General features: G+C 45.5%; 2 protein-coding genes and 1 long non-coding RNA gene across 10 annotated transcripts; 2 read left to right on the forward strand and 1 right to left on the reverse strand.

The window, feature by feature from the left end:
- Window positions 1-65,318: 65,318 nt before the first annotated feature.
- Window positions 65,319-195,416, forward strand: IGSF3 (immunoglobulin superfamily member 3). Of its 4 annotated transcripts, none has more exons than XM_061409989.1 (12): window positions 65,319-65,408; window positions 66,063-66,728; window positions 131,619-131,996; window positions 134,678-135,088; window positions 139,737-140,126; window positions 141,493-141,552; window positions 144,295-144,696; window positions 150,126-150,530; window positions 161,227-161,637; window positions 165,295-165,702; window positions 172,087-172,572; window positions 192,065-195,416. In XM_061409989.1, exons 2-12 carry the CDS (start codon window positions 66,686-66,688, stop codon window positions 192,313-192,315), a joined length of 3,645 nt encoding a protein of 1,214 aa, XP_061265973.1. In that variant the 5' UTR covers window positions 65,319-65,408; window positions 66,063-66,685; the 3' UTR covers window positions 192,316-195,416. The 4 variants fall into 4 exon arrangements, with proteins under 4 accessions (XP_061265973.1, XP_061265982.1, XP_061265990.1 ...); XM_061409998.1 differs by having other exon boundaries at window positions 66,602-66,728; XM_061410006.1 differs by lacking the exon at window positions 141,493-141,552.
- Window positions 82,917-90,426, reverse strand: LOC133243310 (uncharacterized). The gene is made up of 3 exons (XR_009735036.1): window positions 90,031-90,426; window positions 88,699-88,808; window positions 82,917-83,320 (listed from the first exon to the last, which is right to left on the reverse strand). It is a non-coding gene; the product is annotated as an uncharacterized LOC133243310 (long non-coding RNA).
- Window positions 195,417-200,307: 4,891 nt separating the features above from the next.
- CD58 (CD58 molecule) lies at window positions 200,308-263,780 on the forward strand. Of its 5 annotated transcripts, none has more exons than XM_061410029.1 (6): window positions 200,308-200,698; window positions 222,359-222,652; window positions 227,421-227,696; window positions 233,121-233,192; window positions 235,553-235,593; window positions 262,219-263,780. In XM_061410029.1, the coding sequence occupies exons 1-5, from the start codon at window positions 200,323-200,325 to the stop codon at window positions 235,576-235,578; spliced, it is 1,044 nt and encodes a 347-aa protein (XP_061266013.1). In that variant the 5' UTR covers window positions 200,308-200,322; the 3' UTR covers window positions 235,579-235,593; window positions 262,219-263,780. The 5 variants fall into 5 exon arrangements, with proteins under 5 accessions (XP_061266013.1, XP_061266055.1, XP_061266023.1 ...); XM_061410071.1 differs by having other exon boundaries at window positions 233,121-233,136; XM_061410039.1 differs by lacking the exon at window positions 262,219-263,780 and adding an exon at window positions 240,473-243,529 and having other exon boundaries at window positions 233,121-233,136; window positions 235,518-235,593.
- Window positions 263,781-288,358: the final 24,578 nt, after the last annotated feature.

Genomic DNA, 288,358 nt, shown 5'->3' on the forward strand with positions numbered 1-288,358 from the left:
CCAGAACGCATGGTTAAAACAGGAAGAGTGGTCTCCAAGGCAGAGAGACGAGCAGGGCAGAGGCCCGTGGTGGAGAACGCAGGGGTGGCAGGAAGGTCGTGTGGCCCAGACTGAGGGAGCAGGGACTGGGGGAAGGGCTCGAAGTATTGGGTTGGCCAAAAAGTTTGTTTGGGTTTGCCTGTGTGATGGTACAGGAAAACCCAAACAAACTTTTTGGCCAGCCCAGTAAGACTGAACTGGACAAGTCCGCAAGTGCCAGAACAGGTAGGGACGAAGCTCAGACGCTTTCTCCCCAAGGCAATGGGACACCACTGGATGGCATAAGTTTTGGCTGGCAGGACGGGTTCTGATTCGTGTGAGATAGATTGGAGGGAGCTGTGTGGCACAGGTTCAGATTCAGATGACAGAACAAGGGTGGAAAGTGGGCAGGATGTGGTGATGGACTGAAGATGGTGGTGTGTGGTGGAGGTAGGGAGAGGAAGGTATCACATATCTGGATGGACATGAAGGAGGAAACAAAACAGGCTCTATCCAGAAAGCAGGACTCCATCTTGGGCCGGACTGTAGACTTTGAGCTATATGCCCAGTATCTAAAGAAACGAGATATCATCTGGAAAACCAGGCCCCCGGAAGGAAGAGCCCCAGGGCTCTCTGTTGCCTAAAAGAATACCCTAATTATCTGTGTGACTGAATAGAATCATACATTCTATTATGCTTATTGGGGTATGACCACAGGCCTATTGATAATTGTCCACTGTTAACTACCTAGGCTTAAGGCATACGAATCATGGGTTAACTTTGATTGTATCTTTCTTTTTCCTTTTGTTCTGACTAGTTTCAGGGAACCTTATACACTTAGGGTATATAAGGTTTTCACAAAAGCTGGCCAGGGTCCTTGGCTAAAAGGAGGCTCTGCCCTGGGCTCGCCGGTGTAATAAACTACACTCCACCATCTGCGTTGTCCTTCTGAGCGAGTTTGTTTCCCGGAACAAGTGGCTACAACAGTCACAGGTGCCACCAACCAAGGTGGGGATCTGAGAGGCCTGTGGCCTCACCCTGCCTCAGCTCCCCTCATTTCTGTGCATGGACCTTGCCAAGGACCTTTTGGAGGTGCCAGCGGTGTCATCATTGCCCTGGTTGGCCTCCAGACCTCCACTGTGATCCTCAACAGGACACCTCGTGGCCACTGCTTTCCCAGTGGAGGGAGAGAGGCACCGTCAGACAATAAAACCCTGAAACTGTGGCTGTTACAGTCTTTCTATATTGTTTTTACCAACTTGCTTTTTATCCCCCCTCTGGTGGGAAGACGGGCTTCCCAGGTGGCACTAGCAGTAAAGAACCTGCCTGCCACTGCAGGAGACATAAGAGACATGGGTTCAATCCCTGGGTCTGGAAGATGCCCTGGAGGAGGGCATGACAACCCACTCCAGTATTCTTGCCTAGAGAATTCCACGGACAGGGGAGCCAGATGGACTACAGGCCATAGGGTCTCAAAGAGTCAGACATGGCTGAAGTGACTTAGCATGCATGCATGCACTCACGCACTGGTGGGAAGACAAGAGTCTAATGATCAAGACAAGAACTTTAAAAGATGCTATCGACTTGGCAAAACATATGAAGAGTTACATGATCAATCAATCACACACTGTTAGAATTGAAAAGAAACTTAGTGGGGGAAAAAAAAAAACAAAACCAAAAAACAATCTCTTCCAGAGCAACTTGACAGCTGTTAAAACACCCTCTGCTTCACCATTTCCAATTGCTGGGAGCAAACTGTCTGAACATACAGCCAGCTCAGTTGTCGGAGGGCTCTGATAGCAGGAGATAGGGTTTTCTTGTATTCAGTTGGAATTTGTCTCCGAGCAACTTCCACCCATTTGTCTTGCTTTCATTCTTTGGAGGCAGAACAGGTCATTGTCCCTTTTAAAATGTGGTGCCCAGAACGTGACATAAGACTCCAAATGTGGTCTGATTTAGTTAAAGCCCTGTAGGGAATTTAGAGGGGAAAAATATAAAGCCACCGAGTTACCAGCTTAAAAAAAAAGACAGTCACAGAAAGCGCCCATAAGCAGAACCTTAGAATCATAAACTAAAGGGGAGCCTTTGAAAACACCCAGCTGGTCCTGTTCCCTAAAGAGATCACACCTAAAGCTGTCCAACCCAGAGACAAAAAGCTGACCTATTTTTTTTAAACATCTCTGAAAGCAGGAATTCCACAGATTCCAAGAGGCTCCTTCCAAATCAATCATGGTAAAATATTTTCAAATCAGTGTTTTCTAGTAGGCTAATTTGTTTTTACATTTTCCTCTCTTGCTATTATCTCTCCTACCCCATAAATTGTCTTCCTAATGAAGCTGCTTATTGTATCATTTTCCGGGAGTGCATGTTCTTCTGCTCCTTCTGCTTCTGTTTCAGTTCCTACCGCATTAATTAACCACACTTCCTCTATTATTTTCCTCTTTTTTTGTATGGGATCCATGCTATTTATCCTTACACTGTTGCATAATGCTTTGTGTGATGGATGTGTTCTCAAAATTGTGTGCAAATCTAATCTTTGTAAATTGAGTCTCTTCAATTAGAAGTGCCTTCCAAAAGCGTTTCAAGTGTCATTATTTTGAGGCTCTCTGTGGGAGGCGGCCTGGTAGAATGGGAAACACTGGGCCTTTGGAGCCAGAAAATGAAACTACCCAGGTCAGGGTCTGCATCTCACAAGCTGTGTAACCTTTACTGGTTACTTAATCTATATGGGCCTTGGTTTCTAATCCATGAGATGGGAATAACAATTCTGCCTCAAATGTTGTTGGAAAAAATCAGCAAACTAAAATCTCTGCAACCCAGGAAATAGGTACCTCTTCCTGTCTCTAAAATGGAGAATTCTTTTTAAAAGAGAATAATCTTCTCAAAAATCTATTTTGCAAATTCAGACATTTTTGATTGTGCGTGTGTGTGTATGTGTTAGTCACTGAGTAGTGTCTGACTCTTTGTGACCCATGGACTTAAGCCCGCCAGGCTTCTCTGTCCATGGGATTTCCCAGGCAAGAATGCTGGAGTGGGTAGCCATGCCCTTCTCCAGGGGATCTTCCCAACTCAGAGATTAAACCCAGGTCTCCTGCATTGCAGGCAGATTCTTTACCATCTGAGTTACCAGGGAAGCCCCTCAAACTCTTCTGATGACACATCCTTAAAGCAGAACACCCCATATATTGATTTCACTCTCTGATTTAGGAAGCTTCTACCAAACTTTATCTTGGGTTCTGCCATTGAACTCTACCCTGTTCTGACAGATCTTCTCATCTGGTCCATAACAGAAGATAATACCTGCAGCTTCTACCCAGCAGGCTTGAATTTCCGAAGCCCCAGGCATACACCTCTGTTCTCACCGTCGTCTACATGTGTCCTTCTGAACATCTTTACGTGCCATTTTCCAGATTATTTGAGCCTTTTTGTTTTCCCCAAAGTACTTCCTCAGAAGGGTAGGATTTTGCATTCACTCAAATCACCCATCTCTCCTGCCTGACTCTGAGTTCCTTGAAAACTCATGCCCACAGGCCAAGCATAGTGAGTGAATGAACGGCTAGTGACCCTTCCTGGGAAGTTCTTCTGCAGCTTGACATATGGAGCAAGTCATTTCAATTCTCCATTTATCTGTAAGATGAGAAAATACAAATATATTAGTGGTTTCCAGGCTAGAGTTCCTAGTCCTTAGGGATCCACAGTGGGATCCCTAAAGTGGGAAATGGAGAAAAGGAGAAAACTACTTGGAATGCTTTTAGGAGTTCAAAAGTAAGCATGCAAGACTTCCCTGGTGGTCCAGTGGTTAAGAGTCCACCTTGCAATGCAAGAGAGGCAGGTTCAGTCCCTGGCTGGGGAACCAAGATTCCACATGCTTTGCCACAACTAGCATCCGATGTAGCCAAATATATAAAATAAATGAACAAATTTTTTTAAAAAGTGTTGGAGAAGGCAACGGCAACGGCAACCCACTCCAGTATTCTTGCCCAGGGAATTTTATGGACAGAGGAGCCTGGTGGGCTACAGTCCATGAGGCCTCAAGAGTCAAGACACAACTTAGTGGCTAAACCACCACCCAGATGCGTTAGCTGAGAACTAGAGCCACCTGGTGGAGAAGGCGATGGCGCCCCACTCCAGAACTCTTGCCTGGAAAATCCCATGGACGGAGGAGCCTGGTAGGCTGCAGTCCATGAGGTCTCGACAAGTCGGACACGACTGAGCGACTTCACTTTCACTTTTCACTTTCATGCATTGGAGAAGGAAATGGCAACCCACTCCAGTGTTCCTGCCTGGAGAATCCCAGGGACGGGGGAGCCTGGTGGGCTGCCGTCTCTGGGGTCGCACACAGTCGGACACGACTGAAGCGACTTAGCAGCAGCAGCAGAGCCACCTGGAAGTTAAGTGGGAGGTTGGACGGAGGTGCAGAGTTCTGTCTGGGGGAGAAAGTAGCCTTGGACTAACTGGGGCAGGGAGCTGTGAGACACTGCTCAAGAAGCTGTTGCCCACAGGAGAAGGATCAAGTTCAGATGTAGGCTTAGAAAAATAGGTAACTTGACCAAAGGCAGCAGATCAAGCCAGCCCAACTGGTTCATGAATGTAGTTCAATTACATGAATCCAGATGGGAACAGAAATAGATTTAGAGTGACTGGAAGAATGGAGAAGGCTCAGCAGGGCCTGGCTGACCTCACCCAAAGCCTAGGTGAGGAATCTGGGACCAGGCAGAGAAGGGCTGTAAAGGCAATTGGGAAGTAGTTTGGGGAGGTTTGGGAAGGCAATCTGACTTCTCTTCAGAGGAAGTTTCGAGCTGGTTGGGTTAGCAGCCAAAAGAAATGAGATTGAAAATGGAATTGGAGCCTCTGTACCCTTGGTGTCGGCCCAGCAAATATTTCTTAGTTGCCACTGGCCTGAAGAAGCTGTGTTGTAAACTCTTTCATTCCTTTGATTGTACACTTTATATCTTTCCCCCGCCCCTGTTTCTTAATAAATTCCTTTGAAAAATGTGGGGGAAAAAAAGTGTACATTTACCCAGTTAAGGCTGCCCTGGTTCATGGAAACACTGTCTCTTGATCTAGGTAGAGCAATGTTAGTTCCGTGCGGTACAGTCATGTTGCTTTGCATGTGCATCAGTCAGGATTCCTTGTTATGAAGAACAGAAACCAAGTCTGATTGACTACAGCAAAAAATAAGTGCATCAGAAAGATGTCAGCTAGCTCCAGAAGAAACGGAAGGACCAGGGTCTAGAAATGGGCAGTAGCCAGAGAAAGCTGAGCAATGAGATGCTGAGCTAAGATCCCATCAAAGAAGCAGCCCAGCGGGGGTGCCACTGAACGTCAGACGCTGACCCACGGGAACCACCATTCTAGGGCACAGGATGCTGTGGGATGAATTCTAAACCATGGTGGTTGCTTTGCGTCACTCCAGATGCAAGGTCTCAGGTGAGACCATCCTGTGGGCTAATTTCAAACTTTCTGTGCCTGTGTCCAGCTGCTAGAGGACCGGGATACTTGCTAGCATCAGGTCTTCAGAGGCTCCATCGTATTATGAAAATTCTCCAAATATAGAGACAGGATCAGTTGAAGAGCCCCCAAAGTGGCAGATATCCACAATGGTTGTAATGTTTGTCATGATGAGTAAACCGATTGAATTTAATCAGTGGAGAAAATTTTATTTTGAAACATAGGATCCATAGAAGAAAAAAGTAATAAACAGACTTGATGATTAAAAAAAAAAAAATTGACAATGTGATTTCTAATGTCACTCCCAGGCTTAAGTGCCCCCTGCAGGCAAGATAGAGGAATAAGAACTGAACTGATTTTTCTTCAGCTCTTAGTTTCATCAAATACAGTTGTCCCTCGGTATCCAAGGGGGATTTGTTTCAGGATCTACTGTAGATACCAAAATCTGCAGAGGCTCTAGTTCTTTATATAAAAGGGTGTGGTATTTGCATATAACTTATGTACATCCTCCCTTTCGTATACTTTAAATCATTCCTAATTACTTATAATATCTAATACAATGCAAATGCTATGTAAACAGTTGTAAATACAGTGCATATGCTATGTAAGTAATTGCCATTGTAAGGCAAATGCAAGTTTTATTTTTTGGAACTTTCTGGAATTAAAAAAAAAGTTTGATTCATGGCTGGTTGAACCCACAGATGCAGAACCTGTGGCTGTAGAATTTGTTTTGCACTGACTGTTCATGTCATAAAAACCTGGACTTACACAATTAATCACTGCTCAGGAATAATTATCCATAGCTGTTATTAGCTCCTGATATAAGAGAAAACAAAAGGAACAACGATGTAAACATAATACTGAGTTTTCCTTTACATAAAGGAAATCTGGAGGTGGGCAGTCCCAGCTGGTATGGTAGTTTGAGAGTGTTCATGAACCCAAGCCTCTTTTGTTTTCACTCTGCCATTCTTAGTAGTTCAGGCTTCTATCTGCAAGGGCACTTCTTCAAGGCTGCTGGAGCTCCAGCCATTACGTCTGCATTCCAGAAAGGAAATAGGAGGAAGAGTGAAAGAACAAAGGACAAACGGGCACATACAAGCTGCCTTCTGAAGACTTCCTGAAAGTTGCACGTAACAACATTTGCTTACATCTTACTGACTGTCTTTAATTTCAGGACAGCCTGGTATACTATGTTCTTTTAGCTGGGCACACTGCCGCTCAAATATTGAGTGGGAAGCTACAGTATTTGCCTCCCCAAGGAACTCTCAAGATAATTCGAGGTGGTAAGAGGTCTGCTTCGGTGGCCATCAGCTCTCTGCAGGGTTATAGATATCAATAACAAGAAGCCTCAATGGGGTGATCAGTACAGATACCCTAGAAGCTACCTTTCTGAAATTCCTGGAAGGAGGTTGTGGGTCCTTTAATGAGTTTTCTAGGGAATAACAAAAATAGTGAACATTTGTTGAGGATTTACCTTCTGCCAGATGTTGTGTGAAGTGCTTTATCTCCACTTTCTCACCTCAGTCTCACAGCTACTCCATGAGGTAGGCACAAGTCTACCCAGCCTACAAATGCGGAAACCAAGGATTAGTGGCAATAAGCATCTTGCCCAATCACAGTTAGTAAGTAGGAAGCCAGGGTCAAAAACCTGGGTCTGTCTGACTCTGGAGCCTAATACACACACATACGCATACAGTAGCAGCTGTGCTGTCCCAAATGGTGGTTGCCAGCCACAAATACATTTAGATTTAAATTAATTAAATGGAATTAAATTAAAAATGCAGTTCCCACTAGCCACATTTCAAGGGCTCAGTAGCCACATGTGACTGCTGCTGCTGCTGCTGCTAAGTCGCTTCAGTCGTGTCTGACTCTGTGCGACCCCAGAGACGGCAGCCCACCAGGCTTCCCCATCCCTGGGATTCTCCAGACAAGAACACTGGAGTGGGTTGTCATTTCCTTCTCCAATGCATGAAAGTGAAAAGTGAAAGTGAACTCGCTCAGTCGTGTCCAACTCTTCACGATCCCATGGACTGCAGCCTATCAGGCTCCTCTGTCCATGGGATTTTCCAGGCAAGAGTACTGGAGTGCGGTGCCATCGCCTTCTCCGAGCCACATGTGACTAGTAGCTACCATATTGGATAGTAAATATGCAGAGCATTTTCAACCTCCCAGACAGTTCTACTGGACCACCTCGGGCTACAGGAATTGGATCATTCCTGGATTTCAGCTCTCATCATAAATAAGGTGATGTTATATTCTCATCCTTTCTCTGGCCTCCTTTCCTGTTTCTGTTGCCCCATCTTGTTACACATACAGCTTAGCCTTGCAAAGAACGAAAGAAATTCTGCAAAGGAAAAGATCGATGCAAGTTGGAAAAGTGGTGTTTTGTGGTCTTTGTGCTGCTACAGTACTTAACTTTGGGGCTGAGGAGCCACTGTGGAGGGCAGAGCCGGCCTAGGGCGGAGTTTGCAGTCAGCTCAGCTCACAGGGTGACTGCTAGACTGGCCTGAATTCCTGAGCACTAAGCTGCAGCCTCCTTATTTTTCCCTCCTCTCTTTAGCTCTTCTTCCCCCCCGCTTCCCATTTTGTCACATGCCAAATGTGCTTTCGTTAAACGTGCTCTTTTAAAAGGTTGCAAAGCTCCCAGCTGCTGCGAAGTCAGATTTTTAAGAACACATTTGCATCTTTTCTCAGTTGCTGCTTTAATTACACGTAATAAAGGTATTTAGTTGGAGAAGAATAGCTGATGAGCCTGCACTATCATAAAAAGGTCTTGCCAAACGCCATTTCCTTTGTCAAGAGAGAACTTGCTCAAAGACAGTGGAAAGCTGTGATTCATTCCTCTGCCATAGTGTTACTATAAGAAATTCAGTTTATTGGGAGTGGCTGTCGCACAGACTTTAAGCAGTGACAGAGTTCTCAGCCATGTTCTGCAGCCACCACCAACACCTGGACTGGAAAGGAGAAGAATGGTGCCATTTGTGACTGGTTTATCAGGGTCGGGAAGCTTCGTGGCTGGACCTCCTGTTTTTGCAAATAAAGCTTTATCAGGAGATTCATCATGCTCATTCATTTACACATTGTCTTTGTTTTTAATTATAGGCCTGAAATGATTTATTTAGTCTTTGACCTGGAACTTTCTCTCTCACTCTCTCTCTTTTTACAAAAAATAATTTTATTTATTTATTTTTGGCTATCCTGGGTCCCCGTTGCTGCACATGCCCCCCTACCCTCCTGCCCCCAGCCACTGTGTGCAGGGGCCAGTCTCTAGCTGCTGTATGTGGGCCTCCCGCTGTGAAGCACAGACTCTAGGGCTCAAGGGCTTCAGTAGTTGCCACTCCCCAGCTCCAGAGCATGGGCTCAACAGTTGCGGCACATGGGCCCGGTTGCTCCAAGGCACACGGGATCCTCCTGTGCCAGGGATCAAACCCACGTCCCCTGCATTGGCAGGCGGCCTGAGCCACCAGGGAAGCTCCCGTTTACACATTGTTTATATCAACTTCCATGCTACTATAGCAGAGCTGGGTAGCTGCTGCAGATACTACCTGTAAAGCCTGAAATACTGTCTGCTCCTTCCCCTGGCTTAGAAGGCGGGAGTTGGGATAGATCAGAGGTCTCAATCCTATCCTGCTTGCATGTCTCTCTGGAAGGATTTTCACTGACCCTGCCCCCTACCTGGTCCAGGGTACCATCACCTTGCCCCTGTGTGACTGCCCAACTTCCCACCTACCTGCATCCCCCTTGTCCCCCGCAGTCTATTTGCCACCCTGCAGCCTGAATGTCCCTTTGAAACATAAACCCTTTCTTGTCCCTGCCTTGCTCAAAGCCCTCCAAGGGCTTCCATTTCATAGCAAGTGTTCATATTAAGTCGCTTCAGTAGTGTCTGACTCTTTGCAACCCTATGGACTGTAGCCCACCAGAATCCTCTGTCCATGGTATTTTCCAGGCAAGAATACTAGAGTGGGTTGTCATTTCCTCCTCCAGAGGATCTTCCCGACCCAGGGCTTGAACCCACATCTCTGATGTCTCCTGCATTGGTAGGCAGGTTCTTTATCGCTAGCGCCGCCTGGGAAGCCCATTTCATAGAGTCAAGTCCAAAGTCCTTGGACAACCTGCTAGACCCCCACCACCACCCACCTTACTCAACCTGGCTTCCTCTGCCCCAGCCACACCAGTCTCCTTACTTACCCTTGAACTGCCAGCCCGTGTCTCCACTCAACCAGGGATGGCCAGCTGGCCCCAAAATGCCTGTCTGCACTGTGCCTTGTTGCCAGTAGAGGGCAACCCAGTCAGACCCTGGCATCCATGGGTGGCCTCCTGACTGGTTCTCTCTGATAGAAAGTGATAGAAAGTTGTGCTTGTCACTTCCACTGTGGGTGCAGGTCTTAAGAACCGTCCGCGCCTTCTGCATTCCCTCATCTACCCCTTAATGGAGTGGTTGTCGAGACCCTTGGAAACAGGAAAGCCACAGAACAGAAGGCATTTGAGTGTCTGGACCCAAATGAAGACTGCCCATCACCAGTAGCTTAACATGGAACTGGAACATGAGCAGGAAATAAGCATTCATTGTGCCATCCGTTTAGTGTGGAGTATTTTTTTTTTTTAACTTTACAATATTGTATTGGTTTTGCCATATATCAACATGAATCCGCCACAGGTATACACATGTTCCCCATCCTGAACTCTCCTCCCTCCTCCCTCCCCGTACCATCCCTCTGGGTCATCCCAGTGCACCAGCCCCAAGCATCCAGTATCGTGCATCGAACCTGGACTAGCAACTCGTTTCATATATGATATTATACATGTTTCAATGCCATTCTCCCAAATCATCCCACCCTCTCCCTCTCCCACAGAGTCCAAAAGACTGTCCTATACATCAGTGTCTCTTTTGCTGTCTCGTATACAGGGTTATTGTTACCATCTTTCTAAATTCCATATATATGCGTTGGCATACTGTATTGGTGTTTTTCTTTCTGGCTTACTTCACTCTGTATAATAAGCTTCAGTTTCATCCTAGTGTGGAGTTTTAGATCTGTTTGTCATGACAGCATCTCCTGGATCAACACAGGGCCTTTGCGCTTGCTGTTCCCTCTGCTTGAAAAGTTTTGCCCAGGTATCTATGCGGTTTTTCACTTCCTTCAGGTCTCTGTTCAAACACCATCTTAACCGAGAGGCTTTCTCGGACGACGAAAGCAAATCACCTGCCACCGCGGCACTCTCTGCCCAGTTTGCACTGTTTTATCTTACTTCACAGCACACATCATCATCTGACATAGTCTTGGTTCTCTAGCTTGCTGCTCAGTGCCACGTGTTTTCAGGGCTTGCCGCAGTGCCTGCTGCGGTGTAGTGGCTTCATAAATGTCTGATGAATGAATGAATGAACAGACCAACAGTCTCGAGGACCAGTGGGTAAAACAATAAGGTTTTTATTTGTGGGGTGGGGGGAAGAAAGGATGTGGGATGATTCCTTTCGCAGTTTTTAACACTGAGTAAATTATTGTTGTCGTTTTAGTCACTAAGTCACGTCCAACCCTTTGTGATACCTTGGATTATAGACCACCAGGCTCCTCTGTCCGTGGAATTTTCCAGGCAAGAATATTGGAGCGGGCTGCCATTTCCTTCTCCACGGGATCTTCCCAACCCAGGTATCAAACCCATGACCCCTGCTTTGCAGGCAGATTCTTTACTGCTGAAGCCACCAGGGAAGCCCGAGTAAGGCATTAATTGATGCCAAAATAAATGCAGACACGATGTGTGGAGCCCCTGCTCTCATGAGGGTGTGAGTACAGGTGTCAGCATACTGTGAGGGCTGCTCTGCCACAGAGAGCCCAGGGTGCTCAGCATCTCAGGGGATGGGTATCAAAATTAGGCTGTGGGGTCTGGGAAGCTTGCCAAAGGAGGTGACATGTGGAGGAACTGGCTGTGAGAAGCCAGAAGAGATTCTGGCACAGAGAAGACAGGAGACTTCCCACAGCCTGGGGTGTGTGAGGAGCCCTAAACAGTCTGCTGTGGTGTGAGCTCAGGGGCAGGAGGGAAGTAGCAGTGGGAGAGGGCAGAAAGGCCTGTGGGCTGGACCATGAACAGACTTGCTTGTTATGCTAAGAAGCTTGAACTATATCCTGAAAGCATGGGATCCACATAAGAGAAGGCCAAGCAGGAGAATGGCATAATCAGGGGTGCATTTTATGAGGCTCCTCCTGGCAGCAGCCTGTAAATGGGCTTGGCAAGGATGTGAGACTAGAGGACAGGTGAGGCAAATACTCAGTGATGCCTTGGGGTGGTCCAGGATCCCAGCTCCTCTCAGCTGGAAGACAACACAGACCACATGGCCTCGCTGTAGCCAATAGGAGCCTGAGAAGCTGTTTCCACTTTCTTCCTCCCTGTGCCAGGTGAGGGGGTGGGTACCATCTGGGTCTAGTTTCCTAAAACCATGGGTTCCAGGGAAAGGCAGTGGCATCTCTGACTCCGTATTGAGCTCTGCATCCTACCTTCCCTTGCCATCCAGCAGGGACCCTGAAGGGATGGTGGACCTTGATGCATTCCTACCACAAGCCAGCAGCATGAATGTGCTCGGAGTCTCGGGGTCTGTCTGAACAGAGGATATTTGGGATGCCCCCTGGCACTCAGGTCTGCCATGTCATAACCTAAGTGTTTAGAGTCTTGGCACCTTAGGGGTGTCCAGAGAGGAGACATCTAGATGAGGCAACTGCATTTCAGATGCACGGGGTTGGCATTCTCCAGTTAGGAGAGGCCAGGGAAGACAGGGAAAGTCTGCAGTGTGTGAGCTGAACCACTCAATCGTGTCTAACTCTTTGTGACCCCTTGGACTGTAGCCCGCAAGGCTCCTCTGTCCATACGATTTTCCAGGCAAGGATATTGGAGCGGGTCGCCATTCCTTCCTCCGGGGGATCTTCCTGACTCAGGGATCAAACCTGTGTCTCCTCCATTGGCGGGTGAACTCTTTACCACTGGGAAAGCCGCCAGAGGGTAGCTCTAACCACCCAAATGTCAGCAACAGCCCTTCAAGACTCTCGGCTTGCTCCCAGGCACTAGGTGGCCTCCACATGACAGCATCCACACAGCAGTAGGGCTCTGGATGTGTTCATTTCCGTCCTCTCCTGAGCTCACCCACACACACACGCTGCTGTGAAGCACTTGCCAAAGTTTCCAGGAATGGGAGGAGGGTGGATGGGATCTCCCAGCGTTGGAGCTGAGCAGTGGGTGAACTGCAGTGCTCATGGATTCCAGCAACGACTCATGAAAGCTGGGAGAGGGTCAAGTCAGCCCTTGTTCCTCACATGGTTTATGCTGTGAGCAAGCCTTCTGCGTTCGAGGAGCTTGGAGAAGCTGCCAGGCTGTAGGTAGGTGTGTGAGTGAGGTTGGACGCAAAGGAAGCCATGTGGAACATGTGACAAGTGCCTGAAACGGGGTCTTATTGCTCGGGACTGGCTATTACAAGGACTTCCCTGGTGGCTCAGACGGTAGAGCGTCTAACTCTCTGTGGCTCTTGTTATACAAGGGTGGCATGGGAGTTTGAGTTACACCCTTAGAAGGGCCAACAAGTCATGCAAATGAGTCAAGTGGGCAGATGGCGACTGGTCTCCACGCGAAAGGGGAGCTGCTCTTCATTTCCAGTCACTTGTTGCCATGGGGCCCTGGAGGCCATCATTGGATCTTTTGATTCTTTAAGAGAAGTGCAAGGTTCAGATTCTCATGGGCTATCTCTTCTGTCACGTTTTCTAGGTTAGGCTGTGGTAACAGGCAGCCCTCAATATATCAGTGGCTTGTAATAGTGAAGGTTCATTTGTTTTCTTTTTGTTTGCTTGTCTTTATTGAACCTGTTACAATAGTGTTATTGTTTTATGTTTTGGTTTTTTGGCAGGGAGCTATGTGACATCTTGGGCTCCCCTAGTGGCTCAGATGGTAAAAAAATAAAATAAAATCCACCTACAGTGTAGGAGACATGGGTTTGATCCCTGGGTGGCGAAGATCCCCTGGAGAAGGGAACGGCTACCCACTCCGGTATTCTTGCCTGGAGAACACCATGGTCAGAGGAGCCTGGTGGGCTACAGTCCATGGAATCACAGAGTCTGATATGACTAAGCGACTAACACTTTCATATGTGCACCCTCTGCATCGGAAGGCAAAGTCTTAACCCCTGGCCTGCCAGGGAAGTCCCATAAAGGTTCATTCCTGTTCTTGTTACTTATCCACAGAGACGGTTCTGCTCTGCATTTCCTCTTGTTCAAGGCTTCAGGCTGAAGAGCAGCCCGGGTCCTAGAAGTGCTCCCGGGTAGCAGAGGGAACTTCTGCTTGCACCCTGTCCGCCAAAGCAAGTGTCCTGGCCAAGCCTGAGTGACTGGGAAGAAGGGTGAACGCCCACCCACCTCTACCTCCCATGGGGAGGCATACTGTTCACGTGACCACTAGTGGGAGGGCAGAAGGAAACTGGGACAAGAAACGATCTCCCCCCTCCCCCGTCTCTAACCATCAGCAACTGCATCAAGAGCATCATAAAAGCTGGGCAGAGACAACACAGGGAACCACAGACCACAGATTTGCAATTTCTAATTTATGGGGTCAGATATGGAGTGGATAGTCTTGCTGTCTTCCTGAAACACAGACCCTGGCTCAGAATCCCCTTGATAGTCCTCTCAAAAAGAGAAAAATGGTTACTACGCCTTCACAATAGGAGTGAATCTATACTGGCTCCTAGAACTCACTACTTCCTTTTATAGGCGCTCATAAATTCCCTTTAAACAATTCTTTCATAAATACTACCCAAGATCTAAGTTGCTTATCGTTTGTGGTTCTCAGAATTCAGCTTCTATTTTTTGCATTCAGGACATTTGCCTGGGTCTAGTCTATAGCACCCAGTTTTATTCTCCACAGAACTCAGCAGTGACATTGACAAGACCTCTCAGCATTCAAAGGTTAAATGGTTTCAGGCCAAGAAACTTGGCACCATTTCTAACAGTAAGAAGGTCTTTTAGTTCCCCGTAGTTCTTTCTTTCTCATGAGTGTGTCCTGGCTGAAACTGGAACCTACTGTGTTTTTTGTTTGTTTGTTTGTTTGTTTTGAGAACCCTGTGAGTAGAATGTGAGGCAATTGTCATTTAAACCTGCATCCGTTTTGGTGCAGAAAAAGATGGTGAGTTGAATACATCTGATCACACCTGGTGGGTCATTTTGTAATGAACACATGCAAACAAGTACCCTGCGTGTGCTCTTTGGAATAATTATAAAGTCATCATTAATCTGTATATGGTTTTAGGTTTGGATGATTAATGCTTTATTTTGAGAGTGCATTTTGGTGTAGGATGGAGCCAGAGCTGAGTTGCAATGACCTTACTTTCATAGAAGGGGCAAATATTTCTTAATTCTGTATGAATGCAATGAGTTAGAGTAGTTGCTTATTCTCGCGGAGTTGAGAGGATGTTTTCCCTGAGCAATCATTTGTGAGGGGCTGAGGCCCAGAGGACTGCAAGGGACATTCAGGCAGAAGAGTCCTCTCTCCCCAGAAGAGAACTAAGGATGGCCAAAGCCGTGTAACTGGGGCGGATCATTCCTGTCCTTCACATGGCATTACTGGAGACTGATGTCCTCCCTCCATACCTCTTGGATTATTGTGTTCTGATGGAACCGTTCCACTGGTCACTGCAGGGCAGGATGGTGGGCCTGGTGTGAGGGCTGGCTTTTCCAAGGGAAGAGATGGGCCATCAGCAATCACAGAGGAGAGCAGGTGCTGGGACAGGAAATGAGCACAGGGATGCTGGCTCTTTCTGGGCTTTGGGTGGATTCCAGGCAGAGCAGGCCTGACTCCAGGGCACTTGCAAATGGGCAGTTGCACTGACTCCTGCCAGGAGGCAGGATGGGAGCCACATAAGGAGACAAAGCAACTTGTCCATGGAGCGAAGAGCCTAGCCAAGGGGTGACATGAAGCTGTGTGTCCAAGAACAGAGCCACATCCACCTTGGTGTGGGGTGCCCCTGCTGAGAGAAGGCAGCCTTCTTCACAAAGGTACCACCTACTGACTCACAGGCTCAAGGGCCATGCCCACTGTGGGGTCTCTCTACTGTGGGGAGGGTAGAGGGGATACTTTCTTTCTGTTTCATCAGCTGAACACACCCTTTACTTCCCATGAAAGTATCTTCTATGTGCAAAGCCATGGCCTGCTCATGGCAGAGGCGGGTGGGGGTAGGGTGTATTTTTGTTGTTATTTATACAAAAGAACTCCTAAATCTGGGCCTGAGAACCGTGAAATTAGCAGCATCTTTTAACTGTTGTTAGTTTTTCTCCACTTAGTTTTTATATTTTGGAGTGTGTAGTCAAGACTTGCTGAGATTAGAGATTTAATGAGCTCCATCTCTATGTCAGGAACTGTTCTAGACCCTGGGGATCCATAAGTGGGGAAAACAGAACAGACAGAACTCCCTGCTGGTGTGCAGCTCATGTTCTAAAGGAAGGATTGATCAGCCTCAGTCCTGCTGGAAGGCACGTAGGGAATGCTGTGTCCTGCGCTTTGATGGGGAGGCAGAGGGGAGCATGGCATCCCTTGCTGAAGGCTTGCCTGATGGTAGCAGCAGTAGAATGAACTAGCTGTGGCCTGTAGATGGCCAGTCTGTAAGTATCATTAGCAGCAGGCAGAGATTTGGGGTAGTGGACATTTAGATCCAGGCACTCTGGGCATCTCAGAAATATATGAGGAGCACTCTGAGGGGGCTAAATCCCACTGGGGCATTCAGGTATTTAGTGGGCATGTGAAGTCTGCTCATCAAATTCTATGTGGCTTCATTCCCTCTGCACGTGTGCTCAGCTGCTGAGTCATGTCCAGCTCTTTGTGACCCCATGGAGGTAGCACGCCAGGCTCCTCTGGCCGTGGGATTCTCCAGGCAAGAATACTGGAGCAGGTTGCCATTTCCTTCTCCAGGGCATCTTCCCTACCCAGGGATCAAACCCATGTCTCTTGCTTGGCAGGCATATTCTTTACCAGTGAGCCACCTGGGAATCCCCATCTAACCAGCATTAATTCTGTCTTTTCCAGTCTGGGCATCAGTCTCCTTGGCTGAGAGTTTGGAGGCAAAGTATAAGTTGAGGAGTTCTGCTTTCTTGCCATCATCTGTTAAAAAATAAAATTGGTCCCAAATAGCCTCCTTTTCCTCTTGAGCTGTCTGCTCACTGAGAGCCTCTGCCCACAGAGACCTACCCAACCCTTCTTTGGACATTTCTAAAATCTGCTTTCCTGACAGGTTCAGAGCCCTCATCTGGCCAGGCCTTTGCAAAGGCCGGCTCCTCTCAGGGACCCTGTCGCTTGCACTTCTGCATAGCAGGGTGCCCAGAGTCAGGTGCAGGAGAGCTGTTCTCGTTTCTTCCCTCAAATTAGGAAAGATGAAGCTGTCAGCAGTTCGAGGAGAACGTATCCAACATCCTGTGTCCAGTAGAGTGAGATTCCCGCGCTATCCCTTCCCTATCTTGCCACCGCTGTCGGAAGGCTTGCTCAGGCCTAGGAGCCCCGAGGGCAGTACCACCACATGTGAACAAACAGGCACGAAAGTGACAGGTCAGCAGCAGATGGCCACCAGGTGGGATTCCATGTCAGGCTTTTTGTCTGCAGCTTTGTAACCGCTCACCTCGTCCATACCCACCCAGCTCATCCAGTCCCAGTTTCTGGCCTCTGCTCCTGGGTTCCTCCCTCAGACTCTGTCTTACTCTCTAGGTTTGACTCACTCCTGTCACCTGGCTTCTGCCCTTAGCTTGGGCTTGAGGCTGCATCTGTGTACCCTTGATTCGATCCATTTTGTGTCTACTGTATCTCCTGCTCCCAGTGTGTGCCTGGCTGTTTCCTGGCCTGGCTGGCTAGGCTTCCAAGACTTTGATCCTTGCTTCCAGGGAGCTAGACATGCCCTCACTCCCACCCCCTGCCCCAGCCCAGCACGCAGGCTGTGAAGCTTCTTAGGCGCAAGTCTCCATTTCTTCTCTCTGGTTGCACAGCCCAGAGCTCAGCCACCCTTGCACCCCATTCCTCTCCTCTCTTTTCAGTCATTCTCTCTACACTCATGGTTTGTGGGTATCCACGCAGGTGTGCTCATATCTGTCTGACACATTCACCTTTTACTCCCTTTCCTACAAGCACTTTGAAAAGCAGAGCTCTCCCATTGCTTCCATCCCATCCCGCCCTACCCTATCCCATCCCATCCCATCCTCCAAGGTAATGAAACCAGTGTAGTCACATCTGTCTTTCTGGGCTCAGATCTCAAGGTTATCTTTTTCAGTACCCATTCTCTCTACCCTGAGGTACAGACTTCCAAGACTGCAAATTTGATTCTCACTGTTCATTTTTTTCCTGAGAATTATCATACATTTCTTCCATTTTCCTTGTTGTCTCCATGTCTTTTGTTTTACCAGGTTCTATGGTTTTGCTGCCCTAGCTGATGCTTTGTTTAGGATGTCTCTTGTTAAAAAAAAAAAAAAAAGGCAGACAGAAATTCAATTCCAACAAGCTCAAGCATGAGGAAAATTTATGGACTCATATAACCCAAATGGGAGAAACAGGAATAGTGTTGGGCATCAGCGATGACTAGAGCACAGCCCAGGCCCTCAGGACTCTCTTCCTCCCTCTCGCCTTTGTGCTGCAATGCAGAGATGTTTGTTCAAGGGGCCCTCCACCCAGCAACTCCAGTCTTACATATTCTAGCTTTGCTGTTGGACAGGGCAGGGCTCGCTTCTCAGTTAAGAAAAAAAATCCTTGGAAGCACCAGGTTTGTGTCTTGAGTGACTGGGTCATCCCTGAGACCAAGAACAAAACTGGAAAAGGACTTACAGAACCTCATCTTTAGGAGTGGGAGGGGCAGTTCTAAATAACAGATGACTGGTCCCAGAGAAAAGAAAGGATAATAGCGGACAAATGACAGATGTCCACTCTAGACCAAGGTTACATACGTCCTGGCTCGGGCCGTCCCATATCAGTTCCCCTTTAAGCTGTCTTCCCAGTATTGCTCTTCTAATCCAGAAGACTAGATGCAATTCTACCTTGGTGTATTAGTCAGGGTTCTTGAGAGAGCAAGTAAGAGAGAGAAAGAGAGGGGGAGGAGGATTTATTTTATATATAAAAATATTTACTATAAGGAATTGATTTATATAATTACGGAGGCTGAGAAGTCCCACAGTCTGTGGTCTACAAGTTGGATACCTAGGAAAGCTGATGGTGTAGGCTGAGTCTGAGCCTGAAGGCCTAAGAACCAGGTGAGATGATTCCAAGGGCGGGAGAAAACTGATATCCCAATTCAACAGTCAAAGCAGACAGAGAGAGAATTCCCACTTCTTTCTGTTCTATTTGGGCCTTCAGTGGATTAGATGAGGCCCACCCGCATTAGGGAAGGCAATCTGCTTTACTAAATTAACTAATTCAAATGCTAGTTTCTCCAAGAAACACCTTCACAGATGTACTCAGAAAGAATGTTTAGCTAAATATCTGGGCACCATGTAGCCCAGTCAAATTGACACTTAAAATTAACCATCAGATTTAGTAACCTGATTGATTAAGGACATTTGGACCCCAGTACCAAAAGGTCTTTGTGGGTGAAATGTGGTGGGAGCATGTATTGGAAATGACAGGGAGTGAGGGTAGAGACAGGAGAAGAAGATCAGATGACATTACAGTTGTCACACCCAGCTCAGCTGGTCTAGACCAAGGCTCCCACATTTTCTCTGGCATAAACCAACTCAAATACATCTTTGCACTTTCATTACAGCAACAAGCAGCACTGGACATGGAAAAAGGTGTTTGGTGCTAGAGCAATGGTTTTCAAAGCTTTAAACACAATAGGACCCACTGTATTTATCTCAAAAGAAGCAGCATGCAGAACCCCAATATACAGAACAGACAAGAGCAGAGTTACCTGGGAACACTGGCTTCCTCGGGACTCAATGAAAAAGCAACTGTAACAGAAGAGACATGTTACATTCTCTGTAATTTCCTTTGAAATGCCTCAGCATTGACAGTGTGACTTGTATGTGTGTGTGATTTAGATTTAATCTGCACCCAAGGATTGCTCTGACTGGGGGATGCATACCCAGGGCTGACTAGCTAATATTTACCCAGAAAGCCATACTTCAGAGGCGAGAACTCTGAGTTTTTCAGTTATCATCATCTCCAGTAATTATCAGCATTTTGACAATTAGTATAATGAATATTAGAAATGCTTTTTGTTGGTGGCATAAGTGATGATCAAGAGAAGAGAATTAGATAAAATACTATAGAGGGTCCCCACATTCTAAGAACAGGATACATGAATCCAGCAAGTGCTTACTTTTCATCCAGGCTCAATTCCTATACAATCATGGGTAGAGATGCTGATTCAGAGTATTCCTGTTTGCCTGACTCCAATGGGATGCTTAGCAGCTTTCAGCCTTTAGAATATTATCATTTGCTTCATACAAGTTTTCCATGAAACGTCCTGTCAGAGCACCTGAAAGGACATAGACTTGGGTCCCCATTAAGATTACAAAACAAGTTTTGTGATGGTCCTTCTGCCTGCCTAATAATGCAAGTTTGTTACACGAAGCAGAACTGAACCTGACTGTTGCCTTTGCTGTGATCTGGTAGCAAAGTGCAAACATCTTTGCCCTTTCATTATAGTAACGAGCAGCATTGGACATGAAGAGAGGTGCTTATTGCTACAGCAATGGTTTTCAGAGCTTTAAACATAACAGGGGAAAAACGAAACATGAAGGGGAAAAGCAAACATCTTCACCCATCTCATGTTGAGTACGACTTTTATGAGGCCTGAGACATACATCTTGAGGGTCTTTTTTGAGAAAAAGCATTAAAAATTATAAATACAAAATTAGGTATAAAAAAATTAGGTATAAAAGTAAATATGTATATGCAATGGGAAAAATCATAATAGATTTTGAATTTTAAAAAGTTAATAAGGGTTACAAAGAATCCAAAAAACATGATATTTTAATTAATTAATATCTAATAGCAGCTTTAGAATTATATTCCTACATTTGGGGGGCTGTATACTGTTTGATGGGCTTCCCTGGTGTCTCAGAGGTAAAAAATCTATCTGCAGTGTGGGAGACCTGGGTTTGATCCCTGGGTTGAGAAGATCCCCTGGAGGAGGGCATGGCAACCCACTCCAGTATTCTTGCAGGGAAATCCCATGGACAGAGGAGCCTGGTGGGCTACATTCCATGAGATCACAAAGAGTCAGACATAACTGAGCGACTAAGTACATATTCTTTGATAGCCTCTTCATGTGACAATTATTCTGTAATAGTTTCAATAGAGAGAATAAAATAATTTAGTTCTTCCTCTAACTTGTTGATCAAAATGTTTTGTTTTTATTGTTTAAATGCACCAATACACAACTTCAGTGGATATGTTCACTATAGCTCTCACACAGGACTTGTGCCCTGTAAATAAGGAATTCTGATCAGTTTGATTTGGCATAATTTCTTCAGAAAAGAAAAATTCATGAAATGTTTATAATTGTATATACTGTATATAGAGCATATTCTTAACAAAATTTCTCTTATTATTGATGAGGACTGAATGCTCCAATCACAACTTTATATGTTTTGTTCGGGAGAATCTTCATAGATTATCTTTTGGCTTTGCACAGTTAAAACCTTGTATCTCTCCCTCTCTCATGTCCATACTCAATGCCATAGAACCTGTTCTATTGCAGTAGGCTCTCTGGTTTGCATCTTCCCATGATTTCAGTGGGTAAGTTTGCCCAGTGGATAGTAAGACTATCCCTGCACAGGACAAATAGGAATAAGTTAACTATATCTGGAACTGTTTGCAAACCACACTAATACATCCCACTAAACCTAAACTAAACCAATTCAACTTTCCTTAGCTACATCCCCCTAACGCCCTTAAATACACCTGATAAAAGGAGAAATTTGCTGGGGGGGAAATCCATAAAGGAAAGAGAGAGTTCCTTAACTGATTGTGGTTCAAATATATGTCGTTCGCAAAATGTATTAAAACATTCATCAAGTAAACAGGTTGTTAGGGACCGTCCCATCATCTTGGAAGAGGCCCATTAATTGAAAGATCTTATATTTAGCTTCATTTCTTTCATAGTACATTGACTCTGCACCAAACTATTGAGGGTAACTAATATTTACTCAATTCAGGACAGCCAAATTGGCTTAGGTGGCTTTGCAACAACGGGAATAAATGGAAGACAGACTTCTTTCATTTATAAGCTCTTGCTTATAAACATCAGCAAAACAGTCACATATAAAATAAATGCCAAAAACTTTTTACAGAACTCCATGGCCATGCTGCTGCTGCTGCTAAGTCGCTTCAGTCATATAATTTAATCTACTAGAAACTATTTACAAACTATGACAAAGGATTCGTGAATAAAGAGGGGTGGATAGATTAACCACTGGAGGTTTTCTGGAAAGGATGAATTTTAAGATAGCCTTTGTAACAGGTGAGACACAAAAATGAGAGGGGAAGGTGCATTCTAGGAAGGCATAAAAGATCCAAATACACTGAAGAACATCAAATTGTGTAAAGGAAATAGTTTAGGATTGTCTGGAACAGAGTGTTCATGAAAGAGAGCATAAAAACTAAATTTTAAAGAACTGTTTCTGGTCATAGTGAAGAAAGTGGTACACAGCCAGTCCACCAAGTGTAAAGAATTAGGGAACTACACCAAAAATATGAAAGGATTCTTTTCAAATGTTGAACATCAGGTGTTTCAGGACCAGCATTCCTGAGAGAAGAGAATTGAGTGAGGTGAACTCTACCATAACCTTGGCTTTTTATTTTTATACCGTTTCTGGACCAGGATGCAGGAAGAGGGGATCCACACAGAGTATGGAAGTCTCACTGAGCTGAAGAGTCAGAGATTAGAGTTTGGTAAGGTTGGGACAGCTGGAGGCTGTGACGTGCTCCAGAGTAGAAGAGCAACATGGAGAAAGTGCCTCAGAAATCTGCAGAAGATCCCTGTGAATCTTTGGCTGAATAATAAGATGCATATGTTTGAGGTTAAACTCCACAAACCTAGGTAAATAATAACTAACAAAGAAAGATAAACTATGAGGAATTATAAGCTAAACAGCTACCAGAGCTCACACAGGGTTGGAAGATATTTTATTATAGTTCAGACGAGACAAAATGAAAAGACCTTGTTGAATACCTGAAGCATTCAGGTGAAATTCCAAAAATAGTACATCTTACGAGTAGGATTAAACTAGTCCTAGAGCAAAAGCTACCCTAGGTCCTAACTTAAAAAGCTTCAGTTCAGTCGCTCAGTCGTGTCTCTTTGCAACCCCATGGACTGCAGCACGCCAAGCCTCCCTGTCCATCACCAACTCCCGGAGCTTACTCAAACTCATGTCCACCGAGTTGGTGATGCCATCCAACCATCTCATCCTCTGTCGTCCCCTTCTTCTCTCACTTGCAATCTTCCCCAGCACCAGGGTCTTTTCAAATGAGTCAGTTCTTTGCATCAGATGGCCAAAGTATTGGAATTTCAGCTTCAGCATCAGTCCTCCCAATGAATATTCAGGACAGATTTCCTTTAGGATGGACTGGTTGGATCTCCTTGAAGTCCAAGGGACTCTCAAGAGTCTTCTCCAATACCACAGTTCAAAAGCATCAATTCTTCAGTGCTCAGCTTTCTTTATAGTCCAACTCTCACATCCATACATGACTACTGGAAAAACTACAGGTTTGACTAGATGGACCTTTGTTGGAAAGTAATATCTCTGCTTTTTAATATGCTGTCTAGGTTGGTCATAACTTTTCTTCCAAGGAGTAAGTGTCTTTTAATTTCATGGCTGCAGTCACCATCTGCAGTGATTTTGGAGCCCAAGAAAATAAAAGTTTCTCACTGTTTCCATTGTTTCCTCATCTATTTGCCATGAAGTGATGAGACTAGATGCTATGATCTTAGTTTTCTGAATCTTGAGTTTTAAGCCAACTTTTTCCCTCTCCTCTTTCACTTTCATCAAGAGGCTCTTCAGTTTTTCTTTGCTTTCTGCCATAAGGGTGGTATCATCTGCATATCAGAGGTTATTGATATTTCTCCTGGCAATCTCCTTTCCAGCCTGTGCTTCATCCAGCCCAGCATTTCTCATGATGTACTCTGCATATAAGTTAAAGAAGCAGTTAAATAAAAAGCTTGAGAGGGATCAAACTGATCTGAAATTAAATGAACTTCTTATCAGAATAAAACTCAACACTCTTTAAAAGAATACAAGAAAATGTAACAATGTAACATTTACAATAGTCAGCATCTAATCAATTACTGCTGCTGCTGCTACTGCTGCTAAGTCCCTTCAGTTGTGTCCGACTCTGTGCGACCCGATAGAGGGCAGCCCACCAGGCTCCGCCTTCCCTGGGATTCTCCAGGCAAGAACACTGGAGTGGGTTGCCATTTCCTTCTGCAATGCATGAAAATGAAAAGTGAAAGTGAAGTCAGTCAGTCCTGTTCAACTCTTAGTAACCCCATGGACTGCAGCCTACCAGGCTCCTCTGTCCATGGGATTTTCCAGGCAAGAGTACTAGAGTGAGGTGCCATTGCCTTCTCCAGGTCAATTACTAGACATGACCAAAACAAGAAAATATAACCTATGATGAAGGGGGAAATCAGTCAACAGAAGCAGATCTCAAAATCACAAAAATGGAATTAATAAACAAGGACTTTAATCACTGTAAATATGTCTAGGGAATTAAGGGAGAACATGAACATAATGAAGAGATAGCTGGAAATTATAAAATATAAATAAATAAATCTTCTAGAGCTTATTAAAAAATAAAACCCAACACCTGAAATAAAAAACGCACTAGGCAGGCTTAACATGAGATTGCACATTTCAGAAGAATGTATCAGTTAACTTGAAGAAAGTAAATAGAAAACATCCAAGTTAAAGCACATAGAGGGGAAAAACTGAAAAAACCAAATGAACAGAGCTTCAGTAACCTATAACACAAAATTCCCAGAAGGAAGAGATATAAGTGGCAATATAGGGGAAAAAAAAAAAAAAACTTTAAGAAAAAAAGACTGTGATCTTCCAAATTTAGTTTAAAAAATATAGACTTACAGATCTAAAATGTTCAATGAAACCTGAACAGAATAAACTCAGTGAAAACCACACAGGAAAGGGGAAAGGAAAATAAGTAGTTTTCTGCATTATATGTAAAGTGATAAAGTATTTAAAGGTAAACTATGATATATAAAAGATGTAATCTGTGAACCTTTTTTTGAGCAAACTGAAAAAAAAAAAGTTATGGCTAATAAAATAGTAGAAATAAACTGAAACACTAAAAAGTTTTCAGTCCAAAAGAAAAAAAGAAATAGAAGGGAAAAAAGTAATAGATGGAACAAATAAATCATTAACTGACAACAGCCCAATAATTATATGAAATATAAATACACCAAAATAATATATTAAATGGCAAATATTGTCATACAGGTAGACATACTGGGTAGAGAAGCAAGGCCCAACTATATGTTTTTTAAAAGACTTTTTCTTTTACTATTAAGATACATATAAGGGATAGAAAAAGATGAGTCAGGCAAATACTAATTTTAAGAAAGTTGGAGTGGCTACTTTGATATCACAAAATATCCACACAGGAGAAAACATGACAAAATATTTACAGAGACAAAGAGAAATATTTCATCATGATAAAAGGGTCAGCTCATCTAGAAGATAAATGATATTCAATGTGTATGCAACAACATGCAGGATGAAAATATTGATAGGACTAAATGGAGAAATACACAAACACAAAAATGTATTTGGAGGTTTCAACACTCCTTTCCCAGTAATTTACACAACAAGGAAACAGAAGATGAGTCCAGATATAAAGGACTTGAACAACATTATCAGCTTATTGAGCCTAACTGATATTTGTAGGACACTCTACACAGCAACTGCAAAATACTCATTCTTTTCAAATATACAGAGTATATTTATCTTGGAGTTCACAGAAGACCACATACTAGGCCATAAAACATGTTTCAATAAGTTCAAAAATATCCATGTTATACAGAGTATATTCTCTGACCAGGCCACATTGGAATTAAATTAGAAATCAATAACCAAAAATTATCTGCAAAATCCACAAATATTGCAACTGAAAAACACAGTTCAAAATAACCTATGCATCAGATTAGAATGTATTTGGTGAAATTAGAACATGATAGTTATATTTAATAGGCATATAGCTCCAGATTTCAAAATACATGGGATACAGCTAAAGAAGTGCTTAAAAGAAAATTTGTAACTGTAATGCCTACATTAGAAAAAAAAGACGGTCAGTGATCTAAGCTTCTACCTTATGAAATTAAAATAAAGAGCAAATTAGGGACTTCCCCTGGTGGTCCATTGCTTAAGACTGTGCTTCCACTGCAGGGGGCACTGGCTCATTCCCTGGTAGGGGAACTAAGATGCCACATGCCATGCAGCGTGGTCCAAAAAACAAAGAGTAAATTAAAACTCAGAAGAATGGAAATTATAAAAATAATAAAGGAAATAAATGCAATAGAAAATAGGCAAAGAATACAGAAAACTGAAAAATCCAAAAGTGATTCCATGAAAAAAAAAAGCAGTGAAATAAGAAAGCTTCTGGGAGACTGATCAAGGTGGAGAAAAAGCAAAAAACACAAAGCAAGTATCAGTGCTGAAAGAAAGGGCACCACTACAAACCTTTCAGACACATAAAAAACAAGAGAATATTATGAACAACTTTATGCCAATAAATTTGATAAATTAGTTGAAATGGACAGTTTCTTCAAAAACACAAATAACGAAAACTGACACAAGAAGAAACAGGAAATCCAGGTGGTCCTACATGTATTAAAGAGACTGGATTCATAATTTAAATCTTCTGATAATATAAACTCCAGGCCTAGATGGATTAAACAAGGAAGCATCAAGGGAAGAAATAGTACCACTCTTAAACAACATCTTTCAGAGAAAAAAGGAGGAGGAAACACTCTCCAACTCATTTTACAAGGTCACCATTGCTCTGATACCAAAGCTGGACAATGACATTAATAGAAAATTACACATCAGTTAATTAAAAATAAATAAAATACATATAATTAAAAAAAAAGAAAACTGCAGATCAACATCCCTCATGAACATAGATTTTAAAATCCTTAAAATATTAGCAAATCAAATCCAGGAATATAATTTAAAGGATAATACATTATGACTGAATGGGTTAATTTAGCATTTGAAAATCAATACAATCATTTAAATCAATGTAGAAAACTCATGTGATGAAATTCAATGTCCAGTAGCAGTTAAAAACAAACTTCAGCAAAAAAAAAAAAAAAAACCTACCTCAGTCTAATAAAGGAATCTATGAAAAATCTGAGCAAACATGACAATTTAACATTGAAAGACTCATTACTTCCTCACTAATAATAAGATCAAGGCAAAATGTTTACTCTCTCCCTTCTTCTCAACATCGTATTGGTGTCCCAGCCCAAAGAGCTCATGAAAGAATAAACAAAAAGTCTTACAGACTGAGAAGACAAAAGTTAAACTTTTATTCACAGAGGACATAACTGTGTACCTAAAAATACTAACAAATCTACAAAATCCTTCCTACATTAATAAGTGAGTTTATAAGGTTGCAGAATACAAGATCAGTATACAAAATAAATTGAACGTATTTCTGTATACTAGCAACAAATGTGGAACAGGAAATTTCAAGTGGAATTTGCAGTAGCACCAAAAATGTAAGATATTTAAGAATGAATTTAACCAAACATGTATGTGACCTGTACACTAAAAACTACAAAAAAGAAAAAAGAAAACCCTCAGCAACAGTGCAGGCAAAAACACCAAAAGGCAGGCTCTGGGTCCCCCACCTGGCCCCCACAACTACTTCAAAGGAACTCGGTGCTGTGTGATCCTAGGATCAGGGAAAACTTGGGGTAGGAGGCGGTGGCTCTTGGTGTTAATACCTGTGAATCCTCCCAACTCCCCAAAGCCTAGCCCTGGTGAGGCCAAGGCAGCTCAGCACTGCCCTGGAGCTCAAGGCCCCTTGCCTCTGTGCTCTTTGAAGTCCATGGCAGAGCTGGCATCCTTCAGTTCCCATGTTGCCTATGATGCACCCAACAGAGCAAGACATCATTCTGAGCAGCACCATGGCAGTTCCATGGCTGTTGCTGGGTGTGTGTCCACCAGGGTTTGCAGCCCTCACCAAACACAGCTCAATCAGCAGGCCATAGAAGAACCCACCTGGCACCACATGTCCTACCCTTGAGACTCTGAGCCCATCTCACGGTCTTTGCAACCCCATGGACTGTAGCCCACCAGGCTCATCTGTCCATGGAATTCTCCAGGCAAGAATATGGAGTGGGTTGTCATTCCCTTCTCCAGGCAATCTTCCCAAATCAGGGATCGAACCCAGATCCCACCACTTTGCAGGGAGATTCTTTACTATCTGAGCCACCAGGGAAGCCTCTTTCCCCAGAAGCCCCTGACAGAATCCCCTAGCACCAGCAGATGCTGCCCCGGCACTTGAACACTGTAGAGTTCTACCAGTGCCTGTGAACGGAGATGCTCTACTTCATCCTCTTCTATCCAGAGGGCCCTAAGGTGTAGTACCTGGCAGCCAAAGTCCTAAAAAAGCAGTTGTGGAAGTTCCACACCAAATACACAATATGGTTCCAGATGCACTAGGAGCCCAAAGCCATCACTGTTGAGTTTGGGCAGGACACCTGTATCTGCTGATAGTCCAGCTAGGAGAAATGGGCTCTACAGAAGAAGGAAGGTTTTACCTTTGAGTACACTGGTCCCTCCTTCCACCCCACCCCTCTCCCTGGCATGCTGATTCTTCTGCCCAGGTGAGGGCCCTGGCCTGGAAAAATGAGAGGAGGTCCCGGGCCATGGGAGTCCCCCTCCCTTAGAAAGCAGGGAAGGGGCCCGAGGTTTTCCCATCCTGATGCCGCAGGAGCAAGGGCTCTCCTCAGTGAGGGACATTTTTCTGGTAGACCTATTTTCATTTTGGAAAACATTTATAAATAAAAAATTTATGAGAGAAAAGCAAAAATACACCATGCCTGTGAATTAGAAGACTCAGTATTATTAAGCTGTCATTTCTCTTTAAATTGAATCAATACAATCCCAAACAAAATATGAACAGATTTTTAAATAGAAATTGTCGTGCTAAACCTAAAATTTACACAGAAATGCAAAACTAAATTGTATAGTAGCCAAAACAATTTTGGAAAAGAGATTCAAAGTTGGAGGACTGAAACTACCTGAGTTCAAGGCTTGTTTTAAAGCTACTGTAATCAAGACATATTGTATATGGCTACTTTCTCACTATAACGGCAAAGTTGAATAGCTGTGACAGGGACCATATGGTTCACAAATCCTAAGATGTTTACTATCTATCCTTGTACAGAGTTTTCTGACCCTTGTGATGCTGCTGTTCCTAAGACGCTTCAGTCATGTCCAACTCTGTGCGACCCCATAGATAGCAGCCCACCAGGCTCCCCTGTCCCTGGGATTCTCCAGGCAAGAATACTGGAGTGGGTTGCTGGTTCCTTCTCCAATGCATGCATGCATGCTAAGTCGCTTCAGTCGTGTCCGAATCTGTGCGACCCCACAGACAGCAGCCCACCAGGCTCCTCTGTCCCTGGGATTCTCCAGGCAAGAATACTGGAGTGGGTTGCCATTTCCTTCTCCAAGAGCCTTATGATCGATAATGTTTATATATAAGACATACTCTTATATACAATTCCTGGTCCAATAGATATCATTCCACCAATTTCTCTGTATATTTCTTTTATAGTGCATTAGAATGCAGGTTGGTTAGAATAATTTTAGAAATAATCTTTAATCCCATCTAATATATTGAAGAATATAAATTGTTTTTAAATTATGATACTTTATAATTAACAATATATTGTTTGCAATATCCCTTACAGTTGCTCACAAAGCTGTGGCTGAAAATGCTCTTAGCAGGATGAAAATAATTGCACATTAAATGTGTATAGTATGTAAATATGTAAATTAGGCATAGTACTATTAGGCCTGTTTTTTTTTTTTTAATATTTGTTTTAATTTATTTATTTGACTGCGCTGGGTCTTAGTTGCAGCATGCAGGATCCACTTCCCTGAGCAGGGATTGAAACCCACTCCCCCTACATTGGAGGAACAGAGTTTTCACCATTGGGCCACCAGGGAAGTCCCTAGGCTTGCTCTATAAATGAGCAGCATTTGCAATTGTTGGAGCCTGCTCTAGGTGATTAGGAAAAGCAGACCAATGAGACAGTGGGATGAATGGGTGCCAATTGGAGATGGACTGGATATAGGTAGGAAACACAGGGACTGAGAAAAATAAGGTTGTGTGTTATTGTGAGTCTGAGCTTTTAGATGTAGTTGCTTTCGACCTCATGGGACAATTGTGAAGAAATATTTATTTAGTGGTCAAGAGCAGAAAGGCTCTGTGATCAATTTGCAATTGCTTAAAGCAATGTGTTTCAGTTTCATGAACTTTGCCAGGTCATCCTGCTGGAATGTAGATTGATTCAGTAGTTTTGGGACAAGTCCCAAGTTTCTGTAGTTCTAAGAAGTTTCCAGGAGATTCTGATATGGCTGGTTCAAGGAGCAAGCTTTGAGTAGCTAGTAGAAATTTATGTGTAGATTTCTTCTGGAAGATAAGGGGAAGGTTGAGACAGGGAGTGATTTTTATGCATGGAAGGAAGGACTCTATGGTCTCTTCTAGGGCAAGACTGTAAAGGGCCTTCAGTCTTAAGAAAATCTTAATGCAGAGAAGAGGAGGATCCAGGGCAACCAGGGAGAAAAAAAAAAAATAGAGCTATAAGCGAGGAAATAAAGAAGAATCAGGAGGATTTAATTGCATTAAGGCATAAGTGGCTTAAGTATTCCTATGGAATACTGAGCTTCAAGTAGGCGGTTAGTGGAATTCCAATATATAATTCATTCATCACATTATCTTCCCTGGTCTTTTTTCCAGTCCTCTCTTGGCTGTAGTAATGTTGATGGATTGTCTGTCAAAAGCTTATCCATTCCTTTTGCTACAAAGGCCTCTCCTTATCAATATGAGACCCATAAGAACTGCCATGTTTTTATATGACCCCATGCCCCTCCCTACAATTCACTGGTCCAGGCATGAACACTGGATCCCAGCTGGGTCAGTCATAGTGCTTCCCTGAGATAACTTTGGCTTCCCAAGTGGTGCTAGTGATAGAAAACCCACCTGCCAATGCAAGAGACATAAGAGGGGCAGGTTCAGTCCCTGGGTGGGGAAGATCCCCTGGAGAAGGGCATGGCAACCCACTCCAGTATTCTTGCCTGGAGAACCCCATGGACAGAGGAGCCTGGCGGGTTACCGTCCATGGGGTCGCAAAGAGTTGGACACGACTGAAAGGATGTAGCACGCATGCACGAGATAACTTGAAATGGGACTTGATCGTGGCAAAAGTAATTTCGTACAGAATTGTTTTTATAGTGGTAAAGGTGTTAGGTAGAGAATCTGCTAGTTGTTGCCAGCCATGTTAGAGCCAGCACAGAGGAAAATTAAAGACAGGTGAGAGAACAGAGCTCTGGCAGTGTTCCAACTCTTCCAACTCTTCCCAAACCCAGCTACATCCCCTTTCATTCCCCATGATTTGGTTATTTAACACTCCCTTCTGTGACCCTGAAAATTCCCCTCTTGCTTAAGTGAGTTTGAGTCACTTTCAGCAGAACTCTGACTAATAGCCAGCAAACCTTTTCCCAACACGTTTCCTCATGTACATCGCTTCCCTGGGGCCTCTGCACCCCATTGACTGAAGTCTTCCCCAGGTGCTTCCCCAGCGTGGCACCAGGCCAGAACCAGCTTCAGGACAAGGACCATAAACCCCAGCACTGGTCTGGATGGACGTGAATGTGTCACTGAACACCAGTGTACCAAATCCATGTGTTCATGGCAACAGCCGAAAAGAGCCACAAAAGTCTAATCCTCAGCTCACTGGGCATCTCCTGGCAGATTGTTAAGACCCTGGGGCAGAGCTTAATGTGCATGACTATTTGCGATGCACGATTTCCATTTTGCTCACTTCGACTAAATTAAATTCATTTTGGAATTCTCGGAGTTACTGCTTGTTGATTTTTCCCCACTCCCACTTCATATTCTAGGTACATGTGTGCTTAGTCCCTCAGTCATGTCCAGCTCTTTGTGACCCCATGGGCTGTAGCCTGCCAGGCTCCTCTGTCCATGGGATTTTTCAGGCGAGAATACTGGAGTGGGTTGTCATTTCCTCCTCCAGGGGACCTTGCCAACCCAAGGATTGAACCTACGTCTCCTGTGTCTCCATTGCAGGCGGATTTTTTTTAACCTGCTAAACCACTGAAGAAGCCCATTTAGGTACATTTCCCCCAAAACTGAAAGCCACCCCCATCTCTAGGTTCCTCAGCGCCTCAGATCCCTGGAGAGTTTCTATCCCTTGGCAGTTTGTTAGGGCTTCTGGAATGAGTTATCTCCTTCACTGCTGGGAAATTAAACACACACTCACACACACACAAAATAAAACCTGGTATTCTACAAAAAGGCAAAGAATTTCCCACTCCCTCCACCATCTCCAACACACACACACACACACACACACACACACCCAGGCCTGGCTGAGGGCAAGAAACCCATCTCCCACCACCCTTCCACAGGCAAAAACGCTGGCATTCGTAAGCTGTCACTCCGAGGAAGACAGCAGCTGTGTTATTCTATGATTTATAGAACAGATTTGCATTTCCTTGCCTTTGAAGCTTGCCTATAATCTGCCACATAAATATTTGAAAGACAGGATGGTGGAAACAGACCTAAGCAGCTTAATCGAACGCTTGGCAGGTAGAGGACTTAGGTTGGTGTTCAATTCCAACGCCCCCACTGCCCCAGGGCCTCTTGGTGTGTGTGTACAAAATTGAAATTCAGTGTTTAAACCCAATCCTGCAGTCAAAAATCCCACTTGAAGGAAAAGCCAGAAGAATGCCACTGGAAAACAGGTTTCATTTCGTGTCTGGTCTCTTGGGCCAAAAGCCCATTTGGCTTCCTGAAACTTTGCTCCAAGGAACAGGGGGCAAGGAGTAGGAGCTTCAGCCACTCCAGAAGGCCCACCGGTGGAAATGGGGTGATCTGAGCCCCAGCCTTCCCTGCAACAGCCCTGAAGCCAGGTTAGAGGCACAGCTATCTACAGAAAGGTGGGAGAGATCCCTACGCCAACACTGCCTCATGGCATGGAGCTGGCACACCCAGCAGCAGCCTTGTCCTGCCTCCACTTGTGGGAAGAGCAGCTGGGCCTGCCCTGCCATGAGGGGGAAGCCCGTGAGCCCATGGGAGACACAGAAAGCAGCTGTATGTTTACCGTGCCCCTGTCTGTTCATGCCCAGTCCTCATGTCCGCAGGGCGATGTGGCCAAGGAAGTCTCTGCTACACAGTTTGGGCAGACTCCTCGGGTGGGTCCCTCGTCACAGTCACGGTGGCTTCCCCTCACTTCACAGGCGGAGCCCATGCCTGAGCCTATTGTCCTGTGGCCTCAGCAGCTGTGCCTCTGACCTGGGAGGGACTGCAAGTCTGGGCAGGAGAGGCTTTGGGAAGCCGGAGTTGTTGCCAATGATCTGTTTCCAGCCACCGGGGAGAGCCAGGTTGGGTTCCAGGAAGAACATTTGATCAGCCATTAGGCACAGACCTTGCTTCAGCCGCACAGTCACCTCATGCCTGCCTCAGAGCCTCTGCACTTGCAGTCTCTCTCCCTGGATGGACTACTTCTCCTCTTGACTTTCCCCTGACCTGTGCTCCCTGTTCCGTCAGATGTCACTTTCTCAGAGAGGCCTTCCTGACCACCCAGGCTACTGTAACCCTTGTTGTCTCTCTGCTCTGCCGCCCTCTTTATTTCTTTGTTGACACTCCCAACAATCTGTAATTCTCCTGTTTATCTGTTGACATGTTCACTGTCCTGTTCCCCACTGGAATGGTAGCGCTCTTCAGGGAGAGGTCTTTTGTTTCTTGTTCACAGCCATTCATAGCTTCCAGCACCATTCCTGGTACATGGTAGGCGCTTAACACGTTTCTGTTGAATGAATAAAAGAATGGATGGACGCCTCTGCAGCAGCTCTGTGGTCGCTTATCCACAATAACCTTGCCCCTGTGCTTCTCCCTTTTACACAGAACCTCAGTGTTGTTTGACAGGCTTTGCTGCTCACTAACATGAGTTATGAGCTGTTATGGTGTCCCTTAACCCATGCCAGTAATTGGCTTCAGAAGGATAACTGACAAAATTTTGACGAGAAACTTGAGCAGAAGTCTATTAGGTGAGGGCCAGAGGCTCTGAAAAAGGTTTTTGCTTCATTAAAAAAGAGCAGCAGATCCTGTTGTTTGATCTAAATACCATGCCTTCTGCATGGTCCAGGGTCCTCCATGGCATTACTGAAGAATAATACTTCTGTTCTGGGGCAAAATAAAAGTTCTCATTTTTAAGTCATTGTAAGCGGCATCTTTTGTTACTCGGTGCCAAAGGCTTTTGAGCCGTGGGGACTATGGCGTGTGCTGTTCCTCGGTCCTACTGGCTGCCCTAGGTGGAGTGTCAAGCGAACATGAATTAAGAACTAGTCTTTCCTTACCTCATCCATACAACCCACAAACTTCATTGAAAACTTCTGTGCTGGGTTTTTTCCCTGATGGTTCAAAGACTAAGTCTCTGACCTCCCAGTGCAGAGGGCCTGGGTTCGATCCACGGTCAGGGAACTAGATCCCACATGCCACAATTAAGAGCTCTCATGCCAAAGCTAAAGATGCTGTGTGCTGCCACTGAGGATTCTGAATGGTGCAACAAAGATCAAAGATCCTGCATATTGCAACCAAGAACCAGTGCAGCCAAATAAATACAATTTTTTTTTTTTAAAGAAAGAAAACCTCTATGCTGGAAAGAGAGATGGATTAGGCAAGGTCCTGATCCTGAAGGAGCCTAGAGCCCACAGGAGGAAGGCTTGTGAACAGGCTGGCAATCTGGAAGGCACCTGGTACAGCAGGGGTACATGAGGTGCCACTCAGAGCTGAGAGCAGGAGGAATACAGTATCTCGAAGCAGGAGATGGGAGTGTGACAACAGAAGAGGTTGTATGCGAACTAGTCTTGAGCAAAAAGCAAGAGTTGCCCAGATGGACAGTATGGCAGAGGGAACGATAATACCCCGCATTCCAGAGATGTGAAACAGTAAGTGGGACCACTTTTAAAATACGTACAGTGAGCCGGTGCCATGCTAAATGATTTTACATACATTCCCCCTCTCTTCCTAAGGATGTCCATTCGAGGCAAATATTGTTTCACCATATGAAAACTGAGACTCCAAATATTTGGGACTTATTCAATGTCATGCAGCCAGAAAGTTGCAGAGTCAGGCTTCGAACAAGGTGCCTCTGGCTCTAGATCCCATGTTCTTTGCATCATCCCAGCACTCTTCCTGCAGAAGCACACTCTACACAATCGTATTTCGACCCAGTAACCCACATGTGAAAGAGACACAGCTCCATGAGCAGAAGCAAGAAGCAATTGGTAGAAGGTGTGCTCTGGATGGGGTAGTGATGAGGTGGGTGGCTGACGGAGACAGAAGGAAGAAAAGAGAATGTAGGTGACCTGGAAATACCTCTCTCTCTTATACTGGGTTTATTTTAAGACTAGTCAGGGTTGCCATCACCTAACAATTTCCTTATAAATCACCCTCGCAGCTAAATATTATCCTAAAAATTTACCGGCCCACAAATTTTTGTTAACCAGTCTGCTACAAATATTATACAGATGACAAACTAAATAAAACCCATCAGTAGTTACGACTAGCCTCCCTGAAATGGTAAGTGGCCTTGGGCTTACAGGGACTCAGCTTTGAGAAGACAGCCTTAAATAATGAACAGGAAGATGAAACAGACACTCTGTCTCCAGACACCGCGTGGCCCTGCAAGTTAGCATCCCAGATGCTGCCGATACTCTTGGTTTGCAAACTCTCTTTTTCATGAAACAAGGGGTAGGGCAGACACCCATCATCGTAATAAAATAATGGCACCAGCTAATTTCCCGAGGCTTCAGTCTCAGCAGGGAAGGATATAATATTGCAAGCCAGCAGAAGCCAACCAAGTGGTGATACAGTAGTTCTGTTTTACATTACATTAAATGTTACTATTTCTGAAGGGAATATCTGTGGAGCACTGGTGTAACCCATAGCAACCAGCTAATAAATTGTAACTTACACTGCTTCAGCTTATTGTAGGGGTGGAGAACAGCAGGGAAAAAAAGACCAAAATAAAAAAAAAAAGGCAAATGCTGGCAAAAATGCCACATTTTCCCCCCTCTCACTACTTCCCCCACCCCACACACATACCCCACCACCACAAATACAGGCTGCATCAGCAGACTCTACTAAAACTTAAAGGGAAATGGGACAATTAGCAGCCAGTGGTTTAGAATTCGTGACTTTCGTGTTTAAATACATGGTGTCTCTTTTAAAGCTCAGAAGATGTACTTTAAATGCTTCCGACTCTGGGCCCCAAGCTCACAAAGATAACCCTGTGCCTCATTTCACAGCCTCTATTGAGGGTGACAATCCTTAGCATCAAGGCTGCACCTGGAACTGAGCCACTGAGCTCACCTTTTCTCTGTCTGCAAATAGCTCATGCCTAATTGCCCCAGTACTTCAAACTCACAGCTGGTTGCTGAGCCTGACTCTCTGCTACAGTGAGCCTACTCTCCTGCCCCAAGTCCAGTAGATTCCTCCCACCCATGAACCCTGTTGCTGGAGCCACTCAGTTGTTTTTTTTACACACCCATTCAGTCTCTCCAAAATGTAGGCATTGGATTTGTGTTTACACAGGGCACTTCGTGCCTTCAGATAGTCTGTTCATGTGCAGGCTGATCAACCATGTAACCCCACCCCTACCCCACTGCATCCGTCCAGGTGAACAGTGCAGAACTTAAGAAAATTGCTCCCTGCTCTGAAATGCCCATCACTCAGTGCCTGGAAGGAAGTGACTGATGCTCATACTTCCTGAATAAGTATACCTTCTGTGTGGCCATCTCTGCTCTGCAGGCAGAAGAGGGGAGTCAGGGAGTACACCAAGGCTCAGACCATTCCCTTAGGGGGCCAGCATAGAGGTGGGGCTTGGGATCAGGCCCCCAGAATCAAGAACCAAGCACTTACAAGTGAAATGTCATTTGGTTAAACTATTTTACTTCTGAGGGCTTAATTTTCCCATCTGCAAGTGAGACCACTGTATCCTCACTTAGCACACATTTGGCAACAGTAACAGAAAACCCAACTGAGGACACTAAAGGGGAAGAAACTTGTTTTCCCACCTAATCTCAGATATGCAGATGACACCACCTTTATGGCAGAAAGTGAAGAGGAACTCAAAAGCCTCTGGATGAAAGTGAAAGTGGAGAGTGAAAAAGTTGGCTTAAAGCTCAACATTCAGAAAACGAAGATCATGGCATTCGGTCCCATCACTTCATGGCAAATAGATGGGGAAACAGTGGAAACAGTGTCAGACTTTATTTTGGGGGGCTCCAAAATCACTGCAGATGGTGACTGCAGCCATGAAATTAAAAGACACCTACTCCTTGGAAGGAAAGTTATGACCAACTAGATAGCATATTCAAAAGCAGAGACGTTACTTTGCCAACAAAGGTCCGTCTAGTCAAGGCTATGGTTTTTCCTGTGGTCATGTATGGATGTGAGAGTTGGACTGTGAAGAAGGCTGAGCACCAAAGAATTGATGCTTTTGAACTGTGGTGTTGGAGAAGACTCTTGAGAGACCCTTGGACTGCAAGGAGTTCCAACCAGTCCATTCTGAAGGAGATCAGTCCTGGGTGTTCATTGGAAGGACTGATGCTGAGGCTGAAACTCCAACACTTGGGCCACCTCATGAGAAGAGTTGACTCATTGGAAAAGACTCTGATGCTGGGAGGGATTGGGGTCAGGAGGAGAAGGGAACGACAAAGGATGAGATGGCTGGATGGCATCACCGACTCAATGGACACGAGTTTGAGTAAACTCCGGGAGTTGGTGATGGACAGGGAGGCCTGGTGTGCTGCGATTCATGGGGTCGCAAAGAGTCAGACACGACTGAGCAACTGAACTGAACTGAGAATCAATACCTAAGACATAAAGACATGAACTGTATTGCAATTTCTAGAATTTATTGTGAATTTCTGCTAAATTAATTTTTCTATTTAAAACTTTACCTATTTATTTATATGTTACTTCACATGAGCGACTGAACTGAACTGAATGTCTAGGGCAGGCTGGAGGCTCCCCTTCCACTTGCCTGGGATTCTCTCTTGTTGGGGGCGGGGGCGGGTTTCCTTTCCTCCCCACATTCTACACACCAGATCATGTCTCTCTACTGCGGTTTATGTATTCATCTCCTCACCTAGTCCTGATCCCCTCACTCATCTTGGAAAGTCCTCTGCCTCTAGCTCAGTGCCTGGATGTGACTGGGATGAAGGGATGGATGGGTAGGTGAGTGAATGAGTGAGTGATTCTAAACAGTCTCCTTTCTTATTGAAGGAAAAGAAAATTAGGAGAAAATAAAAAGCTGTAATATGTGTGAAAATGCTCTGCAAACTGTAAAATGCTACAAAAACTTTAGGAAATGTTATATGAGTATTCATTATCATAATCATGAAGCTTCCTGCTATAGGAGCAGCCTCTTGGGTGCCAATATGAGTTCACCATACTGTCAGTGGGGGGTTTTGATGTGACAATTGAGAGGAGACTTTTTTTTTTTTTTAATCTGGGAAAAGTAGATGGTTTTTGGCTCCAAAAAAGAAAAAAGACTTTAACACCCACAGTATAATTGTTAATTACAAAGGTCAAAAGTTGTCTTTACAATGGAGAGAGGTGATAGACATTCCCTTAGCCAAATTATTAAACTTGGCATCACAAACATTTAGGGTAACTGACGTTATGGCCTCCTGTTGTGGGCAGTGGGGTTCACGGAGCTTCACCTGAGTAGTATTCTTGCCTCAAACAGTCAATCTAAATACAATCATGAGGAAGCAATCAACAAAACCCAGACCAGGGGACATTCCATGGGACAACCAGCTGAACTCTTTGATAATACGGTGTCATTAAGACAAAGAAGTTAAAAGGCAGAGGTCTCTTTCAAATTAAAGGAGATTCAGAAGAGACAAGAGCCAAATTGCAATGAGTGAACTTGATTGGATCCTGGATTATAAAAATGCTATAAAACATATTTTTTAGACAATTGGGCTCTACATTGGATAATACTATTGCATTAATGTCAAATATCTTCAGTATGATAATGATATTTTAGGAGAGTGTCATTATTCTTAGTGTTACATAGTGAAGTGTCATGGTATCTATAACTTACTTCAAAATAGTTTAGAAAAAAAAATCCCACACAGACACAAATACATTCATGAAAACACACAAACCATGCACAACAGCCAGGCGCACATAGACCCAAAAGGAAAAAGCAAATGTGGCAAAATGCTAGCTAGTGAATCTGGGGGAGGGGTACATGAATATTCACTGCACTGTTCTTTCTAGTTTTCTGTAGCTTTGAACTTTTTCACTATAACATATTGGGCAGAAAGACATCAGCAGAGGGCATGAAAATCCTATTTACTCATTTAGACATTATTCTCGTTAGACATTTACCTTTCATCCATTTCTATTCTCTCAGTTTTCATTATTATACACGTCAGACTCCTTTTACGTAGGCTAGAGTAGAAAAATCGGGAGACTATATCAGAGCACACATACGTGTAAGGAGACATCATTCTTTCAAAAACATCAGCTGGGCTCCTGTTATGTGTTCCTGCGGTGCCTCCTCCCTCTTTCTCTCTTTTTCCCTTCTCTAGTCTTCCCACCGGTGACCTCATGTGCCCTATGCATTTAAATGGCCTTGGTCCTTGCCCTCCAGCCCTGCATATCCTAGATAAGACTTCCTTTGAGCAGAAGCAAGCAAAAAAGCAAACAGTCAGTCACAGCCCCAATGCCTCCCTCCCACAAACCCACACCCGAAACTTGAATACAAAAATGGACAGTGAGACTAAAATTTAGCCTCAGTTTATCCAGTTCACAATAGCGGTGGGGGTGGGGGTGGGGGTTGGGTGAGATTGTGGTGAAGGAGGGGCTCTGAACTGAAAGCTTTGTCTGGCCCTGACTGATGAAATGTAGATCAGGCCAAGTCCAGGATGCTAGACCATCTGGCAGAATTTCTAGGAAGGGCTGGTCCCTGCTGCTTCTTGTCCCTGAAGCCGGAAGAGGCCAGTCTGTCCTACTGGCCATTGACAAGTGGCGCTCTGCTCTCTGGGGTGTCTAGTCTTGGCTGTGCTCATTTACCAGATCCACACGCCTCTCTGGGATGTGGCCATCTTGTTACTGTTCCTCAACTTTCCTCTGCTACACTCCTGCTCCTCAGGCAGGACTGGATTTTTCCACAGGCAGAACCAGTGTGGGCCCGATGATGCCCTCTGGTGCCCTGTCTCACTGGATGCTGCCCGCAATTTTAGGACCGTCAGGCCTGATTTATCCATTAGGCACAGTGGACAAAGCTCCTTAGGCCCGCAATACTTTTAGGGGCCCACAAAAATGTTTAAACTTCTTTTAACATCAGAGGGAAGAGAATGAACAATTAGGGTCGTAGGTTATATTCTTTATACCGATACAATTATAAAATATAATATAAATATATAATATAATATATAAAATACAATATAGAAGAAGCCCTGTCCACTTCACTAGCCCCTCACCCCTTGCCCCCCACCCAAGGAAAGCATGTCCGAGGCCCTGGAAGGTCATGACGCAGCCTTGGGGGCTAGGTTGCCCCACATCCCTCCCCAAACCCAGGGAGCCCAGAAAGATGAGATCTCAGACATCTCAGCACCTCTGTCCCAGTTGCTTTGCTCCGCTGCAGTGCCTTATCCAGCTTTTCTCCCCACTGCAGCTCCAGCACTCACGCTTTCATCAATCTGTAGCAAAATGAGACAAATAAGAACAATGTGATGAGTTCTTCACAAAATTATACCAAGTACGGGACAATCTTTTTTTCTGAAGTTATGCACTTCCAAATTCTTTTTCTTTCTTTTTTAAATTTCGGGTACTAAAAGGCTGTTTCATCCATAAAATTATGAAAATGGCAGATGATATTCTGAATGATCATTGCCTCACCAAGTGTGAAAGTTGGTAACCCAGTAGTGGCCCTGCCCTCCCTGGTGGTTCCATGAACATTGCGCTGGTCTCTGCCCAGCACTGGCTGAGATAACCTGGGCTTGTTTTCAAGACTTGCCTCTTGGGACTTCTCTGACAAACCAGTGGTTAAGATCTGGGGCTTCCACTGCAGCAGGTGTGGGTATGATATCTGGTCAGAGGAACTAAGATCCCCCATGCCAAAAGGTGCAGCAAACAAACAAATAAATAGATAAATGCAAACTCTATATAAGACTAAAAACTAAAAAAGACTTACCTCTCATGGCTCATCCTCCAGGATGTCTTGCCTGGCTGTGGGCTCTAGGCTCCTCAGGGTCTCTGCTCTGTTTCCACCTCAGTATCTACTTCCTCTTGTCCCGTTAGCATTTTCTCGACCATAGCCACAAAGAGACATCTCCTGGAAGGCAGGCTTGCAACTTACCTCTGCACATCTCCTCCACTTGGCATCATGCCTGGCATACAGTAACTGCTCAATCAATCTTTGTTGAGTAAATGAAGAAATAGGTTAATTCCCAGAAAAATTAAGTTAATGGATAGAATTTCTCCAGCTTTTTGTTTTTTTCTCTCTACATTTTTATTAAATCTTTGGCACCTGTTATTGCTTGTCCACTGGCCAGTGCTAGCAGATGACAGAGAGAATTAGCAAGTAGCGAATGAATATTAATGGACCTAGACATAGCCGCCAGTGCTGAGCTTGACAGCTTGTTTTTTCTATGGACAGGTGTTTGAGCTTATGGTTGTGGTTTTATATTGTGTGTTAGTGTCTGTAAATTTAATTAAATTTAACATTTCTAAGCAACTTAAGCATATAGTAGCTAAATACATAATTTTGTGCTAAACCATAGGCTGTATTTTGGACTTAAACACATCAATATTTCATGATGTTCTTCAAAGGGTACCATGATCTATAGGAGGAAAGTGAAAAGTGTTAGTCACTCAGTTGTGTCTGATTCTTTGCAACGCCATGGACTGTAGCCCACTAAGCTCCTCTGTCCATGGAATTCTCCAAGCAAGAATACTAGAGTGGGTTGCCATGCCCTCCTCCAGGGGATCTTCCCAACCCAGGGATCCAGCCCGGGTCCCCAGCATTGTAGGCAGATTCTTTACCATCTGAGTCACCAGGGAAGCCCTCCACGGTATAAAACTTTAGAAAATAGAGAACCACTGTACCCCTGGTGTCAGGATGGGTTCTGGGGGCAGATTTTAAACAGAATGGGGACTCTTTTCTATTACAGGGATTTTAAAAGTGGGTGGTATCTAAGAAGGAGGGTTGGAAAGGTTTGTATAAGGTCAGGGTAAATGATCTGTCCCCAGTCCTCCTTCCCACTGCTTGGGTCTAAGAATGTAATTCTCTCGTTTGTTCTTGCTGAGGCTTTAGGTGCATCTATATTACTGTCTGTGAGTATTGAGGGTGTGGCAAATAATTGAAACAGTTATTATTGGGTAAAAAATGGAACAGGCTTTGGTCCCTCTACTAAAAATGGATCTTCCCACACTCATCTCTGATTCTGTCACCTGTCTATTGAGAAAATTTCCAGAGCCTACCATTTGCAAACTAAGCAGACCCTCATTTCTTGGCTTGGTATTTATTTTTTTAATTTTTATTTTATATTGGAGTACAGCCAATTAACAATGTTGTGACAGTTCCAGGTGCGCAGCAGAGCAACTCGGCCATATATATATATACGTATCCATTCTCCCACAAACTCCCTTCCCATCCAGGCTTGGCCTGGTATTCAAGGTGTCTCAAATCTGACCCAGTGTAATTTTTCAACATTACTTCCTCTCCTCCTCTACATGGGGTCCATAAGCCAGCTGAACCAAATGTACTACTTGGCTTTCCAGACGAGTTCACTTTAGATTCAGTTCACCAGATTTTGCCTTTTAGTACAGTTTCCTATCTTTCCCAACCTGGGAAGCTCTTCACACTGTCTCCAAAAATCCTACTACTTTTCAAGACCCAGCTTCTATTCTACTTCCTTCATGGAGACTAACCTAGTTTCCCCTAACTGATATTATCACTATTTTTTTTTTTTTTTACCTTCTATATCTCTTTCAAGGCACTTACATTCTGCTTTCTAGAATAGTAATTTCTGTATTTAATTATCCCTTTCCCCTAATACAGACACATATAGATTTGTTATGAGTAATTTATGGTAAGGGAGTTTTATTCGTCTGTGTCTAATACTGTGCCTGGTACATTGTTCTCATTTTATCTCTATTGCATTGAGTTGAATTGATATCCTCAATACAGCCATGCTGAATTCTGTATCTATTTTGCTGATATACTGGGTATTGGAATTCTTCCAGTTGCAAAACACAGATGAACCAAGACAAAAGGGCAGCATCAATAAGGAAAATAGATAATAATACCTCACATATTAAGGCATCAGAAGGTAGGGAGGCGCCCAGGTTGAATTCAGTGGCTCAGTGATGTCTGGAAAGCCCTCCCCTCGTCCATGTGGGCTGCCCTTAGGCCTGGCCTCAGTGTGGCTGCTGCAGTCCCAGGTTCTACACACAGATAACCCTGGGAAGCCAAGAAGAGAAATCATTCTTCCTATGATTCTCTCTCTCTTTTTAAACGTTTTATCTTGTACTGGAGTATAGCCAACTAACAATGTGGTGATATTTTCAGGTGAACAGCAAAGGGACTCAGTCATACGTATTCATGTATCTATTCTCCCCTAAACTTCCCTCTCATCCAAGCTGCCATATAACATTAAACAGAGTTCTATGTGCTATACAAGTAGGTCGTTGTTGATTCTCCATTTTATTTTTTTTTTAAACTTTTTATTTTGTACTGGGGTATAGCTATTTCTAATCAGTTATACCCCAGTACAAAATAAAAAGTTTAAAAAAAAATAAAATGGGAAAAACCAAAATGGAAAAGACTAGAGATCTCTTCAAGAAAATTAGAGATACCAAGGGAACATTTCATGCAAACATGGGCTGGATAAAGGACAGAAATGGTATAGACCTAACAGAAGCAGAAGATATTAAGAAGAGGTGGCAAGAATACACAGAAGAACTGTACAAAAAGATCTTCACGACCCAGATAATCACAATGATGTGATCATTGACCTAGAGCCAGACATCCTGGAATGTGAAGTCAAGTGGGCCTTAGAAAGCATCACTATGAACAAAGCTAGTGGAGGTGATGGAATTCCAGTAGAGCTATTCCAAATCCTGAGAGATGATGCTGTGAAAGTGCTGCACTCAATATGCCAGCACATTTGGAAAACTCAGCAGTGGCCACAGGACGGAAAAGGTCAGTTTTCATTCCAATCCCAAAGAAAGGCAATGCCAAAGAATGCTCAAACTACTGCACAGTTGCACTCATCTCACACGCTGGTAAAGTAATGCTGAAAATTCTCCAAGCCAGGCTTCAGCAATACGTGAACCGTGAACTGCCTGATGTTCAAGCTGGATTTAGAAAAGGCAGAGGAACCACAGATCAAATTGCCAACATCCGCTGGATCATGGAAAAAGCAAGAGAGTTCCAGAAAAACATCTACTTCTGCTTTATTGACTATGCCAAAGCCTTTGACTGTGTGGATCACAATCAACTGTGGAAAATTATGAAGGAGATGGGAATACCAGACCACCTGATCTGCCTCTTGAGAAACCTATATGCAGGTCAGGAAGCAACAGTTAGAACTGGACATGGAATAACAGACTGGTTCCAAATAGGAAAAGGAGTACGTCAAGGCTGTATATTGTCACCCTGCTTATTTAACTTATATGCAGAGTACATCATGAGAAACACTGGACTGGAAGAAACACAAGCTGGAGTCAAGATTGCCAGGAGAAATATCAATAACCTCAGATATGCAGATGACACCACCCTTATGGCAGAAAGTGAAGAGGAACTCAAAAGCCTCTTGATGAAAGTGAAAGTGAAGAGTGAAAAAGTTGGCTTAAAGCTCAACATTCAGAAAACGAAGATCATAGATAGCATCTGGTCCCATCACTTCATGGCAAATAGATGGGGAAACAGTGGAAACAGTGGCAGACTTTATTTTTTTGGGCTCCAAAATCACTGCAGATGGTGATTGCAGCCATGAAATTAAAAGACGCTTACTCCTTGGAAGGAAACTTATGACCAACCTAGACAGCATGTTAAAAAGCAGAGACATTACTTTGCCAACAAAGGTCCGTCTAGTCAAGGCTATGGTTTTTCCAGTGGTCATGTATGGATGTGAGAGTTGGACTGTGAAGAAGGCTGAGCGCCAAAGAATTGATGCTTTTGAACTGTGGTGTTGGAGAAGACTCTTGAGAGTCCCTTGGACTGCAAGGAGATCCAACCAGTCCATTCTAAAGGAGATCAGCCCTGGGATTTCTTTGGAAGGAATAATGCTAAAGCTGAAACTCCAGTACTTTGGCCACCTCATGGGAAGAGTTGACTCATTGGAAAAGACTCTGATGCTGGGAGGGATTGGGGGCAGGAGGAGAAGGGGACGACAGAGGATGAGATGGCTGGATGGCATCACTGACTCGATGGACGTGAGTCTGAGTGAACTCCAGGAGTTGGTGATGGACAGGGAGGCCTGGCATGCCACGGTCCATGGGGTCACAAAGAGTCGGACACGACTGACTTACTGAACTGAACTGATAGCTGATTAGCAATGTTGTGATAGATTCAAGTGAACAGTGAAGGGACTCAGCCATACATATACTTGTATTCATTCTCCTCCAAATTCCCTTCCCATCCAGGCTGCCACATAACAATAAGTGGAGTCTATGTTGCTATTCAGTAGGACCTTGCTGGTTATTCACTTTAAATATCGCAGTGTATACATGTCCATCCCAAACTCCCTATCTCTTCTTACTATCCTTTCTCTGGTAACTATAGTGCCTTCTCAAAGTCTGTAAGTCTGTTTCTGCTTTGTAAATAAGTTCATTTGTATCATTTCTTTTTCAGTTCAGTTCAGTTGCTCAGTCTTGTCTGACTCCCTGCGACCCCATGAACCACAGCACGCCGGCCTCCGGGTCCATCACCAACTCCCAGAGTTTACCCAAACTCATGTCCATTGAGTCACTGATGCCATCCAACCATCTCATCTTCTGTCGTCCCCTTTTCCTCCTGCCTTCAATCTTTCCCAGCATCAGGGTCTTTTCAAATGAGTCAGCTCTTCGCATCAGGTGACCAAAGTATTGGAGTTTCAGCTTCAACATCAGTCCTTCCAATGAACACCCAGGACTGATCTCCTTTAGGATGGACTGGTTGGATCTCCTTGCAGTCCAAGGGACTCTCAAGAGTCTTCTCCAACACCACAGTTCAAAAGCACCAATTCTTATGCACTCAGCTTTCTTTATAGTCCAACTTTCACATCCATACATGACCACTGGAAAAACCATAGCCTTGACTAGATGGATCTTTGTTGGCAAAGAAACGTCTCTGCTTTTTAATATGCTATCTAGCTTGGTCATAAGTTTCCTTCCAAGGAGTAAGCGTCTTTTAATTTCATGGCTGCAATCACCATCTGCAGTGATTTTGGAGCCCAAAAAAATAAAGTCTGCCACTGTTTCCACTGTTTCCCCATCTATTTGCCATGAAGTGATGGGACCGGATGCCATGATCTTAGTTTTCTGAATGTTGAGTTTTAAGCCAACTTTTTCCCTCTCCTCTTTCACTTTCATCAAGAGGCTCTTTAATTCTTCTTCACTTTCTGCCATAAGGGTGGTGTCATCTGAATATCTGAGGTTATTGATATTTCTCCCAGCAATCTTGATTCCAGCTTGTGCTTCTTCCAGCCCAGCGTTTCTCATGATGTACTCTGCATATAAGTTAAATAAGCAGGGTGACAATATACAGCCTTGACGTACTCTCTTTCCTATTTGGAACCAGTCTGTTGTTCCATGTCCAGTTCTAACTATTGCTTCCTGACCTGCATACAGGTTTTCTTAAGAGGCAGGTCAGGTGGTCTGGTATTCCCATCTCTTTCAGAATTTTCCACAGTTGATTGTGATCCACACAGTCAAGGGCTCAAGCAGAAATAGATGTTTTTTTCAAGAACTCTCTTGCTTTTTTCATGATCCAGCAGATGTTGGCAGTTCGATCTCTGGTTCCTCTGCCTTTTCTAAAATCAGCTTGAACATCTGGAAGTTCATCTTTCATGTATTGCTGAAGCCTGGCTTGGAGAATTTTGAGCATTACTTTACCAGCGTGTGAGATGAGGTGCAACTGTGCGGTAGTTTGAGCATTCTTTGGCATTGCCTTTCTTTGGGATTGGAATGAAAACTGACCTTTTCTGTCCTGTGGCCACTGCTGAGTTTTCCAAATGTGCTGGCATATTGAGTGCAGCACTTTCACAGCATCATCTCTCAGGATTTGGAATAGCTCTACTGGAATTCCATCACCTCCACTAGCTTTGTTCATAGTGATGCTTCCTAAGGCCCACTTGACTTCACATTCCAGGATGTCTGGCTCTAGGTGAGTGATCACACCATCGTGGTTATCTGGGTCATGAAGATCTTTTTTGTATAGTTCTTCTGTGTATACTTGCCACCTCTTCTTAATGTCTTCTTCTTCTGTTGGTTCCCTACCATTCCTGTTCTTTATTGTGCCCATCTTTGCATGAAATGTTCCCTTGGTATCTCTAATTTTCTTGAAGAGATCTCTAGTCTTTCCCATTCTATTGTTTTCTTCTATTTCTTTGCATTGATCGCTGAGGAAGGCTTTCTTATCTCTCCTTGCTATTCTTTGGAACTCTGCATTCAGATGGGAATGTCTTTCCTTTTCTCCTTTGCTTTTCGCTTCTCTTCTTTTCACAGCTATTTGTAAGGCCTCATTTCTTTTTAGATTCTGCATATAAGGGATCTCGTACAATGTTTCTCACTCTTGGTCTGACTTATTTTATCTTATGAAGATCTTTTCTAAGAGACTGATAGGCAGTTTCCCCTCACATGTTATTGATCAGAAATTGCAACATGTGTCCAGCCCGAAAACAATTGTTGGTAAAGGGTACAGAATTATCTTGATTGGCTCACACTAATTAAGATTCATAGCATTGATTGGGGAAAAGACACCCCCTGGGTCGAAGAACATGACCCCCAGAGAGCTAAACAAAACTGGCTTTTGTGTCATGGAGGAACTGAAAAATGGTTTTGTCTGGGCACTATAGTTCCTGCCAAAGTCACTTGACATTAAGGCTATACAAAGCCTGGCTCTTCCAGAATCCTGAGCTGGTCCTGGAAAGTAACAGGAAAAATGAGAACCTTAACTTCCCACAGATATATCATATAATGGCCCCCATACATTTCTACACACTTCCTTCTTGACCTTCTAACACCTCTTCCCTTATCTTCAAGTTCAGCCAATGGCCTTGCCGAGGAAACATAAGCAGTGAAATTCCACATACTTCTACCAACAACTACTCACCGGTTTACATCAGTGCCCATGTATTCTGCCTTTCCTCCCACTTTATGTAGGGCCCATTCTTGTTCCCAGCTAAGGCCAGTGCCTTTACTAATACCCTGCATCTCAGGAACATCATGTGGCAAATCTGTCTCCTGCATCACTTAATTTTCCTCTCTCCACTAAATCATTCCCATCCATAAACAACATGCTCCCAACCTTAAGACCTCCTCCTTGACTGCACATCCTTCTACCTCTATGAATGCATTTCCCTATTTTTCTTTATCTCAGAATCTCTCAACGGTGATATCTATGGCCATGGCTCCAATTCCTCTCTTCCCACTCACTCTTCAACTCCTTGTAAGCAGGCTGCCAATTACCACTCCACTAAAACTGTTCCTCTCATGGTAACTAAAGACATTCCTTGACTAAATCCAATGATCAGTTCTCAGCCCTCATCTTACTGAATCAGTTAGCAGTGTTTGACATAATTGATTTCTTCTTTCTACCAGTAACACAATCTGTTATTTGGCTCCCAGGACACCACACATGCCTGGTTCTTCTCCTTTTGTGCCAGTTGATACTTCTCAATCACATTTGCAACTCTTTTTCCTTTCTAGATGTTCTGGTGTCCCAGGGCTCAGTTGTTGGACTCCTCCTCTTTTCTACCTATATTCACACCCTTGGTGCTTTTATCAGTCTCATGGCATTAACTACCATTGATAATGCTGATGATTCTCAAGATGTGTTTGCAGCCTGGAAATCCCCTGGATTCTAGACTCAACTGCCTACTTGACATCCCAATTTGAATGTCTATGCATATGTGATTAAAGTGAAAGAGGAGAGTGAAAAAGTTGGCTTAAAGCTCAACATTCAGAAAATGAAGATCATGGCATCTGGTCCCATCACTTCATGGCAAATAGATGGGGAAACAGTGTCAGACTTTATTTTTTTGGGCTCCAGACTCACTGCAGATGGTGACTGCAGCCATGAAATTAAAAGATGCTTACTCCTTGGAAGGAAAGTTATGACCAACCTAGACAGCATATTCAAAAGCAGAGACATTACTTTGCCAACAAAGGTCCGTCTAGTCAAGGCTATGGTTTTTCCTGTGGTCATGTATGGATGTGAGAGTTGGACTGTGAAGAAGGCTGAGCGCCCAAGAATTGATGCTTTTGAACTGTGGTGTTGGAGAAGACTCTTGAGAGTCCCTTGGACTGCAAGGAGATCCAACCAGTCCATTCTGAAGGAGATCAGCCCTGGGATTTCTTTGGAAGGAATGATGCTAAAGCTGAAACTCTAGTACTTTGGCCACCTCATGGGAAGAGTTGACTCATTGGAAAAGACTCTGATGCTGGGAGGGATTGGGGGCAGGAGGAGAAGGGGATGACAGAGGATGAGATGGCTGGATGGCATCACTGACTCGATGGATGTGAGTCTCAGTGAACTCCGAGAGTTGGTGATGGACAGGGAGGCCTGCTGCTGCTGCTGCTGCTAAGTCGATTCAGTCATGTCTGACTCCGTGCGACCCCATAGACAGCAGCCCACCAGGCTCCCCCGTCCCTGGGATTCTCCAGGCAAGAACACTGGAGTGGGTTGCCATTTCCTTCTCCAGTGCATGAAAGTGAAAAGTGAAAGTGAAGTCGCTCAGTCATGTCCTACTCTTATCGACCCCCTGGACTGCAGCCCACCAGGCTCCTCTGTCCGTGGGATTCTCCAGGCAAGAGTACTGGAGTGGGGTGCCATTTGTGCTGCAATTCATGGGGTTGCAAAGAGTCGGACACGACTGAGCAACTGAACTGAACTGAACTGAACTGATGGGATTGTGCGATTGTGAGTGCTTTTGTGAGTGCGATTGTGAGTGCTTCAGTCGTGTCTGACTGTTTGTGAGCCTATGGACCATAGCCTGACCAGCTCCTCTGTCCTTGGGATTCTCCAGGCAAGAATACTGGAGTGGATTGTCATGCCTTCTCCAGGGGATCTTTCCAACCAAGGATTGAACCTGCGTCTTTTCTGTCTCCTGTTTTGGCAGGTGGGTTCTTTACCATTCATGCCACCCATAAGACATTTCAAATTTCATAAGATTGTACCAGTTAACTGTTGCTCGTCAGAAACCCTAAAGCTTAGTGGCTGGACCAATGGGTAATTCTTGAGACTCAAGTGCTCTGGAGACTTCACCAGGACTGGGTGGTTTATGATACCCTCACTTCTGTGTCTGGCCATTATTTGGAGCTCTTGATTGTCCTCCCTATGCCTCTGCAGCAGGGCAGCCTGGGCTTCTTACATGTCTGAGACAGTCTTCAAGGAGGGCAAGCTCCAATGTACAAGCCTCCATGCATGACTCACTGGGACTATTGAGGCAAGAGTCTCTCACGATGTCCAAAACAAAACTCGTAGCATTCATTCAAAAGGACAATTTCATCCAGGCCCCAAATCTTACAGACATTCTAGAAGTCCTTCTTTATTTTCACACTCCTCATGGAATCCATCATCAAAATTCTGTCAGCTTTTCCTTAAAAAAATATATCCTGAATCCAACGCACTTCTCATCACCTCCTTTCTACCACTGGGTCAAGGCTACCACCATCTCTCACCTGAACTACTGCACTGGACTTTAACTGGTTTCCCTGCTGCCATTCTGACCCCACTGGTTTATTTTCAACCCATCAGCCCAAGCACTGCTATTAAAATCTTAATCAGATTGTATCACTCCTCTCCATAAAACTCTCCCAAGTTTTTACAGTGGTCAACAAGTCCCTGCATGACTGCACTGCCTGCTCTCACTGCTCTCTCCTGCACACACGTACCTTTACCTCTCTGACCTCATTTCCAACTATTCTCCCATCCTCATTTAACTGCAGCCACACCAGCCTCTTAGATGCTTTTCAGCCACACCTGGTGCACTCTGGCCTCAAGGCCTTTGCACTTACCGTCTCCCCGCCCAGAATATTCTTCCCTCAGACACCCACAGGCTGGGCTCTTTAACCTCCTTCAGTGCTTTATTTTAACATCACTTTCCAGGAGTATTGGTTGTTCAATTTAAAATTGCAATCCCGCCTTCCCTCTCCCCACTCCAGCACTCTTATCCGCTGCCTGGCTTTATTCTTTTCACAGACCTTTTCATCATCTGACATCCTGTTTTCCTTACTTGTTTCTCATTTCTCTCTTCCTCCTAGAAGGTTAACTCCGTGAGACTGGAATCTTGTTGTTGTCTGTTTTGTTCCCCCAGCACCTGGAACAGAGCCTGGGATTTAGTAGGTGTCTAATCATATCTGTTAAATGACTGAATTCATTGAGCATTTACTACATGCTAAATGCTGTAGTAAGATTGCAGCCAGTGTCTTACCACTGAACTCTCTGTGCTGACCCTGTGAACGAAGCACGACAAGAGCTCCTCACATGAACCGGATGCTATTATCTCCATTTTGCAGATGAGGAAATTTTTTCTTGCATTTTCTTACAGATCAGAAGTGGGGCTGGCAGTTCTGGGGCCCTCTGGGCAGCATCTCTGTGGGGTGAGTCTTCCGACTGCCTTGCTGGAGTCCCATGGCTATTCTAAATCTGCAGTGTGCAAGGGAAAAAGAAGGAAGAAGAGAAGGAAAAGGAGGAAGAGGAGAACAAGAAAGCATCCAGAGAGAAAGGGATGAAGGAGGCGGTGGACGTGGTGGGGTCTGGAGCCGTCCAACTGCCTCTTGCCTGGAGAGTAGGACCCAGGACCGCCTGGGAAGACCCACAGGAGGAGGACACATGTGTGCTCCCTTCCACGTCCGCAGCTCACGGTGCTTCTTTTAAAGCTGTCAACAAGATCTGTCCTGGTTTTCCTTCATGGTAAGGACTGGATTCCTAGGTTGAAAATAAGCCTTTTAATAAGCAGCAGTGGCTGAACTTTGAGAACAAATCTAACCCACTCCATCTCCGTTCCCAGGAGGCTTTGCTCTTTACCCTCCCCCTCCCCACAGCGGGCCTCAGGCAAGATTAGGCCTCTCTCAGATCTGGGGTGGAGCTTGCAAAGGGTTGTCAGCCCCCACCACAGCACAGACCAAAATGGCTCTGCGGTGGGTGAGGATGAAAGAGAACCTCTGGGCTGGCTGACATCTGGCAGCCAGGAGTGGGCTGTGGGCTGGGAGAGCCCAGCTGAATTCCACAGGGCGGCCATTGTTGCAACGGAGACTACTTTGGTCTTGTGACTGATACACACATGTACACATTAAAAGAAAAAAAAATTTTTTTTAAACAGTCTAGGACCAAGACAGACGGCTGTGGTTGATAGTGTCTGGAGAAAAACAGCAACTACTGTGTTTGGGTTATCATATGACATCTCACAAAGAAAGGGGCTTTGTTCTATGATTGGTTTCTTTAGTCAATTAAATGTGTAATATCTGCCATGAGGTCCCTGCTGTTTAAGTAGAGATACTGCAGATATATGCCTCAGACACATGTGTGGTTACTTAATTTAAGGGTGTCTTTCTTTCTTTTTTCCTTTTTTTCTTTGTCTCTCTCTCTCTTTCTTTCTTTGTCTCTCTCCCTTTCTTTCTCTCTTTTCTTTCCCTTCTGTTTCTTCCTTCATTCCTCCTGCTTCCCTGTGTTTCTTTTTTGGTTCATTCTCTCTTTTTCAAGTTCTTTTCTTCCCTTTCTGCTGCTCCCCATTCCCCTTGTCCAAAAATAGAAAATTATAAGTGAAGAAAAGTAGGGAAAGAGGACAGGGGGGTCACAGGAGTGGTGTAGAAATCACAAGTGATTATGAAGGAAGTTTGCTAACATCCATGTTTGGTAATTTGTGCTGTGAACTTAAAACACATATGTGGGCTCCTAAACACTGTCAGCTTCAGCCAAAGCCTTATTGGAGATGCTGTCCTTCATTGAGTCCCAAGGGCCATGAGGTCTGGACTAGGCAAAACTTGGGAATTCCAGGGAAACAGGCAGTGGAAGAGGGTAGAGGTGAGAGAGGGTATATGGCCCTTGCCAGGGGACTTTGTGGATGGAACTAAAGAGGAAGGCTCTTGGGCACAAGTGGAAACAAAAAAGCTGGGGCTTTCCTGATTGCCCAGAGGTTAAGAATCCACCTGCCAATCCATTGGACACAGGTTCAATCCCATCCAGGAAGATTCCACATGCCACAGGGCAATTAAGCCCATGTGCTACAGCTACTGAAGCCCATGCGCCTAGAGCCAGTGCTCTGGAATGAAATGAGAAGCCCACACACCTTATTTAGAGAGCAGCTCCTGCTCACTGCAGCTAGAGATAGTCTATGGACAACAATCAAGACCCAGCACAGCCAAGAATAAATACATAAAAATTTAAATCTTAAAAAAAGAAAGGACAGAAGGCATGAAAACAGAAAGGAACACATGGCTTTTTTGTGGGGGGAAGGGTTACACTGCAAGGGGGATCTTAGTTTCCTGACCAGGGATTGAACCCATGCCCCCTGCATTAGAAGTACAGAGTCTTAACTGGACCACCAGGGAAGTCCACCGAAAATACAGGTTTAAAAGATGTTTTCCAGGTTACCAGTTGCACATGGAAAGTGAGGAGTCTAAAATTAATCCCTACATTCTGACTTACATGATCGAGTGAAAATTGATGAGGAAAAAAAGTAGTTTAGAAGGCAAAATAATGAGCTAAGTTCGGGGCATATTCAGTTTAAGGTCTGGTGACATCCAGGCAGAACATTTCAAAAGGCAGTGGGCTTCATAGGGATAACGCTCAGAAAAAAGAACTGGGCTGAAAATTACAATTAGGAAGTTGTCTACTGAGAGAGAAGGAGAGACCATGTGTGGATAGGGAGAACAGGATCATATAGAGAGTACATAGGGGTAGGGAATTATTCTGACATTTTCCTCCCATCCCATGCCCAATCCAGCAGGAAGAGCTGTCAACTCTCCCTTCAAAGTATATCCCAGATTCACTTGGGGCTTCCCTGGTGGTACAGTGGTAAAGAATCTGCCTGCCGATGCAGGAAACTCAAGAGACGCAGGTTCAATCCCTGGGTCCTTGGAGAAGGAAATGGCAAACTACTCCAGTACTCTTGCCTGGCAAGTTCTATGGACAGAGGAGCCTGGCGGGCTACAGTCCATGGGGTCACAAAGAGTGGGACATGACTTAGCGACTAAACAACAAACACTTCTCACCACCTCCATCTCCCCTACCCTAGACTAAGCCTCCATCATCTCTCACCTGGACCTTGCAATGATCTAAGAGGTCTCCTTGTGTCTACTTTTTCCTTCCCTATAGCCTATTTCCTATACAACAACCAAACTAACATTTTAAAAATGTAAATTAAATCATGTCACTTTAATGCTGTAAACCTTCCAACAGTTTCTCTTGACACATGGAATAAAACCCACATTCTCAGAACTTCCCTGGTGGCCCAGTGGTTAAGACTGCCCTTCCAATGCAGGGAGCAAAGTTTCGATCCCCTGGTCAGGGAACTGAGATCCCATATGCCAAATGGCACAGCCAAAAATTCTAAACAAAAACAAAAAGCAACATAAAATTCCCATCCCCTTGGGAACTGCGTGGGCCTTCTTTCCTGACCTCATCTTCCACCTTGCTCTCTGTCATGCTCACCCTGCTTCTGCCACACTGATTTTTTCTCTCAAATCTGCCACAGGACCTTTGCACTTGTTTTCCTCTCACCCTGGGCTGCTCTTTCTCTAGATGTTTTTACAACCTCCAGTTCTCTGACAAAATTTTCAAGTTTTAATTTTATTTTTTGAGAAAAGTAAGCATAGTTATTCTATTGGCTATGTCAGATAACTCCAGTATCTTAAGGATTGTGGATCTGTTTTAGTTTTCTGCTGATTCTCACTCATATGGTGTTATTTTCTGGTGATTTCTGATTACATGTGGGAAATGTCACTTGAAGATAATTGAGGCCCAAGGTGATAGAGTCTGAAAGGATTTTCATTTGCTTCTAGAAGCTGCCTGGTGCTGGTCTCCAGCTGTAACCTCTTTAACAGAAGTTCTAGGCTCAAGGTCTTCCCAGCTTCAAGCTCAAAGCCCCCGCCTTCTTCCTGAGCTTTGGTGTTTGTCTCCCTTGGCTTATGAGGCCACCAAAATCTCAGCTCAGTTTGGCAGATGTTTACTGCACATTCACAGGTGTCCTCAGAATAACAATGGCTCTGGGTAGCGGTTGTCTTCTTCGCCTACCTTTTGCCTAGTAATTCCTTGCCACTTTGATAACCCCATTTTTAATACTATTTAAACTTTGTCCAGGCATTTTAGTTGACTGTGGGAACTTTGGTCCAGATGTCCTGGTCTGACACCAAAAGTGGGAGTCCTTCTTCTCTGACCTCTTCCCTGAGTCAATTCCTCCTTCAGATCTCCACACAGGTATCATTTCTTCAGAGAAGCCTTTCACAGCCACCCCATGGGAAATAGTCATCCCCATCCCTGAACTCTCTGCTTTATTTTTCTTCATAGAACTTATTATCACCCGACATTGGTCACATATGTATCTGCTTACTTGTTTACTGCCTCTCTCTGACTGGAATTTATTTACTCATTCATTCAACAAATAGTTATTGAGTACATTCTTTGTGGCAGGCATTACGCTAGGCTCTGTAGCATACACTAGGGGACAAAGCAGACCAGATTCCAGCCCACAGGGAGCTTACATTCTCAGGAGAAAACAGACCATGAACAGAAAATTCAAAGCAATGTAAATTCCCCCGAGGATAGGAAGCAGGCCTGCTTTCTCTAACACTTCAGGGCATAGAACAGTGCATTATGTTAACTGAATATTTGCTACATTAAAAAAAAAAAAATCCTTGTCCCAATGTTATTTTTCAGTATTATTTAATCTCTGGTGTTTCAACTGTATTGTTGGTTGGCTGCTTTTTTCCTCTTAAATATGTAGCATTTGAAGCACATGAAGGGTTAAATAGACTTCTGTGTCAGTCTGGAAATATAATCACCATTTATTATTTTACTCTTACAGGGAAATATGTTCTGAGTTTCAAATAATTAACTTCCAAGTGAACTTTTGGAAACTGTCAGCTGGGCTCATATATATTTGGGTGAGATTTGCCAATGTCTTTGCACTCTTTTATAGAAACAGGCTACATGCCAGACAGATCAGGCCAAACAGCCTGGGTGATCAGTGGAATAACAGATGTCTCAGAAAGAGCACCCCCACATCCAGAAGGCTCTGTTCTGCTCTAAGCTCATGGTCCGTCTCATTCGAATCTTAGATCTTTGGTGACACACCTTCCCCTGTAGGAGACAGGCTCTATGATCAAACTAACATTGTTTTTTACACCAGAGAGGCCAAGCCAAATTCTTTAGAGTCTTCCACCTGGGCAACAGCACGCTTGAAAGTGGCAGCCAGCCCTGGCAGCAAGCCTGGCTGCCCTGGGACACGGAAAGACAGAGAGATTGGGGTCAGACAATCTAGCTCAGAGGAATCACTCCAACAAAAGTGTCATGGCATTCAGCCTGAGCTCAGAATCTTTGCCTGCCCACAGGCACTGGGTTATTTCCATTCTTTAGCAAAGGGAGGGAATGCAGAGAGAGAAAAGCACAGGCGGTGAGCCAGAACTGAGTGTAAAAGGCCCATCTAAGGCTGTTGTTGGGTTAAAAAAACAATTAGGATTTGCTGAGACTTTTGGAAAGGAGGAATGAAGAGCAATGAAATGCTCAAGGCTTGGGCTGAGAAGGATGCAGGGGGTGCTCTCGAAATGATCAGGATTAGGTTTAGAACATGGGCTTTTCTGATGGCTCAAAGAATCCGCCTGCAATGCTGGAGACACAGGAGACACAGGTTCAATCCCTATTTGGGAAGATCCCCTGAAGAAGGAAATGGCAACATTCTTGCCTGAAAAATTCCACAGACAGAGAAGTTTGGCAGTCTGCAGCCTAAAGGGTCACAAAAAGTCAGACATGACTGAGCAACTAAGCATACACATGCAGGTTTAGAATAGAATAATGGTAGAAATGACAAGCTCTTCTAATTTTTTTGAGCTAGGTGCCATGCTACTGTAGTGGAGAGTCCTCCCAACCAAAATCAGAAATGGACTTAGAGGAGATGGCATCATGAATTTGTGAAAATTCATCATAAAATTTTGAGCTGGAAGAGCCCTTAAAACTCATCTAGTCCAGTTTTGCAGCAATACTTGGAGATGGAATTGCCTGGTTGAGGCTGGAGAATCTGTATTTTAATGCTGCTGGAGTAATTCATGCACCGCATTTTGGGATCTTCTGACTAATCTGACCAATCTCATTTTACAGAAGAAATTTGGGTCCAGAAAAGTCAAAAGACAGCATCAACAGTAGAGTCTGGACTGAAAGCTAGAATTTCTGGCTCTTTGGACTGTCTGAGGTTCATGATGAGAGACGAGAATAGCTAATGTGTACTGAGAACTAAGTACCAGGCATTTTGCTAAGTTCTTTCTTTAAAAAAATTTTTTGGCCACATCGTCCAGCATGTAGGATCTATGTTCTCCGACCAGGGATCAAAACCTGGGCCCTTCTGCATGGGGAGCACAGAGACGTAGCCTCTGGCCCACTAAGGAAGTCCCCAGTAAGTTCTTTCTGTACGTCAGCTCGTTTAATCCTTACAAGCTCCTTGTGAAGACAGGTGTTATTGTGATCCCTTTTCACAAACCAAGAACCTAGGGTGAGCAAAACGGAGTAACTTGGCCAGAGTTGAGTGTCAGTAAGCGTGGATCACACAAACCCAGGCATTCTCCAGACCCACTGTTCTCTGTCAGCCGGAGAATAAGCGAGCACAGCTGTGGGGTTTTGTGGAGGAAGGAGAACGTTCGCTGAATAGAATCTAATTTTTTCCCTCTGGAATAAACCAGCCTTCGGAGTTCCATGATAAAAGTAATAAAGTGTTAGTCTCTCAGTCTTCTCCGACTCTGCAACTCCATAGACTATAATCCCCCAGGCTTCTCTGTCCATGGAATTATCCAGGTAAGAATACTGGAGTGGGTAGCCATTTCCTTCTCCAGGGGATCTTCCCAACCCAGGGATTGAACCCAGGTCTCTTGCATTGCAGGCAGATTTTATTTATTTTTTTACCATCTGAGCCACCAGGGAAGCCCACGGAGAATGAAAGTCAGCCAGTCGTGTCCAACTCTTTGCGACCCTGTGGACTATATAGTCCATGGAATTGCAGGCCAGTATACTTGAGTGGGTAGCCTTTCCCTTCTCCAGGGGATCTTCCTAACCCAGGGATCGAAACAAGGTCTCCCACATTGCAGGCAGATTCTTTACCAGCTGAGCCACCAGGGGAGGCCAAGAATACTGGAGTGGGTAGCCTATCCCTTCTCCAGAGGATCTTCCCAACCCAGGAATCGAACCAGGGTCTCCTGCATTGCAGGAGGATTCTTTACCAGCTGAGCTATCAGGGAAGCCCTGGGGCTGGGGGGCAAATTCAGACTTCTCTATCACTAGATGGCATCCCTTGGGTTCTGAGCATTCGTGCATTCTCAGCCACGACTGACGCTTTGCAACCCCATGGACTGTATGTAGCCTGCCAGGCTCCCTTGTCCATGGGATTTTCCAGACAAGAATACTGGAATGGGTTGCCATTTCCTTCTCCAGGGGATCTTCCCAACCCAGGGATCAAACCCACATCTCCTGTATTGGCAGGCAGATTCTTTACCACTGAGCCCCCTAGGAAGCCCCTCTGAGCACCCACCCATGGAGAAAGTTTTAGGGGCCTACCCCTTCACCAGCCCGATCTCAAGATATTAGAGTCAACTGTATTTTTTAAAGACAGATGGTGCCCTGCATAAGCTATTCCTAGTCTTCAGCTCTGGGGATCCTCACCTGCATAGAAGGGTAATCACCGAGAAGAAAGCTTCTATCAGGAGGGCTGTTTAGTGGCACTTTGAGCCCTGACTTGGCTGTTCAGTGAGTTGGGAGCAGTGCTGTTTCCACCCAGCATTCCCGACATATTAGGGACAATTAACATCACTGCTTGCAAGCACACAGCGTCAGGCTCTCTTTAAGCAAAATGGCTTGCCCGCAACTTTCTTTCAGTTGACAAAAGACAACTAGGTTAATGCCTCCTTTCTTTTTTCCTTTTTTTTAAAAGCAGAACTTTCTATCAATTATGGTTTTATATTAGTCTTTTGATTGCAGCCACAGTGGGTCTGGAGATGTCAGATAGAACAGATAGAACCACTTGTTCCATGTTTTATCCACAAACAAATTTGGTGCTGTTGTGTTCTCCAACAACGTTTGTTTTTAAACACTAGCTTCCAATGAATACAATCAGGAAGAATTCAACTAAGGTCTGGATTTCCTGATTTTCCTGAAAAGTAAGAAAATCAGGCAACACTGGACCTTTGTTCCCAAGAGCAGCCTTCTGCGGGCTTCAGGAGGGTCTGTTTTCCTGAGGGCGAAGATTACGGTCTTCAGAAACATTCAAAATATTCGCCTGGTTCCAGGCCAGTCCAGGAGATGCACGCTGCTCCTGTTTAGCCCAGGAACTAGACAGATTTGCTGACTGGGGACTTCTGTCCTCGCTCCTCCTTGGGTGCTTCTCCTTCACTTACGACTTGAGCCTTTCTCTATGTGAGGACTACATCCTGAAGGGCCAGCTCTTCAGCGCTTACTTAACACTTGGTTGTTCCTCCACCCAAAGGGCAAAGTCATGCTTTTAATTGTACTTTACTCTCCCTACCTTACAGTTGGCACTGTCCTTTGAAGGTCTAAGATGGTCCATTAGTGTGGAAATTGGAAAGATACTAGGCTGGGAGCCGGCCACAATGTACCTGGGGTGGAGATGGAAATCCAAAGGTGACAGATCACCCAGAGGGATGTGGCACCGTGCAGGGCCCTGCGGGCGCCTGGGCACAGGACCTCGTGCCCCTATTTCTTTGATTCTGGGAAGCAGCCTTCATTCAGCCTCCATGATCTTTCCTGAGGTCCAAAAGTGAAGAGGAACTCAAAAGCCTCTGGATGAAAGTGAAAGTGGAAAGTGAAAAAGTTGGCTTAAAGCTCAACATTCAGAAAACGAAAATCATGGCATCCGGTCCCATCACTTCATGGGAAACAGATGGGGAAACAGTGGAAACAGTGTCAGACTTTATTTTTGGGGGCTTCAAAACCACTGCAGATGGTGACTGCAGCCATGAAATTAAAAGACCCTTACTCCTTGGAAGGAAAGTTATGACCAACCTAGACAGCATATTCAGAAGCAGAGACATTACTTTGCCAACAAAGGTCCATCTAGTTAAGGCTATGGTTTTTCCTGTGGTCATGTATGGATGTGAGAGTTGGACTGTGAAGAAGGCTGAGCGCTGAAGAATTGATGCTTTTGAACTGTGGTGTTGGAGAAGACTCTTGAGAGTCCCTTGGACTGCAAGGAGATCCAACCAGTCCATTCTGAAGGAGATCAGCCCTGGGATTTCTTTGGAAGGAATGATGCTAAAGCTGAAACTCCAGTACTTTGGCCACCTCATGGGAAGAGTTGACTCATTGGAAAAGACTCTGATGCTGGGAGGGATTGGGGTCAGGAGGAGAAGGGGACGACAGAGGATGAGATGGCTGGATGGCATCAGTGACCCGATGGACGGGAGTCTGAGTGAACTCTGGGAGTTGGTGATGGACAGGGAGGCCTGGCGTACTGCGATTCATGGGGTCGCAAAGAGTCAGACGCAACTGAGCGACTGAACTGAACTGAACTGAACTGAATGGGCAGATTCGATCTATTGTTAATTAGGGAAGGGAGGGGATGCGAGATCAGGGAGAAACAAGAGCAGCCTTGGGACAATGTCCTGTTTCCCCATCAACGAATACACACAACAATATCTTTGAGCTATTTTGCAGATACTGAAACCTCTTCCAGGTGGGAGAAGTTACGGTATGCTGCCCTCATGCATGTACGCCCCAGACCAGCTGGACTTGAGGTTTATGATGTTGACTCCTACTTACCTCACCACTAACCCTTCAGAAGAATGTGCACAAGCTGATCACACCCTCTTTTACTATAAAACTGTCACTATCTTTCCCAAGTTGGGATCTTTGGTTTTGAGGGCATTAGCCTGCTATGTCCTCCTTTGCTTGGCAAAGCAATAAAGCTATCCTTTTCTACTTCACCCAAAACTCTGTCTACGGGATTTGATTTGGCATTGATCCCAGGGGTCTAGGTGGTAGGAGGTAGGCTGGGTTGAGAAGGGATAATTGAGTATAGGGTTCAAGGATGGAGGAAATGGCCTGGGCAGAGGCCTGGGGAGAGAGTGCTTAGGAAGTATGGCCTTGGAGAAGGAGTTGGGCAGCCTCGTGGGGTCTGACATCTCAGTTGCAGACGGAGGTGGATCTTCTGGAAGATTCCTTGACTCTCCTCTTTCTTGCCCCCTTCTGAAACCATGTAACTCAGATTGGGACTCATGTGTTTTAGCTGAGATCACACACTTGGTTTCAGGACTTAAAGAAGTCGCAGTTATTGATGTCTCATCTCGGAAAGAATTTAGTGAGAGACAAAGTGATAGGTAAGAAGTGAATTTATTTAGAGAGAAACACACTCCACAGATAGAGCATGGGCCTCCTCAGAAGGAGAGAGTGGTCCTGAAATATGATGGGTTTAGTTTTCATGAGCTGGGTAGTTTCATAGACTAATGAGTGGGAGGATTATTCCAACTACTTTTGGGGAAGAGGCAAGGATTTTCAGGAACTGGGCTACTGCTCACTTCTTGGCCTTTAATGATTGGCCTCAGAGCTGTTGTGCTGCTGGTGGGTGGGTCATTTAGCTTGCTGATATGTTACAATGAGAATGTGCTGAGGCTCAAGGTCTAGTGGAAGTTGACTGGCTGCCATCCTGAATTAGTGGTTCTACTCAGTTTACGTTGGACTTCCCTGGTGGCTCACACGGTAAAGCATCTGCCTACAATGCGGGAGACCTGGGTTCAATCCCTGGGTCGGGAAGATCCCCTGGAGAAGGAAATGGCAACCCACTCCAGTATTCTTGCCTGGAGAATCCCATGGATGGAGGAACTTGGTAGGCTACAGTCCATGGGGTCACAAAGAGTCGGACACGACTGAGCGACTTCACTCAGTTTGTGTCAATGCCCTGGGCTATGTCATTCTTTTAAACTTTGTGTCCTGCCCTTTCCCTCCTGTTTTACTTCCATATCTAGTACTCCAGAAAATTCCATTGAATTCATTTTCAAAATGCTTTCAGACACCATCCATTCCTCACAACCTATATGTCTACTCCTTAGTCTGAGCCATGGTCCTCTCCCACCTTTTCAGTGTCCATCTTCCACTTCTACCTCCCGACACTAAATTGTCCCCAGGCCTGCAGAGTTGAACAGGATTTAGGCTCTGCAACCTCCCTGCTCATATCTCTCCTTCTCCTTCTTGCCCATGCCATTTCAGGCACATGAACACACCTATTATCAAAGCATGTTAAGGAGCCAGTACTTGCTATTCCCTATGCTTGGAATGCTCTTTCTCTAGAGATCTCCAGGGCTTACTCACTCTTTCTAATCAGCGTGCTTGTATGCTAAGTCACTTCAGTTGCGTCATTCTTTGTGACCCCATGGACTATAGCCTGTCAGGCTCCTCTGTCCATGGAGTTCTCCAGGCAAGAATACTGCAGTGGGTTGTCATGCCCTTCTCCAGGGGATCTTCCTGATCCAGGGATTGAACCTGTGTATCTTATGTCTCCTGCATTGGCAGGCAGGTTCTTTACCACTAGTGCCACCTGGGAAGCCCTTCTAGTCAGATCTCTGCTCAAATGTCACTCCCCTTAAGCCCCACACAGACACGCTTAATTCCCTTATCTCACTTTTCCTCAGAACACATATTGTGTCATATATTTGTCTCATTGTCTGTGTTTCCCATGAGAATGGAAGCACCGTGAGAGCGGAGAGTTTTCTTGACACATAGTAGATGCTCAGTAAATAAAAGAAGGTGTCTAGGGGAAAGGCCACCCACTCCAGTATTCTGGCTTAGAGAATTCCACGGACAGTCCATGGGGTCGCAAAGAATCGGACATGACTGAGCCGCTTTCACAGCAGATAAGGAGAAGTGAGAGATGCCGGCGTCATGGTTATCTTGGGGGAAAGAGGTAATATTTAACACAAGAAGAGATTTTCAATACAATACTTGGCAGATGTGATGAAAATTTAATTTAATTCAATTCAGTTGAAGTATTTATAGTGTAATTATTGTATGCAGATCACAATGTCAAGAGTTGTTTGGGATAAATAATAATTAAAGGGCAGTTGCTGCCCACAAGAAATTTCCAGCCAAGAGAGAAGGGTGAGGGCAAATAAGACCCCTTAGTTATTTTTGCATCTCCGTAGCATGTCCTTCATTGCCTGCACCCTGGAGAGGGGAGGGGTAATTAACTTTTTTTTTTTTTTTGCTATCAGTGAATTATCAGACTATTTCTCCACTAAATATTTTTACTGTTACACTGTCCAATGAGGTGAAAAATACCTTACAAACCCATATCCGTTTCTCACTTTGGAATTCCACTCTACCATCATCCCATTCCAGTTGCTTTTTGGACGTCTTCATTGCATGCCTCTTGAGTATTTCTAACGCTGATCCTACGTATTCTCATCTCAGTTGCTGAGACTGCACTGGTTTTTCTGCCCTGTTCCTCACTCTCAACCTGGTATTCCACAGAACCTAGCTCCTGACCCACTCATTCTTCTGTTTCTATGGTCCTGGCCATCATCATCTCTTGTCTGGAGATGGCTAACCTCCCATAGAATTCCCTTTCCCTCCATCCTCCACACCTAGGCCAAAGTGGTCTTTCTAGAATGTACATCTGATGTCAATACTACCTGACTCAAAATTTTCAGGGGATTTGCTATGACTCTGGGCTAAAGTCCAAAACCCTTAACACACCAGACAAAGCCCTCCAGGTTCTGACACCTGATTTCTTCTCTTCCTATTTCTTGTCACTTCCTTCTTTTCTTTTTAAAGTTATTTTTGGCTGCACTGAGTCTTCCTTGCAGGATGCAGGCTTAGCTGCCAGGAGGCATGTGGGATCTTAATTCCTTGACAAGGGATTCTTCTGGTGCCTCCTGCATTGGCAGGTGATTGCATAACCACTGGACTGCTAGGGAAGTCCCTGTCACTTCTTTCTTACAGACAAGTTTGGGCCTAACAAAGATTTCTGGTCCCCTAACTGGACCACTGTCTCTCCACTCCTGCCCCTTGAGATTATTGATTCAGCAGCCTGTCAGACCTCCCCTCCCCATTTTCTCTGCCCTTGGTGCCTCCTTCTGCTCCTTTAGATTCTACCTGGTGTTCATTTCCTCTGAGAAGCCTTCCCTGCACCTGACCTGATCAACCCCTCATCCTCCTCATGCCTTGACCCCTCAACACAAGTTCAGGGACCTTGCATGGGCTTCTTCAACACTCTACTTTTCTTGCCATACCTGTTCTATGATCTCCTTACTAGACTGCAAGCTCCAGGGGCAAGACTGTCCTATTCCACGTTGGTCACCTTTAGTCTGTGCTCACCCAGTACCTGAGTATGTGTGTTGGACAAGTTTTGAATGAATGAAATTGTATTTGCTTGGAGTGTTCCTCATAAAATAATTATAGCTTACATTTTACTGAGTGCTTAAGATGTAGCAGGCACCATCCTAAGTGTTTTACAAGCGTGTCATCTCATATAACCCGATTAAGCACAGGCCATTTCTTCATATAACAGGTGGGGGGAAACTGAGGCACAGGGCTGTTAGATAACTCGGCGGAGATAGGCAGCGGGGAAGTGGAGGAGCCGAGGTTAGAATCCAGACTTCTTCCAGAGTCCAATTCGAATCGCAAAGTCTAGGAAATTTTGTCTCAGCGTGAAGTGCAGTGTGGGGATCATGAGCAGATTCAAGTCTCCTGCAAAGGGCTTTGTTTATGTTTCCCAGACAGGGGACGCGCTCCCGGCCGCCCTCTTGCAGGCTCCGGGGTCCTTTGCTGGGCTTTGGGAAGGGCCTGTGCATCCTGTCGGTGGCCGGGTAGTGTGCGCGTGAGCCCCCCCGATTAACTTTTAGAGCTGCCCGGCCCCCACGCCAGCTGCGCCCAGGTTCTCGGGTGGCGTTTGCCACCCGCAGGTGCGGGTGAGGCGCCACCAGCGGCGCGCGGAGCCCCAAGGCCGTCCCCCAGAGCGGTAGCCCTTCTCCAGGGGTCGGGGGGGTGGGGAAGGGGTGGTGGGAAGGGGCGGGCCCGGGGGCGGTGCCTCTCGCCGAGGCCGCCGCCTTCTCCCCGCGCTGGGCTGGCCGGGGTGCCGCGGGCCGGGTGAAGGGGGTGGGGCCTGGGGAGGGGCCGGAGCGCGGCTGCCGGTGTAGCTGCGGGAGCAGAGGAAGGAGGCTGTGCGTCCCCAGAGGCGTGCGCCGGGCGGAAGGACCGACAGACCCACGCGCGCAGGGAGAGGGCCGGCGGCGAGGTTGGTATCCGGTGGGCGCGCGGGCGGCGCGGGGAGGGGCGGCAGCGAAGGGAGCCGGAGCCCGGGGGAGGGCGGCGGGAGGGGCAGCGGCGGGCCCGGCGCCGGCTGCGCTCGGGGGTCGGCGCGAGACCCCTCCCCGGGCCGGTCGGGCGCGCGGCGAGCGCGCCCCGGCAGCGAAAGCGGAGCCCCGGTATCTTTTCTCCCTCCTCTTTTCTTTCCAGTCAGCGAAAAATAAACACCCAGGAAGGTAAAACAATAGCGGGGCCACCTGGGACGCGGCGCGAGCCGAGCTCCCACGTTTGGGGCGGGTGCCGAGGGTGGAACCGGGAGTGGCTGCCCCACCTCGGAGCCCCTTCCAGATTTGCCCCCGCGGAGGGTGGGGCTACCCGCGGCGCCCGGGCTTGGTGGGAGGCGGAGGGAATTCCCTGGAGTGAAGCGTTTGGTAAAAGTATTGCAGGAACAATCGGGCTTCCCATGATTGCTCTACTCTGGGCGGGGAAACTGAGGCGGAGGCGAAGGTAGCGACTTAGCCAAGGTCAGACCGCAAAGGTGGACCGTCCTGATCCCGGATCGGGACCCAAGTGTCGCTCAGTCCCTCTTGGTTGTGCTGCAGCCGTGCTTGCCTCGAATAAATCTCTGTTGTGTTTGTTTTAGAAATCTGCTGGCATTGTGGGACTGCTTCAGGGCTGCCGGACGAACGCCAAGTTGCTTCGTGTGTTTCGGGCAGGTCTAGGGCAGGTGGCAGCCCCGCCATGGATGGGGACGGACTTTTTGATGAAGAAACCCAAAGCAGGCGATGTCAGCCAGGGCGATTTGGCCGTCAAAGGTTTTGACAAAACCTGCCGTGTTCCCTTTCGTGGAATCCGAATGAGGGAGATTACAGACACCTTCACCGGGAAGCCAAGGACATTTCTGTATAATCAGTGGATGAAAGGATTTTCTCAGACTCTCTTTTTCCTTTTCCTTGAGGATTAATCCACAGCAGTGTACAATTCCAGTGGAAGCCACAAGGCACAGGATGTGGCAGGAGCCTCGAGCGCCTTCCGAATTGTTCTGGACCCTTCCTTTAGCGTAGAGGAGTTTAACATTTGCCACCCGCCGCCCCTCCCCGCCCCCACACTCCCTCCTGATGAGCTCCTTAACCTGTTCTCATTCCCTGAATTGAGTTCTGTTTCCAAAACTGTCCTCTGGAGCTATAAGTGGATTGCCAGAAAGGAGAGATTAAGAGCTGGGAGGAGAGGAAGCGCCGAGCGTCGTGTCTCCTCTTGGCTGCCGACATGAAGTGCTTTTTCCCAGTGCTGAGCTGTCTGGCTGTGCTGGGTAAGTGGTGCTGCTTATCAGCGCGATCGATGGAAAGTTTAACCTGCTCCTGGTTCCTGTAATTCCTTGTGGTTCTTTCCCATCAACACGGCTTGGGGGGGACCCCGGGAGACGGCGGTGTGTGTCACAGGTTGGACTAGAGTACCCAGAGCCCCGTTTCTGACCCGGGAGGCATATTGTTCGTTGTCTTGAAGAAGGACACTAGCTGTCCTTAGTATCTGTCCTGGGCCTTGCTGTGGGGTCCACCCGTCCCTGACCACCCCCCCTCCCCCATCTCGGTCAATGTTGAGGGACTTCCATATGGATTATGGATTGGTTTCTTGTATTTTCTAAACGTAGTGCTTCAGCGTCTTCCTCTTCTCGTCTGTGTTGCTCCACATCAATTCCTAATCTGAAATGGCAACATTATTCCCACTCTTGGGAAAGTTGGTTTGGAAAGTTGACAATGATGGTGGGTTTTTTGAGGGGGGAAGTAGGAATGGGTGGAATAAGGGTTGAAGCTTTGCCTCATGTAAGTGATCTGTAGATAAAATGTTTGAGGGTCTGGTCATATGTCCCCTCCCCAAGGAAGTTAAGATCATAGTTCTGGGAAGAAGAGACACTAGAGGGATGGTGCCTGATAGGGGCTGTGCTTGGACTGGGTTTTGTGCCCCCACGGAAGGTCAGGATGCTTAGCTTGGATGGAGAAACTCTGGCTTGAGAGGTGAACCCTTGACACCTTTCTTAAGGATTCTCTCCCATTGAAGAGCCCTCCCACCCCCCAACCCTTTGCCCAACATTCTCAGATTCAGTAGTGCTTTCCACGCCCTTGAATGCTGTCTTAGTCTTAAATACGGTATCTTGGGTTGAGGATAAGCTCCCTGGCCGGATGTGGTACATCCTCTCCCTCCATCTCCTTAGACTTCACAGCTGAACACCCCCTCTGCTCTCTGGGTACAGCTCAGTCCCCTGTATTCAGAAGAGGACATCATTGCTGCTTGTGGCGTTTCCATCTCCACATCTTGGTGTCTTGCATTTATGGGACTTGTGACCTGCTACCAGTGGAGATTGCTTTCATGCATTGTCTACTCCCTTGCAAGAGTTCACAGAAGGGCAGAAAGAGAGTGGACTTTGGAGATGGGAGAACCCGAGGTCAGATCTCGGCCTGACAGTGATTGATGTCTGAATCTCAGTAAAATCGAGTGATACCTCTAAGGATTGTCCTGACAGTTAAAGGTTATAAGGTATTGTAAATGTCTTGACTGCTTTGAAAAATATCTAGGGCACATAATGTGTGCCTGTGAGCTCAGTCGTGTTCAACTCTTTGGGGCCCCATGGACTGGAGCCCATAAGGTTCCTTTGTCCATGGGATTTTCCAGGCAAGAATACTGGAGTGGGGTGCCATTTCCTCCTCCAGGGGATCATCCCAACTCAGGGATCAAACCCGGATCTCCTGCATTGCAGGCGGATTCTTTACCATCTGAGCCACCTGGGAAGCCCAGAATCGCTGGGAGAGCTTTAAAGAAATCTCGATGTCCAGGCAGCAACCCCAGAGCAGTTAAACCAGGTTCTTTGGGAGGACGACCCAGGCATGTATCTTTTAGCTGTCCTAGGTAATTCCAAAGTGCAGCCGAGTTAGGGATCCAGCGAGTGAGAGTGAGTTCCCCACGGCCGGCTCTGCGCTCCCCTCCGCAGCACTCACACAGACACCCAGTCCGGCAGCAAGTTAGTCAGTCTTCGGCCCAGGTGTGGGTCAGTGTCTCCCTGTCTCTTGTGTGCTCAGGCAGAATTAAGAAGACGGGTAGGTCTCCATTCACCAATACTAAATATTGTATTGGTATTTGCCATTCACTTAGTGTCTGGGTTTAAAATCAGTGGTTAGTGACTCATGTGGATTCAAGAGACAAGTAGGGAAAGCCCTCCAGGAAGCTTGGGTGTGGGGTGGACGGTGTGGCTAAGGCATGAAAGAGGGCTGAGTGGAAGGGTGGGGCCCAGGGCAGGAGATGGAACCACCGATGGGAAGACAAGGAAATGTGGCATTTGTGCCTTTTGCTTCTCCTGGCTGCTCCAGAAATGTAAGGCTGCCAGCTGGTCCCCCTGCTGTTTCCCTCTGGGCTGCTCTGTGGAGTGGAGCTGGGGCCACTTTTGTCTTCTACTCCCAGCCTCAAGTGTGAACAGGTGCCATGGAGGAAAATGAGTGTCAGGGTGGTGCTGAAGGGGAGTGGTGGCCGAAGACCACACCTGGGTGACAGTGGGGAGGTTTAGAGCTGTGGAGGGCCTGGGTTTTTTTGATCCCTACTAGTGAAATCTCACCTTTTCTCATCACTCGATGGCTGGCAGCATGGCGGGGAGGGGGAGTGACTACTACTTTTTAACCTTGGAGACCAGCAGGTCTTTGTGGAGGGAACAAAACCCAGGTTGGGGTCTTATAACCCGCTTGCAGCCTGGTGTGGTCTGATTCATGCATCATCATTCTTGCTGTGTAATGAAAATTAATGTGTAATATGAATTGAAAATAGCAAAGATGCTCAAGGTTTTGTGTCCAGGTGGGTCACATGCTTGGAATAAAATTTTGTTTGTAAAAAGTAGGATCAAGGTTAAGTGTTCTGCAAAATGAGACTGATCCACATGCTGCCAGCCTCTAGAAGGGGCAGTTTGAGTTAGAAATCCCTGTGACAGTGTGTAAGGAGTAAACAGGGTAAATCCAAGATGCTTGTCTCCCCCTCGCCATCATCAGACCCATGTTTTCTGCTCCCTTCCTTTGCCACTGTCTAGGCTTTAGGTCAGGTTTCTCCTTTTCCGCCTGCCTGGGTACCAATTCCTGCCGTCTTGACCACTGTGTCTTGTTTCTTCCTTTTGCACCTGTGAGTGCCCACCTCACTAGGGAACCATCAGCTGCTATGGCTACCCTTGTCCCAGTTCTAAAGCCATCTTAAGCATGGGCCTGATTGAGCCACGAGGATAGTATAAAGTTTCCACTGCTGAGAATGGGTGGAGCCAGAGGGGCAGAAGAGAAGAGAGAGTAGGGGCTGGTGTGGATGTGGCTTGAGTGTGAAAGAGGGAATGAGGAGAGGCTGCTTGCAGCTGTGCCCGTGCCTGGGAGCAGCCCTGCATGAGTGACAGAGACATGGAGAGGTGACCACAGTGTCAGGGGGAGACAGAATAGGATTTGTGGCTGCGAGAGCAGGAAGGGAATAATCAGGAAAGATGAATATAAGCTTTAGGCACATAAAGCAAATTGTGATTTTGCATAACCATGAAGAGTTATGCCTTCTAGTCCAGTGCTGATGTTGCAAACAAGATGAAATAGCTTGGAAGTGTTCGCAGTGAAAAATGTAGGAGACTGGGACATCCCCGGATGGACACAGAGAACTTGTGAGTGGCTCATGGTCATTCTTGCTCTTCTCCAGTGGGAGAGAATTTTCATTTGTAGAGTTTGAAAAGCCTCTCATTTGAATACCGTGGACTGAGGAAGTGATCAGTTCTTTCCCAGTCGGGGAAAGCTTCTTAGGGGAGAGGCCAGAGAGTGCTTCCAAAAGAGATCGAAAGGAACTTTGAGGTTCTGGTGGGAGTGAGCTCAGAGGCAGGACTGGGGTGATCAAAGGCTGAGGAGAGGGAGGAGGCAGAGGAAAGCAGCAAGGTGGCTAGGAGCAGTCAGGGAAAGGGTTCTGATGGAAGAAGACAAGGATTGTGGTTTATGGATGCGTCAACACTACTGTCCCAACAATTTTGCCAGAAGCAATGCCCTTCCCTTTCCTGGGGACCATTTGACAAGGATGCCAGAGAAGGGAATTCTTGTCAGGACTAGGCTAGCTAAGATGCCTTTCAACTGTATGAGTCATTGAGCCACCCCTGGGTACCCAGGGTTGTTTTAAGATGTCCCAGTCTCCTACGTCTGTTACTGCAGCAAGAGAATAGTAGTGTTACCACCTCTCCTAACTCTAGCCCTTGCTGTGAAGAAGTCCTTTCTCTTTGAGTCCTCAGTCCTGCCAGATAGAGACCTTACATTATCCTCTTTCTGTAGTTGGGGATATTGAGGTCTAGGAAGGTTCAGGAACTCACCTGGAGGTAGATGACTGTTGTTTAGTCACTAAGTCGTGTCCGACTCTTTGTGACCCCATGAACTTCAGTGAAGGACAACCCCCTGTCCTTCAGTGTCTCCCAGAGTTTACTCAAACTCATGTCCATTGAGTCAGTGATGCCATGCAACTATCTCATCCCCTGTTGTCCCCTTCTCCTCTTGCCCTCAATCTTTCCCAGCATCAGAGTCTTTTCTAGTGAGTCAGCTCTTTGCATCAGGTGGCCAAAGTATTGGAACTTCAGCTTCAGCATCAGTCCTTCCAATGAATATTCAGGGTTGATTTCCTTTAGGATTGACTGGTTTGATCTCCTTGCTGTCCAAGGGACTCTCAAGAGCCTTCTCCAGCACACAGTTCGAAAGCATCAATTCTTTAGATGACTGTGCCAGCTTGAAATGGTGCTCCACAGCCATACGGACCCAGACCCTTTCTGCCTTGTTTCAAGTGCGTGCCTTTATTCCCAAGATCATCTCATAGTCCAAGATGGCTGTGTTAACCCCAACCATCAGGAAGGAGGAAAAGAATTGGTAAAGGGCATGCCCTTTTAATTTAAGGACATTTCCCAGAAGTGTACCCCTCACTTCTGCTTACATCCCCATTGGTTAGAACTTGGTCACATGACCATACTTTGCTGCAAGGAAGGCTTGGAAATATCCTTAATTCTCAGTGTCCAGCCAAAAACTAGGGTTCTGTTACACGGGAAGGAGAGAACAGATTTAGCAGGGACAGGTACTGGTCTCTGGGACACTTACAAAGCTAGGAAGTGGCAGAACAGGGTTTTGAAACTAGGACCACTTGGTTCAAATCCCATGTTCTTTCATCCTACAAGTTGTCTGTCTGAGTATGAGTCGCCTCCCCTGGTGTCTTAGAATCCTTAATAGGAAGACAAGAGCTAGATAAACCAGCTGTTACATGAAGCAACACAAATCAGCATGTAATTGGACACTCAGAGTGGTGGTTTTAGTGGTAGCATTGTTTATAGAATTCTTAGGTGCCAGTCACTGGTAAACACTTTCTATAGCATGACCTTCTGTATAAAGTGTGTAGGGACCATCTCTGGCGTGTTCACTACTGTAGCCCTAGAACTCAGCTGTGTGCCTGGAGCGAAGTAGCTGTTCATTTAATTTTTTGATGAATGAATGATTTCACAAGGTAGGTGTTGTTTCTGTATCAGCTCTCTTGATCAAGATGAGGAAATTCAAAACTCAGGGAGTTTAAATCATTTTGCTCAAAAGGAAAGAGCTCAAAATTGACAGAGCTTGGATTTGAATCCAGCCTTGTCTGGCTATAGTGCTTGTGCGTTTACTCCACCAAACAGGGGTTCTTCACCTTTTTTGTGAAGGAAAAAAGGATCCAAAATGGATCCTTTTGGCAAGCTGCTGAAGTCTATGGACCTCTTCCTAGGATAACGTTCTCAAATGCATAAATATATAACATAGGATTAGGGAAAAACAATTTTATTGAAATACCCTCACCAAAATATTAACAAAAACAAATTTATAACATAGCACTAAACTTCTTTAATTACACATTAAATAACAAGATCTAACAGTTGTGTAATTTTGGTGAAGTGAAGGGTGCAAATGATGTTTTGAGGTATCTGCATCCACTGTGATGTGATATGAAAGTATGTGTGATTTGTATTGTGACAGAGTCACAGGTCTTGAATATATTACCATGATACTTACCTGCATTCATAATCAAAGGAACAGCTATTTACTTTCTTGTTTAGTCGCTAACATGTGTCTGACTCTAGCGTCCTCATGGACTGTAGCCTGTCAGGCTCCTCTGTCCATGGCATTTTTCAGGCAAGAATACTGGAGTGGGTTGCCATTTCCTTCTCCAGGGGATCTTCCCAACTCAGTGATCGAACCCGTATCTCCTGTGTTGCAGGCGGATTCTTTACTGATGAGCCACCAGGGAAGCCCCAACATTCACTTAAGAGATTAGTGAAAATAAGGATGCAGTTTTTTTCTCATTCAAATTCATCTATCTCCTGAATTCTGTCCACAGATCCCTGTGAAGTTCAAAGTAAAGTTCAATGTAATCAGTAGTTGTCAGCAAAAACCCTGTGGAAGAAGTCTTGGGCTGGGCTTTCAGAAATGGGTGGGCTTTGTCTGAGGAGGCTGTTCTCTTCCCAGGAGAGTCCTGCTAATGCAGAGGCATCAGCAGTCATAATGATGGCAGAGTGGCCCTTTAGGGACTGGATAAATGACTGTCAGTGGTTTTAGGGACCAGTTCATGTGGGATGATGCCGGACACAGAGATTTGGTTTGGACTATAACTGAGTTTGGGATTTGGGCTTAGACTGGGTCCCTGGAGCCCAGGCAGACCACTTCTGCTGAGCCCTGGCCCAGGAACTGGAAGACGTGGCTCTACTCAGTGGCCTCTTGTGGTCCCTGGCCTTGTGCACTCTGAGCTATGGCACCGTGATTAGTATCTGTAGGTTCCTTTGGGAGTTCCTTGTTCACCGTGATTGGACACCTGTTTCTTTGCTGCTTCAACGTGAGCACAGCTATTCCTTGTAAAGGCTTGGATTTTAATTTAAGGAAATTTAGGACACCTGTGTGTGAATGCCTCTGATTTTCAGAGACATGAGTGGTTGCATCAAAATCAAGCTTCTTATGTGTAGAAAATCACATTGTGCCAAATTCCCTCATCAAGACCCCTTTATTAAGTGACTAATGATGGACCCCAGTGGTAGACACTTAACAAAGACCATGGCAGTGGGCCTCCCTTAACTGGAACCCCAGTTAAGTGGGATTTTGCTTTTATTTTTGAACTCCACTTTCAGGAAGGTGAAATCACAAGATGGCAGCAGCAGGGATTGATTCTAAAAACTGGCATTCCAAGCCACTGTCAGCCTCGTCTCTCCATCTCCACAACTCTAATTATAGTAGCAAAAGAGAAGGATGAGCCTAGGGGCCCTGGAAGATTCTGAATCAAAGATTAAATTATATTAACTCCACTCAGGCTGGGAAGTGGTCAGATGGGTCTTAAAAAGCTTTATAATAGGCTTTATGATAATGAGAGTTGAAGCAAAGTTTCTGCCCAGCCGTCTAATGAAATTCATCTGAATACTGCATCATTTCCCTTCGTCTGGGTGATCCAGGTTTTGCACAACCATGTTCCTGCCCTCGAGGTGGTATGCTAAAGCCGGGGGTGAAAAAAAAAAAGTGTGGTAGATGACTTTTTGCAAGTGGACAACCACAGGCTCTCCAAGGACTGTTGTCTTGTTGGGGAAGGAGAGGCCAGGCAAGTTTATTCGTGCCTTCAGCTAAGCAGGAGTAAAGGGAATTCTTTGTCCAGGGAAGGGGTGTGACTGGAGTAGCCCTCAAATGCTCAATCTGGAAACATTTTCTGCCTGGGCTGGAATTTGAGGCAGTTTTTTTTTTTTTTTTTAATAATAAGAGAGTGAGGTCCTCGCAGAATTGTGGAATGGAGGACACCAGGACACAAGGGGATGCTTTGAGAAGACTTCTTATTTGTTTATTTATTTAGCTGCACTGAGTCTTAGTTGTAGCATATGGGATCTTAGTTCCCTGACTAGGGATCGAACCTGGGCCCCGTGGTTTGGAAGCACGGAATTTTACCTCCTGGACCACCAGGAAGTCCCAAGAAGCCTTCTGAAGGGGTGGGGAAGCCCTAGTGTCAGTGGGCCTGGGTCCTAAAGGTGCTGGTTGGAAGAATTGGAGTTGTCGGTTGGTGTAGGTATTTGGGCCAGAGACAGATGGCAGATACCAGAGAGCTGTAGATGTGTGTAGATAGGAGAAGTGACAGAGAGGGTAGGGGACATTACTGGAGGTGGGGGGTCTTGAGTGGAAGTAAAGGGAACCTGTTTTTGTACTGAAGGAAGAGCTTTTGTTCATCATAATCCTAACAAAACAACTCAAAGAGATCAGTGTCTAGTGTTCTTGTGGGGACCTCTTGCCATCAATTTACAGGTCCCCAGACCTTTCCTTTATTAAAGCAGGGAAGAAATCTGATACCAGCTATGTGTTCTTTTCCCTTATAATTCTTTGATGTTGTGGGATCTGTTCAGGATTGCCTTAAATTGGAGTTATTTTCATGTATTTGATTGTTTTGTTTGTAACACCCATTTCCCCTTACTCTGCTCTTCCTTTTCCATGGCGACCTCTGCAAACACCTCTTCTGTCAGCTGGGCCTTGGATCCTGTTTGTGTTGTTGATAATGGAGCCACGTCATGAGATGGGCTGCCTGTCTTCTCAGGGATCCTTTTTATTAACTCTCCTTACCCCAAGAGTCCCATAAATTTGAAATCTTCTGTCTCCTAGAAAGGCAGCATTTAGTAGGTAGTATTAATCTGTTTTTTCTACATGATAACCAGTGTGATCCCTCACATTTGGTACAGTAGTCTGGTTTTAAAGCAAAATTAGCTTGGTGCTTGGAGAAGGCAATGGCACCCCACTACAGCACTCTTGCATGGACAGAGGAGCCTGGTGGGCCGCAGTCCACGGGGTCACGAAGAGTCAGACACGACTGATCGACTTCACTTTCACTTTTCACTTTCATGCATTGGAGAAGGAAATGGCAACCCACTCCAGTGTTCTTGCCTGGAGAATCCCAGGGACGGGGGAGCCTGGTGGGCTGCCGTCTATGGGGTCACATAGAGTCAGACACGACTGAAGCGACTTAGCAGTAGCAGCTTGGTGCTCACACATAGCCTGGATCCATTAGGTACCTTAGCCCTGTGTCTGTACCTTAGTGGAAGTGGTATCATGGTTAGGTGTTTTTGAAACTTATAAGGTGGCCAGCTTCTCCACCCTCAAGTGTTACTTTAAGAGCTGTAAGGAGCTTGGGTAACTTAACCAGGATGTGTTTGCTCCTTAGGTAAAATTAACTGATTGCATTGGCGACCTTGATTTGACTTTGGTAGGAAGGGCTTGGAGGAGGAGGAGGAGGAATGGGAGATCTTTGTGTGAGTAACTGTTTGTTGCTCCAGGGCAAACCACGCCTCCCCGCCCTGGCCAGGTACCCTCCCCCTGCCGCCCCGCCCCTTTCCTAAAGACCTCCAGAGAAGGAAACTTTGCAACCTTTTAGATGCAACACATACATTGGGAAGGAAGACTTGATTTTCACTGATTTAAGTCATAATTTAAAACAGCAAATAAAGTGCTTCAGGGTAAAATGTTATATAAAAGAAAGGTGATGAGCTATTGGTTGCAGTTTCACAAGATAGCTTATATATGCTTGCTTTATTTCTTTGACTTTTACTTTTTGGATGGAGTGCCGTATGAATATAGTTCTGTTGTAAAAATCTAGTAGAGCACAGACAGAAAGCTTTCCTGGTGGCTCTGATGGTAAAGAATCTGCCTACAAGGTGGGAGACCCAGGTTCCTGGGTCGGGAAGATCGCCTAGAGAAGGAAATGGAGAACAGCCCACTCCAGTATTCTTGCCTGCAGAATCCCGTGGACAGAGGACCCTGGCGGGCTACAATCCATGGTATCACAAAGAGTCGGACATGACTCAGTGATTAACAGGAGCACAGACGGAAAGTAAAATGTGGAAGTTCCCCTCCCTGCCCCATGTCCCTCTTTGAGTCTGAAATACCTTCTTTCGGAGAAGGCAATGGCACCCCACTCCAGTACTCTTGCCTGGAAAATCCCATGGACAGAGGAGCCTGGTAGGCTGCAGTCCATGGGGTCGCTAAGAGTCAGACACGACTGAGCGACTTCACTTTCACTTTTCATTTTCATGCATTGGAGAAGGAAATGGCAACCCACTCCAGTGTTCTTGCCTGGAGAATCCCAGGGATGGGGGAGCCTGGTGGGCTGCCGTCTCTGGGGTCGCACAGAGTCGGACACGACTGAAGCGACTTAGCAGCAGCATACCTTCTTTATAGTTTGATACAGCATATTCTCCCAGGCTTTTCCCTCTCATTTCTATTCATACACTCACACAAATACAGCTTTTTTGACATAAATGGACTCACAAGAACATATGGTTCAACAACTTGATTCTCAAGGGGTGATTTACTCCACTCTTTTTTCAGTCTTAATTTTATACCCATATCAGAACTGATTTTGTTATTTTATAGCTAGTAGAAGCTGTAATTGGTGAAGTCATTAGGGAGCAGCAAGTCTTACTCAATAGCCATATAACAGAATAATTTTGTCTTGTGGTATCAAGAACAACAGTCATAATGAAAACACTGCCCTTAAGTGTTAATGTACTTAAGAGAAATAATTGACTTGTTCATTCTGAATATTTTCTCTAGAAACACATACATTTAACAAATTAAGCACACCCATATTTTATTGACTGTCTTAATTATAATCTTGAGTTAAATAAAGCCCATTTAAAACTCATTGAGAGGACAATTGTAAATACTGGATTTTGTGTCCAAGTCAATCAATTGCTCTTATTTGTTCATAGACTAGGAAAAAAAATGAGAAGTTTTCCTGCATTTTCAGCTCCCAAATAATTCTTCCATTTAAAGTGAACTGGACTGGAGTCACCTTTAAGGTTGCTGGCTACCAGACATTCAAGACCTTAACCCAAAGGAAGATAATTTTTTTCCTTTAGTCCTGCTGGAGCAGCTATTGCTGTAAAAAGATTATCATTTCAAAGTGTTGGGTTACTTCTCAAGTTCACTAGTATGAACTTTCTTTAAAACCTCGGGAGCAAAAACAGATTTCTTGGATGGTTCACCTTTAGACCTGATTTTTAAAGTAGTTGCTATTTTGGAGGGATGGTGGTTGGATTCACATATCACAGCCAACCCTTCTTAAACATCAGGGTTTGATCTGCTGCCACCCATCCAGAGAGCTCTGTTGTGTTAGAGCCTCCTTACGGTCCTTTCCTGAAAAGACTTTGATCTGTTCCTTCAAGAAATACCTGAGTGCCTTCTACAAACACTCATTGTTCTGTTATCTCAGATGCCAAGAACTAAAAGCTAACATCATAATGACCATTTTAAGTAGTCACCTGGTATGCATTTTAATCTTTGATAAATAGAAACATTAACTAAAAACACCTCTGACGTTAGGGAACTCTTTTCTGTCCCTAAGGTAAAGTCTTTTTCTTGCTGTTTCTTAAATCTTGTTTTGTTCTCAACTCTTCTTCAGCAGCCATGAATTACACATACCCTAGACAGTCCTGGTAAAGAGCCCTTTAGAAGTAAGAGATAATACCAATGCTGGTGGGAGACTGGGGCTGGGGAGAGGTAAGGGCTAATTCTTTGCTTTGAAAATATGCAAATATCCCGAGTCCCGGATATATGGAATGTCTTTATTAACTGATGGGAATTTTGTATTGGAACTGGGATTTTCATACTTGGCTCTGAATTCCTGTTGTTGCTGTGCTCAGTCGCTTAGTTGTGTCCAGTTCTTTGCCGCTCCGTGGATTGTAGGCCCCCCCAGGCACCTCTGTCCATGGAATTTCCCAGGCAAGAATACCAGAGTGGGTATTCTCTTCTCCAGGGGATCTTCCCGACCCAGGGGTTGAACTGTGTCTCCTGAATTGGCAGGTGGATTCTTAACCACTAGTGCTACCTGGGAAGCCCACCAGAACAGAACAAAAGAAAACTAGAATGATCACATGCTTTGCCATCAGATAGGAGACAGCATCCATACCAAACTTCCTCCCGAGGACTTTGGTGTTGAGGGTGTGGTGACGCTAAGATTGGGCCTATCCCTGGTGGCTCAGACAGTACAGAATCTGTCTGCCAGTGCCAGAGATCTGCATTCTTTCGATCCCTGGGTCAGGAAGATCCCCTGGAGAAGGGAGTGGCAAACCCACTCCACTATTCTTGCCTGGAGCATCCCCTGGACAGAGAAGCCTGGCGGGCTGCAGTGCATGGGGTCTCAAAGAGTTGGACACGACTGAGCGACTAACACACACACACCTGGTACTCAGTCCCAGAACCTGGAGCTCTCACCACTGCTGTTTTCTGGAAGCTGCTGGGTCAGCTCAGTGGGAGGTGGGTGGGGCAGACTCTTCCAGATCTGCCCCTTCTCAGAGGCCCTCCCTTGACCTGGGATGATCCCTGACCAGCACTGGTCTGCGCTTCTCTCTCCTGTCCCTGGTGTTTCTCCCTGCTTCATCCCCTAAGTCAGAAGGTCCCAGGCGGGTTGTAAGCTGTGCCTGGTGGCCTTGGCCTGAGCCCCATAGCAGGTGGTACTACTCCTGGGAGACCCTGTGTGCCAGGCCAGCCTTCTCTCCACCAGCAGCTTTCTTCAGAAGCCTTTCTGGTTTTCCTCAGTGGTTTTGTTCTGCGTTGATTCTGTGTTGATGTGGAGATGAATGGTCTGTTGGGGATTCTGCCTCGCAGATGGACATGTCTGTTAGTTTATTAGAGGAGTGATTGTGCAGATAGATTTGTTCCCGGCTCATCCCCAGGCTAGACAACCCTCTGTGACACTGTTTAGAGATGATTTGCTGAGCAGTTTCTTAATGTCTTCTGATGTTCCAGTACAGTAAGATAGCTTGCTGACGAGTTTTGCAATCTGTCTGCTGGTATTGCATTACAGGAAAGCCAGATTGCGTTCGGAGCTCCGGCTGAGGTCGCTCTCCTTCCCTTCGTCAGGATGGGGGATAGCTTTTAGCTGGGTGTCCCTGTACCTCTCAACTGGGAGGAGCGGCCGTCCTTTTCTTTCTCATACTCGAATCTGAATCCTGGTCCATCCACCCCACCCCCTACCCGCAAGGGTGGACTGCTAAGAAGGTTGAAACTAGTTAAGACAATGATTGTGCCTCTGGACTTGAATTCACTTTAGAAAAATCTTAGCAGATCTTATGCATAATCCCCTTATGTTAAAGGGGAATTATTTTGGAGGTGAGGGAGAAACTGATGGCCTGTATGGAGAGAGAGTGGAAGAAGGCCTGGAAAAACTCTCCCAGCAGAAGAGAAGGAGGCTCTGGGATACGTCACCTTTGTTTTAATTAAAACACTATGCAATACAAACATTTGCCTTCCCCTTCTTACCCCACCACAGAAGAGCTGTAATTTCCCATATTTGGAATCTCAGGAGGGCCAGGCCACATCTGAGGATAAGGCCAGACTCAGTCTATGCTTTGGGGAAAAGTAAGTAACTGTAAGCGCCGAGAGGGCTGTGGTATTTATGATGCATCTATGGTTAATGTATGTGCTTCCTTGTCATCATTTATTCAGCAGCCCCTGATGTCCTGGAGCTGATGCTCTGCCCATCAGCAATCTGACTTTTGTTTTCTTCTGCGTATTTTCCCGTTTTCAAATGTGTAGGCATTCAGCTTTAATCAAGTAGGCTTTGCCTCTGTCATCTGTAACGGGGGATGACTGAAGTCATGTGGAGGATTTTAAGTAACTAATCTCTTAAGACAGTCAGAGCATAATCTCCGCTGGTCCCTGATCATCCTGCCTGCATCCCAGAGATTGGCAAGGTTCTGCAGAGGAGACCGGACAGGGGCCTTGGCATCTTTTGGAGAGACTGGGCATCCTTCTTGCTGGTGACGGGTTTTGTTTGCCTTTGGCATGGGAACAGGGCCTGCTGATCATTTGCTATGTCAAGAGAGTTCAAGATGTTCCATGAATGTGACTAGTGTTTTACTGAATCTCTGTGCGGGTACAGCGAACAATGACAGGCTGAACTCGTGTGAAGATGCCATCCAAGCTCATTGATGTCTGTACAGCATGTGCAGGGCTGGCTCTCACAGAAATGCAACAGAATAGACAGGAGGCCTGCTTGTTAGTGTTGTTCACTGACATTTTTTAGTAAATTACATCAGATCAATCAAAAGATTGGGGGTGCAGGGTCTAAAGTTCTCATGTGCTTTGCTTGGAATTCCAGTGTAACTTTATGTAGGTGTCATGTATTAGACTGAATTGGATTACAGCTGCTCTCCCAATTGTCATTTCTTTTTTTCCCCCACCCACGTTCTTTCTTTCTTTTTTATTTATTTATGGGTTCATTTAAAATTTTTTTACTCTTTATTCATGTATTTACTTGGCTGCACCAGGTCTTAGTTGCGGCACATGGGATCTTTAAGTTGAGGCATATGAACTCTTAGTTGCAGCATTTGGGATCTAGTTCCCTGACCAGGTATCGAACCCGGGCCCTCTGCATTGGGAGCACGGAGTCTTAGCCTCTGGACCACCTGGGAAGTCCCTCCACCCACTTTCCGATGTTAGCTCTGGTTCTCACTACCAGAAGTGTCCTGTAGAAGAATTTGGTGAATATTACACCAAGTGCAGCCTTTGCTCCTTTCTCTTAATAGGATGGTAAAATCCCTAACAACGTAGACTAATGAAGATTAGTTTGAATTAGAAAAGTGTCTGAGTTACCAAATATTTCTCAAGAACTTCACTGTTGGTACTTTTAAGTAAATACCATAACTCAAACTAGGCTAACAGAACACCTAATAAAGATCCTTGGGGGATGCTGCTTTAGGAGAGAAACAAGGTTGGTTTGCAATTAACATACCAATTGTTTATGTAAATGGTGTTTCTGAGACACTGGGATTGTGCTTGAGAGCAGTTTGTTCTCTTAAATATTTTGAATAAGGCCCATGAAACCCCCTGTGTGTATGCTGCTGGCAGTTTATATGTGGTGTAAGGACCTGTTTTTCGAGGACCTAATTCAGAATTATCAGCAATATCAGAAATCCCAAGTAGGTGACCTGTAACTTCCCAAAATTAGTTAGATCACTTAGCCAAATATTTCTACAGCACCAGCACTTGTCTCCTGTAACACAATCTAATAAGCTTAACAATGTGTTTGTGTGTTATATGGAGGAGACACAGCCATCCTTGGGTGGTTTGTGCGTGTGTGCATGCTAAGTCGCCTCAGTCCTGTCCCCATGTCCCTCAGTCTCTGCGACCCCATGGACTGTAGCCTGCCAGGCTCCTCTGTCATGGGATTTCTCAGGCAAGAATACTGGACTGGATTGCCATGCCTTCCTCCAGGGGATCTTCCCGGCCCAGGGATGGAACCTGGGTCTCCTGCATTGCAGGCAGATTCTTTACTGTCTGAGACCCCAGGGATGCACATTACAGCATATAATGTGGGGGGAAATATATGGCATTCATGATTTGGACAGTGTCAGCCTGAACACACATATGCAAACACTTCCTGTAGACAATATTGAAGAAAGGTGAGCAGATTTACTATAGGAACAGTTTTGTTTTTATTAGTTTTTATTAGAGTATAGTTGATTTACAATGCTGTGGTAGTTTCAAGTGCCCAGCAAGTGAATCAGTTATACATATACATGTATCCACTCTTTTTTTAGATTCTTTTCCCATATAGACCCTAACAGAGTATTGAGTAGAGGTCTCTGTGCTATACAGTAAGTCCTTATTAGTTATCTAAGTTGTGTATTTTATATACATATGGGCTTCCCTGGTGGCTCAGAGGGTAAAGAATTTGCCTGCAATGTGGGAGACCTGGCTTCAGTCCCTGGATCAGGAAGATCCCCTAGAAAGGAAATGGCAGCCCACTCCAGTATTCTTGTTTGGAGAATTCCATGGACAGAGGAGCCTCGTGGGCTACAGCCCATGGTGTCGCAGAGAGTCAGACACGTCTGAGCGACTAAGCTCACACATTTTATATATAGCAGTCGACGGAGTGACTAAGCATGCACATTGTATATATAATAGTATGTGTATGTGTCAATCTCAATCTTCCACTTTATTGCTTCCCTGCTCTTCACCCCAGGGTAACCACAGTTTGTTTTCTACATCTGTGAGTCTAGTTCTGTCTTGTAAAGAAGTTCATTTGTACCCATTTTTTTTAGATTCCACATATCAGTGATATCATTTGATATTTGTCTTTCTTTGTCTGACTTATTTCACTCATTGTGATAGTGTCCGAGATGACTTTTTAATTAATGATTTAGTGCACCAGACTGTAAGTTCCATCAGGACAGGAATTATGGCTTGGTAGTTGGTCCTGGGGTCCCAAGCCCTTCCTTACCCTGTTGCCTGGCATAGTGTAAATATTAGGTTGAACTGTGTAACATTGCCATGTTTAGAGGTCAAAAACAGTCAAATATCAGCAATTAGGTCATACAGTTCAACCTAATTGCCATCTTTGTGTATTGAATGTTGACTACATGTCATAATTGATGAGTTCTTAGATGCCTGTATTTAACACAGTTCTCTTTCTTTCCTTTTTTTTTTTTAATGTTTATTTATTTACTTGGCTGTGCCAGATCATAGTCACAGCATGTGACCTCTTAGTGTTGCACCATGAGGGATCTAGTTCCCTGGCTAGGGATCAAACCCAGGCCCCCTGCACTGGGAGCGCGGAGTCTCAGCCCCTGGACCACCAGGAAAGTCCCCAACACAGTTTTCTGTAGCCAATGAAATCCCAGCTACCGTATTTGAAAAGGAACTCTAAAACTTGCAATAGCTAAAAACTCGTGGACTCGTGATGCAGAGGTAGGGCATCCGTGAGACTTCAGAGCCTTGGATTCAGTAGATTTTCTCTGCAGTTCTTGGTGCATTTTCCAGCCAAAGATGGAGCCACGTGCCTTGGGGTCTAGAGTGCTGTCCATAGCCTGAAGAATCTGGAAGCGTGTGCTGGAAAGCTGGGCTAGAAGGCAAAGACAGGAATAAGGTGGCCTGAAGAAGGCAGAGAGACCCATGAGCCCTGTTGAAGGAGCCACGTCTGATCCTGAGTGAAGGGAGCTCTTGTTTTCACAGCCCAGACTTCCTGCGCTCAGGTGTTCGTGGTCCACGGATTTGTGGTGCCCACAATGTGCTCAGTGACTGGCTAGGCACTACAGACCTCATCGGGAGCCTCCTTTGTGCCTGAGCTGCCGCGGGCTGGATGTAGACCCTGGCCCAGTGGAGGCAAGGGTTGAAATGAGGAAAAAGCCCAGCTGGGCCCTGCTGGGAGAGGCCCAGCACTCTGGCCTGGGGCCTGCTCCCTGGCTGTGGAACTGGGAGTCAGGCCCAGCCTAGGGTTTGGACTAGGGCTTCCCAGCCTCCTCTGCTAAGTCCTTTTTTTTTGCATCTGTTTGGATTTCATGGCTCTCTTTCCAGTTTCTATGCACAAATGTCCAATTGTGCCACACTATTGTAACGCTCACTGTTTTCTCACACCCACAGGATAATTCCTCGTTCGGCTCAGTTCCACCACTATTTGTTGAGCAGCCATATGTGCCAGCACAGGATGGGGGTGGTGGGGGAGGGAAGGCACACAGATGCGTGACGCTGGGTCCTGCCTGCAGCAGACACGTAGGTTATCTACACGGCAGCCATTTTTTCCCCTCTTTCTCTTCTTGTTGGCAGAACCCTGAGGTAGTTTGAATGTCATGCCTCCATTCTCCACCCCCACCCCCCAACTCAAGGAGAAGTGGCTCTGCTTCCAGCTCTAGGGTAAAAGGTGATGGATTCAAGCCATGCCCATGGTCTAGATATGGGCATGTGACATCGTTTTAGCCAGTGAGATACGAGAAGTCCTCTGGGGAGGGAAGGGAGTGGATTCTTGGAAAGATGTCTTCTCTCTTAAAAGGAAACACAGAAGGGGCAACTTCTTCCATTAGATTCTTGGAAATGAGCAGCCGTTTTGTCACCATGAGGTAAGCAAATCTGTTGAGGCTGTCAGAGGGGTAAAGATGGGAAGAAACAGGGTCCTTAATGACAGAGCCACTGAAGGCTGAGTAGGCCGATCTTTGCACTTTCTGTTGTCATTGGTTCAGCCAGAGGAGTTATAAGCAGATAGAGTAGGGGCTCACCAGAGAGAGAGAACCAGGCATGGCTTTCTTGACATAAGAGAAGTCATTTTTGGCCTGAGTTATTTTGGGATCTAAGCCTGGCCACAATACTTGTCCTGGAACAGATCTCAGTAGTTAATGATCATAAGAGAACAAGAGAATGCAAGAGCTGTTATCAGGCAAGAGAAGTAAGGCTAGCAAAGATAGTATATCAGTTCAAAAGACTCCCAGTTCTCTTTCAGTAGTAAATATTAGCCTGAAATGTTTAACCTCCAGATCAACTGGAATGTAAGGGATGATGTTCAATCACCAAGTCATGTCTGACTCTTTGCGACCCCATGGACAGCTTGCCAGACTTCCTTATCCTTCACAATCTCCCAGATTTTGCTTAAACTCATGTCCATTGAGTCAGTGACGTCACCCGACCATCTCATCCTCTGTCACTCCATTCTCCTCCTGCCCTCAGTCTTTCCTAACATCAGGGTCTTTTCCAATGAGTCAGCGCTTCACATTAGGTAGGCAAAGTTTTGGAGCTTCAGCTTCAGCATTAGTCCTATCAATGAATATTCAGGGTTGATTTCCTTTAGGATTGACTATTTTGATCTCCTTGCAGTCCAAGGGACTCTTAAGTCTTCCCTAGCACCACAATTTGAAAGCATCAATTCTTTGGCACTCAGCCTTCTTTACCATCCAGATTTCATAGAAAAGCTATGACAAAGACAGACAGTGTATTACAAAGCAGAGACATCATTTTCCCAACAAAGGTCCATAAGGTCAAAGTTATGGTTTTTCCAGTGGTCACGTATAGATGTGAGAGTTGAACCAAAAAGGAATGATGGTGTTAACCTTCTCTAATCCTTGTGATTTCAGTCCACTAAAACTTGGACTGTCAAGCCTCCATGAATATGTATGTACTCTTAGCTTAAAACTAGCCTAACTTTGCTGTTCAAGGTGACACTGCCTTGGGAAAGACCTCTGGTGTTCTCCTTACTTGCTGCAATAATAAATTCTTTCTTCTCCTAATCTTTGGCGTGGTTGTGTTTCTCTTGGCTCAGCATCCACCAAGAGTAAACCCAGTTTTTCGGGTAACAGAATTGATGTTTCCCACTGCTTACAGTTGAAGGCAACCTGTATTAGATACTCCCTCAAGGGAGCAGGAAATAGGATTTATTCTTATAAAACAATAAAAGGTTCTTTCTCTCTTATAAAACAAGGTAGGTTCTCATCACAAGGCACAGTGTTCAGAGCCAGTGCTTACCCCTGTGGTAAAGCAGAGGAGAAAGAGGGTAAGTATGTTAGTAGGAAGGACTCCAGTGGGGAGATTGTATTTGAATGGACTCTAAGAGAGAATTAGGATTTGTGTAGAAAGAGTGAGGAGCGGATGGCATGAACAGACCTTTGGAGACAGGAGTGGACGAGGCTCTGGCAGAGAACAGGGAGATTATGTCCTAATTCCACAGGCAGATTCTAGAGCACTGCAAATTGCAGGCTTAGAAGGTGACCCTTGATTTATGTGGTGTGGGGATCGTGGGCTTTTGAGCAGAGAAGAAACTAAGAAAGCAGCCGCTGGAAGGAAGGATTTGGCAGATCGATCAGAGGGAAGAAAATAAAAGCTGAATGACTGGTTTAAGCTCCTGGAATGATGCAGTTGTTTGTGATGAGATGTGAGTTGAAAGCAGGAGGGCATGGCAGAAGATTTCAAAGGAAAATTGTAAAGGAAAGTAACTGTTAAAAGAAGGGAGGGTTGAATGAAGGGGTGATTGGATCTTGCATCTAGAAGATGACTGTAAGAGTTTGAGTGTGATGACTTGACATAAAATGGAAATTTGGAAGAGAGGACTGAATTTAGGAAGCTTCTGTGTGGGGTTTGAGGTAATGATGGAAGCTCTAAGTAATGAGGCTTTGAATTCATACGAAAACAGGGGCTTGACCTTGGGAATGAGAAGTCAGGACTTCAGATGAGGTGGTGGAGGCAACAGCTCACCAGGTATGCGCACCTTCAAATTTTGGCAGATTTGTTGAGGCCGTGTGACTAATGTGAGCCAATAAAACGGGTGAGGAGGTGACAGGTGTCATCTTCTGGCCGAGGCAGCTAAAAGCCTAAATTTCTTCACTTCCTCCTCCTGTGCCACAGCACTCTTGGGGCCAGGGGCCAGGGGCTGGGGATGTGGTCACAAGGGGAAGAGGGCCATCCTTCCAGACTTGCATTGCTTCATCTTTAGTCTGGGACTCTTTGTGGAATCCTTCTAGAGCTGTGACAGGGTGGCACTCTTAACTGCTATTTGTGTGATCTGGGTGATAAGTGATCTTCAGGTCCACCAACTTCTGACTTGATTTGCTCAGAGATCTGTGTTGGAGGGGCTAGAGCATGCTGACTGACTTTCCTTCTCTCTGTGGGACTCTCGGTATTTCTGGAGGGTGAGTTTACTTCCCCCCTACCCCCTGCCCCAAGGCCCTTTAGCTTTGCAGGGAGGGGATCCCTGTCCCTGAGCCATGCCAGGGAGATGACTGCTCTGTCCGCGGTCACCAGGATGTCAGTGGCTTTCAGAGGGGAATGTTTTGGTGACTGGTATCTAACTGGTGACTAGCTTGAGCATCTCACTCACCTGGCTAAAGGTGAGAGCTTTGGGAAAAAGTTCCAGACTTCTAGACTAGACTAAGAATGAGGTCTGAAGTCCTTTTCACCTTTCCTAGTCTGAAAAGATTCCAAATGTGCTTTGCTTAAAGGCTCAGGAGTGCCGAGCTGGCCCTGAGAGCACAGGCGCACTTTGTTCGGGGCTGTGTGCGCTGGCCTGGCTGACTCAAGTTGTTTTCCTAAGGGCAGGGGCCCCGGTGCAGAGCTGGGAGGCATTTGGCATCTGGTTTTCGTCAGGCAGCGAGTAAAAGTGCAGATGCTGAATCTGATCTTGCTTTAAACAAAGCACAGCTAGACACAAAGGAAGGGCCTTTGTGCAAGGCCTCTTCTGCCTCGGTGTGATCTCTGCTGTGTCCTGTTTCTCCTTTTACTGGAGACTTTGACTCTACAGACACTTAGAAGAAAACCTTCAGACCTGGGGACAGCTGGCCTGGGCCACTGGGGTGTTTCTCTCTGACTTGAAAATTTAAAGACAGCGAGGGACTCTTTCTCTGTTTCATGGAGAGTTGGTGTTTTTATTTTTCCTCCACTTTCAGCAGACTAGGGCTGTCATATATATTTGTGAATGCTGCCTTGTTCGTGGGCTCGGTTTATTCACAGCTCTCCCTGCTCCCTCTGACAGGCCCACAAGGGCCACGTCTAGTCGCAGGAGGAGCTGTCTGTCAGCCTGGCCTTGCCTTCATCCATCAGTCCATCCAGTCATCCATCCCTCCGTCCACCCGATCACCGTTCGATAAGCACTGGTTATTGAGCCAGCAGTGTGATTTGGAGCAAATTACTTAACTCTTCTAAATGCCCTTTTCCTTATCTGAAAATAATGGGAGCCACTCGTTCGGGTTGTTGGGTGAATTTAGTGGAACCTTCGGGAGAGAGTCTTTGTGTAGGAAATGCTCTATAAGTTGTAGTGATTGTTCATCGTTGTTTAGGACCAGGGTGCCACCCTCATCAGCTGACGGCCGCAGGTTGCCTTAGTTAGACATACATGTCATTTGGAGATTGGATTTAGGCCACAGTACACAGTGGCGAGCCATAAAGGAACAGCGACCTTTGGACCACTTTGTCACCTCCCTCGCGCTATCTTGCTTTTCTTGTTTCAGCCTTGGCGAGGCTATTGTAGCTGAAATCTCCTGGCCTTTGACCAGATGACCCCTGGGCGTTCCCCAGCTTTGAGGTTCTCCCATGCTGAGATGGCTCCAAGGGGTCCTCCCTGCATCAGGAGCTACTGCCTGGCCCTCTCCCGCCCCGCACCTTCACCTCTTTGCCACCTGCCACACCACTGCTTCTGGCATCGCCACAGCGTGCACCACTGTTCCCCCTTCCCTTCTCCATCTTCTCAGCACCTGTTCCTGTTGACACTGCTGTCTCTTGCCTGTTCTTCAGGGTCTCCGTTTGCCTGCTCTCCTGGTACATTACTCGGGATTCCCAGGTGGCACTGTGGTATACAATCTGCTTTCCCGTGCAGGAGACATGGGGTTCAATCCCTGTGTTGGGAAAATCCCCTGGAGTAGGAAATGGCAACCCACTCCAGTGTTCTTGCCTGCGGAATCCAATGCACAGAGGAACCTGGCTGGGGTGGAAACGAGTCAGACATGACTAAGCAGCTGAGCACAGGCATACCTGGTCCTTTGGGGAGCAGCGTTGACGTCCTCTGTGTACCATGCTGGGCTGCACTCTAGAGCAGCGGTCCCCAGCCTCCAGGATCTAATGCCTGATGATCAGAGGTGGAGCTGATGTGATAACAACAGAAATAAAGTGCACAATAAATGTAATGCACTTGGATCATCCCGAAACCGTTCCCTACCACCCCCATGGAAAAATTGTCTCCCACGAAACTGGTCCCTGGTGCCAGAAGGGTTAGGGACTGCTGCTCTAGAGAACCTGCAGTGGCCCTGTGAGTGCCAGGCAGAGAGGATGCAATCAGATTGTCCTGGTGGAAGGGAGTTGTTTATCACTGGGCGGCGGGGACGGTCTGGGGAGATAGTGGCCTTGCCTAAGACACCTGAAACAAGGGCATGTAATGGGCAAGAAGCCTTGCCAGGCTCTCCTGAGGGAGCTGTGCTTCTGTGCCCAGTTTCCTTTGGTGCCCAGCTTAGCTGTCTACCCTCTCTGCATTTCACCTTTGGCAGCTCCCTTGATTCTGCCTCTGGCAAGCCTAGTTTCCTGTGGATGCTTTTCTACGGCCACTTTCTGCCTCATTCTAGCTCTCTTCAGAGAATTGAGGAAGCTCCCTCCTTCATTACTTAGGAGCCAAAACTAGCCCTGTCTTGGCTGGAAAGTGTGTTGTGCTTAGAGGGACTTTCTAAGTAAAATTAGACCTTGTAGAGAACCACACCTTGAATTTCCAAGCTTTTAAAGTTCCTGGAAAGTCCTTTGGATCCATTGTTTCTTTTTGACCCTTCCCCTGCCCCAAACTCTACCCCGCCTTTCGTCTAAAGATCCTGAGGGTGGCATTTAACCAGAAGCCAGGCAGAGGAATGCTCTGTCCTGGCGCCTGTGGGAAGTGACGGGGAGTGGCCAGAGCTTGTGCCCAAGGGTTGAATGGATGGAAATGAACCGCAATGTGTCATAACAGAGACTTTGTCCTGCCCCAGCTCGGCTCTGTGTTTAAGCTGACGGCCGTATAGGGAGGTGATGCAGTTGTGGGAAAGCACTTCTGTGGCCCCTCATTAAAGCAGAGGAAATGAGAGGTCTGCAGGCCACAGCCAGGCTGGCCTTTAGCAAAATGGTCAAGTGCTGGGCTCCGCCACCAGCCTCTGTGCTGTCTTGGGCCTCAGCCCTGTCCCCAGCAGCCACATCCACGACCCCCCCGCCCCCCACCCTCCTCCACCCCACCAGACTGTGGTCTTTGTCCCTCACCCTCTGCAGTGTTTCAGTTCATCACAGGGGCTCCAGGTCATCCCTGCCTGGGGGTAGTTGAAGGCCTATGGATCAGTAGAGTCGCTCACTTACACTAATGGGGGAGCAGAAGCTGAACTTATGGAGCCCCGCTTCACGCCAGCTCTGTGTGTTCACTCCCATCCTCCAACTTTACCCTCCAACGTCACCCTCGTAGTTTTGAGCCAGGGGACCGTGATGCAGCCCTTGTACAGATGGCACAGTTGAGGCACAGCAAGGCTTTGTGATTTCTCCAAGTCACAACCAGCCCAGGCCACTTCTTTGAACTCTAGTTAAGCAAAAGGAACCTAGCATTGTTTTAATTCACGTGATGGTGGTATAATTTACATAAAACAGAATTCACCAGCTTTAAGTGTGTACCTCACTGAGTGTTGACAAATGTAAGCAGTCATGGAAACCACCATCACACTCACATATAGAGTGTTCCCATCACCCCCTAAAACTCCTTCCCTACACCTCCAGGTCCGCCAACCACTGATCTGATTTCTGTAACTACAGCTCTGCCCTGTCCAGAATGTGGTCCACATGGAATCCTGTAGTATGAAGCCTTTTAAAAAATGTTTAATAGTGTTTTTTAGTATGAAGCTTTGTGAATCTGGCTTCTCTCATCAAAATGCTTCTGAGATATTCACGTGATTGCGTGTGTCTGGTTCATTCCTTTTTATTGCTGAGTAGTATTCCATTGTGTGGCTGTATCGCCATCTGTGTCTCCACTCCCCAGCTGAAGGACATTTGATCTGTTTGCAGTTTGGGGCTATTATGAATAAAGCTGCTTTTCTGTGTGTTATGTCTTTGTGTGGATGTAGGTTTTCAGTTCTCTCTAGTAAACACCAGGAGCGGGATTGCTGGGCCATATGGTGAGTGTGTGTTTAACTTTTTAAGAAGCTGCCAGATTGTCTCCCAAAGTGATGTGCATCTCACACTCCCATGAGCAGAGTGTGAAGGGGACCTAGTACATTTGATTTTGTACATTGGTACATCTCGGGCCTTTCTGGTTATCCCGTAGCGTCACTTGCTGCTGAGGTGTTAGTGCCTGATAGTCACATTAATGAGTCCTGAGCCTGCCCTTGTAAGAGGGGATGTCTGGAGAGGTTTCCAGGTGATGCTGGAGAGGTTTTCCCAAGGTACCCTCCAGCCAGTCAGGGCGGCCTTCTCTGACAGCCCCATTCCTCATGGGCATCCTCTGCTCACGTTCCCCTTAGACCTCACCTGGCTAACAACTAAGAGTTACCTGCTATAACTGGGACCCCCTGGCAGTGTGGACACTGGAGCATTCCACACCTGTGGTGCTCACTTCCCTGGCCATCGTGGCCCCAGGAGGATGGCTCCAGGCCAGTGCTGGAGCAGGAGCCACTGGGAGCTGTGGGCAGGCTCAGCTTTGGTGGGCGGTCTGCTGGGGCCTGGGTGGCTGTGTGGGGGCTGCAACTTCATAGGCGTCTCAGGACTGGAGCTCACTCAGGATGCTCCTGAACAGGTGTCCAGTGACTGCAGGGTCCTGGATTGTTTTCTTGTTATGTGCTGAGGTTCTGACCAAGCCAGTAAACGGTAGAGGCGGTGCAGTTTGTGCTGATGTGACCTCCAGGGAGAGGAGAAGTTTGAGGACCTGTGGTTGGGTGTTACTTTTTTCTTTTATTTGTGGCAACATTTCCTGTATGGTGTTCTTGGTAGGGGTCCGTGGAAGGAAGCACGGGTCATCCTTTCTAAAGCAGTGATATCCGGAGTGAGAACGTGTGGCTGTTTGTCCTGTAGCACACGCACTTGTGAATAGGGGTCACAAGTCTGGGGAGATCAGAGCCCACTGGTGAACCTGCCTGCAGGGCCAGAAAGAGCCCTGCTCTCAGAGTGGGAAGCCCTGGCTGTTGCCATTTCCCTGACTCCTGCTGACTTGATGACCTTGGGTGAATCCTTGACCCCTTAGCCCTCAGCTTCCTCACAGTGGAGTGGGAATAGCATTCCTGTTGCCTGGGGATTTCAATGCCCATGGGGAAGCCTCCTGAGTGCGTGAAGGCCTGGCCTCAGCCCCCTTCCCTTCCCCTTTCTTAGATCTGATTGTTTCCTGGCACCTTCAGGAGGACCAGGTATGGATGGGTGTCCTGGGGCAGGCTACCACCAGGCACTGTCTGTTGAGAATGGTCAGGGTCTGAGCACCAGGCCTGGGAATTGCCTTCTTGCTCCCTTAGACTGGCAGGAATAGGTTCACAAAAGAGAAGAGAGCTATTGACAATCAGCCTGGAGTCGAGGACACAAAGAACTACAGGGGAGTGAGTCAAGGCCTCTGGATGTCCTGCCACGAGTGTCCATCCAGATGAGACCTCAGTGACCCTGGGTGTGAACAGAACCAATGCCAGGATTCCAGCACCAGGAGGATGCTTTTAAAGGGGGAGACGCAGAACTTCCCTGGTGGTCCAGTTGTTAAGACTCCTTGCCTCCATTTCAGGGGGCACCGTTTTGATCCCTGATAAGTAGCATTAGTCGCTCAGTCGTATCCAACTCTGTAGCCTGCCAAGATCCTCTGTCCATGGGATTCTGCAGGCAAGAGTACTGGAGTGGGTTGCCATTCCTTTCTCCAGAGGATCTTCCCAACCCAGGGATTGAACTCAGGTCTCGAACTCAGGTCTCCTAGGTTGCAGGCAGATTCTTTACCGTCTGAGCTACAGGGAAGTCATGGTTGTGGAACTAGATCCCCATGCCACGTGGCCAAAAAAAAAAAAAAAAGAAACGTGAGAGAGGCGCTGTGGGAGGGATGAGAGTGCTGATCTGGGAATCTGGCTTCACTAAGCCCTGTTGTTGGGAACTGGTCAAGGGAGCTTGGACAGGTTGACCTCAGCTTCCTCTTCTGTAAAGGAGGGGATGGGACTGGATGGTGGGCTCTGGAGCACGTTGCCTCTGCAGAGGAGCTGGCGCCACAACCTCGGCCCCTCTCACTGTTCACACTGTGCTTTCTGGACCCCCAGCCTTGGCTACTGGCTGGCAGATCCCTGTGGTTAGTGAATAATTGCTTCAGGGCAGAAGTGGGGGAGTGAGGACTGCGAGTGGAGACATGTGGGGGACAGAAGTTCCACCAAGGTGAGGTGATTTCAGGCGGCAACTTGCAGAGGAACTTGGAAACAACTTGGCTAAGCGGGTTTTGCCCTGGGCTTGCTGGCAGGTGGCCTTGGGGGCCCCCTGCTGACACCTGCCATTTGAGCTCCCGAGGCCTGGTTGGTGCTGTGATTCATGACACTGCAGTGGGGGCTCTGCCCCGTGCCTGCCACAGCCACTTCCTGCCATTCAAGATGCTTCAGATACCCTGAGTCCTGGTTCTGAACCACTGGCTGTACCTCTGGTTGAGGCTTTTCCTTTTCCATATTTCCTTAACCCATTTGAGCTAATCTGCCTCTTTCTGTGTGACAAGAATTTTTAGTTCTCTGGTCAAATTTTGCTTTGTCTAGAATCCCACTCTGTGTTTCTTTGGGGTTTGTTTTTTACATCCTAGGCATCCTGACCAGTTCTCTTACCTGGACCCTTTGCCCTTTAAGCATGGGGACTCAGGTCTACCTGCTTGGAAGCATCCAGAGCTCTTATATGATTCATCATGAGTGCAGTTTCACTCAAATACATGCAGTATGACCTCTTATCCTTACTGAAGTCATTCTAGACTTAAAAGCCAATTTTTTTTCATTAAAAAAAAATTTTTTTTTAATGATGTAACAGGTCACATCATTTAACCTGTTTTCACATATTAAACAACAAATTTGGGAGTATGAAAACAAATATTCTATAGTTCAGAGTAAAATTTCATGGAACAAAAACTCGAGTGATTTTGGAATGGTCCTCATTGTATCAATCGTACATGTAAAATCTGATAACATTTTATAGGTATTTCTGACTCCAAAGTCCAGACCCTCAATTGTCCTGCCACTTAACCTCTGAGTATCAGAAGGAGGAAATGACATTTCCATGTACCTGAAATAAAGGTTGTTTCCTTCAAAATAAAATATGATAACATTTTATTAGGTAATAACATTTTATTATTTGTGAAGGGTCATCAAAAACACTAATCTCGTAAATAATGTTCCTGGCTTGAATCACGACACAATTCAAAGCCCCTCTCCAGCTTCCCTTTGTCCTGCGCTCCCTGCAGCTCCAGGCTCTGCCTTTTCTGAAGGCTGCCTTCCTTCTACTATCACAGAGGCGCCTCTTCTTCACATTTTCTTTGCTTTGGATGCTGTAACTGCTTTTCTGTATTTTAATTTTTTATTGTGGAAAATTTCAAATACAGACTGAAGTGGAAGAAATAGGATAATGAACCCCTACACACCCATCACCCAGTTCTAACAATTACCAGCTTATGGCCAATCTTGTTTTATTTGTACCCTCTCTCACTTCCCTATCCTTCCTGTATTATTTTCCAGAAAATCCAAGGATCACACATTCTATTCCCATATGTTGTGGAAAATTCTTGCCCACTAAGCTGCATTTATTAGTTACGTTATTGTTCTTGTTCAGTCTCTGTCATGTCCAACTCTTTGTGACCCCATGAACTGCAGCACGCCAGGCTTCCCTGTCCTTCACTATCTCCCGGAGTTAGCTCAAACTTATATCCGTTGAGTCGGTGATGGCATCCAACCATCTCATCCCCTGTTGCTCCCTTTTCCTTCTGCCCTCAATCTTTCCCAGCATCAGAGTCTTTTCCAGTGAGTCGGCTCTTTGCATCAGATAGCCAAAGTATTGGAGCTTCAGCTTCAGCATCAATCCTGTTATTTTCTCATTTAAAATTAATTTGCAGAATCACAAGGAGATAACATTTCATCCCTGTCAGATTAGTGATAGTGTAATAGATGAACAATACCAGGAGTTGAGGAAGATACAGAAAGAATACTTAAACACTGACCTTGAGAATATGAAATTGGTGCCCCAGTATTGCAGAGCCATTTGGGCCAAGTCTCCTGTGACTGATGATACCTCTAGACAAACATTTACAAGAACATTTACTGCTGTGAAATGTTGGAAAGCTCTGAAAAGTTCATCAGCAGAAAAATGAATTTAAAATTTATGATACATACGATGAATATTCTTACAGTGATCTGTGATCTGCCGCAATCAGAATGAATTCACTAGAGTGACATATGTCAACAAGGATTACTCTCAAAAATGTTTTGCCGAGTAAGAAAGATGCAAAAGAGTGCTTACAGTGTGATGCCATTTTAAAAAGTTTTGAATCGTGCCAAAACTATGTTTTTGGATACATGCATATATAGTAAGAGCATAAAAATGCATGAGAGTGATAAATACCAAGTTCAGGATGTTATTTCTGGAGTTGGTGGGGGTAACAGAGTTGGGAAGGGAGTGAAATAAGGGACTCGATCAGTGTCTCTAATGCCTTCTTTCTTGAAAGAAAAATCTAAAGCCAGTGAGGCAGAATGTGAGGATTTGACAGTCTTTGATGTGTACAGGTATTTATTATTCTCTATATTTTCTATATGTTTCAAATATTCCTCATTCAAAAATTGAATTTAATTGTTTTTCATGTGATGAGCCTGAGACGGTCATTATGTCACCTGATGTTGTCAGCATCTAAACTGAAGCTAAACACACTTGTCCAATCCTGAGAAAATGCTTATTTCCTTTGCCATTTAGTGATACTAGATCACAGATTGCCACCTAAATTTAATGGATTTCTACAAGTCCATGGCTCCATGTATTTTCCAACGCTTCTATTGATAGTTAGAAAAAGCCAAGTAATGAAGCCCTAAGGATTTGACTCACCAAGCGTACAGAAGAAGCAGTGGCATTGTATTTTCTTTTCCCTGTTGGAGAAGGTGAGGACAGTGAGAGAGAGAGGCTGAGGAGGGCATCCTGCCTTGCCTGTGTGTGGACTGGCCCCACAAAACCTGCACTTGGTTAGCACCTGTCTCTACACCTGGTTCGGAGAAGGCAATGGCACCCCACTCCAGTACTGTTGCCTGGAAAATCCCATGGACGGAGGAGCCTGGAAGGCTGCAGTCCATGGGGTCGCTGAGGGTTGGACACGACTGAGCGACTTCAGCTTCACTTTTCATTTTCATGCATTGGAGAAGGAAATGGCAACCCACTCCAGTGTTCTTGCCTGGAGAATCCCAGGGACGGGGGAGCCTGGTGGGCTGCCGTCTCTGGGGTCACACAGAGTCGGACACGACTGAAGCGACTTAGCAGCAGTAGCAGCTACACCTGGTTTGCACTGGAGTAGGGCTCACAGGCCTTGGGAGAGGGAGGGTTTAGAGAATGAGAAGAGAAGTGGTTGATCTGACGTGTCACAGGATTAAGGGCCCATCTATAGGAAGACAAGGGGCTTCCTGGGTGGCTCAGTGGTAAAGAATCTGCCTGCCATGCAGGAGCAGGGTTCGATCCTGGGTCAGGAAGATCCCCTGGAGAAGGAAATGGCAACCCACTGTAGTATTCTTGCCTGGGAAATGCCATGGACAGAGGAGCCTGGCAGGCTACAATCCATGGGGTTGCAAAAGAGTCGGATATGAATGAGCACGCACCCACTATAGCTAGACAGACCTATAAAGACCTGGTCCCTCACCTCGTCTTCATCTCTGCTCACTAGCCACCTCCGTCCAGCCCTGCTTCCAGCCAGAACCCTCACAAGCCGTCTTGGTGAACTCACCCTTTGTCCTCTGGCTTTGCACGTGTCCTGGCTTCTCACATGGCATAAGTACCTCCCCATACCTGTTCCTGGGCTGCCTGCCCGACTCCTGCTTCCCAAGACTCAGATCATGGTGACCTCCGTGTGACACCCTCCCTGACTCTCTAGACTGACCCCACCTCCCCCAGTACCGGCACAGTTGGCTCCTTGTCTGGGTGGTGCTTAATTCCATGCTTATCTCCTACACTTATCATGCAGTGGAGTGGTTCCATGGAGTGACTCCATGGCTGCCCCGGGCAGATTACTTAACCTCTCAGTGCCACTCTCATCTGCAAATGAGGATGAGGATGGCAGCTGCCTCCTGTTGTTGTCAAGGCTCAGTGTTGTCCTGTGTGCTAGGCATTTACAGCAGGGCCTGGTAGGGTGGTGCTGTCATCATCTTTCTGCTGTCTTCTTTTCTTCACTTTCTTTTCACTCTTCCTCTTCTCTCTTCCCTCCTTCCTCTTTCTTTTTCCCTTATTGTTTAGCTCTCCAACACTGGAAGATGGAAAACATTGGAAGCAACACCAAATGACTAATAGCAGACAGGTGTGAATAGCAGACTTGGGGGGAAAAGGCAAATTTTGGAAGGACTGGTGGGAGTCAGATTAGATAGATGTGGGAGAGGGGCCAGAATGTGGAAGCCTTGAGGACCAAAAGGAGGAGTTTGGGCTTGAAGGGATGGGCCGAGTGGTGGGCCGTTATGCATATGGCGGAAAACTGCTGCAGCCGACTTAAGTGGCAGTGAGTTACTGGGTGGACTGACTGGGGCAGAGGGGGAGAGTGGCAGTAAGGAGGCAAGTTTTAAAATTTGCTAAAGAGCTTTAAGGTTGAAGAGAAGACAGGTGGATCGGATTGGTAACGGTGGCGGAGGAACTGGAGAGGTTCTGGTGAGGAAGGGACAGGGCTTAGGTGAAGGGGTGGAGGAGGGCAAGGCAAGTGCAGCCTAGCGCTGAGATTTCTCACCAGTTGCTCTGCAGGAAGCCACCAAAAGAGGGAAGATAGAGAACATTTTTTAAACTTTATTTTTACTTTTAATATGTGTGGAAGTGTGAAAGTGTTAGTCGCTCAGTCGTGTCTGACTCTTTGCAACCTCATGGACTGTAACCCGCCAGGCTCCTCTGTCCATGGAATTCTCCAGGCGAGAATACTAGAGTGAGTTGCCATTTCTATTTCCAGGGCATCTTCCTGACCCAGGGATCGAACCTGGGTCTCCTGCATTGCAGCCAGATTCTTTACCGTCTGAGCCACCAGGTGTGGGATGGCTTCGAATTTGGCATCAAATTGGTGTATTTATTGATGATACCTACTGTGGATGCCAGCAAGAGGCACCGTGATCTCATATACTTACAGGCAAGACAAAAGCGGGGAAATAATATTCCAAGCATCATCGTCAGAGTTCTCTGGCTGGGATAGGTGTTGTATGATTCAGTCCTTCTACCTTTCTGCATTGTTCTAGTCTGTTTTGATGAAGGTAGAGGTCATACTCTTCCAAATGATTTAAAGTTATGTACATGACTTTAAAACAAGAAAGGACAGCAAGTATGTGTCTTGATCATGAAGGAGGAGATGGGCTGATGGTCTGGATCCCAGTGGGATGGACAGAGATACTTGAAAGGTTTTGAATCCAGCAGCCCACGTGTGGGAGTGAGAGGCTGTGGGAAGGATGGAGGGCTGATGCTGGCAGGCATCAACCATGTGATATGGCCACCAAACAAAGCTGCCTTGTCTGCAGCTAAAGGAAATGCGGTGTCTAGAACTGGGGTATGGCAGTCTACATGCCCTGTGCTGGCCAGACCACGTGTCAGAAATGGCATGAAGTTCTGGGCCACAGCCTTGGTGGGACAGAGGTGAACTGGAGCCTGTTTGTTAGAAACAGGGAAAGAGACCGAGTCCATGTCATGCACAGCCACAAAAGATCACCAGCTATTCAGCCTGGGATTCGAGAAGCTTGAGTTTCTAGGTGGCAAGCTCCTTGAGAGTCAGGATTAGTCTGTGCGTCTCTTTGTAGCCTCAGTGCCTCTTCAGTGTCTGGTGCCTAGAATGTGCTCAGTTCTTACCCTTGAATGGATGAGTAGTGGACTGGGCTTGTCCAGGATCCAGGATCCTGGAGCCCACTTTCAGTTCAAAGTAAAGAACTTCCCAGTAGAACTTTCCTGCCTGGGCTGCTATCAGTGGTGACGTGTCTCTGCCAGGAGAGGGTCCGCAGACACAAGGAGTCAAGTTTAGGTGGGCAGTTAGACCAGTGGACCCCAAGAATCTATCGTTGTTTACATGAGTCAGGACTTTTTGGTGGAGGAGAGTAAGGGGGAGTGGGGAAAAAATAATCTGTGATCACTGAGGGTGGCCAGGAGCAACTAGATTTGTAAACGGATCTGCTGGCAAATTTATTTACAAGTACATCCCCCCTCAAAGTGCTTTTTATAATTTCTAGATAAAATGCCCTAATTTGAAATTAGCATCAAGTGGAATTTAAGTTAATAGTGTGAATTGCAGTCCCATCTGCTTGGCTTCATGGCCCAGTAGATCTGCAGAGCCATTTGTCACAATTTGTTTTAAAGCCAGGAAGAAAAATACTCCTGGATACCATCCAGAACTTCTTGTGGAGACGCTGTCTTTGGAATGTGGAAGGGGTGGGTGGCGAGGACGCTACCCACTTGGGCAGAAGGAGGGCCATGTGCCTGGAGCCAAGAGACGGGGGTTCCAGTTTCCCTCAGTGGCTTGCTCATGACCTTAGGGGAGCCGTACAGCCTCTTGGGTCTCAGTGCCTGGTGTGGAGGGGCCTGGCAGACCAGAGCTTCTTCATGTCAGGGCTGAGCCGGTTGACTGGTCATTCTTTCGTTCATTCAGCTAATAATTTTGAGCTCCTGTTAAGTGTCAGGCATCATTCTCAAAGGGCTTCCCAGGTAGCTCAGATGGTAAAGAATCTGCCTACAATGCTGGAGACCTGGGTTCGATCCCTGGGTCAGAGAGGTCCCCTGGAGAAGAGAATGGCAACCGACTCCAGTTTTCTTGCCTGGGAAATCCCATGGACAGAGCAGCTTGGCAGGTTATAGTCCGTGGGGACGCAGAGAGTCAAACATGACTGAGCAACTAACACTCACCATTCTCGAACCTGGGGATTCAGCAGTATTAATGCTTTTTCTAGAGTAAGACCTAGGACGCTAAGAACACACCATCCATTTCACTAATGTTACTGGAGAGCAGTGTTTCCTCCAGGCATAAGAACCATATGTGGGGAAAACTGTTCTGAGCTGGGGAAAGTTGTGACCAGCCCTCCCCGCTGATGTGCTTGAAGCCTGAAGGGGAACTAGGGCTGACTGAGAAGTGTGTGAAGATCAAGCTGCGAAGGCTTGGCCAGCTGAACAGATGCTTCTAGAGGCGCCTTTGAGCATGGGAGGAATCGTAAACCTGGGATGGGGCATTCTTCCCAGGACAGGTGGCTGTGGAGTGGGGCTTTCAGCTGCACGAGGGGTCCTGCTTTGTTCAGGGAGAGGCTGAGGGAGGCCTCAGAGTGGGTGCGGAGTGATGTCAGCCCCTGTGAGGAGGGGAGCTGCACAGAGAGCATGTTCCTAGAGAAGAACCGATAGATTTATCCCACAAGCAGTAACCAGGAGATGGGTTAAGGTGAAGCCCTGATTTAAGGTGCTCCGAGTCTGCGAGGTGGGTGAGTGCAGAGATAAACATTGGTGCTGGGCAGGCACCACGTGGGGAGAAAGTGACTGACAGCCTATGGGGGTGAGGAGGGCTTCCCAGCAGAGACGACAAATGAGCTGGGCCCCCAAGTGTGACCAGGAGTTGGTAGGGTGTGGGGGAGAGAAAAGGCCATCCAGAGGAGGAGCCTTGGAATCTTTCCGAGTTCAGCTCCGTGTGGTGGGTGGAGGCCAGGGGCCCCTAACCAATGGGTGTTTATTTGATTCTTGGAATGCTGCGGGCAGACTGCTTCAGTTCTCCCCAAAGGGAATGGTCATCCCTGTGTTTGAGGATGAGAATTCTTGGTGCTCAAGCTGCCTGGAGTCTTTTCTGGAAGATCGTGGGTGTAAAACAAACAAAATAGTCCTTCCTGTCCTGTGAGTGGGGCGGTGGGAAGGATGAGGGGTAGGGGGTGGCTGGGGCAGCCCTGGGTAAAGGCCTGGGAAAGTGGATGTAGACGGGGGTGCAGAGAGGCGAGGAAGGATTGGGTCTAGGAGCTCCTGTGGATACAGAGTTTAGGGACAGTTCCGTGAGTGGGGCTGAAATTAAACAAGGAGAGGAGGAGAGCCTGGCCTCCTCAGCGCCAGGAGGAGAACTTAGAAAGGCAGACATCAGTGGGACGGTTTTGGAGGAACAGATGTTATGGGCAGACACAATGAATTTATTTAAACCAATTTCGGGAACTGGAAGCTCAAGGGCTCAGTCAAGCTCAGTGCCTTGGAATCAGTAAGAAGTGGGCACCTAAAGTGAGTTTGAGATGGGTCTTTGGGATGCCGCTGTTAGAGGTAGGTTATCAGTTATCTAGTGCTTCGTAATCAGTCATCCAAATCTCAGTGTCTTAAAAGTTATTTTATTCTCTTTCAGGAAATGTCAGTAGCTCAGGACTCCAGGAAGGGCTTGGCTGGTGGCTAAGTCTTGGTTCTTTCATGGGGTGGTGGTCAGCCAGGGGCTGGGACTGGGCCAGTATTGACCTGGAATGGCAGGGCTACCATCTAATTGTTTTTATGGAGTCACTCCTGGGCGCTAGCTTGGGATCCTCAAGACAGGGTGCTCAGCAGTCAGGCTGCTCATGTGGCTCTCAGAGCTCCAGGTGAAGTCACAGAGGGTCACTACTGCCACAGTCATGCGTGTGTGTGTATACGCTCATTCGAGTCTGACTCTTTGGGACCCCCTGGACTGTAGCCCACCAGGCCCCTCTGTCCATGAAATTTTCCAGGCAAGAATACTGGAGTGGGTAGCCATTTCCTTCTCCAGGGGGTGCAGTCATAAGCCACAGTCATAAGCACAGCCAGATTAAAGGGGAAGAAACACAGATCCCATCTCTTTATGGGAACAATGTCGAAGTCACGTAAGCAGAGCTGATGGGATGGGAGATCATGTTGCATACAACTTTGGGAAACAACACCTGTGCTCAAGTGCTTCTGGAACAGATGAACTCCCTAATAGTGTGATGGTGAGCAGAGGGGAGTGGGGGGCACAACCCGGGTGGGCAACCTGAGTCTCTCGTCTGGGGGCAGGAGGGGACGCAGCCAGTGACGGAGGAGATGTGGGCAGGGGTGGGGGAGGAGAACCAGATGTTCTGGGCACACAGCTAGGCTTGCTGTGGGGACTCCAAGGCAGATATGAACAGTGAGGACAGGAGAGCGGCGGGTTTGGCCAGGACATATGGCTCTTGCTTATCAGTTGTTTTCTTCACTAGCTCCAGCCCTCTGCATCCCCCTCCCCTTGCCCCATTTCCCCCTTAGCTTTCGAAATGACATTTCATTAGGAGAAGTTTTAAATTATCGTTGTCTTTTTTAAAAAATTGTTTTCCTATTTTATTTTGGTATGGCGTGCATTTTTGTTCGTTTGTTTTTGAATAGGTAACACAACCACCCAATTAATTTAAAAGGATGACTTAGGAGGTAGACTGTGAAAATAGTCTGCTTCTCATCCCATCCGCACTGAGGTCTCTGATGTTAGGTTTCACATTGTCGTTCAGTCGCTCAGTCGTGTCTGACTCTTTGCAACCCCGTGGACTGCAGCATGCCAGGCTTCCCTGTCCTTCACCACCTCCCTGAGTTTGCTCAAACTCATGTGCATTAAGTTGTTGGTGCCATCCAACCACCTCATCCTCTGTCACCCTCTTCTCCTCCTGCCTTCAATCTTTCCCAGCATCACAGTCTTTTCCAATGATTTGGCTCTTCGCATCAGGTGGCCAAAGTATTGGAGCTTCAGCTTCAACATCAGTCCTTCCAATGAATATTCAGGACTGATTTCCTTTAGGATTGACTGGTTTGATCTCCTTGCAGTCCAGGGGACTCTCAAGAGTCTTCTACAGCACCACAGTTCAAAAACATCAATTTTTTGACACTCAGCCTTCTTTGTGGTCCATCTCTCACATCTGTACATGACTAGTGGAAAAACCATAGCTGTGACTGGTTTCCTAGGTATTCTTCAGAAAATATTCTGAGTTGCTGCTGTGATGCTGACTGCAGACTTCTGCTCCCTGGCGTCCATTTCAGCCTCCATAGCAAGGGATGGGGTAGAGAGGGTGGTGCTTCACGAGCCGGCACCTCCTCTTCAATCCCGCCGCCTTCACAAGCAGTCAGGGCCTGCAGACTCAGGGCTGACTTCACCCTGAATTTTGTTCAGGCTTTTCTGAACCTATAATTTTAAATGTTGCTTCTAATTTAAGTCAGATTCCTTTCATGGTGGCTTCATTTCTGCTTTGTGTGGTTTCTAAGTGTTCTTTTACTCCTAAGGTAGTGATTCGGATATTTCATCCTGTTCTATCATTTACATGTAAAATTTCTTGAAAGGGGGAAAATATATAATTAGGGGAGGTCCTGAGGCTTTGGATTTTTGTATCACAAAATTATTCAGCCTGAAAAGGGACTTTTGGGATTGTCTAGGTGTTTTCCCTTTTGTGTTGTGTTTGTTTGTTTGGGCTTAAAATTTTTAAAAAAATTTTAAATTCTGCATATAGGGAATTTGGCACTAGAGAAGAAACTAAAATATTATCTAAAGTTGCTCCCCTGGCCTCACAAAACACACAAAAAAACCCAGACCAACTCTGCTGTACATCCTGGTGGGGATGGTCACTTGCTGAGACCTCTCAGTTCCCTGGAGCAGGCAGTGGGGAGTTCCTGGCCCAGCTCTGGACAAAAATGCTTGAACCTGGGGTATTCCAGCTGATCCGAGCGTGCAGACGTTTGGTGCTGTGTGCAGGCCTGGGGCTGACTTCTCCTTAGCCTACTTTCAAAGGGACAGATTGCCACTGAACTCTGCACAGGGCCGAGATGCAGCTGATAGAAACCCAAGGCGGTCTCTCTGCAGTGCGCAACATCGATCCGGAGAGTTTGAGGCTATTTTTTCTCTCTGAGTGTCCACAAAATTCATTACTTTACAATGAGCCTGTCAAGGAGAGCTGCAGTGAAGAAACGCTCCTCTGTGCTCCCAAGGCTTCATACTTCTGGAATTTTGCCTTAACAAGTGAATCAAATATTCTGTAAACACACTAATGGCACAGTCCCTACCCACCAGGAGTTAGAACATTCTCAAAGCCCCTTTCTATCTGTTGCCTCACCTGTTACTCACTGTAGTCCTTTATTTTTTCTGGATTTGCTTGGAGGTTCTATGGAAACAGGATTTATGTAGGTCCTTTGCTCTCCAAATGTCCCCCCCGCACCTCCAACCTCACGCACTGGGGCCTGTTCTCGGGGCTCTGCAGGTCTGGGGAGTTAATCGTGTCAGACAAGGATGGCTCTGCATTAATGAGTACCATCTCTCTTCCCTCCCTGGAGGATGGATTTCCTTTAAAGTCCTTCCTAACTTTGGGAAAACAGAAATATATGGCTGAAAAAGGATTGCTGGGCAGGATTAAAAACTAATCCTTCAGCATCCACATGCCCATTTGTTGCCTTCTGGGTTTGTTCTCCTCTCCACCTGCAAGGGCTCCTCACTTGTCACGTTGTGTGGTTAGTTATTCCACAGTGATCTTAAAAGTGGTTTCTGAGATGCTGTTTCAGTCCTAGGGGATATGTCACTGTGCAATGACAGTCTGCTGTGCTAAGAGACGCTGACAGCCCATGCCCACCACCACACCAGATCCTTGTCTCATCTGGCCACCACAAAAGGCAACTGCTTACTCCAGTTATCAGCACCAGGTGGGCTGGAGACCTTTGGGGATAGTCAACATTTTCTGATTTTCTCCATGTGCAGCTCTAGCCAAGTGATAACCTTCACAGCTGTATTATCAGAGCCTGTGTTACTGGGATCGCTTTCTATTTTGAATGTTGGTTGTCTTTCCTCTCTCCATCAATCATTCCTTCCTTGATTAGGTTGCGTGAGTCTAGAGTCCTTGACTGCTTTCCAGGAACAGGCTCTGCCCTTGTTGACTTCTGCTACATCTTGACCTTTGTGGTGATGAAGCCCCCTTTGGGAGCTGTGGGGTCTGCAGTCAATGGAGACGTTGAGGATGGAATGCCAAGTATTTGGGAGCAGCCCGGAATTCACTGTCTTCTGGCAACTTTCTCCAATTGATCGCTGGCTTATTATGGCCTAATAGGCCCCTCCCGTCTGAGTGCTTGCCATCCATCAGCTGTGTGACTGGTCTCTGCTCCCTCTGTCCTGCCAGGGGCTGGCTGGAGGAGATGATTTCTAGCTGTACATGATGGCATGGTCTGGAGAGCTGGATGGGCCCAGGGATAAATTCTCTGTCCAACGATGACATCATCCACTTCCCCCTTAAGCCTACCCCTCCTCTGTCCCCATTCGGCATACCCACCCAGTTGCCTAAGATTACAGGGGTTGTTCTGGACAGCTCCCTAGACATCCTTGTGCACTCTTGACTTCTGACGTCATTTCCTTAGAATTTTTCCTGCCAGACCACCCCCCTCCATTCTCTGTGCTCTGCTGTAGCTGGGACCTCAGTAGCTTTCATCTGGATCACTGCTGGAATCTTCGCCAGGACCATCTTCCTGAGACATGATTCAGAAGATAGATAGATTGATTGATTTTCTCTTATTTACCCCCCTCCCCATTGCCTATGGTCCATGGGCCAAAGTCTCTTTAGCATGGCATCCAGCCACACCCTGATCCACCCCTTTCTGCTGCTTCCTCTTGGGCTTCCTTTACCCCTCAGTTTCCTCCTCAAGTCACATAAGCAGAGCTGGTGGGATGGGAGATCGTGTTGTCAGCGACCAACTGCGACATCACTCTGGCCCCTCTGGCTCTCTCCTGGAGGCCTCACACAACGCGGGCTGCTCTGTGCTGAGGTCCTGTAGTATGTCCTCCTGCCCTCAGCCAGCAGGGATGCCCACTCCTCTTAATTAAAACCTGGCTCAAGGAAACTCCTTCTCTGAAGCCTTTCCTGACTTCCCCTGGTTAAAAGGGGCCCTTCTCCTGTGTCGTCCAAGTGTCCTTGACAGCCCCTCGAGCATATTGCAGCCTGCGTGTACGCATCTGTCTCCCCCTCCTAGACTGGGGATTTGGGTCTGCACAGTACCCGGCAAAGAGCGCCATCCATATTTGTGGAATGAGTAAGAAAGCTGGCTCTGCAGCCACTGACAGCGAATTTTTCTGAGCCTCAGTTTGCTCGTCTCATCTGTGAAATGGGGTCAGTACTCTTCTCTCACGAGATGGCTGTGAAGTTGAAATGAGCTGACACCTGGAAAAAAGTTGGTGTGGGGCACATTTGGTGAGTGCCTGGAGCTGAGGAGGGACTCAGTCCTTCTTGTCCACTTCTGCTGACAGCGAGGAGGAAGCCTCAGTTTCAGGAGAAGTCTCATCCTTACCTTGTGTTTCTGTCTCCTCTCAGAGCGGGTTTCTCATCTTGTCCCTACTTGGAGAGTGTGCCCAGGGCTCCTTATAGAAAGAGGGCTGGGTTTGCCACCATAGGGCAAAGGTGTGTGAGCCCTCCTCACTTTGTGGGGGCCTCAGCAAGTGTTTGGGCTTCCCTGGTGGCTCAGACAGTAAAGAAATCTGTCTGCAGTGCAGGAGACTCAGGTTCAGTCCCTGGGTCGGGAAGATTCCCTGGAGGAGAAAATGACTACCCACTCCAGTATTCTTGCCTGGAGAATTCCAGGGACAGAGGAGCCTGGCGGGCTGCAGTCCACAGGGTTGCAAAGAGTCACAACGACTGAGTGACTAACACATTCACTTCACTTTGAGCAAATCTTCAGAACCCAGATCTTGTTCCTTCCAAGTTTCTCCAGGGCCTTGGATGGTACACTTGCTGCGTTCAGTAGGGATTAAGACACAGCCCTGTGTAACAGTGGCTGCCTGCATGTTAATGCCTGAACTTCTTTCTCAGGATTTCTCCAACTATCCGTCACTCAGGTACCTTCTTTGTACCCTGGAAGGATAAATTTGTCATCAAGGCTCATGGTATCTGTTAATGCTGCACAGAGGCGTCTAGTTGGAAGAAGCAGAAGAGATAACGTTAGAGAGATCAACCTGAAATGGAAAGTTTAATAACTTGGAAAATAAGAAGTTTTAGGGAAGTGACTAAACAGCTTTAGCAAAAAGGAGATGAGGTCAAACCTGTTCAGCCAGGCCCTTGAGCAGAATGTAGCTCAAATAGAAGGCAGCTGATTAACCACGTGACATATCACACACCTGCCCGGCCACTTGGCCAGTCTGGCCCCAGCTCACTTTGGCATTAGTTTCTATCTCAACCCCTTCCCTATTTTACAGCAACCCCCAGCCCTACCCACCACCCGCCCCCCACTATGACTTACACAATTTCTGGCCCATCTGCATTAAAATGTTCACCCTTCTTGACTGCTTTCTTGGACAGTGAGGAGGAAGGTGACATGAGAAATGACTTAGGACCATTTGTCCTCGTTATAAGTGTAATCCATGCAGAGCACAGAAAACCCCCTGAGTGGAGAGAAAACAGTCATCGGTTACCCTCTTGCCTTCTAGCATTTTCCTGTATGTCAGCTCAGAACTTTCCCCACCCATGTGTGTGGGAGTGTGGGGGTGTTTTTCTTTACAAAAATACTTTCAAACCTTTTTAGAGTCTTTTCCTCCTGTAACTTAGTAATGAGCCTTCAACAGTGTTGACGTCCATCATTATTTTTCTCTGTGATTTTTAATGGCTGCATAATATTTCACCACATGGGGCACTGCTGTAATTAACCCAGTCTCTAGGTCGGCCTGTCCCAGCTTCTGGGAATGCCCCAGGGTGTGTTGCTCCGTTCATCTACCTCCTTCTGGAAGGGTCTTGCACTCTGCCTGCATAGCCCTCCACAGTCCAGTAATGTGTCTAGTTTCCTTCTCCTCAGTTCTTTGTTCAGGGCTGTTATAGAATTAATCTCCACTGTCATGGTTCTGTCTTATGCATCTGTGCCCCCATTAAGAACAAGTAGGGCTCACTGCCCACCACCTGTTCACAGTCCTGCTCAAATCATATTCCTCTAATTGAATTGGGAACAGTATGCAAACCCAGGGCTGCCCACAGAGGAGGGCAAAGAGCTAGTGACTGAACACCAACAAGGAAAGTTAAAGCTAGGGGATGGGGCCACAAATTGATATTCTGTGTAACCGGTGGGGGTGGGTGGATGGAGAGGGAATCCCCAGAAACCATGTCAATGCACTTAACTATGAATTTTTAGTTGAATGTAGATGTCGGTATTTTATTAGTGTGCTAGACCCATTCCAGTACTCTTGCCTGGAAAATCCCATGGATGGAGGAGCCTGGTAGGCTGCAGTCCATGGGGTTGCTAAGAGTCGGTCAAGACTAAGCGATTTCACTTTCACTTTCATGCATTGGAGAAGGAAATGGCAACCCACTCCAGTGTTCTTGCCTGGAGAATCCCAGGGGCGGGGAGCCTGGTGGGCTGCTGTCTGTGGGGTCGCACAGAGTCAGACATGACTGAAGCGACTTAGCAGCAGTAGCAGCAGATGCATTTCAGGGTGCCTGGCTCTCCACACTTAAAGCAGAGGGTGTTCCCCTCCCTGCATGGTCCTTGCTGCTCTGAGTAGTTGTATGCCAGGTTATGGAGTGCAGATTGTGTCTGGTCAAGCCCAGTGGACCTGGGTGGGATGAAAGTGTGTGTCGTGCACATGTGCATGTGTGCAAAGTTGCTTCAGTTGTGTCCGGCTCTTTACGACTCCGTGGACTGTAGCCTGCCAAGTTCTTCTGTCTATGGGATTCTCTAGGCAAGAATACTGGAATGGGTTGCCATGCCCTCCTCCAGGGGATCTTCCTGACCCAGGGATTGAACCTGCATCTCTTGCATCTCCTGTATTGGTAGGCGGGTTCTTTACCACTGGTGCCACCTGGGAAGCCCGTGTATGTCATGACTGATATTCAGATCCACAGTTCGGGAGGACTGGTTAAGAATTGATGAGCCATTGAGGTTGCTGCTGGGGAATCTGCATCAGGAGGCATAGCGGGGAGCTGCCGGTGAGTGCAGCAGCAACAGCAGGTACCTGTAGGCTGTGTTTTTGGAGCCCAGAAACTGAGGCCAAGGATAGGAAGCACCTCCCTGAAGCGTGGAGTGGAGCTGTCCTGAGGACGGGGCCTGGGTCACACAAGTTTTTCAGTCCTGGGCCCTCCAAGGCTTAGCTGTGCTGGGATCATACTTTCGGGGTGCTCTGAACCTCCACTCTGCGGGTACCCCCCGCTTCACTTTCCTCCGCTGACACACTCCAGCTAGTTGAATGGGCTCAGTTTCCTGTGATTGTCCTAGCAGGGCGGCCCACATGTGTCAGAGGTGGTTGTGGCCCAGGAGGATGGTCATCTCTGCTGCCCACCCAGCCGCTGCCCTTCCTGTCCTGTACAGACAGCCCAGCTCCCAAAGCTGCCCGCCCTTTTCCATGGGACACTGCTTGGGAACCTCTGGAACCAACTGTTGAGGGCTTTTCCTAACCTTGGAGAAGTGGACACTGGGAGCGAGTGCCCTACTGGAGTCATCGACTCACACACCCGTAATGTTTACAGAAATCTCTCCTGGCTGAGCGCCGCCCAGGGCTGCACAGGTAGTGACACAATCACTCACTGTTTAGGGCCTCCAGCTTGAAGAGGCCAGCGGACCTGGAGGAGGAGAAGGCTTGGGGCAGGGGCCTTGGGTGGACTTGAGAAGAGTGTTCATATATCACGTGAGGAGGCTCACAGGGGCAGATTGTGCCAGGAATGGGAAACTGGTGTGAGATCCCCTACAGACCTGGGTTCACACCTGGGTGCCCCTTGGCAGCGAGACAACCCCCACTTTCTAGTCTGGGGCACTGGGAGGCAGAAGGTGGGGCGTGTGTCAAGGAACATGGCAGACTGACCCCCTGTGAGCTTCCTGACGCAGTGGCCATCCCTTCACATCACGAATTAGTCCTGATGCCACCAGGGAAGGCCTCTGGGAAAGTCCTCTGCTGCCTGGGCAAGCAGGCATCCTGATGCTGCTCAAAGAAGCCCATTGAGATGGTTCAGGCAGGACCTGGGCTCGGTGGTCCTCTTCCTGATGGGACCTGCCGGCTTCCGGGAGGAAGGGCAGGAGGACTGAGTTGAGGGCGGCTGAGGAGAAATCTCTCTGTGTGAGGGGAGGGTGTGGCCGAGAGTGAAGAGACTGTTGTGAAGCCCAGCAGACACCTCTTGATCAGACTCAGAATCTAGAGCAGCTGAAACACCTTTGGTCCAGAAATGCAGCCTAAAGTAGCAGCAGTGGCAACAGTCTGAGATGGAGGCTTGTGGGAAGGACCAAGGCATTCCCTGGTTCTGAGTGGTGCTCCTTTACTAGAACTCACGGTAAGCTTATGGCTTCTCGGCCCCTGGACTTGGCAGGGCCTGTTGTGCCATGAGGCCACTTTGTTATTAAAAAGAATCAGCCTGACACTCAGCCCACTTCTGTTATCTTTGAGACCGGATGGAGGGAAACAGTGGTCAGTAGATCTAGGGTAATTATGGGGAGAGCATTTACAGGCAAGTAATATGATTCCATCTTTTAAATTTTCTTCCCCTCCGGAAAGCAAAGGCAAATGCTGGTACTTATATTCAATTATAACCATTTTCCACTGGGTTTGCTGCCTTGAACCGTGATGGAACTGGGAGAGGATCTGTCTCATATCCATGGGCATGGTTGGCAGGGTTACAGGGCTACCCCTTGGCTGCCTGTCCTCCCAGAGGTTGTTTCCATGCCGTCCTCAGGTTGGGGTGAGGGGTGATGCAGGTGAAGAATATTATGGGGTGGGTAAGACTCTGGAGCATTATCCCTGCCTTTTAGGGAAAGGAGTGGAGTGTATTGGCAAGAGGTGAGTAACAGGGGAGGAGGGGCCCAGGTGGACGAGCAGGGAGGTGCGGTCTTTTGGGCTGGTCCTCATGCCAACCACATGGTGGGATGAAAGAGCCATCCTGGACGTACCCATGTCTTCCCTGTTGTTTAAACAGTCGAGGATAGAGGAGCTGGAAGATGTCATAAATTTAGGTGAGGAAAGGACAAGAAATTGAAGGCATGTGAAAAAAAGCAGGGTTTGTTGGTTATAGCCAAAGCAAAAAAACACAAAAGAAACCCCCCCCCAAGAAAAAAGCACCCTAAATATCCACCAATATGAGGATAAACAAAATGTGCTGTAGGCCTGTGATGGAATACTATATACAGCTCTATAAAAGAAGACCCAGAATTACGTTCAATCTCAAAAATGCTGAGGAAAACTAAGGAACATCTCTGTATGGAATGATGATGTTTATGTAAAAAACTGAACAATAGTGTATATTTTCAATGGTTTTGTATATATTTTTATTAAGTAATTTTTAAAAAGTGAGAAGTGATCCATTTCTAATTCTTAGCAATACCAACCTCTGGGAAAAGGAGGGGAAAACAGGGTTAGATCTGGTAATCAGAAGAGATTCAGTTCAGTTCAGTCACTCAGTCGTGTCCTACTCTTTGCGACCCCATGAATTGCAGCACGTCAGGCCTCCCTGTCCATCACCCTCTCCTGGAGTTCACCCAAACTCACGTCCATCGAGTCGGTGATGCCATCCAACCATCTCATCCTCTGTCGTCCCCTTCTCCTCCTGCCCCCAATCCTTCCCAGCATCAGAGTCTTTTCCAATGAGTCAACTCTTCACATGAGGTGGCCAAAGTACTGGAGTTTCAGCTTTAGCATCAGTCCTTCCAAAGAACACCCAGGGCTGATCTCCTTCAGAATGGACTGGTTGGATCTCCTTGCAGTCCAAGGGACTCTCAAGAGTCTTCTCCAACCCCACAGTTCAAAAGCATCAATTTTTCGGCACTCAGCTTTCTTCACAGTCCAACTCTGACATTCATACATGACCACTGGAAAAACCATAGCCTTGACTAGACGGACCTTTGTTGACAAAGTAATGTCTCTGCTTTTGAATATGCTATCTAGGTTGGTCATAACTGATTAAAGGTTTGTTATATTGTAACTAAAATTTTTTAAAGTTTTGTCTAAATCAAGTAAGTATTAGAATGTTTAGAAAACTTTTGAAGTCATAGTTTAGCAGTCCTATAAGGTGGCAGCTTTAACATTTAGCAATGAGTAAATTAGGCAAAAGCTCAAACTACCAGGGGCTTATTAGCTAAATGTCCTGGGATGTGAGGCAGCCTAATGACTCAGCTGTGCAGATGTCACGGAGATCAAAGTTGGTTTGGGATGAAGTGATTCATTGCATTTGCAGCCCTCTTTGTTCTGGAGCTGGTAGTCACACTTTAGAAGTGGCATCAATAATTTAACATTTATTCATCATTGTCTCTAGAACATCTCTTTTAGGTACCACTGGGGATTTCAATTAAAAAAAGAACGAAGAAATAAATGAGTGATATTTTTGTCCTTGAACTTAACACCAGGTCAGGCCCTCATCTTGTCTCACCTGATTCTTAATTTGGTTTCCCTGCTTCCAGTCTTGCCCTCTGCTCTGTCCTCCACCTGCCACTTGGCTGATGATTCAGAAACACAAATCTGATCTGTCTCCTACTTCCCTCTTCTCAGCTTCCTCTGGCCCAGAGGAGGGGTTTGACTTTAGGAGTGTGCCTTTTGGTGTCTTTTGCCACCTGGCTCTGATGTGCTCCACAGTCACGGGGCACAAGAGACCTTGGCACACCTCTGGCTAATACTGGGACATATTGCAGTGTTTTCACATGACATATATGTCTCCTTCCTTGCTTCAAGACCCATGTTACTACTGTAAAACGTTTTTGGCCTTACTTTCTGTCCTTTTGAGAGGTCTTAACCTTGTACTCTGCACCTCACTGTCATCACAGCCTGTTGTATAGTATTAATTAGTTACGTGTATTTCTTTGGGGAGTTACGTTTTTTGTTTGTTTTTAAAGTGTTTATTTATTTTCTTTTGGGATTGTCGGCTTAGGGTAAAACTGTCTTATTCATCTCTCCTTCACAATCTCCATGATAGTCCCCTTCTTGTAATAGGTATTCAGAAAGTGTCGGCTGAAAGTGTAGCAGAGTTGTAGTTATCTTTCCCATGTAACACATTGTTCCAAAACTCAGTGACTTAAAATAATCACTTTATTATGCTCACAGAGTCTGTGGGTTGAAAATTTGGGCAGACACAGCAGGAGTGGCTTCTCTGCTCTACAGTGTCTAGGGCCTTGGCTGAGAGGATCCTGAGGATGGGATCTCAGCGGCTCACAGCTCAGGCCTGGCACCTTGAAGTATTGTTCCTACACTTGCCTGGCTGGTGCTGCTGGCTGTTGATTGTGAGCTCTGCTGGGACTCTGCACTGGAGTACCCTCCTCGTGGCCTCTTCCTGGGCCTTGGACTCCCTCACAGCATGGCAGCCTCAGGACTTCTTCCATGATGGCCTCAGGTTGCAGAGTGGAAGCCACATCGCTTTTTATGACCTAGCCTTGAAAGGCACAAACCTGCCCAGATTCAGAGGGAAAGGGATAAACTTCATCTATCGGTCTTGTTGCAGAAGAGCACGTGGGACAGGAGATACTGTTACTGCTGCGTTTGGATAGGGCTTCCCAGGTGGTGCTAGTGGTAAGGAACCTGGCTGCCAATGCAGGAGAAATAAGAGAAGTGGATTCCATCCCTGGGTCAGGAAGATCCCCTGGAAGAGGGCACGGCAACCCACTCCAGTATTCTTGCCTGGAGAATCCCATGGACAGAGGAGCCTGGCAGGCTATGGTCCATGGGGTCGCAGAGTTGGAGACTACTGAAGCGAGTTCGCACACATGCTCGTGTTTGGATAATAGAACCTGTGGTGGTGATGTGGGAGAGGTTAGTTCACTGCAAGAGCTAATATCACTGACTGCTGTTGCTACTGGGGCTTCCCAGGTGGCGCTAGTGGTAAAGAACTGGCCTGCCAATGCAGGAGATATAAGGGGCACTGTTTTGATCTCTGGGTTGGGATGTTCCCCTGGAGGAGGGCATGGCAACGCATTCCAGTATTCTTGCCTGGAGAATCCCCACAGGCAGAGGAGCCTGGCGGGCTACAGTCCATAGCATTGCACAGAGTCTGACACGACTGAAGCAACTTAGCACACACTACTATTACTACTAGTTGAATGCATATTGAGCGCTTACGATGGGCCAGGCACCAAGGGTCTTAAATGGACTAAATAATTTATGCCTTCAGCAACATTATGAAGAATACATTACTTTAGAGGTGAGGGTGCTGAGGCACAGAGAGGTTAAGTAACCAGCCAGGGTCTCACAGCTCCTGCCTGTGCTGGAGAGGTCAGGGACAGAGAAGGTTCCAGAGGTAGCTCCCTTCTTCAGGTCTGCTGCTGGATCGTGCCACTGCACATATCACGCGGATGTTGATGGCGGCTTCAAGGGACGTTTTGATGAAAGTAAGGACCCGGATGCAGGTCTTTATGCTGGTGGTCTAGGGAAGCTGAACTGTGAGCCATCCTGGCTCTGTGGCTCTGTTTGGACCTTGGTTAGGCCGTCTTTGGAGGGCAGTGACATTGACCATCCTTGTTAAGGTGTTTTCCATAGAGTAGGTGTCTGCAGCCTGGCTCCATTAACGCCTCCCCCCACCCCAACTCCTGCTCAGGTTCTGATTCTATACGGTGAGTCCCTAAGAGGATGTACCTATAGGGTTGCTGTGAGCATTATAATTAATACACATACAATAACACATAAAATTAATACATAATACGTTAAAATTATTACAGTTAATACATATTAATACATAGCTCACTGTCCGAAATCAGGGCCCAGCAAGTGCTGGCTCTCATTGGTAAGGGCCAGGCTCTGTGTCTGTCTGTCCCCTGTCCAGAAAGGGATCAAATGAAGGTGGTTTTTAGCTTGTGCCCCTTCTTGTCCTCCCTTGGCTGAAGGCTGGAAAGTGGGGATCCCCAGCCTTGTCATTGGAGTGTCCTTCCTCACTGCTGTCTCGGAGCCTTTCTGTTCTGTGAGGCCCTGGGGAGGCTTGGTCTCCACTCCATGGTCGGTCTGTTTGGCATTTTTAACCTGAGACCCTGCAGATACCCCATCACAGTCTTCAGGACCGAGTTGGCAAGGAAGTTCAGTGGGTGGATTGTCATCACTTATCACTGATATTCAATAGGCATGTTCAGTATGAACCACAGACTCAGAAAACCGTTAATCATGTTCTTTGTCATGGAGAAAGTGATTTAACCTGGAAGACCTTTTCCTCACCTGGTAAATTGGGCTATAATGAAATCCCCCTTGGAGGACTTCACTGATGGTCCACTGATGGTGGTTAAGAATCTGCCTTCCAATACAGGGGATGCAGATTTGATCCCTGGTTGGGGAACTAAGATCCCACATTGCTGCTGGGTGAGTGAGCCCGCCTGCTCTAAAGCCTGCACTCTGCGGTAAGAGAAGCCTATTTGAAAAGATAAAAAATAAAAAATAGATAAATAAGGCCAAGAGACGTTGAGTAGATTAGCAAAGTTAAATGAAATCTTTTATTTGTTGTAAGGATCAAATAAGATGATGTATGCAGAGAAGTTAGGGTACTGCCTGACACATGAGAGTGCTTATCATCTTTGTCATTAACCTTCATTTTAAAACAGATACTTGCTTACTTTTAAAAAATGGTAAAATAGAGGAAAGGAAAAGAGAGGGGGGAAAAATCATTCACCACTCATATTCAGCCCAGTATCAATGTTTTGCTTGGTCATTTTTCTAAGTACAGTATTTTTTTTTTAATATAAATTTACTGCCTGTGCAGTTGTGCATTTTTAACTAAAATTCAAACATTAATGTTCTCTTTAATGGTTTTGTACTTAGAAAAACTTTTCCTGTTTTTGGATTGGTACCTATCTCATGTTGATAGAACCAAGAAGAAACTTTTAAATATTCATTTGATGACTTTCACAGTAGTATTTGATCTCTAGGATTACCTCTGAGATGGATATATGTTGTATTACATTATTCCCATTTTACAGATAAAGAAGTATATTTATGTGGCCAAGTCACATGTAGAATTTGTAAAAGCTGTGTGCTGATTGAGCTCTGAGGATTATAGAGGTCACAACTGGAATAGATGTGGGATGGTGAGCTAGATTCTTCTGACACTTCGACACGCTCACTTACGTGTCTTGAATTAGACATTAGATCCTGTGCTTAGAGGTGTGAGTCTCTCAGCCCAGGCATGTTCCAGAAATGCATGAGAAGCTGACTTTCACAGGCACAGCAGCCGCCCCTCCCTGCTCACTAACTCCTGAATCATACTGCCCCTAGCCAGGTTGTCTAGGACTCAGCACAAAGGAAAAAGTGGGAGCAAACAGGAATGAGCAGTATCTTGAAAAACTAGTTAAGCTATATCATGTGTTCATGTGAGTAGAAACTGTCCAAACTAATCTGAAAGGACATAGCCTTTCCCCCTGACTATTTATTGTCTAAAGCAATGATTCTTAATCTTTTTCTTTTTTTTCTGGATCTTGAAACCTTTTGAGAATCTCTTGAAGTTTATGGAACTCTTTTCTAGAAGAACATACACAAGTTCATGTAATATAATTTTTCATTCCATTTTAAGACCCATTGGTGTCTTTATCATTCATATATTGGTACAAAAAAATTATCTCAAAACTTAAAGGAACAGTAAATTCTTCTCACTTTTATTGTAAATGTAAAACTGCTCTAAAAAATTGTCCTAAAATAAATATCTTGATTGGAGAAACTGTGTTCTGCTGAACCAGTAGTTACTGCAATTGTGAATGTAATTCTTAAGGCAAAAACAAACAAACAAAAAACCCAGAGTATAAAACAATAGTAAGCATTATTCTCTCATACAGTTTCTGTGGATCAGGAATGCAGGAGCATCTTAGCTTTAGCTCTGGTGCTGGGGCTCCCAGGGAGGGTGTAGTCAAGATGGCATCTGAAGCTGCAGTCACTGAAATCTTGTCTGGGGCTGGAGGAGGCGGTTCCAGAGTAGCTTAGTTGTTGGCGACCATGGCTGGTTGTTGGCGACCATGGCTGGTTGTTGGCACTAGGCTTCTTGTGGGCCTGGTCATCGGCCTGCCTGGTGTCTTTGTGACATGGCATTTGGCTTTCCTCAGGATTTGTGAGCCCATAGAGCGAGGCGGAAACCCCAGTGTCTTTTCATGACCTAGCTTTGGAAGTCACACTGTAGTTTCTGCATTTCCTGTCAGTCACAGGTGTCAGCTGTATTAAGTGCAAAGGGCAGGTCCGAGAGAGTAGCTCTCCAGGTGTGCCACCTCCCAGCACTTTGACCTGGAAGTTCTCCTAATCCTGTCATTTAGGGTTTTTATGTAGAGCAGTGGGGCAAGTGTGTGGTGTTACTACATAGGCATGATTGATTAAATCTTTGGCCACTGGTGATTAACCTCTACTTCCAACCCCTTTCTCCTCCTTTAACTTCAGAGGGTGGGGCTGAAAGGTCCACCCCTCTAAGCATGACCAGCCCCTCTGAAACTAACGACTCACCTTGAATTACCTCATTAGCATAAACTTCTGTTTGTTCCAAGAGGCTCCTTGTGAATGACAAAAGACACTATAACTCAGGAAATTCCAAGAGTTTTAGGAGCTCTGGGTCAGGAACCAGAGCTGTGGTTCCTGTATTTGGTGTACCAAATACATAGTTTTTATTGTTACTGAACTTGAGTTTGGCTGCTTGCTGCTTGAAAGCCATGTAAGAGATGAGTGTGGTTGGAAAGGAAAGTTTGCTCTATTCAGGAGGTTGATAACCTGCTGCTGCTACTGCTGCTGCTAAGTCGCTTCATAACCTGGGGAGATGACATTTATGCCCAACTCCCAACTCCGAAGATTCTGCTTGACCATGAAAGGGAAAGTCATCTGGGTGGGTGGTCAGAGTCTTCTTTAGCTTCTGCTGTGTGCAGACTTTCTTCTCATTGGTTAGAAAGTAAAAAGAAAGTAAAGTTGCTTAGTCATGTCCGACTCTGATTGGTTGGTGGTAAGGTAATAGGGTGGTGTTCCAGGAATCTCCAGCATAACCTGAAGTTAACCATCTTCTACCTGGGAGGGGGCCTTAGTACCTCTGCTGAGTGCTGTGCTTAGTCGCTCAGTCATGTCCAATTCTTTGTGGACCCCTCGGACTATAGCCCTCCAGGCTCCTCTGTCCGTGGGATTCTCTAGGCAAGAATACTGGAGTGGGTTGCTATTCCCTTCTCCAAGGGATCTTCTCAACCCAGGGATCGAACCCAGTTCTGCCACATTGCAGGCGGATTCTTTACCGTTTGAGCCATCAGGGAAGCAGGATGGGGGCTTAGTACCTGCAGAATTCAAAAGTATTGATTTTTTTTGTTTTCTTTTTGTTTTGCCACATGGCATGGGCTTCCCTTTGGAGAAGGCAATGGCAACCCACTCCAGTACTCTTGCCTGGAAAATCCCATGGACGGAGGAGCCTGGTGGGCTGCAGTCCATGGGGTCGCTAGGAATCAGACATGACTGAGAGACTTCACTTTCGCTTTTCACTTTCATGCATTGGAGACGGACATGGCAACCCACTCCAGTGTTCTTGCCTGGAGAATCCCAGGGACGGTGGAGCCTGGTGGGCTGCCTATGGGCTCACACAGAGTCGGACACGACTGAAGCGACTTAGCAGCAGTAGCAGCATGGGCTTCCCTGGTGTCTCAGATGGTAAAGAATCTGCCTGCAGTGCAGGAGACAGAGGAGATGCAGGTTTGATCTCCTGGTCGGGAAGATCCCCTGGAGAAGGAACTGGCTACCCACTCCAGTATTCTTGCCTGGAGAATTCTCTGGACAGAGGAGCCTGGTGGGCCATTTCCTCCTCCATGGGGTATCAAAGAGTCAGACACAACTGAGCGACTAACACACAAACAACAACAACAAAAGTATGGGGGAATCTCAGTTCCCTGACCAGGGACCGAACCTGTGCCCCATGCCCCCTGTAGTGGAAGTGTAGAGTCAACCACTGGACCTCCAGGGAAGGCCCTCAAAGGGATTGTTTTTGTGTGATCCTTGGGGAAGAACCCAGACCCTGTCCCATGGTGGTACTATTGTTTCTTGACTGTTCCTTCTCAATTTCTACATTTCTCTCCCTTCTCTGATTGTTGTTTAGTCTTTGTAACCCCATGGACTGTATATATATAGCACGCCAGGCTCCTCTATCCTCCACTGTCTCCCTGAGTTTACTCCAGTTGGTCATTAAATTCTCTGATTAGCAACTCTTTGAATCTGCTTTTGGGAATTCAGAGAAGGTCAAGGAGGCTGGATGAAACCTATTTCCTATGAATGAGAAACAGGGGACCTGAAAAGGATTTGCATCCAGGAGGGCCCCATAGAGCCCTGCTCAGTTTCATTATTATTCATATATCACATTAGTCCAAACAGAAGAAATTTTGTAATCATGCATTGTTTTTATTTTGGTTAAATGTTTTTTCCTAATTATACTCTTTGCAGAGGTCTGAGGGAAGAAGTAAAAATAAAGAAGAAAATAAAAATCAGTTGCCATTTTTTTCTCCCAGTATTTTCTTTCTAGTCCTTTTATTTGTTTATGAGTTTCTTTTCTCTATAAAAATGTTTCTTCAGCTATAATTAACATATAACATTATATTAGTTTCAAGTGTACAACATAATGATTCAATATTGTATGTATGGTAAAATTGTTACCAAAGCAAACTCTGGTCTCCTCCCAGATACAGGCTACAAAGCCAATCTACTGCCTGGTTGTGGTGAGGAAAGCTCAGTGTTTATTGCAGGCACCAAGCAAAGCCGCTAATGCTCAAAAGATCCAAACTCCCCAATGGCTTTCAGAGAAGGGTTTTCAAAGGCAACATTAGAGGTGAGGGTTGCAGAACGTGTGATCCGCTCGTGACCTTTCTTCTCCGTGGTTGGTGGTGAGGTAGTGGGGTATTGTTTTGGAAACCTTAACCATCAGCCTTCTGGTTCTGACCAGTTTGGGGTCTGGTGCTTGTGGTCAGCATATAGTCTCCATCCTCCACCTTAGGTGGGAAGGGTCTTGGTTCCTGCAGAACAACTCAGAGATATGCATCAGATTGTTATGTGTGTCTCTTGAGGAGTAAGTAGGAGCCCAGAGTCTCTGTTTGGTCTCTGCACTGTTGCTTAAGCTGTCATTACTTTTCTTGCTAGATTGCTTTTCCTTTGTTCCCGCATTTCCTCAGTTCTCTAACTAGTTACTGCTTGAGTCTGCTCTTTGGAACTTGGGGAAGGCCTGTTGCTGCAGCTGCTGCTGCTGCTAAGTCGCTTCAGTCGTGTCCGACTTTCTGCGACCCCATAGATGGTAGCCCACCAGGCTCCCCTGTCCCTGGGATTCTCCAAGGCAAGAACACTGGAGTGGGTTGCCATTTCCTTCTCCAATGCATAAAAGTGAAAAGTGAAAGTGAAGTCACTCAGTCGTGTCTGACTCCTAGTGACCCCATGGACTGCAGCCCACCAGGCTCCTCCGTCCATGGGATTTTCCAGGCAAGAGTACTGGAGTGGGGTGCCATTGCCTTCTCCATGGGGAAGGCCTAGGAAGACTTAAAGCCTCTTTCTATAGTCAAGAAATGGGGGACAGAGAGGGGCTTTTGTACCCAGGAAGGCCCTGTAGGATCCTGCTTGGTTTCAGAGTGATTACCTCCACAAATCTAATTAATTAACATTAACTAGTTAACTCCATTGCCACACATAGTTACAGAACTTTTAAGATTTATTCTCCTAGCAATGTCAAATATACAGTACAGTATTGTTAACTGTAGTCACCATGCTATAGATTATATCCCTAGGACTTGTTTATTTTGTAACTGAAAGTTTGTACCCTTTGACCACCTTCACCCACTTCCCACCTCTCCACCCCTTAGCATAACACCCCCAAGGTCTATCATGTTCTTGAAAATGGTAGGATTTCCTCCCTTTTTATGATTGAATAATATTCCATTGTATTTATATACCATATGCTGTTTATTCATTCATCAGTTGATGGGCACTTAGGTTACTTACATGTCTTGGCTGTTATAAATAATGCTGCAGTGAATATAGATGTTCATGTATGTTTTTGAGTTAGTATGTTTGTTTCCTTCAGGTAAATATCCAGAAGTGGAATTGCTGAGTCATATGGTAGTACTGTTTTTAATTTTTTTGTACAACCTCTGTATTCTTTTCCATAGTTCAGTTCAGTCGCTCAGTGGTGTCTGACTCTTTGCAACCCCATGGACTGCACCACGCCAGGCTTCCCTGTCCATCACCAACTCCCAGAGCTTACTCAAACTCATGTCCATTGAGTCAGTGATGCCATCCAACCATCTCATCCTCTGTCGTCCCCTTTTCCTCCTGCATTTCAATCTTTCCCAGCATCAGGGCCTTTTTCAATGAGTCAATTCTTCGCATCAGGTGGCCAAAGTATTGGAACTTCAGCTTCAGCATAAGTCCTTCCAATGAATATTCAGGACAGATTTCCTTTAGGATGGACTGGTTGGATCTCCTTGCAGTCCATGAGACTCTTAAGAGTCTTCTCCAACACCACAGTTCAAAAGCATCAATTCTTCTTTGCTCAGCTTTCTTTATAGTCCAACTCTCACATCCATACATGACTACTGGAAAAATTTGGCAAAGTAATGTCTCTGCTTTTTAATATGCTGTCTAGTTTGGTCATAACTTTCCTTCCAAGGAGTAAGCGTCTTTTAATTTCATGGCTGCAATCACCATCTGCAGTGATTTTGGAGCCCAGAAAAATAAAGTCAGCCACTGTTTCCACTGTTTCCCCATCTATTTGCCATGAAGTGATGGGACTGGATGCCATGATCTTCGTTTTCTGAATGTTGAGCTTTAAGCCAACTTTTCCCTCTCCTCTTTCACTTTCATCAATAGACTCTTTAGTTCTTCACTTTCTGCCATAAGGGTGGTGTCATCTGCATATCTGAGATTATTGATATTTCACCCGGCAATCTTGATTCCAGCTTGTGCTTCTTCCAGCCCAGCGTTTCTCATGATGTACTCTGCATGTAAGTTAAATAAGTTAGGTTCATACCATTTACGTCCTTTATTGTGCCCCTCTTTGCATGAAATCTTCCCTTGGTACTTCTAAATTTCTTTAAGAGATCTCTAGTCTATCCCATTCTATTGTTTCCTCTTTTTTTTTTGCATTGATCACTTATCCCTCCTTGCTATTCTTATCCCTCCTTGCTATTCTTTGAAACTCCAAATTCAAATGGGTATATCTTTCCTTTTCTCCTTTGCCTTTAGCTGCTTCTTTTTTTTTTTTCTTCTCTCTTTTTTTCCATAGTGTCTGCACCAATTAAATTCCCAACAGGACACAAAAATTCCCCTTTTCCACATCCTCGTCAGCACTTATTATTTCTTGTCTTTTTAATAGTAGCCATTCTAATAGGTGTGAGATGATTCCTCATTGTGATTTTAATTTGCATTTCCCTGATGATTAGTGATGTTGAGCATCTTTTCAGGTGTCTGTTGGCTGTTTGTGTGTCTTCTTTGGAAAAAATAATCTGTTCAGATGCTCTGCCCATTTTCTCATCAGAGTGTTTCTTTGCTGTTGAGTTGTATGAGTTCTTTATAAGGACTTTGTTTTCTTTAGAGCAGTTTTGGGTTTACAGTAAGATGAAGAGGCAGATGCAGAGATTTTCCATATACCCTTAGTCCCTTCAGTTCAGTTCAGTTCAGTCGCTCAGTCGTGTCCGACTCTTTGCAACCCCATGAATCGCAGCACGCCAGGCCTCCCTGTCCATCACCAACTCCTGGAGTTCACTCAGACTCAGTTCCATCGAGTCAGTGATGCCATCCAGCCATCTCATCCTCTGTCATCCCCTTCTCCTCCTGCCCCCAATCCCTCCCAGCATCAGAGACTTTTCCAGTGAGTCAACTCTTCACATGAGGTGGCCAAAGTACTGGAGTTTCAGCTTTAGCATCATTCCTTCCAAAGAAATCCCAGGGCTGATCTCCTTCAGAATGGACTGATTGGATCTCCTTGCAGTCCAAGGGACTCTCAAGAGTCTTCTCCAACACCACAGTTCAAAAGCATCAATTCTTCGGCGCTCAGCCTTCTTCACAGTCCAACTCTCACATCCATACATGACCACAGGAAAAACCATAGCCTTGACTAGACAGACCTTTGTTGGCAAAGTAATGTCTCTGCTTTTGAATATGCTGTCTAGGTTGGTCATAACTTTCCTTCCAAGGAGTAAGCGTCTTTTAATTTCATGGCTGCAGTCACCATCTGCAGTGATTTTGGAGCCCAAAAATATAAAGTCTGACACTGTTTCCTCATCTATTTGCCATGAAGTGATGGGACCAGATGCCATGATCTTTGTTTTCTGAATGTTGAGTTTTAAGCCAACTTTTTCACTCTCCACTTTCACTTTCATCAAGAGGCTTTTGAGTTCCTCTTAGTCCCTTAGGCATGCATAACTTGCCCCATTATCACCATCACTCATCAGAGTGGTAAATTTTTAAACCAGGAATATGTTAACATACCATAATCATCCAAAGTCCATAGTTTATCTCAGGGTTCACTACTGGTGTTATACACTTTGTGGGTTTGGACAAATGCATGATGATATGTGTCCATCACTGTAGTATCATACAGAGTATTTTCACTGCCCTAAAAACATTAGTGCTCTGCCATTCATATCCCTGCCCTCCATTGTCAGTGATCTTCATGGAGACGGATCTGTCTCCATGGTTTTGCTTTTTGCAGAATGTCATTTACTTGGAATCATACAATGTGTAGCATTTTCTGATTGGCTTCTTTCATTTACTAATATGTATTTTCAAGTTCCTCCATATCTTCATGGCTTGATTGCCCATTTCTTTTTACTGTTGAACGATACTTGGTTGTCTGGATGTACACAGTTTATCCTTTCACCTACTGAAGGACATTTCCTTTACTTCCAAGTTCCAGCAGATATGAAGAGAACTGCTCTAAATATCCACGTGTAGGTTTTTGTGTAGATAGAAGCTTTCAGTTTCGTTGTGTAAATGCCAAGGGGCACAAGTGCTGAATTGTATGGTAAGAATATGGTTGGTCTTACAAGATACCATGAAACTGTCTTCCAAAACGTTAGTATCATTTTGCATTTCTACCAACAATGAATGAATGTTCCTCTTGCTGCACGTCGTCGCCAGCATTTGGTGTTGTCAGTGTTCTGAATTTTGGCCGTTCTGATAGGTGTGTAGTAGTATCTCGTTTGTTGTTTTAATTCGAATTTCCTTGATGATGTATGGTGTGGAACATCCTTTCATATGCTCACTTTCAATCTGTATATCTTTTTTGGTGGGGTGTCCGTTAAAGATCTTTGGCCCATTTTTTAATCAGGTTTTTTTTTCTTATTGTTTTAAGATTTGGTTTTACATTTTGCATAACAGTTCTTTATCAAATATGTCTTTTACAAATACTTTCTCCCAGTCTGTGACTTGTCTTTTAATTCTCTTGATATTGGTTTTCACAGAGGAGGAATTTTAAATGTTAATGAAAGCCAACTCATCAATTATTTCTTTCATGGATCATGCCTTTGGTGTTGTGGCTAAAAAGACATTACCATATCAGAGGTTATCTGGACCTTCTCCTGTGTTATCGTCTAGGGGTTTTATAGTTTTGCATCTTACACTTAGGTCCCTAATCTGTTTTGAGTTAATTTTTGTGAAGTGTGTAAGGTCTGTGTCTAGATTCTTTTTTTTTTTTTTTTGCATGTATCTAGTTGTTTGAACACTATTTTTTGAAGAAGCTATCTTTATTCCATTGTTTTGCCTTTGCCTTCTGTCAGAGATCAGTTGACTAAATTTATGATGCTAATGTAAGTGATTATTATGCTTTTAACTTTAAATTCTCATTTGTTAATTATTGGTTTATGGAAAAGCAGTTGACTTCTATGTTAACCTACTGTATCCTGCAATCTTGCTATAATCACTTATTAGTTCAGTATTTTGGCAATAAAATTCTTTTTATACAGGCAGTCATGTCACCTGCAAGCAAAGAGTTTTGTCTTCCTCCCCACTATGTATACCTTTTAGGAGTATACCAATATGTATACTCTTTTTTCTTGCCTTATTCTAAAGGAATGGCAAGAAGGGACATATTTGCATTGTTCTTGATCTTAGTGGAAAAGTTTTGAGCTTCTCACTGGTCAGTGTGATGTTAGCTAAAGGTTTTTTGTAGGTAGTCTTTGTCAAGTTGAGAAAGTCTCTATTCCTAGTTTACTGCGAGTTTATAGTGAATGAGTGTTGAATTTTATCAAATGCTTTTTCTGCATCTGTTGATATGACCATGTGGTTTTTCCTTTTTAAAGTTTGATGTGATATATAACATTAGTTGATTTTCCAATATTGAATAAGTATACCTGGGATGAATCTCACTGGTTCTAGTATATAAGTCTTTTTATACTTTTTGGATTTGATTTGCTAATATTTTCTTGGGAATTTTTGCACCTGTGTTCTTGAGAAATATTGGTCTGTAGTTTTCTTTTCTTATAATGCTGTTGTTGATTTTGGTATCAGGGTAATGCTGGCCTGATATTAATAGAATGAGTTAGGAAGAGGTATTCCCTTTGTTTCTGCCCAAAAAAGAGATTGTGGAGAATTGGTATAATTTCTTCCTTAAACGTTGGGTAGAATTCACCAGTGACCCCATTTGGGCCTGGTGCTTTCTGTTTTGACAGGTTTTTAATTATTGATGTAATGTCTTTAATAGGTGTAGTGAAAGTGAAAGTTGCTCAGTCACGTCTGACTCTTTGCGACCCAATAGACTGCAGCCTGCCAGGCTCCTCTGTCAATAGAACTCTCCAGGCCAGAATACTGGAGTGGGTAGCCTTTCCCTTCTCCAGGGGATCTTCCGAACCCAAGGATCAAACCCAGGTCTCCCTCATTGCAGGTGAGGGTGCTGAGCCAGCTTTACCAGCTGAGCCACCAGGGAAGCCCATACTATTAAGCCTATCCTTAATAGGTATAGACCTATTCAGATCGTCTTTGCTTCTTATGTGAGTTTTGCAGATTGTTTATTTCAAGGAGTTGGTCTGTTTCACCTAGGTTATCAAATTTGTGGTCACAGAGTTGTTCATGCTGCTGTTGCTAAGTCACTTTAGACGTGTCCGACTCTTTGCGACCCTGTGGACCGTAGCCCACCGGGCTCAGCTGTCCATGGGATTCTCCAGGCAAGAATACTGGAGTGGATTGCCATGCCCTCCTCTAGGGGATCTTCCCAGTCCAGGGGCTGAACCTGCATCACTTATGTCTCCTACGTTGGCAGCTAGGTTCTTTTACCACTAGCACCACCTGGCAAGCTCAGAGTTGTTCATAGGTTTCCTTTACTATTCTTTAATTTCCATGGGATCTTACAATTCCCTCTCTTTCATTTTGGATACTAATAACTTATATTATTTTTCTTTGTTAACCTAGCTAGAGGGTTATTGATTTTATTGATTTTTTAAAAACACCAGCCTTTGGTTTCATTGACTTTCTCTATTGATTTTCTGTTTTTAATTTCATTGATTTCTGCCCTAATTCTTTTTTTTTCCTGCTCTAATTTATTCTGCTTACTTTGGATTTACTTTACTCTTCCTTTCCTAGTTTCCTAAGGTGGAAACACTGATTTAAAGTTTTTCTTCTTTTCTAAATTTAATGCTATAAATTTTCCTCTAAGCACTGCTTTCCCTGAATATCATAGCTTTTGATAAGTTGTATTTTTAGTTAAAAAATTTATTTCTCTTGAGATTTGTGTGTGTGTGTGTGTGTGTTATTTAGAAGTGTGTTGTTTAATCTCCACATATTTTGCTATTTTCCAGTTATCTGTTATTGATTTCTAGGTTAATTCCATTTTGGTTTGCCAACAGATATTATATCATTCTATTTTTAAAAATTTGTTAAGGGTGGACTTCCCTGGTGGTCCAGTGGTTAAGAATCTGCCTTACAATGCAGGGAACATGGGTTCGATCCCTGGTTAGGGAACTAAGATCTCGCATGCCTCGGAACAACTAAGCCCTTGCACCACAGCTAGAGAGCCTACATGCCACAACTCCTGAGCCCAGGCCCCACAACTACAGAGTCTGTGTGCTGCAGTGAAAGATCCCACGTGCCACGGCTAAGACCCAGTGTAGCCAAATCAATAAATAAACAAATGAAAAGAAGTTATTAAACATTTTTTGTTAAGGGGTGCTTTATGGCCCAGAATGTGGTCTGTGTTGGTGAATGTTCTATGGGAGCATGAGAAGAGTGTGTATTCTGCTGTTGTTGGATGAAGTCTGTAGATGTCTATTGTGTCCAGTTGATTGAAGATATTGCTGAGTTCAGCTTTGCTCCTTATGGATTTTCTGCTTGCTGATTCTGTCCATTTCTGAGAGAAGGGTGTTGAAGTCATCACCTATGATAGCGGATTTGTCTATTTCTCCTTACAGTTGTCTCACTTTTTGCCTTCGGTAGTTTGAGGCTGTGTTGTTACATGCATACACAGTAAGAACTGTTATATCTTCTTGGAGAATTAACTCTTTTAATCACTATGTAATGTCCTTCTTTGTTCCTGATAATTTTCCTTCCTTTGAAGTCTGTCTAAAATTAATATAGCCACTCCAGCTCTTTTGATTAGTATTAACGTGGTATATTTTTCTCCACTCGTTGACTTCTCTTATTTTTGTTTGCACGGGGTTTCACTGCTGAGTGCAGCCTTTAGCTGGTTGTGGTGAGTGGGGCTTCTCATCACAGTGGTTTTTCTTGTGCAGAGCACAGGCTTTTGGTGCTGATTTAGCAGTGGTGCACAGGCTAGGCTGCCCTGATGCATGGACCAGGGATTGGACCTGTGTCCCTGCATTGGCAGGCGGATTCTTATCCACTGAACCCCCAGGGAAGTCCCACCCATTTCTTTTTAATCTTTGTGTCTTTATGTTTAAAGTGGTTTCTTGTAGGCAAGATATTGTTGGGTCATGTTTTTAATCCACTCTGACAATCTCCGTGTTTTAATTGGTATATTTAGATTGTTGACCTTTAAAGCGATTATTGATATAGTTGAATTAATATCTACCATTTTCATTAATATTTTTTGTTGCCCTTGTTTTTTATTCCTATTTTTATTTCCCACTCTACTGTCTTTTGTGTGTGTCTAGTCCTTTTTATACAGTTATATATAATACTTGGATTGTTTTAATTTAAAAAGTGATACTTGCTTATTGCAAAATAATTCAGAGAGTACAGAAATGTCTAAAGAAAAAATATTACTTAAAAAAAAAGGTGATCCCAGCCCGGAGGAACCTTCTGTTGTGGGCTGAGGGAAGATGAAAGGTGCAGTGGAGTTAGGGGATGCCTTGGCCAGGGTTGGGGACCTGGGTCTTTTTGAAGGTAGCAGCGTTTAGGAAGGGCTTCCCAGGTGGTGCTAGTGGTAAAGAACCTGCCTAGCAATGCAGGGGACATAAGAGATGCGGGTTCGATCCCTGGGTTGGGAAGATCCCCTGGAGGAGGGCATGGCAACCCACTCTAGTATTCTTGCCTAGAGAATCTCATGGACAGAGGAGGTGGGTGGGCTACAGGCCATAGGGTTGCAAAGAGTCGAACGTGATTGAAGTGACTTAGCACAGCACAGCTTTAGGAAAATGAGATCTGGATAGTAGGGGCAGTGCCCAGAGAGGGAAATGGGGAAGGTGGGGCGTATGGAAGGGGAATTAGACTGCTGAGAAGAAAAAGTTCATTTCTATTTCTATGCTAAGGTCCACTTCCTAAGAACAGCATTATTTTCAGTGTTCAAAGGCCCTTTGTGCGGTGGGAAGGAAATTAAGGAGATATTTAATAAGCAGGTGCAGCTGAATGTGTGTGGTTAAAGTACAGTCTACTATCTGTTTATTTATTTGTCAGGACTGTTTATAACCAGCTTCCGATAGGAGACAAGTAAAGTTGTTTTGACCCTGGTGCCCTGGCCTATTCAGGCCACTTAACACTGTTTACCTTTCTGGGGAATAATGTGTATGATCCCCTGATGTAGTGCTTCTGAAGGCCTGTAACTAGAGTGCATGCTGGGTGTCACCGCAGCCAGTGTCTGATGGGCCTCAGCTGCTTTCTATTGCCCAATTGCCCATTCACTGGAGGAGAATAAGACTTTCTTGACCCAGATCAGTGAAGGCAGGAGTTCAAAGCTATTGAGAGCCTTAAATCAGCATCTGGTCTTTCGTTTGAGCCCCTGGCTGACACTCTATCGATAGAGACATCTGGACACTGCTCTGTGTTGAGTTGAAAAAAAAAAAAAAAACCTAGTGCCCAGGTTTCTGCACACCAGATCAGTTACATGGGCTGGGGTCCAGGCCCTGTTATTTTTTAAAGCTCTCTGGGTGATTCCAGTACAAGTCTAAGGTTAAGTCCTGCCTTAAAGAAAGATGCCGGCTTGTCCTGACCTGCCTCCAGTCCTCTTTGTAGCAGGTGGGGACCGGTTGTGGCTATTTTGTCATAGAACACTAAAATGCAGGGAGACCAAAATCTTATGAATGGAGTTAGATGGTTTTCAAAGTTCTCCATTTCCGGAGGACTTCAAACATTTGGCTCAAGTGTCGCTATGTATATATAGTGCTTACTCGCTCCGTCGTGTCCGACTTTTTGCAACCCCATGGAGCCCGCCAGGCTCCTCTGTCCCTGGGGATTCTCCAGGCAAGAATACTGGAGTGGGTTGCCATGCCCTCCTCCTGGGGATCTTCCCAACCAGGTCTCAAACCCAGGTCTCCTGCATCACAGGTGGATTCTTTACCATCTGAGTCACCAGGGAAGCCCATATATATATATATATATAGTTTGTTTTTTTACATTGTCAGAGAAAGAGTACGCATAGTAAAAATGCAACACACTACATTTTAACATACTGAAAATAACTAATGAGCTGTTTGCCAACCATCTTGAATATAGTTGTAAATGCTGTCAACCAGAGTATATCAAGTGAATCCACATACCACTTTGATTTGATTTGCCACCCTCTAACCCCCTTTTTCACTTTCCTTACTTCTGTTGCTTCAGCCAAGATGGGATTCCATGTAAGATTTTGTTTGGGAGAAAAGATTCTGCATAAATAAAAGTTTATAAGCCACAGACCTTTCCTTGTAAGGTCTGTTTTAGATTAGATCAGTTTGCTTTAAGGCCCAAGCATCCCCCAGGCTGGGCTTAGAGATACTTCCCACTAGGATTTGAGCCATCCCAGCTGTTCCCCAGCTGGATCCACTTCAGATACGTTTACACTGGACAGCCATGATTGCCTTTCAGAGGGGGCGTGGGGGAAGTTTTCATGAAAATGGGAATGGGCTGCAGCTGTGGGTGGAAGTGGGTGGCCCAGAGATGGTGTCATTGTCAAGAGGCCATTGGCCTGACCTTGAGGGATCACTGGCCAAAATCCTGTTCCCTGTGGGTCCAGAGCCACAGACTGTTCCAGCCAGGAGAGGCCCATGTTAGCAGCTCTTCCTTTGTTGTTCTTCAGTTGCTATGTCCTGTCTGACTCTTTGCAGCTCCATGGACTGCAGCATACCCGGCTTTCCTGTCCATCACCAACTCCCAGAGCTTGCTCAAACTCATGTCCATTGAGTTGGTGATGCCATTCAACTATCTCATCCTCTGTCATCCCCTTCTTCTCCTGCTTTCAATCTTTCCCAGCATCAGGGTCTTTTCTGATAAGTCGGCTCTGCACATCAAGTGGCCACAGTATTGGAGTTTCAGCTTCAGCATCAATCCTTCTGATGAATATTCAGGGTTGATTTCCTTTAGGATAGACTGGTTTGATCAAGCAGCTCTTCTTTAAGGACTAATTATAGGCTAGGCCCTATGCTAGGGGTGTTACAGATCTTGTCTTATTCAGTCTTTTTGATAACTCTGTGAGGCACACATGATTATCCCCATTTTATGGATGAGGAAACAGGCTTCAAGAGGTTAAGTCACTTATCCAAGGTCACAGGTTATAAGTGACAAAGCTAGTCACACATGCTAGTCCCCTCCAAAGCCTTCCTAGAAATCATCTTATGGATGAAGAGATCAAGGTCCAGAAAGGAAAAGCCACTTGTCCAAGATGGCACCACCAGCTCCAGTTCCTGGCAGAGCTGCAACTAGCCCTTACCTGCCACAGGGTCATGTCCCCTGCCGCCTTCTCAGTGGTTCAGGCAGAGTCAGTTGTGCTGGCATGGAATGAGAAAGCAAACTTACTATCTTTCTTGTCCCCAAGTCTGCGAGGGGAGACCATGTTAAGAGCATATCGAAGGCAGGCAGGGGCCACTTGGAGAAGCAGATCCCAGCCAGGAGGCGGGGCAGCCGGTGGTGAATCAGAGCCCAGTTTCCAGGGCAGCCTTGAAACGTCTTTGACTTGGGGCGGCACTGACAGTTGCCCCCATCGGTGGTGTGTGGGCATCTGGGCAGCAGGGTTCTGCATCAGCCCTTCCCATTCCTGTTCATGTGAATAGCAGCCTTTAGGAGCTCAGCTCCACCTCCACGTGTGGAGGGAAGAGGGTGTATGAAATGTGTCCATGATGGCCTACCTTTGCAAATAAGGGTGCGGAACCAAAGAAAGGACCCAGGATTCCCTCCTTCCAGCTCTCTAATCAAGAAAGGAGCATTTAATTTCAGCCAGACTGCAAGGTGGTTGCTTTTGTTCTCCTCTGAATTTGTGCCAAGGATGCAACTTTCCCTGCTCATTTTATTAAAAACTTTATAAACAGCACTAATAAATAGATATAAAACTGCCGCCTAAATGACAGAGAGACTAAATGAAATTCCCAAGGGTCAGCCATTGAATAAATAACAGGACCATGTCCTTGCACGATCACATTCTCATATATGCAAATTCGGGACAGTGCCTTACCACGGGATGTTTTAATTAATATTTATAAATCACAGAGCGCCTTGGAAAGGGCTGCTAAGTTATTTATATTATTATCATGTCACTTGAATCACAAGCCCTTTGTAGACTGCTGCCTGCTTTGCATTTTAGTCTGAGACGTGAGAGAGCCCGTCGTGTGTGTCTCCCCCACAGGTGTCGTGTCAGCGCAGCGGCAAGTCAGCATCCAGGAGGGACCCTTGTACCGCACGGAGGGCTCTCACATCACCATCTGGTGCAATGTCAGTGGCTTCCAGGGGCCCTCTGAGCAGAATTTCCAGTGGTCCGTTTACATGCCCAAGGCCCCAGAACGCGAGATCCAGATCATCAGCACCATGGACGACACCTTCTCTTATGCCATCTACACGCAGCGTGTCCGCAGCGGGCAGATCTACGTGGAGAGGGTCCAGGGGAACTTGGCCTTATTACACATCATTGATCTCCAGACGCGGGATGCCGGGGTGTACGAGTGCCACACGCCCAGCACCGACGAGCGGTACTTCGGGAGTTACAGCGCCAAGACGACCGTCGTGGGTAAGGAGATGACTACATCCGTGTGGCTGATGTTCTGCCTGAGTGTTGTAGTGAGTTTAAACTGTGAAAATAAATTATCCTAGACTGACTGGGTGCTTAAACAACAAGCAGTTATTTCTCACTGTCCTGGAGGCTGGAAGTCTAGATAATCAGGGTGCCAGTGTGGTCAGTTCTGAGGAGGGCCCTCATGGGGATTGCTGAGTACTAACTTTCTCTTGTCTCCTTACCTGGCAGAAAGGGAATGAGAGAGCTGTCTGGGGTCCCTTTATAAGGGCGCTAATCCCTGAATCTTTTTCCCTGGCAGTCTGTGTTTTCAATGCAGGGGATTCAGGTTAGATCCTTGGTTGGGGAACTAGGGATCTAGTTGGGGAACTGCCACATGCCAGGCAGTGCGGCCAAAAAAATTTTTTTAAAGGAGCACTAATCCCATTTATGAGAACTTCATCCTGATGTCCAAATCACCTCTCAAAGGCTTCATTTCCAGATACCAACACAGTGGGGATTGGGTTTCAACACAGGAATTTGGGGGATGGGGGAGAGTGTAAACATTCAGTCCATAACACTAAGTCAGTTCTTTTATAGTACAGTTTTATTTGACTTTTGAGGGCTTCCTGGTGGCTCAGAGGTTAAAGCGTCTTCCCGCAATGCGGGAGACCTGGGTTCGATCCCTGGGTTGGGAAGATCCCCTGGAGAAGGAAATGGCACCCCACTCCAGTATTCTTGCCTGGAAAATCCCATGGATGGAGGAGCCTGGTAGGCTACAGTCCACGGGGTCACAAAGAGTCGGACACGACGGAGCGACTTCACTTTCGCTTTCACTTTAGGGCTTCCGAGGTGGTGCTAGTGGTAAAGAATCCGCCTACCAATGCAGGAGACGCAAGAGACATAGGTTCAATCCCTGGGTTGGGAAGAACCCCAGGAGTAGGAAATGGCAACACACTCCAGTACTCGTGCCTGGAAAATTCTATTGGCAGAGGAGCCTGGCAGGCTACAGACCACAGGGCTGCAAAGAGTCGGATACAACTGAGCACATAACATAGCATTTGACTTTAAAAGAAGAATCCAAAGCTCCCCAAATATTTTAGAGGTCACCAAGTAGCATAGGTGAAGCAAGTTTTATGTGTTCACTTGTAAATAGAATGTTGAAGCTGCAACTTAAAGAAGAAGATCTAATGCAGATGTTAAGAACTTAAGAGGAGGTTAACTGACCCTCTCTAACTGATGAAAGGGGATATAAAAATATAAGGCAAGGACATTTGTGGTTGGTAAGCTGAAGAACCGATGAGGAAGATGAAGCATGTGTCATCTGCAGGAAGAGGCCAAACCTCCAGGAAATGATGGGCCTTTAGATGGCGCCTCTGAGCCACTGGGGATGCTGCTGTGTCAGGAAGCAAGTGTGGCTGCAGGACTCTGCTCAGACCTGGAGTGGGTCTGTGTGTCCTTTGGTGTCAGAGTAAGGAATTGTGCGCCAGCTCTTGGTGCACCAGTCTCCTTTTACCCCTGTGCTCCCCAGATGAGGGAGGGAGCTGGAAGAGGGAGGGCCGGGGAGGGAGATTTCCATGTGGTTGGCTCTGGGCCACAGTTTCCCAATGTGAAGGGTCAGAAATATCAAGGCCATTCTGTTTTTCTGTCCAAGTCATAACTTCCAGGCTTAATTATGATAATAAAAATGAAATCAAAATTTCCACCCTTCAAATCAGAGAAGAGGATGATGTTTAGTCTCCAGGGTAAAATGCTGACCAGGTGACCACAGAGGTAATCTTATCGCTTGCCTGACTCATCCCCATTTCATGGCTTCCTTCCAGCCCACGAGCACATGTTGACACATGAGTTATATGAAAATTAAACCTACTAAAAAATTGAGGACCCTGCTGTTTCTCTCTGCCACAACCCTTTTTTTTTAAAAAAAAAAAAAAAAAGAAGAAATAGCTTTTCTAGAGTACTGCATTGCTGACGTGAGTTGGGGGAACATGGGCGTGGAGTGGCTAGAAAGGAGAAAATGAGCAAGTTGTATAGAAAATGTGACATTCCAACTTCCAGGAACTCTTTTTGTTTGAAGATGAGTCAGTAGCCAAGTTAAAGTTTCTGAAAGCAATTTCACTTTGAACAACAAAGTCTTATTTCACCTGACATAAAATTTCTTTGACATGTTATTTTTAGTGAGTTCATTTATTGTGTAAAATGACATGCAGTGTCTGCAAACATTATTTTATCAATTTTTTAATAGAATTTTTTAATTTAGCTGATTTACAATATTTCAGGTGTACAGCAGAGTGATTCAGTTACACACACACATATAAATATATATGTACTTTTTCAGATTGCTTTCTGTTATAGGTTATTATAAGATATTGAATATAGTTCCCTGTGCTACACAGTAAGCCCTTGTTGTTTTCTGTTTTATTTATAGTGGTGTGTCTTTGTTAATCCCAAATTCCCAATTTATCCCTCTGCTCCCAACCCACTTTTTATCCAAGTGTTATTGAAATACCAGACAGGAAGCGTTAAGTGCCAAACAGTTGCAGTCCAAATCCAGACAGAAGTGTCGTTCTGTTTCTGTGCTGCCCGGGGTCCTCCGTGGCCCCACAGAACTGTGGAAGCCCGGGTGGGTTGGCACTCAGCCCCTCGAGCGTAAGATCTGTGGCCTAATGACCGTGCTTGGGGTGGTTCGTGTGTTGCAGTGATCCCGGACACCCTGCAGGCCACCGCTGTGCCGCAGACTTTGCACAAAGTGGAGCAGGACCGCCTGGAGCTCACATGTGACACATCCACGGAGACGCTGCAGCACAGCCACCTGTCAGTGGCCTGGCTCCGGCAGCGGGGCGGCGAGAAGCCGGTGGAGGTCATCGCCCTGAGCCGGAACTTTGTGCTGCAGTCGAGCAGCGACTATGTGCAGAGGCAGAGCCTGGGGGAGGTGCGCCTGGACAAGCTGGGGAGCACCACCTTCCGCCTCACCATCTTCCACCTGCAGCCCTTCGACCAGGGCGAGTTCTACTGCGAGGCCACTGAGTGGATCCAGGACCCGGACGGCTCGTGGTACCCCATGACCCGGAAGCGTTCTGAGGGGACCGTGGTCAACGTCCAGCCCACCGGTGAGTCTGTCTGGCGGGAGGTGGTGCAGACTCCTTTGACGACTCTGCAAGGACTCTGGGTCCCTAGGGGCCAGGTATCCCAAGCCCTGATCCTCTCTCATTGTGCTCTCCCAGCCCCTGAGTCCAGCTGGGCTCCAGATTAGAGCTGACAGCTGTTGGTGGCTGCTTCAGCTGGGCTGGGGGTAGGCGTACTGTGGGCACTCAGTCCACTGGTTTTGGTTGGAGGGTATGGTTGTGCTGGCATGGAGATGCAGGAAGTGCACAAGGGTCCTTGCATCACTGCTCACCTCTAATGAGGGGCTGCCTTGTTCTGATGATCAGAGGTGTGGTTTGTGGGAGATGAGCTGGACTGCCTGAAGTACAAGCTGTGGGGGGGACTTCTCTTCAGGACCTGTCTCTTGACTCTCCTGCCCCATTTGCTCCAGTTAAATGGTGGTGGTCTTGGTCTCTGCATAGCTCTCTTGCCCCACTTGTTCTGTCATTCTGGGGCTGTGCTTCTGACTTACCTAATAGCACAGATACCCAGGCTTGGGCAGTACAGATTCCTGAGTCAGGCTTCCGGGGTGGGACCTGGGAAGCTGAGTTTTCAGTACACTTCCACTGTAGACAGTCTATGCTTTGTCAAGCACAGCTCTAGAGCCAACAGGGCAGAAGCGATTCTCTGGGTACCTAATGGATGTTAGAACTTTACAAGGAGGGTTAGGCTCCTGGACTGGGAGCACTTTATCTGTTCTGTAGGATCCAGAGTATTTAGCGGCTTCTGAAACTTCTGGTACTAAGAAATCCACAGAAGGCGCTTTATTTCATATTTATCCCTTCCCTTCCTGGCTGGTTTTAAGAGCAGCTTCAAAAGTCTGGGCCACATTTTGAGTCTTAATGCTTTTAAATTAGGTTGCATCAGTTAATCTTCTTTTATTTTAATCTTGCCAATTTGGAATGAGGATTTTTTTTTTTTTTGAATTTGCCCCAGCAAATGTATCCAGACTAAGCAAAGGGAAAACTAGGTGGAAAAAAAACAAAAAGTCGATGACTTCACTCCGTGTCCCAGTGATGTTCTGGTTCAGTGGTTGTAGCCCCAGTGTTGCCCTTCTCTTACTTCATTTCAGTCAACATTTAGTAAGTCTCTGCAGCACTGCAGGTGTGGTGATAGGCCTCGGGGACTCGGAGATGAAGAACACTTGGTCCCTGCCTTAGGGAACTGCAGATATGAAAGCCAGGGGCTGAGTGGAGGGCAGTGAGTGTGAGTGGATGGGGTGCCCTGGGGACACAGTGAATATCATTCTTCTGACAACAGTGTTTTTCCTGGATGGGGTCGTTAAAGCAGAGTCAGGAAAACCAACCCATTTGGTGACTTTGAGTTGAGGCTTGAAGCTTGAACATGCATCAGGAGGAGAAGCATAAAGGTACAGAATTATTTGTCATGTTTGGCATGCACAGAGGAATCAAGGGTAGGCAGATGTTGAGTTCCAGATATGAGTGGTGAGAGATAAGAGGTAGGAGATAGGAAAGATGGCCTGAAGCCCCATCTGCTGTAATGTGAGCTTGGCTTTGACTCTCTGGTCCAAGCATCTCTCAAGCTGTTCTCCTTGGACTCCTAAGAGCCCCATAGAGGTGCCTGAGCAGTCGCTTTGTGGGTGGACGTGTGTGCGTGTTGGTGTGCGTGGGTAGACGCCATGGTGGGGGGTGCTGAAGGAAGGCATGTGAGGCCTACAGTGTCCCCTCCTTGCCTCAACCAAACGTTTTCTATATCGGGCAATAAAAGACGTATGCGGAAAGGAAGACCCCCCTCTCCTCTGCCCAAGCAAAGTCTGAAAACCACTGCTGTAGACACTTGGAGGAGGGAATAGAGATTTGTAAACACATCAGTGGCATAGTCAGACTGGGTTTTAGAAAGGAAAAACCACGGAGGCCACCTAGGGTTGAGCTGACAGGTTGGATCTGAAGTCAGGAGACCAGGGAGGGAAGGGCTGATGCGGCCACAGCTGGGTCAGTGGCACCGACCTGGCAAGTGAGCAGTGGGTGCCAGGGGCAAACAGAATGGAGAGGACTAGGGAAGGAGGAAGCCAACTATTGGGAGCCCTGAGGCTGGGGCTCAGGGTGATTCCTTGAACTGTGATAAGGAGGGATGAGGTGATGTGCCGAGTGATACTTGAAAGCCTCTGCTTCCCCTTCAGTGGCAGCACTGGTTGGCTTTCCTCTTGTTCTTGTCAGTTTTGGTCAAGGAGTCCATCCTGCAAGCAGACTCTCATGGAGATGCTCTGTGTGTGAAGCAGCCAGCATGTCATCAGACATGGAGCTCAGTTTGAGGTTGAACTTGGGACTGATGATGTCCCCAGGAGAAGCCCGTGGGGTGAAATTGGGAAAGGACCCAGGAGAACTGTGGCAGTGAGAGGTGGTCAAGGAAGCCAGTCCCAGTGACAGAGAAACAGAGTGGTCAGGCCAGTTGGCAAGAAGCAGGGCGGAAAGTGTTATGGACACAAAGTAGGAGAGCTGGTCCAGAGGCTCAAACCTAAGCCTTCTGCTGTGATGGGTTGGGGGGCGGGGGTGTCACTGGAGACATTTGCTCAGTCAGTGAAGTGTGGCAGAAGGTCAGAAGCAAAATTTCAGTGAGCTGAGGAGGGAGAGGGGATTGGAAAAAGCATACATCAGTGTATGGAGGTTTAATTGACTAGGAAAGAACAAGGGCAAATTGCTGGGCAGAAAGGAGGAATCTTATCTTAACCTGGCAATGTGAAGGCGTCACCATGCCAGGAGGGGGAATCCCATGAGATCAGAAGAATCTAAGGAAGACTGCCACAGTTGCAACCAGCCTGACTTGGAGGAAGTGGGAAGTCTGAGGTCTGGGGCACCTGTTCGTAAGACTTTGGTGGCATTTATGTGGAAGGGGTGATTTTTTTGTGTGTTTGTTTAAATCATTGATGTTGAGTTATAAGTTACTGCAATGTGGTTGACCAGAAAGCCAGTGTCTGGCAGCTGACATGGGTTCAGTCCCATGTGGGTGTGTGTGTCTAGACAGAGGCTGGCAGAGTGAAACCCACATCTCTCAGGTTGGTCTTTTGGGAGGCAAAGCCGAGGCAACAGGTGTCACTTTGGAAGTGAGACCCTAGAGTCATTGCGTCTAGTTCACTTTGTCAGCAAGTTTGGGTAATAAAAGGAAGAGGCTGATTCGCTGGACAAGATAGGTATTTGGGGCAAGACACGGGCTCCGGTGGGAAGGGAGGAGATGGAGAGCCTGAGGAATGGGTGGGTACAAAACGAGAAGGGTAATGTGGAAGCAAGTGCTCTTGTGATTCCTGTGTTTTTAGGGAAATGGGATTCTCGTCTGCTTGAATAGTGCATGGGATAGGGGATAAGAACAAGGCAAGGTGGGATTTCCCTGGTAGTCCAGTGGTTAAGACTGTGCTTCCAACACAGGGGGCGAGGGTTTGATCCCTGGTCATGGTAACTAAGATCCCACATGCGACACAGGGTGGCCAAAAAAAAAAAAAAAAAAGAATGAGGCAAAGGCCCTGATAATAGAGGTAAAGACGTGGGAACGCCAGTGTAAGGAAGACAGTTGAGATTGGAGCTTATGATTCTACAAGGAATTCAAACATCCCTGTGATGAGATTCTCCCTTCCATGTTCTCTTTAGAGGAACAGAGCTGGAACTGGGAGGAGAAGGACTTGGGCAGTGGTTGAAGCTACAGCCTCCCCTACCCAAGGCTCTGTGACTGTTTCCAGAAGCTTCTCCTGCCCTTCACTCCTTTGTCCCCTGCCACCGGTGCCCATGAGACGCGATCATTGTCTCATGGCGTTGACAGACACACTATTACATGGTGTGCAGGACAGTTAGTGGCAGTGAGCCCTTCTTTGATCGTTGCCCTGCCCCCTCCCCCCATTCCCGATTAAGCCTCTGGTTCTTTGAAGGGTGCTTGAGTTCATTGATTGTTTTAGAGGTCATGTGGCTGTCAGTGGAAGTAGGTACTTGCCCCCTCCATCTTTCTAGAGATTGATCCGGTGGATGATGGACTAGTGAAAAGACATTAGTTTTCACTTTTCCTATGCAATTTTGTTAGGGATTGTCTTTTTATTTGCAATATTCACATGAGAGTGGAAGACATTTTTCTCTCTCTCCATAAATAGACTGAGAAAAATAGACATTTTTTTTCTCTCTCCAGATAGATAAATAGACTGAGAGAAAGAATATTTATTAAGATTGGGGTCAGCACCTGGGCCGCTGGGTAATTTTATCTCACAAGTCTAGCAGGGTAATGTCTATAATATCTACTGAAAATATTTGTACTCCTGATGCTTTGACGGAGTTCTGGGTATATAGATCAAGGTTGGACCTTTGTAATCTGCCGTGAAATTGAAATTAGGAGTGATATTGCTTGCTGATCTCTGGGAGTGAAATCTAAGGCATTATAAGCTGCAGACAGAGCTTCGTCACTTTGGGATTAAGAAGACCCTTAAACTTTTTGGGTCTGGCTACCTTTGAGTTTCCTCTGAGATAGTCAAGAGTTTTTCTCTTAAGACAGGTGTGGCAGTGCCTTCCCAGTAGTCAGCTTGTTGAGAGGGTGGCGACGGTGGGAATTTGCTGATGCAGCTTGGAGCGCTGGGGCCCTTGGTCACCCAGAATGCATCCATCTTGTTATTTGTTTTCTCAGACAAAGAGTTCACCGTTCGGCTGGAGACGGAGAAGCGGCTGTACACGGTGGGAGAGCCGATGGAGTTCAGATGCATCCTGGAGGCGCAGAACATTCCCGACCGTTACTTCGCTGTCTCCTGGGCCTTCAACAGCTCACTCATCGCCAGCATGGGGCCGAACGCTGTGCCAGTCCTCAACAGTGAATTCACCCATCGGGAAGCCAGGGGCGAGCTCCAAGTGGCCAAGGAGAGCGACAGTGTCTTTGTGCTGAAGATCTACCACCTCCGCCAGGAGGACAGCGGAAAATACAACTGTCGTGTGACGGAGAGGGAGAAAACAGTAACCGGGGAATTCATCGACAAGGAGAGCAAGCGTCCCAAGAACATACCCATCATCGTCCTCCCCATCAGTAAGTGTAGGGAGGGGCCGCTTCCTTTCCCTCCTCCCACTGGTCTGGTCCAGGAGCTAGCATCATCTCAGGGAAGTCTGGGGAGAAGAGAAGAGCTGGGGGAGGGCAGGGCAGGTTCAAGCAGCTGGCAGAGAAAAGCCCCCTCCTTTCTCCAGCTCACCTGCCCACACTTAGCACCCTGCCCCCTCCCCCCTCTTGTAGGCAGAGCATCAGGTGTGTGTTTGCAGGCTGGCGAGGGGCCTGGCAGATCTGAATGCTGGCAGCTCTATATAAACGCCAACAGTGCCAGTTCAGCTTGGAGACCAACCAGGACTCCAGCACAGCTGTTCACTCCCATGTGGGAATTAAATCCCAGAAGAAATGGGTGGGTGCCTGCTTTGAAAACTTATTTAAGAGGGTTGGTCTTTTATGGGAGGATTTTAAATCCTAAAGAGCATTATTAGGAAAGATTTGCTTTCTGGGTTTGAGGGTGTAGGGATTGGCATTTCCCTAATTGTCTCTTCCCTTCTGGAAGTGGGTTTTTAAAAGTCAGTGGATGGGACCTCTCACATCATCCTGGAGCATAGGCTTTTAAAGCTTAGCTCATTTCCAGGGTTGCTTAGGTGAGCTCCCTGCCTGCTTGTAGCTGGCATTGTCTGGGTGGGTATCAGTCAGGACTGGGGGATTAGGGGACTGCCTGTGTTTGCTTATCTTGGGTTTAATCATTCATAGTATCAGCATGTCCTTATTAATATCTCATTTCTCTCATAGTTCTATTTTTAGTAAAAAGAGAAACCTTAGAATGCTCTGATTTTAAACAAGATGGTGAAGTTTTTAAACTAACCTTTAACCTTTTTCTCCACTGCTCAAACTGTTCTTTCTCTTAGGCCTGTAATGATTCCCTTTACATTTTTATTTACACTTTGACATTTTTAATACAGTTTCAAGTGTGAAGAAAAAACAGACAACAAGGGTCTTGCCGCTCTTTTTTTCTTTTCTCACCAACAGGATGGCTTTCTTTTGTGCTTATTTTTTTTTAAATTGCTCTCTGACACACATCTCATTGTCTTGAAATTCTTTTCTTTCTTATTCCCCACTGCAATGCCTAGCATGGTGCTTTGCATAGGGTAGATGCTTGCTGAATATTTGTAGAATGGAATTTGTTGAATTGGATGCCCCTTCTTTACTATTTTCCTGTCGGTCTGTGCTTGCCTTAACCACGGACTCTCTACTTTTAAATCTGCAACTAATTCCTCATTGTTCTGTAAGGATCCAGTGAAGGACAGCCACACTGTGTCCTTCCTCTGTTTTTTGTACTAAGCGATTTCCCCCATCCCCTTCCAAGAACTTGTTTGATGATCTGTGGCCTGCTATATTGCTTTTCCAGCAGATAACTGGGTAGTTAAAGTCCCCCAGCACCACCAGATCCTGCCCCAAGGCCACTTGGGTAAGTCTACCAAAGAACACAGTGAATCACATCGGTAATGGTGATAGTAAAAACTTGGATTTTAATGGCGCTTTAACTCCCAAGAGCCCAAACTGCTTCTGCGTATATCATCTCCTTCTCCACTCCCGGCCCTCCAATCCAGTAGTATTCTGTTCATCCTCTGAATGAAGAGATCAGAGCACCATACAGGGAAGTGGCTAAGCCGGTTCCGTTTAGTGGTCAAGCTTGCATCGCATTAGAAATATCTGCTTCTAACGCCAGATCCACTGCTCTGCGCTTAGCCTGTGCTCCACCATCAGTCTCCTGATTTGGAATTTCATTGTGACCATGCACTTAGATTCTCATTAGTTCTGTCCTGGTTTTCATTTAATCCAGAGAGTTTTAAATTGCTGGCTGCCTTTTTCTCAAGCCTGGAAACGCTTGTAAATAGTCTTAATGGGCAGTTAGCTTTGTGTCTGTATTTGCTTTTGCCTGGGCTGCAGAATTTTTTTTTTTTTTCCTTGTAGTTTCACATCTAACTGTGTGGTTTTTTCAGGCTTGCTCAAACAGCAGATTACCAAACAGCAGCCCTCGTAACAAATGAGCCAGGGCTTATAGAAAAGCCCATTAGGGTGATAGTAGGGGGTGGGAGTGATGCCCTGTAAGTCATTCTTCTGCTTAAGGCAAGAGGAGACTTTTTTTTTCCATTGATGCCAAAGTTGCCCTTCTTTAATTTCTCACTTTGAATTGATAGCACTGGAAGTGAGTCATTAATGAGTCTTTAATCTAAAGAGGAATATTGTTACTATTAACAATGATGAAAAATAATTACCCGATCTGATACTCTCAGTGTCATGACCTTTAGAAGTAGGACTATTAGTACTTCCATTTTGCACATGAGAAATGAAAGCTTGTGTAAATTTAGTAAGAGCCCCAAGACTGCAGGGTTAGTGGGCAGTAGACTGGGGCCTGGAACCTGGTCTGTCTGCCTCCAAATCCTAGTTTTTAGACATGAGTGCTGTAGATGTAGCTACTCAGGAGATCTGTCATCACCATGAATCATCTTGGTGTGGCTCCTGGGAAAATTCCTATTCCCCACTCTGTCTATCTAGACCTTTTTTCACGTGAAACAAGCTTATCCAGAATGGGTGGCCGACACGTTCACTATAGCAAGAGCTCCATGCCCGGGCTCAGTGCTTATCTTTGCCTCTTTCTGCCTGTGGGTAAAATAACAGGGCTAAGATAGACTCCAAATGCATGGTCGTGGATATGCTTTTCCCCTCAGTAATTGGGTGTGCCCCTTGATCTGGGATTAGATTGATTGATTGATTCAAAATTGTTGTATATGTTTCATGTGGATGGTGCCCAGAAAATTGGAGCTGAATCAATCTGGTACTTTCTGGTTTTTTTATACCTTGCTTTTTGAGCTCTATAGATAATTATACAAAATAATATATGCATAATCAAGATAGATTAAAATACCCAAAGTCTTTATGAAAAACAAATAGTTAATGGGAATAGTAAAATTAATTATCATGATGGCCAGTTTTTGAAAACCTATGTATTAGGTGATTTATAGACATTGGCTTATTTACTTTATAATCTTTTAAAAATTCACAATATAAATAACACTCTCTCCACCCATCCCATTGAAGAAGGCATGTTGAGCTTAAATAATTCCATTGAAGGAGGTCAGATAGCTAAGTGAGTAGCAAAGGAATAAAGGGAGTAGAATCCTTATCCTGGAGTTTGATTGGCAGAAAGTCAAGGTCGAGAGCAGCAGAACCGCTGGGCTAGGTGGATGGCCATGGGAAGGCGAGCCACTGCCTTTGGTCTGTTCCTCTGTGTTGATGAAGCCTGAAAGGTTGCTCCCCACTCGCTCTGTGAAATGAGGCCTTTGCTGCTGCATTATTGCCCACAACCAAGGAAGAAAGCACATGTTGTCCTCCAAATACTTCCTGTCACTTTTTTTTCCTACTTCCTAATATTGCCCTGAAAGACTCAAATGACATATATGAATGTTCAGCTTTCATTTGACTGCTGTGGCCCTAAATAATGGGAAGATGAGGTGAAGTAGAATTTTCAAGCTATTTAACTCACTGAAAATCCAAGTCAAAAATTCTTAACCCTGCTGAACACATTCCAGTCATCCATCAGACTCTGAGGGGGATCGGTTCCAAGACCACCCCAAATCTGAGAATGCTCAAGTCCCTTATACAAAGTGGCTTTTTGGATTTACATATAATCCACACTCATCATCTCTAGACTACTTATACCTAATACAATGTAAATGCTATATAGAGTTGCCAATTTGCCAAAATTCAAGTTTCGTTTTTTGGAACTTTCTGGAATTTTTTTTTTTTTTTTGAATCTTTTCTATCCACAGTTGGTTGAATCCATTTATGTGGAACCTATGGATATGGAGGGCTGACTAGACCTGATGAATTGTTTTATGCCCTAAGGGTAATGTTTGATGACATATTTCTTAGGTTCTGATCCAGTCTCGGGTCTTAGGCCCTCAGTGTCCCACATGTTATCTTTGCACCCAGCAAAGGCCCTCCAAGGTTATCAGATCTAAAATCCAAGGCAGCAAAGCCCAGAGCCAGCCAGGGCTCGTGGCAGCAAGCATCAGAGGGCTTGCATCCTCCCAGGTCCCCTGTACCTGAATAGAGTGACATTTGTACCCTTTCTCCTGTGATGTCTGTGGGGAGGGCACAGTGGAGCCCAGAAAGCCCCAGCGTGGCACTCTCTCCCTCTCCCCAGAGAGCAGCATCTTTGTGGATGTGGCCAGCAACGCCAGCGTCATCCTGGAGGGCGACAATCTGCACCTTACCTGCAGCATCCGGACGACGGGCCGGCCACTTAGCCGCTTCTCCGTCATCTGGCAGCTGGTGGACCGGCAGAACCGCCGTAGCAACATCGTGTGGCTGGACCGAGACGGCACTGTGCAGCCCGGCGCATCCTACTGGGAGCGCAACAGCTTTGGGGGCATCCAGATGGAGCAGGTGCAGCCCAACTCGTTCAGCCTGAGCATCTTCAACACCAGGAAGGAAGACGAGGGCCAGTACGAATGCCACGTGACCGAATGGGTGCGGGCCGTGGACAACGAGTGGCAGATCGCAGGGGAGCGCCGGGCCAGCACTCTCGTCTCCATCACTGCTCTCGGTAAGTAAGCTCTGCTGTCTTTTGGTGGGACTGTTGCGGGAGATGCTCCCGTTTTAAGACACGTATGAGAAAAAGTCACTCAGTTGTGTCCGACTCTTTGCAACCCCATAGACTACAGCTTGCCAGGCTGTTCTGTCCATGGGATACTGGAATGGGTTGCCGTTTCCTTCTGCAGGGGATCTTCTCAACCCAGGGATTCAACCTGGGTTTCCTGCAGTACAGGTGGACTGTTTATCATCTGAGCCACCAGGGAAGCACATGGAAAATGGATGGCACCTTCCAAAGGTTTTGATTGAAGAAAGCATTGACGAAGTACGGATGGGGTTCAGGGCACCGACAGTGGTTCAGCATGGTGGGCCCAGGGGACGGGTGACAGCCGGGCACTGTTACTACTCCTGGGTCTGGGTGGTAGGAATGAAGTTGTAAGGATTCTGGCCTGGGTGGTCCCAGGTAGAGGAACAAAGGCCACTGCTGAAACTGAGCTGGAAGAATGGAAGCAGGTTCTCTCCCTCCTGCACCCAGGCCCTCCTCTCCAGGGGCTCAGCCCTCCTGGCAGTTTAGAGCCTGGTAGAGAAGGGTAGGACAAAACCTTTCACCATTTATTTAGCATTTTCTACCCTTCCTGGCTGAGTGTAAATACTTAAGTTTAACTGTCTCTTAGAATCCTCACCTAGCCTACAAGTAAACACTGTCATTTTACAAGGAGACTCCTTAGAGGGGATAACTCATTTGCCCAGGGCTATAGCTTTTAAATGACAGATCCACAGTCTTGAACCCGGGAAGCCAGCAATCTGCCTTAAAATGTTTTTCAAAGCCTGTGTTTTTATCTTTTCCTCCATACAGCTCTTCCTAAAGAAAGCCATTTCCTGATTAGCATGAAATTAAGATACCTTGATACCCTGGCTAAAACCAGGGTATATTAGATTTCCTTCTCACGGGGTAGTTAAAGAGGCTTCCATCAACATTTATCTGCCTAATGGAATCTGTATATTACATTTTACAAGACCAGTCAGCTACTTTGCTGGGAAGGTACCTTGTCATGTTAAGTATTCCTGTTTGCCAAGAGACTGTGACATCAGTTGTCCTCAGCGATTTCCTATCCCACCCCTGGACCATGCTCACCTTCCTCGTTGGGAGGGCTGCTGATGTTTCTGGGCACACCCCACTGGAAGTGGCAGCCCCAAGTGGTTTTGCCCTCACCAAAGTCCTGGGTCACCACCCGCCCCAGATCAGAACTACTTTTCCTTTCCAAAGCTTAATCCCAAAGATTGACCTGCCTTCTGCACTCACCATGCAGCTCAGATTTTTGTGTCTGGAAACCTCATCTAGTGGTTGAGTTTCCTGTTCAGCTCAATCCCTGAACCTCTGCTCAGCATCCTCTGTGGACATATGGGAAAGGAACTTGTGAGGAAAGTCCTGGGTGTCCAACAGGGGGAGTCTCTCTTTCCTGTGAGGCTAGGAATGTCTGAGGGGTGGATAGAGGTAGAAGTAATTTTATAGCATCAGGTTGTCCTCTGAATTTTTTTTAAACCATATATATATATATTTTTTTTTTTTAACTTTTTGGCTTTTCTGGGTCTTTTTTGGGGCAGAGGCTTAGTTGCACCATGGCATGTGGGATCTTAGTTCCCTGACCAGGGATCAAACCCAGTCCTCTGCATTAGAAGGCTGATTCTCAACCACTGGACCACCAGGGATGTCCCTGCCCTCTGAATTTTTTTCGTATTCATCGTATGTCTGTGGTTCCCACAGCCAGGACTTACCAAGGGATTCTGACCTAACTCTGCCAAAAGATTTCATTCCTTACCTTGTCTTTTACCAATGGAGTTTAAAATACTTTCTTTTATGTCTTTTTTTTTTTAAAGCGAACTATATATGTAACAATAAGTATTACAATGTATTACTATGTATCTAACAAAATACAGTAATATTGTAATAGTACCTTGGAAGGTACTATTCCAAGTATTTTACATATACTAACTCATTCAGTCTTCACAAAGACCCATTTTACAGGTGGGGAAATAGAGGCAGAAGATTAAGTAACTCGTTCAACGTCACACAAGTAGAAAGTGTCGGAGTTGGGCTTCTGGCTCCAGGGTCTGTGCCTTTAACCTAACCACTGCCTTATGCGTCCCAGGAGTAAAGACACCTAATAAGGTCCCTGGAATCAGTGACATACATGTCTGTAATCTGACTGCCTTTTACTCGCAGCTTGATAGTGGGCAATTTATATACCTCCTCTGTTTCCTCCTCTGTAAGAAAGGAGTGCTAAGCACCTGTCCCGCAAGGTTGTTTTGAGGATTCAGTGACGTGAGGTGAAAGTGAAGCAGTTGGCACCATGCCTGGCACATAGATCAGTTCATTCGCTCAGTCGTGTTTGACTCTTTGCAACCCCATGAATCACAGCACACCAGGCCTCCCTGTCCATCACCAACTCCCGGAGTCTACCCAACCATGTTTGTTGAGTCAGTGATGCCATCCAGCCATTTCATCCTCTGTCATCCCCTTCTCCTCCTGCCCCCAGTCCCTTCCAGCATCAGAGTCTTTTCCAATGAGTCAACTCTTCGCATGAGGTGGCCAAAGTATTGGAGTTTCAGCTTCAACAGTGAAGCTTACAGTGTTCACCTTACAGTGAACACCCAGGACTGATCTCCTTTAGGATGGACTGGTTGGATCTCCTGGCAGTCCAAGTGACTCTCAAGAGTCTTCTCCAACACCACAGTTCAAAAGCATCAATTCTTTGGCTCTCAGCTTTCTTCACAGTCCAACTGTCACATCCATACATGACCACTGGAAAAACCATAGCCTTGACTAGACGGACCTTTGTTGGCAAAGTAATGTCTCTGCTTTTGAATGTGCTATCTAGATTGGTCATAACTTTCCTTCCAAGGAGTAAGCGTCTTTTAATTTCATGGCTGCAGTCACCATCTGCAGTGACTCTGAAGCCCCAAAAAATAAAGTCTGCCACTGTTTCCACTGTTTCCCCATCTATTTCCCATGAAGTGATGGGACCAGATGCCATGATCTTCGTTTTCTGAATGTTGAGCTTTAAGCCAACTTTTCCCCTCTCCTCCACTTTCATCAAGAGGCTTTTTAGTTCCTCTTCACTTTCTGCCATAAGGGTGGTGTCATATGCATATGAGGTTATTGGTTCTCCTGGCAATCTTGATTCCAGCTTGTGCTTCTTCCAGCCCAGCATTTCTCATGATGTACTCTGCATATAAGTTAAATAAGCAGGGTGATAATATACAGCCTTGACGTATGCCTTTTCCTATTTGGAACCAGTCTGTTGTTCCATGTCCAGTTCTAACTGTTGCTTCCTGACCTGCATACAGGTTTCTCAAGAGACAGGTCAGATGGTCTGGTATTCCCATCTTTTTCAGAATTTTCCAGTTTATTGTGATCCACAAAGTCAAAGGCTTTGGCATAGTCAAGAAAGCAGAAATAGATGTTTTTCTGAAACTCTCTTGCTTTTTCCATGATCCAGCGGATGTTGGCAGTTTGATCTCTGGTTCCTCTGCCTTTTCTAAAACCAGCTTGAACATCAGGCAGTTCACGGTTCGCGTACTGTTGAAGCCTGGCTTGCAGAATTTTGAGCATTACTTTACTAGCGTATGAGATGAGTACAATTGTGCAGTAGTTTGAGCATTCTTTGGCATTGCCTTTCTTTGGGATTGGAATGAAAAGTGACCTTTTCGAGTCCTGTGGCCACTGCTGAGTTTTCCAGATTTGCTGGCATATTGAGTGCAGCACTTTCACAGCATCATCTTTCAGGATTTGGAATAGCTCAACTGGAATTCCATCACCTCCACTAGCTTTGTTCGTAGTGATGCTTTCTAAGGCCCACTTGACTTCACATTCCAGGATGTCTGGCTCTAGGTGAGTGATCATACCATCGTGATTATCTTGGTCGTGAAGATCTTCTTTGTACAGTTTTCTGTATATTCTTGCCACCTCTTCTTAATATCTTCTGCTTCTGTTTGGTCCATACCATTTCTGTCCTTTATTGAGCCCATCTTTGCATGAAATGTTCCCTTGGTATCTCTAATTTTCTTGAAGAGATCTCTATTCTTTCCCGTTCTGTTGTTTTCCTCTATTTCTTTGCACTGATCGCTGAGGAAGACTTTCTTATCTCTCCTTGCTATTCTTTGGAACTCTAGATTCAGATGGGAATATCTTTTCCTTTTCTCCTTTGCTTTTCACTTCTCTTCTTTTCACAGCTATTTGTAAGGCCTCCTCAGACAGCCATTTTGCTTTTTTGCATTTCTTTTCCATGGGGATGGTCTTAATCCCTGTCTCCTGTTAGATAGGGCACGTAGATAGTGCTCAGGAAATTCTGGCTGCTCTTAGTTTTAGGATCATAACCAATGTGTTAATGGTCCATCATACTCTCAGAGCTGACGGGACTCTAGTCACCCATCCTGAGGAGTCAGTATTTTGGGTTAGGGATGCTGGAATATGGAGAGACTCTGGCTAGCACACCTGCAGGGCCCCACTTTGCCCAAGGTCCCCCCTTCTGAAGATCAGTCCTTCCTGCTGTGGGTCTTTTGCTGTCTCTTTTCCCTGGATTTCATGAGGAGATGGAGGTCAGACTGGGGAGCCAACCCAAGCTGCCCTGCCTGGGGAGCATGGGCACCTGCTTCCCCCGCCTCCCTCTTCACAAGTGTGCTGATGGGCCAGGCATGAAGGAATTTGGCACTGGGCTTCTTTCTCCTGTTTCAGCATGGAATCCAAGCTGTCTAGGGATGGTCCTGCCTCCATGCACTCAGTCTCTGCTGTTCAGGGGTGGCGTGGGGTGGGCATTGACGCAACAGAAATCCAACTGAAGGTTTCATTGGTAACGGTTTGCTAGTGCTGCTTAAGGAGAATCACCACCAGCCACTTTCTGTGAGGTCCTGTGAATTGTTGGGTTTGTGTGTCAACACGCTAGCAGAAGTAATACTGGCCTGAGCATCAAAAGAGCCCCGTGTTCTATACGTCTGTGTCTCTTTTGCTGTCTCGCATTTAGGTAGACATCGTTACCATCTTTCTAAATTCCAAGTATATGCATTAATATACTGTATTGGTGTTTTTCTTTCTGACTTACTTCACTTTGTATAATAGGCTCCAGTTTCATCCACCTCATTAGAACTGATTCAAATGCATTCTTTTTAATAGCTGAGTAATATTCCATCGTGTATATATAGCACAACTTTCTTATCCATTTGTCTGCCGATGGACATCAACGGCAAAAACCACTCTAATATTGTAAAGTAATTAGCCTCCAATTAAAATAAATTAATTTTAAAAAAAGAGCCCCGTGTGTGAGCCTTTGTTCTGTTAGCTTTTGCCAGGAGCCCTGTCACTGCGTCCCACTGCCCTGAGGAAGCCAAGTGTCTGTCTCCATGCAGATAGATGTGTCTATCTACCTCTCTCTGCTCTCTCTCCAGAAACAGGCTTCGCGGTCACTGCCATCTCCCGCACGCCAGGGGTGACCTACAACGACTCCTTCGACCTGCAGTGCATCATCAAACCCCATTATCTCTCCCGGGTCCCTGTGTCAGTGACGTGGCGGTTCCAGCCGGTGGGCACCATCGAGTTCCACGGTCTGGTGACCTTCACCCGGGATGGAGGAGTCCAGTGGGGGGACAGGTCTTCCAGCTTCCGGACCCGGACGGCCATCGAGAAGGCGGAATCCAGCAACAACGTCCGGCTGAGCATCAGCCGAGCCAGTGACACGGAGGCGGGCAAGTACCAGTGTGTGGCGGAGCTGTGGCGGAGGAACTACAACAACAGTTGGATGCGACTGGCCGAGAGGACCTCCAACCTGCTAGAGATCCGGGTGCTGCAGCCAGGTGAGAGTCCCGGGTGGGTCGCAGTTAAGTTGCCAACATCAGGACACTTCCTCCTAAATAAGTTCAGGGTGGGTCTCTGAAGATCAGGACTGGGTCCCACCCAACCACAATAGCGGCCTTCCCGGGTGGTTCAGTGGTAAAGAATCTGGCTGCCAATGTAGGAGACATGGGTTTGATCCCTGGGTCAGGAATATCCCTTGGAGCAGGAAATGGCAACCCACTCCAGTGTCCTTGCCCAGAGAATTCCATGGGGTAGTGAAGAGCCAGACATGACTGAGTGCACACACACTCTAGAACCACAACAGCATTGTCAGACTCTGGGAATTTCACACGATTATAGGACAGTATTAGCATTTTGCCAGTTGTCCTGAAAATGCCCCTTATGTTTTCTCCTTCCAAACCCGCATTGAGTCACAGGTCACAATCGTATTTAGGTGTCATGTTTCTTTAGATTCCTTTAATCCAGAACACTTCCCCAGTCGCTTCTATGAGTATGTGTTTGTGTGTAAGTGTGAAGATGTTGATATCCGTGAGGTATGCAGGCCAACCTGATTGTTTTGTGGAAAGCTCTGTCTCTTAATGTCATCTTCTATGATCCTTGCAACAAGGATGTGAACAAGGTACCCAGCGTCCCCTGTTTGCAGACAGGAACCTCAGATGCGAAAGGGAGAATACAGGCTCTTACTGAATGTTTGCTTTGCCCTGGGTGCTTGGGATTATTTTATGAAAATTTCACAACAACCCCAGGAAAGGTCAAGTGATCAGCCCAGGGTCATGTAGCTGGTGAATGGAGCCATGTTTGAATCGTTTCCCCCACACTGTTTGCCTGACCCAGGCCCTGCCCTCCTGCTCTGGATTTGAGCACTTGAGAGCTCCCCTCTTCCGGGCAGGTGGAATCTCTCTTGCATCAGGTCGTAAGGACACACTCATTTGGGGAGCCTTAGTCAGGGGGCAGTGTGCAAACACTCTCACCCATCAGGCCCTTCCTCTAATGAGAGGGTAAGTTTGTGCTGCTCTTATGGTTTTCTCTGTGTCTGTACCTGTCTCCATTTAGGTTGGTGGCAGGCAGAGGGTGGAGCCTGGCCCTGAGCAGGAGAGCACCAGCAGCCATACAGTGAAGGGTGGGGTCTTTGCAGAGACTTTGCAGAGATGCCTCACTGACTTTGCAAAGATGGTTTGAACACCTTGAAAAAGGGTGTTTCTGATTGCTCACAGCCATGGTGTGTGCCCAAACCAGGTCTGCTCCACCACTGCAAATGATCACAGTGTTTGTTATTTTCAGCAACGTGAGGTTACAAAGTGGCAACATCTGGGCTTATCCTTCACCTCTTCTAGCCCCATAGCAGGGTCCTGTTTGGAATGAATGACTTGGGTAAGTGATGGGATGGTTCCCTGGCCAATTAGAGCTGAAACTTGGACAACAAGATGCCAGGGAAGAGGCTGTTCTGCTGAAGTGGATTTGCAGGTTAATGGGGGGTTAAGCAGAGACCCTGTTTTGTGTGAACCCTTGTTGGTGAGGGACCCGGTTGTCTGCCTCTCTGAGTAATTGCATCCTTTGTGGTCTCCTCTGTCCTCACGGTCAGACTGTGAACCCCCTCGGTGTCCATCACGTGGTTCCAGCTACAGAAGGCAGAGGAAGTGCTGACCCTAGGACCTTGACTGGTGCTGCCTTTTCAAATAAATTCCTAATATTTGCTTGTTTGTCTTACTGCTTAGAAGCTAAGGTGGAAGTACTTAAGGAAAGAAAAAAGTCGTTCATTGAAGATTCAGTTATTTGGATTTGGATTAATTCTGGTGCTACTAAAGGGGAAGTAGGGTGATAAGAATCCACCTGGGATGCAGGAGAAGTGGGTTGGATCCTTGGGTTGGGAAGATACCCTGGAGAAGGAAATGGCAACCCACTCCAGTATTCTTGCCTGGGAAATCCCATGGACAGAGGAGCCTGGTGGGCTAGAGTCCCTGGGGTCGCAGAGTCAGACATGGCTTAGCAACTGAAACAATAACAGCTAAAGGGGAAAGGGGACAGAAATGTACTAAATAGCTCTTGGGTGCCAGGCTTTGTGCTTAGTACCTCTGTTTTCTTTTCATATTCATCCAGCAATGAAATAATACAGATGTCTTTATGCCCATTTTGCTAATGAGGAAACCCAGGCTCCCAGTGTTTAGGAGCCTTGATAGGGACAGTTTGCTTGTCAGATGGAAAACAGATTGGAACAAGGAGCCTAGGTTGCTCTGATATCCACGTATCTCCATTTTGCATTATATCATTTTATTGCCCCCTGAAGAGTTAGAGGACCCAGGATCTGCTCTGAGGGCCATATGTTCAACTCTCACATGGCTTACACTGAGTCAGTTTGTGATTTCACCATGAAGCAAGAACAAGCAGCGACTGGCGTGGGAGACTTGGGAGCAAGTGCCCGGGTGCTTGGCCTCTGCTCAGAGGTGCATGGTAATGCACTTGGCTGGCCCTCTGGGGGCCGCAGAGAGCAAGGTGGGAGCTGAGGCTGAGCATGCGCAGCTCCCGGGTGGGACTACGGCACCAGAGAGAGTGCATCCCCCTTAAGTGTTCTGATTGCTCCTTATCAAATATTTATGCACTTAGCACTTCATATTTTCCAAAGGCTTTGTGTTCATTTTTACTCTTTTCCTCACACACCCTGGTTGTTACTAGAGCTTTTATTTGGGCAAAGTAGAAGTGGAGAAATGCCAGAGGGCTGACCACGTGCCGGAGCATGTATTGGACACTTGGTGTAGATGGCCCTCAGTCACCTTTCCTGCAGCCTTGAGAAGAAAGTACTGCTTGCTCATTTTATAAATGGAATATCTGAGGCTCCGAGAGATCAGGACTTGCCAGAGTCCAAAAACAGTGGGAAATAGGGGTGGGAATCCAGGTATGAACTTCATTCAAAAGCAGTTGGGGTGGATGAAAGGGAGACTTTGGCCTTTTTTAGACCATATCAGAAATTATCTTTCTTGGACTTCCCTGGTGGTCTAGTGGTTAAAATTCTGTGCTTCTACTGCAGAGGACACAGGTTGCATTCCTGATCCTACATGCTGCGTAGCCCCCGCGCCCCCCCCCCGCCCCTCCCCCACATCCTTTCTGCATTCAGTTAATCTCATTTACAGAAGCAGTTTCTCTTTGTAGAGTGCTGTGTGGAGGTATTTCAGCACCGGTGGCGGAAGCAGTAACTGCAGTAGTGATATCGGCTGATCTCCATTGAGCATTTCTGGCGTGCCCATCACCACCCTGAATGCTTTATACACAATAACGCTCTTCATTCTTAGTCCATGCAGTTCCACGAGGGGGTGCTGGGTTCACCCATTTTATAGGTGAGGACACTGACACAGAGGATAAATAAATTACCCAGCGATCCATAAGGGGCAGAGGCAAGATTCAAATCCAGACAGGCAGTCTGGCTCCAGAGTCCAGGCTCTTAATTTTATTTTATTATGGTATTTTTCACCCCCTCTCAGGAATCTTCTTTGGTAACATATACTTTGATTTAATCCACCCTCTCTCTTAGGTTTACCATCCCTGAACCCCTTTAACAGATTGTCAAATTTGTTTTCTTAAATTGGAATCACAAAGTCCCTGTAGAGGTTCCTCCAGACACAGTTTGCTAATGGTGAAGGAGTTTAAATTGTGCCTCCTTGAACACCTCTATTTCGTCTCACTTCTGCCACCAGATGGCTCTAAGGCTTGGGGACACCAGAGCTCATTCCAGTGCTGGCTTCTCTTCTTTTTACTCTTCTTCCACATCTTGCCTCTCAAACCATGGATCCTTAACCCTGCTCTGGTGTTTTCCACAGGAACATCATCGCCCCACTGCCCGGCCTTTTAGAAGATGCTTTTGTTGAGTATGCTTGTTCGAACAGCATGCAGTAGAAACTCAGGGGCTGTTGGCTTGCTCGTGGCGGTCCTTGTATCAGCCCTCTACAGCCGGTGTCATCTGCTCCCAGGAAGACTGTGTGCTTTGTGCCCTAGACCAGTCCTTGTCAGAGCCACCGACTGACCTGGCCACACCACGGCTCTTTGTTTCTTTGAAATCCCTTCCGTGAGTCCAGGGCCTGTGACAGTGGCTCTCCCTGTCACAGTCTAGTGATAAACATGTTGTGGATCCAATTATTGACCATTCTGGATGCACGCTTCATGTTCTGAACGCACATCCATAAGGAAATCTTCAAGGAATACCATCACCCTTCCTGTCTTATTGATTTAGCTTAGCCTTTACTACCATTGAAGGCAGAGTGTGACACTACCAGGGGCATTTAAGCAGGACTTTTAAGCTAGTTCAGCATATTTGATTCTTAGCTCTTAATCACTTATTTTTCCTTTTAATTTTGAAGCATTGCTTTGCTTCCTTCTGATTTTCTTTAGCATCCCAAACACCCTCCAATTACATATCCCTAAATACAGAAGCAATAAGGGAAATGTCAGCACTCATTTTCCAAATATTTACAACCGTATCTTGGTCTGGCTATTAAATATTGCGCATTAAAATTGACAAAGCAATAAACAAGCTTCTAGGAGGACAGCCTCTGGTGTAGAAAGCCGACTTGTCAGTGGGTATATTCTGCGGGGATTTTGCTGATGGGCAGTTGGGATGAATATTTAATACCCTCTGGATGCTGCCAAATCCGTTTTCTCCAATTTCTTATTGCTGACCTGGCAGGTTGGGTGAGCTCAGGGCTCTTTTCTTTGACTTCCGTGAGTCCGGGGCCTGTGACAGTGGCTCTCCCTGTCACAGTCTAGTAGATGACAGGCTGTCCTGTCCTTCAGAGGGGTTGGCCCCTCCTTTCTTTCAGGAGGACCTGAGGTTCTCTTTCCATCTCGTGTGCCTGTGGCTTCTGCCCAGTGGGTGTTGAGAGAGGGAGTGAGCATGAGAGCAAGAGCCCTGGAGGAGCCCCCGGCCCTCCCCCTGTGCCTCGGGCCTTGTTGTCATGGTTACACCAGGTGCACCTGTTTGGAGTCAGTGAGCAAGGGTCAGTGCTCTGTCTGCAGACAGGTAAGGCAGACAGGGCATGTCTGGGTTACCCTAATTAGCTGTTTCTACGTCCTGACTTTTGCTGGTTTCTCCTCGCCCCTCCCTCCCAGTGCCTTCTACGAGCACGTTTGAGCACCTGCTGTGTGCCAGCTGCTGTGCTAGGTGCTGTAGCTGCAGTGATGGGTGTGTCACAGGGCTTGCCTCTCAGGCTGGCCAGAGGCTAGTTCAGGGGGTAGGCCATAGGGTTGAGCAGAGAATCAGTTTGCATGGGGGTGGGTGGCAGGAAGGAGCAGCACAGCTTTCAGGCTCAGAGTTGTGAATAAAGAACATCACAAGGGAGGCAGCAGTGTGCTTGTGACTGAGTCTAGGGTTGGGAGAGATTGGGTTGGCAGGCGCCAGGGGAGCCCCACTAATACAAGACAGCATGGAGCGTCAGAGTTCATGAAGGTTAGAAGCATGGACAGAGCAGACAGCCTGGGTTTGAATCTTGGCTCTACCACTTATCAGAAGTGTGACTTTGAGCAAGTATCTTTATAGAACTGGGGATGATAATATTTATTGCACAGGTCTGGTGAGGACCAGATAGTTAATATTTATAAAAGGCTTAGAGCAGTGCTTAGCACATAGAAAGGATTGCATAATTGTGCGAAGTAAGAATATTCTGAACCGGGCAGATAAGACTTGGGACCACACTCATTATGTTCCCCTTTTTTTAATAAGTTTGTAGTAGTCCCTTTCCTACTCTAAAACAAAATTCATATAATCTTTAAGAATTGTTGCTGCTGTTGCTCATTGTTGTTCAGTCGCTCAGTCGTGTCCGACTGTTTGCTACCCCATGGACTGCAGCACTTCAGGCTTCCCTGTCTGTCCTTCACCATCTCCCGGAGTTTGGCCAAACTCATGTCCATTGAGTCAGTGATGTTACAATGCCCTTATGGTGGCAGAATGGAGAAATTTTTTTAGAAGTAGTTTGTAATAAAGCAATAAATTCTAACATGTCAGTGCTCGGGGGCGGCTACTGTGGGACGATCGGTCCCCAGTTCATGCTGCTGCCAGGCAGAGGCCCTGCTACCCACCCCATCGCTCTGTCTGGTTGTGTCAGTGGTACCACCTCTGAGCAGCACTGCTGTCTGGACAGGTTTCCAAGATCCTGAGCAACTCATGAGATAATGCTGAACAAGGCAAAGGAAACCCCTCCCTTGATTTGCCTGCTGCTGCTGCTGCTAAGTTGCTTCAGTCGTGTCCTGCTCTGTGCGACGCCATAGACGGAAGCCCACCAGGCTCCCCTGTTCCTGGGGATTCTCCAGGCAAGAACACTGGAGTGGGTTGCCATTTCCTTCTCCAATGCATGAAAGTGAAAAGTGAAAGTGAAGTCGCTCAGCAACCCCATGGACTGCAGCCTACCAGGCTCCTCCGTCCATGGGATTTGCCAGGCAAGAGTACTGGAGTGGGGTGCCATTGATTTGCCTAGCATATGTTAAAGCTATGGAAAAAACAAAAAGTATTGTGTTGATAGCAAAATGAAAAGTGCTAGGTACTAGGCACAGAGTTTTCACTTCGATGAATGTCATTTGAAAGTCACACGGGACACGAGGCAGAGACCTGTTACACAGAGTCAACCCAGGTTGGTTTACAGAATCTACTGGCTTTAGTCCATCTCATATTCTGTAGCCCCCCGCCGCCCCCACCCGCCTCAATTTCCCTGGTGTCCCTGAGAACATTGCTGTCCTGTTGAGAACTGTTATGTGGGGAGCCACAGGTAGGTCCTAAGCTGGGAGCAGCGAGGTCCTGTCTGCAGCCTAGGAGGCTCTCCCTGGTGAGACTGAGGCTGGCGTATAAGGTCGGAGAAGAAGCCAGGGGCTCAGCTAGGGTATGAGCACGAGGAGGGAAGGGAGGGGGGCTAAGGTGGTGGTAAGGCTGTAGGGACTCTCAGGTGTGGTAACTGCTGACTGGCAGGTGCCTTTGCCCCCTCCTTTCTGTTTTTGGGGGTTGGGGGAAGTGGGTTGCAGAAGTCACTAGCCTTAGTGTTTTGTTTTAATTTACTTATTTTTCTCTGAGCTGGATCCGTTGCTTTGTGAGGGCTTCTTCAAGTTTGGTGGGCAGGCTTCTCATTCTGGTGGCTTTTGTTGCAGAGCACAGGCTCTAGGTGCATGGCCTTCAGTGGTTGCAGGCTTCTGGCTCAGTAATTGTGGCACAGGGGGCCTAGTTACTCCGAGGCATGTGGAATCCTCCCAGACGAGGGACTGAACCCGTGTCCCCTGCATTGGCAGGCAGATTCTTATCTACTGCACCACCAGGGAAGTTCCCCTCCTTTTTTGAAGATGGATGGGATTTGCACATGCATGCGCACACACACAACACACACACACACTTCTCCTGCAGCCCTTCTTCACTCTCTCCCAGTCTCCTGGCTGACTTACGTCCCTCAATTTGAAAAATCCCTGCTGTCCAGCTACTGCCCCCTGTAGTCCTAACATGACTGATGACTGTCACAGATCTCTAACAAAGACAGAGCCATCCCTCTCTCCTTCTGCTCCTCACTGCCTGTTTGCTACCCTCTGGCTACTGCTCACACCACTGCGCAGAAACTGCTATCTCCAGAGTTCCCTGCAGCCACCTCGGTGCCACACCTGTGATTTCTCAAATTTGGTGCATCAGAATCACCTGGAGGGCTCCTGAAACCGCAGGTCGCTGGGCCCCGGGCACAGGGTTTGTAAGTCAGTGTCTTCACCCCACGTGATGCTGATGTTGCAGGTCCACAGGTGATCGGAGGCCTCAGATGGAGACTTTCCAGGTACAGAAAGAGCCTTTCTCTCCAACAGGGTACAGTCCAGCTCTGGGAGCTGGGAAGTGCCTGGTATCTGTGCAGGCGTGTGGGGTGTGGGAAGGATCTGGCCTGCAGCCTCTCACCCATCTTCCTACCTTTTCCTCCTGCTGACTCATGGTTGGGGATTAACCAAGTCCTCAGCGTCTTTTCTTTCACCTTTGTGTTTACTGCCTAATTCCATTCCATTCACTCACGCAGCTGAAAGGTTTTTCAGGCTTTCAGGTGCATTGGAAACCACCTGGGGATCTTGTTTAAAAAAAGACAGAGTCTGGTTCTGGAGGCCCGAGGTGGGCCCTGTGCATCTGCATTTCTAACAAGCTCCCAGGCGACACGGATGCTGCCAGTCCACAGACAGTACTTTCCGTAGAAAGTGTGCAACTTATGATTGGCATTTCTTGACTTAGTAGGGAGCTTTGAATGTGGGATTGAGCCCAGACACCAAAAAGAAAGGGGAATGGTGAAAACATCCTGCATGTTTATTCTATACCAGGCTCTGTGCTAATTTCTTTCTGTAGAATATTGCTTTTTAATCTGCACAACATTCCTCAGAGGTGAATGCTGTAATGGTTCTCACCTTGCAGATGAAAATGCCTCCGATTCTTAAGGGGGCTGGGCTCTCCCCACCTCCATGGAGGAAGGTGGTGCCGGCTGGCCACACATCGCCCAGGGCAGTGCCAGTAGGATGCGAGAGTGTTTCCTAATTACTGGTGCAGGCTGCCATCTCCCCTGGGCTTCAGGAAAGGTCCTTCCTGTCCTTGAGACGCGAGAGGAAATTCAGAACGTAGACACAGAGCTGACCCCTTGCCCACCTGTCAAACATGCGCCAGATTTCAAAAATGCCTCTCTTTCAAGCTTTTCGACACTTCACAATATTTTGACGTGGAAAGGAGAAAAAAAAAACAGAAATGCTTTGAAACATTTCTGTTCCTTGGATTCTTGTTCTCAGACCATGTGACTAGTTGAAGTTTAGTCATAGGAATACAGTTTAACATATGCAGTTACTATAGCAATGGAGGTTTCCTTAGTAACAGTTGCAAAAATAATTTGGCCCCAATTAATAATACATTTTAAATCTCTTTCTGTTCTACACTGAACAACCCAGTTTTTTTGGCCAAGCACCAGATAATTCAGGTGGTGTCATTTGCTCTGATATAGATATCATTTGCATGCAGTGAATCGGGTTGGAAAGGAATGAAAAGGGAGCTGGTTGTTTCAAGTATTAGAGGGATCGGATCTGAAAAGTCGACTGGCAGGCTAACGTGAATCTAGTTTCCAGAGCTTGGGTGCTTGTTGGTGAAGCCTGCCCTGGATTCCAGCGCCCTGGAGGACTTTGTGCGTTTGAAGAAGGAAGGCAGGAGAGTGGGCTTGTTGCCCAAAAAAGATGAAACCAGAAGGGTGGGGTCGTGGCCCAGGGGATTTCTCCCAGGTTATTTCAACCATGTGTGTTGATGCCTGGAGAAGGTCTGTAGGTATGTGAATTCAGCTTTGTGAAGACTGTCACCTGATTTAGCACCGGAAGACACAGCCTGAGAGTTGCTTTTGTAGTCATGGTATTGTGTATGGTCTCTGCTGTACTTAGCTTGCTGAATCCTTTCAGTCACTCAGAACCTTTGTCTGTGGCTTATCTGGGTGTCCAGGTGACAGTCTGGAGCTTTCAAAAGTTTCAGTTGCCTTGGGGCATGGGACTTGGACCTTGATCCTACCTTTCCACTCTCAGCTCTAAGAGAACCAGCCAGCTGGAGCTGACAGAAGAGACCCAGGCATGACCAGTGGACTCAGTCCTGTTTCTGGATCAAGAGACTGATCGGCAGGGATGCTGGAGACAGGCCCAGGCCAACCTGCCCTGGCCTTCCCTCTGGGCAGACTCATTGGAGGAAGCCCAGCTTGCTCTCCCTATCAGGGTCTGTGCCTTGTCCTGAGTTTCTTTCTTAGCTGATTTGGTCCTCAACACACAAAGTATAAAGAGAAGGGTGAGGATAAAATGATGCTTTTACTTTTAGCTTCCTAAGGGAAACTCGAAATTGTGATTTTTTCCCCCCACTTTTTCAGTAAGGGGAGGATGGTGAGTAGGGGAAGCAGAGCCAAGTATAATAATGATGAAGTGGGTGAGATCTCCAATTACCTTCGTAAGATATATTTCATTAGACCGTGGCTTCTTGCCACTTTAAAGGAGAGCATGGTAATTAATTAGGTAGGGTAGATCAGGAGAGAGGGGAAGGGGAGGCTGGAGTTGGCTCTGTTCTGTCCCATTGTTCATCATTTTCTTCTCCACCTTCTCCTTCCCCCTCCCCCAGGAAGAGCACCCCAGCATCCTCCCACCAACTGCTACCATATTTCTCCAGCTCACTCTCATTCATTCATCCACTCACCCACTCATTCACTCACGTATCCCAGAAAACAGTGAGTGAGTGAGTGCTCTCTGAAGCCCAAATCTCAGGGTGCACTGATGAGACCATCCCCACGCAGGACCATCTTATTCTTCAGAGCACCCCTACCTTTAGCCTCATGAGGGACATGGAGCAGGCATACTCTAAATAATATGAACGGTTGGAAGCTGTTAAACTTCTTCAGCAGGAAAATGCTATGGGCAGGTGTGTGTGTTTGCCGAATCTCCCTGGAGGCTCTGTGATGGAGTTAGCAGCCAGGAGAGACAGTGAGGACCTGAGCTGGGGGCGAGGCAAGGCAGAGGAAGGCAGAGGCTGTTTGGGATGAGATGGGGTCCGTGCTGCTGTCCTTTTGCTGAGCCATGCTTTGAGGGAAGCCCATCAGTGTTGGGTCCTCTAGGAACTCTGCTAGACGGGGAACCTAGAGGCAGGACCTGGGACAGGCCACATTTCCAGGAGTATGCGGTGATTCTGCTAAAGCGCCCCCTTTTGCTTTGCAGTGACCAATTTGCAGGTGAGCAAATCAAAGCGGACCCTCACCCTGGTGGAAAACAGGCCCATCCAGCTGAACTGCTCAGTCAAGTCCCAGACCAGCCAGAACTCCCACTTCGCTGTGCTCTGGTATGTTCACAAGCCCTCGGACGCCGACGGCAAGCTCATCCTCAAAACCACCCACAACTCCGCCTTTGAGTATGGCACCTATGCCGAGGAGGAGGGCCTGAGAGCCAGGCTGCAGTTTGAGAGGCACATGTCCGGGGGTCTGTTCAGCCTCACTGTCCAGAGAGCCGAGGTCAGCGACAGCGGCAGCTACTACTGCCATGTGGAAGAGTGGCTGCTGAGCCCCAACTATGCCTGGTACAAGCTGGCAGAGGAGGTTTCAGGGCGCACAGAGGTCACTGTGAAGCGGCCAGGTAAGAGCAGGGGTGCAGCCCGGGCAGTGGGCTGAGGGCAGAGAGACTGCCTGGGGGCGGCAGGCTCTACGGGGCTCATGTTGGATGTGAGTGTGGCAGAGTGTCATCCTAGCGCACTACGGGCCCGCCCGCTTTACCTCCTGGGTCCCGGTACTGATGGCAAACTCAGAGACGTGTTCTTGACTCTGCTATTGTAGACAGCATCTTCAACAGGGAAAAGCCCAAGCGACAGATGGGGGTCACAAGGTGCAGCAAGGCAGGGTCCCTGGTGCTCCCGGATCTCAGGCTGGTGCCAGCTCCATACCCAGGATTCCTGCCTGGAAGGGATTTTCTGGTTTCCTTCATCTGCTTCCCCCTTCTTCTTTTTCACCCAATCCCAGCCCAGGAATGAGCCTTTCCTGTGCAAATTGAATCACCCCTTGACCCCTCTCAGATCCTGTAAGTGTAACCTTTATCCTGTTTATACTCTGCTCCCTGGTAGCCGTGTCTGACCTCTGCTGGCACACTTCCAGGGAGGGAGTGCTGACTGTCTCCGCCCCACTTAGTTCCACTTCTGGGTGGCCCTGGTCCTTAGAAAGTCCCCTTCCCTGTAATTTCCCTCTCAGGTGTTAGGTCTGCCCCAGAACAACCCAAGATTAGTCTGAGTCATACCCTTTCAAATATGTGAAGGGAACCCCTTCTCCTTGTTGAAAAGTTCTAGTTCTTTGTGCTTTTCACGTAATGTGGCCTTAAGCTCCCTCTCCATCCCTCATTCCTGCATGCCCTATAGTTCACTGTTAACCACAATCTGTGGTTCCCGATGGGCTGTGGGATGCTGTGTTGCCACCCTATGCCTTTGTTTATGCTGCTCTCTCCTGGAGTGCACCTCCCCTGTCGCTTCTCCCTGTCTTTACCCCATTCCTAAGACTTCACTCAGCACCTCTTCCAGGAAGCCTTCCCTGGTTTCTCCTATGTCACCAGGGGTTCCATAGAAAATGCATAGTATAATAATTGTTTTCATTTCTTCTCCACTATACTGTAAACACTTAGAGGACAGGTGCTGTGCCTTTGGATCTCCAGCCACTGGCATGACACCCTTAGTAAATATTGGTTGAATAAGGAATGAATGGTTGCTTTCCCTGATACCCTAGGGCCTTTGTGCTTGTTATTCTCTCACCCTAGAACATGTTAACCATAGATGTCCATCTATCGCATTCTTCCTCAGGCATTCCTAGCTCATTTTAACTGAAATGACACCCTAATCACTCACTGGAAAAGACCCTGATGCTGGGAAAGTTTGAGGGCAGGGGGAGAAGGGGACGACAAAGGATGAGATGGTTGGATGGCATCGTTGACACAATGGACATGAGTTTGCTCAAACTCATGTTTGCACATGAAACACGAGACAGTGAAGGACAGGGAATCCTGATGTGCTGCAGTGCACGGGATCGCAGAGTCAGGCCCGACTTACGACTGAACTACAACGATCTCTCCATGTCTCCTTTCTCCAGCCTCTTCAGAGCACGTCACGACCTGAAACAGCTCTTTGTATATAAGTCATTATGAACTGCCTGTTCATATTTATACCTGTGGACATTCGTTTATCATCAGTTATTATGTGTTACTTGTTTACTATTTATATATTCAGAGTCAGTAGGCGGGAAGCCCCATGAGTGAGCACGGGTCCTGTTTTCCTCACCATGCTATTCTCACGGCTTGTCTCCCAGGAGACCTCCATAAAAGTTTGTTCTGGAAGCAGATGCAGAAGTCCATATGTGGCCTGGCCCAGGCTGAATGCCACGGGGCCGGTCCCCTCGTTTCCTCAGGATACTGTATTTGTCAGGCCACCCCGATCCTGGGATTCTCATCTACCTCATGGTCCACTGCTTCTGAGGCATAAAACAGGAAGCTCCAGTCTAAACGATTCCTGTTGGTATTTCCAGTGACCTATGCCCTGCCTTCAGGCCAGTCCCTGGGGCTTTTGAGAACTGAAGCTTGCCATTAGGCCTGCAGATGTTCTCCTGGGTTTCTGTTCTTCGTGTCTGTTTTCAGTTCTGACCATTTTCCCCACTGGGAGGTCATGTTCACCCCTCCCCCCCATGTGTTTCCTCTTAGTCATCATTCCGCCTTTCCCTTTTCTCATTTGTGCTGAAACTGAGAAGTTCTTGGTACAGCCTAAATTTATCAAGGGAATTTCCCTGTTGGGGATTACAGACTCTCAGCAGCAAGCTAACTGGGGCACAAGGGCTGTAAGGATCCTTGTCAAAACACAGCTAGTGAAATCTCTGTTTGTGGGGAATATTAACACTATAAACAGAAAACTCACAGGACATAGATTAAAACAACACATTCCCCTTTTTCAGTTGGATTAAAAAAATTTTTTTTGACGTGGGCCATTGTTAAAGTCTTTATTGAATTTGTTATAGTATTGTTTTTTGTTGTTTGCATTCTTGCTGTTCGGTCATGAGGCATGTGGAATCTTAGCTCCCCAAGCAGGGGTTGAACCCGCACCCCCTGCATTGGAAGGTGAAATCTTTACCACTGGGCCACCAGGGAAGTCCCCAGTTGAGATTTTTAGTTTGTATGTTTTTCTTTTTTTCCCCTCCCCTACTTCTTCCAGTACCCCCTACCCCCCTTAATAAGAAAGCATACACTCATAGAACTTTTGGAAAATACTAAAAAAGCACAAAGGAGAAAATAATCTTTCCACCCCGAGACAACAAGAGTATGTATATATTTTCAGAGATTGGTTATTTAAAATATAATTTCAAAAAAATATATAAATGTCAGTTGTTTTTAAAAATTTTTTGAACTTTTATTACAAAAGTGGAATAAATGTGCCTTATAAAATATTGTGACAGTGTTGAAGTGGAAAAGTGAAAAGTGAAAGTTCTTCCCCCTCCCTGACTCAGGAGGTGTTCTTTCCAGGGGCTTCTGTGCATTTACAGTTTCATAGCTTTTTAACCCCTCTAGTCCAGAGAGGCTTTTTGGGCCCTTTTGAAATTGCAAGGATGCCATCAAAGCGTACCATGTTTAATGACCTTTTTCTCCGGAGAACAATCTGATTGGCTGAGGTTTCAAACAGCCATCCGTATCAGTCTTTTCTTTACTGATGTTAGATCAGTTCTGCTCCCATCTTGAGAGGAAACCCTTATGGTCTTTTTGTTGTGTTTTTTTTGGTAGAGAAAGTAAGAACTGCAATTCTTAGGACCAACTGGTGTACATATTAAATTGGCCTTCCCCTGCTGTTCTTCTGAGGTTGATGGCTCAGCATATTCTAGCCATAATGTGGTCAGTTTTAAAAATTTGCTGTTACTTCTAGCAGGGTTCTCACCATGCCCTTTCCATCTCTGCCCTGCCACCCCCTCCAGTTGTCCACGCTCCTCATGCTCTGCTGTCACTTGGACGTGGAGTCATCTACCGTGCATGCTTGTCCTCTCCTAAGCATCTGAATCTATGAGGTTTATAAATTTGGGGGCAGCTGCTACTGTAACACCAAATTCCTTGAAACTCAGGAACTCAGACCCATGATCAAGAACTCAAGAGTGTTCAGGGTGCACGTGTGAGCCTGCTGCTGTCCTGTCTTCGGAAGGCATGCACTCACGTCCACTGGGAAAGGCTGCGTGCAAGTGGCTCGTTGTTTTCTGTTTGGCAACTTCTCTTTCCTCACTTATGCAGATAGCCGCCTGAAGCTCAGCCAAGAGCAGGGCAACCTGTCGGTTCTGGAGACGCGGCAGGTGCAGCTGGAGTGCGTGGTCCTGAACCGCACGAGCGCAGCCTCACAGCTGCTGGTGGAATGGTTTGTGTGGAAGCCCAACCAGCCAGAGCGGGAGACTGTGGCCCGCCTGAGTCGCGATGCCACCTTCCACTACGGAGAGCAGGCAGCCAAGAACAACCTGAAGGGCCGGCTGCACTTGGAGAGCCCTTCCCCGGGCGTGTACCGGCTCTTCATCCAGAACGTGGCTGTGCAGGACAGCGGCACCTACAGCTGCCGTGTGGAGGAGTGGCTGCCCAGCCCCAGTGGCATGTGGTACAAACAGGCTGAGGACACTGCTGGCCAGATGGCTGTTCGCGTCACTCGACCAGGTGAGAGTTAACCTCCCCAGGCCTCCCCTCCCTTTGGTGGTTCCTCTCTGTGATAGTTTATGCGTTGCATAACATTAATTTCAAAATGAACCCATTGTTAATTAAATTAATACAATTAATTAGTTACTTGCAGTTAAATGTATGAGCATTTACGTTTTACACGTGCACTCACAAGTGTCTGAGATCTTTTTTCCCCCTAGTGAGTGAAAAACTGCACATCTGGCTTTGGCCTAAGGTGATTCCATTTCTTAACTAGAATAACATTTGTCACTTATTCCAGAGCCTGGAATATTTTTTAAAATTTATTTTTAATTGGAGGATAGTTGCTTTACATTATTGTGTTGGCTTCTGCCATACAACAGTGTGGATCAGCCATAGGTGTACCTGTGTCCCCTCCCTCTTGAACCTCCCTCTTATCCGTCACCCATCCCTCCCCTCCAGGTTGTCACAGAGCACTGGCTTGAGCTCCTGGTGTTATATAGCAATTTCCCATTAGCTTACCTGTTTTACATGTGGTAATGTCTGTTCAATGTTACTCTCTCAATTCATCCCACCCTCTTCTTTCCCCGTTGTGTCCAGAGTCTGTTCTCTAGGTTGCCATCTCTATTTCTGCTCTGCAAATAGGTTCATCAATACCATTTTTCTAGATTCCATAGATATGTGTTAATATATAACACTTGTTTTTCTCTTTCTGACTTACTTCATTTGAGTCAGTTCTGGTGAAGTGGATGAATCTAGAGCCTGTTATACAGAGCAGTGCTCAACTGCTTCAGTCGTGTCTGACTCTTGGGACCCCATGGACCTCTGTCCATGGGATTTTCCAGGCAAGAATACTGGAGTGGGTTGCCATTTTCTTTTCCAGGGGATCTTCCCGACCCAGGGATCTAACCCTCATTGTAGGCAGTCTCCTGCATTGCAAGTGGATTCTTTACTTACTGAGCCACAGGGAAGCCCATATATAGAGTAGAATATTTTCTTTTCAAAGAGTACATTCAGATTCAGACAGGTGGCAAAAATCTTGAAACAGTATAATCATGTGGTTCTGAAAATTCAGTTTGTGGATTTTCAGTGGAAAAGAATTGATTCATATGATTTAAATAGAAAATGAAGTAGCTGTAGCCTTTATACTCTCACTTCCTAATAATTTTATTGGTGCTAATGACTATTCTGTGCAGCCTCATGCTTTTCTTTATTGTTGGTTCTAAAGTACCCAAATGTGCATAATTACTGGGTAGAATTATTGTTCTATATTCAAACACATAATTAAAGCAAAGATGTGCAGGATTCCTGTGTCCTCTGAAACACCATGTCATCACTCATTCCTATCAGACCACAGGTCAGTTAAGGACAGGCCCCTGAAGGACATGGGACAGAAATGCACTGGGACCTGTATCCAGAGGAATGTTTTGTCTTATGTTCTCAGCATCCCAGGGTTCTGTTTGTGGTCACTGGCGCCAAGGGAAGCTTTCATAATGCTTTCACATCTAAGTAGAGCAGCTCTTTTTGTTGGTGGAATCCTGGAGCCTCACGGTTATGCCCGCCCCACACATCATGGCACACACTTCAGCGAGCAGATACAGCCTTTGTTATAGAAGAGGACATTATCTCTGTCCTCCTGTCTTGCCTAAGCTGGAGAGGGAATTGCCTCTGCTTTGAGACGTATTTCCCATGAGCTTTCTTCCCCTTTCCCCCTTGCCTTGAGTGCGCTGCATGTCTTTCCCCAAAGACAAATGGTAGATGCAGCAGCTGAACACCGTCTCCCTCCTCCTCCCACCCATTTTGTAGATCCCCACATGAGGCCCCAGGCGGCATGGGAGGAGGCAGCCAGCTGCATCCCTCCCAGCCACAGGGGGGCAGTTCATGTTCAGTCCTCACCAGGGCCCTGAGTGTGGGTTTTACTCTGGAGAGAACTGAAGCCTAAAGAGAAGTGTCACGCTGCTAGCGTGTCGAGCAGACCGAGTGGTTGCCCAGGTTTCCTTCCTGCCACGCTGTGTGCTCATAGTGTGGCCCCTAAGTCTGCAGCCTCGAGTCCGCCTCCTGTTTAGCCAGTTGAGTAGCCCGGATCAACCAGCTGCCTGCCTGCCTGCCTCCCTTCCTTCTCCGATTATATAAGGTGATCATACTAATAACAGCATTTGGAAAATAGAAAAATACAGTTTTGAAATAAAAAATTATCTGTAGGGACTTTCTTGGCAGTCCCGTGGTTAAGTCTCCGAGCTTCTACTGCAGGGGGTGCTGGTTCGATACTTGGTGGGAGAACTGAGATCCTGCCGCATGGTGTGGCCAAAAAAAAAAGTCTGTAATCTCACTGTCTGTATATCTTCATGGACTTCCCTGGTGGGTCAGTGGTAAGGAACCTGCCTGCCAAGGCAGAAGATGCAGGTTCAATCCCTGGGTTGGGAAGATCCTCTGGAGAAAGAAATGGCAACCCACTCCAATAATTCTTGCCTGGAGAATTCCATGGACAGAGGACCCTGGCGGGCTACAGACCATGAGGTCGCAAAGAGTCAGACACAGCTTACGAGTAAACAACATATCTTCATATTCCCTCTGTGTGTGTCTCTCTCTCTAAATGAAGTCAGCATCTTACTGTTTCATGTGATTTCCCCCCCGGCCCCAGCATTCTTTTGTGAGTCTTTCCCCCTGTCATTGAAAGCATTTCATGACCACCATTTTTACTGCTTGCCTAAGATTCTTTATGTAGATGTACCTCAGAGCTTTTTTTTCTGATATAAGTTGAACATATAGAAGATTGGAAATAAAAGAGCTCTAAGAGTTGAGTTAAGAATCGCCTTGCATTGCTTATGAAATATGGAAACTGAAGGAACTCAGTTCAGATCAGTTGCTCAGTTGTGTCCGACTCTTTGTGACCCCATGAATCGCAGCACGCCAGGCCTCCCTGTCCATCACCAACTTCCGGAGTTCACCCAGACTCATGTCCATCAAGTTGGTGATGCCATCCAGCCATCTCATCCTCTGTCATCCCCTCCTCCTGCCCCCAATCCCTCCCAGCACCAGAGTCTTTTCCAATGAGTCAACTCTTCACATGAGGTGGCCAAAGTATTGGAGTTTCAGCTTTAGCATCAGTCCTTCCAAAGAATACCCAGGACTGATCTCCTTTAGAATGGACTGGTTGGATCTCCTTGCAGTCCAAGGGACTCTCAGGAGTCTTCTCCAGCACCACAGTTCAAAAGCATCAATTCTTTGGCACTCAGCTTTCTTCACAGTCCAACTCTCACATCCATCCATGCCCACTGGAAAAACCATAGCCTTGACTAGAGGGACTTTTGTTGGCAAAGTAATGTCTCTGCTTTTCAATATGCTATCTAGGTTGGTCATAACTCTCCTTCCAAGGAGTAAGCGTGTTTTAATATCATGGCTGCAATCACCATCTGCAGTGATTTTGGAGCCCAAAAAAATAAAGTCTGACACTGTTTCCACTGTTTCCCCATCTATTTCCCATGAAGTGATGGGACCAGATGCCATGATCTTATTTTTCTGAATGTGGAGCTTTAAGCCAACTTTTTCACTCTCCTTTTTCACTTTCATCAAGAGGCTTTTTAGTTCCTCTTCACTTTCTGCCATAATGGTGGTGTCATCTGCATATCTGAGGTTATTGATATTTCTCCCAGCAATCTTGATTCCGGCTTGTGCTTCTTCAGGGTGGGACTATTGCTGAATAGATTAGTAGTTGTGTTTGGTTCACCAGGGGAGAGGGGAAACCACATTCCTCCCCCAGAGCAGGGACCACAGATCAGAGTCACTGGTCTAGGTCACAGCTTGGAAGTATCAGCATGACCTCTGGGAGGGGCAGGGACAAACTTTTTTCTTGTAGCTTAAACATGGGAAAGTAAGGAAAAGAGTGTTAAAGGCTGATCAGCGAGATGGTTTCGCCTCTTCTACAAGGGGACAGATGCAGAAAACCAAGTTGGTAAAGAGGCATGTTAAGGGGACTGGGCTTGTGGGAAGGTGAAAATTAATTTTATTCAAAAAACTTGTGTTGAGTGATTAACATAAACAAGGCATTTGAGTGTTAGTCCCCTCCAGGCTCCTCTGTCCATGGATTCTCCAGGCAAAATACTAGAGTGATCAAACCTGGGTCTCCTGCATTGCATGTAGATTCTTTACCTTCTGAGCTACCAGGGAAGCCCCTTGAAGGGGCTCCGAAAAATTGTGAGCCTTAGACTAGAAGACAGAAAGGGAGACTAGATGGAAGAGGCCCTTCTGGGGAACTGAATGTTCACAGCCCCTTACCACCTTGCCATGATGGGTCCAATGCCTCACTCGGGCCAGCACAGCCTTTCTCTGTTGGCACATCAGCTGTGTTCCCTGGAGGGATAAGCTGATGAGTGAGACAGTTTGAGTTGCCTGCAAACCTATTTCCTGTCCTGCCACTTTCTGCCCTCTGGCCCCTGCAGCGTTTCCTGCCACCACCATCACCCTCTCCCCACCGTGCCCCACCACGCATCCCTGGTGATAGCTGGGTTGATGCACCGTGTGCATCACCTATAGCTGGTTCCTAAGCTTTGTGTCCAGTGGCGCACACGAGATTCCGTATGTGCAGAGAGGAATGTGGAGGGGCTTAGCAGAGCCCCAAGGGAGTGGCGGTAACTAGCTTTGTGTTCACCTGCAAGCCAATTCAGCCAATTCATTGAAAGCCCAGGGCAGCACTTGGGAAAGGCTCCTATTTGGTCGTCATCCAAGTAGAATCTGATTCAGTCTATTTTTGTTGATGCTACGTTGGCATCTTGCATGAGCATTTCATAAACAGAGCCAAAGGGAGGAGGTAGGGAATGAATTACACGTTTAGAACCTACTCTGCTGCTGCTGCTGCTGAGTCACTTCAGTTGTGTCCAACTCTGTATGACCCCACAGACGGCAGCCCACCAGGCTCCTCTGTCCCTGGGATTCTCCAGGCAAGAACACTGGAGTGGGTTGCCATTTCCTTCTCCAATGCATGAAAGTGAAAAGTGAAAGTGAAGTCAGCTCAGTCGTGTCCAACTCTTAGCGACCCCATGGACTGCAGCCTACCAGGCTCCTCCGCCCATGGGATTTTCCAGGCAAGAGTACTGGAGTGGGGTTCCATTGCCTTCTCCAGAACCTACTCTAGAGAGCCCAAACCTGCAAAAGAAGCAGATAGAGCCGTCTGGTGGCATCTGTGGGATACGACTTAACTTGTTCAGTTATCTCTTAGTGGTTGGACTGCATCTCCTACGTCCATTGAGAGGACACTGTCCATGTTATCCTCCTGGGGATTCCATACTCGGGGTAAGGAGCCCTTTCAGGTTTATTGTCTGTTGCTTGGCTTCGTTCCTTGGAGAATGTTTATCTCCTTGGGTTTCCTGTGTTGTAGCCAACAACCAACATGCACACAGTTTAAATTCAAAAGCTGCTAAGGGGGTGAATTCATTTCCAAGGGCCATCATAACAGATTAGCACAAACTTCGTAGCTTCAAACAACAGAAATCTGTTCTGTCATAGTTGTGGAGGCTGGAAGGGTGAAATCAAAGTGTTATCAGGGCTCTGCTCCCCTGAAGTTCCTAGGGAAGAGTCCTTCCTTGTCTCTTTCAGCTTCTCATGGCCCCATGTTCCCTGGCTTGTGGCTACATCATTCCAATCTGTCTCTGCCTTTCTATATCCTTCTCCATGTGTCTCTGTGTGCCCTCTTCTCTCCTGATATGTAGGCCTGCCCCAAATCAGTTATGAGCACATCTTAACTAAAGTATGTCTGCAAAGATTCTATTTCCAATTAAGGAAATTCAGAGAGTCTAGGTGGACATGACTCTGGGCAGAAATCTATTCAACCACTACAAGGGGTCACAGTGAAAAATCTGCCCCTCTCCCTCTGGATTCCTATAAGCATCCATGTTACCAGCTCCTTGTGAATTCTTCCACAGATATTCCAATCAAATGGAATAAAATGTATTTTCTATTTTCTTCCGTGGGGCTTCCCAGGTGGTGCTAGTGGTAAAGAAACCTACCTGCCAGTGAAGGAGATTCAAGAGAATGCGGGTATGATCCCTAGGTCAAGAAGATCCCCTGGAGTAGGAATCAGCAACTCACTGCAGTATTCGTGCTTGGGAAATCCCATGGACAGAGGAGCCTGGCAGGCTACAGTCCATGGGGTCACAAAGAGTCAGACATAACTGAGCATCTGAGCACACACACACATTTTCTTCTGCAGAGTGATGTGTGGAGTACACAGCGTGCCGTACTCTAACAGTTTTTCTTGAATTTCCTTCCTCCTCTCTGTACACGATGCCCCCTCATTCCTTTCAATAGAGGCATGGAACTCTCTTGTATGTTACTGTATTCCTAAAACATATTTAATGGTGGACATTTAGTTGTTTTGAGCAGAAACTAAAACAGCCTCGTCTCCCCCAGATGCTGCCCTGCAAGTGGACACAGTGGTCCCGAATGCCACGGTGTTCGAGAAGGCAGCTTTCCAGCTGGACTGTAGCATCGTGTCTCGCTCCAGCCAGGACTCCCGCTTCGCCGTGGCCTGGTACTCCCTGAGGACTAAAGCTGGAGGAAAGAGGGGTAGCCCTGGCCCAGAAGATGGGGAGGAGGAAGAGGAGGAGGAAGTGGAGGTGGATGAAGAGGAGGACGAGGACCCCACAGAGCGGACAGCCCTGCTGAGCGTGGGTGCAGATGCTGTCTTTGGCCCAGAGGGTAGCCCCTGGGAGGGCAGGCTCCGCTTTCAGATGCTCTCCCCGCTCCTCTACCGGCTCACCGTGCTGCAGGCCAGCCCCCAGGACACGGGTAACTACTCCTGCCGTGTGGAGGAGTGGCTGCCCAGCCCTCAAAAGGAATGGTACCGGCTGACCGAGGAGGAGTCGGCCCCCATCGGCATCCGCGTTCTGGACACAAGTAAGTTTTTTAAGTTTTCAGGGGAGGGTGTCACTGTTGATTCTAGCTGTCTGGAAGAAAAATCAGAGCTTGATGGGGGATTGCTAAGCCGTTTTCTTGGCTGTTATGGGCATTTAGGATTTGACACACCAGTTTAAGTAACTGACTCTTGATTGCCCTTGTGGGGAAAAAAAAAATGGCTATAGGAATTAAAGTGATCATATACCCTCTCATCTTTATAATAAAGTTGATGCTCCACCAGATTAAATTTTAGTTAGATTTCATTATACATGTATATATTTGATGAGGGTGAAAGAGGAGAATGAAAAAGTTGGCATAAAACTCAATATTAAAAAACTAAGATCATGGTATCTGGCCCCATCACTTCATGGTAAATAGATGGGGAAAAGGGGGAAACAGTGACAGATTTTATCTTCTTGGGCTCCAAAATCACTGCAGACAGTGACTGCAGCCACAAAATTAAAAGATGCTTGCTCCTTGGAAGAAAAGCTGACAACCTAGACAGTGTGTTAAAAAGCAGAGACATCACTTTACTGACGAAAGTCCATATAGTCAAAACTACGGTTTTTCTAGTAGTCACGTACGGATGAGAGAGTTGGACTGTAAAGAAGGCTGAGCACCGAAGAATTGATGCTTTTGAACTGTGGTGCTGGAGAAGACTCAAATTGAGAGCCCCTTTGACAGCAAGGAGATCAAACCAGTCAGTCCTAAAGGAAGTCAACCCTGAATATTCATTGGAAGGACTGATGCTGAAGCTGAAGCTCCAATACTTTGGCCACCTGATGCGAAGAACTGACTCATTGGAAAAGACCCTGATGTTGGGAAAGACTGAAGACAGGAGAAGGGAGCAGCAGAGGATGAAATGGTGAGATAGCATCACTGACTCAATAGACATGAGTTTGCACAAACTCCAGAAGATAGTGAAGGACAGGGAAGCCTGTGTGCTCCAGTTCATGGAGTTGCAAAGAGTCAGACATGACTTAGCAGCTGAACAACAACAACCATGTACAGGTATATTGTTAGATGTTACCTTGTGACTCATTAGAATATCCAACTTAGTCTCTCTTTAGCAAATCAGCAACATAAGGGGAAGAATCCCAAAGAAAGGCAACGCCAAAGAATGCTCAAACTACCGCACAATTGCATTCATCTCACACGCTAGTAAAGTAATGCTCAAAATTCTCCAAGCCAGGCTTCAGCAATGCGTGGACCATGAACTTCCAGATGTTCAAGCTGGTTTTAGAAAAGGCAGAGGAACCTGAGATCAAATTGCCAACATCCGCTGGATCATTGAAAAAGCAAAAGAGTTGCAGAAAAACATCTATTTCTGCTTTATTGACTATGCCAAAGTCTTTGACTATGTGGATCACAATAAACTGTGGAAAATTCTGAAGGAGATGGGACTACCAGACCACCTGACCTGCCTCTTGAGAAACCTGTATGCAGGTCAGGAAGCAACAGTTAGAACTGGACATGGAACAACAGACTGGTTCCAAATAGGAAAAGGAGTACGTCAAGGCTGTATATTGTCACCCTGCTTATTTAACTTCTATGCAAACTACATCATGAGAAACGCTGGGCTGGAGGAAGCACAAGCTGGAATCAAGATTGCCAGGAGAAATATCAATCACCTCAGATATGCAGATGACACCACCCTTATGGCAGAAAGTGAAGAGGAACTAAAAGGCCTCTTGATGAAAGTAAAAGAGGAGAGTGAAGAATTGACTTAAAGCTCAACATTCAGAAAACTAAGATCATGGCATCCAGTCCCATCACTTCATGGTGTCAGGGAATGTTTAACAGGAGGATTCCTACATGCTGTTTCTCATAAATCCTCGGTTTCCTATCGGTTTTCTGTTGTCAGAAACTAGTGGAACAGCAAGATGCTCCCAGGACTGAGGTCATTATGTGAGACAGGCTTGAATCTCCTTCAGTAAACATTCTCTTTACGGCAAAACTGCTTAGTCTCGATCCCCTTTCTTGAGATATGGATTGTCTCCTGACCTTGTGACCATTATTAATCCCTTGCTCCCTTGGTAACAGTTGCTATATGTTCGGTTTTCTGACCTTTATCATTGTTGAAAGAAGTTTCTTGTACAACAGCCTATATATACTCACAGAAAGATCATTAAAGCACCTTTGCTCCATCAGAGCTTGGGTCCCCGTGTCTTTCTTTCTTTCTTTCTTCCTCTCTCTCTCTCCCTCCCTCCGGCTCTCTCTCTTTCACTTTCTTATCATGGACTCCAGACCACCAGGTTCCAGTCCATTAAAGGACCCCAACAAGTGGCACCCAGAATGCGGACACTGGTATACGTGGCATTTTGGACGGAGTGACTCCAGGCTTATTGAGGTCAGGGCCTATTGAGGTTGGTAAGTACTAAGACACGGGTCAAACGGCTGGAAAGCCCCATTATTTCTCTACTTTACTTCACCATTTGTTTAAAGCAGGGATTTTTGGTTTCGCGTCAATGAATAGAGGCTTGCTTTCAAACAATGGTTAAATGTAATCCTTGGTTCCCTGATAAATGCAGTTTTGATTTAGAAATTTGGCACCAGGTCAAAGAAAATGTTGAACGAGCCACCAGGCAGGGAAAAAATATTCCGATTGATTTCTGGCCCCTCTGGGCTCTCATGAAAGCTGTAATTCTGCCATTTCAAGGTAATTCTAGCCCTCACGATATTTGACAACAGACTGAATACTTATTGCATGAATATCAAGTAGGTGATAAAACTTTACAAAAGGCCCAATTAGAACAACATAAAATATTTCAAAATTTTCTTACTAGCCCTGCCCCGGCTGCTCCAAATGCTCCTCCTTTGCCAACAGGCGCAACTCCAGAAGTCTCTCCTTTGTTAGAACCTAATGAAAGTTATGCTAATTTTTTAGCTAGATTAGAAACTGCTATTTCCCATACTGTAATCAGAGAAGAAACCAAGAAACAGCTAGAGAAATTACTTGCTTATGAGAATGCAAATCAGGAATGTTTAAGAGCTATCGCTCCAATTCGTGAAACTGGGACTATTATTGATTATTTGAAGGCTTGTCACAATTTAGGATCAGAAACTTAAAAGATGCAAATGCTAGCTAAGACAATGGCTGCTATCTTTAAAAAGGGAAATGATGGATGCTTTACATGTGGAGATAAAAACCATTTAAAAAGGGACTGCCCTAAGAAGGCTAATAAAAAACCTCCAAGAATTTGCCCTCGCTGCTATAGAGGAATGCATTGGGCCAAAGATTGTAAATCTAAATTTGATATTGAAGGAAAACCTATTCCAGGAAACTCCAAACAGGGGACCCCCCCAGGTCCTCTACAACAAAAACAAGGGGCAAATTCTATCTTTTCCCTCAAACCCTCAACATCCGGCAGTGCTGCCGTCTGTATACCAGCCCTAAATGATTTTTTCCTTTACCCTCAAGCAGTCCCTTCTAGAGTACCTAGTGGACTTTTTGGATCTCTGCCCCCACAAACCTTCGGTCTTTTACTTGGCCGATCTAGTTTGACTTCTAAAGGAATTACTGTTCACCCTGGAATAATTGATTCAGATTATAAAGGAGAGATTCAAACTGTGATGTCATCTCAGATTCTGTGGCAATTCAAAAAGGGGGACAAAATTGCTCAATTACTTTTTTTGCCTTACACTTCTATTAACTCTTCTAATGACACACGAACAGGCAGATTCAACAGTACAGATCAAAAATAATCCTTATGGACATCATTGGTATCTGAATATGCCCAACTAAAAATAAATATCAAAATTAATGGTAAAAGATTTTCTGGTCTCCTCAACACTGGATCTGATATTACTGTTATTTCCAAACACTTATGGCCCAAATCCTGGCCTATACAAAAAGCTCTTACCAAACTGCAGGAATTTCTCAAACCAAAGTACAAGAAATTTATCAAAATGTACAAATCTACCCATATGAAGGACCAAAAGGCCAGCCTGCAACATTAAGACCTTATGTGATAGATGCGCCCCTTAATCTAATAGGAAGGGACTTACTTATGCTATGGCAAACTCAGATATACATTCCACATTTTTCCTAAGGACCACTACTCGTTTAACAAACAAAGCAATTATTAAAATAACTTGGAAGAATGACAAGCCTATTTGGGCAGAGCAATGGCCCCTTAAAAAAGAAAAATTACAGGCTACTAAAGAACTTATAGACACACAGTTAGAATTAAAACATATTGAGGAATCTTGCTGTCCTTGGAATTCTCCTTTTTTTGTTATAAAAAAGAAATCTAACAAATGGCATCTCTTAACAGACCTTAAAAAAGGTTAATGCATCTATGAAATCTATGGATACATTACAACCGGAGATCCCATCACCTATTACTTATTCCTCAAAATTGGCACATTATTATTATTGATTTACAAAATTGCTTTAGACTCCAGAGAAAACTGATTAAAATCTTTTTTGAAATTGCAAAACCGATTCTTCTTACATGTGTGGTTAGGAAAAGGTTAACTTGTTAAAATACTTTTTTGGAACTCCAGTTCTGCCTGGGAAACAAAAACAGGCCTAAGAAAAAACCTAAAGTTAACTCTTATCATGTCCTTGGGATACACAGCCCACTCCATCTAGGACTCCAGCCATAAACAAATTGGTGGAACTCAAAAAAAAAACGACAGATATTTTAAATTTCAAGCGGAAAACTATGCCTATCTATCTAAATTATGTCTCAATATATGTCTTTATTTTTAGATAATATGAAATTAATCTCTATTTAAATTCAAGTCCACATGAACTGAAAAATATTTAATAGTAAATATAATGTTTATTTAAATATAAATATAATTTATATATAATTATTTGCTAATCTAATTAAGACATGTCTTAAGTCATCAACATTATATAATACTTTTATTGTGCCTAGGTTTAAGGTGAACTAAATTTCTCAACAAAAAGGTAGCTCTTTATATATATATATATATATAAATGAGATGAAAACTTTTAGATAAACTCTATTAAAAATAATTATATTTTTCATAGAATAATCTATTATTATAATCATCTAAAATAATCTCTTAGGATTGGGGTAACTTAAGTTTCTGGAGTTATACTAAACTAAATAATAAAAGTTTATTAAATAGCTAGGTCATTTCCAAATGAAGTAAGATTTTAAAACATGAATTACTGAACGCTAACTTCCTCTTACAAAACATTTTTTCTTACTAAAAAACTAAAGAGATTTTAGACTATTAATAAATACAAATATATATAAAAATAAATATATATTATAAAATATAAATATATTCACCAATCTATAAAATGCTAACAAGACACTTCAAAGAAAAGATATATGCTTTTAATAAAAAGATATAAGAAATGGCAAATAAAATGAATTAAAAAAAATACACAAAAGGTTTATGACAAATGAAAGAAAGTTTTATGGCAAATGGATGTAACTCATTGCCCTGAACTTTCTTCCTCTTCCTTCTTACATGTCTCGATTGATACAAATGCTTCTTTTATATGGGCCACACCTCTCTGAGGTGAAACTACACAATATATTAGAACCCACCTATTAATTACTTTGCGATAATGAGAACACCTAATTCTATAAAAACAAACAATGGCCTGCCTATATTTCTAAGCAAATTAAAACAATTTTTACATTCATTCTCTATTACAACAGATTACAGACATTCCTTGTAATCCACAAACACAAGACATAATTAAACACATTACACACTGTAACTGCAAGTAAAAAATCAAATAAGAAATACACAGGAACACTCTTATCTTCCTTATCCAGAACAGACTTTACTAGATTCTAATGCAATATATTCTTTAAGCCTATAACTATTATTAATATAGCTTTATTTCTGTTTCCAGTCTGTAAGATTCTTAAAATAACATCAACTTCACTGCCTATTTCACAATACCAAAAAAAACAACATAAAAAAGACATCATTTGCCAAATAAGTTATTTGTTCCTAAGAATATCAAAAATACAAAATATTCAGCTTCTTTTCCAGTCTGTCTTGAAAGTACAATCATCTTCTTTAACACGTTGAACAGAGAGATTCAGCAGCCACTGGGCTGCATTTCTTTTCCAGGGACAAGTCAGGTATTCGGATGTGAGCAACGTTTCATTTGTCAACTTGTTCTGCATCAGCTTTTCAGTAATTTCACTTAGGAAAAAGTGCTTAACTGTTTGCTCCTAATCCTTTGCCCCAAATAACACAAACCACTTAAAATAGTCAGATCCTATTTCTTTTTATATCAAGAAAAATGTATGTACTGAATAAGGAAGAAATCAACCCATTAATTCAAAACCACAACTAAATACCAGTCCCCAAACAGATCTCTAGATGATTTCTTTTGTACTAAAATATTTCCTAGAAATGTTTTCATCATTATCGCTTTCCTTTCTTTCTGTAATTATTGTTGCTGCTGCTACTGCTGCTAAGTAACTGCAGTTGTGTCGGACTCTGTGTGACCCCATAGACAGCAGCCCACCAGGCTCCCCGTCCCTGGGATTCTCCAAGCAAGAACACTGGAGTGGGTTGCCATTTCCTTCTCCAATGCATGAAAGTGAAAAGTGAAAGGAAAGTCTCTCAGTCGTGTCCGACTCTGTGTGACCCCACCGACTGCAGCCTACCAGGTTCCTCCATCCATGAGATTTTCCAGGCAAAAGTACTGGAGTGGGGTGCCATTGCCTTCTCCATAACTGTTGTTAATATAGCTTTATTTATTTTAAATTTTTTAAACTTACTACAAGGAGATATTTTGACAAAAGCAGAAAAACATTTCGAGACATTGAAGGATACCTCCCTTCCTTTGCCCATTTGGTATCAAGACAGATTAATCAATGGAAATCTAAGAAACTAATCTTATAGGGAAAGGGATATTCTTCTATTTCTCCAGATGGATCCAACGAACTCACATGGTTTCCTCTTCGGAAGATTCAACCTAAGGGGACCCCCAACATTCAAACTAGAGACAAAACAACAAAAACCCCAGGAAGAATAAATTCCAGTACAAGCCATGGCAGCTTTAAAAATTTCCAAAAAACCACACTCTACATCACTGACCTTATGATCTCTCTACTTGGGGACAGATAAAAACCCTTACTAATCAAACTGAATATCTGATTTCTCAACAGGGAATGCCTTGGAATCCTGAGAATATTTTTCTTTGCTGTGCTTGCTTTGCTTGCTTTTGCTTCCCCTGCTCAGGCTGACTTGATTGATCACACTTATTGGGCTTATAGGGGGGGCCTAACCCCCCTTTTTATTGTAGGTTACAGAATGGACAGATATAGGACCAATCGTATCCACTAATGACTCAACACATGTGTCCCCTCCTTGAAGCTTGGAAGGGCCCTCTCATCCTGAGGAAGAAGGAAGACTAATTAACATTTTTCTAGGCTATGAAATCCTTCCTTTATGCATGGGCCCAATAAAATTACGTATTAATGTTAATCGACAAACTTGGGCTTTCGTTTTGCCTCCAAAAAAGAACTTCCACACATTGCTTGGATTATTTACTTCCCTTTCTTTGTCCATGAATCATGTTTATACTACTGAAACTTTAGGGAAAGAATGAGGGAAACAACAAAGAACACTATGCAAAGGGTTTACTAATAAGAGCTTTAAATATATTCTTGTTCATTGGGACAAATGTCAGGCCAAATCAGGAAAATTAATGTTTATGGCTAATCATACAATTGTTGATTGGGGACTCCATGGTATATGGTTATCTAACTGCTCAGATTATATTAATAGCACTGTGTGTGATTTTGTTACTCAAATAGCATAGAAGGTTACTAATACTACAATGGAACATTACCATGACAGAGGACTTCTTGGGTGGCTTGATGATGGAATGCCCCCCTCCCTCGTCCTCCAGTCGTCCTTGATAAACAGATTGGGCCTAAACAATGGGACATCTGGAAACTTGCTGCAAGCATGGAGGAAGTTGGGACTTGGACTGGACATTTCACAGGGACCAATCGTAGTCATAAAAACTATTTCTTTCATTATAATCAATCATATTTCATACAAGCTTGTATTCTTCCTTTTGTTCTAGCTGTAGGAAATTTACAATTCAATAAGACTTTATGTTCTATAATTTATATAAATTGCAAATTATATACTTGTCGTAACTCTTCCTTTTTTTAATATAAATTTATTTATTTTAATTAGAGGCTAATTACTTTACAATATTATATTGGTTTTGCCATACATTGACATGAATCCAGCACAGGTGTACATGTGTTCCCCATCCTGAACCCTCCTCCCACCTCCCTCCCCATACCATTCCTCTGGGTCATCCCAGTGCACCAGCCTCGAGCATCTTGTATCATGCATTGAACCTGGACTGACGATTTGTTTCACATATGATAATATATATGTTTCAATGGCATTCTCCCAAATTATCCCACCCTCGCCATCTCCTGCAGAGTCCAAAAGACTGTTCTGTACATCTGTGTCTCTTTTGCTGTCTCATATACAGGGTTATCATTACCATCTTTCTAAATTGCATATATATGCATTATTCTGAAAGAGATGGGAATACCAGACCAATGGACCCGCCTCTTGAAAAACCTATATGCAGGTCAGGAGGCAACAGTTCAAACTGGACATGGAACAACAGACTGGCTCCAAATGGGAAAAGGAGTACATCAAGGCTGTATATTGTCACCCTGCTTATTTAATTTATATGCAGAATACATCATGAGAAACGCTCAGCTGGAATAAACACAAGCTGGAATCAAGATTGTCGGGAGAAATATCAATAACCTCAGATATGCAGATGACACCACCCTTATGGCAGAAAGTGAAGAGGAACTCAAAAGCTTCTTGATGAAAGTGAAAGAGGAGAGTTAAAAAGTTGGCTTAAAGCTCCACACTCAGAAAAATAGGATCATGGCATCTGGTCCCATCACTTCATGGGAAATAGATGGAGAAACAGTGGAAACAGTGGTAGACTTTATTTTGGGGGGCTCCAAAATCACTGCACTTGGTGACTGCAGCCATGATATTAAAACATGCTTACTCCTTGGAAGGAAAGTTATGACCAGCCTAGATAACATATTGAAAAGCAGAGACATTACTTTGCCAACAAAAGTCCCGTCTAGTCAAGGCTATGGTTTTTCCAGTGGTCATGTATGGATGTGAGAGTTGGACTGTGAAGAAAGCTGAGTGCCAAATTGATGTGGTGTTGGAGAAGACCCTTGGACTGCAAGGAGATCCAACCAGTCCATTCTAAAGGAGATCAGTCCTGGGTATTCTTTGGAAGGACTGATGCTAAAGCTGAAACTCCAATACTCTGGCTACCTCATGCGAAGAGTTGACTCATTGGAAAAGACTCTGATGCTGGGAGGGACTGGGGGCAGGAGGAGAAGGGGACGACAGAGGATGAGATGGCTGGATGGTATCACCAACTCGATGGACATGAGTTTGAGTGAACTCCGGGAGTTGGTGATGGACAGGGAGGCCTGGCGTGCTGTGATTCATGGGGTCTCAAAGAGTCGGACACGACTGAGCAACTGAACTGATACTGTACTGGTGTTTTTCTTTCTGGCTTACTTCACTCTGTGTAATAAGCTACAGTTCCATCTACCTCATTAGAACTGATTCAAATGTATTCTTTTTAACGGCTGAGTAATACTCCATTGTGGATATGTGCCACAACTTTCTTATTCATTCATCTGCTGATGGACATCTGGGTTGCTTCCATGTCCTTGCTATTGTAAACAGTGCTGTGATGAACACTGGGATACAATGTGTCTCTTTCAATTCTGGTTTCCTCAGTGTGTATGCCCAGAAGTGGGATTGCTGGGTCATATGGCAGTTCTATTTCCAGTTTTTAAAGGAATCTCCATACTGTTCTCCATAGTGGCTGTACTAGTTTGCATTCCCACCAACAGTGTAAGAGGGTTCCCTTTTCTCCACACCCTCTCCAGCATTTATTGCTTGTAGACTTTTGGATAGCAGCCATTCTGACTGGCATGAAATGGTACCTCATTGTGGTTTTGATTTGCATTTCTCTGATAATGAGTGATGTTGAGCATCTTTTCATGTGTTGTCAGCCATCTGTATGTCTTCTTTGGAGAAATGTCTATTTAGTTCTTTGGCCCATTTTTTGATTGGGTCATTTATTTTTCTGGAATTGAGCTGCAGGAGTTGCTTGTATATTTTTGAGATTAATTTTTTGTCAGTTGCTTCATTTGCTATTATTTTCTCCCATTCTGAAGGCTGTCTTTTCACCTTGCTAATAGTTTCCTTTGTTGTGCAGAGCTTTTAAGTTTAATTAGGCCCCATTTGTTTATTTTGCTTTTATTTCCAATATTCTGGGAAGTGGGTCATAGAGGATCCTGCTGTGATTTATGTCAGAGAGTGTTTTGCCTATGTTCTCCTCTAGGAGTTTTATAGTTTCTGGTCTTACATTTAGATCTTTAGTCCATTTTGAGTTTATTTTTGTGTGTGGTGTTAGAAAGTGTCCTAGTTTCATTCTTTTATAAGTGGTTGACCAGTTTTCCCAGCATCACTTGTTAAAGTGATTGTCTTTTCTCCATTGTATATTCCAGCCTCCTTTGTCAAAGATTAGGTGTCCATACATGCGTGGGTTTATCTCTGGCCTTTCTATTTTGTTCCATTCATCTATATTTCTGTCTTTGTGCCAGTACCATACTGTCTTGATGACTGTGGCTTTGTAGTAGAGCCTGAAGTCAGTCAGGTTGATTCCTCCAGTTCTATTCTTCTTCCTCAAGATTGCTTTGGCTATTCGAGGTTTTTTGTATTTCCCTACAAATTGTGAAATTATTTGTTCTAGCTCTGTGAAAAATACCATTGGTAGCTTTATAGGGATTGCATTGAACCTGTAGATTGCTTTGGGAAGTATACTCATTTTCACTATATTGATTCTTCTGATCTATGAACATGGTATATTTCTCCATCTATTTGTGTCCTCTTTGATTTCTTTCACCAGTGTTTTATAGTTTTCTATACATAAGTCTTTTGTTTCTTTAGGTAGATTTATTTCTAAGTATTTTATTTTTTTCGTTGCAATGTGAATGGAATTGTTTCCTTAATTTCTCTTTCTGTTCTCTCATTGTTAGAGTATAGGAATGCAAGGGATTTCTATGATCCTGCAACTTTACTATATTCATTGATTAGCTCTAGTAATTTTCTGTGGAGTCTTTAGGGTTTTCTATGTAGAGGATCATGTCATCTGCAAACAGTGAGAGTTTTACTTCTTCTTTTCCAATATGGATTCCTTTTATTTCTTTTTCTGCTCTGATTGCTGTGGCCAAAACTTCCAAAACTATGTTGAATAGTAGTGGTGAGAGTGGGCACCCTTGTCTTGTTCCTGACTTTAGGGGAAATGCTTTCAATTTTTCACCATTGAGGATAATGTTTGCTGTGGGTTTGTCATATATAGCTTTTATTATGTTGAGGTATGTTCCTTCTATTCCTGCTTTCTGGAGGGTTTTTATCATAAATGGATATTGAATTTTGCCAAAGGCTTTCTCTGCATCTGTTGAGATAATCATATCGTTTTTATTTTTCAATTTGTTAATGTGATGTATTACATTGATTGATTTGCAGATATTGAAGAATCCTTGCATCCCTGGGATAAAGCCCACTTGGTCATGATGTATGATCTTTTTAATGTGTTGTTGGGTTCTGATTGCTAGAATTTTGTTAAGGATTTTTGCATCTATGTTCATCAGTGATATTGGCCTGTAGTTTTCTTTTTTTGTGGCATCTTTGTCAGGTTTTGATATTAGGGTGATGGTGGCCTCATAGAATGAGTTTGGAAGTTTCCTTCCTCTGCAATTTTCTGGAAGAGTTTGCGTAGGATAGGTGTTAGCTCTTCTCTAAATTTGGTAGAATTCAGCTATGAAGCTGTCTGGACCTGGGCTTTTGTTTGCTAGAAGACTTCTGATTATAGTTTGAATTTCCTTGCTTGTGATGGATCTGTTAATATTTTCTATTTCTTCCTGGTTCAGTTTTGGAAAGTTGTACTTTTCTAAGAAATTGTCCATTTCTTCCAAGTTATCCATTTTATTGGCATATAATTGCTGATAGTAGTCTCTTATGATCCTTTGTATTTCTGTGTTGTCTGTTGTGATCTCTCCATTTTCATTTCTAATTTTATTGATTTGATTTTCTCCCTTTGTTTCTTGATGAGTCTGGCTAATGGTTTGTCTATTTTATTTATCCTCTCAAAGAACCAGCTTTTAGCTTTGTTGATTTTTGCTATGGTCTCTTTTGTTTCTTTTGCATTTATTTCTGCCCTAATTTTTAAGATTTCTTTCCTTCTACCCACCCTGGGGTTCTTCATTTCTTCCTTTTCTAGTCGCTTTAGGTGTAGAGTTAGGTTATTTATTTGACTTTTTTCTTGTTTCTTGAGGTATGCCTGTATTGCTGTGATCCTTCCCCTTAGCACTGCTTTTACAGTGTCCCACAGGTTTTGGGTTGTTGTGTTTTCATTTTCATTCGTTTCTATGCATATTTTGATTTCTTTTTTGATTTCTTCTGTGATTTGTTGGTTATTCAGCATCATGTTGTTCAGCCTCCATATATTGGAATTTTTAATAGTTTTTCTCCTGTAATTGAGATCTAATCTTACTGCATTGTGGTCAGAAAAGATACTTGGAATGATTTCAATTTTTTTGAAGTTACCAAGGCTAGATTTATGGCCCAGGATGTGATCTATCCTGGAGAAGGTTCCATGTGCGCTTGAGAAAAAGGTGAAATTCATTGTTTTGGGGTGAAATGTCCTATAGATAACAATTAGGTCTAACTGGTCTATTGTATCATTTAAAGTTTGTGTTTCCTTGTTAATTTTCTGTTTAGTTGATCTATTCATAGGTGTGAGTGGGGTAATAAAGTCTACCACTATTACTTTGTTATTGTTAATTTCCGCTTTCATACTTGTTAGCATTTGTCTAACATATTGTGGTGCTCCTATGTTGGGTGCATATATATTGATAATTGTTATATCTTCTTCTTGGATTGATCCTTTGATCATTATGTAGTGTCCTTCTTTGTCTCTTTTCACAGCCTTTGTTTTAAAGTCTATTTTATCTAATATGAGTATTGCTACTCCTGCTTTCTTTTGGTCTCTATTTGCGTGGAATATCTTTTTCCAGCCCTTCACTTTCAGTTTGTACGTGTCCCTTGTTTTGAGGTGGGTCTCTTGTAGACAACATATACAGGGGTCTTGTTTTTGTATCCATTCAGCCAGTCTTTGTCTTTTGGTTGGGGCATTCAACCCATTTACATTTAAGGTAATTATTGATAAGTATAATCCCGTTGCCATTTACTTTGTTGTTTTGGGTTCGAGTTTATACACCCTTTCTGTGTTTCCTGTCTAGAGAAGATCCTTAAGCATTTGTTGGAAAGCTGGTTTGGTGGTGCTGAATTCTCTGAGCTTTTGCTTGTCTGTAAAGCTTTTGATTTCTCCTTCATATTTGAATGAGATCCTTGCTGGGTACAGTAATCTGGGCTGTAGGTTATTTTCTTTCATCACTTTAAGTATGTCCTGCCATTCTAGCCTGAAGAGTTTCTATTGAAAGATCAACTATTATCCATATGGGAATCTCCTTGTGTGTTATTTGTTGTTTTTCCCTTGCTGCTTTTAATATTTGTTCTTTGTGTTTGATCTTTATTAATTTGATTAATATGTGTCTTGGGGTGTTTCACCTTGGGTTTATCCTGTTTGGGACTCTCTGGGTTTCCTGGACTTGGGTGATTATTTCCTTCCCCATTTTAGGGAAGTTTTCAACTATTATCTCCTCAAGTATTTTTTCATGGTCTTTCTTTTTGTCTTCTTCTTCTGGGATTCCTATGATTCAAATGTTGGGGCATTTAACATTGTTCCAGAGGTCTCTGAGATTGTGCTCATTTCTTTTCATTCGTTTTCCTTTTTCCTGTTTCATTTATTTCTACCATTCTATCTTCTACCTCACTTATCCTATCTTCTGCCTCTGTTATTCTAGTGTTGGTTCCCTCCAAAGTGTTTTTGATCTCATTTATTGCTCTATTCATTGTATATTGACTCTTTTATTTCTTCTAGGTCCTTGTTAAACCTTTCTTGCATCTTCTCAATCCTTGTCTCTGGCTATTTATCTGTAACTCCATTTTGTTTTCAAGATTTTGGATCATTTTCACTATCATTATTCAGAATTCTTTATCAGGTAGATTCCCTATCTCTTCCTCTTTTGTTTGGTTTGGTGGGCATTTATCCTGTTCCTTTACCTGTTGGGTATTTCTCTGCCTTTTCATCTTGTTTATATTGCTGTGTTTGGGGTGGCCTTTCCGTATTTGGCAGTTTGTGGAGTTCTCTTTATTGTGGACTTTCCTCGCTGTGGGTGGGGTTGGACAGGTGGCTTGTCCAGTTTTCCTGGTTAGGGAAGCGTGTGTCGGTGTTCTGGTGGGTGGAGCTGGACTTCTGTCTCTGGAGTGCAATGAAGTGTCCAGTAGTGAGTTATGAGATGTCAGTGGGTTTGGAGTGACTTTGGACAACCTGCATATTGAAGCTCAGGGCTATGTTCCTGTGTTGCTGGAGAATTTGCATGGTATGTCTTGCTCTGGAACTTGTTGGCCCTTGGGTGGTGCTTGGTTTCAGTGTAGGTATGGAGGCGTTTGATGAGCTCCTATTGATTAATGTTCCCTGGAGTTAGGAGTTCTCTGGTGTTCTCAGGATTTGGACGTAAGCCTACTGCCTCTGGCTTTCAGTCTTATTCTTACATTTGGCTCATGACTTCTCCATCTGTACTTCACTTTCAGATAGTTCCTTGATCTGGCTTATACTTCTCAAGATCTATAGGCCCCTTCCTATGTAGTCGTTGCTAACGACAGGGTTTTGATCTCTTGCACCTGTCACTTCCAAGGTGATTCCCTCTGTTCTCGCTTCTTCTTTTTGCTGGCCTCTTCAGTGTCCTGACACAAGGGGGCGGTGGTGGACACTTTTTTAGGCTCACTTGTTCAGTCGAGCTGTGGGGAGGGAGGGATGCTGCAAACAAATATCACTGGCGTGTGCTTGCAGTGTCTTGGCCACACTGGGTTTGCCCCCGCTCACGGTGTGTGTGCTTTCCCAGTCTACACTGCTTAGGCTCTAGGTTGCTCTGCCGGGAACTGTCTGAGGCCGGCCCTGGGTTGTATGCACCTCCCAGGTCTAAGCCGCTCAGGTTCGGGTACTCGGGTACTCCACAGAGGCACAGACTTAGTTGCGCCTGTGTTTTGTGCTCTTCCCAGGTCCAAGCAGCTCAGGTGACCAGGTGTTTGGCGAGCATGGTATCTGTGACTTATCGCCTCCCCCGTCCCTGCTGCTCGGTTTTCTGGGTGTACAACCGGCGCACCATCTCAGGCGGATGTTGACCGTCCAGAATCCCAAGAAGTCTTGGTTAGCAACGAAGCCTGCTTGCAGATTGGTAGATAATGCCTCTCTGGGGCCACGATTGCACCCTTCCGGCTCTGGCTGCCTTTGCCTGCCTGTCTCCGGCGGAGGATGGGCCAGTCTGCAGCCGGCTAGCTCTAGTCAGTCCTTTGTTCTGTGAGCTGGTTTTTGTGTGGTAGCTATACCACAGTCTGGTTTGCTATCTCAAGTTAATTCCCTCAGATTGCCCTCGGGGCATTCAGGCCCGGTCCTTACTCTAAGCAATGCAGCCCACGCCTCCCTGCCTAGCCCCCGCTTGCTAGTGGCAGATGCAGGCGTCTGCACTGCTTCTCTGCTGGGAGTTACCGTTGGGCACATAATCTGTGGGTTTTAATTATTTATTTTTCCTCCTGGTTATGTTGCCCTCTGAGGTTCCAAAGCTCACCACAGACTCGCCAGTTAGAGTGTTTCCTGGTGTTTGGAAACCTCTCTCTTTTTAAGACTCCCTTCCCAGGACAGATCTCCATCCCTACCTCTTTTGTTTCTCTTTTTATCTTTTATATTTTTTTCCTACCTCCTTTCAGAGACAATGGGCTGCTTTTCTGGGTGCCAGGTGTCTTCTGCCGGCATTCAGAAGTTGTTCTGTGGAATTTACTCAGCGTTTAAATGTTCTTTTGATGAATTTGTGGGGGAGAAAGTGGTCTCCCCGTCTGATTCCTCTGCCATCTTAGGACTGCCCCCTTAACTCTTCTATTTCCTAAAGAAATGAATCCCTTTTGATTCTTTGATCTCAACATAGTCTGTGGTTACCAATAAATCTCCAACGACCCTGGGAAGAAGATCCCATGGCTGGACTTGCTTCCCGGTTACTTGCTAAATTGCTCTGGTGATCCAAACGATTCATTAGAAGGCTGGTTTTTGGCATTTTGGGATTAATAGCTATTTGCACCACTGCTGCTATCAGTGGTGTTGCTTTACAAACCCCAATTCAAACACATAATTTTATTCAAAATTGGACTAAAGATGCCCATACTATGTGGGCCACTCAGGCTCAGATAGATGAGGATATTCAAGATGAAATACAGGAACTAAAAACAGCCATCAAATGGGTTGGAGATCAATTAATAGATGTACAAAAACAGGTGATGCTAAACTGTGATTGGAATTCTACTCAATTTTATGTTACTCCTATTCAATTCAATAATAGTGCCTACAACTGGGAACAAATCAAATTCCATTTACAAAACATACATGATAATGCCTCTCTGAATGTACAATTATTTTAAAAAAAGAAATCTTTGAAACGTTTTCTAAAAATCTGCCCTCTTCCACTAATTTGAAAACTTTAGCTGAACAACTAGCTGATCAATTATCTGGGCTAGACCCACACAGATGGTTTCAAAGCATTACTCACAATATCGGGTCTGGAACTGTAATTTTGGTGATTGTCTTAACAATTATATTTGTTGTCTACTGTTGCCTTCATGCAAAAATTGCTAAAACGAAACAAACTCTAATGGTCAGAACCCTTTTTACAAATATTACTAATAAATAAGGGGGAATTGTCAGGGAATGTTTAACAGGAGGATTCCTACATGCTGTTTCTCATAAATCCTCTGTTCCCTATCAGTTTCTGTTGTCAGAAACTAGTGGAACAGCAAGCTGCTCCCAGGACTGAGGTTATTATGTGAGACAGGCTTGAATCTCCTTCAGTAAACATTCTCTTTATGATACAACTGCTTAGTTCTGATCCCCTTTCTTGAGATATGGATTGTCTCCTGACCTTGTGACCATTATTAATCCCTTGTTCCCTTGGTAAAGTTACTATACGTTTGGTTTTCTGATCTTTATCATTGTCGAAAGAAATTTCTTGTACAACAGCCTATATATACTCACAGAAAGATCATTAAAGCACCTTTGCTCCATCAGAGCTTGGGTCCCCGTGTCTTTCTTTCTTTCTTTCTTCCCCTCTCTCCCCCTCCCTCTGGCTGTCTCTCTTTCACTTTCTTATCGTCAACTCCGGACCACCAGGTTCCGGTCCATTAAAGGACCCCAACATCATGGCAAATAGATGGTGAAACAGTGGAAACAATGGCTGACTTTATTTTTCTGGGCTCCAAAATCACTGCAGATGGTAATTGCAACCATGAAATTAAAAGACGCTTACTCCTTGGAAGGAAAGTTATGACCAACCTAGAGAGCATATTCAAAAGCAGAGACATTACTTTGCCAACAAAGGTCCGTCTAGTCACAGCTATGGTTTTTTCAGTGCTCATGTACAGATGTGAAAGTTGAACTATAAAGAAAGCTGAGTGCTGAAGAATTGATGCTTTTGAACTATGGTGTTGGAGAAGACTCTTGAGAGTCCCTTGGACTGCAAGGAGATCCAACCAGTCCATCCTAAAGGAGATCAGTCCTGGGTGTTCATTGGAAGAACTGATGCTGAAGCTGAAACTCCAGTACTTTGGCCACCTGATGTGAAGAGCTGACTCATTTGAATAGACCCTAATGCTGGGAAAGATTGAAGGCAGGAGGAGAAGGGGACGACAGAAGATGAGATGGTTGGATGGCATCACTGACTTGATGGACATGGGTTTGGGTAGACTCCAGGAGTTGGTGATGGACAGGGAGGCCTGGTGTGCTGAGGTTCATGAGTTCTGCTGAGTTCGCAAAGAGTTGGACACAGCTGAGCAACTGAACTGAAGGGAAAGAAGAAAAGAAAATGAAGTCTAAGTACCTCACTGCCTTCTTGCTTTTTCTCAAGTTCCTGGGTCATTTTTATTTTGGAGGGTGACATGGAGGATTAGGTGGATTTTGCATGATTAGTTGGGAAGACCAGCCTAGAAGGCCAGTGATGTTACAGGACATCTGGTAAGAGCTTAGCAGCAGTTAACCAGCAGCTGTTGCTACAGAATGGTCCAGAACACAATGTTTTCATCATACTGACCTGAATTATTCGTTCTAATGAGGAAGTCTTTTGAGTGATCTTCTGTCAAAATATGGAACTGATCAACCTAAAATGGTGTTTGTTACAGTAGAATTAGCCTATGATGTAGAAGTTAAAAAACAGGCTAGAAATTTCCGCTTTTTTTCCCCAGCATGACATTGTATCAGATAATTTTGAGTTTCATCAGCTTTTTCTTTTCTTTGATAACTTTCTGTTTATTAGATAGAACTTATGAAATTGAGGTTTCATTGGTCAAAAGTGGTTGGTATCACCAGTCTCATATACTTTGGAAATCTGATACATTTAAATGTGTACTAATTTTCTTAATGATGAACAACAGCTATTCAGTAGAAAGAAAAAAAAAAACCACCCAACCCCCTGAATCGTACTGTAGACCCTCTGAAGATCTGCTGAATAACCCAGTGTCCAAAAGTACAAGGGAAAGTGTTTAGACCATATTTTATCTGACCACTGTGGCTATCCAAATTTAGTAAGCTTTATAGAACACAGAGATCATCCAGCAGCCTTCTTTTACAGAGAAAATGCACTCTCCTAGATCCCAGGCTCCAGTCCAGAGCAGTCCTTGATGGGGTGAGAGGTGTGGGGTTTCATTCTCCTCTGTATCCAGGAACAACTAACACTGCATTCTCTGCAGCCACAGATACACTGCAGACATGTGTAAGTGGGCCATAATGACTTTTTAATTGGTAACATTAATCAAATAACCATCATTTCTGGTAAACCTGCTCTCAGAAGCTGGTAGGTAGAGAATGTGTTCTATCCCAAAGAAGGACATTGGCAGCAGAACCGAATGCAAAGGGACATGTAAAATAGAACCAACAAGGAGGTTCAAGCTGAAGTGGAGGTAGTGTCTTCACCATCTCAGATACAATTGAGTACCTAATCAGTAAATTACACTTTCTTATGTGGCTTTCCAAGTGGTAATACTGACTCACAGTGGGAAATGGAGGCCTGGCTTTGTTTGAACTTCCAACTACGAATTCGAAGAGACACGAGTGTGAGAATAAGAATACATGGGTAGTCCGCCCTCCATTAGTGGCAAGAGGGGAAAGATAGTGTGGGTATGGGAGTTCTTCCAAGTCACTTCTGCGGATCTGGGTGGGGTCTTCAGGAGTGAGCAACCACCCAGGTTCTCAGCCCTCATGTCTTGTCTCCCTGTCTGTCCTTTTCAGGTTCCACCCTGCAGTCCATCATCTGCTCCAACGACGCACTCTTCTACTTCGTCTTCTTCTACCCTTTCCCCATCTTTGGCATCCTTATCATCACCATCCTGCTGGTGCGCTTCAAGAGCCGGAACTCCAGCAAGAACTCCGAGGGGAAGAATGGGGTGCCCCTGTTGTGGATCAAGGAGCCACACCTCAACTACTCCCCCACTTGCCTGGAGCCCCCTGTGCTCAGTATCCACCCAGGAGCCATAGACTAAGGGGACTGCAGGTGACCATAAACCACGGAGGAGCTGAGGCTCTCCTCGCCGCATCTTGCTCTACCACCAGACAGCGGACAGCACCCGACCTCTGGGGCGCCCTCGCAGAACACAGTCAGACTTCAGAAGTGTTCAGAGTCGCCCATCTGTCAGAGGCAGACTGCCTCTAGGTGGCAGTCTTGGTCCGTTAGCTATTTTCGAGCAGATGGCACCATCCTGCCGGTTAGGTTTCTTGTTTTTGTTTTTGGTAATGTGGTGAGTAGCTCCCGGTGCCACGTCTACTCGCTGGTTTATATAGTATTCTCAGATATAGATGTTACAGGGGTTCTTATTCTTTGTAAGGGACTCTTTTTCAATCCCTTTGGTCTACCCTTTTTGGATTCCATGATGTGGATGAATTTCTCTGAAATACAACTGATGGCAAAAGGAAGGACAGACTTTATAGTGCAAAGGACTCTCTTCCAAGGCTTTTTTCATTTTTGCACACTTGAAAATGCCACCCATGGATCAGAATATACTCCAACATTTTTTACTTCCTTAACGAGACTTGAAAATTATGTGTAGTATGGGCCCAATTTGTATCTTATCTTTTCCCTCAGCTGGAGTTGTTGGAACCACTTTGTAGTCAAGATGAAAGCATTGAATTTAGCTTCAAAAAACTGTGTATGTACAAGATAAATCCTGCGTATAAACCCCACTAGGAGTAGATAGTGCCCAGCCCAGCCTATCTGTCTGGGGGGGCAATAGGCTTCATCCTATCCTTGCCAAAAAATAAGCAGACTTGGTTGGAGAACAAGTCAGAAACTCTGAACAGTACACACTTTGCAAGTTAAAGTGGGCAGAAGGTTACTTTCAGCTACTGACTTTCAGATTGATCAAAGTCAGCAATTAGTGAAAGAAGGAAATAAGGCTGGTTGTTGGCTTGGTCTGTTCTGCAAGGGCAGTCTCTGATAACTGTTAGCAGGTGGGCTTCTGTTTCCAGGTGCTTTATCACACTCTTAAGGGCAAGTGGCCAGTGGGCCTGGAAAGGGGCCAGCAACTGAGCTGAACACACGGGGCTCAAGCAGCCACCACATACACCATGGGAAGGCACAGGGGCCGGCTGACAGCTTAGGTTCATGAACATTGGGACACTAGCCAGCCCTGGTTTCCAGAGCCTGGCGTTGGAGAACAGGGAGGAATAACTACCTCCCTGGAGGTATGAAGACTATGTTTTCCTTCTTCCTTCTGACTACATCTTTCTCAAAGATATTGATGTCTTTCTTCTTCACCATTTGACCTGCATCTCACTGCCATAAGAATATCTGCCCAGGGGAAGCCCAGACACAGCTCTTTGTAATCCTTATGGATTACCCCATCTCAGCAGGACGTGATCACATGCGTGGACTTTGTACCCTTCCCTTTCTTAGATCTCATTTGTGGCTTTACGTGATTTGGTTGTTTATTGTTGACTTTTATTTGGATGTCCCTTAAAGCCTGGTGAAGCCAATGTCACCTGTTAGTTTTCACTTGTTGGGCAAGATCCTGGGCCCCGGAGCATCCTCAGTTGCAAGTGCTTCCTTTTGCTTGCTCCTGGAAGATGTTTTTTTTTTGCCTGGCTTCTTCATACTTTGCTGGCCACTTCTCTGGTGACTCAGACGGTAAAGTGTCTGCCTGCAACGCGGGAGACCCAGGTTCAGTCCCTGGATGGGGAAGATCCCCTGGAGAAGGAAATGGCAACCCACTCCAGTACTCTTGCCTGGAAAATTCTATGGACAGAGGAGCCTTGTAGGCTACAGTTCATGGGGTCACAAGGAGTCGGACACGACTGAGCGACTTCACTTCACTTCCTCATACTTTGCTGTCCACAAGTGCCATCTCCCTTCCTTATGAACTTGCAGCTTGAATCCCAAGGGAGAACCCACTTTGGAAAAAGTGTCTGGGAGATCTGGAACTAAGTCTAACCCAAGAGATTTGTGTGGAACCCAATCCTGAGGCTGAACAGACACCAGGGGAAGCTGTGGGATTCCAGGCCATGTGGACGCTGATCCTTACCTGGGTGCTTGGCAGGTGCTTTGATGTGTCATAGCCAAGGGAAAGCAACGCTATTGCCTGGCTGTTTTCTGAAGGGCTTATACGGGCTGCGTTCCAGTCCTCTCCTGCAACTCTGTGTAGGCACCACCACCTTAATCCCACCGATGCCTCCCATGCTCATGCCCGTTTCTTGCGCTGCATCAATGCTCTAGGTACAGAACAGGTGCAGCGGTGAGGAAAGAAGATGGCCTTTGGCCCCATTTCTTCATGTCAGGGTATGGGCTTTCGGTGGGAAATTGCTGGCCCCTCATTTATAGACTGAGTCCACATGAGAAGATGATGTATTTTCCATCCATCTGAATGGAAAGATGCTGGAGGGCTGGCTGGAACTGGGACATGTAATGAAGATTTGAGTTTGAATAGGTTCACGGAAAAAAGAAAAGCCGGTGCTGCATATAAATAAGTGAAGCACTTGCCGGAGATTTGAAAGGAAAAAAGAAACCGAAGCCAGTATTTTAATAATTGTCTTTTTTTTTTTTTTTAATTCCTGTGCATTTTCTGTTGGGCCAGGGGGTACCATCAAAGGGTGAGCTCAAAGGGTGAGCTTTTCTGCTTTCTATGAAAATCCCAAGGACCTTCTTTCTTTGGCCATTTCTGTGGATGTGTGGCATCTGCTGAGTGGTAATGCTGGCCTCCAGTGGCTGGGAGACCTCATTGCAAGTTGCCTACAGGAGAGACCCAGAGAGGAAAACGGCCAACAGCTCTGTTGACTTATCTGCATCTACAATATTGCATTAATAACAAACCACACTGTGCTAGGCCCATTCCAGGACATGGCTATGACCACACCCTCTTTCCCTAGGGGGTTTCTGTAGCAAGTTTTCATGTTTTTTTCAAACAATGGTTTCTCTGCGTTTACTGTTGAAGAAAAAAAAGTAGGGTAGACAGACTACCCGTGCATGATGTAGAGAGCTGTTGATTTGTTTTTTGTTTTTTTAAAAGAAAACTATTTGTAAGATGTTGCACTAAAATGTTTTATATACACTTCAGAGACCTGTAGTAAATTATGTTGAAAATATGGCTGTTTACATTGACTGAGTCCACTGTCGTCCTTTCTCGTCACTTAATCCGCCACTCTTGGCTATGAACTATGCCCTGGGGGCCTGGAGTTCTGCCCCTGACATTGGCTTGCTAAACTCAGGGTTTGTGAATTGTGGCCTTTATTATCACACCCCACCCCCAGCCCAAGTGGCACCTTTGTATACAGGATAATAAAGCAACCCTTCCTCAAGACACTTTACTGTCAGCTGCTAAAAAAATGTATATTTATACATACATATATATATTTACACACACACATATACATATGTATATTTGACAGAGTAAATGTATGTGTATGTATGTACATATGTGTGTCACACACACACACACACATAGGGCTTCCTAGGTGGCATTGGTGGTAAAGAACCGCCTGCCAATGCAGGCGATGCAAGAGATGCAGGTTCGATCCCTGGGTTGGGAAGATCCCCTGGAGGAGAAAATGGCAATCCACTCCAGTATTCTTGCTGGGATAATCCCATGGGCAGAGGAGCCTGATGGACTCTAGCCCATGGGGTACGCATGCACAAGCATACATACGTAGACATCTACCCTGACTGTCAAGACCAGAGTCCTCTCAACACACAGACCCAGAGGCCAGATAGGCCAGTTCAGAATCTAGCTTGCTTTTGGGTGGGGGTGGGTGGGGTAGAGGTGGGGACACAGGACATGGTAAGAGGAAACTGATAGACAGCAGGAACTTGGGACAAACTTCTGCTTAGTCTTGGCAGCAGGACCTCACCACCTTCCTCCAACTCTAGTATTGTCCTGACCACAAAATGCTCAGCACACCTTTTCCAGGATGGAAGAAAACCCAAGAGCTGTGGGTTCCTGTGCAGTGAGGCCACACAGCACACGCGTCTCTTCCCCGCACAACTCAAATGCTGGGAGGTTTGAGGGTGGGACGAGTTCATCACATCTGCAAATTGGGAAGAATGACGGCATGATTAAAGCTATAGCAGTGACACGTGGTTAGTCAGAACCCAACTGTAATTCTTCAAAATTCACAGAATGTGCAGAAGGAACTAGATGGAAGTAAAAAGCAAAAGGAGGTACTTCCTTTTTTTTTTTTTTCTTTTTCTTCTTTTTAAAACTCAGGCCTTTCAAAGGCTTTTAATATGTGCTTTCCTCTGCTTCCCAGCCCCATTTGCTGCATGCTTATCAACTTCTTGCAGCTGCTGGCTTGGCCAGGAGTTGAAATGTGACTATTTATCTCTTGGGTACCTGGAATGGTTCCGTGTTAAGTCTTATGTATTATTTTCGCCTAATTTTCTCCTAATGCTGTCTTTTCTGCTGGGGAACATTTGAAAAGGGGAAACAGGATATTACGGAATAAAAATTACCCCAACACACACACACACACACACACACACACACACACACACCCTTGGTGCTAATCTGCCCAATGTTTATTTAAATAAAGTGAACGTACACTTCCACATGGGGCGAGGACCATTTTCATGTATGCAGGATTAGGAGCAGTGTTTTGCTCTATCTAGGATTCCTAAGCTTCCTGGGTGTGGTTCCAAGTTTGGCAGGAACTAGAGCCAGAGAACCAGAGGGTGACATGCTGGGAAGAGCAGCAGCCCATCCATGCCACACAGGCAGACTGAACAAGCCCTCCTTTCTTCTAGTCCATGTTTCTTTACAGTGACAAGCAGATAAAACTGGACCTCTCCACACTGGTCACAGGATGTAAAAATACATCCAGCCCTTCTGGTGGCAAGTCCTCAGTAGATGGATAGGGCCTTTTTGGCCATCTGCCTGATGCATTGCAGGTCCAGCCTTCTGAGCCACATTTGATTCATGAAGTCTGCTACCAGGCATATATAGGTGTATCTAAAAATGTTTGTTGGAACCGCAGCATGTCTCTTAATGAAAGAGCTGGCATCATTCATTTGACCAGAGACATGGCCAACCAAGGAAGACTTAATGAACCATTCCTTACCTGGTACCTGGAGACCATGGCCTGGGATGCTTCCCGGTCCCAGGTGACTTGGTGGTCCTTTACTTGGCCCTGCTCAGAGGGGGTTGACAGCTTTTGCTGGCCCAGTCCAAACAGTAGTATAGCTGCCCATCCTATCTGAAAGGGTAAGAGTGGTGGTTTGGACTTAAGCTTGGTTGGACTCCCAGTTCTGTGCCTTGCTGTGTGTCCTTGGGCAAGTCATTTACCTTCTCTGATCCTCAGTTTCCTAATCTGTAAAAACAGGGACATCATTAAGATGAAATTAACACAGGGCTTGGCCCATTGTAAGTACTCAACAGATGTTTGCTGTTATATCACATCCCAGTTCAAAACCTTTGAGGGGTTTGGAGGGGCTCCCCAGAGTTTAAAGGTCTGACTCCATCTTACCTTTCCAAGTTAAACTGAATTCTTGCCAGCCCAGAGTAGAGGAGAAACTTGACCTTCTCACTTTCTGTGCTACACACTGTACCTGCCTCATCTTCCCAGTATCTTCAGATGATAGGGAATGCCTAATGCTCAAAATTCTCCAAGCCAGGCTTCAGCAATACGTGAACCGTGAACTTCCTGATGTTCAAGCTGGTTTTAGAAAAGGCAGAGGAACCAGAGATCAAATTGTCAACATCCGCTGGATCATGGAAAAAGCAAGAGAATTCCAGAAAAACATCTATTTCTGCTTTCTTGACTATGCCAAAGCCTTTGACTGTGTGGATCACAATCAACTGTGGAAAATTCTGAAGGAGATGGGAATACCAGACCACCTGATCTGCCTCTTGAGAAATTTGTATGCAGGTCAGGAAGCAACAGTTAGAACTGGACATGGAACAACAGACTGGTTCCAAATAGGAAAAGGAGTACGTCAAGGCGTATATTGTCACCCTGCTTATTTAACTTCTATGCAGAGTATATCATGAGAAACGCTGGACTGGAAGAAGCACAAGCTGGAATCAAGATTGCTGGGAGAAATATCAATCACCTCAGATATGCAGATGACACCACCCTTATGGCAGAAAGTGAAGAGGAACTAAAAAGCCTCTTGATGAAAGTGAAAGTGGAGAGTGAAAAAGTTGGCTTAAAGCTCAACATTCAGAAAACGAAGATCATGGCATCTGGTCCCATCACTTCATGGGAAATAGATGGGGAAACAGTGGAAACAGTGTCAGACTTTATTTTTCTGGGCTCCAAAATCACTGCAGATGGTGACTGCAGTCATGAAATTAAAAGACGCTTACTCCTTGGAAGGAAAGTTATGACCAACCTAGATAGCATGTTCAAAAGCAGAGACATTACTTTGCCAACAAAGGTCCATCTAGTCAAGGCTATGGTTTTTCCTGTGGTCATGTATGGATATGAGAATTGGACTGTGAAGAAGGCTGAACACCAAAGAATTGATGCTTTTGAACTGTGGTGTTGGAGAAGACTCTTGAGAGTTCCTTGGACTGCAAGGAGATCCAACCAGTCCATTCTGAAGGAGATCAGCCCTGGGTGTTCTTTGGCAGGACTGATGCTAAAGCTGAAACTCCAGTACTTTGGGCACCTCATGAGAAGAGTTGACTCATTGGAAAAGACTCTGATGCTGGGAGGGATTGCGGGCAGAAGGAGAAGGGGACGACAGAGGATGAGATGGCTGGATAGCATCACTGACTCGATGGACATGAGTCTGGGTGAACTCCGGGAGTTGGTGATGGACAGCAAGGCCTGGCATGCTGCGATTCATGGGGTCGCAAAGAGTCGGACACGACTGAGTGACTGAACTGAAGGGTAGCATAGGTATGGTACATTGGTCCCAGAAATTCCACAGATATAGACACCTTTTACAATTTCATGGCTAATTTAAGAAATAATTTATGGATTCTTACAGTGTAGTTAAAGTATCTTGAGTGTTTTGGGGTCCCCACCTGAGGATGATGGCAATCACAGCAAGAATAAAGCACATTTCCACTCTTTCACAACTGGCAAACAGGTTGGTGTTTGTTAGGACAACAGAGGATCCAGTTCATGAGTCCAGTTCATGGGAGGAGTTTCCTGCTCACATGGTAAGGAAGAGTTCCCTGAGCCAAAGTGCTGAGCAGAGGTCATTCTGGTGCTTCTATCTGAAAGAAAGGGAGCTGTCATGGAGGCCCATGCCAGGAGCTGGTTCTGGGAATACAGTAGTAACTAAGTCTGGGAGCAGGTGGATTTGAGGCGAGGACTAGCTAGTAAGATGGAGCGTGCACGAGCCCACTGCAGCTTGAGGGACAGAGATTTGGGGAGGCCAAACACTGAGGGAGTGAACACCTCTGACTCCTCAGCCTGAGGGTTAGGAGGAAGAGTGAAACAGAGCAAATGGAGAAGGGAGAAACCCGAGGCTGGAAATCCCAGCTCCGCGTAGGGGAGTGCTGGGGTGGGAGTCAGTCTTAAGGAAAAGGTGACTGCACTCGAATGAGGAGAGATAGGAACTTAAGAGGGGTGGGGAGGTTGGGGCTGCACCAGGGAACTCTACACATTCTAGCAGTTGTCTAACATGTCCCATTTCCTTCCGTTTTAATATTTGAGGAAAGAGTGGTTTCAAAGAGGCTGTTTTATCTAGTCATAAATGGGGAGTGTGTGTGCTACTTGCTCAGGACTCTTTGCGACCTCACGGACTGTAGCCCGCCAGGTTCCTCTGTCCATAGGATTCTTCAGGCAAGAATATTGGAGGGGGTTGCCGTTCCTTTCTCCAGGGAAATCTTCCCGATCCAGGGATCGAACTTGGGTCTCCTGCATTGTGGGCAAGTTCTTCACCGTCTTAACCGGCAGGTAAAACTTCTGCGCTGCTGCAGCTGCTGGAAAGCGCTTCAGAACGTCCGTGTCCCACCAGAGTTCTCCTGTCACTTCCCGCCCAGTGGGGCGCAGCTTTCGGGGAGCGACAGTCCGATACCCCCAGCTGCGGGGGCGCCTCCATCGCGTTCCAAATGCCAAGGAAAAGTGCGGGAGGAACGAGGATAAACCTGGTTGTAAAAACGCACGCCACTTTTGCTAAAGAGCTCAACAGAGCAAAGCGGGTGGCTGCGGAATGGCAGGAACGACTGGGACCCGAACCGAGTCCGCGAGAAGAGGAAAGGACCGGCGCCCAGACTGCATCCGGTGCCAGCCCGCCGCGAGGCAGGCGGGGCGAGGCGGGGCGCGAGAGGCGGGGCGGGGCGCGAGAGGCGGGGCTGGCCCTCCGGCAGACAGAGTTGTGCGGCTGCGAGCCATTAGCAGAAACCGCCCGGACCGCCATGGCCGCAGGGAGCGCCCCTGGGTGGGCCCTGGGGGTCCTTGGAGTGGTCTACCTGTTCCTCAAATTGGGTGAGTGGAGGCTTCCTCCGGGAGCCCACAGGGACCGGTAGCGGGAGGTGTCAGTGGCCCCCGGGCTCCGGGCCCGGTGGACGGGCGCGGCCCAAGGCGGCTGCAAATTCGGGTGGCGAAGGTGGCGGGGGGCACGTGCGAGGCAACTTATCGTGTCATCCACAAATCACCATAGGGTGGTCAGTAAGAAACTTGCTCCTCAGGCTCTGAGGTCTGGGAAAAAGAAACCAGACTCCGGCTCGTTCACCTCCCCTGCGCTCGTTCCGCCCTTTGGGAATCCTTCTTAACTCCCACGACCCCCGATCCCTAATTATCTTCCACCCCGTGTTCTTCTGGAAGGGGTGCCTTTTCTGCGCGACCCCAGTGACTAAGTTACTACTTCTCGAGACGCCATCGTCCAGAACTTGAGCAGATCTTTTTTTTTTTTTTTTTTTTTACTGCTTCCGCAGCCCGCGAGCTTGTCCGGGGCGGGTCTCCACGGGCAGTGGATCCCGCTGTGTGCGCGCGCGCCGCGGCCAAAGCCAAGTGCAACCGCGCCTGTCCCGCGGCCGCGCCCTGGCTGATGGCGGTGGTTCAGAATCGCCTCGCAGCCGGAAGGAGAGGGCCTCGATTCGGAGTTTCTAAGTAGTGTGGCTGGTGCTGCTTTCCCCTCCCTTCTGAACAGAAAAGGACGAATGTGTGAGTGTCTCGGACTGTGTTTCTCCTTTTCACACTTGTTCAGTTAAATTGTCACGGCAGCCCCATAAGATAGGTATCTTTGTCTCCATTTTTTTAGCTCCTCACCCACATCATCAACCTTTTCCCACACAGGCCCCTAATTAAGTCATAGCCAAACACCTGGTGCATAGTAATAGCCCCCTTAACTAGTACTTGGAATCCCCCTGCTGGCCCTTTAGCGCACACACCTGATCAGCCTTTCCTCTCCACTCTGCGTTCAGAGTGTGTTGAGTGCCTTTGGGAGGCACGCGTCTATGCGCTATGGAATACAGCCTGGGTAGGGGTGGTCGTGGTGGGGGTTGACATGTGCTCAAAAGTACCTACAATGTAAGGCACAGAATTAAATGTTGTAAGAGAGGTAAATATAAAGTGCTGCGGGCGTGCAGAGGGAAGAGAACCACATCTTTGGTGAAATCAAATATCTTTCCTGAAGCAAAAACTTCCTGGAAGGGAGAGTGTTTGAACCTAGCCTCCGAGGACCGGTGGTATCATGCCATGATGTGGGAAAAGATGCCAAGAGGAGGGGATCAAGAAAGAAAGAGGAGATCAAGAAAGAAAGAGGAGAAGAGTGTAGAGGCAGTAGGGAGCCATCAGTGTCACTGGAGTGTGCCGGTGGCATCCAGAGGCCCCATGGGGGACCCTGAAAGTCCCCTTTGGGAGCTGGGATTCTCTCCTGCAGGCAAAAGAGACCTGTTTCTGGGCCTGACAGGAGCAGACCCATCCACTTAGAATAATCTGGCAGCAATGAAGAGAAAAGATTGTAGTTGAGAGGGATTGGAGGCAGAGGGGGCCTGGACAGGTACCATCACAGGCCCCAAAGGCTGTGAGGGTTTCATAGGCCAGAGCTGTCAGCACGAGGAAGAAGCACATACCAAGGTTGAATGGATGAGGTAATTCCTTCAGATGTGCGGGTCTCTCCCTGGTCTCAGAAGGCACCTTTGGCCACCACTGCCTGTTGCTATGCTCTTTTCCACTGAAAACAGTCTACCTATCTAGCCACACCTCTTCTAGGAAGACTCTCTAAACAGTCCCCTCATGGTGGTCTCTCCCACCTAATTCATTTATTTATTCAGAGGTCATTTGGTTCTGCAAGCATAAATATTATCTTCTCTGAATAGGCTTTGTGCTAAGGAAAACTCTATAGCTCTGCAGATAGTGAGCCCTTTGGGTACCAAGCCGGTCTCAGTGGGGAAAGCTGCCTAACAGTGATTAACAGTATTGGATCTCAGACCCTGGCCCTGCCCCTCACGGTTAAAACTTCTGTAAGTTGCCTCACTTCTCTGTGACTCTGTATCTTTGTCTTTGAAGAGAGAGCACCACACACGTGAGAGAAAGGATACTAACATCTGCTTCATAGAATGATTGTGAGCTTCAGCCACTCAACACATACTTACTGACTGACAGCTCTGTGTCAGCACAGGGAAGCTTACAATTATTAGAGTGGGGAAGAGACAGTGAAGAAAGAAAGCAGTGAATGTGTAGTTGTTGGGTGGTGGTGAACATTTACTGATACAGAGATTAGTAGTGCAGACCAAGGGAAATGGAAGTGGTTAATAGTTCTTACTAATTTTCTTAAATTTCGAAAGACGTAAAATCTTTAGAATAGTTGCAAAAACAGTACAGTGAACACTTGGCATGCCTTTCTCCTTGAATCACCAGTTATTAACATTTTATCACATTTGGTTTACTAGAGACAAACACCCACACCTACCCAGTTACTTTTTGTTGTTGTTTTTTGCTAAACCGTTTGAGAATTGCAGCTCTTACAACACCTTAACCCTAAATATTTCAACATAGGTCTTGTAAGAATAATATGTCTCCAGTAAGCCCTGGCACCATTTTCAGCGTCAGGAAGTATAGCGTTGATAAAACACTGTGTTCAGATGGGGTCCAGAAGCCAGTCCTGGATCATACATCAAGTTTGGTACTCATGCCTGTTTGTGCTGTGCTATGCTTAGTCGCCTAGTCCTGTCCGACTCTTTGCGACCCCATGGACTGTAGCCCGCCAGGCTCCTCTGTCCATGGCGACTCACCAGGCAAGAATATTGGAGTGGGTTGCCATGCCCTCCTCCAGGGGATCTTCCTGACCTAGGAATCGAACCAGGGTCTCCTGCATTGCAGGCAGATTCTCTACCAGCTGAACTACCAGGGAAGCCCCATGCTTTTTTAATCCCTTTGAATCTAAAAATATAAACTGTTGCCAACATTTTTCTTTTTTTAAACTTTATGACATTGCTCTTTTTGAAGGGTCTGGACGAGTTGTTTTATATAAATGTCCCTCAGTGTTGGAGTGCATGCTTAAATTCTGATGTGGACTTTCCTGAGCACAGGTGTGCATCTCATCAGGGTGCAGATGCAGTCCATTTGCTGATTATCAGAGATGTTAATGTTGATTGATTGGTTAAGGTGAGGTCTATCAGATTTCTCTATTGTAGAGGCGAGTAAATATAGGAGATAGGCGGGCTCAGTTCCTAACCACTTCAATAAAGCAAATATCGCAATAAAGCAAGTCATATGAGTTTTTATTTCCTAGTGCATTTAAAAATGACATTTACATTATACTGTAGTCTAAGTGTGCCGTAGCATTGTGTCTAAGAAAATGTACATACCTTAATTTAAAAAATATTTTATTGCTAAAGAATGCTGATTACCATCTGACAATGCAGAGTTGCCACGAAACTTCAGTTTGTGTACAAAGCACAGTGTCTACAAAGTGCAATAAAATGCAACATAATAAAATGAGCTATGTCTGTAATACGAGATTCATTAAGTAACACTTTGAGATTGTGTGAATATCCTGTTCTCCAACAATCTTTCACCCCGTGTTTTAGCACTCAGTGATAATTCTTCCCCAAGTCTATTATCACTAAATTGTTGCAGACGGAAATTTTCTATCCCTATTTGTCTATATACTTTATTGACAATCTTTAGTAACAAAGAGCTTTTGCACCTCCCTTTTTATTCTATTTTTTAGTACTAGTAAGGACTCATGGGTATCATTTAATATAGCATTCTGGTCATTTTCCATTCTGATGCTTGGTGATCCTGAATTTGGTCACTGGGAACCCCTCCAAGCTTCAGTATTGAGCACTTCCTTCTTTGTTGGCATAGAAGGATGTTCTGGGCTCATTTTGTACCTTTCCTGCCTCAGCCTTGGGCTCATTAGATTCCCTTTTTCGTTTAGTGGGGAATGGTATTTAGAATTTAAGATCTGGGTGCTAGATGTGCTAAGGGTCTCCCAGGTGGCTCAGTGGTACAGAATCCGCCTGCTAATGAGACATAAGAGACACGGGTTTGATCTCTGGGTTGGGAAGACCCCCTGGAGAAGGAAATGGCAACCCACTCTAGTATTCTTGCCTGGGAAACCCCATGGACTAAAGGAGCCTAATGAGCTACAGTCCATGGAGTCGGGAAGACTAAGACACGACTGAGCGATTGAGCACACACACACACTGGGTGTGCTCAAGGCTCCTGAAGTCATAGCTGCTAGGCCCTGTCAGTTCTCAGAGCTAGGAATAGCTTTCACAAAGTCATGCATTTATCTTGTTACCACAAAGTAATCCAACAATTCAATTCTTCTGTTTCCTCCCTAAGAACTTCCTCCTAAGAATTCTATTCTTAGTAGCATTAGAATATTTGCCTAATCTACATTAAACACAAACTAGTTCCATAATTCCTGTGCCAATACTACTCCCAAGCACAAGTTTTACTAAATATAGTTCAAAACATTTATTCTTCCATATATTCCACTAAATATGTACAGAACACTGTATTTTCAAGTTACTTGAGTTCTTAAATTTTTCTTCTGTGTGGTTATGTTATCAAATGGATACATAGTTACATCAATGTGTTTCTGTCTATTCAATTTTAGGGTTTCCCCCACCTTAATTTAATTTTAAAATATGGAATCTGTTAACATGGTTCAAATAAAAACCAAACACAGCTGGCCTTCCATATTTGCAGGTTCTGCCTCTGTGGATTCAACCAACCACAGATCAAGAATATTCAGGGAAAAAAATTCCATAAAATCTCAAAAAGCGAAACTTGAATTTGCTGTATTCTGACAATTATTTAAATAGCATTTATGTGGTATTTGGATGGCATCACCTACTCAATGCACATGGGTTTGGGTGGATTCCAGGAGTTGGTGATGGACAGGGAGGCCTGGCGAGCTGCGGTTCATGGGGTCGCAAAGAGTTGGACACGACTGAGCGACTGAACTGAACTATGTTGTATTTACAATTATTTAAGTAGCATTTACATTGTATTAGATAGTATAAGTTATCTAGAGATGATTTAAAGTATATGAGAAGATGTGCATAGGTTACTATGCCGTTTTTATGTAAGGGACTTCAGCCTTCTCAGAGTTTGGTATCCACTGGGGTCCTGGAACCGATACCCTGTGGATACTGAGGGATGACCATTTAAAAAATGCTCAGAAATTCTATTCCATCCCTATCTCTCTCCCTACAGTGTATCATTTGTTTGTTTTTGTCTTTCCTGTTTCTTTTTGTGGATACAAACAGATACATATGTTTGTTTCTAACTCTCTCTTTCAAACAATAGGTAACATACTCAATGTACTCTCTTATAGGTTGATTTTGTCACTTAACCACATGTCTGGAAAATCATATTCCATATGATTTCCATAATTCCATATCAGTTCATAGAAATCATCCTCTTGTTTTTTTTTTTTTTACAGCTGCATAGTGCTCTGTGGGATGGAGGTATATTTCATTCAGTCATTCTCTGGTAGTTAGTATTTTATATAGTGTAGTCAGGGGAGGTCTCTTTAAAAGGGAAAACAGTTGAGTGTAGACTTAAAAGGAAGTGATGGAACAGGCCAGGTGACTGGGAGAGTAGTATTCCAGACAGAGAGGATGGCAGCAAAAACCTTGAAATAGGTTTCAAATATTTAAGGAACTTTGAGGAGACCACTGTGCTGGAGAGTAAATAGGAAATTAAACTGTACAAGTAGTCAGGGCTGGATTCTAGAGATAAAGTTTTGTGGGCCCTTAAAGACTAACTTGTTAAATTCCCAGTGAAGTAGCAAGTCTCAGAGAGTTTTGAATAGGAGTGAAATTGTGATGACTTGAGTGTTTAAATGAATTATTCTGGATCCTGGGTAGAGAATAGTTCTTGCTGATAAAAAAGGAGCAGCAGGAAGACCAGTTAGGAGGCTGTGGGAACAATGACTAGCTGAGGGTGGGTAAGAAATGATGGGGTGGGGTGAGGAATAGGAACTATCAGGGTGTGTTTTGAAGTCTGGGCTGGCAGGATTCAGCAGTGGAGTGCATCAGTGGGGTAACATGTGGACAGGACCTAGGTAGTGCTGGGAAAGTACCAAGCTCAAAAATGGAAACTGTTGTTCAGTTCAGTTCAGTTGCTCAGTCGTGTCCAACTCTTTGGGACCCCATGAATCGCAGCACGCCAGGCCTCCCTGTTAATCACCAACTCCTGGAGTTTACTCAAACCTGTGTCCATGGAGTCCGTGATGCCATCCAGCCATCTCATCCTCTGTCATCCCCTTCTCCTCCTGCCCCCAATCCTTTCCAGCATCAGGGTCTTTTCCAATGAGTCAACTCTTTGCATGAGGTAGCCAGAGTATTGGAGTTTCAGCTTTAGCATCATTCCTTCCAAAGAACACCCAGGACTGATCTCCTTTAGGATGGACTGGTTGGACCTCCTTGCAGTCCAAGGGACTCTCAAAAGTCTTCTCCAATACCACAGTTCAAAAGCATCAATTCTTCGGTGCTCAGCTTTCTTCACAGTCCAACTCTCATATCCATACAGGACCACTGGAAAAACCATTGCCTTGACTAGACGGACCTTTGTTGGCAAAGAAATGTCTCTGCTTTTAAATATGCTATCCGGGTTGGTCATTACTTTCCTTCCAAGGAGTAAGCGTGTTTTAATATCATGGCTGCAGTCACCATCTGCAGTGATTTTGTTCAGTTCAGTTACTCAGTCATGTCTGACTCTTTGCAACCCCATGAATTGCAGCACGCCAGGCCTCCCTGTCCATCACCAACTCCCGGAGTTCACTCAAACTCATGTCCATCGAGTTGGTGATGCCATCCAGTCATATACTCTGTTGTCCCCTTCTCCTCTTGCCCCCAATCCCTCCCAACGTCAGTCTTTTCCAATGAGTAAACTCTTTGCATGAGGTGGCCAAAGTACTGGAGTTTCAGCTTTAGCGTCAATCCTTCCAATGAACACCCAGGACTGATCTCCTTCAGAATGGACTGGTTGGATCTCCTTGCAGTCCAAGGGACTCTCAAGAGTCTTCTCCAACACCACAGTTCAAAAACATCAATTCTTTGGCGCTCAGCTTTCTTCACAGTCCAACTCTCACATCCATACATGACCACTGGAAAAACCATAGCCTCGACTAGATGGACCTTTGTTGGCAAAGTAATGTCTCTGCTTTTCAATGTGCTATCTAGGTTGGTCATAACTTTCCTTCCAAGGAGTAAGCGTGTTTTAATATCATGGCTGCAGTCACCATCTGCAGTGTTTTTGGAGCCCCCCAAAATAAAGTCTGACACTGTTTCCACTGTTTCCCCATCTATTTCTCATGAAGTGATGAGACCAGATGCCATGATGTTAGTTTTCTGAATGCTGAGCTTTAAGCCAACTTTTTCCCTCTCCTTTTTCACTTTCATCAAGAGGTTTTTTAGTTCCTCTTCACTTTCTGCCATAAGGGTGGTGTCATCTGCATATCTGAGGTGATTGATATTTCTTCCAGCAATCTTGATTCCAGCTTGTGCTTCTTCCAGTCCAGCGTTTCTCATGATGTATTCTGCATAGAAGTTAAATAAGCAGGGTGACGATATATAGCTTTGACGTACTCCTTTTCCTATTTGGAACCAGTCTGTTGTTCCATGTCCAGTTCTAACTGTTGCTTCCTGACTTGCATATAGGTTTCTCAAGAGGCAGGTCAGGTGGACTGGTATTCCCATTGCTTTCAGAATTTTCCACAGTTTATTGTGATTCACACAGTCAAAGGCTTTGGCATAGTCAATAAAGCAGAAATAGATGTTTTTCTGGAACTCTCTTGCTTTTTCTATGATCCAGTGGATGTTGGCAATTTGATCTCTAGTTCCCCTGCGTTTTCTAAAACCAGCTTGAACATCAGGAAGTTCACAGTTCACGTATTGCTGAAGCCTGGCTTGGAGAATTTTGAGCATTACTTTACTAGCATGTGAGATGAGTGCAATTGTGCAGTAGTTTGAGCATTCTTTGGCATTGCCTTTCTTTGGGATTGGAATGAAAACTGACCTTTTCCAGTCCTGTGGCCACTGCTGAGTTTTCCAAATTTGCTGGCATATTGAGTGCAGCACTTTCACAGCATCATCTTTCAGGATTTGAAATAGCTCAACTGGGATTCCATTTCCTCCACTAGCTTTGTTCGTAGTGATGCTTTCTAAGGCCCACTTGACTTCACATTCCAGGATGTCTGGCTCTAGGTCAGTGATCACACCATGTTGATTATCTTGGTCGTGAAGATCTTTTTTGTACAGTTCTTCTGTGTATTCTTGCCACCTCTTCTTAATATCTTCTGCTTCTGTTAGGTCCATACCATTTCTGTCCTTTATTGAGCCCATCTTTGCATGAAATGTTCCCTTGGTATGTCTAACTTTCTTGAAGAGATAGATCTCTATTCTTTCCCATTCTGTTGTTTTCCTCTATTTCTTTGCACTGATCGCTGAGGAAGGCTTTCTTATCTCTCCTTGCTATTCTTTGGAACTCTGTATTCAGATGCTTATATCTTTCCTTTTCTCCTTTGCTTTTCATTTCTCTTCCTTTCACAGCTATTTGTAAGGCCTCCCCAGACAGTGATTTTGTTAGTTTGCTCTTTTAGCGGAGCTTGCCTTATTCTGCTCTTGTTGACCTAATCTCTCCAACTAGATTTTAGATCCTAGTACACAGGAACCAAGTCATATAATATTTAATAAAATGTCTCTTTCTTTGATTTATTTTAATATTTTTCACAGTACAGATTGTTAAATCTGAACAGTAGATGGTAAAGTATTGGTCAAACGTTTCTCCCTTTTAAATTCTTATGTTATCTCACATTGTTATATGCATGTGTGCCGTCGCTTCAGTCGTGTCCGACTCTTTGCGACCCTATGGGTTGTAGCCCACCAGGCTCCTCTGTCTGTGGGATTTTTCAGGTAAGAGTCCTAAAGTGGGCTGCCATGCCTTTCCCCAGGGGATCTTCCTGACCCAGGGCTTGAACCTGTGGCTCCTTTAGCTCCTACATTAGCAAGTGAATTCTTTTACTGCTGAGCCACTGGGGAAGCTCATTGTTATGTGAGACTTATTCATACACTTTGTTTGACTTAAGGTTTGGAGAGTCTATGTGTTTTTATTTAAGAAAGATAATCCAAGTCAAAATAATGTTGTGTATTCCTATTAAAAAAACCCCAACTAGATCCAGTATTACAGTGGGGTGGATATAATAGTTGCCATGAATTAAGCACATGCTTTGTGCCAGGTGTTGTGCTTAAGTTTTAAGGTTTTTTTTTCATTTAATTGTTGTACTAGTTTTGTAAGGTAGAGACTGTTAAAGAGGAGAAAAATAGTTGAGTATGTTGAGACCATGTCAAAGTTCACACAGCAGAGAAGCAGTAGAACCTGCTGGCACTTAGCCCATGACTCAGAGTCCATGTATTCCCAACCCAAGAATAGATTACCCTCTTTTCCCCCCCTGCACCCCTGGTTACGGGATCTTTCCCCAACCAGGGACTGAATCTGGGTCAAGGCAGTGAAAGCCTAGAATCCTAACTGCTAGGCCACCGGGAAGTCAAGATAAACAGCTTTTTGATGATTGGTATAACCATAGTTGATCTCTTATAACATGTATATATTGCCCAATGTAACGTTGTCAAAGCAGGTAAAATGATATAAAACAGCAAATTACCAATCACATAGATTGTATTCAATATTGTAGATTGTAATCTACAATGCAGAGGTGGAGGAACTTTCTTTGGGCCATGAAATTAAGAATGGGGGTTTATTTATGTATTCATTTATTAATATTTTGCCATAATTATACTGTTTTATACATCCTGAATGCTTTGGCATAAACGCAATAACATAATATTTGTAAATTAACAATATTTTGTTAATATTGAAATTAACAGTAATTTCATAATATCACTTAACTTCTACTCTTATTCAGATTCCTTCAATTGTCACAAGAATGTCTTTTAAAATACCAAGATCTAATCAAATTTCACATTTCTGCATTTGCTGCTGTTTTTTTTATCTTTAACAGGTCTCTTTTAGGAATTTTGAAAACGACTTACAACTACTTTTAAAGAACTGGATCTGGGAGTTTATTTTGTTGCCCTCTTTTTACTATAATTTTAAAAAATTGAATTGTTTACTTGTACACTTCATTACTGTTATTTGTTTTTTCCCTTTTTTAATTGACTTATAATATTACATTAGTTTCAGGTGTAAACGTAGTGGGTCAACATTTTTATACATTACAAAATGATCACATAAGTCTAGTTATCACCTGTCACCATAGAAAGTCATTACAATATTATTGGCCATATTCCCTGTGCTGTATATTACATCTCCATAATTGCTTATTTTATAGCTGGTAGTTTGTACTTCTTAATCTCCCTCACCTATCTCACTCACCCCTCTACCCACCTTGCCTCTGGTAACTACTAGTTTGTTCTCTGTATCTATGAGTCAGTTTCTCTTTTGAATGTTTGTTCTTAGATTTCATATATAAGTAAAATCATATGGTATTGGTCTTTCCCTGTTTTACTAAAGTTACTTAGGACAATACCTGCTATATCTATCCATGTTGTTGTAAAAGCCAAGATTTCATTTCTTATGGGTGAGTAATATTCCATTGTTTGTAAATACCCCATCTTCTTTATTCATTCATCTATGTATAGACACATAGGTTGCTTCCATATCTTGGCTATTGTAAATAATGTTGCAATGAATACTAGTGTGCGTGTTTTTTCTAATAAGTGCTTCTTTCTTCTTAGGGTAAATTTACAGAAGTGAAATTGTTGGGTCGTATGGCCGTTTCTATTAATTTTCTGAGGAACCGCCATACTGTTTTCCGTAGTGGTCGCACCAATTTACCTTCCCACCAACAGTGCGAGTTTTCTTTCACTGCATTCTTGCAACTCTTGTTATTTGTTGCCTTTTGCTGTTAGCCATTCTGACAGGTGTGAGGTGGCATCTCGTGATTTTGATTTGTGTTTCCCTGATTATTAGTGATGCTGAGCATCTTCCCATAGGCCTGTTGGCCATCTCTGCCTTCTTGGGACAATGTGTATTCAGGTCCCCTGCCTATTTTCTAATCAAGTTTTTGTTGTTAATTCCTTCTAGTTTAGTTTTTAAATTTCAGTTATTGTAGTCTTCAGCTTGGTTTGAATCTTTCTATTTTCTAACTCTTTGGTGAAGTTCTCACACTGTTTATTCTTCTCTTGAGTTCATTGAATTACCCTAAAGTCTTTATCAGATAAATGGATTGTTTGTCTCCACTCGGTTCTTCTTTTGGGGTTTGTCTTTTTCCTTTGTTTGTTTCATATTTCTGTCTCCTCATCTTGCCTAATTCTCTGGGTTTTTCTATGTAGTGAATAGGCCAGTTATGTTTCCTGGTCTTGGAGAAGCAGCCTTGTGTAGGACATGACTTGTTTTCTTGTTTTTCCATCTCTTTTCCTTGTGCTTGTTGGTCTTCCCAATGCTTCTTGTGCCTGTGCTGGTGAGCTCTTAACCCATCAGCACTCTCTCCTTCCCTTTTGGTAACTAGAACTATATGTTCTAGGGGCGCCCGCATATGGGCTGCATGTACCCTTCTGTTGTGGCACAGTCAAATTCTGTGGGCAGCTGACTCCATTGACTCCCCTGCCAGGCCCTACCTGGTGTGGAAGCTGCTGGCCTGCTGTGGGGTGAGGCTGGGTCCCAGCGTGACTTACACTTGTGTTTTTAAATTAATACAAGCTTTGAGGGTAGGCCTTGCTTTCTCTCTTTAAAAGCAGAATGTTTGCCTGCGTGCATCAGCCTTTGTTTGCACAAGTTTTCTGTCTTTTGATTTCTTTTCATGTTGTTTACTCTCGAGTACAGAAGGTTTTTTGAAGTTTTTACTGAAGGGCACAGCAGCAGCGCCTTAGATTGTGCAGTTACAGATAAAAGCTTCCATCTCAGGACTGAAGGTGAAACCAGGATACAACCTTTTCCGTTTGCTCAGACAAGTTTGAATATGAAGTGTGACTAAAATAATGATCCCGTCCCCAGAATAGGGCTGGAAGACATTCAAGCAGTTCCTCTTTGGAGGTAGCCTTTGGTACCCGTCCACCGGCCTTAAAGGAGAATGTCTTGTAGTTACTTTATGGGCGTGGGATTCTCTGCTTTGGCCTCTTTGTTTTCTTGTTTTCAGTCTCTTTCCCTTGCATTTGTCGGCCTTCTCCTTCTCAGTGCTGCTTGTGCCTGTGCTGATGAGCTCTTAGCCCAAGGACTGGGGCTCAAGTGAAGCCAGTGAAAGTGAGGGCACCTCTTGCCCAGAAATACTGTAAGAAATTCATGTCTGCTCTCTGCCTGCAGTTGGAAGCTCTCGGTTCAAAGATCTGTCCTTTGTGACCTTGAACTGTTTTATCAAGCAAGTATCCATCTCAGGAAACCAAGTTATTTTGATAGGCTTGCTCTGAGGAAATGAACCCATTTTGGTTCCTGATGACCTTCACTTTACAAAAATATATATTTATTTATTTGGCCGTGTCAGGCCTTAGTTGGGGCATGCAAGATCTTTGTCCTTCGTTGTGGCCTGTGGGATCTTTAGTTGAGGCGTGTAAACTCTTAATTGCGGCATGTGGGATCCATTTCCCTGACCAGGGATCGAACCCAGGCCCCTTGCATTGGGAGCACAGAGTCTTAGCCACTGGCCCACCAGGGAATGCCCCCCCTAGTGACCTTCATTTTCCCTAATGTTCCCTGAATGTCTGTCAAGATCAGTGTCTGAATTTCCATCAGGCTCTCTGGTCTGTAGTGTCTGAATGCTTTTCCCATGTAACAGTTAAAAAGTAGGGGAAAAAAAAAGTTTAATGTGCACATTCACATTAAAGAAATCCATATTAATAAGAAACTAATAAGGCTGTCATCATAAATTAGTTGTAATAGAGTTTCTCAACTATGAGCTGAGTACTTGGAAAAAACTAATAGGGATTATAAAGAAAATTTTAATGAAATAACCAATAGTGTATTGAAATACCTTTAATCAGACTTTGGTGAATAGATTTAAAAAGACTTTCAGAATCTTAAATAGCTCTAGTAAGAACCTTATTCTCCAAAGCATGCTGTAGGTACTATCCAAGACAAGAACAATCAAAGGCAAATGTGATTTTTGAGCATGATATGATGTGGGTATATTGAAAGAGCAGGCCAGAGTAATGCTGTTAAATAGAAATATAATATGAAACAGGTAAAATTAATCTTAATATATTTTATTTAACCTTATATATCCATAATATTTTCATTTCGACATGTAGTTGATATAAAAAATATTAATGAAAGATTTTACATTTCCCTTTTCGTACTTAATCTTCAAAGTCTGGTATGTGTCTTATACTCACAATACATCTCAATTTGCACTAACCACGTGTCATGGGCTCATGAGCCTCGTGTTGCTAGTGGCTGTTGAATTGGACTGCACAGATTGAGAGGGAAACATCCTGGGGAGAGAGGCATTCTCAAGTGCAAGAATAAGGAACAAAAAGAAGAGTATTTTAGCGTGACAGGAGACAGGAAAGCGCAAAAGGAAGTTGGTTTAAAGAACAAACATCTTAATTCTGGATGAACTCATCTAGGAGACGAGAAATAGCTTGACAGCTGAGAGCACATGTGAGGCGAGTTCTGTGGAGTTTCTGGAACTGGGTAGCCTGGGGGTTATGGTCTGCTGGCAGGCAGGGGGCTGCAGTTTAAGTCTGAAATAGATGAAGACAGGGAAGCTGTGGTGGTATAGCTAAGACCAGTAGATTTCTGCCTTTGGAAATCATGCAAACAGAGAAATCACTGACTGGGACTGGATGTAGGTGAAACTGACAAGGAAAGATCTAGGCATCTCACATTGCAGCTAACAGCACGGGCTCTGGAGCTGGCCGCCTGTGTCAGGACACTAGCTCTGTCATGGACCAGCTGGGTGACTGTGGTCAGCTTCTGAACCTCTCTGAGCTCCAGAGAGCATTACCTTTGAATGCTCTTCCCCATATGCTCAAGCTCATTCCTTTACTTTTTCTGGGCCGTGCTCACTTGCCAGCTATAACTACCTCACATATAACAGGAACTTCCCTTCTCATTATTAATCATCCCCCTCCTCATACGCTGCTTCATTTTTCTCGATAGCACTTAATACCACCTAATATACTTTTTCATTTAATGTTTTCCTCCCCTTCCCCACCCCCAAACCCCACCAATAATGTAAATTCCAGGAGGGCAGGATTCTGTCTGATTTGTTCAGTGTTGTATCCTAACTGCTTAGTACAGTACCTGGGACATAGGAGGCATTCAATAAATATTTGGTGAGCGAATCAATGAAGAGTAAGGCCTACCCTGCAGAGTTAAGTTGAGGATTTAATGAACCTATCCATCTACCTATCTATTCACACATCTATCTATGTCTTGGACCAAGTACCTGGCACATAGTGAGCCTTCAGTAAAAGTGCTGATGTTGTTGCTATTGTTAAATATTATTATTGAGACTGAGCTGGTCTAGGGCTCATTTGGATGATCTGTTGTTAATATCTAGGGCTCATTCAGTTTGAATTTATTAAGAGCTAGGTTAGAGAAACAAGCTGCACTAAACTTCCTCGGATGAAGAGACTATGCTCTTCTTTTGATTATCTTTGTATCTCAAACCATGGTGCTGGAGAAGACTCTTGAGAGTCCCTTGGACACCAAGGAGATCAAGCCAGTCAATCCTAAAGGAAACCAATCCCGAATATTCATTGGAAGGACTGATACTGAAGCTGAAGCTCCAGTACTTTGGCCACTGGATGCGAAGAGCCAACTCATTGGAAAAGACCCTGATGCTGGGAAAGGTTGAGGGCAGGAGGAGAAGGGGGTGACAGAGAAGGAGATGGTTGGATGGCATCACTGACTCAATGGACATAAGTTTGAGCAAACTCTGGGAGATAGTGAAGAACAGGGAAGCCTGGCATGTGCAGTCCATGGGGTCCCAAAGAGTTGGACACAACTTAGCGACTGAACAACAACAGCATTGTATCCAGTGAGCATATTCCCATGCCAGGACTGGGGCATGGGGCTGATGGATAGAATTTTTGTGGACTTCATAGAGCAAATTATTCAATATCACAGTGACCAAGACATTTGAGGAGGGTGGCCACTCTCTGTACTGTGAGCATGTGTGCTCATGTCTCCAGAGACTTAGCTTCCCCTCCTAGCTCCTGGCTTGAATGAATCTTTAACTGAATTGTCGTTATGATGTCATACACACAGGGGGAAATACCAAGATTTATATGTTTGGGTACTGAAACTTTCAGGGGATTTTTTTTTTCTACTCATCAAATGAATTTTTGTTTCAACTGCTAAAATCTGCAGCCATGTGGAACCTTGAAAAAATTTTAGGAAGAGAAGGAAGTATTTTAAAATCATATTATTCGTTTCTAAGAAAAAACTCCAGAAAAAAACCTTTCTTCAAAATCCAGAAGACCGTTAGCTTGTGTTTATGGAAGTGAAAAAACTGCATGTCCTCAAACCTCAGACAAGGTGTTAACATTGATTAAGGGCTGATGTCCTGAGTGGGTATGCTTATCTGGTGCAGTGCCCTGAAGCCCACAACATGTGGTAGGTGAAACCTAGCTAGACTTGAAGGGGATGGGGAGTGGGGAGCTGACAGACCCTCCAGTCTTGCTGTGATGCTGGAGGCAGACAGTGAGGAGGAAAGAGGTCTCTTCTGACTGCGTCTGAGGGGTCCCAGGCCATTTATTCTGCAGCTTCAGTTAAGCATCTCCACCTCTCCTTGCCGAGTCTTGGTTCTTCAGCCAGTTTCCACAATGATATCAGTTAGTTGTTCCGTCGTGTCCGACTCTTTGTAACCCCATGGACTGCAACACACCAGGCTTCCCTGTCCATCACCAACTCCTGGAGCTTGTTCAAACTCATGTCCATTGAGTTGGTGATGCCATCCAACCATCTCATCCTCTGTTGTCCCCCTCTCCCCCCACCTTCAATCCTTCCCAGCGTCAGGGTCTTGCAAAAAGCTCAGGATTTGGGGTGACTATTAAATTTTGTGATTCTGTCAGGAAGCCCTACATTTTGTATTACATTAAAGTTATATTTAAATCAGTTTAGCTATCACTCAAAAAATATTTATTTACTGAATGTCCTTCATGGGCAGTGGGGATGCAGCAGAGATAGAGAATGACCCTGTCTTTGGGGCTGACCTGACTCAGCCCTTCACTCGGATTGAAATTAGTTGCCAACTAATTCCATAAAATTTGACGTTCCATAAAATTTGATTTTTATGTTCACGTAAAATTTGAACATCAACATTTCTTGGAAACTGTGGAAATCTGGCAGTTGCCACGTGCCACATGGGGAGGAGCTGAGGATCCCTCTCCAGGTGAGCCAGACTTGCTGGGACTGTAGTCTCCACCGCTCCCTTTTGTATCACACCTGGCTCGTCCGTGGCTTCTCTGCTGATTTGCTGGTCTCTGTTTCAGGGTTTCATTTGCCAGTTCTCAAAGGCTTCTCAGTGGCTCCCATGACTTTGTGTCCTTAGGACTTCTTTGTTTGCTCCTTATTTTCTCCCTGCACGCCCCCTTTAGCTTTTCTTCCTTCCTGCATTTGACTCTCTCTCATCCCCTTTCCCTCCTTACTTTTTCACATGTCACATATTCCTTGCTATCAGATGTGATAAGTGCAGACTCTTAGACCTTCCTTTCAACTTAGTTTCCCTTGGTCTTTAATTATGAAGCCCTATCTTATTTCTTATTGAATTTCTAAATTTTTTTTTTTTTTAAAGCAACAGCATTATGAAACTTGGGTCTGAATTTGGGTTCCCATGTAACATTTTGAAGATCTGGGCTCATTGATATCTTGCTCAAGCAAACCTTCTCAATTTCCTCATGTATATGAGGATGGGTATGGAATAGGGCATGGTTCTCTGGGGATCTGTCCAGCCCTGACATTCAGTGATTTGGGGACCCCTGAGTTTGTGCCTTACCTGTAGGCTTTAGAGATGTGCTTGACTCACAACTAGAATGGTTTGACTTTCTCATTCCCAACAACTGCTGTTCCAATACATTCTAGAAATTGCATCCTGAGATATCGTGACACTATCTTTAATAACCTTATACCATATAGCAAGCCAAATATGAAGGGGTTTCCTAGATGGCTCAGTGATAAAGAATCTGCCTGCCAAAGCAGAAGACTCAAGAGATGCAGGTTCAATCCCTGGGTTGGGAAGATACCCTGGAAAAGGAAATGGCAACCCACTCCAGCATTCTTGCCTGGGAAATCCCATGGACAGAGGAGCCTGGCAATCTACAGTTCATGGGGTCGCAAAGAGTTGGACATGACTGAGTAACGAGCACACACATACAAGCCAAGTAAGAAGCAGTGGTGAAGAGTCAGACTGAGTTCAAATCCAGTGTCACCACCTAATTCGTCAGTTAATCTTTTTGTGCCTGTCTGCAAAACAGGGTTAAAACAATATCCAGCTTTGCTTCATCCAGCCTAGCATTTCACATGAAGTACTCTGCATAGAAGTTATAAGCAGAATGACAATATACAGCCCTGATGTACTCCTTTACCAATTTGAAACCAGTCCACTATTCCATGTCCTATTCTAACTGTTGCTTCTTGACCTACATACAGGTTTCTCAGGAGGCAGGTAAAGTGGTCTGATATTCTCATCTCTTTAAGAATTTTCCACAGTTTGCTGTGATCTACACAGGTCAAAGGCTTTTAAAAACAATACCTGCTTAATATTGTTAAGAGGATTCTCTGAATACATATTTGTAGAGCTCTTCCAACTGCCCAGCAGATAGTAAGTGCTATAGAAGTGTTTGATTAAATAAACTAAAAATAGCAGTCAACCTGAATCTCAAGACTTAAGTGAAAATGAGCAGAGGATTTTGTGGCTGGGAGTTGAGGGGGGTGGGGGGGCCCATTGCATTAACCCAGTAGTTAATGATGACCATATTTTCTAAATAAAAAATCAGGTCACTTTGTCTGAAAATATTTGAGTTCCACTTTGGACTTCTAGCCCTATGAGAACTACCAAACTGGGTGTAATGATGATACTTTGTAAGACTATAAGAGTTTTTGCAATTGGAAATTACCACTCTACATATTGGTACTAGGTACCTTCATATCTTACAAAGAAAAGATCATTCGATATTCTTGAAAACAAATAAATCTCCAGTAGTTAAAAAAATCTGTCTAGTATAGAATATCTGTTTAAGCAATCATTGATACATTTTTCCCCTCCCTCTATCTCTCTCTACTTTGCAACAGCGAAAAGGCACTCCATGCCCAGTTCTCACACAGTCTCACAGTGAATCATTGAAAGAAAAAGAAAGAAAACCCTGTTGAAAGCCTACTTCATTTCAGCCATTGTATAGACTCTCAGTCTTATTTATTTTATTATTATTATTTTTCTCTCAGTCTTATTCAGACCTCAAAGCAACCTTTTCTGGGAGCCATTATGATTTTCATTTTAGGCTGAGGAAATCTAGCATGGCAGGAACTTTTAAGTATTTATCCTGGGTCCATCTGGCTTGAAAGCTGGGGCCCTTTTCATTCTGCCCTCTGGCATAGTAAGGTAAGCATCCCAGTGGTCCCTTTTCTAACCACTCACTGTTAGCAGCAAAGTAACCAACACTGCTGATTCCTTTCTTTAGCTGATGTTTGCTCATTCATTCATTCGTTCACAGTGTGTTACCTTGAGGAAAAACTCACTCGCCTTTCTCCTGTTCTTTTTCATTGGAAATGATTGTATTAGTAACTTACTTTAGGATCAGTCTTGGAGGTGCAACAGAAAAGACTTTACTATAGGAAGGAAAGGGTAGACTAGTCTCTGCAAATGTGATGATTCCCAAATCTGTACCTTCCGCTGTGAGCCCGAGACCTGTGGACCCAAGACAGCTCCATGTGGATGTCTTATCAGTTGCTTATGCTTAGCAACCATCAGTCAGTTGATTGCTGGGTAAGGACGGGAGAGGAGCGATGATGAAGCAGGTAGAGGAAGCATTGCCTCCAAGAAGGCAGGCCCTGAGTCAGGAAGGTGTGTGGCATGTGGGAAGAAATAAAAGCAGTTCCGAATGGCTGGAAGGAAGAGAGCAAGAGGGGAACAGGTGGGGAATGAGGCTGGAGAGGCAGACAGGGATCAGATCACAGTGTCTGACCCCTGTGAGAGAGTGAGGGGCTGGGCCAGGTCAGGTCTGTTCTGGTCCCTGTTTCCTCATCTGTGATACAGAACTAGCAACGTGACTGCACAGGAATGTAGAGAGGATTAAAAAGGTACACAAGAGTATGTGAACATGTAATGGCAGAGGGTAAGCACTCAATAACATTTTCTTTCATTTTTCTTAGTTCCCTGTCATTGCACCTGTGAAATGGGGGTGATTTAATCATGGGGATTTCTTTCAACTCAAAATGACTGTGATTTTTTTCTCAACTGGTCTCCCCATTTTCCACCATTAGCTCCATTTCTGACTTTTCTTTTCCCTGTGCTCAAGCCCAGGAAACACCCCCCTGCCTCATGCCCCCCGCTCCGCCCCTGAAAAGACAGAAGCCAGCATTATGCAGCTAGGAAGAAGCGATTGAACTCAGACCTCTTCTCTTCTTCCACCACCCTGCTTACTCTCATCCATTTATTCATTTACAAGACATTTCCAGCCTCCGCTGTTGTGTGTGGTTAGACTCTCACACCTCAAATCTTACTCCTGTTCATGCCTTTTCACTGGCTCTGGATGGGTGGGAGAAATAGTGCTTGACCAAGAAAGCCCACAATTGGCCTGTTTAATATTTTTTATTTTTCTTGTACTCTTTCAGTTATCCTGATTGTGCCTCCAAAAATTTCAATCAGTGAAGTTTTAATTTGTCTTGAATGTCTTTCCCTTAACAGCTGCTTTTCTCTCTTAAGAAAGTCAAGTCTGGAGCAAGATGTTTTTAAGCCCATTTTGGGGTATCAAGAATATCCCAATCTAGTAGTGATAGTCAATGTTTGCCAACTGGATTGATGTGGAGGAGGCGGGAGGCTCTGATTTGAAGCATGAGTCAGTTTCTTTGCTGTAAATACTCCCACTGTGGTGGATTTCAAGCTATCAACCAGACTTTACTGAATGGAGTCCAGCAGGAATGGCTACAGTTGGCTCCTTGAGACCTTAGACTTCATCACATCCCCCAACTTTCTTCTTAGTCATTCTGATTTCATTTAGTGGTCAGCCAAGAAAGAGGCCTGACAGTCACAATTAACTCCTCTCATCCAGTCACTAAATCCTGTTCATTTCTCTCTCAAATGTCAAGTCTGTCCACTTGTCCATTTCCACTGCCTAATCTGGTCTCCTGATCCACCATTCTTTCATTGCTACCACACTGACCTATTTTCTGGCTTCTCTGCATCCACACTTGCTCATCAACCAGCATCCACTGTGCAGACAAAGTCAGCCTGCTGAAATTTAAATTATATCATACCAGTCTTCTGTTTAAAACCTTTCCGTGACTTTCCTTGCAGTTACAATAAAGTCCAAATCCTTAGCTTATCTTGCCTGACTCCGCCCAGCCCCTCACTCCCAGACTCTGTGATCTGGCCCCTGGCTGCCTCTCAAGCCTCATTGCCCACCCATTCCCCCATCTTGCTCTCTTCCAGCCATTTGGAACTGCTTTTATTTCCTCCAACATGCCAAGCACGTTCCTGACTCATGCCCTGACTCTTGTCTGCTGGATCATCTTTTCTACCCGTCCTCTTATCTCGCTGACTTCTCTTATCTTCCAGTGCTTTGTTATCCTGTGTCAGGTCAGCATGATCTCCTAGGAAAGGCCCTTGACTGGGTGGTTCTCCTTGCCTGCTCAGTGTCTTCTCCCTTGAGAGCCTGGAGCAATACCTGTCTTGTTCGCCACCCTTTCCCCAGCATGGCCCACAGTACCTGGCATGTAGTTGGTGTGAAAGTGAAAGTTGCTCAGTCATGTCCGACTCTGCGACCCTGTGGACTACACATTCCTTGGAATTCTCCAGGCCAGAATACTGGAGTGGGTAGCCTTTCCCTTCTCCGAGGAGCTTCCCAACCCAGGAATTGAACCCAGGTCTCCTGCATTGCAGGTGGCTTCTTTACCAGCTGAACCACCTATGGTGCTCCAGAAATGTTGAATCCATTTCTTGGGTTTAGGCAGACCCCAGTTCCCTACTTTTTTTTTCAAATTTATTTAATTTATTTATCTTACTTTTGCTTCTGCTGGGTTTTCATGGCTGGGCGCCAGCTTTCTCTAGCGTGGTATGCAGGAGCTACTCTTCGTTGCCATGTGCAGGCTCATTCTGGTGACTTCTCTTGCTGTGGAGCACAGGCTCTAGGCAGATGGGCTTAGTAGTTGCCTCGCATGGGCTTAGCTGCCCTGCACCATGTAGGAACCTTCTCGGACCAGAGATCGAACCTGTGTCCCCTTGCATTGCTGGGTGGATTCTCACCCATTGGACCACCAAGGAAGGGCCCCCCACCCCGTTTCCTATTAAAGAATAAACTCTACAGGGTTAAGCATGTTCTGCCTCCTGCACTTTTTATCAGCAGTTTATCAGCTTTGTACAAAAAGTAGCTAATGAATAATTTTTACCACTACGCTTCATCATTTTCCCTTGAAAAAGGCATCTTGGAAGATAGTTTCCTATTTTTGATCAAGTCATATTATTTTTCCTAATCAGTTTCTTTCTTTTTTTTTTTTTCTCTCTAGATTTCATCAGCTGTTCTCAAGAAATTTATGGAGCTATGAATGGGAATGTAACCTTCTACGTTTCAAAGTTTCACCCGAGTACAGAGATTATATGGAAGAAGGAGAAGAATAAAGTTGTAGAATGGGATATACAATCTGGACTCGAAGCTTTTCAGTCTTTTAAAGATAGAGTTTATTTAGACATTGGGTCAGGTAACCTCACCATCACCAGGTTAACAAAATCAGATGAGGGTCTGTATGAACTTGAATCCCCAGGTGTTAGAAATAAGTCCGAGTTCCACCTCAAAGTGATTGGTGAGTATCCATAAATTTGTTTGTTCAAATAGCAAATTTCCAAGTATTTTAGGAGACTAATACTAACCAATGGTTTATGGGACATAAAACAATGAGCTGTATCACCTGTTGTCAGGGTTTTTCTCTCTTTCTGGTACCCAGGAGCCACTTTTAGCTCCCTGTCATCCTCTCAGTGAAGAGAGGATGTGACTGAGGTCGAGAGAACAGCACAAGCTGGCCACAGCCGCTGGCAGCAGCATCACTTGTCTTGCCGGGAATGTTCTGAAAAAGTGTGTAGTGGCAACATGAACTCAGAACTCTTTGAACACCTGTGAATTGGAGTTCGTGCTTCCTCCTGCACCCCACACAGGTGGTGGGATTTTATTTTCCCTCCTCTTACCACTTTAAACTGGAACTGGGGATAGGATTCAGGTTCCTCTGTGCCTCTCACTAATGCTTCCTGGTTATTCTCTTTCCCCCATGTCTAAAGCACTTGCCTTGTTACCGACTTCCAGAGGCTGATGGCTACCCCTACATGTTTGGTTTTTTCCTCCAGTTTTATTGAGAAATAATCGACATTCATCACTGTCTAAGTTTAAGGCATACAGCATGGTGGTTTGATTTACATGTATTGTGAAATGATTATCACAGTAGGTTCAGCTAACATTCATCTTCCCTTGCTGTTCTCAAATGTCCTAGTAATGCTTTGTCTCATAGCTGCCTTTTGTGTGCTGCAGCATAGCTCAGCTCAGCCCATTCCCATCTCTCCCCTCTGATGCATCACAGTTTCCACTCATCTTATCCGAGGTATGAGTATAGTTCTAGGCCTACTTCCTCTAGGTTAAAGGCTGTCTTAGGAAGATCCAGCCTGTGACAAAGTGTGTAAGATGGTTTCCAGGGGGTGAAGTAGAGACAGAGTGCAATATAACAGTTCAGGTCTGAGTTCCCCACCTCCTGTTTGTGGTGGTCTCAGTGGAACAGGATATGATGATTAACTGGATGAACAGCTGTCACTCACCAGTTCAACTACTGAGTGTTGGTGACATTGGAAGGAAGAGAGAATTTCTCTCTTGGTCACCATTGTAACTTCAGAGCCTAGCAAAGGACTTAAGTAGGTAATAGGCACTCAACAGATATGGAAGCAATTGATCTGGATGGTGGGATGTACAACTGATAGAAATGGGTGCCCTCGGACTGGGTGACTGGTTTGTCCAGGAGATTATGAACTCCTTTTAGAAAAGTGAAGCTTGTTAAGGTGTGCAGGCATCCCATTAGAACCAGCTGATGCCACTGAAGAAACAGAATCTTTAAAACCTGCAAGTTGGGGATCTAGCAGTTTAGAGGGCAAACAAATGAAAAGATTGGCTCAGATTTTAAATTAGAATTGAATGCTTCTTAAGAGCCCCTTTATAGAGTTTATAAAACTGAGTTCAAAACAATTTCTCTTTTTAAAACTTCATGAAATGTTTAAAAATATAATTTAAAAGTAATTAAAATTTTAGAATTGCCTGCTAACTCAACAATGGTGGTTGATTCTGATAATTAAGCCAAGTGGACAGTTCTTAGGAGGCTCAGCAAAGGCCTGGGGAGGCGCAAGGTGCAGGGCATGTGAGTTTCAATCAGGAAGCAGTGAGTAATATTGGCCATATTAAATGTGTCGACTTCAGGTTCTGGTTTGGGAATCTGGGTTTTAGCCTGTGGCAGTCAAGAGCCTGGGGAAGGAATTGGCAGCCCACTCCAGTATTCTTGCCTGGAGAATCCCATGGACAGGGGAGCCTGGCGGGCTGCTGTCCATGGGATCGCACAGAGTCAGACACAAGTGAAGCGACTTAGCATGTATACATGCATTGGAGAAGGAAATGGCAACCCACTCCAGTATTCTTGCCTGGAGAATCCCAGGGATGGAAGAGCCTGGTGGGCTGCTATCTATGGGGTCACACAGAGTCGGACATGACTGAAGTGACTTAGCAGCAGCAGTCAAGAGCCATTGCGTCTCATACTGGAGCAGAGAAGTGTCTTAATGAAATGTATTTTTGGAAGGTTAATCAGATGATAGCAATTTTTGGTGGATTAGGAAGAGGAGACCCCAGGTTGGAAGCTATCATGATCATCCTGGTAGACAGAGGTGTTGGTAGCAGATGTTTGGAAAGGAAAGAACCAGAAGGTATTTCCAAGTTAGAGTTAATAAAATTTAGATTTTGGTTATAAAAATATATATCTGAATGTCAAAATGATTAGTCACACTTTATTTTTTTTTTTAGAAATGAGGAAGTCATACTTCCATGAGGGTTTGTTAAGACTGAAATAATAAGACTCAGTAGCCTTCCGGAGACACCAGACCCTTTCAGAAAAGATACTTTAGACAGGGGGATTTCCTGGTACCTCCTGAGTTCAGGGCATCTTTGTGCTTTTCTAGAGGTGAACATCTGGCTTTCCTCCTTCCTTCAAAGTCCCCTTAAAATTGCCACCATCAACGTTTCATAGTTCTTCCCCATCCTCTTACAGCCTTTATTGCATGGGGGCTGGTAATGTTCATATAAATAGGATTAACTGCTCTGTCCTTAACAAGTCTGGACTGGTATATGACTTTTTATTAAGGGGTATGTATGAAAATATAGAAATGTCACCAGATATGTGTAAGAAATTCTCATTTCTTACAGAATAGTGAGCTCTTAATTCATTAACTATATCAATTAACTAAGTTGTCCTATGGATGAAGTAGGCACATTTCTTGCTGGTTGTTTAAGGGACAGATATAACTAATGTTTGTTAGATTATAGCTGTGGTAAGTCCTGTGGGCAGCAAGACATTGGCTGAGTGTAGTCAGTCACTCAGTCGTGTCTGACTCTTTGTGACCTCATGGACTATAGCCCACCAGGCTTCTCTGTCCTTGGGATTCTCCAGGCAAGAATACTGGAATGGGTTGCCATTTTCTCCACCAGAGGATCTTCCCAACCCAGGGATCGAACCCACCTCTCATGTCTCCTGCATTGGCAGGAGGGTTCTTTACCACTAGTGCCACCTGGAAAGACCCAGCATTGGCTGAACTAGATCAATAAGCTAGAATCTGTAACAGAACATGGTGAACTTTTCATCTTCCGAAGTAAAACTCTGCCCATTAAACACTAATCCCCCCTTTCCTCCTGTCTCCCTGTTCCCTGGTAATCATCATTCCATTTTCTGTCTCTTTAAGTATTTGGCTACTCTAAAAACCTCCTCTAAGTGGAATTGTACAAGATTTGTTTTTTCATGACTGGCATATTTCACTTAGCATAATGCCTTCAAGACTCACCCCTGTGGTAGCATGTGTCTGAATTTCCTTTCTTTTAAGGCTGACTGCAAATGTGATTTTGAATGATCATGGTTAGGATGGCCTGTAGTTTTCCAATAGGCCATGGGATTCTAAAGTGATTATTAGAATAGGCTCCAGGTTGACTCCTTGAGCACTGGATTCAGCCCTCATTTCTGCTCAGGACCTGGTCTTGGCCAAACCGTGAAGCATGGCTCCTGGGCCCTCCTCACCCTCCTTATCCCTTTAACCTTGAATGCACGCTTTCCTGACACCTGTTTCTGCCACGACTCACCGTGTGTCACCCTGCTTACTGATAGCAGGTACTCTGCAGTGAATACACACTCGTGTGGTGTGTGTGTGTACGAGTTCTTTAACGAAAGAACAAACCTTAAGACAGCATGTAATTAATAATATGAGCTAGATTAAACCTAAAACTTGAAGAAGCCCCCAAACAGAAAGGAAAGTCATGTATGACTCAGGTCTAACAAGACAGGCTGGGTGTTTTATTTAACTGAGCCAGAGATAACTCAGAAGGAGAAGACGAGGGCAAGATGAATTGTATATATTTGTTTTTTAGATTATTCCATGGAGCTTGGGTTCCTTTGTCTTAGAAAATATTTTAAGTGACAGTATAGTATCGCATCATCTTGATGGACTTTACTTTGCTTTTTAGTATTTACAAGGTATTGAAATTTTATTATCCACATGCAACTTATAAGGTGTTGAAATTTTATTATCCAAATGTGTCCATGACCAGTTTTTGTATATTTTTTTTCTCAAATCTCTTATGATTGGTTTTAGGTGGAAAGGAGAGATGCAAGAAGGTGTATGAATTAATAAATGAACCAGTGATTGATACGGTCAGCTCATTAGCTTTGAGGCTTTAGAGAGAAATGATGGTGCATCATGACTTGTGTCTTACTCATCCTCAAAGGCTACTGCCTTAGCCAGTAGCAGGTGTTTCTAGAAGAAACCTGGGGGTGATGTCTCTAGACTGGCAGGCGTGTGACATGTGCCACGCCCTCCTCTGCCTCTGAGTGGGACCAGCCCACAATATAGCTCCTCAGAACCTTTAGCAAACTCATTTGAGTCAGATGTCTTGGAATTCAGCCTTTTTCAGATTTTAGAAAGGTGATATAAATGATCTCCTCTGTGTGTGTGAGGAAGCACTTCACTTAGTTAATGGGGAGCACCTTATACTCAAGCAGGTATTTTTAATAAAACATGATAACAAATATTTGTGAACAATCATTTGGCTTTCAGACATCTTTGGATTTCAGAATTGAGGATAAGGGATTCGGGGCCTGTATCTGCACTGAATTTGAGCAGGTAGATCTGATCTAGAAGAAAAGAGAATTTTCTTACCTTGGTGCTCAAGGAGTGGTCTGTTTATCTTTTCAAGCACATAAAGAAGTTGGAAGTTCTTTGTGAATTTGTGGATGAGGAGTTTAAATATTATTCTTTTCTGTACTAAACATCCCTTTTTTTTCCCCTCAGCACCTCCTCCATCACCGTCAACATTTTGCTCATTGTCTGATGATGGAAACATTACTCTCACCTGCGAGGTCATGGAAGGGGGCTATGACATTGATGGTAACCTCCTACAGTATTCGTGGGAATGTCCGCCAACAGTACAGTGTCACCGTGGCTCGAGTCCATCTGAAGCATATGTCTTAAAGAAAAGTGATCTTTCACAGAATGTTCAATGTATCGTTAGCAATCCATTATTCAGAACATCAGCTTCCATCTCTTTGTCAACCTGTGTGCCAGAGGGTGAGTAAGTGACTGCATGGGTTATGGTAGAGGTCCTATATACAAATGGGGTTCTTGGACCACTGGTGATCATGAATTTCACACCACAGATTAGTGGCTAACTTTCAGTTCACAAATTTGAAACATAAAATGAGTTATAGTTTTCACAGATACTTTAAAAAAACCTTTTTGTTTGGCTACACAGAGTCTTAGTTGCAGAATGTGGAATCTTTAGTTGCGGCATATGGAATCTTTAATTGCAGTGTTCAAACTCTTACTTGCAGCACGTGGGATCTAGTTCCCTGAACAGGGGTTGAACCCAGACCCCCTGCACTGGGAGCGCAGAGTCCTAGCCATTGAACTACCAGGGAAGTCCCCCTTTTTTTTTAGATATAAATCTAGTATTTTTTAGTACTTTGTGTCAAGCACCATTCTAATACATATGTTAATTCTGTTCCCACACAATCTAATAATTATCCTTATTTTATGGGGGAAACCAAGATGTGATTGGGAGTTTAAGGTGCTTGTCCAAAGCCACAAACCTGTAAGTGGTAGAACCTGATTTTGAAATCAGGCCATCTGGCTTCAGAGTCCATTCTCTTAATTACTCACACTTATTCACTGCTTCCTAATATTCTTCATAACCATTATATTCTCCGCGTGTGCATGTGTGCCACAAGAAAGTGCATTCAATATGCTTGTGTAGGCTAATATTTGATTAATAGCATGACAATCTGTCTCAGCTATGGTCTTTTTGTGCTGCTCAAGTATCATGTATATTGGTAATTTACAGTTCTCCTTATCTATTTTTTTTTATATTGTACCTCCAGTTTACAAACAGAAGGATCAGTAATTTGAAAGTGGTTCATTAAAGCCTAAGAGATGAAATGTATAGTAAATACTGTATTTCAGGATAATACCACAATTGTAAAGTGTGAACTGGATTCTAGGGCAGACAGAGAATGTGAGTCTCCTTAGGCTGGGCAGGGTGATTCTGTGAATAATTTTTTTTCTAAACAGATAAAACAGAAAAAGACAAAAAATGAATATAATGATATTGGTTTGTAAATTGGCCCACTGGTTATGAAGGGCAAGGAGGGACTGAAGAAGAAGGCAGCCACTCCAGATTAGTGGTGGCAGGTTTAATAAGCAAGGAAGCTTACTTAGGAGGCTTGTCTTGGGTGACCTCAAGAGGAATAGACCTCTATGTCTGCCTGCCAAATCTTAGAATTTATATAGAGATCATGATTCAGTCACATAGACCATCCTGATGGTCTCACAACTCTTGAAGTTCTCTCTCTAGGCTACATCCTTAAAAACAGTTCTCATGGTGGGACTAGCTGGGAGCATGTACATTTCAAGCACAGGAGTGGTTGTCCTGGGCCTCTGATGGCCTGGGTCCAGTTGTCCAGTCAACTTAAAATCACATCCTTTTTAATGATATCTTCCAACAAATGAATATGAACAAATTTGAATTTTATTTGGCTCCTGAGCCATTCTCCCTAAGTCTCCCACATATTGAACTTTTTAAAAACTTTTCAGATAATGATATAAAGCCATTAAGGTTATGATATCATTTTCAGACAAAGCAGTGTGACTTCTCCAGTAAAACAAACAAATGCTTCCAGGAAAAGTACGAAATGGCTTCCAATCCGTAACTGATAGATTGGGTCTCTAAAAACAGAGGAAAGACCAAGCCCACAGAGGTGTCTTTCAAAGCGTTTATACAAGTAACACAGTTGCCAAGAATATTAAAAAACCGTTTGTAGAGTTAATGACAGTTGTTCTGTTTGGAGCAAACATTCCTTCATTACTTCCACTTACCGGGTTTTGCATAATGCCCAGGGCGTACAGCGTGGAAATGCAGTTTGCGTGCTTTACAGTGAGAAGAAGAAACAAAACCAATGCGCTTTTGGCTTTGACATGTGTGCAGTGTGTACAACCGACGAGGAGAAAGAGGTTGACTGTCTACAGAATGAACAAGCAAGCTGAAATCTTGAAAGGCTTCAGGTGTTCAAAGAGTCAATATACTGGAAGGAAATCAGTTCAGTTCAGTTGCTCAGTTGTGTCCGACTCTTTGCGACCCCATGAACTGCAGCACGCCAGGCCTCCCTGTGCATCACCAACTCCCGGAGTTCACCCAAACTCATGTCCATTGAGTCGGTGATGCCATCCAGCCATCTCATCCTCTCTCGTCCCCTTCTCCTCCTGCCCTCAATCTTTCCCAGCTTCAGTGTCTTTTCAAATGAGTCAGCTCTTCGCATTAGATGGCCAAAGGAAATAATTCTATTACCTTTGAAATATTGAAGGAAATATTATTATTACTATTATTGAAGGAAATAATTTCTAAATAAAATCCTTTATAGAATTATGTGGGATATTTTAAGATTTTCAAGCATTTTGCCCTCTCAGTTTTCATTTAACCTCTGCCCTTAGAATCGAATGCTCAAGATGCTTTTCCCTGTTGATACCTTGAGAAAAGATTGTCACAATAGCATCCCTTTCATTGATACAAAATTTGTTGTTGTTCATTCGCTACATTGTGTCCAACTCTTTGCAACCCCATGGACTGTGGCACACTAGGTTCCTCTGTCCTCTACTATCTCCCAGAGTTTGCTCAAATTCATGCCCATTGAATTGGTGATGCCATCTAACTGTCTCATCATCTTTTGCCCCCTTCTCTTTTTGCCTTCAATCTTTCCCAGCATCGGTCTTTTCCAATGAGTTGACTCTTTGCCTCAGGTGGCCAAAGTGTTGGAGCTTGTTTCAGCAAGTCATTCCAGTGAAAATTCAGGGTTGATTTCCTTTAGGATTGACTGGTTTGATCTTGCAGTCCAAGGGATTTTCAAGTGTCTTCTTCAGCACAATTCAAAAGTATCAATTCTTTGGCATTTAGCCTTTATATATGTATCTAGTTCATTGTGCTATATCCCTGAAACTAACACAATATTTGAAAGCAAGGATAAATGATTAACTTTTCTCAACTAAAAAAGGTAATAATAATAATTGAAGGTAGGCAGCTTTGGTCACATTGCTGCTTTATGCAATTGTCAGAAACCCAAGTATGGTTTAGCTCCTGCCACCTCCCCTGCTGTCTCAGGAGTGGGACCCAGGAAGGGAAAAATAGTGTGTCTTACCCCTTCCAGGGAGACTTTTGAGAAATACCACACAAGCTGCCTTGCATCTCATTGCCCAAAACTTGTCACATGATTAAACCTAACTACAAGAAAGGTTGAGAAACTAATTTTTTAGGTGAGTGGCAGTATGCCCAGCTGCAGATCTGAATTCTTTTACTAAAGAGGAGAGAATAGGTATGTGGGACAACTTAACAGTTCCTAACCAGGGACCACTCAAATCAAACCAATGCCTATTCATTCTAACCCAGCTGTGCTCCAACTAAGAGGAAAGGGTGTGTGTTCATATTCTCATTCATTCATTCATTTTCTATCTCCTCTTACGTTTCCTCCCCTCCCCTCTCCTCCTCTCCCCTGTCTCTTATCGATGTTGTGTTTGCTGTTAGTGACCCTACTGTCTCCCTTAGCAATGTGTGGTGATTATTTTGCCATATCCTCTCTGTTCTGCCCTTAGAGTTTTGGTAGGTGGATAGAGTCCATCTGATGAACCATCATTATTTTCTGTTGTGGACACTTTGGTTATTTTATCTTTTTGATATTGTAAGACTGTAGTAAATATCTTTGTGCCTTTTTTGGAGAGAGAAGAGAGGCACATCACTGATTCTGTCTGTAGCTTAGCATCTTAGAGATGGAACTGAAGAATCAAAGGACATTAGTAGAGATTCCAGTAGGTTAATGGTAATAGCTAACAGGCTTCCCAGGTGATGCACTGTTAAAGAATCCACCTGCCAATGCAGGAGACTCAGGTTCAATCCCTGGGTTGGGAAGATCCCTTGGAGAAGGAAATGGCAACCCGCTCCAGTACTCTTGCCTGGGACATCCCATGGGCTGAGGAGCCTGGTGGACTGCAGTCTATATGGTCACAAAGAGTTGGACATAACTGAGCACACAATAACTAATCACGGTTCTTACATGTATTGATTCAATTAATGCTCACAATTGCCCTAGGAGGCATATTTATCAGGTCAAGAGAAACCTGAGTCTCTGAAACATTAGATCACTCACTAATCCAGCGTGTGGCAGTGATTCAGTGAGACTGTAGGCACATCATTTAGCACAGTGTCAGCTGCTCTATGGTAAACATTTCTAAGGCTTGCTGTGCACGGCTGCCACATTGCCCTGCCAAGCACACGATGCCAAGTTGTGCTGCCAGTGGCAGGATGGGATGGCCAAATAGTGAAATATTTGCCGCTTTTAATAAAAAAGCACTGGACCTGATATGTATCAACCTTGTGCATATAAATTTATTTAGAAACACGGGCAATTCTCTTTATTCACAGTGAAAGTGAAGTGACTTGCTCAGTCATATCCAACACTTTGCAACCCCATGGACTATCCATGGAATTCTCCAAGCCAGAATACTGCAGTGAGTAGCCTTTCTCTTTTCCAAGGGATCTTCCCAACCCAGGGATCGAACCCAGGTCTCCCGCACTGGAGGTGGATTCTTTACCAGCTGGGCCACAAGGGAAGCCCAAGAACACTGGAATAGGTAGTCTATCCCTTCTGCAGGGGATCTTCCTGACCCAGGAATCGAACTGGGGTCTCCTGCATTGCAGGTGGATTCTTGACCAACTGAGCTATCAGGGAAGCCACTTATTCATGTAGTTATGTTTTATTAAGTCACTGTGAACACAGAATTAGTGAATAGTGAACCATTACTCCCAGGGGAGATATAGGGTTAGGTTCTTCCAAGTCTCCGGTCACGCGTTTGAAAAGGAATCATTATAGAACCTTGTTTTACGTGTGTTTCTGTTTAAAGACACATTATTTAATATATGTGATTAATGCATGAATGGTGAAATTCACAGCCAGCAGGACCATAACTGATGCCTAAATGAAGCTTATCTAACATGTGTATTCTATGACTCACACAGCCTGCTTGCATTTGGGAAATGCTGTGTGTCTTATAGAGAGAATACACGTGTTAAATAAGCTTCATTTAAGTATCAATTATGGTCCTTCTGGCATTTCAGCACTGTTTTTGAGGGCCAGTTTAGACAGTGAAATAAGCAACAAAAAAGCACAAAATGTGGAACACGTGGGCACTAAAGAGATCACAAATAGGATTGTGTCTACAGTACAACGGCCAAAACATGAGGGCAGAGTTTTGCCTTGAACCTCGGTTGGGAACAACAGTTTTCAGCATTTTGTTGCCCGTGTCAGCGTATGACTATGAAAGCACTACAGGTGTTGGTTTGAATAAATTTTAGCGAGTAGGTAAATTGCAAATATGAAATCTGCATAGAAGGAGGGTCAGCTGTATCTGTTTTGGTCAGTTCAGCTAATTGTATTTCTTTTTTTTTTTTTCCAGATAATACAAGGCATAGGTATGTGCTTTTTGCCGTACTGCCAGCAGTAATATGTGGCTTGCTGTTTTTAAAATGTATGTATACTTTTTTCCTTAAAAAGTTTTCAAATGGGAATTGGTTTTTCAAAGGCCAGAAAATGATTAATTTGAAGATGAAAACAAAGTTTGACATTTTAGTTGTTTCACAAAATCTTTTTTGTTGTACTTGTTGGCTGGGGTTCCCGGGTGTGTTGGGTTCCCTGAGATTCTGCATTATCCTGAGGCAGTAGGACTCCTTGGACCATAGAGAGCATTATAGGAGTGGGAACACAGCCAGTAATACTTGGGACCATTCCACAGCCTCCTGTCTATGGTCTGCCTCAACGTATGTTACACTTCTGGTCTCCAAGCCAGACTTTGCAAAAAACCCCAAAACTCTTCCTCTTGGCTGCTGTGGTCATAATTCCCATGACTTATAGCCCAGAAGCAAGTCTTAGGTAAGAAGGAGTTTTTATTGAGTCAGGTGATGTAGAGAGGGTAAAGCTGACATGGTATTACTTGTATTGCCTTCCTCAGTCTCCTGAGATCTCGGGCCAATCCAGAAGGCAACCCATATGCCCTGGAGAACTGGTGACCCTGTCCCAGCCTATTCTTTCCTGGTGACAAGAAACCCCTCCTCAAGTCCTAGAGGATGCCGACCAGTTTGTAAATTTCAGCCTAGGGGTTCTTGAAGCCCTAACAGTTTCCGTATCAGCCTTCGCCAAGAGGAAACTTACAATTTGTCGCTCCCATAGGGATTGTTGAAGAGTAAGCTTTCCACAAGGTGAAGGCATCCTGGATCCACGTCATTTCATACTTGTGTCTTGAATCAAGTTCACAAACTAGATTTCAGTTTCCCTAGACCTGCACTGTTCAGTGTGGTGGGTACTAGCCACATGTAATAATCTAAATATAAAATTTAATCAATGAAGATTAAACAAAATTTAAAATTTAGTTCCTCAGTCGTACTAGCCACATTTCAAGTGCTCACAGATGGCCAGTGGCTACCATGTTGGACCAAATAGAGAACAATTCCATCACTTCAGAAAGTTCTATTATAGGCCAATACTGACCTAGTCTATTCTGGGGTATTGGCCCTAGAATGTGATTTCCCAAAGATACCATTTCTATATTATAGGTTTCAAATACCATGAAGATCTCTAAGTAATCAACTATCAGTCAACTGAATCTCCTCTAAACAAGTTATAAAAAACTCAGCTGAAGAAGGTTTTAAGGCATCATTACCAATAAGTAAAACATCAGGGAACTCAAGTGTTCTTTTAAAAAGTTATTTTTAATCCCCAAATAGCAGTAGTATAGTTAATAATCTCTTTAACAGATTGGTACCCAGAAACCAAAATAATTTTCTACTCGTATGTTTTTTTGGGGGGTGGGGGTAAGATGTCTATGATCGCAACTCCTGAACCTAAAAAAAGAGCCCTGTGTACCCATATAACTCCAAAACAACTGACTTATTAAAACAAACAAAAATAAACCTTTATTCAATGGAGGGAAACTTACCCCAGTGGAGGTACTGATAGCACCATATATTCCCCCCCACCCCCCACCAAAAAGTAACAAATAATTACTTCAGTAAGCATCTCAATCTTAAAGCCATGAATTGGAAAGATGAGGTATTTGGCATGGAGCTATCAAAACGGGAGAGAGTTGAATGTAAACAGCGCCATCAGCTAGTTGACACTTTGACAAGCTCGTTCAACCTTGTGGACTCAGCTGCTGGATCATTAGCATGGCTCCAGGCTAACTGGTGCCTTTGATGGGGAGGAAACTGAGGGATACATGTGAGACCATATCTTAACATCCAAACTGGTGCTGTCAAAATGGTAGCCACATGTGGCTGTTGAAACCATTAAATATGAGAGTCCAAACTGAGATGTGCCATCAGTATAAAATAAACACTAGATTTGTAGGACTTATTTCAAAAGGAATGTAAAGTATCTGATTAATAATGTTTATACTGATTATTTGTTACAGTAATATTTTTGATATGTTGGGCTAGTTAATAAAGTTAATTTCATCCATTTCTTTTTACTGTATCATGTGGCTAGTAAGCATGTGTAATTACTTATGTGGCTTACATTAAATCCCCATTGGGCAACACTGGTCCAGAATATTCTAGCCTTCCCTCCATCTTTAGCTTCATGCAAAATTGCTATAGAAAACATTCATCAACAGTTTTTGTTTTTCTATCATCTGATGACCAATTTTTGAACAACTCTTTGGCTCAACTCAGTAGCCAATTTGATGTGAGCATTTAGGAGAGTAGGAAAGACCAGCTTGACAGGGCTGTGCTCTTGAGTTTTTCCAGTTCAGGCCTCTAGCCAGCAACCCCACATTTCAGCTTTTTTTTTTTTTTTTCAGCTCTTTAATTGAGACAAAAATGTCTTCATTTGTAGGTTTTCTGGGACGTCATAGCCAATGAAACTCGGGGGCCTAGGTAAGTAACCCATAGACTGCTCAGTGGGCACGGTATGTATCATGTATTAAAAGCAGAACAACCCCCATGTAGAGGGCCTGTTCTTTGGGGAACCAGGTTCTACTTATCTGTCAGTTGCCTTGAACAGTAATAAGTAATATCAGCAGATTACTCACCACAGTTCATTAAGCACCAACCAGTCACTTTCCATGTAACATCTCATTCAGTCCTCTCATTGAGCTTTGCATGGGGGTATCTTTACAGCTTGTTTAGAGACATCAAATGGAAGACTTGGAGAAGTCAAGTCACGTGACTCGTAAATGGTAGAGCTGGGATTCAAATCTAGGTCTTCAGACTCCATGGGTTATCCTGTTAACCACCAAAAATATACTCCCTCCTTCTTCTATCCCAGGAAAATGGAGCCAAGGATAAGGTTCACTTAGGGAGCCAGGGTCAGAGCTGTGCCTGCATCATGAACAAAAGATAGGATCCAAACACAATGAATGGTGGCCATGGGTGAAGGAAGTTGCCTTAGGGAGATCCAGAAGTCCCTGTCCTTGCAGAATCCCCATGGTCAGGAGGCAGAGGCCAATGAGCTAGACTTTTAGGAATTTGGGGAAGAGTAAAGCTCAGGTCTGGAAAGGGCAGGGTTGGGGGTGGCAAGTCACCCCTTTTGAGGCAGCATATGTTGATGGGATAGGGATTGAGCCAGGCCAGGATATTGAGAGAGAGCTACCAAGAGGTTCAGTGGTTTATTTCTGGGAAACCACTGAGGATTTTTGAGCAGAGCTAGAAGGCAATGGCACCCCACTTCAGTACTCTTGCCTGGAAAATCCCATGGACAGAGGAGCCTGGTAGGCTGCAGTCCATGGGGTCGCTAAGAATCAGACATGACTGAGCGACTTCACTTCAGTATGCTTTGGGAAGATGTTTGTATTGGTAAAGCATACAATGAATAAATAGACAAGAGGCAAAACATGGGGACACTGGTTAGTGGATAAATCTAGCCAAGCAGAAGAGAAGCTGTATTGGTGTGAAGGTGAAGTTGCTGAGTTGTGTCCAACTCTTTTCGACTCCATGGACTGTAGCCTACCAGGCTCCTGCATCCATGGGATTTTCTAGGCAAGAGTACTGGAGTGGGCTGCCACTTCTTTCTCCAGGGGATCTTCTCAACCCAGAGATCGAACCCAGGTCTCCTGCATTGCAGACAGACGCTTTGCCATCTGAGCCACCAGGGAAGCCACCAAGCAAGTGGGTGTAATCAAAATGCTTCAGAGCGACTGGCTCATGTTGTGCTGTGCTTAGTAGCTCAGTCGTGTCCGACTCTTCGTGACCCCATGGACTGTAGCCCACCATGGACTGTAGCCCACCAGGCTCCTCTGTCCATGGGATTCTCTAGGCAAGAATACTGGAGTGGGTTGCCATGCCCTCTCCTCTAGGGGATCTTCCCAACCCAGGGATCAAACCTAGGTCTCCCACATTGGAGGAGGACTGGCTCATAATGGTGCCCAATAAATGTTAGCTATTTTGGTTATGACTCTTTTCAAGAAAGGAGCTGAAAGCAACAGGAATTTCAACCCTTGGCAGCACTGCCAGACATAGCAGGAGTCAGATGGAGCCCTTGTTTGGGAAGGTGGATTTGTGCTCAGTCAGGCCGAGTTTGGGGTGCAGGCACATTACGTGGGTAGAGATATCTAGCACCTAGTTGGAGAAGTGGCTGGAGGGGCTGGGGCTGGGGCTGAGGTTACAAGTTGGGGAGCATCTTTGTCAGGACAGTAACGGCTTCCCAGAGCATCTGAGGTCACCAAGAAATAGAAGCCAGAGGCCCTCAAGTGGAGGGCAAGGTGAAGGAGTCCAGGAGGAGACCCAGGTGGCACCCTGTTATGGATCCAAGGGAAGAGGCCATGCATTAGAGCTTCAGAGAGGCAGAGGAGGAGGGCGGTGGTCAAGACCTTTGGCTTAGCTGAGCGATTTGGCTGGCTTTCATGAAAGCCACTGGGTGAGGGGACCACTGGGTGGGCTGGGAGGTTTCTTTCTTTCCAGCTGCTGGCCAGGACAGTGACCAAGTCACCTGGCAAGTCAGCTACTGCAGAAGGCCTGGGGCAAGGGATTCTAGAAGACAGCTCAGCCAGCTGCAGGGTGCAGGCTGGGCAGGGGTACTGAGGCCACCAGGGGTTGGTGGGCTAGGAGGCCCCGTGGAGAGAGGGTGGGAAGGGATCGGCCACGGATGAGGTGAGAGGCAGGTGTGCTAGCAGTGTAGGGGCAGCAGCAGAAGACCTGGAGGTTATGGTCAGAGGTGGGGCGTTCAGATCTGAAGCAGTGCTCGTGAGGGCAGGTGAGGGTGAGATCCCAGGCAGGGCCTCTGCTGAGATCCTGATGGTAACAGTTGATGTGTGGACTTCATGAACAATGACAGGAGATGTTGTTCATGGGAGGGCTGTCATCCAGGGCCACTGAGAAAGGTGACGGGGTAGTCCAGGCCTCGTTCCTTTACCTGCTCCTTTATTCTTTCAACAAGCACTCTTATGGAGATGACTAGATGGCAGGTACTGTGTGAGCTGATGGCTTGAGATCAGTGTACCCAGTGAGGCTAGACGTTGTATGAGATTCAGAGAAAGCATATATTAGGGATCCTACCTCTGAGAAACTTCAGGTCACACTGGGGAGAATGGATGGGCATGTAAGAAACAGAAGGCATTCCAGCTGGGAGAAGCAGCAGAGGCAGAGACATAGGCAGGAACCAAACATCATTGTTATTGATAAAGATGTTGGCCTGCTTAGCATCAAATTGAAGAGGTGGCGAAAGAGACCATATTTGCAAGAAAATCTTTGGAAGTCAAGAGCATTAAAATGAGTGATATGGGAGTAGGGAGGCATTTGTAGGTTCTGTGGCACTAGAATTTTTCATGAAAAATATTGCCTTGGGATGATGAGCTAGGAAGAGAAAACTGACATCTCAGGGTAACATCCTGAGGAATAAATAGGTAGCTTGGGGCTGGGTGTGGGAGAGGAGCTTACTTTTCTTGGTATATTTTTGTTGGCTGCTCAGATTTTGTATTTTGTGTGTTTCTTACCTATTTAAGAATGCCTTTTAGATTTAAAGAGCCCACTGTGGCTGCAAAGGGGAGTTCCCTAAACTCAATTATTAAAGGATTAACAGATGAGGTGGGGCAGGGCTGGGGGAGGAATGGGGGAGGCGGGGACAAGCATAACCAGGAAGAAATGCAAATTTGTCACATCTCTGTGAGTAGCCATGTGCGGATGGTGAGAGTTGGACCATTAAGAATTAGGCTGAGCACTGAAGAATTGATGCTTTCAAATTATGGTGCTAGAGAAGACTCTTGAGAGTCCTTTAGATAGCAAGGAGATCAAACCAGTCAATCCTAAAGGAAATCAACCCTGAATATTCATTGGAAGGACTGATGCTGAAGTTCCAATACTATGACCACCTGATTCAAAGAGCTGACTCATTGGAAAAGACCCTGATGCTGGAAAAGATTGAGGGCAGGAGAAGAAGGGGGTGACAGAGAATGAGATGGTTGGATGGCATCACCAAATCAATGGACATGAGTTTGAGCAAGCTCCGGGACATAGTGAAAGACAGGGAAGCCTGGCATGCTGCAGTCCGTGGGGTCACAAACAAGTCAGACATGAGTCAGAAACTAAACAACAAGGTTCTTAGTGAGGAAAATGCCTCTTTCCTTTACCTAACCCCTCTGATCCCAGCACTAATTATTTTTGTTGTCAAATTTCTTTATTTTAACTTTCCCCAAACTAGAAGATATAAAACAAGAATTTGTTGTGGTTTTAATTTGTATTTTCCTAATGACTAATGATCCTGAACATCTTTTCATGTCCAGCACAAATGGACATGAAAATGAACACTAATGGACAGTTTTTTACAAACTCCTTTTACCAAAGTCATGCAGATCTTTTGGAACTCTGGTCTGATCTGGTCTATGGAAATACAGACTGTGGGGAAGACAAAAAAAAAAAAAGCCATGAAATGACCTTTTCTCAGTTCAAAGGAATGTTCTCAGGCAGGGCTGTAGCTGAGTTGATTTACTCTGAGTCACTCAAGGGTGTTCTGTCATCACCACAAAGACGAATAATCAGGAAGAGAAGCTGAAAGAAGAAAACCATGGCCAGGATATTCGTGTGGCAAAGGAAATGGCTGTTAGAAGGGGTGGCAGTTTACCTATGGGTCTTAAAAGCTCAGGTCTGTTATTTGGAGATACCAGGATTCAATTCAGCATGAAGAAAGTGAGCCCTAATTCTTCATAAAAGAAATAGTTCATGTCATAGGCTCAGTAATTACACTAAAGTCATCATTCCACTCACGTTATCAGCAAGTATACTCTCTCAAGCCATTCAGCACATGGCAAGATGTCAAATAAGTTCTCTCCCATCCTACACTTGGCAAACATCATAATGAAAATAATAATCAAGTAATATTTAGTACAGGAATTACACATCTGATTAAAAAAAAAAACTCCATCTTAAAGTAGTGAAGAGAAGTTACTTTTAAAATGACAGCATAATTAGAAAATATTTGAAGAAACAAAGAAAAAGTTAAAATCCTTGTATGTGTCACATAGAAGAGTAAATGTCAGATGAAAAACAAAACGCAAAAAAGCGCAAGTGTAAAAAGATCAAGACTGAGTTGGTTTGAGAAGCTGGGGCTCTGAATTTGTGCTGTGTACCAGGATAGCACTCCTGGGAGATCTCCAGCTACCATCCCATAAGGACCCAAGACCAGTCTCCCTCCGTCTCTGCCCCCTAGAACTCTTGCTTTTGATGGGTTTATTACAAAAGGGCTTCCTGCATTAGAATAAGAGGGCCGTATACTGCAACACAGATGGACTGTGTTTTATTCTAATATGAGATATTTCTTTTATAGTGCCTGTTGTTTGGTAACAGAAGATGAAATGGAACACGTGGTAATTAAGTTATTTCAATCGCTTCGGGAAGGCATCTGATTTACCATTCACGTATTACCTTCTCCTTGAGGAAACTGAAAGTCTGCCTGAAATTGACCGTTTATAAGACGTTTCCTAGAAGAAACAAGGACTAACACACAACAGGCATTAGTTTCTGCTCTGTCACCCACACTGAACATCACTAGATACTATCTTGTTCCTTAATTGTTAATTACAAGTTGTATTTTTCTAGAGATGTAAATGTTTGTAAATAATGTAAGTATGTGTATATATATGACGAAGCAACTCCCAGAATTTCCTTTGTCTTCCAGACTTTGGTCCTGATATGGTCTCCTTGGCCTTTTCTGACCCCATCTATCACCAGTAAAACCCCTTGTATCCTCTTTAATGAATGTCCACGTCCCCTTTCTGTCCTCATGAACACAGTCAGCCATCTCAAGGGCAAGCTCTCCTCTCCTTTGCGGCTTGTGCAATGGCTCAGGGGGAGGAGGGGCATCGTCCTGGCTCAGCTCTGCTTCCAAACTGTTGCTCCTTCTCCAGCTCTGATGCTCACACCAGCAGACCCATACCACCCAATAGCCCTTTTCCGAGTTATCTTTGTTATTCCTCATGCCATGAAGATTTTAACACCAGGTGGAAACCACTCTCAACTCTGCCCCTTTCAGAATTGGAGTGTTTTCAAAACCTGTAACTTCCAATACCCTGGCATGGTCTCCCCCAGGGATCTCAGCTTCCTTTCCCAGCACTGCCTGGGCCCTGCTCCTGGTCTTTTCAGCAATATCGCAGCCCCTCACTATCTTAGTCCCCCTGACTTAGCAGCCCCTCACTAGCATGCCCTCTTAGCATGCCCTCTTTGCTTGCTGTCTTCCACACCACACCCCCAAGGGGCCCTAATCCAAAACTCCAGCAGTCCAGCCAGGACCTGCAAGCTGGCCACCCTGCCTCTTCCCTGGCCCTCATCCCCTCTGAGTCCTCCTTCTCCTCACTATTTGGGGTCTCCAGTGTTCATCAGTGCATCTCCACCCTCACTCTTTACCCCTATACTTGGCCAGACCCCAGCTGTGGTTATACTCACTTGTACTAGTTCCCTTCCCTCCATTCAAACTGCTGAACATCCTGGAGAAAAACATACCACCTGGCTGATGAGTTTCACTTCAATGACTGCACACCTCAAAGGGATTCCCAGTGTTTCTCAGATGTCCTCGTTGGATCACGCTGGTCCATTCGCTGCTTCCTCGTTTTGCTCTTACACTCATAACGCTGTGTCCTCATTCTCAACTTCTCATCGTGCTTCCTATATCACTGAAAAAAAGCACTGAGGAGACCCCCTTTCCTACTCCCCACCCTCCCACACCTCACACCCAGCTGCGTCAGCACCCAAGTGCCTTGCCTCCCCTCCTGTTACTGTGGGTGAACTCGTCTCGCTCCTCCTAACACCAATCTCTCCACTTGTCTTAGTCTGCTTGGGCTGCCATAACAAAATACTGCAGACTGGGTGACTTCAAAAACAGAAATGTATTTGTCCTAGTTCTAGAGGCTAAGCCCCAGATCAGATGCTGGCCAGTGTGGTTCCTGGTGAGGTCTCTTCCTGTCTGCCTATGTCCCCACATGGCAGGGAGAAGAGCTGTGGTATCTGTTCCTTTAAGAAGGGCACCAGTTCTGTTGGATTGGGGGCCTCCCCTTATGACCTCATCTAACCTGTATCCTCTCCTCCCAGGCCTTACCTCCAAATATAGTCACAGCAGGAGTTAGGGTTTCAACGTCTTTCAGGGGATGGATCATTCACACTGCTGCTGCATGGGATCACATCTCCCCTCATCTACATAAGGACATCACTCTTGTCTTTGTCCACCCCTCTCTCCCAGCATCAGCTCTTACCTTTCTATGATATCATACATACTGTCATTTCTCATATCTTTAAGAAAAAACAAAATACTCTTGACTACACTTTCCCATCCAGCTCTTGTCTCACTTTTCTGCTCTCTTTTATGAAAAGTTCCTCAAAAGAATGATCTGTACTTTCTTTTTCTGACTCTTCTCTCTCCATTCTTCCTTGAACACAGGTCAGTCAGGCTTTCACTCTCACTACTTGCCAAGCTTACCAAGATCTTGCCGAGATCAAGCTTGCCAGGCCTTCTTATAAGATCGGATGGCCAGTTCAAGACCTCTTCTTATTCTGCCTGTAAGCATCATCTGAAGCAGTGGAGGGCCCCTTACATATTTTAGTGCTTTCTAGGTGCTAGGTTGGTCTTCCCTGGTGACTCAGTGGTATAGAATCCGCCTGCAGTACAGGAGATGCAGAGATGCAGGTTCAGTCTCTGGGTCGGGAAGATCCCCTGGAGGAGGGCATGGCAACCCACTTCAGTATTCTTGCCTGGAGAATCCCAGGGACAGAGGAGCCTGGTGAGCTTCAATCTTCAGGTTGCAAAGAGTCAAACATGACGCGTAACTTTGCTCACACACATACACACACAGATACTAGGTTCAGTGGGGCGTTCAAGATGAAGGAAGCTCATAGTGTGGCAGGGCAGGCAGACCTGTGATTGCTTGTGGGATATATACCAGGTCCTAAAATGGAAGTGTATGCAAAGGAAAAAGGAGGTAACCCTAAGACCCAGCAATCCCACCCATTGGTATACACCCAAGAGAAATACGTCCAGAAAACTTGCACGTGGATGTTCATAGGTCATTATTCACAGCAGCAAACAATGGAAATCCTCCAAATACACATACAGGGATGAATAGATCAATAAAATGTGGTCTGTCCATACAATGGCGTAATACTCAATATAAAAAGTGATAAAGGTCTTTAGGAATGCAAATGTTTGATGATACCTGGTAAAGAAAAAGTCATTCTTTAAGTGGTTGGTGGGGTGGGGAGGGAATACTGACTGTGAAGGGGAATGAGGGCTTTAGGGGAGGTAACGTTGTTATTTCTTGACCCACATAATATTTACAACAGAGTATACCTACGGTGTGTTTGTATAACATTAAACAATGTTTTTCAAAACTCAAAATACTGAAGTTCTGATTCATGCTACAAAGTGGATGAACCTTAAAAATATACTCAGTAAAAGAAGCCAATGTGCACTGCTGTATGTGAAATAGCTACCTAGCGGGAACCTGCGGTACAGTGCTGAGAGCCCAGCTCAGTGCTCTGTGATGACCTAGAGGGTGGGATTGGGAGGTAGGAGGGAGGCCCAAGAGGGAGGTGATATATGTATACATACAGCTGACTCACTTCTTTGTACAGGAGAAACTAACAACATTATAGAGCAAATATATTGGAGAGGGAAATGGCAACCCACTCCAGTATTCTTGCCTGGAAAATTCCATGGACAGAGGAGCCTGGTGGGCTACCGTCCATGGGGTAGCAAAGAGTCAGACACGACTGAGCCTGCAGCACCCCAGTTTTTAAAAAGACATCCCATGTTATACAATTATATTTATACAAAATTTCCATATAGGGCTGGGAGGAGGATGTTGGGTGTAGGGAAGGAGTGATTACTCATGAGTACAAGGTTTCTTTGGGGGGATGATGAAAACCTTCTAGAACTGATTGCCTAACTCTGAAGAGACTAAAATTATTGAACTGTACACTTTAAATAGGTGGATTGTATAGTATGTGCATTATGTCCTAATAAAACTGTCATTACTAAAAAAACTAAGGAACTGGAACTTCCCTGACGGGAAGACTCCAAGCTTTACTCAGACACTGAGCAGTTAAGACTCTGAGCTTCCACTGCATGGGGCACGGGTTTGATCCCTGGTCTTGGAAATAAGATCCCTCAAGCCTAGTGGCTGGCCCCCGCCCCCAAAAAAAAGAATAGGAGGGGACTGCCCTCCTATCCTGAAGCAGGACTTCCTCATCAGCTTCTCAGCCTGGGCTCAGCTCTTTGGAGGCTGAAAGGCTATGTATGCAACTTCTTCCTCTCAGGACTCTATGTTTCTCTACCCAGAACCCAAAGTTACCAGGTCAAAAGACAACTTCCTGTTTGGAAGTTCGAGCAAAGAACTAGCTTCAGACACTAGCTGAAGTGAACCTATGAAAGCCCCTTAAACCAGAGTTTAATTTGGAATCTTGAGACCGGTTGTCCCGTTGTGTCTCCCTTCTCCCTCTTCAGCCGGGCTCTGACCCATGTACACGTCCCCCGGTCATCTGCCTTCTTCCACACCCATTTCCACACTGCCTCGTGCTTCCCACCCCTGTCCTCCTCCTGGGGGTGTCCTCTTGCAAAGCCACTGGAACCTCCTTTCCACCATCAACTATCCTACAGCCTCAGCCTTCAGCCACAGGTTTTAGTCACACCCATCTCTGCATCTTGGCCCCTCTTCCCAAAAACTCTGTCTCCACTGGTAGCCCTCTCCAAGGGACAAGCAGGTCCTAGAACTTTCCTTGTTTCAGAAATGAGACAACTGACGTGCACTTGTCTGAGGTCAGTCAGAACAGGATTCAAACCCAGGCAGTGTGGCCCCTGAGGCCTCTTGACCACCAACCACACTGTGAGAAGACAGGCGCCTGTGGTCTATTTTCTACATATAGTTGGGAATCCTTGGAAATGCTTTTCCAAGTTTTATGTTCACTCAAAGGAAAATTTTATCCATAATTTATGTATTCTCTAGAGAGAGGGCTTGCTTTTAACCACTTGTGTTGACCACCTATCAAAGGCACCAAATATTATGCTGAGTTCTACCTTCTAGATTCAAAGCTTAGGGGTCCTCAGAGGTCTCATTGGTGGTTTAGTCACTAAGTCGTGTCCAACTCTTGCGGCCCCATGGCAAGCTTCTCTGTCCATGGAATTCTCCAGGCAAGAGTACTGGAGTGGGTTGCCATTTCCTTCTCCAGGGGATCTTCCCGACCCAGGAGTTGAAACCAGGTCTCATTAGACAGATGAAAAGCCTGGGGCTCAGAGAGGGAAGGGAACTAGACCAGCCACTCAACAGGTAGTCCAGCGAAGGGGCCAGAAGCAGGAGCCCGAAAATCTCAGCCTCGGCTCCAGTGCTTTTGTGTGACACCAGGGTTGTCTCCTAATATCCACCCTCAGATTTAACCCCTCACCAAGTGTCAGGTTTGTACAGCACCCCCAGGAAGCATGGCACTGGCCACTGAGGCCACGTAGTCAGAGGCCTGGCTCAGCTCAGCACCCTGGGAGGGGTTGTGGCACGTGTCATCTTGGGAGGTACCCATTCCTCTGGGTCAGAATGGAAGGAGTAGACGACGGTGGAAGTGAGAGCACAGTGAGCAAGTGTGTGGGTTGCCCGGGCTGCCTGTGTTAATGTCTGACGCCTGCATAATAAGAAAGCCCTTCCTCTTCTGCCAGGCTCTTCCTCTTCTTGATCTGTTTTTTTCTGTCAATATTTCTTTTTCAAGATTCCTTCCTGGGAACTTCCCTGGTGGTCCAGTGGCTAAGACTCCACACTCCCAATGAAGGGGGCCCAGGTCTGATCCCTGCTCCAGGAACTAGATCCCACATGCCACAGCTAAGAGTTTGCATGCTGCAACAAAGATCCGACACAGCCACATAAATAAATAAATAATTAAGGGAAAAAATCCCTTCCTGAAAACGGAAAACTAATGATCAAAGTAGTAGGCCTATGTGTCTTGATTTGGGAATCACTGAAAAGTGTTCCAATCAAGACCACCTCCCTCACCAGACTCCTGCGATCCTCTCACATCTTACATCTTTATCTTTTTAAAAAAATTTTATTCATCTTATTTATTTTTGGCTGTGCTGGGTCTTGTTTGCGTCACAGGCTTTTCTCTTGTTTGCAGCAAGCAGGGGCTACTCTCTAGTTCGGTGCACAGCTTCTCACTGCTACGGCTTCTTGTGTTGTGGAGCACGGACTCTAGGCCTGTGGGCTTCAGTAGTTGCCACACATGGGCTCAGTGGTTGTGGTTCCTGGGCTCTAGAGCACAGACTCTACAGTTGTAGCACATAGGCTTAGTTGCTCTGTGGCATGTGGAATTTTCCTGACCCAAGGACTGAACCCATGTCTCTTGCTTTGATAGCTGGATTCTTTATCATTGAACCACCAGGGAAGCCCTCCTTTCCCTTTTTAATATTTATTTTTAAATGTGTTTTTTATTGAGGTGACATTGGTTTATAACATTCATAAATTCATGAGTACCACATGTTTCTACTTCTGTAAACACTGCAGCATGCTCACCACCAAACATTTCATTTCCATCTGTCACCACACAGTTGATCCCCTTTACCTGTTTTGTCCTCCCCTTCCCCCAGCCCTTTACCCTCTGGTAGCCTAGTGTTAGTTGCTCCGTGGTGTTCATGCGATCCCATGAACTGTAGCCCACCAGGCTCCTCTGTTCTTGGGATTTCCTAGGCAAGAGTACTAGAGTGGATTGCCATTTCCTTCTCCAGGGGACCTTCCTGACCCAGGGACTGAACTCAGATCTTCCACATTGCAGGCAGGTTCTTTACCATGGGGGCTTCCCTGGTGGCTCAGAGGTTAAAGCGTCTGCCTCCAATGCGGGAGACCAGGGTTCGATCCCTGGGTTGGGAAGATCCCCTGGAGAAGGAAATGGTAACCCACTCCAATATTCTTGCCTGGAGAATCCCATAGACAGAGGAGCCTGGCAGGCTACAGTTCACGGGGTCGCAAAGAGTCAGACACGACTGAGCGACTTCACTTTTTTTCTTTACCATCTGAGCCACGAGGGAATCCATTCTTTATATCTTTGTGTTTGATTTGGTTTGTTTATTTATTTTGTTTTTTGTTTTTTTGTTTTTGTTTTTATATTCCAAATAGAAGTGAAATCATAGGTTATTTTCTTTCTCTGTTTGACTTACTTCACTTAACATAATAACCTCAAGGTACATCCACGTTATTGCAAGTGGCAAGATTTCATTTTTTTTCATTGTGTGTGTGTGTATCTATATATCTACATATATATATGTATATATACCATATCTTCTTTATCCATTCATCTATTGAAGGGAACTTAGGTTGTTTTTAATCTCTTGTCTATTTTAAATAATGCTGTGATGAACATAGGGATACATATATCTTTTTGAACTAGTGTTTTCAGATTCTTTGGATAAATACGCAGAAGTGGGAGAGCTGGATCATTAACAAATGGAACTATGTCAATCTAAAAAGCTTCTGCACAACAAAGGAAACCATCAACAGAATGAAAAGACAACCTATCAAATAGGAGAAGATATTTGCAAATCATATATCCAGTATGGCGCTAATGTCCAAAATCTGTAAAGACACCATACAACTCAACAGTAACAACAGCAAAAACACACACCCAATTTTAAAATGGCAGAGGAGCTGAAAAGACATTTTTCCCAAGAAGACATACAGACGGCCAACAGACACATGAAAGGGTGCTCAGCATCACTAATAACAGGGTAATGCAAATCAAAACCACCGTGAGACATCACTTCATGCCCGTTAGAATGGCTGTTATCAAAAAGGCAGGAAATAACAAGTGTTGGTGAGAATGTGGAGGAAAGAGAATCCTCATACACTGTTGCGGGGAATGTAAATTGGTGCCGCCACCATGGGGAGAGTATGGAGGTTCCTCTTACTCACGTAGATGAAAGTAGTTGAGGCTGTGAAAATTCTGGAGGCCTGTTGGGGAGGGATGACTCATAAAGCTGCTTAGCTGACATGCGTCTACTGACATCATGCATCTACTGAGAAACAACCCATATAAGACCCTACAGCGAAAGAAAAGTGTGTGTTCCTATGTGTGCATGTATTTTCTTAACAAGTCATATTTTTCCAGAACATTAAAACAGCTTTTAAAAAAATGAAAAAAGGAATTCCCTGGCAATCCAGTGGTCAGGATTCTGTGCTTTCATTGCTGTGGGCCTGGGTTCAATGCCTGGTCAGGGAACTAATATCTCAAGCTGTACAGTGTTATTAAAAAAAAAGAAAATTGAAAAGTCTTAATTAATATTAAAACCTAACATTATTTTACATTTAAATATTTTACTTATACCAACCCCAGAATTAGACTGTTACTTTCCTGGCTTTAATGAAAGAAACTCATAAAACTTTCAAATCCTGCCTCTTTGCTTACTTTATTTTCAATTCAGAACATTGCCATGTTTGAGAATTCCTCTTGATCAAGTGACAATCTTAAATAATTTTCAGTTTAGCTCACTGCAGTTTCTTTCAGATCATGTCTTCATTTAAAAATTTGAGATTTTGCTCATCACAGAGTTTTTGGCATTAATTTTAATTTTTCAAACGATTGCATTAAATATCCTTATTTAATTGCTGAGCTTTTTTGGTTCTCTGTTAAGTTTTGTACCCAAAATGAGTGCCTCGCTGACCTCAACCTAGTTGCAGCCCAGATGAGAACCTTCTGAAAGCACAAGTATCATAGGAAGGGGAGAGAGGAAACCAATTCAACTATTCAACAGTGAATTCACTCAGTCATCCATATGTCCATCCATTCAAAAATCCATCCATTTTATTTCATTCAACACATTTATGGAGTGCCTACTATGTGCCAGGTACTGTTCTGGGCACTTGGGATATAATAATAAACAAAAGAAATGAAAACCTGCCTTCATGGGCCTGCATTCTAATGGAGGGGAATAGACACTAAACAGGATAAATAAGGAGGGTACAGCAGTAAGGGCTATAGAGGAAAATACAACAAGGAAGGGATAGGGAGCGCCAGAAATGGGAGGAAAGGCCTTGCTTGTAGAGCTTGGACAAGTTGAAAAACTGATCCCTGGGAATGAGTATTCCCAGCTGAGGCCGAGGTGAGGGAAGGCCCGCTGTGACTACAGAGGAGTGGAGAGGCCCATTTGTTTTGTTTGGCCCTCACGGTGTTAACCATTTGTTTCGGATTTTGATGTTTTTAGACAGGCATGGCTTTATCCACAGGCCCTACTCTTCCCTATTGTCTTGCACTCATTTGGTTCCTGGCTCTGTGTACCAAGCCACAAGGATAATTGCACATGCTAACTGTGTCCTATAAGCAATAGAGAGCCACAGGTCAGATGGACAGGGCAAAGGAGGTCCAGCCCAACCTGTGTGGGTAGAAGATCAAGGTCAAGCACGCTCAGCCCTCAGGTCATTCAACATAAAGTCACAGTCCACAGAGCCGGAGTGGGGGTGCTCCCCAGAAGGGCTGGGGTTGACGTTTTCTACCAACAAAACGAGAACTCAAGAGAAATGACTTGAGTTATAGAAACTAAAAGACATGAAGTTTCTTTTAGATCTTAGCTTATGGACTATGTCCACAAGAATGACATCTATCTGGCCTCTCCTGTGTTCCAGACATCTTGGGAGCCTAATCTCTAATTCTCAACTTAGGTGGTTTCTCTTCAATGTTGGGCTTCCCTCGTAGCTCAGTTGGTAAAGAGTCTGTCTGCAATGCAGGAGACCCAGGTCAGAAAGAAACCCTGGAGAAGGAAATAGCAACCCACTCCAGTATTCTTGCCTGGAGAATCCCATGGATAGAGGAGCCTGGCAGGCTACAGTCTATGGGGTCGCAAGAGTTGGACATGACTTAGCGATTAAAGCACCACCACCACCATCACTGCTCAAGCTAGATGTGATTTTCCGATTCTTGTTCTCCACTTCTCAGATGACAAAGCTAATGCTCGGAGAGATAAAGTGACTTGCGCTAGGAGGTACAGTGAAATTCTGGGGAAAGTGTTTCCAGATCCCCTCTATCTGCCTCCAAAGGGTAGGCTCCTTGTTGCAAACCTTGCTGCTTGTTGTAGGGATGGAGTCCCTCATGCCATCCTGTTGTTACAAAAAACATATAGGGTGTTCAGTTCAGTACAGTTGAGTTCAGTTCAGTCGCTCAGTTGTATCTGACTCTTTGCGACCCCATGGACTGCAGTATGCCAGGCTTCTCTGTCCATCACCAACTCCAGGAGCTTACTCAAACTCATGCCCATAGAGTCAGTGATGCCATTCAACCATCTCATCCTCTGTTATCCCCTTCTCCTCCTTCCTTCAATCCTTCCCAGCATCAGGGTCTTTTCCAATGAGTCAGTTCTTTGCATTAGGTGGCCAAAGTATTGGAGTCTCAGCTTCAGCATCAGTCCTTCCAATGAATATTCCGGAGTACTGCTGGGCATACACACCAAGGAAACCAGAATTGAAAGAGACACGTGTACTCCAATGTTCATCGCAGCACTGTTGACAAAAGCCAGGACATGGAAGCAACCTAGATGTGCATCAGCAGACGAATGGATAAGAAAGCTGTGGTACATATACACAATGGGATACTTCTCAGCTATTAAAAAGAATGCATTTGAATCAGTTCTAATGAGGTGGATGAAACTGGAGCCTATTATACAGAGTGAAGTAAGTCAGAAAGAAAAACACCAATGAAGTACATTAATGCATATATATGGAATTTAGAAAGATAGTAACAATGACCCTATATGCGAGACAGCAAAAGAGACACAGATGTAAAGAACAGACTTTTGGACTCTGTGGGAGAAGGCAAGGGTGGTATGATTTGAGAGAATAGCACTGAAACATGTATTATCATATGTGAAATAGATCACCAGTCCAGGTTTGATGCATGAGGCAGGGTGCTCAGGGCTGGTGCACTGGGATGACCCTGAGGGATGGGATGGGGAGGGAGGTGGGAGGGAGGGTCACGATGGGGAACACATGTACACCCATGGCTGATTCATGTGGCTGTATGGCAAAAACCACCACAACACTCTAAAGTAATTAGCTTCCAATTAATATAAAAAATTAAAAAAAATAATAATGAACACCAAAGAATAGAAGTTTAAAAAAAAATTCAGGACTGATTTCCTTTAGGATGGACTGGTTGGATCTCCTTGCAGTCCAAGGGACTCTCAAGAGTCTTCTCCAACACCACAGTTCAAAAACATCAATTCTTCAGTGCTCAGCTTTCTTTATGGACCAATTCTCACATCCATACATGGCTACTTGAAAAACCAAAGCTTTGACTAGATGGACTTTTGCTGGCAAAGTAATGTCTCTGCTTTTTAATATGCTATCTAGCTTGGTCATGGCTTTTCTTCCAAGGAGCAAACATCTTTTAATTTCATGGCTGCAGTCACCATCTGCAGTGATTTTGGAGCCCAGAAAAATAAAGTCTGACGCTGTGTCCATTGTTTCCCCATCTATTTGCCATGAAGTGATGGGACCAGATGCCATGATCTTCGTTTTCTGAATGTTGAGCTTTAAGCCAACTTTTTCACTCTCCTCTTCCACTTTCATCAAGGGGCTCTTTAGTTCTTCTTTGCTTTCTGCCATAAGGGTGGTATCATCTGCATATTTGAGGTTATTGATATTTTTCCTGGCAATCTTGATTCCAGCTTGTGCTTCATCCAGCCCAGCATTTCTCATGATGTACCCTGCATATAAGTTAAATAAGCAGGGTGACAATATACAGCCTTGATGTACTCCTTTCTCGATTTAGAACCAGTCTATTGTTTCATGTCTGGTTCTAACTGTTGCTTCTTGACCTGCATACAGATGTCTCAGGAGGCAGATCAGGTGGTCTGGTATTCCCATTTCTTGAAGAATTTTCCACAGTTCATTGTGATCCACATAGTCAAAGGCTTTGGCATAGTCAATAAAGCAGAAGTAGATGTTTTTCTGGAACTCTCTTGCTTTCTCAATGATCCAACGGATGTTGGTAATTTGACCTCTGGTTCCTCTGTCTTTTCTAAATCCAGCTTGAACATCTGGTAGTTCACAGTTCACGTATTGCTGAAGCCTGGCTTGGAGAATTTTGAGCATTACTTTACTAGCGTGTGAGATGAACGCAACTGTGTGGTAGTTTGAGCATTCTTTGGCATTGCCTTTCTTTGGGATTGGAATGAAAACTGACCTTTTCCAGTCCTTTGGCCACTGTTGAGTTTTCCAAATTTGCTGGCATATTGAGTACAGCACTTTCACAACATCATCTTTCAGGATTTGAAATAGCTCAAATGGAATTCCATCACCTCCACTAGCTTTGTTTGTAGTGATGCTTCCTAAGGCCCACTTGACTTCACATTCCAGGATGTCTGGCTCTAGGTGAGTGATAACATCATATAGGGTGTACACAGATGAAAATAATCCAGATGATCTTATCCTTCTGCACATACTTTTAAAAACATTAATCTCATGTGAGCCTCTGTGAATTAAATAATATCACCCCATTTTGCAAACAGGGGAACAGGTATAGTAATGTAAGATGACATTCCCAAAGTTACACAGGCAGTCAGGGGATTTGAAGGTGGGCCAGAGTCCTGTCTCAGCCCTGCATCACCTGTCCCAAGACAAGATTGTAAGCATGAGGTCTGCCCACCCCAGACAGGCCACTTGACCCAGATGTTTTGCCATATTAACAAAAACATTCCAGGATGCATTGCAGGAAGAAGGCTGCAAACCTCCATGACTCGCACAGCCACACGCAACCTTAGACGTTTAATCATAGGATAATCGACAGAGTGATGATCAGAGAGCTGGATGTGACCCAGCAGGGATTACCAATTCACAGCACAAAAGGGTTTCTAATGAAGTTCTACTTCTGGTAACTTTCTGGCCAGGATCCGTGGCCCTGTGCCTTCTCTCAGTGAAACACACTGAGTGCTGCTCCCACGTGGGGGTGCACATTGAATGTGGCACCAGAGGGTGCCCACACCTTCCAGGAGGCCATACAATGGCGTCTACCTGTTGATGTGAATGTCACCTACAGAGAGATATATTTGTTCCCACGTCTGCTGCTCCCACGTGGGGGTGCACATTGAATGTGCCACCAGAGGGTGCCCACACCTTCCAGGAGGCCAATACAATGGCGTCTACCTGTTGACGTGAATGTCAACTACAGAGAGATATATTTGTTCCCATGTCTGTTTTATGCCATTGTACCTTAACAAATGTCACATAAACTGAGGAAATGTGAATAGAAGAGAAAAAGAGTCATTGTTTCTGTAAGAACCCAGGCGACAGTTTTGGAAAAACAGTAAAGGTGAGATCCTAAAATAAGTTTATTGTTGAATTGCATGTAGGCAAGACAACTGAATAGATTGAGGGGAAGCATAATATCTAAACAATTCCTGTACAAACTTATTTTCCAAGTGTCTAGGTTCTCACTGCAGTCTATAGAAATGGAAATTAGAAACTATAGGACAACGCATTAAATGTGTGATTTTTGTACATAAGGCAGAATAGGGCCAAACCCCCTGCAAAACAGGCTTATTCTCAGTGAAAAGATCTTGGCTGTCTGTGAAACCATTGGTGAAGGAAATGTACATTTGGTTGCTTTAGGTTAACAAAAATATATAAGGTTTGTACATATAACTTAAAATTTTCTTCTTACATCTACTTACACAGATATTTTTACATTAATACATAAATTTATACATGTTATGTGCTGTGCTGTGCTTAGTCGCTCAGTTGTGTCCAACTCTTTGGGACCCCATGTACTATAGCCTGCCAGGCTCTTCTGTCCATGGACTTCTGTAGGCAGTAATACTGGAGTGGGTAGCCATCCCTTCTCCAGGGTATCTTCTCGAGCCAGGGATCAAATCCAGGTCTCTTGCATTGCAGGCAGATTCTTTACCATCTGAGCCACCAGGGAAGCCCCTATTAAATATATATATACATACCACACACAAATTTCAATGCCGTCTTTTTGCCTTTTCTTTTTTCTTCAGATTGGGTTCTCCCTTCCTTTCTCCCATCTCTATCCTGCCACACAACTATCCTCCCCCCAAAACCATAGTGACCACTGGGTCAGGATACTGCCATGTTCTTCTCCATGCTCGTGTATATTGGCTCATTTGCACAGTGGGGACCTGGGGTAGGGAGGGTGGGAGAGGGACAGTAGCATTATTTCATCTTTAAAATTTTATAACCAATTTCCTGCACTTTGCTTTTTCTCATCAATTATTCATGGCAATCCCTGTGAGTCACGGGACATAGCTCCAATTTATTCTTTTTAATGGCTGCAGAATATTCCCTGGCATGTTATAATGTATTCAACAATACCCCTTTTGAAGGGCATTTTCTCTGTTTCTAGGTTTTGCTTGTTTTCCATGATAAAAGGTTAATTCTACATCCTTATGCACATAGCCATACATTCTGATATTTTTATTTCTATGGGGTAGATTTTCAGGAACTGCTAGGCAAAAGGTATATGTTATGTATTTTTAATTTTAATGGATGGTGCCAGGGTGATTTGCAAAAGCTGTGGAATCCAAGAGCAATGATTAAAGTAACCTTTATCCCTGCATTCCTACCAACAATAGGTATTGGGTTGGCCAAAAAGTTCATACGGGGGTTTCTTTCTATAAGACGGTATGGGAAAACCCAAACAAATTTTTTGGCCAACCCAGTATTATCAGTCTTTTAAAACTGTGATCATTCTGTTAGAAGTAAAGAAGCAGCTCAATGCTATTTACATTTGCATTTCCCTGATTACTAGAGTCTGACAGTTTTTCATATTTTTTTGAGCATCTGCACTTGCTCTTCTGTGAATTGCCTGTTTTTACTCTTTTGCAAATTTTTATTCTTTTTTTAAAGAAAATAATTCATTGCTTCAATTAATGTTTTGCAGCTAGTCCATCAGTTTCCACTCCCTGTTCTGTTGGATAAGACTGAAAAATGTTATATTGCTATGGTATGTTGTTATTATAAAATGTTAAAAATGGACAGAGGACATGAAAGTTGCAAAAAGCTATGAAAAATAAAATGGTATGGAAGAAGTTAGAGCCAAAGGAAAAAGGAGGGGTGAAATCAGGATGCTTGGGAAGATACAAATGGTTAGCCCTGTGGTACTCACATTGATATGTGGTCAAAAGCAAAACAGAACCACAGTAGAGGGGAGTTGGGTGCTCAGGAGAGACATACAGTCACACACATACACACACACACAGAAATTCACTGAACATCTGCTACAAGCCAGTCACCGTGCTAAGTACATTGCCTGCTACATCTCGCCCCTCACTTGGAGGTAAGGCAGTGCTTTTATTCCCATTACACAGATGGGAAAGCAGTGATTTGTAGAAGTGTAGTAACAGGGTTGAATTTGCATTGCCAGTAAGTGGTAGAACCAAGATTTGAACCCAGGTCTGCCTGACCCCAAGACCTTAGCTGATAGATGATGGGGCCTGAGAATTATCTAGGAGCAAATGGTGTGGACAAGGCCAGAATCTCGAGGCTTGGGCCTACCCTTTGGATTCCAAGCTGGGCTGGGAAGGGGTTACAAAGTGGAGCAAAGTCAAAAAGCTGCAGCCTGGTGGGGTAGTTTCCTGAGGAACTGCTGTGGTCAGAGGGAGAGATTTCAGCCCTTTGGCTGACTGGGGCAGGCAGGAGGGGCTGGTGAGCCCCACAGAACACTGCCCCAGATGAGAGCGCCTCTGGGTGAAGTGACTCATCCACCCTCTCATACCACACCCACAGCAGCAGTAATCACTGGCAGACTGAAGTCACTCTAAGTTGCAGGATGGGCATATTTATGCTATGCTAAGTTGCTTCAGTCATGTCCGACTCTGTGCGACCCCATAGACGGCAGCCCACCAGGCTCCCCCGTCCCTGGGATTCTCCAGGCAAGAACACCGGAGTGGGTTGCCATTTCCTTCTCCAATGCATGATAGTGAAAAGTGAAAGTGAAGTCGCTCAGTCGTGTCCGACCCTCAGCGACCCCATGGACTGCAGCCTACCAGGCTCCTCCGTCCATGGGATTTTCCAGGCAAGAGTACTGGAGTGGGGTGCCATTGCCTTCTCCGGGGCATATTTAAGGAACTATTAATGACTCAATCCCTGGAAAGAAAGGGCAGTCTTGTTACCACTGAACTCACGAGTGCTCTGATTGTAGGTCCTCCCCTCAACTCTACCTTTGGGTGACAAGAACCCCTTAGGCCTTAGGGCTAAAGAATGAAAGGGCAGAGGAGCCATGCTGGGAAGATGCAGAGAAGGATTCTCAGAGGTGGATGAGGGGGCCATGGTCTCCAGCAAGTCAGGGGACATCCTGAGCCTAGTCCTACCTGAAAAATAATGATAATATTAATACTACTCTCCCCCCACATCACAGTGGTTAAGAGAAATCACTGTGAACATCAAGACCCTATGTAAATAGTAATGTTTATGAGGAGCTGGAGTGACAATACTACAAAAGCCTTGACGAACCATAGGAAGAAAAGCTATGACCAACCTAGACAGCATATTAAAAAGCAGAGACATTATTTTGCCAGCAAAGGTCTGTCTAGTCAAAGCTATGGTTTTTCCAGTGGTCATGTATGGATGTGAGAGTTGGTCCATAAAGAAAGCTGAGTACCGAAGAACTGATGCTTTTGAACTGTGGTGTTGGAGAAGACTCTTGAGAGTCCCTTGGACTGCAAGGAGATCCAACTGGTCCAACCTAAAGGAAATCAATCCTGAGTATTCATTGGAAGGACTGATGCTGAAGCTGAAACTCCAATACTTTGGCCATCTGATGCAAAGAACTGACTCTGTTAAAGACACTGATGCTGGAAATGATTGAAGGCGGGAGGAGAAGACGCTTTGGGGTTGAACCCAGCAGACGAACATTCAGATCTCAATTCTGTTTACGAGCTGAAGCCCTTTCTGACCATCAGTCTTCTTCTGTATGGTAGTGGAGTGTGCGTGCGTGCTAAGTCGTCTCCAGTGGGAGGAGGGGAGGGGAAGGAGGACAGATGATTTGTAGGAATTCTACCAGGTCCCATGCTAGATGCTCCCTCTATGGAAACTCATCTAACCCTTTGGCCACCCTGTGAGGTGTGCACCTTCCAAAAACAAGGCGTCTGGGGCTCAAAGAGGGTCAGCCGTCTACCCAAGACCTGATCTTTTGAACCTGGGCCTGACACTCAGACCTTCGCCATTAAGATAACACAGCACCCACAGACTATTCACATCTCCAATCGCTTTTCTCATGGACAACAAGAAACTCTCCAGGTTCAAAGTACATGCCGGTGAGATAAGTTTCAAACACCATCTTCGGCCGTTCAAAGGCTCTGGGCTCATCTGTTAAACAATGTCTTGGATGACTCTTGATCACCATTGTGTTTGTTCTTATCTCACTGGCCTGCACCCCAGGCCTGGGCTGGAGAAGCATGAAACCACAGAGTATAAGAGGCCATCCCACCTAACCCCTCCCTCTAGAGGGAGGAAACTGAATTTCAGAACAAGAGCCCGAAGTCACCCAGTGGGAAGCCTGAGCTCCTGAGCCTCGCCTCCCTGGGACACACTGGTTTCTCCTCCCTTCCCACCCTGAGCCCCTTTCTCTGAAGCAGAGGTCAGAGACTCAACACTAAGGACAGGAGCGCATCCCTGCATTTTCCTTTGAACTGGACAGCGAAGCCTCTGGACCACCACTTTCTTCTTCCAGATCTAGGACATCTGATTGCTGAGAAATTATGTGTCCATAGAGATAAAACATATTTTTTATCAGAGATAAAAACATATTTTTGCTCAGAAATCTGAGGTGTAAGGGGCTTCCTTGGTGGCTCAGCGGTAAAGAATCCACCTGCAACACAGGAGCTGCAAGAGACACGAGTCTGATCCCTGGCTTGGGAAGATCCCCTGGAGGAAGGCATGGCAACCCACTCCAGTATTCTTGCCTGGAGAATCCCATGGACAGAGGAACCTTGTGGGCCCAGTCCAGGAGTTCGCAAAGAGTCAAACACAGCTGAAGCGACTGAGCACGCACGCACTGAGGGGCAAAGGCAGGGCATAGCCAGGAGAAAGAGGACGGTGCGTTAAACTCCAGGCTCATCATCGCTGTCCTTCTCTGCCCACCCCCAGTTCCTCCCTCACTACTGCAGCCTCTGCTTCCCGACCTCCAACTGGCCCTTCCTCCTTGGGTCCTAAGCCCTGCTCTCTCCTTACTCTTTTGATGTTAATTTCTTATATTCTGGTCATGAATCAGGTCTGTCCTTTTTCAAGGCTGTCATGCATCATGGTGTAACAATTTGCTCAGGAATTTCACACATCAAGTCTAAAAACCTGTTCTTACACTGACTGGCTGTGTGACTTTTGGAAACTCAGTCTCTGGACCTATTTCTTCATCTGTAAATGGAGAATAACATGCTTTTGACAGGTCTTGTGTCAAAATCAACCTAATACTGTGTGTACTCATTCATCTCCTACTCTTTGCAACCCCACAGACAGTAGCCCGGCAGGCTCCCCTGTCCATGGGAGTCTCCAGGTAAGAATACTGAAGTGGGTTGCCATTTCCTTCTCCAGGGTATCTTCCTGACCCAGGGATCAAACCTGGGTCTCCTAAATTGCAGGCAGATTCTTTACCACTGAGTCACCTGGGAATCCCAAGAATGTGGCAGATGGTCACATTTCTTCTTCCAACAGATTGATTATCCCAGGTCTTACATGTCCACTAAGTGTGGCCATGGTGCCCCAGGAGCCCACCTGGAGGGGGCCCAGAGGGCTGCGCTGCCCCTGCATGTGACAGAGGGAGCCAGCTGCAGCCCAGTTCCATTACACCAGCTCTGTCAGGAGCCAGGCCGGGCATGCCTCCAAAGCCATAACAATTTTCAGGGTGCAATTTTCTCATCACAGTCCAAAGAGGCCCGCAGAGGCCCGCAGAGCCCCCAGAACAGAGAATGATAAAGTGGAGTAGAAATGTGCCTTCGAAATTTGGGTCCAACTTTCTGCTGTGTCACTAGCTAGCTCTGTGAATCTGAGCAAGTCATTTAAGTTCTCTCTGTTTCAACTGCAGAAAGTCATTAGTAATTCTTCCCTTCCCTCTTCCTCTGGCCACCACTTTCCTTCAGCAAATGTGAATCAGGCACCTAGACACTAGGGATTTAAAAATAAATAGAAAAATAAAATATCTCCATGATGGCATCATTGAACTCATCATCTAAGGAGTATATTAAATCAATACATGTGGAATTCCATCCCTGAGGAATGAGTGCTCTGCAGGAGAGGGTCACGGTACTCACATGAGTCTAAGAGGTAATAGGGAGCAGTGAGGACTGTGGCAAACAGGAGAATCCTTCTAGGGGGCACCAGCTTCCTAGTTTCCCACTGACTTCAACACTTAGAACCAGTGTTGTCTGACTTTTCTAGAAATACTGGGGATCCTAATTTATAATTGTGGTGTTTAATTCCAATTAAAAAAAAAATAAAACACCTCACGAACAATGGCAATAGCCAAAACTAATAACTTCATGAGACACACGAAACAGGTCCTGGAGCAAAGCTGGACTGAAGGAAAAGCAAACAAAGCTTCACAAAGGCTAACTGTTTTCAGGAGTCAGACACACCCCATGGATAAGACTCCGAAGGCACAAGAAAGGTCACAAAGGCTTGAAGGAAGCACTCCTAGCTCATTCTTTGAAATGGCAGCATTGTGAGAGCTGCACACACCAGCCTTCCTCAGGGAGGGTTTGGAGTAGGACAACAATCATTTAGTTTCACCTGAGTGTGTGTACTGGGACGACTGCTCCAAGATGACACCAGCCCTTTACACTCCCAGCCCAGGAAGTGAGCTCCTAGGAACCTGAGGGTGTTTCTGAAATGATTCTTAGGGGTGGCAATACCACCAGTGTCCACTGAGAGTCTCTCTCACACCAGTGATGGCATTGCCATCTTTGGTTCTGCAGGAAATAGCAGTCCTGGGAGCCTGCGGGATGCAAGGCCCTCTCCAGAGCTCCGTGAGAAGATTGCTGTGGCTCCCTGCTCTTCACAGTGATATGACTACCTGTTAACTATTTACAGAAGCCAAATGTGGATTTGAAAGGGTGGCTTTCCTGCCAGCCAGCCAGCCAGTAGCCTTCCCTGTGCACAGACAGCCTCTGAAGATATTCTCTGCACTTTTTGTGCCGAGGACTTGCACAAAATGGACTTGCATTGAGGGCTTTTTAATTAATTGTGGCACTCAGGGTCTTTCCTTGCAGTGCACGGGCTCTCTAGTCGTGCACAGGGCCTCTGGAGCACAGAGGTTCAGTAGTCACAGCATTTCCAGGCTTAGTTGCTCCATGGCAAGTGGGATCTTAGTTCCCACATCAGGGATCAAACCTGTGTCCCCTGCATTGTAAGGCCGACTCTTAACCACTGGACCACCAGGAAGTCCCTGCTCATTTCACGAGACTCTTAGAAGTGCCTGTGCAGGTCAGCCCGGCTGCTTTCCATGCCCAGTGTCTCTCTCTGAGGCTGTACCAGGGACCTGCTTACCGTCTCCTTCCCTGATGGAGCTGATCTAGAGGTAGACTCCAGGCTTCAGAGATTGCTCTTTCCAGAGCAGCTTTGTCTGGTCCAAAATCCCCATTAGCAGTGCGACCTTGGATAAGCCTTAACCTTTCCAGTCCTGGGTTTCCTCATCTGTAAAATGGAACAATTACTAATCTCAATGTTTCCAGTAAGAAGTGGGAATGTGTGTGAAGTACTTTAAAAGCTGGAATACCTGTGAGTCATTAAATTAGCACTTTGAAGCAGGTCTTGGCAAATGTCTTCTATAAAAGGTCAGATAGTAACTATTTCAGGCTTTGTCCGCCTTCTCGTTGTGTGCGTGTGTGCTCAGCTGTGTCTGACTCTTTGTGACCCTATGGACTGTAGCCTGCCAGGCTCCTCTGTCCATGGGATTCTCCAGGCAAGAATACTGGGTTGCCATTTCCTTCTCCAGAGGATCTTCCCAACCCAGAGACTGAACCCATATCTCCTGCATTGGCAGGAGGATTCTTTACCACTGAGTCACCAGGAAAGTTATAGTCTGTTGCAACTGCCCGATTCTGCTATTAGAGTCTGAAAGCAGCCACATGGCAGACCAGTGTGGCTATGTTCCCATAGAACCTCATTTCACAAAAACAGGTGGGGGGCTGCATTTGGCTCAAGGGCTGTACCTTGCCCAGTCTGTATTTTGTGAGGGCTGTGAACTAAGAATGGTTTTTATATTTCTAAGAATGGTTTTTATATTTCTAAGAACTAAGAATGGTTTTGAGGGGGAAAAGCAGAGGCGACAGAAACCAGACTGTAGGTGTCTCAGAAAGACTAAAGTATTTACCACTTGGCCCTCTGTAGAAGTTGACAGAGCCGGGCTCTTTAGTGTCCCGGGCTTGTCTTAGCCCAGGAGACAGCAGCTCCATCCCTGGAGGTGGGGGGACCTGGCTGGTGCCTCACAAGAAGACATGCAGGAGCCAGGTTCTGGGGCTTTGAGTTACTCTCATGAGGGAAGCTCTGGGCCTGGAGAGGAAATGAGGCCTCCTAGTTCTCTTTTCTGACGTCTATTTTGGATGAGCTTTACGAAAGCAGATCAGAAAAGATTCCACCAGAAAATGACCAAGTGAAGGGGCTTTCATTTCCTGAATCGTCTCTAGCGTGTGAGCTGTGCTGTTTTCCGGAACTGCTGAGTTCCTGTGAACAGGAACTCTGAGTCATGGGACGACCTGGGAGTGCCACCCACATTAGGGAGGCAGGGCCCCTGACACAGAGACCAGACGAGGGGCTCCCTCAGGCCTGAGACCTGCCCCCAGGGCCACAGTGCTGCCCCTTTGTTTTAGATTCAGTCACTCAAAGGAGCGGAGGTGGCAGCTACCGGGCCCACAGAGGGCCCCTAAAGAAAAGAGACAAGGGAGAAAAGCAGGTGGTGCCGGCAAAACCTTGGGCCAGGGCAGCAGGGCTGTCTCTGGGGCAGGCCTAGGAGGCTGGGGCCTTCAAGTGTTTGCGTCTGTGTGTGCACTGCGCAGAGCAGAGAGGGGCGTGTATCACAGCCGTTGTTGGTTATGTTTTCCCTGCTCTCTCCCCTCCTCAGCTCTCCCGCTAACTCCAAGACAAGATGCTGTTACCTGGCACGACTAAGTTCCCAGTTCACCGGCAGAAACCAGTGGTTCCTTCTAGTCTCCTTATGGCTCCAAGGACAGACCTGGCGCCAATCAGACCCCAGAGGGTCCCCTAAAGAATGGTCCTGGAGAAGACTTCATTTATTGCTCATTTTGTGACTAAAAGTGATATAGAGTGACTGCAGAAAATTCAGAAAATATAGACATGCATAAAGGAGAAAAGGTACAGAATGATTTTAGACTGAAAACCAACCTGATTATTTCAGGAAACAGCTGTATTTAATGGAGCACCTGGACCATAAAGAAAGCTGAGCGCCGAAGAACTGATGCTTTGAAACTGTGGTGCTGGAGAAGGTTCTTGAAAGTCCCTTGAACAGCGATGAGATCAAACCAGTCAATCCTAAAGGAAATCAGTCCTGAATATTCATTGGAAGGACTGATGCTGAAGCTCCAGCACGCTGGCCACCTGATGCAAAGAACCGACTCATTAGAAAAGACCCTGATGCTGGGAAAGATTGTAGGTAAGGAGGAGAAGGGGACGATAGAGGATGAGATCGTTGGATGGCATCATCAACTCAATGGACATGAGTTTGAGCGAACTCTGAGAGATGGTGAAGGACAGGAAGCCTGGCATGCTGCAGTTCATGGGGTTGCAAAGAGTTGGACACAACTGAGCGACTGAACAACAACGAACTATGTGCCAGGCACTGTTGTCGGTGCTGGGGATACAGTATGAACTAAACAAAGTCCCTTTCCTCCTGGAGCTTATGTCCTGGTAGAAGAGACACTCAGCAGAGCAAAGGAAGGGACTGGAGGTTGATGGGATGGGGCACCATTTATGGTACGTGGTGGTCAGGAAAAGAGGAAGCAGCGAGGCAGACATCTGGGGGAAGAGTGTTTCAGGCAGAAGGAACAGTGTGGTTAGACCCTGCCTGTATGTTCAGCGCACAAAGGGGACAGTGTAGCTGGAGCAGATGAGCAAGGGGCAGCCAGGCAAGGATGTGTGGGGACCTCAGATTGTGGGTGAGTGAAATGGAAATCCAATGTAGGCTCTTGAATGAAAGAGCAACCTGACCAGCATTATGTTTAGACAGAATTATTCTGGACACTGGATGGAAAATAGATAGGGACTGGGACTGGGGGTTGCTGAGGGTGGGAGCTGGAAAGCCAAATAGGTGATTGCAATGGCGTAGGGAGGACTTCCCTCGTGCTCCAGTGGATAAGAATCCTACCAATGCAAGGGACGCAGGTTTGATTCCTGGTCTGGGAAGATGGCACATGCCGTAGAGCAACTAAGCCTGTGCGCCACAACTGCTGAGCCTGAGTGCTGCAACTGCTGAAGCCTGTGCGCCTAGAGCCCTAGCTCTGCAACAAGAGAAGCCACCACAGTGAGAAGCCTGTGCACCGCAACTAGTGAGTAGCCCCCACTTCTTGCAACTAGAAAAAGCCCACTCGTAGCAACAACCACGAATAAATAAATTAATTAAATAAATAAATAAAATGTATCCACCCATTCAGAGGTGCTTGGGTTGTTTCCATTCTGGGTCTTTATTTAAAAAAAAAAATAGCACCGAGAGGGGAAGTTTTCCTTCACCATCTTAGGGAACCTGGCTGGGTCTAAAAATTAAACTGCCAGAGACAGATCAATGACAGAAAAACATATGCATTTTATCAGTTTTTTTATATGTACATGAATGTCTTCACAGGAGAATGAAGACCTGAAGTGACCAGAAAAAGAAGCTTCTAGGCCTTTTAGATAAAGAAATACACATTTGTGAAGAGTTGACAAGCCAAGGGGATAAATGGTGAAGAGCTAACCGGGTTTGTTTATACTGCCTTCTGGGCTCCAAATTTCCTGTCTCTGGTGATAAGGACGCTTTCCTTCCTCCTGGTACAAGGAGGGTCCTTTCAATGGGAGATGTGTCTCCTGCTTTCAGGAAGACAGGAGAGGGTCAGGGTGTCTTTCTGCACTGGCTGTTTCTTAAATCCTAATTCAAAATGACCTATAGGTCCCAGTGGCATATTTTAGGTGACATTCTGCTCCTCTTTAGAGGTAACACAGAGCTGTACGAGGGGAAGAGGCTGAAGAGGGGGAGGTGGAGGGGAGCCTGAAGAGCCCCTCCATGGGCTTTTGCTCTTTCCTCTTGGCGGTCTCTGAGGTTCCACAGTGGAACCCCAGGGCACAGTATGCAAACCACTGCACTGGAGGGTCTCTAAGGGCCCTACCATCTCAGGGCTCCTGTGGTCTTGTGCAAGTTGGGTCTCTACCACCCAGGCTTCTGAAAATGTGAACTTGAAAACTGGATGTGGTCAGCCCTCTGCAGGGACTATAAAGATGAGTAAAACAAAGTGTCTGTTCCAAGAAACCCACAGCTGGGATGGGACCTAGGAAGTCACACAAATGACCAAGTACGCTGTAAAGGGCCAGTGGCCCCAGCCCTTGCCTTTCTTCCTTGTGCCCCTGGGCCAGTGGTTCCCAAACTGCCTGGTCTTGAGGTTGCCTGGGGAACTTTGTTTACAGACTCCCAAGGGCTCCTACAGAGGTTCTAATTCAGTTGGTCCAGGTGGAGCTGTTATGTTAAAAGCTCTCTGGGGGAAACCAAGTTGCTGCTGGGTTGCAGAAGCTTGGGAACCCCCTGCCCCAGTCTCCTTAGCTGGTTCTCCACACTTGAGTTAACTCTTTGACATTTTACCTCAGAACATCTCTGGGGCTTCCCAGGTGGGACAGTGGTAAAGAATCCGCCTGCCAATGCAGGAGATGCAGGAGACACGAGTTTGATATCTGGGTTGGGAAGATCCCCTGGAGGAGGAAATGGCAACCCACTCCAATATTCTTGCCTGGAAAATTCCACGGATAGAGGAAGCTGGTGGGCTACAGTCCATGGGGTAGCAAAGAGTCGGACACGACTTAGCAACTGAGCACACTTGCAGAACATCTTTCCTGGGCTGAGCTATTGATCTGTGAAACCACTTATTGGCCTGAAATACCCCCATAACACAACCAGCACTGAAGAGAATATTCTTATTGAGCATCACAAGTGTCACTGGGGGGAAATGGTACAGGTGGGACCCTAAAACTCATTACAAAACCTGCAGATAAGTAGACATTGCCAAACAGAAAGAGAGAAGAAGGGGAGGGCAGGGGAGGGAAGGAGAGAATGAATCTCACTTGAATGAATGGTCATTTTCTCTAAATTATCCAGAAGAAAAAAATATATCAGCAAAACCCAACCAAGAACCATCAATGAAAAAGATTTCTCTGAGCCAGACTTCTTTCCTGGAAGCTGTAAACTTTATCCTCCAGCAGCCATTAACCTCATATGAAGCCCCTTAACCTTCCTAATTGTTCTTTTTCAGCATCAGCTGGTTTCATATTAACCTTTCAATCTTTCCCATAATGCAGTTACTCCAACTCCAGCCAGACCTGGTCCAGGCACTCTGGTTGCCCAGTCCTCTTCTCCTGGCTGGGGGCCCCACCTTTCCACTTCTCTGTGCTCTTTTCTTTCTTTCCTTCTTCCTTTCTTTCCCTTTTCTTTTTCTCTTTCTTTCTCTCTCTTTCCCCCTCTCCCTCCCTCCCTCCCCTCCTGTGAAGCAGCATCTGAAGAAGTGTCTGACTCCCGGATCTGGGCGGACAGAGCCTAAGGTACCTACTTTGCAAACGGGGCCTGGTACACCAGCTCCTGTATTATTTCAGACAAGGCTGTCCTGGGAGACCATAGCCACTGGCCTGTCAGGGCTGATCAGCCTCAGGCTATTTCTGTGGCTCTGGTTTTTGAGCTTTGTTTTCTCTCTCTCCCAGAAAGAAATTATTTCTTTGGAAAAAGACCAAGAACCTCACCCAGATGCTCAAGGAACATTGGAATCTGGCTGTCTTGGGTTCCCCCTTGTGCCCCTCACCCCTCAAGGCTCTAAAGCCAGCCTGTGGTCCTCCGGAGCGGCCAACTCAGAAGTAGCCCTCCGTGGTCTCCGCACCACCTGAGCTCCGGCCACACGGCCTGAGTTGGAGTTCTGGCCTCTCCTTCGAGCAGTGAGTGAGTTTTGGAGAGTGCCCTAGACTCCTTCAGTAACTGTAATAAACATGAGCAGTGAGGCTGGGCAAGGTCTTTTGTCTCATGGGCGATGCCACTGGGGCACTTCCTCTTCTCTTATAGTCAGGGCAGAGCAAGAGGGAACCTCATCCCATGGGGAACAGAGGCCTTCTCTCAAGCTGGGGCTGCAGAGGGGCTGAGACTCGTGCGAGGGTTTCTCCACACCCACTGGGAAGGGCAAGGGCAAGCTTCCGCACGGCCCTGGGGTGACAAGCCTGGGGTTAAAGGGGTATCCCTGACTGAGACCCTTCTCCCAGCCGCCATGGGCCAAAGCCAGCTCTTCTGCAGCCCCATTGCCAGAGGGATCCAGGTTCGGTGTTTGTTCTGGGCTTTCACCTGGTGAGGACACCTTGCCAACGCCTCCTCAGGCCTCAGGGGACCCACCCCTGCAACAAGGGAAACAGCCCTGAGGGTGGGGGAAAGGTAGGCCCCTCCCACAGCCGGTCTTCTCGCGTGTGCGCAATTGCCCACGCAGAGCTCACCCCCTGCACCCACGCCCGAACTCACTTCTCTGGTGTGCTGGGGCCTTCAAGGGTCAGTACCTCTTTTCATGAGCAGACTCAGCCATGGTATGAGTGCTGGGAGAGCCACGCTTTCACTGCTGGGCTCAGGGTGACCTCCCTAGCAGCTGCAGCCTGCATGCCCGGCGTTCTTCCAGAGAGTTTCTGGAAAGTGGCTTCTGTCCAGCTCCAAGGTTGATTCGCACCTGGAGGCCCCCTGACTTCTGCCCCTTTCTTAGCTAAGTGGCACATGTCCACCGGTTTACTCCCACCACAGGGGACTGGAGGGCAGGTTCCGTGAAAAGGAGGTTGGACCCCCAAATCCAATGTTGCTTCCTTTGCCCTGTGATCCAGCACAGCTCTGTTCCCCTACAACCACACCCAGCAAGAGGGGGCTTCACTGGCCCTGCGCTCCCAGGCGCTGGATAAAGGGACTTGACCGTTTGACAAAGAGATAACCCCTAGTCCACACTCAGGTTTGTAAGCTTAACCTCATCTAAAGAATGCTCTGGAAGGGTTCCAGGCTCTCCAAGGCACGAGGAGCTGCCATTAGGCTGGGCGGTCATGCGTGGCCCTTCACATGAAAATGCAGAAGAGGGTCTCTGGCCACGTTCAACCTAGGCGGGTCCGGGGCCTCGGGGGTGAACATCTCCTTGCGTTTGTCCCAGGTGACAGGCAAATGAGACCAAAGAAAAACTTGAAAGAGGAAACTGATTTAAAACTCACAAAAATAAAACATTTCTAAATAACAAAGCACTGCCTTTTCATTGTTTATCAGCTGAGGGTATTTCAGGTAACTGAAGCTTTAGAGTTTTTCTTTTCATCGTTTGTCAAAAGTTCAAAATGATACCCAGAGCTATACAATTTGTCTATCGCTCCGGGCTTATTGATCCTCAAGAAGTAAGACAGTAGATTTAATGGGACACACTTGGGGGCTGAGTCTGTCTGCTTTCTGGGAGTCAAGGAGTAGCATCTATCAAGGACTTGTGGTCAGCAGAGCTTCCCTGGTGGCTCAGACAGTAAAGAATCTGCCTGCAATGTAAGAGACCTGGGTTCAATCCCTGAGTTAGGACGATCCCCTGGAGAAGGGAAGGGTTACCCATCCCAGTATTCTTGCCTGGAGAATGGGCTACAGTCCATGGGGTCACAAAGAGTCGGACACAACTTAGTGACTAACACTTGCACTTGTGTGTGTATGTGTGTGTGTGTGGTCAGCAGAGCCTGGCCTGGGGTCTGTGGGAGGGGGCACACAACTGGCTCAGGTGTGCTCTGATGGGGCCAGAATACCGTTGGGAAGAGAAAATATAGGAGCTTGATAAGAAGGAGGGGAAAAAATAGCCCAATGAGAAACTAAGCAAGTGATTCCATTCAAATAAATTAAATGCAAAGTCACTACAATTGGGAGGTTTAGATTAAAGAAGGCCTTTTCAGGTGTGGTTAACCACAGAGTGAGGACGCGAGCTCTAAGCTGGACTTGGCAGCAGAAGAGAGAAGGTAGGGGAAGATTTTCAAATTTGGGTGGAGTGCTTAGTGGTGGTGGCCGTGGGGGGTGCGGGTGTTGGGGGCAGGGTATGGATAAGTGAAGTCACACACACACTGTTTTGGGAGGAAAAGGAGCAGAAGGAGAAGAGTGACCTAGAAAAGTCAATCACTAGTCTAACAGGTCATGCCCAGAACTCTGTAACACCTTATCCCTCCCCCACTCTCTGTGTGCAGCAGCTCTGCTTCTCTGCAGGCGAGCCTGTGCCCGGGGTGGTACAATAGTTTCCATAGCAACCAATTGTTCTGTCACAGAGATGGGATTCTGACTCCAGGTGGGTTCTGAACAGAAGTAACAGATGAAACCACTAAGTGACAGAGATCTAGTTTTCCAGTAAGTGCCCCTGCTAATAAAGAAGAGAAAATGTACCAACTACAAGATAAATGGAACAGAGATGAGCAAATGTTACATTTTCCAGAGGCATCAGCTGTTTGCTGCAAACAACAATAACTCCCTAATAGGTTCAACAAGAATGATGCTGGCAGGGGTGGGGGAAGCCAGAACAGCCTCCAACAGACTGTGGATGAAGGGTGTGGCAGGGTGGGAGATGCACAATGCCAGGTGTGGGAGGCAGACAGGAACGCCTCAAGTGTGTCCTCTCAACCTTGCACATGTTGCACATCCTGCAGGACCCAACAGGATGCCAGCATCCCTGCCTGCCTGTGTGCATTCCTCCTCAGAGGATTCATCAGTGCTAGCTAGAGTTACGGAGAAGGCAGTGGTACCCCACTCCAGTACTCTTTCCTGGAAAATCCCATGGATGGAGGAGCCTGGTAGGCTGTAGAGTCAGACACGACTTAGCGACTTCCCTTTCACTTTTCATTTCCATGCATTGGAGAAGGAAATGGCAACCCACTCCAGTGTTCTTGCCTGGAGAATCCCAGGGACGGGGAGCCTGGTGGGCTTCTGTCTATGGGGTCGCACAGAGTCGGACACAAGTGAAATGACTTAGCAGCAGCGGCAGCTAGAGTTAGCAGTCCAAGAACAGCCCTCACTATTTAGAAATCACTGGGAGGAGAGTCAGGTCTGAATTACACTTTTAGAAGCAAAGCAAGTGTATTACTACTATGAAGGCATGACTGAGGCAGTGCCTTTGTGGTGGAATCAGAGAGTTGGGTCCAGTCTGATCTGTAACTCACACCAGATGATCCTGGGCAAGTCACTGCCCTGTCTGGGTCCTCGTTTTGTAGACTTCAGTTCAGTTGCTCAGTCATGTCCGACTCTTTGCGACCCCATGAATCACAGCACACCAGGCCTCCCTGTCCTTCACCAACTCCCGGAGTTCACTCAAACTCATGTCCATCGAGTCGGTGATGCCATCCAGCCATCTCATCCTGTCGTCCCCTTCTCCTCCCGCCCCCAATCCCTCCCAGCATCAGAGTCTTTTCTAATGAGCCAACTCTTCGCATGAGGTGGCCAAAGTGTTGGAGCTTCAGCTTCAGCATCAGTTCTTCCAATGAACACCCAGCACTGATCTCCTTTAGGATGGACTAGGTGGATCTCCTTGCAGTCCAAGGGACTCTCAAGAGTCTTCTCCAACACCACAGTTCAAAAGCATCAATTCTTTGGCACTCAGCTTTCTTCACAGTCCAACTCTCACATCCATACATGACCACTGGAAAAACCATAGACTTGACTAGACGGACCTTTGTTGGCAAAGTAGTATCTCTGCTTTTGAATATGCTATCTAGGTTGGTCATAACTTTCCTTCCAAAGAGTAAGCATCTTTTAATTTCATGGCTGCAGTCACCATCTGCAGTGATTTTGGAGCCCAGAAAAATAAAGTCTGACACTGTTTCCACTGTTTCCCCATCTATTTGCCATGAAGTGATGGGACCAGATGCCATGATCTTCGTTTTCTGAATGTTGAGCTTTAAGCCAACTTTTTCCCTCTCCTCTCTCACTTTCATCAAGAGGCTCTTCAGCTCCTCTTCACTTTCTGCCGTGAGGGTGGTGATGTGCGTATCTGAGGTGTAGGGCCCTCCAGATACAGCACCTTTGCTAGGCCATACTTCCAAGTCTACTTCAAGGACCTCCAGGCAGGGGCTGAACTGTGAATGTCGTTTTATGTATTTATTTATTTATTTTTGGCTGTGCTTCGTCTTCGGTGCTGTTCGGGCTTTTCTCTAGTTGCAGAGAGCGAGGGCTTTTCATTGAGGTTGCCTCTCCTGTTGAGCATGAGCTCTAGGGTGTGCAGCTTCAGCAGTTGTGGCACGTGGGCTCAATAGTTGTGTTTCCTGGGTTCTAGAGTACAAGCTCAATAGTTGTAGCATACAGATGCCTAGCTGCTCCGCGGTTTGTGGGATCTTCCCAGACCAGGGATTGAACCCGTGTCTCCTGCACTGGCAGGCGGATTCTTTAATACTGAGCCACCAGGGAAGGCCCTAAATTGTGAATGTAGATTGATCTCCTGCATTGAGAACAGAACCAACAGCATTAACTCAATTGCCATTCATTTCCACCTTCAGTTAACAGTGATGGACCACTGTCCATGTAGCGATCACAGGGCCAGTTATCAGGAACCAAGGTAACAGGTGGTGGCACCTTTGGGGTCCTCCCAGCTGGTGAGGGAGACAGGCAGGTGCATGCTCAGAGCCAGGGGTAGGTCTGGCCCCCAGGTGTGGGTGGGCAGTCTCGGGGCTAGGATAGGGCATGCGGTGGGCCACAATGCTCTCCATACCTGGATCCCGGCTGGGAGGAGAGACAGGAAGAAAGGAGGGGAGGAAGCAAGCTGTGTGGAGGGGCGGTGCTGACTCTGAAGACCCAGGGACCTGGGGGTGGGAGGAGGGGTGAGAGATGGGAGCAGACATGCCACATGGGTGTTGGTGGTGGAGATAAACAGGTGCCCAGAGAGGAAGGATGGTAAGTTAAAGGGAAAGGAATCAGGCAGGATCCCAGGGAGAAAGAAATGAGATCTGGGGTTTGTGCTGGCAGATATGTCCCTAGAGGAGATTTGAGGCATTGGTGGTGACCAGTATGATTATGCCCTCATCATGGAGTCCTGGGAAGGTGATTGGAGTGAGCACCCAGACTTGAGAAAGGGCCAATGGAACAGGCAAGGCTGCCAGAAAGCCTGGACCACTCAGCCAAGCCCCAGGGCCCAGTGGGCAGGGTTCCCCCCTCCACCCCATGTCCCCCGCCCAGGACTGGCAGGTGGTTGAAGGCGTGGATTTAGTGCAGGGAAAGGGCTGTCTCCTCTGAGACCTCCAGAAGGTTGGGGAGAGGATTATAGACTGTGATGCAAAGGTGAGTCTTGGCTAAAGAGCCAGAGATAGCAGCCACTTGTCTGAGTTTTCTGTACTTCTTTACCTAAGAGAATCACAGAGACTCTCATATTGTTCAGTTGCTCAGTTGTGTCCAACTCTTTGCAACCCCATGGACTACAGCACACCAGGCCTCCCTGTCCCTCACCATCTCCCAGAGTGTGCCCAGGTTCATATCCATTGAATTGGTGATTCCATCCAACCATCTTATCCTCTTGACACCTTCCCCTCCAATAGTTGGGCCACTTGATGTGAACAGCCGACTCATTGGAAAAGACCGTGATTGGGAAAGGTTGAAGGCAAAAAGGAGGAGACTCCCATAGCCTCTCCTAAAAATTAACCAGGTAATCATTCAGTACCTGTTATTATTTGTTATGCTAAGCCTTCTCAAGGCTCTACAAGGCTGTTCCCAACACCCTTGAGGAGTTTACGAATGCACGTGCAAACTTCAGTGAGCTGAACTACAGTCCCTATGAAGGCTGAGCTTGCAGCACAGGCTGAGAAGGTCAGAGGGCAAGAGAGAATGGGGGAGAAATCTCTTGAAACTATGTGCTCAGGAACCATTCATGGGGAAAGTGCATTTGCAAGGGTCTTCAAGGGTGAAGATATGGAGTGAAAGAGGTCAGAATAAAACTGAGTTTGGAAGTAAGTGGAAAGACAAAGCTTCCAGAAGCATCTTGTCAGTGGCCAGTACCACTTGCCTTGCCTTAGAGGAGGTGTCAACAAAAACAATAAACGATCAATAACGAGAACAGAGAAGAGTTTTATTTGAGCCAAACCGAGGACTAGCCCGGAAGCCTGTTCTCCAGATTATTCTGAGAAACTGCTCTGGAGAAGCAGGGTTTTCAGCACAGTTTTATATTTTGTCAGAACAAAGAACATTAAACAAACTGGGGACACATGTCTTCAAGTTTTCAGAAAAACAGACTAGCGTGTACGCATGCAGCACATACAGTATGGTCTTGGCACCTGGGAAAGGAATCTTATCATCAAAGGAAGAGGCGTATTTGATCTCTATTTCTAACATTGACATTCCTTACTTCTGGCCAGGGAGCCCTTTTCTTTAATGATTAAAGCGGAATTACCACGTATGTTTGATAGGCCACAAACAAGCTATTGTAGTTAGCATAAAGTTCAAGTTAACTCATGTATAAGCCAGAATGACTTCCCTATATCTCAATATGTGAACATTTCTTTTATCAGAAGGCTGGAAAACAGCTTGGAAAGGACCCCCATTTCTGGCATTGGAAATACCCTTTAACATCAACCTAGACCCAGGTTTGATTCCTCAGTCTGCCACTTAATAGCTGGCTGGGCCTGGCCAAACTCAATTCCATGCGCCTAAATTTCCTCATCTGTAAAAAGTGAAAGGCAAAAATGTTCCTCTCAATGTGGGAGTGGAACTAAATGTGACAACAGGCAAGGCACCCAAGCTTTTAGCCGGCCTTCAGAAACACCGATCCCCTCCTTTCCTGGCCCGCTGAGAAGCCGCATTTGAGACCGAAGAGAATAAACATTGCAGAAGTCCTCTGAATGCCCTTGTGGAAGTAAATACAGAGGCTGATCAGTGGGGGAAATATGTTCTCCTGCAGCCTGTGGGGTGAGCTGCCCATGCACGCTTGTCTCCGGATATCTGACTTCCCGAGGCTTCCCCAAACAATACCATCTCTGTCTTGGCACCGCTGACCAGCAGTCCCGTGAGAGCCAGGTTCTCATCACATGTCCTTTTCCTGGAGTGAGTCACTAGAGAATTGGGCTGTAGTCATAACCTTCACAGGCTAAGGGAGGTTAAATGGGTTGGAGGGAACAAAAGCACAGACCAGTTTGGTGCTTCATGTTCCCTTCCATCAGCATTTTGCCCCAGGCCTTAACCTTGCAACTCAAAAGAGCTGCGTGGTGTAATGAATGAGAAACTGAGTGACCCCCTTGTAATCCACACACAAAGGGCTTTTCAGTAGCCTATGGTCATACGTCTTATCTATTGCACTAAAATCTAGCCAGTTAGAAGCTGGAGTCAGGATGGGGGCTCCTAGTAAGATATCTCAGAAAATAGGAAAAGCCATTAAAACTTTTTAAATTGGAGTTTAGTTGATTTACAAAGTTGTATTAGTTTCTCCTGTACAGCAAAATGGCCTAGTTACATCTATATATTTTTTCATATTCTTTTCCATTTTGGTTTATTGCAAGATATTGAATATTGTTCCCTGTGCTACATAGTAGGACCTTATTGCTTATCTATTTTATATATAGTAGTTTATAAGTAAAAGCCGTTTTGATACCTTTCTAAGGAAAAAAGGTGACATTGAACAGAGGGGAAAATCTAAATAGCAGATGGAACATGTAAACTTTAAACTTTGAAAATTGACTGCATGTCTTCCTTCTTGGGTTGTATAGCATAAAATAATTTTTAATGGCCAGCATAAAAATAAACACACAATCTACGTGTAACCCCCATGACCTCATATTTCCCAAAAGTTGATGTTTCCCTGGGAATTAATGGTGCCTTTAACCTGGAGAGCTTGCGCAGTGGAGCAGAACATAGTAGCCAGGAAACTGGGACAGTCTAAGTACTGCCAGACACTATGACTGTGTGATCTTGGGCAAGCCACCTTGCTGCTCTGGGACTGGGGTTCCTCACTGAGAAATGGCAGGTTTGTCCAGATGATTTGAAGTTTCCTGTCAATGCCTTACCCCCACCCCCACCGCCCTGCACTAAAAGCTTTGGTGTTCATGGCTACTCACACTTGATCCTTAAAAAAAAACGGGAGAGACGACAGGCATCCTTACCAGTCCCACTCCATTCCCTCAGGCAACCCCTCAAACAGAAGCCCAGAAGGTACTCCCCTTTTGTGGAAGGTCTGTACCTACATTTGCATATTCTGATGGAGTCTGAATTTGCTCCCCGAGTGGTGTAAATGGTCACCCTGGCTTTCTGACTTTCAGCAGGTTCATAGGTCATTGTGTGAGCTGTTCAAGTTCACACCCAGTCCCCACGTGCCCTGCATCCATGCCACACTATTCCTCCTCTGCAAATCCCATTTACAACATTTATCGTGACTCACCGACATGGCAGGTACTAGAGGCAGATGCCAGCAAGCATGGCCCTCAGCCCTGTGGAGGCTCATACTAGTAGGGAATGCAGAAATGCTTTCAATCCAAGCCTGATAGAAGCATGACATTCTGTGCCAACGCTTGGGAGGGTGGGAGTAGCTCTAGCTTGGGTAAGGCTGCCTGGAAGAAGCAGGCTTCCACCTGAGCTTTGCGAGACAGGTAAGATCTAGACAGGCTGAGTGAGAAGGAAAAAGATGCCAACAGAGGGAGTAGCAGAGCCAAGACAGGGAGGCAGGAGGCACAGTCATAGCCTAGGAGCGGTGAGCAGCCCTTTGCTGTGGAGCTTCACACGTGTGAAGGAGAATGGCTTAGAAATTCAGGCAAAGGCCTAGTCACAGGAAACCTTCAAGATTCTAAGAAATTTGGGGCAGGATCTGAGAAACCATGGACATTCTTGAGCAGGAATGTGTCATGGTGGGACCTGTGCTTTATAGGAAGAGTGATGTGTTGGCTGCAGGATTTGATGGAGAGCGAGAGTGCAGGCAGAAAGAACGATGAGGGATTATTACAGTCACCCAGATTGGTGATCATGGAGGCCTGAAGTGCCGTGGGGAGAGCAGGACAGACAAGAAGGGAAACTTTGGAAAAGAGCTGTAGAGGTAATAGAGTTGGGATCCGTGCCTGATGGGATGTGGGGTTTGTGCCTCATGCTGAAGCAGACGAAACATTCTGGAGGGAATACAGCCACCTGCCCAGCCTGGATTTAGGATAGCTTATCCTGGGAGTTGTTGTCTAGAGGTACCCTGAGGTTAAGAAGTGAGCAGGCCTGGAGAAACTGATCCACAGTGGTAGAGTCTATGGGTCACCCCCACCCAAATATCTGTTCTTCCTTTCCTAAAAATGTTATTGTTGTTTATTTTGATTATTTTGTTTATGTTGCTTATATCGATTATTGTTTAATCACTAAGCCATGCCTGACTCTTTCACGACCCCATGGACTATAGCCTGCTGGGCTCCTCTCTCCGTGGGATTTTTCATGCAAGAATACTGGAGTGGGTTGCCATTTCTTTCTCCAGGGGATCTTGCTGACCCAGGGATTGAAACTGCGTCTCCTGCAGTGGCAGGTGGGGTCTTCACCACTGAGCCACCTGAGAAGCCCTTTCCTGAAAATGGAACCCCTAGTTTTCAGTTAGACACATGTCTCCTATCCCTGCTTTGAGTCAAGACCCTTTCCACTTTTCTTCCATCTAGGTGTGGTCACATGACTACATCTGACCAGCTGATTTGTAATCAGAAATGTCAGACTTCTGGCTTCCTGCTGGCTAGAAGGCAATATGATTTAAGAGGATTCAGGTCATATAGGTTAAAATCATATTTGAATCCTTCTCTTTCTGAACTCATGTACTGGATGGCCAGGAACCCATTTACAGAAAATCTGTACTTTGCTAGCATCTGTTGTTTGCATCTTAAATGTTTTTACATTCAGGATGTTACCTTATCACCTTATTTCTGTGCTCTAGGGGATACCTTGTCCTCTGTTCTAACTATAGGGACAACTGCAGATAAATAGCCCCAAGTGAGGCTGATGTCAACATTCAGCTGCTGGGCAGGATGCAGGAGCCCAACCCTGTGAAGGACACTTAGAGGTGAAACTGGTTTTAGTAAGGAGATGGCAAGATCAGTTCCAAGCCTGCTGAGTTGTGATTCTAATCAATGACTGATAATATTTAATATGTGTTGAGTGCTCGCTCTGTGCCTGGCAACGTTCTAAGCATTTAAGTGCATCGCCTCACAGCTACCATGCGAGGAAGCTGCTAATATTGCCCTCATTCGAGATAGACTGGGAGCTAAGAGGTGAAGCCGTCTGCTCAGTGTCTTCCAGTTCCCAAGGAGCAGCGCTGTCCCTCAACTCCAAGTGTTTCTGATGCCAGGGCCATTAATCATTAAGTAGTTGTTGTGTGCATGCTGCTGCTGCTGCTAAGTCGCTTCAGTTGTGTCCGACTCTGTGCGATCCCATAGACGGCAGCCCACCAGGCTCCCCCATCCCTGGGATTCTCCAGGCAAGAGTACTGGAGTGGGGTGCCATTGCCTTCTCCGTTAAATCGCTTTAATTGTGTCTGACTATTTGTGACCTTGTGGACCATAGTGCACCAGACTCCTCTGTCCATGAGATTCTCCAGACAAGAATAATGGAGTGGGTTGCCATGCCCTGCTCCAGGGGATCTTCCCAACCCAGGGATCAAACCTGCTTCTCTTATGTCTCCTGCTTTGGCAGGTGAGTTCTTTACCACTAGCGCCACCTGGGAAGTCCCATAGTTCTTAGGGAGTTTCTTTTTTTTTTTTTTTAATGTCTTCCCCACAACCTCCTTCTTAGAATATATCTCTTTTCTCTGATACTGATTCCATACTTGGTACGGATTTTTATTTGAGAAAATTCCTGCTAGCAAGCTGATACATTCCCTCTTCCAGTTGACAGTATTTGAAGCTTGACAGGGGCTTTGCAGTGGCATGTTGGCAAATCCACTAGAGTGGGGTAGGGGTGGGAGATTTGTAGCATTTGCCAATTTGCATGGTGTAAATGTTCCTGCTGCTGCTGCTGCTAAGTTGCTTCAGTCGTGTCTGACTCTGTGCGAGCCCATAGACGGCAACCCACCAGGCTCCACTGTCCCTGGGATTCTCCAGGCAAGAACACTGGAGTGGGTTGCCATTTCCTTCTCCAATGCATGAAAGTGAAAAGTGAAAGTGAGGTCACTCAGTCGTGTCCAACTCTTAGCGACCCCATGGACTGCAGCCTACCAGGCTCCTCCGTCCATGGGATTTTCCAGGCAAGGCCTACCAGGACTGATTTCAAGCTGCTATGCCAGCTTGTACAATTTCTGGATATTTAATTGTGGGTTCTGGTGCAGCCTGCTCCAGGACACCTTTGGGGCCCAGAAGACTATACTGAATAGCTAGAAGAGCATCCATCCTAGCTGGGAATTCTCGGAATCCACAGCCGGACTGAGAGTGCAGACACTGGGGGGCTTCCAGGGCTCTTCCAGGTGTACTTTGAGGGGGTCCTTGGCTGCTTTCCCCAGAGGTCTGGCCCTGGGCACTCTGGGAGGTCTTATTGTGGCCTGTGGGCTCCGCAGTCCCTGGGATCACCTGTCACTCTTCTGGCGAGTGTCAGCGCACCTCCTGAAAAGCAGCCCCATATGACCAGCAGGTGGCAGCATTCTCACATTCAACACTCCGTGCGCAGGCAAAATGAGGAGCCTTTGTTCTGAATTCAGAGGTGGTGTCACCAAGAGAAAGGCCCAAAGGGGCAAGCTAATTGCCTGTCCTTAGCTGACCTTTGACTACAGAGCCAGTGGACAGGCTCCCACAGCTTGATATAATGAAAGTGATCTTAGAAAACGACAGAGACTGCCCAGTCTCGACACCACTGCCTGCCCGTCCTAGGGGCTTAGCTTTGGTATCATGGAAACGGGCGCTGGGGTCCTTTCAGGAAGGAAGCTAAGGGCCAAGAGGAGGTTTCCAGTTCTGAGGGGAAGCTCTTTATTCCATCTGCTGCTGCCCACAAGCCACACTGTGCTATGACTTGTCAATTTGACTCTACTAGATGGTCAGCTCCTGCTAAGGTGACCAGCTACCCCAATTTGCCTGGGACTGTCCCAGGTTTGGAGAAGGTAGTGGCACCCCACTCCAGTACTCTTGGCTGGAAAATCCCATGGACGGAGGAGCCTGGTAGGCTGCAGTCCAGAGGGTCGCTAGGAGTCGGACACGACTAAGCAACTTCACTTTCACTTTTCACTTTCACGCACTGGAGAAGGAAATAGCAACCCACTCCATTCTTGCCTGGAGAATCCCAGGGACGGGGGAGCCTGGTGGGCTGCCATCTCTGGGGTCGCACAGAGTCGGACATGACTGAAGTGACTTAGCAGCAGCAGCAGCAGCAGCAGTCCCAGGTTTCATAGTGGAAGTCTCATGTCCTGGGAAGCCTTGGTCCTGGCAAACATGACAGTTGGCCACCTGAACTCCTGGGCCCCGTCCTTGCCTCACACACGTAGGTACTTCCTGTAGTTGCTGCCGCTGCGGATGAGGGTCCTGAAAGAGAGGGGCAATGTGGAAGTTGAGTGGGATCATGGGAAAGGAAGTGTTAGTAGCTCAGTAGGGTCCGACTCTTTGTGACCCCATGAACTATATAGCCCTCCAGGCTCCTCTGTCCATAGGATTCTCCAGGCAAGAATACTGGAGTGGGTTGCCATGCCCTCCTCAGGGGATCTTCCTGGCCTAGGGATCAAACCTGGGTCTCCCTAGGTTTTGCAGTCTCCCTGGGTATGCAGGCAGATTCTTTACTGTCTGAGCCACTAAGGAAGCTGACCAAATCCAACAAACAAAATTTGATTTCATTTTATTAAAAAAAAAATTACTCCCTTTGCTTTTTATCAAAAGAAAGGGCTGGAATGCATGAGGGGGAAACTCCAGAACAGTCCCTTTCTTCTCCTCTCTCCCTCCCTCCCAGTTACCTCCTTCCTTCTCCTCACTGCAGCACATCTTGCATCTGGCACCCGATACAGGGCCCTCCCAGAGTCCACAGCAGAGAACTCTATGTTCCAGGGAAGGGTGGGGTGGCTGCAGGGGAGGGCGGCAGGGGCAGTGAAGCGGGCAGGCTGGAGGAGGGGTGAGGCAGGCAGAGGCTCTTACGCCCTAGAAATGGAGGAGCCATGAAAGTGGCCCCAAAGAGCCTGAGGCTCCGTGCAGCCCTCAGCCGGTCTGCTCAGCTCCAGGCAGGTCCCTCTGTGGCTCAAGCCCCACTGTGATGTGGTTTATCTCCTTAGTCTCCACTGAACCCTCTAGACAGTTCACTTCTACTCCAAGGGGCTAACTCAGGGGAGTGAGTCTCCGCAAACACTAAGCTGCAGTATGGCTTGAATCAGTGCTATCACTGTGGCTGAATCACTTCGCTTAAACCAATGAAAAGATGTGCAGATTCTTGGGTCCATTCGCAAACAACTTCTTTCAAAAATCCAACCAGCCACAGCACATAGCCCAGGACCAAAAACGAGATCAAACCAGTCAATCCAAAAGGAAATCAACCCTGAATGTTCTTTGGAAGGACCGATGCTAAAGCTCCAATACTTTGGCCACTTGATGCAAAGAGCTGACTCATTGGAAAAGACTCTGATGAAGAGAAAAACTGAAGGCAAAAGGAGAAAGGGGTGGCAGAGGATGAGATGGTTTGGTAGCATCACCAACTCAATGAACGTGAATTTGAGCAAACTCTGGGAGACAGTGAAGGACAGGGGAGCCTGGCATACTGCAGTCCACGGATGGGGTCACAAAGAGTCGGATATAACTTAGCAACTGAACAACAGCATCAACAACAAAGTACCCACCACGTATTTCCAGATTCACTGATTGATGACAAACATCAAGAAGACTGCTGTTGTCCACATCAAGGAATCTGATTAGGCTTGAACATATTCATTGGCCACTGGTATGAATAACATTATAACATCAAAGAAATTTAAAATATCTCAATGTTGTTTTTAATCTTTGTCAATCTGATAGGTAGAAATTTTACAAACATATACTCCTTCTGGGAGCATAATTCATAATAACCATTAACAGATAAATGGATAAACAAATTGTGATATATAAATACAGTGTAATACTATTCAGCCATAAAAAGAAATACAGTACTGAAACATGCTGAAAAATGTTTGCAAATCCTTCTTCCCTGGTCTGGACATTGGGATAAAAGAGAAACCTCTCGCAGTGGCCTGCCAGTTCTGCACAGATTGTTCCTTGTCAGTTCTCCAACCTTATCTTGTACTGCTTTCCCGGCACTCACAGTGGAGCCACCCTGGCCATCCCTAGAAATACCACACTGTGTCCCGAGTTATAGTCTTCATTCAGGCGGTTCCCGTTGCCTAGATAAGAATAGCAGGTGGACGCTTCCCTGGTGGTTCAGTGGTAAAGAATCTGCCGGCCAGTGCGGGGGACATGCATTTGATCCCTGGTCTGGGAAGATCCCTGCATGCCATGGAGCAACTAAGCCCACGCACCACAACTGCTGAGCCTGGGCCCTAGAGCCCAGGAGCTGCAACCACTGAAGCCAGCTCACCCCAGAGCCCTGCTTCACCACAAGAGAAGCTGCCGCAGTGAGATGCCCTGCAACTAGAGAGCAGACCCTGCTTGCAATAACTTGAGAAAAGCCCATACAGCAATGAAGACCCAGCATAGCCCAAAATAAGTAAATAACTAAAAATTTTAAAAAAAAGAATAGCAGATGGGATTTGCTTGGAAGGAGTGGTCCTAGAAGCCACTGTGAGAGGGTGAAATTGAAGCTTTAATGGGAAGTATGAGAAGGGAACCTGTCATCAAACTGGGGAGCAGGGAGAGACGTAAGGACACTTTCAACATGACAGGCTTTAGCTCTTCTGTCACTTTGGTGCTAAGAAATGTAAATTTCTCGTAGGCTTTTTGTTTTAAAATTTCTGAATAGCCCACCACTCCTCATGTCAAAATCTATCACTCCTGGTGGGTTGATATTTATATTCCACTGGTGACATATGAACGCAGCATAGCCCTGTTCTAGATAAAAATTGACCTTGCAGGTGAAATCCTGCCACCTCCTGTCTCCCAGCCAGACTTTGGATTTACTGGAGCCTGAATTAACCCTAGGAGCTCAACAGGGACTCTAAAGACTTGATAAGTATTATTAATAGACATAATCTTTCACCTTTAAAGAACAAAGAGCAGGAGTTTGAGTTATTTTCAGCTACAAGATAAAGGTAAATGGATATGGGCTTTATTGAAGAAATGCTGGGTTTAGGACATGGACTTGGCCAGGTAAATTAGATCCTAGATAGAGTGCACAGCAACTCTGGTTATTAAGGCATGGATATCTCCAGGCCTCCAATGCTTTGCAGGGATGCTGAGAGCCTTTACTGGTGTCAAAGAACGGCCTTCACTTTATCTCCAGACTGGAGGAGTCTTAACTGTTCCACAGAGGCCATAGCAGCTGAACCCAGTGTAAGGCACAGGACGATTGCCCGAAAGGGATGTAGGCATAGAGGAGATGCCCATGCCAACTCCTCACTGGTGCTTTGTCGAGCCATGAAATGATCCCCATGGAAATGGGTGTGCCTTGTCTATCTACGAAGCAGTCACCCTTGGGGTCCTGGGGATGGGCTGATCCCTTGGATTTGTATGGCCTTTGTTCCTTTCAAAGAGCTGGTGTCTGTAACTGCTTCCTTTCCAGGCTAGCTCCAGCCATGTTCCCCTTATCCTCCTCGGACGAAGAAGCTGAGCATTTGGGAAGAGGTCCAGGGTCTGGGGTCTCAAGGCAGCTACAAGGATGTAGGGTCATGGCTGCTCTCTGCTTTCATCTGTTACCTAAAACAGTAGAGTTTCCAGGTTGCCCTGGGTGAGGAGTCAAATGTTTGGAAGTGAAGGTATGGCTGCGGAGAGGGGTAGATGGAAGGAAAGGCTCCTCCACCCCATTTTGGTTCCCCTACACACTCCCACCTCCCGCCCTGGGCAGTCTTCTCCTGCTCCTTCCTGCCTGTGCCTGAAGAGGCCCTGGTGGCTTCAGCCCCACCAGCACCCCACCCAGACTGCCCTTTTCACCTCCCCTGCCACTCGCTTTCCTGTAAGAAACTCCACCCTTCCCAGAACACAGAGTTCAGTCCAGACTTTGGGAGGCAGATGCTGGGCGTGAGAGTGGAGGGCAGTCAGAGCTGGAAGCAAGGAGGAAAAAGAAGGGACTGTTTGATTTCTCCCTTGGGAGCCCTTGTTCCCACCTGTTGTCAAAGAGCCAAGGGACAGGGTTTTTAATGAAATGACATCTTGCTGGCCACGTTTGGTGATCCTTTGTAACCAACCCCCGCTTCACCTGACCTGGCGCCTGTGCTTTGATACCACCACCACCTACAGTGCATTAACTGAGTGCCAGTGGGTGCCAGGCACTGTGCCAGGCACAGGGGCTAGGGGTTTATGCTATACCGGACTTGGCCATCAAGGAAACAGCTAACAGTTATCGTGGGTATGCTATAGCAGGTGGTAGAAATATGAAAGCTCCTGTCTGAGAACTGGAAACATGGTAGTTTTAGACGATGGGTGCCTTCCTCCTTAGAGGAGCTCCAGCTGCCTCTTCCCATGATGCCACTCAGGCATGTAGGGTGGGGAAGGGATGTTGAGACCATGACTTCTTTGTTGATCGATGGGGTTCTCATCATGTAATCCTGCCTTTCCCCACAGGTGAAGGTCAGAAGGCCAGACAGCTTGCCTTGCAAGACCTTTTCTTTCTTTCCTTCTGAAAACATTTGTTTATTTATTTAGCTGTACCGAGTCTTAGTTGCAACACTCAGAATCTTCCATCTTCATTGTGGCATGCAGAATTTTTAGCTGTGGCATGTGGGATCTATTCTTAGTTCCCTGACCAGGGATAGAACCCGAGCCCCCTGCATTGGGAGCACGAAGTCTTAGCCACTGGCCCCCCAGGAAAGTCTCAGGACCTCTTTCCTTAAGGAAACATGATCTGGGGCCCACATGAAGCCCTGGGTGGGTAGGTAGGGGCTCAGTACACACTGGTGAGCCCCTGGGCCAGCTGCTCTGTAAGTGGTTGTGTTGGAGTCAAGTCCACTTACCAATGGTTTTAATGTGGACAAAGAACTGAATAGATAAATCAGTATTAGGTGTAAAAATATATTCCAAAATGCAATTGTAAAATGCGATTGTGAATTAGGTAATTCTTTCCTCTGCTGGAAATGTAAGCCAGGTTTCCGCTGTAACGTAAGCCAGGGTTTGTAGTGGAGCTTTGCACTGTTTTCTGATCACAGAGATACTTTAACCATTACAGGGCATCCAGAACCTGATTCTCTCCCCTCTGCTTTTAGGAAAGCTATGCATGTGACGGTCCACAGGATAGTACGTGGGGTTCTGTAAACTTGAACCACCTGGCCCATGATGTGATTGATAAGAGTAGATGCAAGGACAGGAAAGAGAATTCAGAGACCTGTAACTGACAGGTGATTTCAATAAAGGTGAGGGTGTTTACACAGAGCCAGCTCATGATTATACAGAATATGAAACTATTATAATACATCCTGATGAAAATAATCATCAGGAGAGGAAAAAGCCTGGCTTGGCAGGACTGATTTACATTGCAAATATCTTTCCCTTTGGCAGCGTGGCCACCATCCCTCAGCCTCTCTGTGAGCTGGCCTCAAGGACTTGGGGCCCAAGCATGCTCAGGGTGGACGCCAGTTCTTGTGGGAGCATCTGGATGGCCTGGAGCGGGGGAGGGGACCAGCGAGTGTAGTCTCCTGGGGTTTGCCTCAGCTGTGGGCTTGAGGGTCGGAGGAGCTGGGTCATATCCTTGCAGAGCAAGGTGAAGGCTTGGCAGAAAGGAAGCACATGACCGATGCCACTGTCCCCTTCTCAAACCTGTTTGCAGAAGGCCCCCCATTGCAGAGGGGTGCTGAGACATACAACACACTTCCAGCTGCTGAAACCATCAGTTAGACGCAGGGCTGGGATTTTTTTCTTTCTTTTTTTTTTTAGTTTTTAAATTTCTTTTTAATTGAAGGATAATTGCTTTACAATATTGTGTTGGTTTCTGCCGTACATCAGCATGAGCCAGCCATCGGTATACATATGTCCCCTCCATCTTGAACCTCCCTCCCACCTCCCACCTCATCCCACCCCTTTAGGTTGTTACAGAGCCCCTGGTTTGAGTTCCCTGAGTCGTAGAGCAAATTACCACTGGCTATCTATTTTTACATATGGTAGTGTATGTTTCCATACTACTCTCTTAATTTATCCTATTTATTTTGGCCATGCTGGGTCATTATTGCTGCATGTGGGCTTTCGCTGATTGAGGTGAGTGGAGGCAGCTCTCTAGTTGTGGTTTGTGTGGGCTCCTCATTGCAGTGCCTTCTCTTGTTGTGGCTCACGGGCTGTGGAGCACAGATTCAGTAGTTGTGGCACACAGGCTTAGTTGCCCTGTGGCGTGTGGGGTCTTAGTTCCCCAAGCAAAATTATTAGTCACTCAGTCATGTTGGATTCTTTGCAACGCCATGGACTAAAGCACTCCAGGCTCCACCCTCCATGGGATTCTCCAGGCAAGAATACTGGAGTGGGTAGCCATTCCCTTCTTCAAGGGATCTTACCAACAGGGATCAAACCCAGGTCTCCTACATTGCAGGCAGATTCTTTACTGTCTGAGTCACCAGGGAAGCCCTTAGTTCCCCAAACAGGTATCAACCCATGTCCCCTACATTGGCAGGTAGAATCTATATCACTGGCCCATCAGGGAAGTCCAGGGCTGTTTTTTTGCTCTTTTATGAAGGTTAGGTGTTTGGTGAGCCCCTGGACACTAGTTGCACAGTTTCTCTTTCTGCATATTTTTCTGGGGAGAAAACACATCCCTTAGTTGTCAAGCACCCATGACGTCCCATGACACACGTGTAGGCAGAACATTCTGTTCACAACCACTCCCAGGAGAGCGCTCGTTTTGAACTGACTCAACCCAGCTTTCTACCAGCACGGCCCAGGGCAGGAGGACTGCCACCACCGTCCTCCACGCCACCAAAGTTCTTAGGCCTGTTTGATCCAATGTAACCCATGGAATAAAACCCCATCAGCCCCCTTCCCCATGTCTCCCAGCCCTCCCCTTTTCTTCTCTTTCTTCCCTTTCCCTTCGCCAGTTTTGCCTTCTCTCTGCCCTTCTCACTTTCCCCCTCCCTAACCACCCCTGCCCCATGCTCACTCCTGCATCCCTTTCCTGTTCACCTCTCTTGTGATATTGACTTGACATATTAATCATTACAACAGCAGCTAAGAATTCCATCACGCTTCATTAATCCCAAGGAAAATACCATGTTAGCTGATGAGCCCTCTAGGGTACACTCATACATTCTTCCCGAGGTTCAGAACACTGGAAATTTCTCACTTTGTACTTGTCACTGAACAGGAGGCCGCTGTGGAAGGTCACAGTGAGCCAAGGTGGGGGATTGGCAAGGGGAGGGTGGGAATGGGGGTGGGCTCCAGTCCGTGAAGGCATTAGTCACTCATCATGGACTCTGGCAGGCCTCGGGCTATTCAAGGACTCCTGTTGTGGAGGGTGAGTTGTAAAATCCCATCAGGGTGGCCAAGGCCAGAACAGTGTGACTTTAATAGGGTTAAAGTTTGGCATTTTTACAGCTTTTTTATGATAAGGTTCTTAGTCACATGAAGGGGAAAGAGCTAGAGTGGATCTGTCCAAACTTAGCTGGTCAGACCTGAGGTGTGGTCATGCATGGCCTCCTGCCAGGTGCCCCAGGGTGTCCTTGGTCATGCTGTGGGTCCTGCTTTCCAGCTCAAGTTCTGCCCTGCACGTCAGAAAGTCCGTTCACCCCGCTCTAGCCATTCACCCAATTCTTCTCTGGGAAAAGTGGATCCAGGCAGCGATTTCAGACTGGGAAGTATCCTCAAGACAAGCAAACTTGTTCAAGAGAAGCAAAGGACTCATCCCCTAGCCAGAGGTGTCGCCTGATCTCATGCTGTCATCCAGCCATCCCCCATAGTAGCTGCAGGGGAGACAAGTCCATTCCCAAAACACAGCTGAGTTTGGACGCCTTGGTTAATGTCCCCTGGCTTCCCTGGTGGTTCAGGCGATAAAGAATCGGCCCGCAAGGCAGGATATGCAGGTTTGATCTCCAGAGAAGATCCCCTGGAAGAGGGAATGGCAACCCGCTCCATTATTCTTGCCTGGACAATTCCATGGACAGAGGAGCTTGGCAGGTTATAGTCCACGGGGTCACAGAGAGTCAGACACGACTGAGCGACTAACACTTTCACTTTCCAGCCCAGAATTTGCTATTGTCTGTCTGGATCTGTCCATCCTTCAAATGGCCCCTCCTTTGGGAGACCTCCTCAAACTCTATCCTCATTTTCTGACCTCAGGAAGAATTGATCTCTCTCCCCACCTCCAAGGAGCTTAGGCCATACTTCTCAGCAGCACCTGCCCCAGAGTAAGGCATTCCTTGAAACACGCCTTTGGCCCCACTGGACTGTGAGTTATCCATGCAGCACTCACCTGTGCCTTGTTTAATTTGAGTAAGCAACCTCGTACCAAGTAGATGCCCATAAACATTGAATGAAGGTACGATTTAGCAGGAGACTCTGCTCTTTTTCTATGTAAACAGCCTGAACACCATGTCTTCTGTGTATGAACCATCTTTGCTCACAAAGAATATTAAAAGGTATAATTTTTTTTTAAATTTTAAAAACTGAAGTGTAGTTGATTTTACAATGTTACGTGTTTCTGGTGTACAGCAAAGTGATTCAGTTGATATATATACGTCTTTGATTCTTTTACATTGTCATTTATTACAAGGTATTGAATATAGTTCCCTGTGCTATGCAGTAAGTCCTTTTTGATTATCTATTTTATATATAGTAGTTTGGTATTATATGATATTTATCTTTGACTTCATTTCGTATGATAATCTCTAGGTCCATCCACGTTGCCGCAAATGGCATTATTTCATTCTTTTTTATGGTATTTCACTGTATATATGTGCCACATCTTCTTTATCCACTCATCTGTTGGCAGACACGTAGGTTGCTTCCATGTCTTAGCTGTTGTAAATAGAGCTGCTATAAACATTGCAGGACATGTACCTTTTCGAATTAGAGTTTCCTTCAGGTATATGCCCAGGAGTAGGATTGCTGGAAAAGTATAATTTTCTAAATAGGTTACTAGTTTGTTGAAGGTGGAATTTGCATCAGTCCTTGAATCCATAGCATCTGCCATAATATGTTCATTAGTGTAAATTTGCATCAGATGGTCCTGTCTGTGTCTGTTATGCCATAATGTTGAATCACTTGCAGACGTATTTCCTCAGGGTAGACAAGTCAGATTAACCGTGGTGAGTATGTGCCTACTCTGTGTCCAAGCTGACAGTAGGGCCCACAGAAACACACAGTGAGAGGTCCCTCCCTACTGGGAACAAAGTCTAGGTGCTGCGGAGATGTGGTCAGGTGTTAAACGCATGTGAGTTCCTTGCGTGTGTGCCAGCTGTGAGCGTCTGTGTGGGGCTACTGAGAGGAAGGCACAGCACGTTCCTGGAGAAGCTCCTGGCTCAGCTGGATGAGCTCCAAACACACCTAAGGCTTGACTAGGTGTTCATAGGCCCCCAGTGTCATCGTGTGCAGAGCCCTTGGGGCCTTCCAGTCTGTGAGAGCAGAAGCGGGAGAAACAGCGTAGCGAAGTGGAGACCACCAGGAAGGAGGACCTGGCCCATTCCTGATGCGTGGGGTCGATGGACTTAAATGCCACTTTGTTTTTTGTGTATAGCTGGAATTTTTCTTTCGGGCCTGAGATGGCTATGAACCATTAAGGCTGCTATGAGTGGAGCTGATTCTGCAGTGAGGCCCTGGGAGCACTCTTTCAGGGCTCCTTAGATGAGGAGTACCTAGGCCTAGGGTGGACCTCTTGGGGTGACTTTGGACCAGAGTGGACCCTCCTTAAGGCATATTCTTGCCTCAGGACCAGCCAGAACTATGCTTAACTGCATAACTAGGAGAAGGAGCAGTGGGTGACATCTCCAGGGTGGCTGGTGCTAAGGATGGGAAAGAATCACCCATACGTCAGTCAGTTCACACTCATTGCCCCCCAGCCTCAGCGCTTTAGTCCC

The sequence above is a fragment of the Bos javanicus genome, chromosome 3, assembly GCF_032452875.1.
Source record: "Bos javanicus breed banteng chromosome 3, ARS-OSU_banteng_1.0, whole genome shotgun sequence".
In the NCBI taxonomy this organism is placed as follows: domain Eukaryota; kingdom Metazoa; phylum Chordata; class Mammalia; order Artiodactyla; family Bovidae; genus Bos; species Bos javanicus.

Bases quoted from the DNA above. Each gene is read 5' to 3' on its own strand.
- IGSF3 (XM_061409989.1), top strand. From the start codon at position 66,686: ATGAAGTGCTTTTTCCCAGTGCTGAGCTGTCTGGCTGTGCTGG. The intron at 141,553-144,294 runs GTAAGTCTACCA...CCCTCTCCCCAG, and splicing joins CCTGCCCCAAGGCCACTTGG to AGAGCAGCATCTTTGTGGAT. The intron at 144,697-150,125 runs GTAAGTAAGCTC...CTCTCTCTCCAG, and splicing joins CGTCTCCATCACTGCTCTCG to AAACAGGCTTCGCGGTCACT.
- CD58 (XM_061410029.1), top strand. From the start codon at position 200,323: ATGCCAAGGAAAAGTGCGGGAGGAACGAGGATAAACCTGGTTGTAAAA. The intron at 227,697-233,120 runs GTGAGTAAGTGA...TTTTTTTTCCAG, and splicing joins GTCAACCTGTGTGCCAGAGG to ATAATACAAGGCATAGGTAT. The intron at 233,193-235,552 runs GTATGTATACTT...CTTCATTTGTAG, and splicing joins TGGCTTGCTGTTTTTAAAAT to GTTTTCTGGGACGTCATAGC.